The following is a 241,212-nucleotide window of genomic DNA, read 5'->3' as shown; positions in this document are numbered from 1 at the left end:
CAAGCCAGCGCAGCGGCCAGTCATAATCAGCAGCAGCATTAGAACGAAACAAATGTTACGTTTAATTTCAATATATGCTGTCGTCTGCATGTATGAAAAACAAATCTGGCAGGGATCCAGGAGTTTTCCCCTCTTGGGGCTTAAGGGGGTGAGGAGGAGGGGGGGTACTAGACTGATAAATAGGGGGACGGAGAAAATAATTTATAAATATATTTTTGAGTAGCCTGCCATAATAAAATGCTGGGTGGGCTTAACTGGGGCTACACAGTTTTCTGACGGGGCCATGGCCCTCGCAGAGCCCCGGTGTGGCGCCATCCTTTAAAAAAAAAAAAAATCAGGCTGCTAAACTATGCCTTTATCTAACCACAATGAAACCAAAAACGTGTTGTTGTTGTCCTTATTGATGAGGTTGTTGTTTTTGCTGCTGTTTTTAGTAATTGATACCTGACAATGCTAAACTAAAAATATTTTTTTTGGGACCATTCAAGTGAAACTGTATAATTGGCCACTACACTTGTTGATCTCACGTGGGACAATGGTTAGGATTCCCTTTTTTTGTACAACAGTGCCATCTGTTGAATTTGACGGGTCACTGCTCAAACTTTCCCCTTAATGCAAAAATGGTGGCAAAAAAAGCCTGAAAGCATCATTTGATTCCATTTGTCCTAAGTGTGTGACAGCCCTAAGAGGCTGTTGTTGTGCAGGCGACTTCTTTATTATTTAACGCGACCATTAAATGTCGTTTAGCGGCGTCCAAAGTGATGTAGCGGCGTCTCTTTGTGTTCATGATGTTGCCGTTGCCTCTAATTGACGCTCGCGCCCCCAGCCTCCCCCCCCTTAACGAAACATGTTTCACTGAACGCGGCTCCTCGTCTGCACCACTTCTGCCGCTTCTTCCCGCCCGCCCGCCTCTTTGAAGCCTGCGGGATGATGATGATGACACCCGGCGTAATCGCGGCACGATGCGACACGCTAGTGAGAAACCCTTTCGGAACGCACGTGGCAGGTTTGGCGGCTGCCTTCTCTGTCGCCGCCGCCGCCGCGCATCCCCCTGTGACAAGTGCAAAGGCTCAGGGGAGAGGGGGGAGTTTGAGGGGGTGAATGTCAGCGAGGTGTGGTTTTGATTGACAGACCCGTTGACAGAAGAGCACGGCTCGTGTGTTGATGGGATCTTGGCTCAGGTGCAGTTGAAGACCACGAGACTGAATGCGGAGCGTGCAGATGACGTTTCCCGGCTGTAATGGAAATTTAACATGCGATCTGACTAGGATGTCTTGGTGAAGCAGCATGTGGCCCGTTAGCTGAGTTTGACATGAGGCAGCGATTTGAAAATGACAATGGCAACTGGTCAAAAAACACATACCGATTTTTCACATCTTGACCACATTTTTAAAGGTGAGATACGGAAATGGATCACCTTTGTGTTTTCACGTCCATGATTCTGGAGGGCATTACTGAAGAATATTTGGTACGGCAATTAATCAGTGAAAATGATAAAAGCGGCTGCTTATTCATATTTAACTAATGCAATATGAATCAGAAGGCCATGTTTGGACTAGCGGGGGTACATAGAATTTATTGTAAAGAAAATTCTTGACTTGACCTGCTCTTTAGAGACCGTCTCAACAGCTCTATTGCGTCAAGAGGTGTTAATCAACAATCAATCCCCCCACAAGCGACGGAATTCTTAACCATCAATTGGATGCGTGACCCTGCCCCTCTCCCCCATAAATTGGCTCCATACCATTTTCCCAGTAATCTTTGAAAAGTCAGCCCCTGAAGCCAGTTTCCCTAGTAACATGAAATTTGGTAAGCATAAAAAGACCCACAAAAAAATCTCAGAAGTCATGCCTGAAAGAGACAAACAGGAAGTTTGCCATTTTGGTTTGAAGTGGCCATTACAGAGTTATTTTTGGTCCTTTCTCAGTGGTCCTTGAAAAAAAACGCTCCAGTTTGGGACATTTTGTCTGATTGCTACCAAATTTGAACTACGTAGAGGAGACAGACATATAGATGACGCTATGTAGGCAGACTATGACAGCAAAGTTTGATGACTTGCCACCAAATTTTTTATAAATCCTCTCCACAAGGTCACATCTTGTTAAACGTCTTGTGTGTGATGAAGAGATTCATAGGCAGCCACTATGGGCAGAATTGTAAAGAAGCAGTAACTTCAGATACTTGAATTCAACCCTCTGTCCCAACTTTGGCAAATCCATTTTTTTAGGATTCTTTCCAATGAATAGCCTTTTTGGTGGTCTCATCATGGCCGAAAACTCACAAGTTTTAACAAGCCCGTGTAATAATAATAATTCTTTTTATAAATATAATATTATTATTATTATCCGGATAAAAATGCATGTATTTTAGAGGTCAGAAACATGACTCCTAAAAAGTCACTCAGTAGTACCTATTGGAATTTGATGAACTCCTATTAGAGAATATACTACAACAGTATTATAGATTGAAAACTTTTGATATTGGGGGGGGTTACATTGTGTAAGTTTGATGATCATTTTGAGGATTTGCCATGATAACGTGGACACACAGACCTGTTGATCGCTTTGATTTTCTTATTCTTTAATTTTGTTAAAATTGTATACAAATTTGGCATGGTTATAATCCTGGATGTTTGAACAGGTAAAAAAAATGATGTAATTATACTTACAGGCATTTATTATTTATCATCTGTAAAGAATAATAAAAAAACATATTTTATGTGAAATTCAAGTAGAGTAGGGGTGTCAAACTCATTTTTGTCGCAGGCCGCATTGTAGTCATAATTTCCCTCGAAGGGCCATTATGACTGTCAACCCAAATAAATGAACGCCTCATATTATATACTGTATAAGCTACAGAACAAACTGACAAATATTTTCTTTTCAAATCAGACTAGTAGGAACTTTTCAAATATTTTTAAAAATGTTTTTTTTTTAAGTCAAGACAATTTGCAATTACAGTATGACATAAATTTAATGCACAATTTGTCTTCGTAAGTCACAGAAAATGATGCAGTGGGCCATATCTGGCCCCCGGGCCTTACGTTTGACACCTGTGAAGTAGTGCGTTATGTCTGTAGTATACTGCCCACAAGTGGCCAAGGCACATGCCAAAAGGAGCAGTACAATTGCCATTAAATTAGTTTTTTTTTTTTTTAAATGGCAACATTTTGTGATAGTTTCATTTTGTTTTTTCAAAGCACAATATATAGAGCTCTATCGTCCTTATAAAAAAAAAAAAAATACAGCTTTTGTGGATTTTTTTAGGGGGTGCTGGAACAGATTAATGGCATTTCAATTCATTTCACTTGGAAAAGGTGATTTGAGTACGGGTGTTTTGCGTTACAGCTGTGATCACGGAATGGATTAAACTTGTTGGAATGACATAAGGGGAATTTAATGATGGGAATGTTGACTTGTACACATGTATTTATTACATTGAGGAGATTTACTTTTCAATTATGGCTCATAACAAAACTATTTGGACAGCAGCCATTTTCATTCTTGCTGCAATGTTTTTAAAAACCTTCCCAACTATCTCTCATATACTTTTAATAATACACACAAAACAGTTTAAAAAAATGTATTTAATGCCGTGGTCATTATTGTGACCTCTTTGACCCACAGCAATGAGGTCGTCTGATTGTACTTGAGATATGTGAGACGTGCTGAAAAACGACTTCTGAGAAAGGGTTACTCAGAGGAGTAACTCACTCAGCGAGTTCTAGTCACATTCTTTCTTTTCTTGCTCAGCAACAATTTTGGAGCGCTGATTCACTTGCAAGTATCTAGAACATGCTGTGCCCATCTTTCAGCTGTGAGATTGTCGTATCGACCGCGCTGTCTGTGCTATGCTGGTAATGCCCTCCCCGTTACGCAACAGCCAACATACAGCGCTATTTTAAACTTCATTCAAAAGTAGATGACCCCCCCCTCCCCTCCAAGGCACCTCCCTGCACACACAGTGAAAAACATGTTTTTATCCAATGGACAACAGATCGTATTTCTAACATGTAGCTACTTTGTGCTAATTGTGGACTGTTTTTAGTAAAGTGTTTACCTGAAGCTACTTTAGCGACAGCGTGCTAAAGTAAAAACCAGGACCAGCGAAGGCCATTAGGAGCACTAACTAACATGCACCTGTTATGCTGGTATTGCTAATTGCTAATGCTAATATTTGTCCTAATCTGCCCAAGGCTTTTGGAATCAATAGTGCTATCCAATATAACTTTATATATATTCGCAATGAGACTGTTACTTTACCAGTTAGATTTCAATTTGTCCTCATAGAGCCATTAAGTAGGCCCTTATTGACAGCCATTTTTTTTTTCCTATCGTCTGATTGGTTGGCGAGCGCAACAGCTGTTCCATCTTATTTTGACTTCCAAAACACCTGTAGCGATCTGCGACTCATTAAGACGTGATAATCAGCATCACTGGGTGACTATGATGTATTTTGTCATGTTATTCAATAAATATTGATTGTGAAACGCTTCAGATACTGTTTGCTGTGGAGTTGCATGCTGTTATATTGCCTTTTTTGTAACGTATTGACGGTTTCTGTAATGATGATGTGATGGTGTTGCTATAAAGAGGTGAATTAAGTCAGATAAGTCCCCACTGAAGGCCCAGGTGCCAAATGTACAACTCTGTATACACACATAGTGATAATTGAGCCTCATTTAAACCAGATCACCCCTTTGTGATCCAAGTCAGAAAAGGCCTGATTACAAAATGACTCTGAAAGATTACCTGAACTGATTATTCTAGTGTGGACTGTCGGGAAGTTTTTTTTTTTTTACTGCCGGATCAGATCTGAAAACAGTTGGGGCCCAATGATTGTTAATGTTACACTTGTTCAAGATTTCTGATTTCAAAAATCCATGTGTGACAAACGTGAAAACAATCAACAGCCAATTTGGTGTTTTTTTTGGTGTAAGAGGCTGCGTCCGGGCAACAGCGGGGCGTTTTTGGCAACAGCAATGCAAATTCAAACATTTTGGAAAAGTGCAGGATTTTGAAAATGACATTGTTAATGTTTCGGTGTGAATGATAAGCTCTGCAAGTTTTGATTCATTTTTACAAGTTTATTTGATTTATTCATTTTATTTTTTAATTCACAAAGAGATAGCGAGATTGTTTACATGACAGACAGTGGGTTAAAATACTCATTTATTCATCCAATTTCAAGCATCAAAACATTTGAAAATGTATCTCAAAATGCACGTTTTTTTTAAAAGGGCACCTTTTTGTGTTTACACAAATGTCCCAACATGTATTGTACATGCTCAATATTTGCGTTGCTCAACATAATAACCTTAAAAATAATGCACCTAGCAAAGTGGACTGTACCAACTTATGATGAATATATTTATTTTAATATCAAAGAAAACTGTCCTTTTAAAAAATAATTATTCCAACTCAGATTTATTGTACAATGTTGATACGTTGTTTCACTTTCGCAGATGCAAAAGCCCCAACTGCTGTAATAGCTATTGACAACACCAACAACAAGTAAAATCTGCTGTTTTGGCTGTTGTTGATACGACAACATCATTTTAAAGTCTGAAAATGCTTATCCAGCAAATTAAGGCTGGGAAAGCAATACTTGCATGCATCCAGTCTGTTTTATTGTTTTAATGGATGATTAAAAAACAACAACAAAATATCATGGTGGACAATTATTATTATTTAAAAGATTGCTTTTGATCGCCATTCAAAACAATTTACGATGGAAATTTGCCATATATTGCTGGAATTTGGTTCAAATAATTATTTGTTTTAGTTGTTTTTAAAATATTAAAACTGTGAATGCTACATTAATTGTAATATTTGTTTTAGTTGTTTTTGAAATATCAAAACTGTGTGAGTGCTCAATATGAACACTTGGGCGACGTTTCTCACGCCAAAAGTGTCCATTTACTGCATCGCTAACACATTTGTAATCTATGTCAAATATGGTTTTATATGATATAAAAAGTTGCCAAGAGCTATTCAGCAGATGGTTTCGGATGAGAGCAAAGACATTGCCAACTATTGGCCTGGCATGAATGTGGACAGTATGGCAGCAAAGACATACTCTGAATTTTTACAGGTTCATGTGAGCGGGGACATTTTTGATGCTATTGTCATTATGCAAAGAAAATAAATCCCTTAGAAAAAATTAACAAGGTTGTTGCTATGTAAACGTATCATTACTCACAGTACACTGGTGCACAAATACTATTATCAATGCAGCTAAGGTATGTGGCTCATTTATCACTCAAAATATGATGTTCATGCCAAATAGCTGACAGTTTTGCCAATATTTATTGGCAGTGTTGTGCAAGTGAAGTCGTACACGTGAACGTGTAAAGCAGGAGAATCTTTTTTTTCCCCCATTTGGGCCCGTCTCAAGTGCTCTTGAAGATTGTGAGTGGGCCGACAAACCATAGGTTGCTCACCCTTACTGGGCCCAGTCAACCCCCAAGTGACATCACAACTTTCAGCTTTCATTGTGCAATTGTAAGAGCCACTATTCATCTAGTAAAACGGAGTGGTTGTTTGGTGTTGCTTAAAACCGTCCTAATTCCTACAGATGTATAGATTAAATGAAGTCAAATGGCTGAGATTAGAGCACAGACTTCCGCTAAGGCTGGCAATAATTACAGGGATCCAAAATGGGACAATTTATTGATACATCAGACTGTGTCGTGTCTTTATTTCTCAGGGTGAAATTACACTGGCATAAAAAAATTCTACCAATTTATCCATTATGACGCAATTGTTGCATCACTAAGTTGATGTCAAAGTGTCAAGTTTGCTTTCCGAAGGCCAAACCCCTTTATGAATACTCATTTTGTTACATTTCAATATTTATTCGCTCATAAAATTTGAACTATTGAAGCCGATATTTCTAATATTTACCAACCTTAATGTGTGTCAGTATTGCTACCCCTCGGAACTTTTCAGATTCATTACGTCTGAAGTAACAGAGTTCGTATAGCTATAGTAGATTGTAGTTGTCCTCCTCCGCCGTTAGATTAGAAGGAAGCGAGATTGAAATGTTTTCTCTTAAAAGATGCAACAACTGACGTTCTTACATTCTTAAACTCTGTAACTGACAGAAAGTGAAGTCGCACCAATGGTTACCGTACAATCTTAAAAAATGCTGGGTTAAAACCAACTTCATTTGGGTTCAAAATTGGACCGACCCAGGAGGTTGGGTTAGTTCCTGGGTCGGTCAAATTGTTAACCCAGCAGTTTTTAACCCAGTAGTTTTATTTCTAAAGATAAAAAGTTCCTCTCACTTTTTGAGTTTTCTAAAGAAAAACAAAGTTCCTCTCACATTTCACTCAAAGGGTCATGGGTGTGGGAATAAGGTGGATAGGAAGCGTTTTAATGAAGTCAGTCATAACCGCAAATTACGCCATAAGCTCTTTGGGAAATGATTACAGTACATGAATCAGCATCTTGTTTTAGGAACTTTTATTATTCATAGTTAATATTCGAGCGTTACTGAAAGACGCTTCTACACGCCTGCGTAGAACGTGCGGTTTGCTTTGGGTATATGAGTGAGGGTCGTGGCATCTGATTGGCCGCAGAGAATTTCAAGGCAGGTGGTTTAATGAATACTCATGAATATTCATGTATCACTAGCCACGTTTCCCACGCACGCTGTGTCATGTTTGGAGAATGTGGGCTGAATTGATGAAAGTCATGATAAATATAGTTGGAAATTTTTAAGAAAACTTTGGAACACAGAACAACACAATCGAACGACGTGAGCGGGTGTAGTTGTTTCCTTTTTTGGAGATCACATTTCTCTGGCTTGCTGTCACTTCGGAGCCCCTCCCTGCTTCGTTACGCGTGAACCCAGGTCCTGGTTGCGGTTCAAGCCGAAGAACTGGACAAACAGGTCGAGCTTACGCGTCTCTATTTAAAGCAGCTGAGCTGGAACGTTCCTATTTAAAGCAGGGACAGAAAGTTAGACGCCAAACAACCACCAGGGCGGGAAACCAAGCAACCTTCCCCGGCCAACAGCCTTGTCATCATCGGATTCAAAACCCGGAAATTAACCTGCCACACCAAACCTTTGACAGAAAGAAGTACAAGCGAAAACTCAGCGAAAATGATGACACAGTTCCCCGAGACACCCGCACAGAAAAACTCTCTTTTCAACGCCATGAACCGCTTCCTCGGAGCAGTCAACAACATGGACCGGACAGTCATGGTGCCCAGCCTGCTGCGGGACGTGCCGCTGTGCGACGACGCTGAGCTCTACGGCCACAAGTCGGATGTAGACGATGGCGATGTGGACATGTACAGCTACTACCAGGTTCTCAAGTCCATCCGGCAGGACATCGAGTGGGGCTTGAGGGTCTCCCCGGTCGTCAAGGAGACGCAGCCGCGGCTGTCCCGCATCAACTCCATCGCCTCCACGGGCTCGTCGTTATCCTTCGGCTCGTCACTGTCATCGGCTTCGTCAGAAGACGACGAATATGAAGAGGATGAGGAGGAGGAGGATGAGGACCTGCAGAAGCAGTTCCAGTTCCACCTCGCTGGGCTCCAAGGCGTCCTGGGCAAGCTCACCACCCAGGCCAACTCCCTCACCAAGCGCTACAAGCAGTCGATTGGACTCTAAAAGCAGACTGGGGCCATTTCAAGACCTTTGAGGGCCACTAAAGTTACGATGGAACAAATGTTTGTTCCAGTATATCATGAGCATTTGTGGGTTAAATGTTTTGTGGGGCTTTCCTCTGAGGGTTTTAAAGTTGCAACACCTGAAGGACCATCCGTATTATTAAATTTTAACTTTGAAACTGGCTGAAGTGAAGTAACCCACGAGAAGGGACGATGGAAAAGATGACGGCCTTCCTACTATTACAAGTGCATTGGGTGGTGGCCTACTGGATTTATAGGATGTGTTAATAGTATGACTCAATGCCTTAACAATTCTTTTTGCACTCCCAGGCATTGAGTTTTTACTTTTGATTTGCAGGTGAAACATATTTAAAACTTTTATTTAATGTGTAATTTATTACCTCAATGCATGTGCGCATGTGAATGTTTAAGATGATCGTGCGTGTACGACCATGCAACTTCTCTGCTGTGATGTCTTTAAAACTAAAGAATAAGGAAGGAGGCATGTGCTTTAAAAACTGCCTGTGATTTCCACATTTCAAACTTTGGTCAATGTACTGGAATTAATTGATCGTTCTGCTTTGAGAACAATGACAAATTCCGTGAGATCACTATGTTTCAACAATCGGACAAAATATGTGCCTAAAATTTTTTTATTCTTTGCACTGTTTTCTACTGATATTTCAAATGTAAAAATAAAGTTTTGTATTATATGAACTAATTCAGTTTATGTTGTATTTTGAATGTTCATCTCTTGCAAGGATCAGGCAGCACAAAAGATGCAGCAGATTCAAGAATAGCATTAGCAATGGGTTAGCTTAGCATAAAGTATACAAAAAACTGGACATACTTGCATTCAGCTGACAGCATCAAGTATTCAGAGAATTGGATGTTAGTACAAGTATTTGGCTAATTTAGCTTAGCACAGTATGTTTTCGTTTGGAGATGAGCATGTGTGACCCTCATTTTAGTTTTGTATGAAAGTAGGAAGAAAAAGGGATGTTGCTATTTGGCTAATTTAGCCTAGCACAAAGAGGACATTAACATAACATTGTCATGAATGATGTCACACGACCGCATTCATTCACAGTGTGTAATATTCTTTTATTTTTTGTTTTTGTTTTTTTATGCAGCCTCAGCAGGAGAAAATGAAAATATTTAATGCAGTCACCATTTGTGTTGTTGCTTGTCAAACTTAGGGCTCTTAAGATTTTGTCAATTTGCCATTTACAAAGGTGAACTTCTTTTTACGCTTGCATCTGCAACGCAACTTGGATAGCGTTTTCATCTTTAATTCTTTTTACACTTTGCAGTGATTCAATCCTTTTGAATTATTTTAGTAATTGCTAAAATGTTATTTAAAGCATTGTTCAGTGACTGAACCAGGAACTGGTTATTTATCGTAATAATTTATTTCCTGTGGGAAAAATCGTCCGAAATATTTCAGAAAGTAGTTGAGAAGTCTGTTGGGATGTCATATTCCAGTTAAGCACGCGACTGAACAAACAAAATAAAAACATGATTTCGTTTTTGGGAGCGCTGCGTCGGTTACATCCCAACTGCTTTGAATTATTTATCACTTGAAACGACAGCCATTCAGCGACGTCTTATCCGCATTGTTAGCCACTTTGTTGTTCCATTTCTGTCGTCTTTCTACAGTAGTGGCAGAGTATGTTTTTATCGCGCTCATTGTTCACGCGGCGACAGCTTGAAACTACTCTGGATCATTACCTCACTCATTTTCATGACATAATTATGCCTATGAAAAGCCTGCCCGACCGGACGAGTGCATTCCGAAACGACTGCACAATATGGAATGTTAACCGTCATTTCCCACCTCACACGGCAAAAAACTCCAAGCACCTGAACTGTCACGTTTTGATCGATTCATTTTGTTGGGATCCTTTCCAAAAGAGTATGGTTACATTTCCTCTGTTAACATTTGCTTGTGTAACCTTTCTGATAAAATATACCTGTCAGACCAGTTTAAATGCAACAATACCGTACTTAAGTATTTTTGTTAACTCATTCACTGCCATTAACAGCTATAGATGTCAAAGATCCATTTGAACTGGGCTGGCAGTGAATGGAAAATGCTATTTTACGATATTAAAGTGTCATACTTTTCACTTGCTACAACTCCTGGCAAAAATTCTGAAATCACTAGTCTCAGTGGATATCAATTCAGGTGTTTAAATTTGTCGGAAAACAAGCAGATCGCAGATGTGAAACAAACATAAGTCATTTCAAATGACAACTTTTTGGCTTTAAAGGTACAGTGTGTAAAATACACTTGTCATCTAGTGGTGAACTAATAGAATGCAACAACCCAAGTTGGATGCGTGTGCATTTTCTAAAGAGAGCCCATACTTGGTAAGCCTACCACCTATTTCTTTGGCAGAAGTCCAAGCAAAATCTCACCATAAACAACTTAGTATTCCCTCAAGTAAAAAATAATACGCTAATTAAAAAAATGTATCACGAGTTACTCGATCGAGAACTTGCTGCGTTGTTTTTTTTTGCAGACATTTTATTCATTATTTGGAGGACTGCATATTTATTTTACTGCAATTTTACTTGAGTACAATTTTGGCTACTCTACGCAGCTCTAATCGTTCCCCTGGTGTGTGTCCGCATTTTACCTCGTTCCTCATCAGTTTAATCAGGCCTGTTAGCCTTCTTGTCTCCTGTCCAATCGACTCCCTGCCATCCCTTGTGTTCTCTCAACCTGTGTCTTTGTTGTGTGCCATTAGTCTTGTTGTACCTAGTTAATTGGGTTCTTTCAATCTGTGTCAGATCCTTTTGTTCATCTTGTGAGTTCCGTTGTGCGGCTTGCCATTGTCTTACGCTAATCTCTAGAAGCTTCTTATCTGAGGCAGCTTTTTTAGATACTTTGTTTGAAGTGGTGGATTTTTTCTTAACAAGGCTTGTCATCCGCTTAACTTTGACTGTAAATTGGAGTGACCAATGTCTTATATTGTACATTTTGAGCCTAAATTCCCAAGAATGTAAACGTAGCTAAGCAAGTGCATCAACTATCAACTCTTCAGATGTGTTTGGACAAGAGTGATGATAACTCTAGAACAGGAAATTGAATTTACCGCACGCTACACCCTTAGAATTGTTGGGTCAAAAATGAACCAGTCCACTACTTGGATCAATTTGACTCAACTCTGGTTTGTTTAAAAAAAAAAAAACCCCAACAACTTAATTTTAGTTTCATCAGATGAGAAAAAAAAAACACAAAAACTTTATTTAAGTTTCATCAGATGTGGTAGACTTATGCAGCAGTGTGAATAGTGATAAAAAACATTTGAACTCATTAAGGCAACTGCCTCACAGCAAATCTCCCTTTCCACTTATTTTTTTCCATCCCATTGAGAGATGAACATTTTCATTTGCAAAAATTGAAAAACATTCATTAATGTCAGAGTTTAGGTCATTCAAGGTTGCAAATGTTCACCAAATGACCGCCAGACTTTTGCCTGTGCTTTTATTGTTAACATGTTCAAAATTTCCTTGTGAAAAGAAAAGTCCCCCAAACTGTTGGCGAATATTTGGCAAACTTTGGCTGTTACAACCAATCATGGCTCAGCTTCAGAAAACTGGTGAGCTATGATAAAACGGGTGAATTTTACTGCTTAACTTATACTCCACAAATGCAATATTAATCAGAATACCGTGTTTAGACTAGTGGCGACACATTCAACATATTATTGTAAAAAAAAATCTTGGGGTTGACTTTCCCTTTAAGGGTTGTGTACTATTGATTTGTTTAATACACTGGGACAGAGGTTTCTGTCTTTTAATGACTCTTAGGAATGTTAAATGATACTTTCAAAAAAGTGCGGTTCATACGATTTCAGGATGGGAAGAGTTATGATGAAAAAGTATTTTCATTATTTCCTTTGGAAATAAATTTTATTCAATTGCATTTGTTATTTTGGTCTATTTATTTCGACACGGTCCACACATCTATGGCGTTTCTGTTTCACCAGACTTGAAAGAAAGAAAGAAAAAAAGGTGCAGCTAAGCCTGCAACACACCCTTTGTCATTCGAGTGCAACACAAATAGCAAACATGCATGCCAACACACTTGAAAACATCAGTACGTGTTATTCCTCCCACCGGAATCGGACAAATAGCCCTTAGCCATTTTCAGCAGGCACACCCTGTGTGTGACATTTCTTTCTCTTCTTTGATTCTCAATGTTTTTCACTCACAGATGTCACCGTTTTGGACAAAGGTCACATGCATCGCTACATTTGACTGTAAATGAGCTAGCTGGCTTGTTTTTGAATCCTCGGCATCTGGAAATAGCGCCTTCGTGGCTGAATTGGGGGAATGTTAGTATTCGCAGCCGCCGCCGGCTTGCCAACTTCTAACTACCTGGCACTTGAAAAGCATCATGTCATTATTTTTGAAAGTCCAACTACTATTTATAGACTGGCTCAACTTGTTTCTGCACTCAATGCAATCAAGCGCAAACACGTGTTGCTTCAAAGAATTTTAAATTATAAAAGGTAAACAGAAATCTTTTTGCATTTCTTGTAGTTTTGTCCTTGGCGCGTGCCGTAGATCAGGAAATGAAGTGCGATGCACAGCCGCAAACCCAAACAAATCGAAGCTGATTGTTTTTTGTCAATAAACGCAAGCGAGGGAGAAATGAACAGTCCGGATATAAAATCCGCCATTAACGACTCCCGCTGTGTATTTTTTAACACTCATTCAGAGGATTATCGATGCGTAAGTAGCGCATGTCGCTTAAATTGATGACAATTAGCTCCTTAGCCAGATGACACCACATAGGCTTCGCTACGTCAACGCTAACAACAGCAGAATCATTGATATGAAGGTTGTTTGGATAAGTTGAGAAAGACAGTTCTGTGTGGTACGGCCACGCAAGTGACCATGGTGTTGCAAAAAAAAACATCTGTCCACTATCAATAGCGTCTTGGTTGACAAATTAACCTTAACTCACATTCATTGGCGTCGGATATTAACAGCTTACAGTATTTATTGCGTGTTACCTGCTCAGCATTCTCTTGGAAAGCACGTTTTCGCACTTCTGACGTGAGCTTCAGACATGCTTGCTAGGAGCAGCTTATTTGTTTTGGCAAGATTGTGGAAAGAGCTAATAACTCCTTATCTGCTCAAAAAGATAAGGTGAACTCGGTAGTAGGGAGGAGGGCGACGTGAGTGCACGTTGACCCTTTATTTCTAACAAGTTTTTTTTTTCAAAGTGCAGAGATTCACTAATGCACAGTGACACTAAGGATTTACCAGCCAAGCTCCTCCAAGAGTTTAAACGAATCGAGCCTCATGTTTATTCATGTCAGGTGAATGAACTGGAAAAGCTGGTTGCTACCTCAAATGCATTTTCAATAATGACAATGACTGTTGCAAACAGAGACAATTGTTTCCCTATTTATTTTTTGTTGCATTAATTCATCACATTAAGCGTGGGTATTGCTTTACTCAACAGTAATCCATCCATTTTAGGCATTTTTTTAAATAAATATACCAGTAAATAATATTTTGTCAGAGGTTGCATGGTGGGCTTTAATGTTTAGAACTCCTGCCTCACATTTCCTGGTTGCAGCTTTTGAGTCTCGTCTGCGGCCTTGCTGTGTGAAGTTTGCATGCTCTTGCCGCACTTGTGTGGTTTTTCTTTCACGAGAGTAAGGCTTCCTCTCACTTTACGTATTAGGTTTATTCAACAATCGCGATTGTCTGTTTATGTAAATGTGAAGAACTGTTTTTGTATATCACTGGTGCCAGGTCAAAGTAAATGGATTGTTTTTTTCACAAATCTATAGCCTCAATTTTGCGGTCAGTCGTCACATCTGAGTGTTAGTACAAATTTAATCAGTGTAATCTGTGGAACACATAGTGTGCTCTTTTACATCACGCACTTTAATTAATCTAAGCGACGATTTACATTTATTTAAGTTGCTGCTGCTGTTTTGGGTAGCAACAATTAAAATGAGCTCAGCAATGAACTGTTTTCTGTGTCTTAATGTTAGCGACTGTGAACTGAGGTAATTACAGTTACAACCCATTTGGGGGTGTCTATTTGACAGTCATTTATTTGTCCTTAAGTGGATAACGACAGCCAATTAGGATGTGGCATCTATTAGAGCGGACTATGGTCATTTTGGGCCAATGGCTGTCTTATTTCCTACTTTGCTAGCCATGGCGTTATTAGATTGATTGGAAGAGTTGCTGCTGTGTGGGAAAACCTAAAGCACACAACGTGGCACAGGTAACCATGTAGATATTCTCGCTTTTAAAATGCAAGACTACCACTGGCACCTTTCATTTCCGGCCAGGCAAACACGTTTTTCATTCTCGTCATTCCTGCTCTTGCATGTGAAACATGCTTGTCTATCTGTGTTTGGAGTTATCAGATCAGTTTCGGGCTGTAAAGGAAGCTACATAAGCATGAAAAGTTTACATTTGGTGTTTTTAGTGTTTGTTATAAACATTTTTTGTCTGCATGGAAGCAGTCAATTTATTGTGCATTCTCTAGTTGGCATGCACATCCACCTTCATTAATTGGTTAGCTCAATTGCAGATTGAAAGCATGTCGCTGTCCTCTTCAGTTTTACGACTTGTTGAAATAGGTCACGCAAGCATGTAAATATGGCTGAAACATGTTCTGCGAGAACGCCATGACATTTGTTGTGACTGCTCTAGCAAACAATAGCAGTTGATCACATCAGTTTCTGGCAGATAGTATCACAACCCTCCTGAGCTTGTTAGGGCATGTAAACATACAATTAGAAACATTTTTGTTAGTCCTTCTTGTAAATGTGTGTGAACCCAGTGATTCATTTTATTGTGCATTTTCTAGTTGTTATGCATGAGCATCCGTCCTCATTGGTCGGTTGACTTGCATGTTGGTAGGATGTCTCAGCGTTTTTGAGTTTTATGACTAAGATAAAAAGAACCGTTTTAATGTAGTTATCCTTGTCCTGCCAGGGTGCACAAAATGCTCTGCTCACGTTCATTTCTTGAATGCATTTGTCTACTTTCTTTGTACCCATGCAGAGGACCTTGTTTTTTGATGCACGGAATTACTGAGTTTCAGAACAGTCTTGAGTGAAGTAGCGCACTTGGAGCGTTATTTCCGAATTTATGAGGGAACAATGATATTGGGAGCGACAGGCTCTAATGTTCATGGCCTCGCACATTTAAACTTGCAAGCTGTGATGCGAAACCGCTTATTTTGAGCCTTGTATTGTCTAAAGGAGACGGAATACCCAGCAATTGTCACTTCCCTAGTTTGTTGTTCAGTCTGCTACCTGGTGGCAACTATGTGGAACAAGCATGAGGTGTGAAAACCTTCGCATCAAATCAAATTGCCGTTTGGCGCCATAAAAATCATAAATATTCCGCTAAAAGAGGACAAGTGAGACACAATGGGAGGGAAGTGGCACGATAAAAACATTTCTATCATCTTCGAGATATACCATATCGTCGTCTTATTGCCCAACTCGTCGTCTTTGTCGTAAACACGTTGATACAAATGGAAGGAAATTCACTTTTGTGTGCATTTTCTAGTTATGGAAAAACTTTCTTAATTGGTCAGATCATTTGCAGCCCAGTTACATGTCACAGTGCTGAGTTTGATCTTGAAATAGGTCACATAAGCATGTAAATGTGGTACAAATAAGCTTGGCTTGAACCCAATGACATTTGCATCTTGCATCTTCTACTTGGTATGAGCGAGCAACCTTATTGATTTTGTCTCTTTGAGCGTGCATACTTTAGTTGTTATGCACAACATTCTTAAATGAGGAGATTGTCTTCAACGGGAAGTGTCACACCTCAAGTTTCAAAACGATGACATCATAATAATAAGGTCACGGATTTGTATTTAGCTTTTACTGTAAACATTCAGTTTGCTTCAAATCATTTTTGCTGCACGTTCTTAAGTTATTACTATGGACAAACAACCTTCTTATTTGCAACCTCTGGGGTTACGATCACTTAGAGCGCAAGCTTGCACACTTTATTTATAGTAAGAGCCTCATAATAACTAATTGCTTCTCATTTCCAGGCGGTGATATTAACAGTGAAAAGAGCCACGGGAACGTTCTCATTGGTGGGATGGTGAATATTACTTTAAATTACCTCTCAATGATTCCTCTCGGTGACCTTTATTTAGTTTTCTAGTTACAGCAGAACTCTTCATAGCTAAGCATGGTTAAAAGCATGTTCATCAAAATAAAGAATTCCCTTTTTTATATCATGGATTTAATGGCCGTAATATGAGGTACACTTGCACAATCTAATGTAATAGAATACGGTTCTGTTTCACGTAACATCTTTACAAAATAATAACACTCGATTTGTGAGGGATTATTTAAACCCTATGTTTATCTTTGTGGAAGTATTTATTTCTCTCCGGGGAAGTTATTTTGTAGAAGATGCTTATTGGCTGTATATTCCTTTTTATTGAAGAATTTGTTTTGTGCTCAAAATAATTGGATAGTAAAAAAACAACAACACTATTTTTTAATTCATTTGAACTGGACAAATGCGGATTTTCACTATTTGTGGATATACAGAGAGCCGTCTGTATATGTATAAATGATAAACATCCAAAACCCATCAAAAACAAATAGTGTTTGTTAATTTTGTCATGCAAATCAGCCAAAACTCATCCAAAACAAATTTCCTGTTTTTTTTTATTTCCGAGGTTCAGAAGACGAATGAATAAATGAATGAATGCTTTTCATTGGACAGTGACATCATTTGCTTTTCATTGGATATTTCCTTCATCCTTTCATGTATTGCCTAATTTGTACTCATGTGAAGCGAATTTTATTTTCTTTGCGATTCCTACAATATCAACAGAACCTTACCTATGACGCTTGAAATATGTCATACAGGTCCTCATATTGTACTGGTGTACCTAATATTGCGCCCAGGGATTGTCTCATCTTAACAAACATTCTTTCCAACATGTTACCATGGTGCTGTCAAACACTTACTTTACTACTGCGATGCATTTATTGTCCCCCCTCTCTTTCTCCACAGCATGTTCATGCTCTTTGTGATCTGGCTGCTTCGCCGCTACCACTCCTTGGCGCAGGTGAAGTGGCCCGTCTTCTTATTTACGTTTGCGTTTGGCGTCGTTGCCACAGCAGATGTGCTCAATTAGTCCAGACAAATCCTTGGGCGTGATTGAGCCCAGTTAAATGAGATTAATCACTCGCGTGGGGTTAATTGACTGGTGGTTGTTCCGCGATAACGACCTGTAGCCGCCCACCCCTCCTCCCCATCCCCGTACCAACCGCTCTCTCCTCAATGCAATGTTTTACATTTGCCTTGCGTGCCTGTATATTGAATTTTATTGATTGTGCGTGCGCATACAATGTTGCTATTTCAGCCTCACCAATTTTTTTTTTTTTTGCATTATTTAACCTTTCCAATGCCAGGCAGTTAAAAAGGGGAACCTATCGAGTGCCAGGCTATTTACGAGGATGGGATTGATCTTTCAAGGCTCACAGAATATTGTGTTTTATGACTATTTAAACACAGAAACAACCCAAAAAGATTAGACGGTCTTCTTTCATTGAGTGTTAATTTTCTTAGCCATTTTAAATTTAGTCTTTTTTAGTCCAATCAATTAGTTTCAATCGCGCTTGTTGGTTTTTTATCACATTTAGTCATCCCGTTTTAATTAGTCAAGCTTTAGTCGAGCATTTTATTCTTTCTTTTAGTGCAAGAAACATTTAATTGTATTTGTCTAGTTTTAGTCAACAAAACTGTCAATATTTTAGTCGAGATTTAGTCAGGACAATCCTTTTTTGTCAACAGATAATATTGAACATCTTCATGTTTTATATGCTATATTTTGTGTAGGAAAATCGAAGTTGAAGTTGTTTTGAATTGTGTGTGGAGTATTATTTTGGTTTATTTTTTGAAATAATTTTTTAAAATTTATTTCAGTTTTTAGTTTGTGGTTACCCAGACGGTTAGCGTTATTCCCATTTTCATTGTATTACTGATAAATACTTGCAGAAAGTACTTGCAGATGCTTATTTTTTGTGTGTGCTGTCGATAACCTTGGATGATGTCACTTAAGTGCACTGCCACCTTTGTTGGAGCTGGGTACTGCACATCCACGATTGAAATGACAAAAAAACAGGAGGCCTCTTTGGAAGGGGAGGTGTTTATTTGTTTGAAAGATTATACATAAGACAAAGCTTATTTCTCTGGAAATATGATCAGTTTTATCTGCCGTAAGCATTAGGTTCCCACGTATTTGTGTGCAGCGTTTCAAGCAGGTTTGTCAGGTTGAGCCGCTCTCCAAAGTCATCCTGGTAATCGGAGGTAAAATGACAGCTTAACACGGCGCTCAGGATGGATCCTCTTACCTCCGGACTAGGTCGCCCCCGTCGCCGCCTCCTCCTCCTCTTCCTCCCCCACCTCCATCTCCTTCCAAAGGTTATCCGTCAGTCAATAGTCTTTAGTGCTCTCTGGCCCCGCTGCGCTTGTTTCCTCCCCCCATCTCCATCCGGCAGCCTTGGCGAAGGTCGCCGTTAGACGCGTATTGATGAAATATCGTGTTTATTTGCGTGCCTGACTCTCCGCTGGGCGCCCGGCCGCCAGCCGTGCGTGCGAAGCCTGCTTAAAGCCGTCCATTATTGAAATCACGCAAGCAAATGATTTCAGTGTGCGGCGGAGGGGAAATGAGGAGTCTCTCCTCCGACGTTGCTCGCAATGACCGAATATCCTGTTTTGCTTTTGTCTGCCATCATTTCCCGCATCGCCCTTTTGTCCTTTGCCAAATTCTCGGGGACAGAAGCCCCTTTCTACCTCTGCCAATTCGGCGCAGCTATTCCGAGTGCCAGATAACTCATGCGGGTCTCCGAGCATTGTGTTGTAATTAGCTCCATTCTGATTGGTCTTTGGAAAGCGGTGTTGACAGTGCTTCTCACGACCGACGTACACATGAGACTCATTTTTGTCGTTTGTTTTGTCACAGAAGATGATTCTCAGCCTGACTGTCGCCGCCTTTTTTGACAGCCTAGCATATGTCATGGTCAGTTTCTCTTTGCTTTTCATACTAAACACAGTATTCACACACACTCACAAAATTCTTGATTTCCCGCTCTATGCGCCGTTTAATGTTTTTTTTTTTTTTTTGACTTTTTATAGGGCGAATCCCACCCTGAGGGATCTCTCTGTGACTTCCAGGCCTGGTGGCTAACATACTTTGGTAAGATAAAGCTCCAGGAAACTGGTAGACTTCCATTTTGTTTTTTCCCCACAGGAAGTAACAGAAATGAAGAGAAGTTTCAGAGTCAGACTGTTGACATTATATAAAAATAAAAAAAACTGAACTAATTGTACAGGCACAAATAACATTCACACAAGTTGCAAAAAGAAATGAACTACTGCTCATAATACGATTGACTGCTGACTAGTCCAGTTCGTACTCGTGCTCTCGCCCAAAGTTTCAAAACGTACATTCACTTTATTACAGCTGAACCTCGATTTTACACGCTTTGATTCGACGTGACTTTCTGTCTCACACGGTTTAGTCATGGACCCTGGGTATTTTTTCCGCGTATTTTAAATGGCCGATATAAGACCGTACGAAGCGAAATGACTAGCGCATAAATCTAAGCGCTGGTGATTTAATTTCCGTGACTAATTTAAAGGCGGTTGATAAGAAGTCGGAACAGCACTCCATTGTGCGACCACGGCGATCGGTAAGGGCTGTTTGATCTTTGACTGCTTATGCTAATGCTAATAGGATAGGACGTCTCCAGATGATCACTCTCTCGATTGATGATAGAATATTTGTTAATAATACATCGTATTAATTTTCACCGAGAACAATAATCCAAATGCAAACACATGTATCTTAGTTTGTATTTCCCTACTGCAATTTGACTACTCTGATTCTATTACACTTCCAAGACTTTCTAAATAACACGCGATTCCTAAATTCTCGACCCCAAAGTCCGACCAATAGAACCCAAGTGAATGGCCCCGTTAAATGTTAACAGAACCCATTTGTGGTCAAGTGTCATATCTGATGTAACCATGATCTGCATTCAGTTTCTCGGTCTTCAATGGGGACTTATCTTACTTAATTTAGATCTTAATATCACCACTATCAAGTTTCACGACACCATCGACACTATATACAAATGCAATATCACAGCACGCAACGATGCCACGTTGAGATTGCCGTGGGTCTAAGATTCATATTTATCTCACGACAAAGACGAGGAAAAAAATCCTCACCCTGAGTCGACATAATGATTATTGTAACACATTTTTCTCTGACCAACCACAGTGGACAGAAAAATGCTGATGTCAGCGAGTACCCTGTGAGCGTAAATCTGGAATCTGATTTGGGAAAAACCAGGTCCTATTACTAAGCAGTTATATACTGTGTAGTTTTAAATAAGACCGGCTGCACCAGTGGTGCTGAAGGCCTGAGGCAGATGAGGTGCTGGTGGGAATCTGATTGAACCAAAAAATCTGACATATACAAACTTGTAGTGAAAGCATTGCAGTCAAAAGAAATGCTATGAAATGAAGAGTTTAGATTGTTAGAAATAGCCATCAATCCATTCAAAAGAAATGCTATGAAATGAAGAGTTTAGATGGTTCGAAATAGCCATCAGTCCATTCTGAAATTCATAATTTTTCATAGGACATGGTTGTAATGTAAGTCAATGCTTCGGATAGTGTTGAGGCCAGCAGAAGGTCTTACTTTACTGTCCTTGATGGCATGACATTGCTAAAACAACATAACAGGCATAATCAATTAAAATAATAATTTGACATCTTACAAGAATTCCTAGAAATTTGGTACAATCACGTGGAGATCCTCTTTCTGTTTGTGAGTCTATATTATATGGTCTATTCTACTGTAATACTCAATAGACAAAGGTAGTTGGACAGCTGGTAATTACTCTTACTTGACCTGAGAAAAAATAACATCAGGTTTTTGTTGTGCACTGACGACAGCCTTCCATCTTTGGGGAAAACTTGGCGCGTGTGTCTAGGAATTTCTGCAACGTCAATGCTTACGCCACAGTAATGTTGGAACAGAAAAGGGCCTTCCCCAAAATATTCCCACATAAAATTGGAAGCATAAAATGTCAACATAGTGTTTTCCTCACACTAATCACACTTAAGCAAAGTGGGAAAAAATCCTATTAACAAGGGGACTACCACATGTGTTGACATCACTCTGGCAAGTCCACAGGATTTTGGGTTTTATAATCTTATTGTCGATGCACTTTCAGAGTGCAAACCTCAACTTGGCTTAGTCTAAATAGTATCAAGCACAATCTTTGAAGCTGTTTATGTAATTTGGAAAAGAAAATTCTCATGGGAAATGTCAGTTTGTTAAAGGCTCACATTGTTCCATCAGATTTTTTTTTTTTTTTACAGTTTAGAATTTTTTTTTCAAGTGTCTTAGTAAATTCTTGCGTCATGCTTTTGTCAAACTACACCAAGAATCAAGAATTATAATACACTTTAACACGCCTTATTTTTTGTCTCATGACTTAATTAGCCCATTATGAAGGGTTGGCCCTTTCTTAGCTGTTTGGCCAGTCTTGTGGGAGCGTGTGGAGAAAAGCTTGCATCTGAGAGATCTTTTAAAGTACTTGTGGAGGCAGAAGTTTATATAAATACACTGTCTGTATGTGGAGCATGGACACATCACCATACATCAACAGATATCGGCCACCAACGCATCAACAATTTTATTCAGCAATCAAAAATGTGCTGCTAATTAACGCTGTAGTCCATGTAGTCTAGGGTTAGGTTTTTGTGTTAGCCTTGGTTGCTTTGATGTCCTTCTGTCGTATGGTGGTCCACAGGGATCTGTTTTGGGGCCCTTGCTGTTTTCATTGTATTTAGCGTCTCAGTTGTTTTATGGTGGCATCACAAATAGCCAAAGAAAATTAAAGCAATTTTTCTAATTTAAAGGTTTATTCGCATCATTTTTTCTGTTAAATTTTGAATAGACTTTATGAAAACACTTTGAATATGCCCAACAGACATGTATTGGCGCCAATGGAGATTCGCTTCAGTGGTTACACTTTCAGTCAGATCCTTTTGGGATTAGCAGGTCAAATTAATTTATGTGTGTCATATATATTTGTACACGTTGCTATTCTTGTGTGGTGACATCACAAAAAGCCAAAGTAAAATAACAATTTGTGGCATTATCTTCCAAAGATTTGCTGACGTCTCATGTGATGGCCAAATTCTTTCCACAACAATTTAGTTGAACTCTATAAATTGCTCACTTTTGGAAATTCCACTGTATTAAAAGAGATATCCGCTCCTGCTTATTCCCAGTCTGGCTCTTCCCCCGCACAAGTGGTGCATTATATCCTGACGTGCTCAAGCTAAAGGAGCACATATGTGCTCTACATTTGCATAGAAAGCCTATAAAGCAGCCATTAGGGTGGTGATGCGGCACTCGACTACTCAGCAGTTTTCACACACCCTCGCCAGGAATGCCACGCCCGTGGGGATGGTGTAACATTTGGGAGTGAACAGTGTGTTCTCCTTGATGTAGAGATAATTTTCCTCCAATCACAAAAGTAGACACCCAGGGCTGTGGCATACCATACCACCCACACATATTTGAAACTGGAACATGCCTATATCTTGTGAGTTTTTTAAACATAACTACGGGTGGCACAAAATATCGATATGGTGATGACGATGATGGGGTAAATCGCAGGGGTACTTTGAATTTCTGACCCCCAAACTGATATGGCCTTTTCAAAGATCCGATGTGTTCCCAATATAGTAGACTGGTCGACTTGTGCAGTGCTCTCAGCAATTACTCACTCAATGTGCACGTGAGGCTGTCTGTGAGGTTGCCTACACGTGCATCTGAAGTGAAAAGCATTTTTTCTTTCACTGTGACTACGTTTCCATGCAGTTAATAAAGCTTTTAGAATCCATATATTGGCAGTATGTAAATGTGTTTCTGGCCTTGTCTCCATGCCAATGTTTCTGAGACAGCATGTAGAAGAGGCCCCAAAGTCATTTAAATATGGTTATATCTATGATTTAGGTGCCTTAATCATTTATTACTTTGATGTTGATTTGTATATTTCTAATTCCACTGGTCCACTTCATGTGGTCCGTGCATGGGCAGTGATAACCGCAAGCAGAATGTTCGATTGAGTCAGAAGGACGTACCAAAATGTAGATTTTAAGTAAGTGGGAAGTGACATAACTTTCAGTGCCTTGTTACCTGTTGCTCCAGAATGCGTTATTTTATTTTACACAATGTTAATAAGTTAAAATGACTAAATCAGGTCATGTCTGTTTCGTATTCACGACAGAGGTCGTGCTTTGTTTTTTTCAAATGTTTCGTTTTAATATGTCAAAAGATAAGAGATTTGATTTGTGTGTATTGTTGTTTTGAATGAAAAATATATTTGGTTTTGAATCTTTTAGCTTTATCGGATGCAGCCTGACTGTTTTCAATACATGTACCTTTGAGTGATTAAAAAAAAAAAATTGTTTGTGGCCTTTTAAGATTTGTATTTGAGTACCCCTGGTATATCGTATCAACCATCAAGGTATTTTTTTATGCATCAACTTCAAATCTACTATCGCTAGTGCCCTTATGTCTGTATGATTTTTTATTTTTTTTTATTCAGATGCCAACCCTTCAAATTGTCATGGAAACAATTTGTCTGATTCTTTTGTCACTACAATCGCCGGCGCCATTTTGCTTTTCTAAAGAATTTTAGTGAAGTACCTCCATATTTTTTTTGTATTCAACAGAGAAAGTATCATAACAGAGTTTTGAATTGTATTGCGCTGGCATTCCAGTTGCGTTATTCAGGAATCTATTTCTGTTCCATTTCGATGTGTGAGCGTCTGTTTTTTCCACTAAAGCTGGCTATTTTGATGGCAATTATATGGCCACTTTAGCCCCGCCGATTAGCATTCGGATTCTTAGTTAGGGCTCGGTGCTAATACGCCTCTTCGACGCTGCTCTTTTTTATTGCTCTCACAAGCAAACACACATACTGAGGCGGCCGCGGCGTAATGGGCAAGTGAGTTAGTGCTGCAGGGTTGCCGCGTGTCAGCTCGCTTTATCACGAGCATCCTCACGCTGGGGACAAACGGCTGTACATAAACCTGAACAGGCACTTTGTTCTGTGTGGCGTCAAGCCTGGTGGGAGCTGCACGCCGTAGCGCTGCTTTTAAATTCACACCAATAAAATGTTATGAAATGTGTTGGGATACAGGGGGCAGGTGCGTGTTAAAATGGGTGGGGCAACCTTTTTTCTATCAGGGGTGATTTCAGTTTTCATAAAGTTGTCTGAGGGTTGAATTGAATTAAAAAAAAAAAGGCTGATTTAAATATTAAGAGTATTTGTGGGTTGAATGTTTGTCGACCTTTTTCATAACATTCTGCTGTGGTTCACTACCTCCACCAAGCATGAGAACACAAAAGCTTTGTTTCAGTTCCTCTTTTCCTTAAACAAATTTAAAAACTCACAAAATTTTGATTGCAGTTATATCTTGGTGAAAATTTTATTTTCATTATTTTTCATTATTAGACTATGTATTATTAGACTATGTTATTTTATTATTTATTTCTTTGATTGTTCATTTATTCATTCACTCAAAATCGTTATTTTACAATAAAATCTTAGGTGATGAAAATTTTAAAAATTTGAGAAAAAAATTCTTTTTTATGAAAAACCTTTTCATGTTACAAACACATGAAATAAAGTTGTAATTTTCAAGAATAGTACGCTAAATGTAAGTTTTGATAATAAAAATGAAGATAAGGACTAGCAACAAGCAACAAGATATTAGATATTAGACAAAAGAAGCTCTGTAATATTACAAGTTTTTTTTCTGTTCTGACAGTAGCGATTTGTCACTAACACATTTGTAAAGCCATGATTCAGTCAATATTTTACGAAAAGCGCTTCCTGGGCATTAATATAAAACAATGAATTGGAGTGAAGATAAGCTTGTACAGAAAACAAATGGATGTAAAATAGTATGTCGCAAACATATGCTAACATAATGAACGTAATCTTTGGCTACTGCTCAAACTTGATCACTGCGCACAATTTGTAACCTCGAAACCTTGCATGTCGGGAGGATCATAAACTGAGGACCTCCAGTATATGTCGGCCAGTTGTTTATGGCCCAGGGGCCGTAGGTTGCCCACCACCGAATTAAAGCACAGATCCGGTCGCGTCCCGGTTGCGTAAAATGCATTTCGCTTGTCCCGGAGACGATGATTTATTGTGAACGATGACAGAGACAGCCGCCCGGCCTACTTTCTTAGTCAACGCACGCCGCTCCCGCTTCGTTTTTGTGCACGTGGTTGTGTTGTGTGAAAGCGAGTAAGCTGAGCACGCAGCTCCGGGAATTCATCATTGTGACGAGCGGCCTTGCCTGTCCTGTCAAGAAAAACACGCGCACGCACACACATAAAACGCACAAGGACACAAACGCAAAAAAAAAAAAAAAAAAAAGCAAGGCTGAAAACTACAACAAAAGACGTGAGCGCTTTGTTTCACGTTCTTTCTTTGTGTCAGCCTCTTTACATCCACCATGTTGGATTCCCACCATAGTCTCTCTGCACCCCCCCCCCCCCCACGCCCACCACCTTCCCGCGCACCCACGCCGCTGTTATCTCGCTCTGCTTTTTCATAGTTCATCATTATCTCTCTCCGAGCTCCCTCCTCTCATACATCACCATAAGCCACAGGTTTCCCTCATATTACTGCAGAATGGGCTTCCATTCATCAAAAAATGTCACATATACATATGAGTGTGTGTGTGTGTGTGTGTGTGTGTGTGTGTGTGTGTGTGTGTGTGTGCGCGTGGTTGGGAGCTGTGTTGCATTTCTGACCTTGTTTTTCCCCCCTCCTTCTGCAGACTGGAGTGCCTTAGCCTGGGTTTGCCTCATCACGCTGAACCTTTACTTTAACTTGGTCAGAGAGAAGAGCACCAACACATATGAAACGTGAGTAAGGCGGCACGCCATGCCTCAGTTTTTTTCGCAGGGTAACGTCTTCATTGTTGTTTGTTAGATTGCGAGCGAGAACATGCCAAATTGAAGCGCCCGCAATTTCCATACATACATGACATATTGGGGAATTTTTCTCTTTGTGCTGGTTGAGTTGGAGGGAATGTCCCCCCCCCCCCCGCTTCAGAATGCTAATGGTAGAGTCCCGTCCGCCTAATCCGAAAGCCTTACATCACCTCTAAGCCGCTTTCACACTGGCTTTGCCGTAAATTGGCGTAACGGTGGAACCGGGATTTATTCGCTTGTCCCTTTCAGACTGAACTGACCTGTCTCTACATAGAATACAGAAAGTATCCAAGAATTATGTCCAAACGCGTTTGTTAATAAAATACTTAAGTGCCCAATGACTTTTTGAACTACGACTTCAACCCTCCTGTGTTGCTTGGAGAAAAAAAAAAACACATAGCCAATGTGTAAGGGCTGAGTAACCGGCATACGAGTATGTACGCTGAAATATGAACTATTGGTAAAATGTTTCCTTTTGAGTTCAATGAATTCGTCGTTGCAGCACGGCGGCCTGCCTCACTGTTGAGACGTTCTGGTTTTGATTCTCAACCATGACCTTCCTGTGTGAAGTTTGTAGGATCTCCCCAAACTTGCTTGGGTTTTCTGTGGTTACTCGGGCTTCCTCACACATTCCTCACACATGTATGTTAAGCTCATCCAACACTCCGTATTGTCCTGAGTGTGAGTGGATGTTCTTCCATATGTGCCCTGTGATTGACTGGTGACAATTCCAGGGATCAGGACAAGCCGTGGCATAAGCGGAGCTGGCGCTGAACGGCAGTTGCGGTGACGTCGCACATCTCATCCGTGCGCACACACACACACACACACACACACACACACACACACACACACACACACACACACACATTGTATTGTATATTGCAGTTCCCAGCTTGACCTTGGAGGACGCCTGCTCTCCTCCGGGTGCTATCGTATTTTCCAGGTTCAAGCCGGAATCGCAGCGTTGCTTTTTTTCCGCCTCACAGCTCCGTACAGAGACGCGAAGCGGGGCTGCCGATGTAAGAACGGCGCCGGCACTGATGTCTGTGTAATTGGGACAGCCTTGAACGGCGTAGCAGCTCATTAAAAACGCTGATGCGAAGGCGCTATTCAAATTCACCCGCTGGGGCGCCATATTGCTGGCGTTGATAAGTTCCGCATAAACAAGCGAGGCGGAATTGGACTCGCTTTTCGCCGTAAAAGAAGAGACTTATGTGTCTTATTTTGTGATGGCCGCTTCCCCTAGAGTGCGTGTGCTCGCGCGCATGTGTGTGTGTGTGTTCGGCCTGCCAGAGCATGTGTTTCCCTGCAGCGCCCTGACAGCCATCTCCCATCCGCCTCCCCCCCGCCCCCCATCCCTCCCTCCTTTTCCGTTCCAGCCAGCCGCCACTCTAATTGAAAAGGGAGTGAGTGTCAGCCGCTAAGTGCGAGCTTGTGTGGCTGCGTGTGTGTGCGCACACATCTTCACGCTTTGTGGCTCAGCGTCCCTGTCGCTCAAACTCCCCTGAGCGCTTTCCGCGGAGCAAGTGTGAATTTATTTGTGTGTGTGTGTGTGTGTATAGGACGTTTTAAAAAATGAATGCGCACCGTGGGTGGAAGAACAAGCAGCTTTAACAAATTAGCAGCCACTCTGTTCGCCCAGCCAAGTCGATTGTTCCTGCTCCCATTCTGTAGATGTGCTTAGGTGTGCACACTTGTCCGACTCTCCCGTGTTTGTGTGTGCGCACATGTGTGTGTGTGTTGGTTTGGGCCTGCCAGCCCTCCCCTTGGGAGTTCCTCTGCATTGATTAGCAATAAGCCGGAGGATATAATGGCGGTATAACTCAGAAAGAGACGGGTTTATGAGCGCAGGGATGATGCCTGCTTGGGGGTCCAGAATGGGCTCACTAGCGATCCTTATCAAGAGGCCCTTTTCGCGCTGCCTATAATTGCTGGCATTTTCGCCGTTCTTTCCGACGTTGCTGTTCTGTATAAACGAGAGCTGGCCTAATTGCAGCGATAGCCCGTTTTGCTCGGATCTCTTAAAAACAAGAAACGGCAGAAAATGAATCAAAGTCTGCAACGTACTAATTTTGTTGGAGATTTTTGTGAAAGTGGATATTTTTATTCTTTTTTTTTTTTTTTTTTAACCCCTGTTAGAACATTTCAGCCTTTCCCCATGTCACTTTTCTATGCAAATGTCGCCGACGCGCATTGACAACTTTCCACCCTCGGAGGCGCCGGTCCACAATGCCAGTCGGCATGTGATGTTTCACACTCGAATTTCACTTCTAATGCCCTGTTGTCTTGAGAGCGCTCTAGGAAAATATTTTATGTCACACTTAACGCTGCCACAATTGTGATGGTATCTGCTTGGCTGGCTTCAGCATAAAAGGCACAAGCAGATCGTGTTTCAAGGCACTACTTTTGCTGGGTCTCTTTGTAGAAGGGGGCTACCGTCCATAATAAATGTTTCCACCTTTTTTCCATGGCCGTTGATCTTTAGAAAAGGCACAGAGACAGAAGGAAGCGACCAGGTCCACCTGGCAATTTTCTGCGTTTGAAGATAGTAACAAAGCTATAACATCCGCGGAGCGCTACCTGTATCTAAATGTCTTTCGCAATGCCAGTATCGGAGTGTAAAGTTTAACACTCGATATTCATCTACACCCCCCCCCTGCTTTTTTTTTTTTTTTTTTTTTGCAAGCAGATGTCACTTTCTGTCACACCACCACTGATGTCAACTAATTACCTGATAGCACCTGATGTGAAAGTTCGCACAGTCGCTTGGTTTTGTATAAAAGGCACAAGCGGATAAATGCCAGCGCTTCTATTAAGGCTGTGATGCGCTAATTGTGATGGGTCTCGCTGTGAAAAAGGCTTCTGCTTGTAAATGCCAAAACCCTAACTCATTGGCATGGAATGGGGGGGGGGGGCAAAGTTGACCTGGCAATTCTCTCCATCTCAGGCAGTGTCATACCCGAAACGGAGGCAGTCTAACGTTTCTTTGATGTCATTCTTGCCTTTTTTGCTGTTATCTGTATGAAAGGAGCCAGGCAGATAGTGTAAATGCCACTGATTGTTTTGCTGGGTTCTTTAGCCCAGATTTTTTTTCCAGCTTTTGAAAGCATCGGTCACTTTATGTGACATCAGACAGTGGCACTTACGTCATGTAATTGCCACGTGCCGTGTCACCGTATGAAAGCTTGTATCCGTGTATCGTGTTAAACGTCACACCCTTTATGCAAAAGCAGTGTCCTGCCTCCAATGGTGGCAAATTCTTGGCTTGTGTAAGCAACTCAGGAAAGGGTTGCAAATTCCAGGCTTTAATAGTCTGAAACGGACTGGAGTCAGCGTGTTAGACTTCACACCCCTTACAAACAGGCAGCATCCCACATCTGTGGTACTACCTCAGAAGGTGACAAATTTGCAGGTCGCCTCCAACCTCCCATTAAGGTGAAAAATCATGGCTTTAATAGACCCTCTTGAAGATGGCTAGTGTCGGTGTTAAACTTCACACCCCTTATTCACCGGCGGTATTACAACTCTGATGTTAGCTTCCATACGAAGAAATTTACAGGCCAACCCACATTCCGTGTCAACGACACTGGAAACTGTTGGAAAATTGCCGACTTTAATAGGCAGTATTAAACGTCGGGGTGATACGACCTCCAAAACCTGGCAAATTTGCATGGCAACTCTGACCCCTCATTCCGTGTGTGTGTTACTTATCCAGAACACGACACAGGAAAATGCTGGAAAATTCACGGCTTTTCCAGGCGGTGTGAAATGGGCTATGGATGAAAGTGAGAGGCGGGCGGGGGGGAGGAGGGGGGAGGACGCGCCTTTGTTTTTGTGCGTGCTGTGAAGAAGAATGGGAGAGAAAAAAAAAAGAACGCCGCTCCGCTAATCGGCTCGTGTGTTAGCGGCAAGCGTCGAGGGGCTTTTCGTGAATTGACTGCACGTACGTAAGCTGTGTGTGTGTTTAGTCGGGCGGGGATGTGCCTTTGCACGCATGCACAATTTACCCTTCAGCCCCCATCCACAAACCCAATTCCCCCCCCCCCCCCCCCCCCCCCCCCCCACACACCTCTCTCTCTCTCTCTCTCTCTCTCTCTCTCTCTCTCTCTCTCTCTCTCTCTCTCCCCCTCCCTTCCCCCCCCCCCTCTCTCTCTCTCTCTCTCTCTCTCTCTCTCTCTCTCTATCTATCTCTCTCTCTCTCTCTCTCTCTCTCTCACATCCCTCTTTCCCTCTCTCCCACCACGCACACACTGATGGCTCATTGTGATGGTTTATGAATGAACAAATTGCCAGAGGAGAGGGGGAGCCGAGGCGGGATGAGCCAAGACTGATTGAAGTGCATGCAAGAGAGAGAGAGAGAGAGAGAGAGAGAGAGAGAGCGAGAGCGAGCGTGCGCGAGCGAGAGCGAGCGTGCGCATGTATGCTAATGCGCTTTTGAAGGGCGGATTCAGGCTGAGGGCAGAGAGATGTCAGCAGGACGAGGGGGAGGGTGCCGCGCGGGTGGGTGACGTGGGGGGGTGGGGGGGGCGAGCAGGGGCTGAAGCGGTGGGGTTTCTAGGCAAGCCATGCATGTGTGTGCATGTGCGCACGTACGGCCGTGCACGCGGGTGTGTGCGTAATACGGAACGCGTCGTGGCCCTGCTGTGCCTCATTAAGCCCATGTTGCGCCGCGCTCTGGACCTCGTCAGCTCTCTCTCGCTGTGCTGCGAGCGAGCAAGCGAGCGGCGTGTGTGTGCGCGCCGCAGCCCGTGTGTCTGCGAGCTCTCGACATTGATTTCCTGACAAGGCGCCCTCCCCTCCCGTCTTCCCCCGTTCGCCCCCTCCCTTCCACCGGCAGGCGTCTCACCAGGGACCGGCAGCGCTGATTTCACCATTTGTATCTCTCCTCCTGCTGGCGAGCGCCTTTTCGCCGTACTGCTTCGTCCCTTTACCGTTGGATTTCAAAGTCTTTTTGTCCGCCGCTGACATCATTTGTGCGCAAAACAGAAGGTTTTACTTGGAACAAATTGAAATTGTTCATTTATTTTCCCCAACTGCACTCAACCACTTGCGCATCCCTTTCCAGTGCATCGCGGAGTTCTTGTGGAACATAGCTTCAGGGTTACCTTGATTTACGAGTTTCATTCATTTCGTGACCAAGCTCATAACACCATTTGCTCACATATCAAATCAATTTTCTCCATTAAATGAAATGCCTTTAATTCCACTCGTTCCAGGCCCTAAAAAAAAACATATTTTGTTTAAGATGCTCTGACCCCAGCTCAGGTTGATCATTTATCATTCGATTCGTTCAGTGATTGCGTTTTTTTCCTTCCGAGTATTTCCATGATATATTTGTGTTTCACTCTTTGTCCCATTCAATGAACAGCCAAAAGTGCATCAGCGACTGTTGCTGTCCTTTATTTTCTTGCTTCACTCGCGCAGTGGCATAGATAAAGCACCCTCGTAATTAATATTTTGACTTGTGACTTAAATGCATAAAAAAAACATGAACCAAACAACGCCTTGATCTTGAAAAACATGGAATTTGAGGAACAAGTCAACCTTACTCATCTATTGCAGAAACCTCCCCGACTGTGTGACTCCAGGTTACATTTTTTTGCATGCAAAACAGGTCTCAAGTGAATTAGAAAATGTTTGCATTTTTTGTACAGTACATTAATGAAAGTATTTGAGCTCTCAACCTAGGCCCAAATCTCCTTTTTCTCGATTAGTTTTAAAGTTAATCAAAAGTTTAAAAAGCTAAAGCCAATACATTCTGGCTCCTCTGTCACTGCTCTGATGGCATTTTGCAGACTTTTTTGTCTGATCGAGGTTATTGACAATCCTAGTTTTTCTGTAAACTCTCAACAAAGGAAGCAAAAAAAAAAAAAAAAAAAAAGCACTTGTTAGAAAACCATCTTTGTTGTTTCCCCTCCCTTTTGTCTGATTTTCTGCTTTCTCTCACGCTTCCTTGCCGGATCCAAATCTGCGCATCCTTCTCCCACACTCACCGCCCTGTTCTATTTAAACCACCAGCCGGCACTTTTTTTTTTTTTATAACGCCATCACCTCCCACATATTCACACTGGTGTCCATCAGACGGCTGCAGAGGCGGGAAATGCAGTAAAACGGAAAAAAAGAAAGACCTTGTGTGTTTGTGCGCGTGTGCGTGTGCGTGTGTGTGTGTGTGTGTGTGTGCGTGTGCGTGTGTGTGTGTGTGCGTGTTGATTGGGTGTAGCGGGAGCGCACACACATACCGAATCGGATTGAGTGTGTGTCAGCCCTGTCGCATCTGCTCGATTGACCACGCTCGGAAGATGTCAGGGTAGGACTTCCACTCTATTGACTGGCTGATGCTGTTCGCTGAATAAAGTATTGATGGACAACCCCAAAAGACACAATCTTCACATCACACACACACGAACATATGGCGCTTAATTTTTTTTCCCCCTTTAATAGCAGTCAATGATTTTTTTCGACCCCCTAAGCAGTTTTAGCCCACTCAGCTTTCTTCAAATGTTTCCATGAAGGTAAGCTGATTAATGTGTAAAAAAATATTGAAATAGAGTCGAGCCTTTCCTTGCCTTGCCTTGTCTAGATTCTTCCGTCATCATTTAGCTAGCTGAGCTCTCAGATTTAATTATGGCAACACCTGCTAAGGGAGACCAGAATTCCTGTTTGTGGTTCTGGTGAAGACCTCCAATCTTCGAAATTAACCTTTGCACTGCAATGGGAGTAATTATTGTTAATATTACCGCGTTTGGGAGTTTTTTGGGCAAGCACGCACAAAGAATGTGCATTGGTTGTAGCTTTTGGACGTTTTGCGCTGCTTAGGTTTTTACAGGTCCATAGTCTGGCAGGCAAGCAGACACTGTGACTTTGCGCTAGCTCCTTTGGCTTGTTGAGTCAGAATTAGCTTCAGACGGATAAACGAACATTATTTGCAGAAAGACTTCGGCTTCTTACCAGCCAGACATGGGGCTGGCTCTATACAGCCAAAAAGCTTAGAGCTCGCCGCCGGCCGCATTAGCTAGCCACCGTCGGGAAGACAGCCTCAAGGACCTCCTGGCGGCATCATCAAATTTTTCTGTTATGTTAATGACAAAGCATTGAAAATATGATGTCATGAACAGAACTTTGGATCCTTAGTTTCCTGGGAATTGGCTACAAATATTTTGCATCATCTGTTTAAAAAAAAAAAAAAATACATACAATAAAAGCATTACTACGTTGCAGAGTCAATGTTAGCCAACAGCAATAAATATGGAATTTGATGATTTTAATTGTGACATAACGTCACTAATTTTTCTGAAAACTTGATAAGAATTTTTTATCTGTCTTGCTAATAAGCAATAAAACATAAATAGCAGAAATAATTGCAGAAATTGTTTACAAAAAGTGCGGCTCCTGCCTTCCTGTGTGGAGTTTGCATGTTCTCCCTGTGCCTGCGTGGGTTTCTTGTCTTTGTGTGCCCTGACCTTGCCTGGTGAGGTCAGTTCAAGGTTCAAGGTTCAGTTCAAGGTGTACCCCGCCTACCGCCCAGAGTCAGCTGGGATAGGCTCCCGCACATTCGTGACTCACATCAGGACGTAGTAGTTTGTAAAATGAACTAGCGTATGAATATTTTTTTAAAAATTGATTACCGCATCAAAACTACAACTCAGTTCTTTTCAAGCGACGATCTTATATAATCCTACAAACACCAATGAAAACTGAATTGATTGAAAAGATAATGGCCAGTGTGTAATTATTATTTTTATTTTTTTTGCAAAATGTTGCTGATAAACTTTCTTGACGTCAGAAATAACATTTGTCGGGTTGGTGTTCCACATTGAAAGTGTTGTTTTTGTTTTTATCAGGTTTTACCATCTGATCGCATGGGGGGTTCCTCTGGTCATGTCATCCTTGCCGCTGTTCAAAGGTTACTACGGCCCAGCGGGAGCCTGGTGGTGAGTCGCAACCGTCGTAGCGCCGACGCCTTTTGTTTTGTCAGCAAGCCGCTTTGGCCTCCTTCCAGCTCCCGGCGGGCTCCTTTTTCCCTCATAAGACCTAGCGTTGTAAAAACGGGCAATTATCAGCTCATCTTTAAACATTTGGAAACGCCAGCTCCTTCGGTGAGCAGGAGAAGCATCATTGTTTGTTTGGAGAGTCGTTAAGGGGCTGAGGGAAAAGACGACGGCGGGCCCGAGGAGAGCCGGACGTGGAATGAAAATTGGGACGGAGCCTTAATCTCCAGGCTCGGCGCTCTCTTTTTCCACTCTTGGCTTATTAATAGCTACAGCTGCGCGGCGTTTTCCCCCCTTCCCCCCCGTACGCAGTCGCAAGCCTCCCTTCCGCGCTCTCTCTCTCTCTCTCTCTGTAACCCCGCTCTCTCTTTCTCTTTTCCACCAGCTGGATCACAGACGATCACGTAGCCTGGAGATTTGGGATGTAAGTAGACCCTTTCAGCCCCGCCATCAAAGCCTGCTGTAGGGGTGGAGGGTCTCTGCGGGGAAATGTGAAGGGTTGCGTATTGAGGGGAGCCTGTGGGTTATTTTTCCCTCCCCTCAGCATGAGACTAAAAGTGTTTTTTTTTTTCTCTCTCTTTGCGTGCGCTTTTTATTTTTATTTCCATTCCTGTTGCACTCCCAACATTCCATTTTAGCACGGAAGCGGAAATTCACTGTCTAGCGTATCTTCTAGCTTCACCCGCCACAAGTGAACAAACGGTTACCTCTTTCCAATGTAAACATGAAATAACGTGTACTAATACCACAACAAGAGGATGCTAAAAAAAGCGGAGTGAACGAGGAATTCAACCAAAGATGTTAAAACTTCCAGCGTAATTTAAAATTGGCATCTTTACTTGACAGTGTTCGTTAGACTATAGTCTACCGAGTATTTAGTCTAAAAAAAAAAAAAATACGGAGGCGCCATTTTTGCTCTCCACTCGCAAGGATATGACGTACATCTGTCCAGATCGGAAATACTAAAGTTTCCGTACAGGTGGCATAAAACGGCAACTGGTTTCGTTGTTTTATTGCTCTGCGTAAAACACACTCTTCATCGCATCAGATTCTTATTGTACCTCCTTTATATGGACACCTCGTGCCCCCTATTGATCCCTTCTTGTTAGAACACCCATATTCTTCAAACAGCACACTTAGTATTCAATTTTGTATTTATTATAAGATTCAATCTTCTTGCCCCATGTTTTCATCTGACTGCTGCAGATTGCTATAGTGTACACCAGTTCAAATGTGTAAGGGCGTATAGCACTTGCAAAATCCATCTCGGCCAGTAATCTGTCAGCCGAACGACCGCTGACCTTAGGAGCGTTCGGAAATTCACTTTGACGCAAAGTGTGTGTGTTGGGAGAGAGAGAGAGAATGCTCATCTTCCATTTATTTTCGAGCGCAGTCAGCACTAGCGTAGCTACTTTGTCCTCAGTCGGCGCGTTTGAGTGCGCGCAGCAGCACTCCGTTTTTGTTGCGCTCTGAATTTCCGAATGGCAAATTTGAGCAACGCACTGATTTTCCGAACAACCGGACTTAACCGATGCGTGTGCCGAACGTATTTCTTGGTCACATGACGTTAGGCATGTACCAGAAAGAACGTGAAGGGCATTGGTGACGTGTTTTTTCTATCGACAACCGGATGGAAATGTCCGCCCTAAGGTTGATTAATTGTTCGGTTTAACTCTTATTCCAGAAATGTGAAGCAGAATTCCATTTTTTTTCCCTGTTGCTTACACATTGTGCATCCTTAAAAGAAATCCATAGGGTTGACTTTTGCTTGAAAACGATTTTCTCTCTAGCCAGATTTTCACCTATTACAGCTGGAAATGGAGCATATCCCCCTTGATAAACGGAGGTTCACAGTAACCTTTTATGTTACAGTTCTTATCTTTCCGGAATTTTCTTTAGGCTTCTGATTGACTGAATTGCTATGGGAACATATTGGGAAGCCTGCGGGTAATTTCACCCATATTGGAGATTGGCTAAAATCTCGTGTGTGTATATGTGTGTGTGTGTGTGTGTGTGTGTGTGTGTGTGTGTGTGTGTGTGTGTGTGTGTGTGTGTGTGTGTGTGTGTGTGTGTGTTGCACCCGTGTCAGATCGGGGAAGTCGCTGCGTGTATTTAACGCTCAGGACGGCTATCAAGGATTATTTCTGCTTGACGCTTTCCGCAGCCGGACGAAATCTGCAAGCGCGCCGCCAGTCAACCCCCAACACTTAAGTGCACAAATGTACGCACATACACACACACACACACACACACACACACACACACACACACACGACAGCGCTTCGCAACGAGGCAAGGTAATTGCGTTGCTGCTCGCGGCATCAGCAGGGAATCAATCTTTCTAAACAAATAAGCACACACAAGGCTGGTGCGTAGACACACACGCGCGCACATGCACACACACACACACACACACACACACACAACATGCTATCAGCTGTGCTAAACGAGCCTGTGTCTCTTTTATCAGCGCTCCTCTGCTCCCCGGCTCTTTCTAGTTTTCCTCGCTGTTGTGGCCCAGGGGGACGAGCCGCTCAGAGGATCAGGGAATCATCATTAGCTCTAATTACATCAAACCAGATGAGAGATTAGAGGCCAAGGCAGCGCCCGTCAAGGAGGAAGCACACGCGTTAAACCGCACGCCGTTGCTGGCAGCAGCCGGGCGAAAGGTTGCCACATTAAAGGTGAAAATTAGAAAGATGGAAGGCGTGAGAGGGAGAGAGCGGGCATAACTCAGCGGGAGAGGGAGGGAAAGAGGAGGGAGGGAGGTTGGCGGCGCCGTAGCGGGAATGGAGATGAGCCTAAGAGAAATGGATGGCCCCTCGTCTCTGGCCACGCCGCGCCGTGTATCTTCATCAGCGCTCATCCGAGCACGCCGACGCGACAGGCTACGCTCGGCGGAAGCGAGGCGCAGAGGACAGGGCCTCATGAGACGAAGGTGCTGAATTTCAAGGGGTTGACTCAGCGCGCCGCAGTTGTGCTGAGTCAGTGCTCCCGTGTCCTCGTTGGCAGCATGTCGTTGACCCCGTGCGACACAAACGAATGGTAATGACCCCGGAGGGATTTTAGCTGTGGTAGTTATTGGACCTATTGACATGAAACATTCCAGGGCCCGTTTTTCCTCATAGGTTTGGTAGGCAATTTGTGACCACCTAAATAACTGATTTGAAACACTGGTTGTCAGTCGTTCATTGTGAAAGGCTGGTTGGGTCTCGCTCGACAAGGACTAGGCAAACTACTGTACATGGCCCGTGCCGATCTTTAATATGCCTCACTGAGCATTCACGTTTTCATACGTCTTGCATTAATTTAACCTTTTTAGTACTATAATGGGGTTGATTAAGTTGTGTTGATCATTCAATTATCCCAAATAGTTTGTTCGTTTATCTCAGATTCTAAGTATGCCTAGCATTCAACCAGTAAATGAAACTGTTGGCGATTTGGAGTTTCAAGAACGCAGCTTTGTGAGGAAGTGTTGTGAGGTTCCTGGTTTACTCGACTATTGTATCTCTGGCTGAACATAAGGGCGTCATGTAAAGAGAGTGCATAGACAAGGAATGTTGATATAAGAGAGTGTGAAGTAGTGTCAGGTGGCAACTTGCGAGGAGGATGTTATAGATGTTAGGTCTGTGTGCTGGGTTGTAAATAAAGTGAATAAAAAAGAAATACAAGACAGCTTCTTGAGAATACCACACACCCTTAAAACCTCTGGGTTAAAAGTTGGATCGACCTGTTGTTTTGTACAAAAAACGGGTTTTGTGCAAAACAAATTGACCCAACTTCCTGGGTCAGTCCATTTTACAATCCAAATCAGGTTGTTTTTGACCCAGCAGTGTACACATGTAGATATATATAAATATAAACATATGTAGATATTTATAAAATGAGTCATCGCCTTACCATGGTGGAGGGGTTTGCATCTCCCAGTGATCCTAGTTTTCTAGGGCCTTATGCCCCTGGCAGGTCCATACCCATGGCAAACAGGTCCAAGGTGAGGGACTAGATGAAGCACGACTCAAAAGACCCCTAAGACGAATACTATTAATGGATTTGGTTTTCCCTTGCCTGGACGTGGGTCACTGGGGCCCCCCTCTGGAGCCAGGCCTGGAAGTGGGGCTCGAAGGCGAGTGTCTGGCGGCCGGGCCTTCACCCATGGGGCCTTGCCGGGCACAGCCCGAAAATGCAATGTGGGTCCTCCTTCCCATAGGCTCACCACTTATGGGAAAGGCCAACCCGCTGTTGGACACCGGCAGTAAGGGATGCTGTCAAGCTGAAGAAAGAGTCCTCTTGGGCCTTTTTGGCCTGTGGGACTCCGGAGGCAGCTGACAGGTACCGGTTGGCCAAATGAAACAGGCTTTGGGGGTTGCTGAAGCAAACACAGGCCATGGAAAACGACGTCTGGACTGCTTCGAAGAAATTCTGGTCCACCATCCGACCTCTCAGGAAGGGGAAGCAGTGCACCGTTAACACTGTACGTATAGTGGAGATGAGGTGCTGCTGACCTTGACTCGGGATGTCGTGAGTCAGGAAGAATACTTTGAGAACCTCTTCAATTCCACCGACACGCCTTCCATTGAGGAAGCAGAGCCTGGAGACTCTGAGGTGGATTCTCCTATCTCTGGGGTTGAAGTCACCAAGGTGGTTAAAAAGCTACTCGATGGCAAGGGTCCAGGGGTGGAGGAGATCCGCCCGGGGTTTCTAAAGGCTCTGAATGTTATGGGGCTGTCCTGGTTGACACACGTCTACAACATTGCATGGACATCGGGGACAGTACCTCTGGATTGGCAAACCGGGGTGGTGATTTAAGAAGGGGGACCGGACCGAATGGTATGTTCCCACTATTGAGAAATCACACTGGAGGGTGAAGGGTGCTGGAGAGGAGGGTCTGTTGGGAGGTCGAATCTCGGATTCAGGAGGAGCAATGTGGTTATCGTCCTACCTTGCTCCACTCTGACCGTGGAACAGTGGACCAGCTCTACACCCTCAGCAGGGTTCTCGAGGGTGCATAGGAGTTTGCCCAACCAGTCTACATGTGCTTTGTAGACTTTGAGAAACTAATTGACCGTGTCCCTCAGGGAGTTCTGTGGGGGGTGCTTCAGGAGTATGAGGGACCAAACCCTTTTATAAGGGCGGGTCGGTCCTTCTATCTCAGCATCGCATCTCTGCTTTTTGCTCATGATGTGGGGGCTTCTTCAATCCGTGATCTCCAGCTCTCATTGGAGCGGTTCGCAGTTAGCACCTCCAAATCTGAGACCATGGTCCTCAGTTGGAAAAGGTGGAATGCCCTCTCCAGCTGACATCCTGCCCCAAGTTGGAGCAGTTCAAGTATCTTGGGGTCTTGTTCACGAGTGAGGGCACGATAGAACGGGAGATCGACAGGCAGATCGGTGCAGCGTCTGCTGTGATGCGGACTCCATACTGGTCGATTTATGTTCCTACCCTCACCTATGGTCACGAGCTATGGGTCGAGACCAAAAGAACAAGATCCCGTATACAAGCGGCTGAGATGACTTTCCTCCGCAGGGTGTCTGGGCTCTCCCTTAGAGATAGCGTAAGAAGCTCAGTTATCCGTGAAGGACTCAGAGGCGAGCCACTGCTCCTCCGCATTGAGAGGAGCCAGATGAGGAAGCTTGGGCATCTCATTAAGATGCCTCCTGTACACCTCCCTGTGAGGTATTCCGGTTATTTCACACCAGAAGGTGGCCCTGGGGACGACCAAGGCCACACTGGAGAGATTATGTCTCCCGGCTGGCCTGGGAACACCTTGGGCTTCTCTGGGATGAGCTGGACAGGTCCCCGGTTCCCTATTGAAGCTGCTACTGCCGCCACGACCCAACTGCGGATAATCGGTGGACGGCTGGATGGATAGATGTAACAATCACAGTAGGTAAATTTGCATCATTTCAGTAGCAATAGTGGATAAAGAAAATAGAAAAGTAGCATGTAAGAGAAGAAATATATGCCAACCCATCACTGGACAGTAGTGTGATCTTGTTTTTTTCCCCCACACAAGGGAAGTGTACCATACTGCTGCTTGTGTTCTTCTGAAAAAAGAATCCTGAAAATGCAGCCATTAGCTTGAATATTTTGGAAGACTGTCGATTGGCTGTAGTGGCTCTTCGCTTCGTCTCCGGCTTTGTGCTCGATAGCGGCGAGTGTGACAGAGATCTAATTTGCATGGAGAAATATTTCCAAAATACACTTGTTTTTTGGTCAAATGCTGCCATTAGATTCTATTTGCTCCTTTTTTTTTTGTCTCTCTATTTGTCCCACCCTTTGTGCAAGTGGTTGAACAGGTAGATTGTGATCTCTTGTCGGTGCAGTGGGTCAAAGTTGAGTCGCCGCAGTTGAGCGCTAACCAGGAACGACGGGTCCCTGCTGCACTCTCATCTTCTGCTGAGCGCTTCCATTAAGGCTCCTTTCATCCGCGCCGCGTCCTTCACTTCAGAGGGAGGATGGGGGGGGGGAGAAACGGTAGGCTGAGGCGGAGGGATTCAATCTGCGCTCGTGCCTCTGAAGATCTTTCTCTAAGTTTCAAGCCCCCCCCACACTCTCTCCCCCCTCTTTCTCCCTCTCTTTCTCTCTCTCGCAGTCCTTTCCGCCAACTCTCCTCCGCCGTTATCCTTTTCTTTCTTTTTTTAGACATTCATCTCCCGTCAGCCCCTTTACGCCACGCTTGCTCTATTTTTAATCACCCTGCGCCGCTTTCTAATTTCTCTTCTTTCTGTTCTCGACCTACTATCCACCCGTCGCCCCAATCCCCTCCGCCATCTTCACCTTTATTCCTGTCCTCATCTTTGTCATCCCCTACCCACTCGGAATCTCCTTTTCTCCCTGCCTCTATTTGCCTCTCTGCTTCTTTTTCCTTCCCGTCTCGCTCCGGCTCCGGGTAGCGCACAGCTGTAGAGCGGGGCTCTAATGGCAGATCATTATCATGCTAATTAGAGCACTTTGTAGCTGCCGCCCGTCATTCTCTCCCCCTCGCCGCCAAGCCCGCCGCCTCCCCATCGCTCGCTATCGTTAAAAATGCCACCCCTCCCATTCCGCTCCCTTCCATCCGCCCACCCCGTCCCTCCATCATTAATGGGACGCGCGCTGCCGTAATTGGACGCTGTTTATTCCGGAGAGCGGGTTATTAAATCACACGAGGTGACGCTCGCGTAGGTCCCCTAACACCCCTCCACCCTTGAAATGCTTTCATCATTGTCCCATGCCATTATTGAACCCGCGTGCGCACGCATACACACGCATACACACACACACACACACACACACACACACACACACACACACACACACACACACGTGTTTTCAAAGAGGCTCTTCTTTGTTTATTGATGTTTCCTACCAGACTTGAGGGAACGCATATAAAACAGCACGGCTTCTCCGCGGCGCGTTTCCCGCTGCGAAAATAGCGCCGCCGACCATCCTGGATTCTCGCCGCCAATGAAAAGTTTTGTTTGAATTTCATTTGACCATTTTAATGCCAAGGGAGTGTTATTTACCTTTTGTGCATGTTGCTTTAAATGCCAGTTTTTGTTTTATTCAGGACAGCAAGGTGCGGCTGGTTAGCACGTCGCCTTACACTTCAGAGGGTGCGGGTTTGATTCCACCTCCGGCCCCCCCCCCTGCATGTTCCCCTCGTGTTTGCATGTTTCCTCAGGGTACATCGGTTACCTCCAACATTCCAAAAACATGCACGGAACTCCCCTATAATTGACCAGCTTACATTTCATGCTAAATTTACGTAAAAAAAAAAATCCGCCATTATTGTACAAAATCAGATCTTCATTACGCACGACCTTCGCCTTTCTCACCAGACCATAGATCAGCGAGCATCAAAGTATGAACACGTTTTTGGGGCTATGCTGTAAGCGGCTGTGAATGATGTCTCTCAATGTGAGCAAATCACGAGAGATGTTCTTTGAACTTTCGAGACCTTCTCAAATTGTGCATGTTCGTCACGAACAGCTCGTTGACCTTGTGGTTAAATCGTCTGTCTGACAATTCTCAGCTCCAGAGAGCATCCAGGTTGCGTAGTTACTGTGTGGAGTTTGTCTCCCCATGCTTTTGTGGGTTTTCTCTAGATACTCCATGGCCTGTAATTGAGTGGCGACCAGACTAGGATGTTGTTCACCTTTCGCCTGAAGTCAGGAGGGCAAGGCTCTATCTTACGGCGACTCTGAACAGTGGTAGACTATGAAAAATGGATCTATGATGGATCAGGTTTGAAGCATTAAGATGCGACAGAGCATCTGGCATAGCAAATGGAGTCTTGCCAAGGAGGGAAATGGATGTCAGTTTTGGGATTGGCTACAAATACCTGAAAGTCACACAAGGAGGATTTTTTCCTTGAAAAAAGTACGCCAATCAGTTAGGAATATTGAACCACACTTGTTCAGACCAGTATAAGAACTCCATTCTCGAGTATTCACCCATACCGACATCAAGTAACTAATACTACTAGTAATTTGATACAAACTTTGTATTAAAACAATGACAGCTAATTTGAAAAAAAATTTTTGTATATATCAGACAAAAATGTTACAAAAACAATATTCTCTGAGTTGATAAAACTTTATGAACTATTTATTTATTTATGAACAATTTGAGTTTGTTGTATTTCCAATGGCAAAACTTCTTTCCAAACTGTAAGTTGGCAGGTGTCCCTAAAAAAATTGCTTTTAGAGGTTCCACTGTACGTATTGAACTTGAACTTCTGCAAATGTATCCTAAACTTTTAAATTTGCTGCAAATTTCGTTATCGACTAAAAATGATTGCGGCGAAGCTTCGGTTAGCTCGGGTCGGATGGTCACGCTGGCTTGGGGGTAAGCCTGTATTTTTTGGCACCGCACCGGTGCAGAACAGACGAACGGCGTCTGCGAACCTGCCTATCAAAGCGAGACAAAGGCCCGGTTTTGTGATTACAGGGAGAGGTTGAAACACCTCCGAGCTTACATCACCTCCCGAGAGGTTGCATAACACAAAGCTGCCATTCCAACAAAGCCATCACCGCCCCGCCACCCTCCCCTTGCCTCGCTCCTCTCGCCTGCCTCCCTTTCTTTTATCCGCTCAGAATACCTGACATGTTTTTCACAACACAGTGCCTCCCCTTGATTGTCAGTGTTTCATCCCGTAGGAATGTTGTGTATTTCCGGTAATTTTGCAGCCTTTGTCTCTTTGGCGGTCTGCGTTTGGCCTCAGTAAAACGGCGTCACACGGCGCAGCTTCTGCGACCTTAATTAACCAGCCAGCCGGGCTCGCGTACGAGAATGAAGAATGAGTGCGGCGCGTGCGGGTGGTCAGTCAGAAGACAAGGTTAGCTGGGTTCCCATGGGTGCTTGAAAGTCTTCAAAATGCTTCAACAGTAATGATACGTTTTTAGGTTTGAGTGGGTGCTTGAAATTCTTCAAAATGCTTAAATTGTAATGATACCTTTTTAGGTTTTGAAAGTGCTTTACACATTGTAACCAATAGCAGAGTGAATCGTGAGATGCAGAAATAAAGTCAAACATGCTGCTTGCAAAAGCCATAATCGGTTTTAGGGTGAGAATCTCAAATGCACTAATTTATCTGGGTCTCCGATGCAACTTCCTGATAACATCCTTCGACACAAACCTCAGTAGCCACTTCCTTCCGACAACATCCTATTTGAGGTGCTGTTCTAAATGATGCACAGTATGATGAAGAAAAGTGTTTCGATGTTTCACTCTAATTGAACCAGGAAACATCTCATTTTATTTCTCCCCCCCATGCATGAACATTCTTGGTTCATTTTCTTCCTCTCTGATGTCACATTGCAGATGGTACGTGCCTTTGTTCACTCTCATCCTGCTGATGATTTGCTGCTACGCCAGGATAATCTGTGTGGCCAATAACCGGGTGAGTGTGCGTGGTCATTAGGCTCCATTCGTATGCTTTGTGACCTTTTGAAGATGCATCAAATCAACGGTGAAGATGAGACCGCGTGGCTGGAAGTATGCTTGACTGAACAGAGGCAAACGCGAGTGCTCAGCTGGGTCGACATCCGGATGTGCACCTATAAATAACTGACATTTTGGATAATTTGCCTTTGTTGCCTCCTCCAACAGGTTTGTCTGACCTGCCCGGAGGCTTTCAACACCCGACTCTGTCTAAGCTCTCAGCCTTCGCATAACTTGGCAATGAACCTTTCCCCCACAGTCTTATTTTTAAATTCCACTTTTTTTTTTTCACGACCTTGTTTTTTTTTTTTTCGCGCTTCCATGCAAGCTTTAATAGAAATGAGCCAACTTTTGCATTTCTTTTTAGTCTGATGCTACAGTCAGACCAAAGGCAAGCTGAGCCTTTTTGGCAATGTGTTTCCATATATAGTCAATGCAGTTTGTGCGGTCAGGTGCAGCTGCTTTCTGGTCGTTGCCGATGAAACCTTTGAAAGGAAATTTTTCCTCCTTTGCTAATTTTGCCGTGGTTTGCTGATGTGCTGGCGTCGCATTACCGGTAACCAATCGGTGTTGAGTATGGACTCACTACGTCACATGCACCACCCCCTTTGAAAAATATCACAGACACATAAAAGTAATTTGGGACAACATCATTGCGGTCCAACATAGCCAACTTCCATTACCGACCAGGGCCGAGCCAAAAAAGAGGAGTAAGGTGAAAGAATTTGGTGAGCTTATTGACAGGTATAACAACACATCCACCGCTCACCAGATTGACTAGTTCAGAGAAAATGAAGTCCTCCCTTCTTTTCTCCACTTGAAACAACTCCCGTGTAGTTCCCATGCGAACAAAAGCATGCGAGACGCAGAGTGATGCAATATTTCATGTCTGAACCTAGCAAAGGAGGTCAATTTACTCCAAGATACCTCTCAAACATGGTTTGTACAGATAAGCAACTTGGTAAAATGGTTCTCGTAATTACAAAACTCTTTTTCCAATAGGAAATTATCTAAATGCTAAATTTGTTCCAAACCATCATACAACCTTTAATTGCTACTATATGGGCTTCCTATTTTAAATTTCTTAACCGCCAGTGTAAAGTTTAGTAACAGAGCTGTCAAATATTACGGATTGTTCTCTCTTTGTTACGGAAATCACTGACTGCTTGAATGCTAACTTTATCACTGGCTTGTTCCGAATGAAATTTATTTGTTAGATTACAACATGTTGAAAACAAGCAAAAATAGTTAATATAAAATTGACACGACGCCAGTGGCAGTTGCGGCGTTATTGCCAGGGTTGACTCTCCGTGTTAGTTGCCAATATTAGTGCACGGTATTGGTTCACAACGGTGCTTCGTGAAGTACCTTCACAAGGTTGGTTTGCGACGTTGGTTCACGATTTTAGTTTACAATGTTAATTCACAAGAATGGTTCACAACGTCTTGTATAAATACTAAAGACATAAATGGCATGAGTTAATTCAAATGTTCATTCGGTCAGTCTCACGGATTTTGCTGAAATTTCATGTGGCAGTGGTTTGACTTTCAGATTTTGTATTTTAAGGCATCATTTTACAGAACAACACCTTAGGCCACGTGACTAGGCCATTTCAACTGTAAAAACACACACCAGACGAATATACAGCGACATGCTGAAAATCTTTCAGAGTTCTTCATATGTCCTTCATTTCTTGATGCACAGTAGACAGTGAGCAATCCAAATCCCTTTAGTTCAGCCTATTGTTAATGTAACGTTTTGCTTATTTATTCGATAAGTAGTATGAAGCAGGCTGTTTGATTGGATCGATCTCCCCTCTGGCTCACATAGAAACTCTGTTCTTTTCTATTGTGAGGGCGCAGTCGAAAAGCCCGGAGGCGACATTCCACAAGGTCCGCATAGCTGACATTCCTACTATATGACAGCACTATGCCACAAAGCCCAGTGGCACATTTGAATTTTGAATATGTTTTGGATTTCTTTTATTGAGAATTGAAAGCGAAGATCAAGCTACAACAAAAAGCTGCCTTTAATGTTGAGCGTTCAGTGAATACTGAATGAGCGCGTGAGTCAAATCTGTGTTATGCCGATTGAAACATTACAATCAAGTCCCATACTAACATTGTTTATTTTCATGACAATATTTATATTGTATACTGATCTTGCATATTACCTACGTAGACTAATGTTGTTTATGCGACAACATTAAACCATTAAACTTGTGCCTTCACATTGCATACCGTAAATGTGAAGAAACTTGTAATAATGCCAACCTCGTGAACTAACATCAAGACGTAAACACACCGTTGTGAAGCCTTATCTTGACATTGTGAGCGAACATCGTCTGACTAAGTAGACTAAGTCGACCGAGGTATCGCAATATCCAGATTTTGCTGGACGCTAGGGCCTCCTTTGTCGCCAGCCTGTTAAAAAGAACACCTCAATATAGCCACATGGCACATAAAAAACCTCCACCATTTCACACCATTCACCTGTCTTGCCCTCCCGTCTCTCTACCCCGTCATTTTCCCCCCCGCGCTTTTCCCGTCTCGCTCCACCCGTCTCGCCCTTCACTCTGCCGTTTTGCATCCTCTATCACATTTATGACGAGCTGCGCCTTTATCTCCCTCTCCGCTGCAGGCTGTCTCACTTGAAAGAATCTCAAAAAGCTTTGAAAGCGGCGAAGGTAGGTGGCGCCTCGCTCAACGGAGAGACAAGAAGCGAGCGGGGGAGGGAGGGAGAGAGAGGAGAGAGACGGTGCGGGCTGGACGGAGACGTTTTCACATTGCGAGGGAGCGAGATTGCGGGAGATAATTACGCCGTAGCTCATTAGTCTTCCAAGCCTGTGTCGACGCCGTGGCTTTAAAGAAATAAACACTGGAGGGCTATGTGCAGCTTGAGAACTAAATTGAATGTAATTTATGATTCCTCCATCTGTGTGTTCCTCGGCCATGTCCAAACTAAAAGCCTTTGAGATTTGTTTTTGGGGGTGTTAATTTATCTCGTTTGACCTCCACTTTGCGCAGCCTGAGAAACACATCCATTCATCCAACCATTTTCTATATGGCTTATCCCATTCAGGGGCCTGCCTGGTGGGTATATCCCATGTCAACAAGTCAAGCACATAACGATATTTGCTAATATTGGGAACCAACCTCCTGAACCATTGTGGTGAACTGATCTTAGAGTTATAAACCTCACCTAAGGGAGTTTTCAGCGCCCAATATGGTTATGTGCTAACCTCGTCTACCATGACGCACTAGCTAGCACTAGTGAGCAAACATCATAAAACCAACATTGTGAACTAACATTGGGAGCTACCATCCTTAACTATCGTCGTAAGGTAATCTTCACGAGCTAACCTCATGAACTTGGTGCGCTTGCATTTTGTCTTGTGTATGACTTAATGTTGTCAAAAAGTCTTGTGTTAGCATTGCGCCCTGTGAAATTGAAATATCGCTTTAATGTTGTGCACTCGTGTACAGTAAGAAACAAGAGATTAGCAGCTTCGGGTCAATCGCACGATGATCGGATTCACGATCATAATCACATCGTAGACGTGATGTACAGTATACAGCCAGCCCCATATCACTTATGGAAACATAAATACACCATTGTAGCATCTTATTTTTAAGTTTTTCACACACCTATGCTCGGTTTGTGGTACAGATATGTGCGACTAACACACAGTCGTAGAGTTTGTCCGGTTACATTTCAAATGAACTTTTTATCAAACCGTTTCGGTGGTTGAGCCTTAAGAGTGGCCCAAACCTCCTCATCCCTTCCTTTCTTATTTTTCTCTATTTTCACAATCAAAATAAAGCCAACATGGCAAAAAATAAGACGGAAGATGTTTACGTCACATTATGCTAAGAATAGCATGTCATGCATATGCTGCTGGTTAATGTTTTCATTTGTTCTTTTTTCAAATGTTTTTTCTTTAAAAAAAAAAAAAGTATTAAAAAAGTAACGCCTGAGTTTGCCTTGCAATTTTAAAGCTGCAAAAATCCATGGGGAGAAATCAGCAAGGGAGCCATTATCAGGCCCGACAGGGTGGTCCTATAGCGCGGTTGAAGTGTTTACGGATGTGATTTGTCCGTGCCTGTTCCTTCCCTCCATCACATCTCGACACTTAATCTGCTGATGTGCTCGCCTCGCCGTGGCGTGGCTTAAGAGAAATTGCGGCAAAGGTCAGGCAGGCGCGTTGGAGACTTGGCGGCGGCGTTTGTTGATTCTGATGGATAGCGGCACTCGGTGTGGACGGCGGAGGGGGCCGCCGCGCAAACACACCGTGGTCACACTCGCATTTGCAATGACGGTCAGGCCGCCCGGAAACCATGGCAACATGAAGTTAATAAATAGCTGAACGGAGGAGCCGTGCGCATCGTTCTTGATTTCTTTTGTGCATGTGTGTGTGCGTGCACGTATCACACTGCCCCCCACCATCAAAGATTTGCCTCGGATGTCTTTTAGTGTTCTCGCGATACCAACATTTTTACTATACCTGCATAAACTACCCCGATACGGGTACGGAAACAGTACCTCGACAAAAATCTAAGAATCTGCAATATTTGCAAAAATAAAACAGACCAAAGACATTTTATTGTTCTTTTTAATTAAAAATATTAGGATATGCTTCATCAGAAAATAATATTTCAAGCATTAACGTGTTAACATTAGCACACATACGCTACCGCTGAAACGTTTGGGGTCACTTAGAAATGTCCTTATTTTTAAGATAAAATCTCTTTTTTTTTTTCAATTAGGATAACATTAAACTAATCAGGAATACACTCTATACATTGTTAATGTGGTAAATGCAAACGTCTACATAGGTGTATAAAAGCCCATTTCCAGCAACCATCCCTCCAGTGTTCTAATGGTCCATTGTGTTTTCTAATTGTGTTCGAAGGCTAATGGATGATTGGAAAACCCTTGTGCAATTATGTTAGTTTTTATGGAAAACACTCAATTGTCTGGGTGACCCCAAACTTTTAAACGGTACTGTAAACATTGTTAAACACTCTTGAACACAAAAATAATGCCTGAACTATTAATGTCTAGTCAAATACCCTGTCAAATTCTACAAATTGGGAACACAATTATTCACACCAAATTGGACGCGTGCTTACCTCGAGCCATGGTTGTCTAAAACAGACTTACAGACAGGCTTTGCCATGTCGGTCGGTTTGCCATGGCTGTCGTCAAAAAGAGTTACAAAAAGTTCCGTATGACACTTTGCCTGTCAAGTTTTTCAACAAGGGGCAGATGGGCGGCAGCGCTTCTATTGGACTTGAACAGTGCACACATGCAGAAGGAGGTATGCCAGGAACTTGAAGGTGTTTCACACATTTTGGTAGAGCTTCCTTTTTTTGTAAATACCTGTACTAAAAATAAATGGTATCGAACGGTTTTTGACGCCAGAAGATACCACTGTTTTATACTATTACCGGTACCCTGTGCAACACTACCATATTTTCTGGACTATAAATTTTTTGCACTAGTCCAGTATATCTATTTTTTATTTATGATATTGTATGATTTCTCTTATATATGGAAATTAAACATTAACGCACCTGCGGCTTATAGTCCGATGCGTCTTATATATAAACAAAACTGGATTTTCCCGTAATTTTAGTTGTTGAGTTTATATTCGGATGTGGCTTATAGTCCAGAAATTACGTTACTTACATAAAACTCCTGACTCCCTCTGCCACCGTCATTACAAATGTGTTTGGGCGTGCATGTGTGTGTGTCTGTTGACATTTCCCTGCATTTCCCCCAGAGAGGAGACAAAAGGAAATGTATTCCCGTACTCTCTCCGGAGGAAGCCGTCTGCTGTGTTCGCTCCCAATTTTTTCCCCCCTCTGTCTCTTTAATACATCTTCAAAGATTCCCTTTTTCCCGGTGTCACGTCATGTGCACGGATGCTGATCATTTCCCACTTCATGTCTAGATGCTGTCAGAGTGAGAAGTGCTCCTTATTCATGAATGGGTTAATGAGTGAAGGCTTTTGCATTGTTGCCAATTTTAAGCCCAGTTCCATAGCTGCTCGATGGAAACACAAAGTCAACCTGGAAATATTCTGTGCTCATCAAAATGGAGGCCTCTTACACGCAGCTGTTCTTCACCTAACGCTGTCCTGTATAAATGGCGCAGATACGTAATTGCAGGGCAAGTCTTTTCGAAATGTTTAAAGCAAACCTCTCCTCCATTTTGTGTCCTTCCTGCTTAGTTGCAGTTTTCACACTGCCATCATCATCGTTCTAATATCGGACCATAGATGCCCCTTTCATACCGCCTGTGAAAACAATGATCTTCCGTTGCCTTTTTTGCTGAGTTCAGCATTATATAAACGGCACCAACACGGAATCTGGGGACTGTATTTGGAATGTCCAAATCAAAGCTCCTAATGTAAGACGTGCATATTGACGCAAAATGGCAGAGGGAAAGTGTTTGTCCAAATCCAACCGCTAATTTGCGATCTTAGTGTATAGATGCAATCCTCCCACTGCCAGTAAAAGCCACCATTTTCCACCTTTTTCCATTGTACAACTTTCCAATTTAGAATAAATTATTCTATTCATTATTCCATCAATTAATCGGCAAATTTGCTCCACCGTAGCCTCACATATTTTTTTTTTAACAAGAGAACGTCTTTTAAGATGTTTGAAAAATTGACAAATTTAAAATATAATTAAATTTCATCACTGATTTTTGGGGGTCTGGTGGTCACAATCAGAAGTGTCTCTCTTTCCCATCAATAACAGCTCCAGCGGAAGTGAGGACTTGCTTAACCACCCCAACACTGCCTTATTTTTTTGTGGGGGGGTGATAAATGGTTTGACAGTGATAAGCATGCATCTGCTAATAATTAGGTTTGTCAAGGTTGGCATAAATGAGCTCTATTCTCACACTCAAAAGTACACAATATTTTCCAATTAAGTTTTATACAAGCATGGTGTAGTGCTCTCTCACGTGGCGTCAAGTGCTTCTCAGGGCCGTTAAAGCTGCTCTTTGAAAGTTGTGTTCCTTTCACGCAGCCTGCAGAAGCAGGTATTTTTCCCTACGTTGCGTGTTGCTGCACTGACACGGAATGGAATTAAGACAACTCAGCAATTTCCCAGCCGTGACTGAAGCCCCTAACACATTTCTTTTCTCGCCGTCGCATTTGTGTTTAAACTGCACACACACACACACACACACACACACACACACACACACACACACACACACACACACACGGATGTCCAAAGACAGCCATAACCAATATCCATTTCACAGTACTTTTCGACGGAACAATTTTGTCGCTGTTCTATATAAATGGCACCAAGATGGACTTGGGATGTGAGATGTTTTTAGAATGGCCAAATGAAACTTTTCCTTCGTTTTGTGAGAAAAATCTTCCGGCTAGTATCCGAGCCGTAACGTAAGTCCTTATCACGCTGTCTGTAAAGTTGCCATTTTCCGAGTACCTCCCGTCCTTCATAAAAGTCACCAATACGTGATGGCTGGGAGGGAAAGGCGGGTGATCCATGAATCTTCTGCCTTCAGATGTAGAGCTGTAACGGAAGGACACGGTTTTTGGGGACATCGTCCAAATAAAACCTCTCCTCCATTTTGTGTCCTCTCTGCACAGATGCAGTCGTGGCTGGGAACGTTCAACCCGGAGCGAGAGAGACGAAAGGTAATGAATGACCCGTCTGACCGCCACTTCCCCCCCCTGACACACGCACTCGCGGACGCACACGCACACAGAACGAACGTGAGGATCAGAGCGTGTGTGGGATTAGTTCCTGCGGTCACGCTGAGCTGGTTTCAAAAAACAGCAGGGAGTGATTTGACCTCTTGACTTGCCTACTGCGCGAGTGCTTTTGCATGTATATGAATGCGCGGATGTGCACATAAACGGGCGTTTAAGTCGGAGGTTGTCGGTGCCTCGCTTTGACCTTACTGAAATAGCAAAGGGTGCGGGGGAGCATGGTACATGGTACATGCCACATGAAAAGGATTCATTCTTAAAATGTTACTATCCCTGTTAAAGCCTGCATTTGCTCGTAAATGTTCTTTGCCGTCATTATGTATAATCAACACCTGCATGGAATGAGTGGACGAAGTCAACCCAGCAATTTTTCAGCTTTTCAAGTAGCGGAAGAGCTCGAACGGAACCGCATCTCACACTATCGCTTTCCTGCATAAAATGCACCAACACGGAAAGGCGGGAAAGAAATTGACTGAAATATTTGCTTTTCCAACTGAGATGTCAAAGTTGTAACATACAGCAGACGTTTTCCCCAATGTTCTGCGTCGCTTTTGTGTACTGAGACTGAATGGGGGGGGGACAAACTCAAATATGCAGTTTTCCACAGAGATTCTATCAGAGCTATAACAGAAGCTCTTTTTTCACTTTTTTGGTATGGCTGTTTTTGTTTTGTTTTTTTGGTGGTGTGCCTGTTTTGTATAATCAAAACCGAAACGGAATAGGAGGCACGACATCAGCCTGGAAATGTTCCCGCTTGTCAGTGGCATCTCTTTGACCTTACTGAAACAGCAAGGGGGCTGGGGAGCATGGCGAGGTACATGTAAAGGATTTATTCTGGACACCTTTTTATGGTGCTTCTCAAAGACAGCATTTGTCAATTTTCCTTGCCGCTATAGACGACGGGCACTGACACCAAAAATGGAAAATTTCAGACCAGCGTTTTCAGCTTCTGAGAATATCCGAGTTGTAAGCAAACCGCATTTCACACTGCCTGTCCAAGTCGGCATTTTGCATAGACTGCATCAACGTGTAATGGGGGAGAAAAGTCGGCCCAGAATTATTTTTTGCCTTTTGAGATGTCAGAATTGTAACAGAACTCCTTCCTCATTTCATGTAAAAGCCAGTATTTTTCCACCTTTTGTCTGTATAAAGTACACCCATGAAATTGGAGGAGTAGAAGTCAATCTGCCTATCAAAATGTTTAAAAGAGGCAAAAAAATGTCCCACTTTTTCTCATAATAACCTGTGATGTGGAATGTTTAATACTTATAACACTTACCTTGTTATATTGAAAGCAATGGTCACTGTGCAACAAGCATTTTCTACGTCTGATATGGTTGCCATGCATTTGTATGATTACTGTATGTCTTGTTTTTGTAATGAAGTAGACACAGTTAAGTCAACATACCGTTTCCCTGTAGAGAAAATGAGTAAATTGTGGAGCTTATATTACAGCTCTTAATCATCCTTAATCATCATTATCCTTAGAATGAAATTTAAAGTTGCACTCCAGTTTAAAACATTAATATTGGTAAATAGCACACATCTCTGAGCCCGGTAATGCAATTAAAATAAATTCCATGGCTTTTCAGAAGGCCAAGGCCGTAAGTATGACTGTGACGATGTCTATGGGTCTGTCAAAAGAATTGCAGCCTCTCGCACTGTCCTATGTGACGCATAATTGGCGACTTTATTAAATTCATCAAGTCTGAAAAGGGATGAATCTTGAAATACGGGAAAATAGGATGATCACCATAGAAGCAGAAATTCATTTTCATTGTACTGGCTTTTCAGTACAATATTAATACATTTGCTAATTATTCTAAAATAACAGCGTTCACTGGAAATTGAGCTTAGTTTGTGTGAACCGACTGACCTCACAAACACAAGTAATTATCACTCTGCACCTACATCAAAGCAGATGCATGCCAATTTTCTTTCCTTAGTACTCTAAATTTGTGTGGTGCACTCAAGATGACCAACAGATCACACCACATATATTACTATGTCCCCACCCAGAGTCATGAGTCTCCTCCCCAAATCAGATGTCTGTACCAAGACTGTAGCACGGTGTTGCGGAGCACCTAAACGTCCGTAAAATACGGGCAGGAGTCAAAGTAAAAGAAGCTAGGCGAACTGTTAGCTTTTCTGCTAAATACATTGTAGTTTTACTCTCTTTTCCTTGTCATTTATATTTGTGGTGAAATATTTGTGAGACAGCTATAATTTGGCCTGTACATGATTTGGTAGGTTTACACAATGCGTGTTCACCATGCGTTAACGGAATGTATAATTGTGGTTAACTTGTTTTTACATGTGTCTAACATTTCCAAATGTAAAAGCTGATTTTAAAATGGCTCTGCAGTTCATAAAGGTTTTGCAATGGTGGCAGTTTGAACTGATTAGAGTAGAAGCTTGGTTTATGAACGAATTTGTTTCGACACTCCCAAACCACAGCTATTTTTGCCATTAAATTGAATGCAAATTAGGTTAAAGCCATCTTTTTGCAAGGGTTGCATCCAAAAATACATTTCGCTAAACGGCACCGCTTGTCATGCACCAGCAGTGACCGATCAGAATACTAAAATTCTGCTGTCGTGGGGATAGAACCTCATCCCCCATTGCACTACAAGGCAAAGCGTTTACAGTGCTTCAGATGAAACAATCCAGGCAAAAACAAAACGTGGTGGCACACATCCAGCGAGAGCTCAGCTGACGCAGACAGAACTGTAACACTTCAACCAGTGCTGCCTAACAGCACAATCACATAAAACTTTTCAATTCCTTGGGTAACATACTGAAGCTAGTTTAGAGCAAAAAACTAAGATAGTGTTGCTTTGAGATATGAGTGACCCGGGTTGCATTTTCTGAGACACGATCAGTCCTTTTTTTTTTTTTTTTTTGCCTTGACTCCGAAACAGATAGGGGCTTTGTACGGTGGCAGGTGACTCAATTCATTTCAAGCGGCAGTTTACCACTCTCAACTAATGTTTACTGTCAAACCAAACATAAAACAAAGATAATTAAACATTGTGCATTTAAAACAACCACGTAGACTCAGCTCCATGAATAGGTATCAGCAATTGATATCTGAACACAAATGGAGCAGCCATCAATGTAGACAACGACTGATATTACTGCTATACTGAGAAGCCGTGTGAGGAGCTGAGATGCCAGCAGAGTATAACGCTATGGCTGTCTTATACTGCCCCTGGTGGCCAAGTTGCGCACACCAGATTCAGGAGTAAATTGAGGGTGAAAGTTTGACAAACTGGGGTTAAACCTTTTTAATTGTCTTCATTCATTTAAATGTTGTATTTTCTTAATAATAGATAGAGAGCATTTTTTTTTTTTTTGTCTTTAGTTCAGAAACCAATCGGGGGTGTTCCTAAACCACTGTATATCTATTAATTCCTTTGGTGGGGGGGAATAGTGTTTGGAGAACCGAACAAATTATCCTGCGCTGAAATGTGTTGGACCGTAGAGGCTTCAGTGTTTGCTAATTATCATCGCATCTCCTCTAGCCTCTCAAAGTAATCAAGCCCTATTATTAATATGTGAACGCCAACACGGTCTCACATGGTTACCACACCGCAAATGCCTGTCGCGCTCGCTCGTTCAACCTCCTCCCTCATTTCTCTTGAATGGCTGCGCCCTCTCGGCCTGCCTCTGGGGTTAAGGTGTGTAGGGCAGGTTAGGGTTAAGGTTATGTAAATGCTGCCCCTAAGTGGCAGTTGTAATTACTGCATGCTGAACGGGTGTAACCCTTTTGTGTGTGTGTGTGTGTGTGGGGGGGGGGGGGGGGGTGCTTGTGTGTGTGTGTCAACGTGTGTCAACAACACACACGCCTGGGCAGAGTGCAAATAAGTCGATGGTGGTTTTTGTCTCTTAAGCCGCCCCCCAATTCACAATCCAACCCATCCCCATCCACTCCCCCCCCCCCCCCCCCCCCCTTGCCCCTCGCTCACTCCCTCCGCCTCTGTCACTCTTGTACGCGCAACCCGGCATGAATAAACCAGCGCGCCAGGTTCATGCGCATGAATATTGATGAGAATTTATGCACGCGCTGCGACGCTTTAAAACAACAACAACAGCCTTGCCGATTGCGCTTGCCAAGCCTCTCGTTTGTGTGCGCGGGGTTTGCATGCGTGCCTGTGTGTGTGGGTGTGCATGTGCGTGTGTGTGTGTGTGTGTGTACCAGCAAGTGTAAACGACAAAAAGTGATTCCGGCTCGGCGCACCTCTGTCTCTGGCTATTTCCGTTCACGTCAACACGTCTTCCTCCGTCTTTCTGTTTCTCTGAGTCAGCCTGACTGCCGCTCCCCCCCACCACCACCTCTGTGTGTGTGTGTGTGTGTGTGTGTGGTGTGTGTGTGTGTGTGTGTGTGTGTGTGTGTGTGTGTGTGTGTGTGTGTGTGGTATGTGTGTGGTATGTGTGTGCGTCTGGAGAGCGATGACGTACATAACAAGTGTCGGCAGTTATCTGCGCCGTCAGTCACGCGGCTGCGACACATCTGTGTGTGTCTTGACTGATTTGTTGGAGGTCATGCTTGAATGCGCAGGAACACACACACACACACACTCACCCGCGCACACACATGCCGCAAAGCGGGTCAGCGATGGGGTATCCAGCTTTGAGGATTTAAGTCACACACGCAACAGTGTGGTCCCGTTGGGTTGAAAAAAAAAGCTGGCTGAGCAAACGCTCGTCCTTGTTTGGTGTTTGTTGTGCTCGTTATCGTCCCTGCGAGTTTGCCTGGAGCAGCAACGCAATTGTAATCTCATCACCGCGCATGTACGCTATTCTCCTTGGCCCGTCAAATTCTTTTTGGAAACAAAAAAACGTTAGGGCAAACTAAGGCTATGTTCACTCTGCAGGTCCTAATGCTCAATTCAGATTTTTTGGGGTGAGATCTGATTTTTTGGTGTGTAAGAATTCACAACCCATGTTAAATGTGACCTCAGTCACTCAGGTATGTGAATTCATGCGTCTCCAAATTGACCCACATTCGCAGAAGAAAGAGACAACGTTACTCGCAAAGTAGTATTTGCGGAAGTAAATGTGATCCAGCGAGTAGGCGCCATGAATTATCTTTTTATCTCATACCCACAGGGGAGCAATTCGGGAAGAGATGCAAATTCAGTATTTTTGCGGAATGAGGCGAGGCGTTTCAATCCCTTTTCATGGAGACGTCACAGAAGATGACATCACACCATTACCGCGCGGAATAATCGCTGAATTACTACTATCACCACAAATGTCCACTTTACGCTTTATGTTTCTATAGAGATTGAATTAAAGTCAAATAAATATAAAGTCAATACTTTGACTCAAAACAACTTCACATCATCCTGTCTACGCAGATCTCATGATGACGTCCAGGTCAGATATATATTCATTCGCATTGCAAAAAAAGTCATACATATCTGATCTAGGACCATGAAAGTGGCTCATCGATGGTCTTAAAAAAAAATCTATGGGCAAAAAAAAATTCTGATTTGAGCTGTAGTGTGCACATAGCCCAAGTGGGGGAATGAGATAAAGTGCATATGTTAAATTTGGCTTGCAAGTCAAAGCAAAAAAATTGTCTGAACTATGCGTCTTATCTCAAAGCCTATTCCATTTGTCAGAACATGTCAACAATCTGGCTCAGCTGGTCCCTATGTTACGTCTAATGCTGCATTCTCTTCTAGCTTTTCAACATTATTACTGTCGTGAAGAGTTATATGGGTGAGCAAAGCTTTTGCAGAAATATTTGCAGCGAGCGAGGCAGCACATAGCTCGTGTTCAAATCTTCCTGCCGCTCGATGAATCACTGCTTTTGTAACGTGCAAATGGGCACCCTGTCTTTGGTAAAGTTCAGCACCATTTGACTGTGATTGCCTTCCCCGGAGCTCATTCGTGTTGCGCGGACAACTGTGTGAAACAGCATGTTGTTTTCCATTCCACTTGTTAGTGGCTTTTTTTCGAAAAAATAGTCACCAAAGTGGTCGGAAAATGAGCTTATTATCGTGACCAAATTGGCGAATTAACAACTGACTTTGTTTTGTAAACTAGTTCCCTCCTCTTCTGTTTGCAGCCCTATTGTTAGTGTAAGTCAACAAAAAAAAATCTCATTTATTCGATTCCATAGAATTGATTAATTACCCAGCCTCAGGTCGGGGTGTTTGATTTTTAGCATTACAAAGAGCTGAAGGCCAGTGTCAGTATCTCGGCTCGACCGTGCTTGTGAAGAGCTCCTTGGTGGGTTGCGTTCACATCAGGTCTGAACAGGTCCGTTTAAAAATCAGACCCCGCTTTGTCTCTCTGGGCCGCTTGCACATGATGAGTGCTCTTGACAACTCCCATCTTTTATGGGCATCAGCCCTGCAGCTAGTATATAATCAGCATTAGTGCTCGCTCAGCTGTGTCGTTTTATTGTTTCCGCGCTTGCGCTTGGCCAATTTCCATTTTCTCGCCGTTGTTGTTGTTGTTGTTGTTGTTGTTTTCCTGCCAGAGTCCCCAATGTCCCTGTTGTCGGACATGTTTGACATTGAAACTCGACCTTGGCCAGCACAGCTGCGAAAACAGTCTGAGAGAAGAAATGAGAGCGTCTCGAAAACTTTGTTTGTTGAGTTGTGTTCATTTTGAAATCAATTCGAACACACAAAGATGATTACAACTGAGTTTTAAAGTCATCATTAGTCATTTGTGCCTTTTCCTTGAAAATGACTTTCTATGGCTTTCTGATTGGCTAAAGTCATAAGAAAGGGTGATAGCGCCACCTATTGTTTCGCTACGCAGTTGACAAACTGCAAATATATTTGAACGGGATGGTTTTTAACGTTTCAAAAAGCATCCGAGAGTCGGTATTTCAGTGTGTACATTTTATTCGAAAATGTTTTTGAAACTATCGGACCTAGCCCGATGTCGCGTTCGTGACGCGGGCGAACCAGATGGGCCGCCCCTGTTTCCCTTCTGCAGTCTAGCATGTGTCATTAATGTCGGGACCGCTGCGCCCGCCTCGCATAATTGCTCTTTCGTTCCCCTCCGCTTCTTCAGACGTGCGGGGGTCCGCGCTACAGAGGGACTTTGATTAAAAACACGAGGCTCTTTAGCCGCACTCCCTTGCTTGCGTCTTTCTTACCCCTCCTCCATCTCCGTTTCGCTCTTTCCACATCCTGTCTGTAAGCGCACCGGAATTCCTCAAATGCTTGTAACTACATCTCACCTTAAATTTTATATCACCCTTCTGGCTGCGCTGTCTTTTTAAGAGCCATTTCTGGAACGCCAAATCCCCCCCCCACCCCTCCCCGTCCTGTGGAGGCTCACTGGTGCTGACATTCCCGCAATGTCCTCTATCACGTCGGATCCGTCAGCCTCGTGGTTTGCCCTTTCAGTCAGACGATGAGACATTCCTGCCAGAGCGTGCACGCATAGGCGCGCTCACGCACGCATGCCTGCCGATGATGTCAGATCTCAACGCTAATAGGCCTAAACTTGTCTTGGCCCCCAGTGGTGGTCTTGCAGTCATTGCTGAAAACACGCATACATTGCGCTGTGGAAACTTGGCTTTAAATACTTGCCGCCAAGCAGAGATAAAACGCCACTGTGGGGATCTTGTGATTTTCATTTGGATTGTTTGGAAAGCCTGCGTCGGCGCTCGCTCGCCCCCCCAGGGCCTTTCTGGTGACTAATTAATTTCCAGCATGCAGGGGTAGAGGCCAGAGCTCGTGGGTCTGCCTCCTGCCACTGGCTGCGTGTTTGCGAGGAGAAGGGGGAAGAAGAAAGAAGGGAAGGGAAGGGAAGGGAAGGGAGGGAGGCTTTGCTCCGGCTTGACTGCTGCGCCTCAGCCTGCGGGGAAGGGGGAGAGGGAGGGAGGGAGTGAGAGGGGTGGGGGGGGGGGGTGAGGTTTTGACGAGCAGAGCGCAGAAAATCGATCCGGGGGCCTCGCTTCTCAGCCTCTTTCCGGACGCACGAGTCCTCCTCTCCCGGGAATTAGATAACAGCTTGTAAAAGCCCTCCACCGCCAGGCGCTGCGCTCGCCTTCTCGATTCCGCCGCCGTCGCACCTCCCCCCACCCCTGCCCGCCTTTCCCAGCCCGCCTGCCCGCTTGTCCACCAGATATTGAATTCATCCCTTTCCAATTGGCTTTAATTGGACGCGCCGCTTCTCCCCATAACTGTGTGGATATTGCATATTATCAGCACGTTAATATTTTATTAGATTTTAATTGGCCTTTGTTGTTTGCCTCAGCGCACCACTGCGCCCGTCGCTGACGCCTGTATGCCTTTGTGTGTTTGTGTTTGGAAAATACCTAACAATGGCTTTCCTGCTCCGCCTCTGCTGGTCACTATCCCCTTTCACAGAAGTTCAGCAAAACTACCATATCATGGACGTAACAGAAGCGCAGAGAACATTTTTCATCGTGTGCCTTTCACACGGCACCCACCAAAGCGGGACATTCCCATGTTTGTGTGTGTGCGCTCATGCATTGATGCGGCGTCCCGCAATTAGATAATTAGATGTCAACCTCAGAAGTATTTCATTCTACAATAGACAAAAAGCTGGGAAATTGTCGGGTTGACTTCAATCAAAAGAACAGAAACACTGAAAAACCCAGCGATTGCTACACAAACGTGTGTGAGAACGAAATTTCCTTTCCTTTGATACAAAATAGCAACATTGGAAAAAAAATGTTTCTCCACAAAGGCGCACGGGAAGTAAAGTGTCTCCACTTCCCACTTTTGGCTTTCTTCTGTTCCCTTCCAATATCCGCTGTCCCATTTTTTTTAAATGACCATTGAAGCGAGTTGACTTCAAGGCAATTCAATATCGGTCGATGCCCTTCACGCAAACTAGCAGTTCTGGAAAATGAGTGAAAATAGCATCCCATCAGGAAGAATAAGCACACTGAATAAGATCACCCTTGAGAGCAGTTCAATGATCGACTCTGTGGTCAACGTCATCGGACTGGCGGTTACGTGCCTTGGACACAAAATGGGCGTCCACTGATCACTACTTGGTGGTGTGTTGGCTTCGATATTGGGAGAGAATGAAAATGGGGGTCAGACTTGGTAGGCCTAAACTAATGCAAAGCTATTGGCCTACTGAAACTTGAGCTATCGGTGGTGGTATGGCGCCTGTGGTGGTGGTAATCCACAACTCCTTGGCCGACGTAACAGTGGCAGCCATCGAGTTGAAAAAGCAGTCCTCATCGGCCCTTTTTGGCTCTGGTATCCCAGAAGCTGGCCAAACGGTACTCATCTTTGGCAGTTGCTAAGGAAAAAAAATTGGGTGTGGGAGGAGTTCGGTGAGGCCAGAAAGAACTATCAAATGGAAAGGAAATTCTCGTCCACCATCTGGTGTCTCAGGACAAGAAAGAGGCGTACCATCGACGTGGCTTTCTGACCCCGACGCAAGATGATGTGGGTGATTGGTGGAGTACTTGAAAGATCTCAATTCTACTGACACGTCTTCCGATAGGTAGGCTGTGTGAGCTCTGAAGTTGAGGTGGTTAAAAAGGTCCTTGGTGGCAGGGTGTTGGGGATAGATGAGATCTTCTGGGATTTCCTAAAGGCTCTGGGTGTTGCAGGGCTGTCTTTGTTGACATACCTTTGCAACTACACATAGACATCAGGCACAGTGCCTCTAGATTGATGGACTGGGGTGGTGGTCTGTTTCAGTTTAAGGGAATCACACTCACTACACTCTGAGGAATGAGTTCCTGTTCAGATGCGAGTGTTAAAGTATCTTCATGACAAAGGGAAAATATGAGCAGCAGCAGATTGACATGTGGATTGGTGCAGCATTTGGAGTTATGCTGACTGCATTGGTTTGTAGTTCAGCAGACAGGACCATCTACTCTCCTACCCACACCTGTGGGTGGAAGAGTGAAAGAAAAAAAAAAGCAGACACAAGCAGCCGTCTTCCGCAGGGTGTCTGTAGCTCCGTTATCCAACAGGGGTTCAGAGTGGAGCCGCTGTAGTTCTACATGGAGAGGAGTCCAATGGAGTGGGTCGGGCATCTGGTTAAAATGCGTCTCTGACACCTCCCTGGTGAGCTGTTCTTGCCACGTCCAACCAGGAACATGTGGCCCTGGGGAACGCCCAGGATACGCTGGAAAGACTCCTGACTGCCTTGGGAACAATGCTCGATCCCCCAAGAAGAGCTGGGCGAAGTGACCCATGGAGGGCGAAGTTTTGGCTACCGTGCTTAGTCTGCTACCCTACTTCCATATGACCTCAGATGCCACCTTTGATACGACACCCAAAGTCATCAAATTTGCAGGTTAACTTCAGGTCTCCATTCCACTTGGATACCTTTTACACAGAACAGCGAGCGTCAAAGAAAACATTGTCAACACCAAGGGGCAGGAGATCGTCTTCACATCTCAATCATGGCTTTCTGCAATTCCCTTTTACCCAGCCACCTCCCATCTTTGACACAGATAAATTGATGGGTCGACTTCAACTCCCCATTCCTTGTCAGTACCTTTCACACAGAGCAGAATAAAGATGGGCCAAAACGTCAAAAGCTACAGGAATCTCAATCCTGACTTTTCACTAGCGTCTTTCACACAGCTATGGTCCCTCTTTTGATATGACCTTTAAAGCCATCAAATGTGCTGGTTGACCCCAGTCCATTCTTCCGTGTTGGTACCATTGACACAGAAGAGCAAGCAGTCTGAGGGGAGCTAAACATGAATTTCTCTCCTGCAGGTTTCCCTGGCCGAGGAGATCAAGCCACTAAAGTGGTATCCGTCTGTTTACCTGCTGGTGTCTATCTTCCCACTCATCAACAGGTACGGCGCGCACACACACACAGACACACACCAACAAGCACACGCGTGTAGACCTTCACCCGCAAGTCTTGTTGTATTTGCATAGCGGCGTCACTCGTATCTTTTCGACGCCTCCTCTCTCACTCTTGCTTATCAGCAGCTCTTAGAAGCGCCGCTATCCGTGTAGCAGCCAAGCAAGATTGTGTGCGCCCGTGCATATTTGTGTGTGTGTGTGTGTGTGTGTTTGCGTGTGCGGCCACATGGAGCATTTTATTGGCTTTTTTAAAGTCGGGGCTTTGTCAGGGGAGGGTTGGCGTGAGGGGGCGGGCGGTCCAGTAAATGATAACCTCGGCCCTGTTATTACTTCTTGGCCCACCCCGCTCACGTCCGCCATGTCTTCCGCCTTCAAGCCCCCACTTCCCACCCACCCTCTTTCCACGTAGAGCCGCTGTCGTGATTGACAGGTCAGGGTTACTAAGTGATTAGCTGCGGCGGCTCTGCTTGTCGCCACGGCGATGTCGGCAGAGACGCAGGTCAATTACAGGGTCAACGTCTCTCAAAGGCTTTTCTCCGACGCCGCTCGCCCCCCCCCCCCCCAGCTCCACCCCGTCCTTCCCCTCCCCCTTCTTAACCCCTCTGTCCATTCCTCCGCCGTCACCCCCCCCCTACCGCTGTCAACTGAAGGAGATGATCCCGCCCCTTCCATGCCTCCGTAAATGTCACTTTCCCTTCCGCTCTCCCTCGTTTCCAAGCGCCTTTTGTCGGCGCTCCTTCCCCTAATTTGCGATTTTCCGTCTCCTCTTTTCCCTCTCCTCCATCACACAAAGCTGCTCACCACCCGCTCTCCCTCGCTCCCTCCCTCTCTCTCGTTCTCTCCGCCTGTCTTGAGCAAACACGCGCCGCTCTCTGCCTTTCTCCCGAGAGCGCACGGAGGATAAAACAGGAATGAATTGCTCTCTCGTTGTCGTCTTCCGCCTCCTCCCGCCGCTCGGCTGCGTCGGCTGTATATATCCCCAGCTCCTATTAATTTGTTAGCCTCCCCTACTGCCCCCCCCCCCCCAACTACCTTCCTCCCCCTCCCATTTACCCCCCCCCCTCCCCGGCTCATATCCTCCCTCCATCCTCCTCCCTGCCTTCAGCGAAGGGGCTGGAGTGTGTAAAGTGTTTGTCACGGTGCCGTGCCGATGCTGCCGCGTGGAAGCGAGCGCACGGGAGACAGCCTCAGTGTGTGTGTGTGCGTGCGTGTTTTTTGTTCAGCCCCGCTGGCGAGCGTAGGCGGCCGCTTGGTTTCGTGTCAAGGCAAATGTGCTGTCGCCGCTTGTTGCCATGTGTGCGCACTTGTTTGTCTGGCTTGACGTGAGTGCGTGTGCGCTCGCCAACGTGCACGGCTTTTCGATCCTGCGTGTGTGTGTGTGAGTGTGTGTGTGTGTGTGTGTGCGCGTGTGTGTGCGCGTCTGAGTGGGGGATTATTTCTATCTGAGCTCCAAAGCCTCCTAAACAGGGCTTAGAGAGACGGCCCAGGGCAGCAGCTAAAGCTGTCGGCTAGAGCGCTCCCTCTCTCCCCCTCTCTCTGCCATTTCTCCCGGCCTGATCCGTCCTGTTAATACGCAGGCACTCCCACACACAAACACACTCTTGTTTTGGCCCTCATCTGCTGCCACACACACACACATAAAATGTGCAGACAGTCACACGCCACACAAGCAATTTTAATCTGTTCCAAATGCACACTGGTAAATGTGTTAATTCGACACCAGCTGTTGCGAATTGAAATGGGAAAGCGCTCCTACTTTTCCTCGTCGCCCGTGCTCTCCCTTTCTCTCTCTTCCTCTCTGTGTTTGTGTGTGTGCTGCTCGGGCACGCCGACTCCAGTTTTCACAGTCTGCTTCTCACATCGCCTCCCCTGTGTGCTTTTTAGTGTGGGTGTGTGTTTGTTTACAAGGCTTGTCTAGATTCCTACTGTGCGCGCCTGTACGCCTGTTTGCATAAATAAGCCCTCTCCTCGGAAACCTCGCCGCCGATTCCGGTGGCACGTCGCCGCTTGACGAGTGAGTGCTCCTCCCGGACGAGCGGGCGCGTGTTATTTCACCGCATCTCACAAAAGCCCCTTTTTTCCAGAAAGCGTCGCACTTTGGTTTAGTTTGACAGGGTACACTTTTTCTATTTGGTTTCCATTGTCAAGCATTAGGAAAGGTGCAAAAAATAACAAGGGCCCCTTTCACACTCCATCAAAGCCGACTTTTTCTCGACTCGACGTCCTCGCTCGGGGTTAGTTAGGGTTTGAAGACGACTTGCGATATTGACCGCTTCTGGTGTAACAGGCGGAGCATCACCACCCCACATCGTGTGAAGTTTAGCTCCCAAGACTTACTGTGCGTGCTCATTTGTGTTGAAAGCAATTATTGTCATCCCAGACAATGGTATCATCAAACAACTAATTAGCTTAAAGGCCACTCTTTGTTGAACCAAAATGACTTCACAGTGCCTAAAGGCTCAGGTAACACCCATCGAGGCTCACCCATTTTCTGGGTTTGGTGACATGACATTCACAAGCTGAGACTTAGAGACTGTGATGTCATTTTCAGTCTGTTGATTAGAAAGCAGGGTGTCAGGGGAATACCCAAATTCAGTCTGATTATCGACGTGTGTGCACTGGGTTTTAGTGGCATGAAGACTTTTTTTTTTTCTCCAGTCACTGCCTCGAAGTGATCGACTGCGAGCTTGGTCTTCAGGATCTCCCTGTGACTATGTATCACAACTACGTACTTTAGTAATTGCTCGCACATTATGAATGGCCTTAAGTGAGCATTGCGCTTTTGCATGTCGATGAGCGCCACAGCTTTTTGTTCACCTCATTTAAGAGTGTGTGCACACTTGATTGATAATATTCAGTTACCAGAGTTTTTCCATAATTCTGCACTCATGCGTAAACGCCGCACTCGCCCTGACTCAAACAATCATGTTTTCCGTAAAGTATTTGTGTATAATTAACTGTTGTTTCACTTTTTTTTTTTTCTTGAATCCAATTTTGCAAATAAAAAAATACTGGAACCCTGTTGGATATTAGGATGAATAGAATGTCATAACAAAAGAACAGTGTAGTTAAATGTGGTCGTTGAGAGTATTTCGCTGAACCATTTTACAGCCAGAGGCGGAACATTTCAACCTCCGATTTCTATTTTCTTTATTTTTTTTATAATGGTCTTCTGCACTTTTTGTAGCCCATTGGCTTGGGCCACTGGTGGCCTCTTTGCAACAAATATCCACGTGTGATTTGACAATCTTCCGTTTTAACCTTAGAAAAACGTGTTTTCATTAGTGTCTAGGGTAAGCTGGAGGATATCCCAGCTGACTTTATGATGAGAGGATACAAAATGGACTGACTGCCTAACTGACAGTTGCAGGGCACATAGAGGGGAAACAACCATTCCCACTCATAATTTCACCAATGGACAATTTAGAGCCAATTAACCTAACGTGCCTGTTAGTGGAGAAAGCTGAGCAGGGATTCAAACCCTCTGAACTGTGAGGCAGACTTGCGAACCACTAGACCACATTGCCCTTAAAAATATGATGAACACATTCTAATCGTCTTTATATTTGAACTAACTTTTCAGCTATGCGAAAACAGCGTTTTCCGGATGGGCTGGTTTGGGATTGTTGAGCCTTGGCAGAGGTCAACTATGCGCCATTGTGTTCTTTATCTGTTTGGCGGTCCCTCTTCTTTGACGAGTTCAGCGTCGGGTTACGCTTCTTTAATGTCAGGCTATTCACTTACCTTATCAATGTTGTTGCATTTGAAACGCATGGCAGGTGAAGGTTTAAAACCAGACTATGGTGAGCTTGGGTGGACGTAAAAGCAGCTTAAAAGCATGCGCTGGAAAAGAAAACGCTTCTCCAATTTTCATCCCCCCCCTCCTTATTTTTACCCAAAAGGCGAGGCACGAGGCAGGCGCTCTAGTTGCCTGTGAGCGATTGAGGTTACGCTCCTTTCCGCGGGGCTGCTCCGAGCCGACGGATTGGTCCTGGCGGCGGGGGCTTGAACTGCCTATGTGTCTGCATAACCTTGAGTTCACCCTGTCGCCGCAGGGACGCATCCGGCGCCTTTCTCGTTGTCCCTCGATGTTGTTTTTTTTCTTTTGCTTTTTTTTTTTTTACTTTGTGTGTGTTTGTGCGCGTGTGTGTGTGTGTGTGTGTGTGTGTGTGTGTGTGTGTGTGTGTCAGCCCACATGTGCTAGCAGGAGAGTTTTGTATGGGCTCCCTACAAGGCCTGAACCCCCCTTTCATCCCCACACCACCCCACCGCTCTTTGGAGGAGATCTGATTTCCCTGCTCCAGGCGAGCAGAGAGAACAAGACAGCGCGTACGTGCGTCTGTGCTCTGCCGTGTGTGTGCGTGCGTGCGTGCGTGTGTGTGCGTGCTTTTCGCCTCGTGTGTGTGCGCACGCCGGGGCCAGGCAGACCTTCCCCATCTCCGCTCGGCGCTTTGAAAAACGAGGAAGGAAATCTCAGAGCAGCAGTTATTATTCATCCCTCAAAGAGAATGTGGCGGCGGCGGAGGAGGAGGGGAAGGATGGAGGGAGGTAGAAAGGAAGAGAGGAGGGAAGGTGGAGGAAGAGTGGCGGGGGGGGGGGTCGTGGTGGTCGGGAAATATTAACGCTTATCGCGCTGTATTTTGCATCCCAGGATGTGTTGGTTCTCTCTTTCCTCCCCGCTGCTCCCGCTTTCCGACGCTGTCTTCCTTCCGCCTCTCAGAATAACTTTTGTGGCTTGGCGTGCGTTTTATTTTACACGCTATAACGTCGTCGGTGAATCGAGCTGGCGTCTCAGAAACAGAAATGTTCTAACTTATCTTTGTTTCTATGTGTGTTTACTTCCGTTTGACTGTGTGTGATTGAACAATGACAAAAACATGGACTGTCAAGTACCAATTCCCTGCTGACAGAAGCTGGGTACACAAACAGATTTTTTTAGTTTTTTTTGTTTTTTGTTTTTTTTTAGACATCTTAATTTGTTAACAACTAAGAAACTGCATAATGAGGAAAACCAACTCTGTTTTTATTGGTCTAATAGTGTGCAGTGTCTAGAAACGTTCAACGCACACACAATTTCACTATTTGTCAATCAATAAGCAGGAGTTTCCTCCCACAAATTTGAATCTTTCTGAATTTTCTTTTCTTTTGACACCAGCATGGATTCAAAAGGCAGTATTAAATTTGTCATCGTATGTCATGCCACTTTTGGTTTTCCTTCATAATTCCAACGCTGTAATAACGAAACAGGAAATCAGCCATTTTACTTTAAAGCGGCCATTTTGGGGCTTGTACTTTAGAAAATTTATGAATTGAATTTGAATAAAATATTTCTTAAATTTGATGATGATATAATTCATCAGAAGCTAGTTAATGTAGCTATATTAGCAGGGAGTTAACATCAGGCCTAACCATATTTGAGGGCATGCGTGGCGAGTGATGAGTTTGTCATGATGTGAGTGATATGAGCTTGTGATTGGCTTGAACAGAGAAGACGGTAATTTTATCAAAATGTGTAGTAGAGAGGGAGTTGTAGAATTTGAACATTTTGAAAACCTTCACCAAGTTGTTCAAATGAACCATCGAATAGGGCCATACGTCAGACAGCAGGCGTGGCTTGTCTATAACTCTTCATTTCTAGTTTGATGCTGGTTGGTTAGCTGGTTAGAATTTAGTCACGACAAAAAGATTGTGTTTGATTGAAAGATTGAAATTGTCATGGGCCATTTTCGGACAATTTAAGAACAAACCAAAACATTTGTGGATTAACACAGTCAACATATTATGACAATAATTCCCTTTTGTTGGCAGCCTTATAGAGTGTGTGCGTTCGCCGGTAGCGGTCGGTGTGTAACCGGAGACGAGAGCCCTGTAGCCATTCGTCTCCCGTCGCACGGCGGCAACGCTCCGCTATTCATCCCCATTTAGCGAGACCGCGCTGGCCTGCAGGATTGAGCGAAGAGCACGCTGGGGACCAGGGGGGAAGCGAATGTGTGTGTGTGTGTGTGTGTGTGTGTGTGTGTGTGTGTGTGTGTGTGTGTGTGTGTGTGTGTGTGTGTGTGTGTGTGTTGCCCGTGCTCAATCTGGACGCACAAACACGCAAAAATGAATATATAAGGACGACTTGGTGACATAATTAGTACGTGGCAAATCCACTATATATAGTGAAAGCAATAAACACGCTATATGTATGCTGTATACTATGCATGCAGGCAAAAGCAGGAAAGAGATCCTCTGTCACATGCTCGTGGCCACTTTATTTTTGTGCGAGATGCAAGCGCACCCCGCACACACCCGCACACACGCATGGTCCGCTATATACCCCCCCAACCCCCTACTACCACCACCACCCCCTCCCCACCGCGCTTTCAGGCACGTCTTTAAATATTCATCACTCTGGCTGCTCTGAGAGTGCCGTAAACGCTGCCTCACACTCCGGGGAATCGCTAAAGCCCACTCTATCATCTGCTCTACCTCCCTCCCTCTCTCTCTCTTTCTCTCTCTCTCTCTCTCTTTTTTCGTTCTTTCGCTCGCACACATATTGTGGCACGACGCGCGCAAGGCTAAACTCATGTGCACAAACAGTCAAACGCCCAGCCCGTGCGATCGACTGGACACACGATGGTGTCGCTAAATCAATCCGGAGAACTTATTTGGCGGGACGATTTGTGTTGGAGGAGCCAGCGTGTCCTCCTCAGCTTGGTCTTAAAGCCACCATTTGAAGTCACATGTCTCTGACACCGTGGGTTAAGGAACCCCAAAGCAAATCACCGTCAATTTGATTCTAATGGGTTGGAACGAAATCCCTGGAAGGTACTTGGCGTACAGTAACGGCTTGTTCCGTCAGACTGCCACCACCTTTCTTTTTTACCTTAGCGTCACACGCATTTCATGGTTCTGTCGCCCAGGGTCCTCCCAAGTGAGCACATTGCATAATGACTGAAGAATCCTGAATTTGGATTTCAACCAAGGTCTACTGGGTTTGCAATTGGCCCTCGATGTACGTATGTTTTGAGGTTACCGAGGGCAAACGTCGATACTCGATTACAACCCGACTTAGTGTTTCATGTTTATGGTCTTGAAATGTTTTCCATGCAAATATTGAAGGTAATCATGACTTGACGACATCATGCCTATGGCGCATTCAAGCTTACATGCAAATGATGTCACTGCCGTGGAATCGAAATCCGTCAGGGACAAAGCCATAAATAATCCGCCAAAATGATGTTGAATTGTAGCACGATCATGATTGCCAAGTTTGAGTTTTCAAGGTCACTGGTCTACAGTACTATGTGCTACTAAAGTCTTGAAATTCTTTCTTGTATTTCAAGAATGAAATAGGCCTTGATATTCATCTTGGTAAGAAAAGTCTTGCATTTTTGCCACCATAGCCAGACAATGCGGGGGATTATCATTACATGTAGGACACAACTGGTACTGGCCAGAAATTATGTCGCTTCAAGTCTATTTGCAGCAGTCTGGCCAGTTTTCTTGTCTTTCTTTATCTGTTTGTTTCTATCATTTCTACAGCGGATGAATGAACAAGAATGAAAACATTATCCATGATTCAAAATCTGTTTTAAAAATGATCCTATTCCCAAACTGAAATTGCAGAATGTCATAGTAGTTTTGTTTTAATGTTCCACTTGTACACCTTGACCGTGCCTCTTTTCACACCAAATTAAAGGAAAACTGGCGAATCGTTTTATTCATTCCGCCATTTTGGTGCAGTTGAGTAAATAGCCTTCAATGCGGTCATGTTTCAAGAGCGCTACGGAAATCCAGACAGGGCTTGCACCCACCCCAACATCACCCAGGAGTCAAGCGTTATCATGTGTTGAAGCGGAAAAGTTCCTTTCATTTAAAGGGTTTGAATTGTCTCTTAAAAGGAGCCTTGTGGCCAGCACAAGAGCCTTGTTTTGGCATTTTGAACCCAATGATTCGTCTGGAGTGAAAGAGAAGGGAAAAAAAAGAGAAGCGAGTCAGCCGAGGAGAAGAGGAAGTGCAATCAGGGTCAGGATGACTGTTTTGGCCGCCTTCAGCTCTCCGGAAGGAGGCTCTCAGGCTAGCGGACTCTCATTGGCGGCTCAGCGGATGTGTGACGCCACAAAGATGTCGTCCTGTATCAGTTCGCTGTGGTACGATTTGTAACGCTAAATCCTCATTTTGACTGGTCTGTATCTAGCAAGCAGGATGGCAATAGCTGTGTCAGACTAAACCACGAGAACCGCTAATATTTTGGGAGTTCTCCCGTTACATCATAGGTGTCAAAGCCACGGCCCGGGGGACAGATACGGCCCGCCACATCATTTTACGTGGCCCGCGAAGACAAATTGTGCCTCGGCAATACTGAAATTATCTTCACTTTTAAATGATAGAGATACTGCTAGTTTTTTTTATAACATTCATCTTTTTGAAATATTTGAGCAGTTTTTACTAGTCTCAGAATTCAAAACGAGTTATTCATCGGTTTGTTGTGTTGCCATTGACATTCATAATGGCCGTCCAAAGGAAACTACGACGGGGCAAAATGAGTTTGACACCCCTGCTTTACATAATGATGTATTGCTGTTGACTGCAATTCTGGAAAAAAATGAAAGAAAAAAACGAACGGCTTTTAATCAGCTCTGAGTCGAAATCCACTGTGTTTTTATAATGGCATAGTTTTTGTTTTCTTCCTATTGCATTTTTGAGAAAAGTGACTGTTCTGTCAACCACTGCTAAAAAGTGCAAAGAATCAGTTCTATTGGTACTACAAAACCCAACAGACCCAGATTCAAATTCAGTTTGAGAAGCTACTCCATCAAGAATGAGGTCAGAAATGGGAAGCCTTTATTGTAATGCGTACATTTCTGGTCAGAAGTGGGATGCCTTTGAGGTGTGCGTTTCTGGAAATGCTGAATAATATAAAGCAAATTGCACTGCTTGGTGGAAATGATGCATTAGATGCACCCACAACACGATAACAGGAAAGCCGGTTTGACTGGCAGGGTGGAGAAGGATGGGATTTTGCAAGGAATCTGACATCACCAATGAAACGCTTCAATAAGTGCGACCGGCCTATTGTTGCGGTCTTGTCGGCTCGGCTTCCCGTGACCAGGTGCGCATTTAAAAGTAGTCTGACATGTAAAAGCCAAATGTGAGGCTGGCTATTATTATTTGCGTTATAATCTCCACCATGTTGTTTCCCCCAAAAAATTCTCATTTAATACCTAAGAGTGGTCCAGATCCGTTGCTTTACTCTAAAACCTGAAGGAAAAAAAAAATGAAGCACTCTTTCGTGTATGGTAAAAACGGGGCATTTGCAGCATCTGCAAAGCCAATGACTGGAAAGACAGTTGGTCTGGCACAACGGGATATTGGAAGAGATAAACGGCCCTGGAGGGATTTTGTACGAAATCTAATGGGCAGGCAAGACAAGATGTCTGACACCTTCCGGCCAAGTGTGAGGTTCGCTGTGGGCAATTGACTAAAATTGTGTTTTATGTTTGTTTTGTTAGTCATAAAGGGGTAGAATTTAGACAAAAGCTAACAGATTGTGGTTGAAATGTGTCGACTTCTTTGCCACAAATTGTGTCACAAATGGATTGTCTCAGTTGTGGTGCATTCAAGTAGATTGTCTTTTTGGTTGGATTATGTCATAGATGTTGGAATACTGTTGAATTGTGGACTGCTATTCTTTGAGAAAGCCGCCCTGTGGGCGGGATTCCGCGCGGAATCTGATGGGCAGGCGAGGGGCCGACATGATCGATGAAGCGCTTCTTCAATAAGCGAGCCAGAGTGGCCTTCGAGATGCCGTCGATTTGACTTCCCGCGAGCCAGCATGTGATTAAAAGGCGGCAATTGCTCTCAGACTGACCTCCAGCACGTGCGATGCCATCCTCATTGTTCGACACCTGCCAGCCGAGTGTGGCACACACTTGATATACACACACACACACACACACACACACTTCATTTGATCTCTGTACAGCTTTTGAAAATGCAATAGACACGGGTTCAAACTTTGAATTTGCCTTGAAAAATGGTGTCAGAAGTCCTTTGTCAAAAGCTGTACTTTTCCCATTATCTTCTGGAGAGTTCTCTTTCAACCCATGTTTAATAGTTTTAAAAATCAGTTTTTCATCAATCTTGCAAACTCTAACCGTGTGGTATCAGAAGTGGGGCAGCCACCGTTATTTCTGGAAATGCAAGATAAAATGGACATCTCGGTGGAAACGTGCAGTCTGGACATAAGCATAGCTGAATAATGGTAATGATTGGAAAACTCATTCGATCGGCATGGTGTCGTAGGATTTCACACAAAATTTCATGGGCAGGCGGGAGACTGACATGATCGATGAGGCGTTTCTTGGGCAGCCTTGGAGGCACCGGAGCTTCATTTGACTTCCTGTGAGCTAGCAATGAGACGCAAAGGCAACAATCACTCTCAAGCAAGGGACACGCCATTCTCCTTGTCCGGCACGCACCAGCCAAGTGCGAGGCATGCTTGACTTCACGCATAGCCACAAACACACATATATCTTCTTTTCATCTCCCTCTAGGCCTGTACAAAGTTTGAAAATCCGGGTACAGATTTGCTTTGTTCTGAAAATAGTTTAAGAGTGGGTTGCCTCAGTCATAAGCCGCATATTAATATTCTGTTCCAGACAATTCTCTGACGACGAAAGCTTCAAAATGGTAGAGATTCATTTTTGGACTACCCCTTGACCAGTTTTGAAAATCCACTAGATCTGGTTCAAAGTTAATGTGATGGTATTAATGCATGAAAATTCAGATCAGACGTTTATATTATTCAATCCACAAGAGAGCAAAATGAGTAAAGAAAAGACGTCTTTACAACGTTTTTTTCACTGTGCGCGAAAGGCAAATATACGGCAAGCGACTCGCCAACAAGTCAATGATGCCTTCAAAACTGATTTGTCACCAATGAAAGTGCCTTGAGAATGTCACGCTTGGTGGCTAACTGCTAATGCACGCTAATGCTAAAGGTTTAAATAATATTGGTGAAAAGCAAACAATTGGCATTTCTTGTTGTACCATTGATCCACCTCGGCTGCTGATTAGTTGCCAGTCATACCGTGAAAGGTAAGAACTTGGCACGGTGGGAAAAAAAAAATGCCCTAGGTGTATTTTCAAAGGTTATTACACTGATGTACAATTTGAAACAATATAGTAGAATTAATTAAACTAACATTTGGCATGCTGATTCTAATATTAATCAGTTATTTCCCAGCACCCCAAGCTTTTCTTCACACTTTACCAGAGTCAAATTCTACTGATTAGCTGTAGTAAGTCTTGCCATCTTATTATCATTATGATAACTTTTATGTGCCAAGGTGTGTGCAGCTCCCAATTGGCAAAAAAGAAAACTTGCATAGTAGAAATTAAGAAGATGAGTTCTGGCTTTTCTCTTAACCTTGTAAACATGGGCATACATACCACCGTTGTAAGTTGTATTTCATTTTATGCTTTTTTTTTTTTTTTAAGTATTTAAAGCTTCTAACTATTCCATCTTAGTGTTTTATTTACAATTAATTCACAGGGCTCAAAAACTTGACACGATAGAGTAAATCTGAGATCAGTTTTGGATTCGGCGGCCAATAAATACTGTGGTGACGCTGTTCATTTGACTTCCCGTACGCCGGCCTGCGATTAAAAAGCGTGGATGACTCTCAGGCGAGCGACCTCCGGCGCGTGCGACGCCGTCCTCGTTGTCCGTCACCTGCCAGCCAAGTGCGAGGCACGCTTGACTACACGCGCACACACACTTTGACACACATTTATGCACACATCAGCCTCGCCTGGCATCGCCTGCAGACACGCTTCCCACCACTGCCTCCCTCATTCATCTTTCATTAGCGCGGCGCTCGCGAGAGAAAGCGGCGCACACGCTCGCACTCTCACACATCCACGCGCCTCCCTCCCTCTATCGCGTTTCGCCCGTAATCTCCTAGTTTGTTTCGCTCGTGTCTCGCAATCTGTCTTTTTTGATATCACTCCTCCTTCGCTGCCTCCTTCTTCTTCCTGTCGCCTCGGCCTCGCTCGGTGCTTTCACCTCCCCCAGGGGCCTCTCAGCGCCATCTCTCTCTCTCTCTCGAGGGCCCTCGTTCCCCTTTCGCAGCCTTGCTCTTGCACATTCTCACCTCTCTTGTGTTCTTCCTCTTCCACCACCTACCCCCTCCCCCACCTTGTCCCCCCCTTCTTCCTGTGCAGCGCCGTTTTCTGACACTCGTCTCTACAAACCCCCCGCCGCCGCCACCCGCCCCCGTCTCGCTCGCTCTCTCCCTCAATCTCGCTCGCCCGCTCTTTCTTCCTTTCATTTCGCTCTCCCTCGATGGAGGGGAAAGGCTCTTTGCCTCTAATTGCGGCTGTTCCGTTGCCATGGTGCATGTTGCTCGGCGCTGTGCTCGTTTGTGTGTGTGTGCGCACGCGTTCCTGCGTGTGCGTGCGTCTATGTGTGCGTATGTGTTTGTGTGTGTGGCAGGCAGATGATTGCTTGCTGCCAGCTCTCGTTTCCCGGACGCCGATCGCGTTTCTTTGCGGCAGCAGGAGGGGGGGGGGGGGGAATGAGATGCCAGAAATAGCCGCCTCACGCGCACGCACACGCACACACGCTAGTTTTGCTCTCACCGCGGTGGCGTTCAGAAAAGCGCACACACAAATGCACATTCACCGCCTTTTCCTCTCCACCTGACATCCGCGACGCATGTGACCCTCTCACATGCACAGACCTATTTGTGTGTGTGTGTGTGTGTGTGTGTGTGTGTGTGTGTGTGTGTGTGTGTGTGTGTGTGTGTGTTTGTCCTGCAGAGGTTGTGTGGGGACTGCTGATTTATTTCACCTTTAATGGGAAGTGAAATGAATGTGAGCAGCAGCTGCGCCGCTCCTCTTGAGATACGGCGGTTAAGGCTAACCCAGAAAACACGCGGCGCCGCTGCTCCGCTCGCAGCCAGGCCGCCGCCACCGCTTTCATTAGCCGGCGCGTTAAGACCCTTAAGACTTGACACGGTCGCCCTCGGGTTGGCAGGTCGGATGCGGCTCGCTAGGCCGATTTTCAACCTGTTGCCAACACTGCGCTGGGTGGGAGGTATTCTTTCTTCTTGCCGTCACAACTTTTTCCAAAGCTATTTTGGAAGGTAAGTGGCGACAGATTAATAGAAAATAAACCTTCCAACCTTCTGCCGCAAAAGAGGATAAAAGGGGATTATAAGAAGATTTGCGAAGAAATCTACATAATCATCTCCTGCGCTTGTTCACCTGCAGTTCTGTCTGAGGCTTTTTTTGTGGTTCCAGTCAAAAACGAGAAACCTCAACAATACCATTCGCGTGGGAATAAAAGATGAGACTTGACTGGCCTGTAACAGGGGCTGTTTTGTTTACTAGCTCATTGCGCACCATTCGTTTTAAACTGAGGACCCCCTGTATCGAAATGTCAATGTTCAAATTAGGTACTCCCCGATGCTAGTTCTCGGATCTAATGCAGGCTCCAATGACATTAGGAAAATGGAGTTAGCCCACTATACTGGAGTCCACCCTTCCTGCCCCACGCTATACTACATTTTCTAAACTATTGCTCTTGATGGGTTTTTATGGTATACTTAATGATGGGATAGGGTTAGCAATGTATTTTTTTTAGCTGTTTATTGAATGACAGGAGATCAGCACTGTAAAACACAATGAGCTCACTCACAAAGGAGCTGCTGTCTGCCACAGCTCACACTCACACGTAGTCAGCTACATCACATGCCTTCCCACCAGGCCCCATTTTTTAAATCCATGTAAAAAGTTGGTTAAGTATCTGACATTTTTAGACCCTGCTGTATCCTAACACTTGAAACAAATTGAGAGAAAAGGATCTGCTAATAAATGTCTGGACTTGAAAAAACACGTCTTTGGGAGTGAATGAGTTTTAATATGGTCTCTCTATATTGTGGATTTCTACTTTTTGCTAGTGTGGATGGATCATATTCCAAGCAACGCATGGGACTTTACTCTATTTTGGTTACTGCTTGAGAACAAACAAATATGGAGGAAAAACTGTCACCGAAGAGTCGCCTCATTGGCTGATAATAGAATAAAATTGTTCTTTTTTCACGGGTGACCAAACTGCAGGCAACATGCAAGTAGCCCAGGGATGGCTTTCCGAGTGGTGAGGTCAACCGCTGTGGCCGCTTATTTTCGCTCCGCTCGCACCAAAATCACCGTGAGCGTCGTACACATTGATTCCCTGGCTAATAGACCAATAAAAAAAACATTAGGGACACGCTAACCCTGCGTGGAGGACTAATACGGGGTTAATCCAGGGTCAATCGCTGGCCAGCATCCTTCGAATTTCTTCCCGGCGAGGCAAAGCAACCTTGAGCGGATCGAATGGAAGAGCCAAATTGGTGATAGAAGCACGGTGACGGGGAAATGTGTACACGAGCAAATGTGGATAGGATGGCGAGGATTTGGACGAGATGAGCAGGAAACGGCGGCTCGGAGTCGAAACGGAGCGCTCCGCCACTTTTCCGCCTCTCTGCTTCTCGCCACCCTTGTAAAGTGCTGCGTGCTGTCGAAGCGGCAGCCAAGAATGTGTCAGCCCAGACGTCTCGCGCTGCCTAATGGGCTCTTAAACGCTGATATAAAGCTCGCCTCGCTCCTTTTCGCCCTCCCCCGTTTTCCTCCGGCTCACCACCCCTCCCCTCTCCCTTTTTTTTTTTTTTTTGCCGCCCGCGACGCTCGCTCTCATTACCTCTCGTTTTCACCCTTCCTTCTCGCTCTGTCACTCACTTGTCGTCTTCCTCGCGCTTCCTTCCGGTTGATCTGTCAACCTCACGCTCGCTGCCTTTTCCCGTCCTCCCCCTCCCCCACAGCAGCTTCTGTCTTTGTGGGCTCCATCCTTATCTTAACATTTCAGGATGGACGACTAGAAAAGACAAAAATAAACACACGCTAATGTTAGCCCACCCTGTTGCTGGGCCTTAGCGCTGGATTGTCTCTTGGTGTATTTTATTGGCATTGCTCATCCCTCATTGGCCAAGCACATTCTTCATTGTAACATTTGACGGCGAGACGTGGCAAAAATAACGCCCATGCTAATGTTAGTTTACGCTATTTCCACATGCTATTATTCAGTTCCTGGTCATTTGATGAATCAATGTCGCCATAGTAACTACTTGATTTTAAAACGAAACATTGTCCCGCTGTGTTCCGCCAGGCTCCACAACGCCCTTTACCCGTTGGATCCGTCATTCTCCCTCACCCTGTTGCACGTGCTATCAGCTCCACTGCATGGCTTGGCCAACGCCTTCGTCTTTGGTCTGGATCGGGACTGGTGGAGCCTACTGAGTCCCACTGGCATGCAGGTACGTGTCAGTTGCATCATCTTTTGTTGCTTGTTTTATTTTGCTTCAACAGTCACGATGATCGGATTATCAAAATTGTGATTTATTGTGTCATGTTCTGTTGTGTTACAGTTTTGATAATCAAGTTTCAAATCACAATTTGGAGGGTGTCCCGATGTCCATGTATGCACATTTAACGTGAAATTTTATGCCACAATTTTTCATTTTAATATAATGTCAATCTCAGCGTAGTAAGTCCTTGCTTTACAATGAAGTAACCCAAATTTGTATGTTGAGTACTGTTCACACTGCATGAAAAAAATCAAATATTGTATACTGGTAAAAAAAATCGGGATTGAGGTGCAGTGTAAACATTGTCGGAACGACCATTCTAAATGTGTTTTACTGTATATTTTAAAAAACATTTATTTGTCTTCTTTCTAGTATTAAATTACTCTCGTTTTGGTAATGTATGGACACATATGTCATTGGACCCAATTATTTTACTGTCACGCAGTAGCTCTTTTGTGAGATTTTCCATGTCTGTTGCAAAATATCTATCCACTCCTGGAGACATCCAGCTGTTATCCTGTCTTGTCATTGGTCGGGCAGATTTGTTGGTCGCAACGCTAGAAAAGACTCAAATTAACACAAATGCTAGGTCAGTGATGAGTCACTGTTACGCACCAGACATCAGTGCAAGCAGCCGTGGGTCCAGAGCGGGTGTGAATGTGACTGTAAATCGTTTCCTATCTCTGTGTGCTCTGTGATTGACTGGCGACAAGTCCAGTCCAGTTTTATCGACAAGAGATGGATGGAAGCACATTGGCTTCGCCTGTTGCGCTTAAACTGTGACATCTCCACTTTGCTCTCTTTTATGAAAGTTAAAGAATGTACATCTTCTCTTTACAAGAAATAAATAAAATAGTCTATTATTGGGGGGCAGCAGATTCCCCCCCGCCACAAAATCATATTATTTTCGCTAAAAAGTGTTCGGAAAATATCGTGTGATACAGCTTTTATCCACTCTCCTTTTGCTTAAAATATAGGCAACACTTCCAAAGCCGTATCACATTAGTAGTCGTCCACCGTGGCAAGTACAGAAAGCTACGCTATCACAAGTTTGTGCTAGTAAAAAAAATCAAAAATCCCTGGGCTCACTTTTTGCCACTTTTAGGTGACCGCGTTATGACGGAGGATGTTTGCACATTTGAATCGTCGTCAGCTGCACTTCAATAAACACGGCGATCAATACCGCTCCCCACTGATTTGTCTCAATCTAGCAACATTGACAGTATTTGCGGATATGAGCCAGCGCTAATATCGAACCACGAGAGGCGGGGGATGAAGTAGTCTCTTGTCTTCGTTTCCAACGCACAAACACACGCGTGCACTCGCACGCGCAACTCTTTGTCATCCAGTCAGTATCGCCAGCCAGGCTGATAAGCGGCCATGAGCACAAACTGGAAGAGAAGAATGTGTGGTATGACCTTCAACGCAAATGTCAATGTTTCGGCGTGGCGAGCGGGGGCGCGAGGGAAAGAAGACAACACAAGTGAAATGGAATCGCGGCGCCTTCGTAAATCACGGAGAAAATGATGTTTGTGTCAGGGAACGAGGGTACGGAAATCGGCGACGGCGCGCCCGCCCGCACGCACACACGCGCCAGTGCCAGTCAGACAGGCTCCGTGTGCGTTCGTGACTAACAGCCGGTTGTTATTCATCTTGGCATGCGACTCCCAGCAGCCCCCCCTCACATCAGGTGCGAGATTGGCGGTGGCGAGGGGGAGAGAAAGCGGGGGGGCGACAGGGAGGTGGTGACGGCGGGGGTGGGCGCTTGCGAGAGCGTCAAAACATTCCTTCCTCGGCGCAACGAATCTGCGCTTTCATCAGACACCTCATCGCCAGCTCCCCCTTCCCCCCAACCCACTATCAGCCCTCGTAGCAGCCGCTGGCTCTCTCGCTAGCTCTCTCTCTTTCTGCCTTCCTCGTTCTTGCTCTGCAGCCTATATTCGGCCTTCACACGCCTTTCCAGGCGGCTTTGCATTCTTTCAAATTGGCAAACGGCAACCATGACACCTTCGCTTGACGTTCATTTAGTAATTTTAGGAAGCTAATTTAGTAGCGAGCTAATTAATCAGACTACTGTGTTTTGACTTGTGTTGGCAAATGCAACTGATTCTTGCAGCAAAAAAAAAAAATATTGGGAATTTAGATCCCCTTGAACTAGAAAGACATTGACAGGTGTACTCCCCAAGTTCTGACAAACGGATCCATAAGGGTTGGATAATACGGCCCGCTTGACAATTGGCTACGTAAACTCTGTTTTGTATAACCGAGGTCTTGTGGTCACGTCTTCCAAAGGTGACTCATCATTGGTGAAAAAGTCAAAGTAATTTCTCCCTCAGGTTCTAATCAATGCAGATTTCATACGTTGCACGTGGTAAGGAATTGATATAATTCCAACTCGCAAAGTATGCAAATGAAGAATATTTCTCTGGGGCTGTTGTTCTAACAGCAGATTGTACAACCATCACCTCCGCTTTTAACGACATTTGGCTGCAGGCGCTTCCGCTTTGTTTTCGTCCATTCCAAGCAACGACTTGTTTTTTCATTTATGAGCAGCGTGAGACCGGATTGCAACAGTCTTTTGGGTCATTTTGCGGCTAACTAACGCCATTGGCAATCACTCGAGGGTTCGCCATCAGCCACAAGCCATCTTCTGAGCCCCATTGTTGCTGTCCAAACGAAGGGCACGTGTTTGCGGGTGTTTGGACCATGACTATTCTCGGAAGGGAATAAAATGCCTCCTTTGTTGTCTCTAATCACCAAGCAGCAATCTCAAAAAATGTTGCTGATGTGCGCAAGATCAGAGGGTTATTTGTAATTAGGCCCTTATCTGATGGTCTAAATGTCAGCCTACCAATGTGATGTGTTCAAAGCAAAAACCCGGACTGAACTCGAACCTTCTCAATGCTTTTTTTGTTCATGTATTGCTTTCTTTAGCGCACACTTAATACTCCAAAGTAGCAATTTCCCCTACATACGTACATTCATCTTCAGTTTAGATGAATGACATGAAAGACAGGTGAACTGCCCAAGTTCTGGCAAACTACAGAGATGTGACTTGCTGACAAAGTTCAGCTTTTCTCCGTCATAGTTTCGTTAATGCAGCGGTCATCTAAATGAGAACTGTTGCTCTGTTAAAACAAGTGCAGCTGAGGTGGTTCTGAGTTGTTAAGTGTGTTCAAATTCTTTGAGGCAACTGTGAAACATTAAATCAATAAACATCTTACAAAGCCATCTTATTGTCTAATTAGATATTGACTTTGTGGCAACTAGTATATAGCTCTATATATAATAACATAACATTGAAGTTTTTCGACCAAATGCCCCATATGTAGTGGACGGTCGCCTTCAACTCTAAACGGAAAAAATTAGGCGCGTTTTACAGCAACTTTTTTTTTTTTTATTATAATGGGTCCTGTTGTTTCATGTCTTTTTATAAAAACGGATGGGTTTTTTTTCACAACATTCTGGGGTGGTGGGGGCTACTGAGTGATTTAGGGATGGGGGGTTGCGGCATATGAAATATGTCAGTTTCCACCAGAATCGTAAAAGGCTCACAGGCAATTTCTTTGGTGGAATAAAAACAAGAAGTCGTTTCAAGAGGGCTTGGCACCGCTTTCTCTGGCTCTAAGAATAGGACAGCATTCCAGGAGTCCCCTGAATAAATTGAAAGAACAAAACAGAACAACGTCATGTGTCATACAGTAGTCAAGCAGTGAGCAACTAGAATAGCAACGAGCAAAGACCCGAATGTTAGCGGTGAAAAAAAAAATGTGCATCGATTGCTTCCATTTGTGGACGTACGGAGCAATTTACAGGAAGACTGCATTGCAATGTACCGTTTTGTCATAAGGGCTCAAAAAATCAATGAGGCGGTATAATTTGTAACTTTATCTGCATCAAAGGTGAATTTAAAATATTTAAAATATTAATTCTACTAACAAAATGAACCACGAAACAAACAACACACGCTTTAGCCTCTTTTACCACAATATAAAAAAATGCATTGAAAAAAAGAAAAGATCCGCTGTCAATGTTAATTTCACAGGGCCTGCCACTGAGTTCAGAACACATTTTCCATTTAGTCAGACAAATCAACGCTGATTGAAACGTAGCCTCCCATTAGCGGACTTTACAAATTGCGGCCATTAAGGAAAGTGCCTGACCCAAATTGTCTGTAAAGCCATAGTATGATATACTGTTCTTTCAACAGACAATCCATAGATGGATGGATGGATGGATGGATGGATGGATGGATGGATGGATGGATGGATGGATGGATGGATGGATGGATGGATGGATGGATGGATGGATGGATGGATGGACGGATGGACGGATGGACGGATGGGTGGACGGATGGGTGGGGTTGGACGGATGGACGGATGGGTGGGGATGGGTATGGATGGATGGATGGATGGATGGATGGATGGATGGATGGATGGATGGATGGATGGATGGATGGATGGATGGATGGATGGATGGATGGATGGATGGATGGATGGATGGATGGATGGATGGATGATTTGCTGACTAGAAAGAGCCAGGGAACTCTCCAGAATTCAGATTTTTTTTCTTCAGTGATGTGCTCCTTGATAGGTCCTGCTGTTTTGGTTAGCAGCAGCCTTGCAACAGGCTCACCAACGCTCAAACGTGTGTGTGTGAACAGTTGGGGTAATTATAGTTGGTACCCGTTTTCTGAAGGGAAAAAAAGAGGCATCTGTTTTTAGGGAGGCTTTAGTGGATGACGCACCCAGCGACTAAGTGGCGCATGGCGTCTACAGTATTTCTGGCTCTATGTGTCCAATGAAATCCCATTTACAAGGCTTTTTACTGCTGGTGGGAAATTTAAAAAGAAACTTTATTCCATTATGGCATTTTTAAAGAAACTAAGATCGACAAATGTACAATTTCTCTATCACTTTGTGCGTGTCTCTCTAATACCAAATATTGATTTTGTGGCTGGCTTTGGCTATAAGGATCTTTCCAAATTGTCAGATATCAAGAGGTCTTTTCACACTGCATTCCTGAAACGCGTGTTTTCAAGGATAATAAGATCCATCAGTGACAAATGCTTTTATAACAAAGGGGCGTGGACACTTTTTCTCAGATGTTAAGTCATTCTTTTGTCACTGGCATCATTACACCGCATCGGTCCCGTAAGTACAGGACAGAGATTCAAGGAAAATCTCAAAATGTTGCCTTTGGTCCTTCTTTACTAAAATCCCAAATAGCGAAATAAAGCTTTACTAAAGTTTAGCATATGCACAAACTGGCCGAAAAACTAGATTGCTCATTGCAAACAGATGTGACGGCTGATCTGTGCAAAATTGTCAGAGATAAAACGTGCTGGCAGAGTTTGTGACTTTAAATTCAATGTCTGGAAGACGTGCAGAAATTGGCATGTAGAGTGGTAGCGGCACGACATGACCACTCGTGAACATTTTTGAAATGCCACAAACAGAAAATAAACACGAGACATCGTCTATTGAGCAATGCAGTTTTTAGAGATTCAGAATGATCCAAGAGCTGACTTGGACAAAATCACAACGAAGACTCATGCCATAGGCCCGGGCTCAGTTTGTTGCTGTGCCTTTACTGTGGATTCTGCAGTATTAGACTCCACAGGCTCCCATTTGCTGCGGAAAATTGAGCTTTTCTCACTTCCTTTCTTCGTTGTGAATTTTTTTCGGTGTACCATTTTCCTGTGGAAAACCGGCCGCCTTAAGCCGGTAAAACGCGGCGTCAGACATGAAGATATCTATCCCTCCCGATCTCAGATGATTGTGAACTTTGTGTGTGTCACAGCTCGCTCTACAGTCACGGCTGTGTGACAGGACCCGGATCGGCGAGTATCACGCCGGGACCGTGCAATACACCCAAGCCGACTTGGCCGACCTGAGCGACGACGAGGACGACGAAGACGCCAACACGCTCTTCTACGCGCCTAACATGACCCTGAAAGACCGAGGGCCCTGAGGGAGACAAAGGCGGCAAGGATCGGCGGCAGGAGGAGGAGCAGGAGGTTTCCTGACAAAGAGAAATGTGGTGGATTAGAAAGCGAGAGGGAGGCAAAGGAGGTAGGCAGAGAATGGAAGGCAAGATTGGAGGCAAAGTCAGGCAGATAGAAGCCGGAGATGAGCTGTCAGGTTCCATTATTAATCCCCATCCTTTACTATTTAATATCCTAAAGACGCGCGCGCGCACACATACTGAGCAGGGCCGCCTGCAATACCACAACCCCGGGACAAAAAAAAAAAAAGCTCCTTGTGGTGTTAAAAAGGCTTCCTTCCGCTGCATCCCCGAGGTCTTAAAACATTCCTCATCACTGCCCCCAGGACTCCCTCAATCCGCACTTTTGGCACACCACCAAGATGGAGGGGAGAGGGAAAAAAAGAAGGAGGGAAAAAAAAAAACGCTGAAAGGCAATCATAACAAGGTGCAATTACCTTTTCACCTCTCTGCAGGAGAGGTGCTGGAAAAGCAGGCCTTTTTAAAACGTTGGCGCCTGCCGCTCGCTGGCACACGCGCGCATAATTCACGCATTCTGGAGCACGACGACTTCCTCGCTTATTTATACATGAGCCTGGTGCACAGTGGCAAATAAGCATCCACGTTTCCTGCCTTGGACAGTATTTGTTCCTTTTGCCTCAAAAAACACGCATGTGAAGGTTGTTGTTTTTTGGGTTTTTTTTTTTCAAAACTGTAAAGATGATCACTGACTAAATTTCATTGGTCATAAAAATGTTAGATTTTTCGATGTGCATTCATTTAAAAAAAAACACATTAATTTCAATTATATCCCAAAAAATACCTTCTAAGGTTGGCTAACGTTTCTGTGACGCTTATAATGTCGAAGAAGCCTCGCATTGACACGGGTCGTTGACATCAGCTTAATTCAAAGGTTAATAGCTAATTTAGCTTCCATTTAGTAGGCTCGGCGAAATGCAACCTTTTTGATGACGATTGGTCGAAAACCAAACAGTCATTATTCAAAGTGTCAGCATACACAAATCAACATCCTGTCATTACATCATATTGTAAACGTCTTTGTTTCTGTCTGAAAATCAGAGAAAATCCTTAGTGTATTTATCTGTCCTTTAAATATTCAGAAACCAAGTCACTGCTTTGTGTGTAACAGTTCTTGAGCTCTCAAAGTGGTCAGAAATGTTGATGTTACATGTATGTTACATTTATATTAGATCCAACACCATTTTAAAGACATTTCGCAGTTTTATGAATGGAAGCTGATTGTTTTGTCGATTTGTTGTTTTCATAAGCAGTATCAGAAAGTGTACTGTTTTTGAAACAGTCTTTAAATACACTTTTGGCCACTACCCTCGAAGCTAATTTCATTCAACAAAATGAAATCAAATAATCATATTGTGAGTAGAACCACAAAAAGAAAGTCTCAAGACACCATGCCTAAAAACACACAAGAAGTCTGTCATTCTGATTTCAAGCAGTCATTTTTGGTTTAATTTCCAATTTCTCAATGGTCCTTAAAAAACAGCTTGCCCTAGATGTTTTGTTCAATTGCTTCTAAATTTGAACCACAGATACAAGACATTACGTTTTCGTCATGTGGGTCCATCATCAAACTCTGAGCTAAGTTAAGAGGTCAAACAAACATCTCGTTTTTTCTGAAATAAAGTGCAAAATTTGAAAAATGTGTTTTGCCCTTTGGGCAATGATGATAGATTTCTTGAAGATGTTTTGTATTTTTTTTATATATGCGAAAATGCTACTTCTCTTTGTTATACTGTATTTATAAAAGCATTGTATGATCAAATTTACATTCTATTTTTGTATGTGCCTGTGAAGAAGGTGGTCACTGTGCTGCTCAGCCTTATGAAAAAAAAAAAACACCACCAAATTCTTGGGGATTTTTCCTTGTCCATACAAAAAGGTAAATTATGGCACGTGGCGAGCGGTGCCTAGCAACAGCCTCTGCTAGTCCACTATCTCACGGCCTGTGTCGGTGGTAGCGAGCTGTGATTGGCAGCCTAATCATTTAAATTCAGCTTCCATTTTGTTGTTGTTTTTTTTAAAGGCAGCTGCCGGCGTCAAGTGACCGCTGTCACTCGCCTTTTCCTGACGAGTTGAACTAATGACCCGACACTTGACCCCTTTTCACCCCCTCGAGCTGTTGAACTTTCCCGCCGGGTGTCAGTGACACTGCCGCGCGACTGAGTTTGCAATTTGACGCAGTTTGGCCACCATCTAACTCCAATACACACACTGACTTGCATCCTTTTTTTTTTTTTTTTTTCTTCTTTTGGCACTGTCGCTGGCTTGACTTGACTTGCCCTCGATCAAATAAAAGAGCAGTAGAGATGTTTCATAACAAAGCTGAACCTTAGAGTGTTTATTCCATTCACACAAAGCTGTCTCTCAACAACATTGGCTTTGCAAAGTGTGCTCAAGTGGATTTGTGAGCCTAAATGCGATAAATTAAACCCGTGATTCCCAATACAGGGTATTACTGGTCATATGCGGGCTCCTTGCGGTATACGAAAGATTTCCTAAATTAAGTGCATTAACACATGAACTTAAGTCAAACAAATTCTAATGAAGCTTTTAGCTATGCAAGCTTGTTAAAATACATTAGCGTTTAATCTTTCCTGGTTTGTTTAAAAATTGGGGGCGGTACACTTTAACATTGTTGTTGTTTGATAAAGTTTTATTGTTGACATTTTTGTTTTTTTCTATATTTAAGCTAGTGTTCCAACTGTGCATAATGGTAGTGTCTTACAGTAATATTAAATATATTTTGTAGGCTTGAGTAACTGCTTTCTTGCTATTGATGGCTAGATGGCTAAGCTAGGCCAAATGACCCCCATTGCGTGCATGTGTATGGTGGGCTGGCAGGCATGCAATGAAACTTTGCTGCTTGCCGATGACATGCGTGGAGCTTATATTATGGAGGGAAGATGTGAGTGCTGGTAATGACAATAAAAACATTTTAACTCAACATTTCATACACTAAGCCATGGGTAGGCAACTCCGGTCCTCAAGGGGCTGCATGTTTTCTATATCTCCCTGTTGCAACACACCTAATTCAAACGGTCAAATAATTGGCAAGGTCTGCAGAAGCTGGATAATATGTTCTCTTTAATATACGTCGGGTGTATCATCCTCTTAGGACAAATAAATGCCTGTCTGAAACATTAAATTGGTCGTCTAACTTTAATTATCTCAGTTCGTAGACACTATTTGTCACACGTAGAGTTAACAACTGAGTGTTCATTTGAACTCCATTGCTTACCAAAACAGCAGCACCTACTGAAATAGATACAGAAGCGTAATGGTCTTAAATCATGACGATTAATGACTGGTCGCACATTGTTGGGCCTGGTCTTGTCTGCACATTGGCTGAACTGGATTTTGTTGAAAGAAAACTGCACACCATGTTCTGCAGAAATCCCGATTTCTTCATTCGCACCACCCGCTTGAAAAAGAAAGAACGGCATATAGACGCTGCAACATTTCACGGCTTGCGCTACTGGGGCCGAGGAAATAAGCGAATCTCCCCGTCATGCGGGAAGAATTATTATTTGCCCCCCCCTCGAATCGTGCCATGCTTCGTAATTGGATACAATTTAACAGCCGCGGCCCACGGGCATGTCGGCAGGCGCGCGGCCTACTATTAGCTCGCCTCGCCTCGTCGCCCTATCATTTGTCACATCTGTGTTTGTGTGCTTCCGTGTGTGTGTGTGGGGGGGGCACGCGCCTGACACCAGAAACCCGAGCCATTGTTGGAGTCCGGCCATGACGCACAGAGAAGGGAGGCGGTGAGGACAGGGGTGGGGGGTAGGCAGAACAGCGGCAACAGCACACTCGAAAACAAAAAAAAAGGCGGAGCGTTGTCACCTCGGCACGGGCCCCACGGTTGCTCAGCGCTCCTCCGCCCGCCGGGAGCGCCGCCTGTTGTTTATTACAGTACAGCCATCAAACAGCCTCCTCCCTGGATGCTTTCGCTTAGTAGCCAGATCACAGCCCGCACGCAACCACTGCTTCAAAGCGCAGCGCCACACATCAAATAGTTCAATTAGCCGCTTTGACTGGGGGCTGTTTACCCTTTGCCTCGTCCAATCATCAGCGTGCTCGTTAGACGCAAGCAGCGAGAACAAGAAGCAGAAGAATGACAGCGTGCCGCCAAACGACAAAATTCATTTGACCAGAACTGAAACGCAAGCGTACAAGAAGGTCACAAGAAAAAGGGTATTTTTTTTTCTCTAACAAAAATCATAACACTGCAAGAATGTTATGAAAAAACATTACAATGATTGAGATGATGTCACAAGATAAAGCTGCTATGATAAACCCATACGGTTCAAACAATGTTACAAAAATCAAAAGACAAGAAAATGTATGATGTTTCGAGAAAAAAGATTGCAAGTCTCCGGCCTTTCTGTGTGGAGTTTGCATGTTCTCCCCGTGCCTGCGTGGGTTTCCTACCACATTCCAAAAACTTGCATGGTAGGCTGATTGACGTCTCCAAATTGTCCGTAGGTGTGATTGTGAGTGTGGATGGTTGTTTGTTTAGGTGTGCCCTGCGATTGGCTGGTGACCAGTTGAGTGTAACCCGTCTACCGCCCAATTACTGCTGAGGTGTGCTCCAGCATGCCCGTGACACTCGGCGAACGCTTAAGCAATCTGAAAGATGAATGAATAAAAAAACAACCTGATGTTTGGGGAGGGAGTTGAAATTTTTATAACCAAAAAAGTAAATATAGGTCAACTCAGTTTTGTCTTAGCTTTCTCCAGGCAGTGACCTAAAGTTTGCTGAAATGTTGCGTGAATCCTTTTCATTTTTAATATCGGGAAGAATACTTCATTTATTGTCTCCTTTTTTCAAAGTTATCCAATTTTTTAAAAAACATATGGAATTGAGCCAACGCTATTGTTATATATTTTTTTTTTCTTCAAGACACATGAAACATTTTGAAGGTCATGGACCCATTTGAAAACGGTGCTGTGGTCCCAAAACAAAATGGCGATCAAGTACAATCAACAGGTTTTTAGAACGTGACGTCATTAATAAAATCAAATCGGAATAAACACGTACGGCGTCCCAATGTTGTTCAAAGGCTCCGTGTACGCGCCTCACCGCGTTCACTCGCCCGGAGGCGTGACGTGACGTCAGCCCCTGCGTCCTGCTTCCTGTGCGATAACGGCGGCAAAACAGCCTCGCATCCGTCCTGGAAAGAGTTAAGTCCGTCGCGCGCGCGTGTATGCGCGCGCACGCACACACCGCCTGCCACCGCCCCAGATAACTGAGGGGCGCCTCTCCCCAGCCAGCCTGCCTCCGCTAATCGCAATGGCGGGGGGTGGAGGAGGAGAGGCGGGGTGGGGAGGGGGGGGGGGGGGTGTAGCGAAGCGAAGCGCCGGCGGCCTCCTCACATCGCTGGGCTTTTTATTGACGCCGCCTGCCTGCCTGCCTGCCTCTGTGTGTGTGTGTGTGTGTGTGTGTGTGTGTGTGTGTGTGTGTGTGTGTGTGTGTGTGTGTGTGTGTGTGTGTGTGTGTGTGTGTATGTGTGTGTGTGTGTGTGTGTGTGTGTGTGTGTGTGTGTGTGTGTGTGCGCGCGCGTCTGTTTGTGTGTGTGTGCGCGGCTCAGCGCCAAAGAGGCGCGCGTGCGAATGTGCGTATGTGAGCTGAGCGCTAAAGAGGCGTGCGCGATTGTGTGTGCGCCGCGACAGAGGCGAGCCAGAGTGTGTGCGTGTCTGTGTGTGCGCAGCGGAGCGCTAAAGAGAGGCGTGTGTGCGCTGTGCGTGTATGTGTGTTCCCCGCCAGCAGCGGAAAGCGGGGAGAGGCGGGGAGCTGCGAGGGTGGGTGGCGAGGTTATGAGCGGAACTCGACAGAGGCCGACAGACGCGCGGGAGGGAGGGAGGGAGGGAGGGGGCTGACGTGACGGAGGAAAGGGGAGGGGGGGAGGGCGAGAGTGTTTCTCGTGCTGCGCTGCTGAGCCACCGCCGCCGCTTCTCGGCTTCGAGACGTTTGAAGGATTTTTCGCTTTTGTTTGTTTGACTCGAAAAGGAATGCTTTGCAATCGCGGCAATAAATGGGAAGGTTGATGGGGAAATTGTAGTTATGAGAAAAATAGCATTGCCATCTTTGTTACGCTGGGAAAAAGTGAAGAAAATTCGGAGAAAATGTTGTCGTATTATGAGGCAGAAAGTCGTAACGTTGCAAGAACAAAGTTGTAAGGTTTCGAGGACTTTTAAAAGGACTTTCAGAAATGTATAAATTACATTGAAATGTTGCAAGAAAAAAATTGGTGATAAATCGTACTCTTATAAGTACAGTGGAGCCTCGGTTTTCGACCACAATCCGTTCCAGAAGGCTGTTCGAGAAGTGAATCGTTCAAATTCCGAATCATGGTTTCCCATTACAAATAATGGGGGGGGGGGGGAAAGCCAAGCCAAAACAAAACCCCTTATTTAAGCATTTTTTCATTTGCGCATTTTTGTCCTATCACGCAACTGCAACGCACCGCACCACCGAACGCACAACCGTAGCACGTCGCCGACCGCGCAACTACACCGCGTTGGTCGCATTATTGAGACAGAGCCGTCGCTGAAATTTAGAAAATATTCCTAATGTCCTGATGTACTTTCCAAAATGTAAGTGCGCAGAGAGCTTAATTTGGTCCGATCGTGCAACCGAGAAAATAAAATTTCAATTGTATTTTTGCTTAAAAATCGTAATATAATGCAACTAAAGTTGTCTTTTAAAAGAAAAGAAGAATACGAGAATATAAATGTGTTCTCACGCAATAAATAATTGCAGCTAAGAATGATCCTCACACGTGAACGTGTGCATCTAATTAATCGCGTGTTACCCCCCTTTGATTGATTGTATCGATGAACGTATAGCAGTCTATCGATTCGATCCTAATCTATAGGCCCATCCCTCTCGCTCACTCTCTCTCTTTCCTCTTCTTTGGCCGGGAGCCTGGCTCGCCCCGCCGAGCCTGCCTGTAATTATCCCCAGCGAGGCCGCGCTAACTCAGCGTGGTGCGCCTGTGGGGAACAACCGGTTAGCGCCACACCGGAGGAGGAGGAGGGGGGAGGGGCGCGTGTGCTTATGCGTGCACGTGCGGCGCTGCAAGAAAAAAAAAAAAAAAAAAGGAGGAAGCTGTCTTTGTTGTTGTTTTTCTTCAGCATGTCCTTTCACGAACCCACAAGCTGAGTCCTTGCAAGGCAAATTAAACGTAGTTAATGACTTCACAACAGAGGAAAACGGGAATCTTTTCACCGCTCTCGATGTTGGGGCCGATCTTTAAGCATTTAGAAATTCTTATTTTCCTTTATCGTCGTATCTTATGGACTTGAAGTGTTTTCCTCTTTCGGCAACATTAAGCTAAAGTGAGCGCCTTTGGAGATGAAGGCATTAATATTTATAAAATATCAAATTGTGGTGTGACCGTTCTAATATTTGCAGCGGTGGAAGTTGACCTAAGTAGAAATGTCTGCATAAATTTGGGTGACGATTAATCCCAATTTTCTGTCATCAAGTGACTGTCATCTTTTTCAATGTGGAGGAAAACTCTTATAGGCCCATAAAATCCCAAATATTGGGACAATCATTTTAGATTTTTGGGGGCTGATGTGGTTATGAGATGTCCGAATAAATGTTTGGTGATGATTGGTTGTGGTTTTTCAGGTGATGTTACGGTTTTCACAATAACTCATTCACTCCCATAGGCAAACGTATATTTTTTGATACAATCAAGCAGTCTATCACATTTTGGCAAGGTTTTCTGTTGCTGTCAAAGATCTGTTTTTATTTGGCTGGTAGTGAATGAGATAATGAGTGCCTATGGGGAGGAAAAGACTCAATGTCCATTAAATACAAAATATTGGGGTGATCGTTCGAATATTTTCAGAAGTGGGTGTGGCCATGGATGGAGATGATGACTGATCACGGTTTCTGGAAATTAGCAACAATAAGCTTTGTTACATGAAGGGTTTTAGACCTAACCCATAAAGAAGGGCAAAAAGGGGCTTAAACAAGTTGTCACGTTTTCAGTTGCAGAGAAATAGTTTGGCGTTATGAGTCATTATGAAAAATCTTACAACCGAAAATATGACTGAGAAAAAATGCTTTTAAGTTAATGGTTGTTATAATTTTTAAGCAACGTAGTCCTCAATTGTACTACATCAAATCAATAATTAATTATAATCTGATAAAAATAATAAGGTAGCTGGATTTGTAGGTCAACTCAACCAGTCGCCTTTGCTTGAGGATTGCGCAAGAAGAAGAAAAAATGGTCGCCACAGCCGGGAGACAGCTGTGATGAATTAAAACAAATGAGCCTCGTGATCGTGCAACGTCCACGAGGCTCTGCGCTCGGCCGTCAGTCCGGCCGGCCGGCCAGCCGACATCAGTGCGTGTGCGCGGCGAGGATTTCGTGCGTTGGCTTGCGCCCGTGTGACTTGCACTAAGCGATCCATAACAATCTGCAGGTGGATCGTGCTGATTAGTCCCGGCTGCTGCGGCCTGACCTGCGTGCAAAGAGCTTCCTGCAATCTGAGCCTGGGTGTGCGTGCGTGTGGGGGTGTGTTTTATGTTGGCAGGCAGCCCTTACTGAATGTGTGTCAGCCCACTCACACCGTGAATGTGCGTGTGCGCGCGTGTATGTGTGTGTGTGTGCGCGCGTGTGTTTTTGAGGACAGCATGCGTATATTTACCAAAGGGGTGTTTTTGTGCGAATGTGCAGCCAGTCCAGTGCTCCAGTCTGATTGCGGCAACAGATGGCGGGATCACTGCGACCTCCCAGGGCGTCGCGCCTTCGCTGGGGTGCTCCCGTCTCGATCCCTGCGTGTGTACACAACGAGTTGCTCTTTTTATTATTTTTTTATTTTTTACGAGGCGCGCACCTGAATCCGTGCACGGAGGACACATGTGGCGGGAGATGGAAGGACGGCGGACTTTCAAGTACATTCCTGCTCGCTGCGCTCCGACTCAAAAAGACACGTGCGGGCTTTTTGAAAACCGCCGACGTCGCTCAGGGTCGTAAAAAGCGCAGCTGTTGATGCCTCTCTGACCAGCTCTCGGCAAAGCTGGAGGGGGGGGGGCGGGTTCTGTTTCGCGGAAGAAGGCTACAGTCATTCTAGAATCCAGTTTTCCAGCGAGTGCTTGACCCAGGACCAGGAGGGTGAAACATGAAGGATCTCTTGAAAACATTGCAATCCGTTTGGATTATTGAATTCTTTTATTGGCCTTTTTTTTTTAGCCATTTTCTACGCCAAATTCACCTCAGAGACTTTCTTGGTTTAGAATCATGTAAACCATGCCAAGCTAACTGATGACAGAATCTGCACAACTGCCATTACCCCCCCCCCCCCCCCAAGAAGGGTGATAACAAGGCCACACAGGGTGCACCCATTCACCCTTCCCAGGAGACTCTCGTTCGGTGGGTTCATCTTTCGAAGGGTCATTTTTGGAAAGGTCACTCCAACTGGAGGTGGACTGTCCTCCCTACCAGCTTGCAACATTCAACACCACCTGCAAGTGAAGGACAGGCTGCAGACCTCAACCTGGAAAAGGCGCAGTGGCCAAGTAGTAGACCTCCCAAGCTTGCAACATTTGACACTACCTGGAAGAGAAGGATACGCTTGGCAACTTACCTGGAGTACAAAGAGAATGAAACTGACCACACCAAACAGTCAAGGTCATTGGTTTGGTGGCCAAGAACTTCAAACAGACTGAATTTTTGTCACGTCTCTGGGATTCGTCACACAAGGGCCACCTATCCAGGGGTCCTTGTAACTTGACCCCATTTGACTGAAGTTCAACTAGTCTCACAACCTCAATATGGAAATGGCTCGGTAAGCATGGCTCGGTAACTTAGAAGTCAACGAGACAGACCTGTTGGCATATGCCTGAAGCCAACAACACAGGAGTGACCTATCCGATGTGTCCTAACGGGGCTTCTAACTGAAGGTTAATTGGCCTCCCAATGTTTGATGCTGCATACTCAGAAAGAAAGTCAAGAATCAACAAAGCACATAAATCACGGGATTAGTAGTCAAGCTTTCCAAAGACCCACCTTTATTGGAATATGTCTTGAGACCCTCACATAGGGGTTGCCTATTAAAGGGGGTTCTTCCAACTAGAATCCTTGAGCCTACTTTTTGACACAATACATCGCAAAGTGAGAGATGGTAGTACCCTCAACAACCTCTAAATTGACTGGCATCATAAGGGGTGAGCGTCGTGGACTGCGAGGACCAGCTCATGCATCCAACCCTAAGGATCTAAGCTTGTTGGCATGGGTCCAACCATAATGGTAGCACACTCATCGAAAGTGACAGTAGACACCCGTGACATATTAACACTGAGGGGCTGGCATGTGTAAAAAAAAAAAAAGTCAGTGCGAGGGAAACAGGGATGAGGTCCAACATGGCTGAGTGCGAAGACACCTTGCCAAGGGGTGAAGATGGTGCCAAACTTGAGTGCTGCTTTGCCTTCAGTTTAAAAAAAGAAAAAAAAACATTTGCAAGACAATCCCAATATCTTGTCTCTCTTGCAGCCTTGAACTTTTAGGGTGTTTTTGAGGATGGAGCCATTTGCGAAAACTCACAGTCACCAGCCGTAAACTTGAACAAAAAGGAATGACCCCGCTAAACAACAACAAGGTCTGCACTAAGTCAGCATTTTACAACGCAAAATGGAGCCCCTTTTTAAAATGACCTCCAGGGTTTATTAATGTAAAAATCTCGACCTTGTGTTTTTCATTGGACTAGCAACAACGGCCTTGTTGACTGCGTGGCTGCACTGTAGATGACTTGTTTGTGCCGTGGCTGCTCACTAGCCATGACTGTAAATGTCACACTGCGTGACTATTCTTCCTGCCTGTGATGACAATTAATGAGCAAACGTGAGGGGGGGGGACAAAACGAAGAGGCCAAGTGTTTCAATGCAGAGTGACATTTTTCTGTTGAAAAGAGAAATGTCATTATCACACATGATTTGAAATTTCAGGCCGTGAGCTACTTTGTAGATACGCTTTCCCGTGCAGGGCAGTTGTGACAGTCCAATCAAATAAATAGATTAATAGCTTTGAAATCACATGTCAATGATAACATTTTGTTCAATTGTTGTTCGAGTTGCTTTTGAAATATAAAAAAAAGCATATTTATTACACATGACAAACATTTTGTTACAGATTTAAGCCAAGATCATTGACGTTGACAGACATGATTTGCGTTCACGGGCCACACAGAATGATCTGGCGGGCCAGACAGAATGATCTGGTGGGCCAGACAGAATGATCTGGCGGGCCAGACCTGGCCCCCAGGCCTTGACTTTGATATCTATCAAAAAATAAACTGAGTTTAGTAGATCGAGGCTGTCTGTCTGTGAAAACTGACTTGGACACAACCCTGTCGTTGCTCACGCGTTTCATAGAAGTTGCACCATTGTGTGCAAGCTAACCGCCCCCCCCCCCACCCCCTTTCTCGTCTCAAAGACCTTCCGCTTGTCCTCCCGCTATGCTCACATAAAAAGAAAGGGGGGGAAAAAACTCCCGACGGCAAAACAGTTTGCCGTCAGAGTTGAGCCTTGCTGGGGTTTTTTTTTTCTTCCCTTTTTTTGTTCTCGCACACGTGAGAGCCGCGCTTACTGCCTGCCGCAACTCCTACTTTCAACAGCTGTGGTCGAAAAGCAGCCAGAGCCTGGGTTTGCCAAGTCTTCCTCTTTTCCGACTCCTACTCTGCTCCCGACTGCCTGTCTTTGTGACTGTCTTCCTGCCCGCCTGCCTGTCTGTCCGTTCCACCAACACGCATGCACATCATGCGCACACACCTCAGGCTTCAGCCTCCTCCTCCTCCTTCACTTGACATGGGAGCCTTAACAGATGTGCCCCAGCCTTGAGCGGACACCCCCCCCCCCCCCCCCCCCCCCCCCCCGCTTCCATCTCCGCTGCCTCATGCCTCACAGATCACAGCCGGTTTAGGAAAAAAAAGTGACACTTTATTTGGAAATGTGAAAAAATAAATTGTATAAGATCATGCAAGTTTTGGCATAAATATGTGAAATTTACCCATTTTAGCCCCTGGACCCTCAGTTTGGGAATCCCTGATTCAATTACTTGTTACCTTTAAAGTTATCAAGACAACATTAGCACCTTGCTCAAGGGAACTTGGGGCATTTGAAATGGAATGCCTCCCTTGATTGTCATTGTTCAATTAAATGCAACAAAATACTTTCCTTGTGGTACAATAAACAATAAATAACCTTAGCAAACAATAAAACAAGTACAGTTGTGAGTGCCTATGCTAGTCCAGGTAATCAAACCTGTAGCCTTTGAGGTCATAGGTCATATACTTAACCACTAGGCCACCATGGCTCAATTAGTCTGATGAGCAACAAACACACACACAAAAAGCCCACGTTTGTAACTTATACTCATGCTTCTATACACATCAACCTTGAGTACCTTTGTTGGCACTCAAGGGGAATCGAACCTGAGGTCTCTCATGTTTCAGGTGGCCCTAATTACACCCCCTAGTCAACTGTGCAGTACCTTCATGACACTTTTCCATCTGCAAAAGTGGGTATGATCACTACCTGGTCCATTGGAATTCCATGTGTGGTTGCTCATTTGTCTGGCAATGATATTTAAGGATACAAGACAAGGAAGGACCAAAATAAAACATTATCCTGAGTGATTATTCTGGGGTGTGCGGTATGTCAAGGGTTATATTTCCTCCCTGTTCAGCTCAGAAAGCAGTCGCGGCAGCGATTGTAAATATTCAGTATTTACGATGGCAAATCCTTACAACATCGATGTCGGCCGAGCGACGGACTCTGTTATGTGAAACAATAGTCAATCAGGTTGCCCCGCTGCTTCACGTTGCCTCTCTTAGCTCGATCTCCGTTCAACAACAGGCATGACTTTAGGGAGGAGATTCACGATTGTCGTGTTGATGTATGTGGTGTACTGTATTTATGAGAGACATAATCCAGAATTACCTCTCATGCACATGACTGACTTTTTTTTTGCACTCATACACAATACTAAAACATGCTCATAAAGAATACTGAAATCCTTTCGTACACCATACTGAATAAATATCATTCTGATGTTTCCTGCTTATGTGGGGACTCTCACAACTTAAATATCAGTTACGTTAAACTGATTCCCCCTGGGAGGGAAACGCTAATATCAGGTTACCTCAATATCCCGCACGCTAATTACCATGCACATTATTAAGGACCTTCAAATATATTTCAAATAAAAAATATTTTTTATTTATTTCAAGTAAAAAAAGCTAATAGCTTGAATATTTTTCACATTTTTAAGATCTATTAGATTTTTAATTGTCTTAGCATTTTGGCATATTCTTGCTTTGTGTTATTTTCATTGAGGAGACGACTAGAACAGTGAATTTCCCCTCCGAGCTACAACCACTACTTAAAACTATCACACGTTTTCTTTTCATCCTCTTGCTTTCTTCCCCTCTTTGCATTCCCTGTGTTGCTTGCCTCTTTTTTGTTGTTGGTGGTGTGTTTGACAACAAGCTGCTCGAAGGGGGCCCCAAGGTAGATTCCCAAATCCCGATGTGTCACTGCAGTCTATGTGGGGGTTTTCAGTTGTGTCGTTGATATGGACCAATCTCAGCCATGTCTTTGTGGGACACCCCCCCCCCCACCCCCCCCCCCCCTCTACGAATGACCAGCCAGCAATATGCAGTAAGGGGCCCTTTGCGGGGGATTCCCGACACCCTGTCATTACAGCACTGCCATGTTATATCATTGGCCTTTTCAGAGATACATATATGGGGTGAAAATGGGGCGTGGGGGTTCTTCGGAAATTGCCTTGGGTTGCGTGCCCTGTTGCGACATTGCTGTAAAGCAGGGTACGCACATACCTCAAATCTGGCCAAATATGAGCATCCCTGCGATCGGCAAGGGCGTTGGATGGATTTCAGCTGAGTGATTATCCTGTGGTGTTGGGTGTGGGACTTAAACCTCTTCAACAGTGGTGCCTTCACTTATGAGTTGAATTCATTCCATGGTCAACACAAATCATTCATATTTCAAATCAATACCTATATTGGATTGAAAGAGAATGTGCTTAATCCGTCATTATTTTTTTTCAAACAGTTTGCAATCGTATTTTTTAATTGGGACAAATAGCACTTGTGTTGTATAAAACCCAATGAAAGAAAAAAGAAATAAACCGTTTTTATAAAGTGTAATTCTGAAACCACTTTGGTAAAGCACAACAACATTGGTGCTCTCCTGCCACTTTTCCGTTCGATTGTATTTGGCTTCTCGTCGTAATGGCACCAACTTTCATGTTGCGCCGCTAAATGCCTCGCCTATTGCTGTTTTCCAGTTTCCGCGGAGCTCGCGTGTGTGCGAGTGTTTGTGTGTGTCTGTGTGTGCGTCAGCGTCTCTCTGATGTGTGTGCGCATGTGTGTGCGCGCGTGTGTGTGTGTGCGCTTGGAGGCTTATGCTAATTGCGGTCTCCCGACTGGCCTTCTGGGTAGCGTCTGCGCGAGTGGGAGTGGAGCGAGTCGCTCGGTCTCGACAGCATTCAGCCAGCACATCGCGCGGCACTCCCCGTACCTACGTACGGCTCCGTGCGAGGCTCCGTCCGATCGGGCTGCCCGTGTTTCACTCCACCGACGCTTCTTTTTCCCTCTTCACTGTCTTTTGCCGGCTTCTTCTAATTAATTCTTCTTCGGTGCCGTACTGAAGAGGGGAACCGCGCCACGCGAGGCGGAACTATCTCCGGACCTAAGACCCCCCCCCCCCCCATCCCCGGCTTTCTCGAGCGCAGCCGGCCCATTAGGGCAGACGACAGGACGGACGGACTCCGCGCGGCCGGACGGCCACCCGCCATGGAGTGACGGAGACGAAAGCCGAGTAGGACGGCGTGCTCCGCTCAAAGCTAACATGGCGCTGCTGCTGCCGCCGTCGCCGCCGCGAGTTTCGGCCGATCTCAGTTAATTTCCCCGCGGACGTCGCCACCTGTATCTCGTCGGTGGGCCGACCGGTTCTTTCGCGGACCCTTCAAGAAAGCCTCACGGGATTTTAAACTGAACAGAATCGCCTTTGATTGTGAACTAGAAACTCAACTTTTCTCAAAAGGATGACTTTCCTCTAGTTTTTTTTTTTAATTCATTTCAAGCGGATAACCGGATCCACACTTTTTTTTTAACTTGGTAAAACGAGGACAAAAAACGGCACAAGTTTGCTGGGAGTGACGCCGAATTATCCAGGTGAGACGAACGCCATTATTTCTACTTTTATAAGCTTTTAATTGTTTTTGGACTATCCTGCCCGCGCGTGCGCGCTTGTGGAAAAAAAAAGAGTGCGAGAGAGAGCGAAGAAAAAAAGTAAGGGACCTCGTGATGGATCCGAAAATCACAAGAAGTCTGCCTTGGTGGTGATGGTGGTGGTTGCTTGGTGGTGTGCGCACACTGGGAGCGGAACGGGCCACTTCTAAGAATAGCGCATAGGGTGGTCTTTGTGTGTTTTCAGCGGGGCAATGGCATGTGCTTGATAAATAACACACACACACGAGCGCGCGCGAGTGGTTGGGTCCGGTCCGGCCGTGAGCTTGGCCCCCCCTCCCCACACTCCCCTTCCCACCCGCGGCTGTCTTGTCAAGCGGACCCCGGGGCGCGAGTGCCAGGCGGTCCGCCACGGTGAATAAATTCAGCGTTTTCACACTCTGTGTCGTGTGACCGAGTGTCTTCAATGCGTGGGTAGTGGTGGGGTGCGCGTGAACGTGCGCGCACACGGAACCCGTGCCGCTCAAAAACAAGGTTACGGAAGCCAGCCTCGCCCTGCCAAAAAGGTTCAGTTGGAGGGCATCCCCGCAGTGTTTGCGTGCGCGTGCGCGACTGTGGCTCCGTCACCGGACCGCGCGCGTGTTTGTTTTGTTTGGACAGGAGTGGACGTTGATCGGCGGCTTTCGTCAGCCTCGAAGCTGTTAAGGAAATGTGCGCGTGCGGCATTGTGTACACAACACACACAGACACTCATGCATGCGTGGATCAAGGTCTAGCAGGTGTGTTCTTTGTGACTTTGGGCCTCGTTCTCGTGCTCCGCTTCATCCCAAAGAACCCCCCCCCCTTTAAAAAAATAAACTCCCCACCTCTATTTTTGTCACTTAATCTCTGCTTGAGCTCTCAGCCACTTTCATCCCCTTCCATTGTTGTATTATTAATCGCAGGTTTTATTTTGGTTTTGCACGCGAAGCGGGCGCCAACGATCGCCGCCTCCGCGATTTGGGTGAGCTAGTTCTTCCGAGTAGAGCTCCACTCGACACATGCCCCCCCCACCCCTCAAAACCACCCCCACGTCATGTCGTCCCGCGCCGCCCAGCGCCTTCTGTCCTAGAGCCACCCGGGCACTAATTAGGGGGACGCTCTCTTAGGACGATCGATGCGCCTCGTATTGGCTGGCTCCAGCTCATTAACGAGCTTAGTGAGGGAGGCGGCCGTAAGAGCTCAAGCTTCAGCAAGCCCACCCCCCACCATCTCGCCCCCCCCCCCCTCACGTAAGCAGCCAATCCACGTCGGACCGGCAGGGCTGTAAATGCATGCGTCTGCTGCAGCAAGGCAGGTTTGGGAGCGCCGGGGGCCTCGTGTTGGGACCTCTGCTTTTTATGAGGGGGAGGATTAAGTGATCGAGGCACAGAGGGGGTAGGAGGTGGAGGAGGCATCAGGGGGCTTTGACACATGAATAAAAGGTTAAATGTGCTTAAAGCAAACCTTGACATCGAGGGGAAGATCGTAAAGTGCGGGGCGAGCCTACTTTTTCACGCAAAAATCCAACAAAGGATTAGTTGCGGAAAAAAAAGATGATAAAAATTGCTAAGCTGTCTCGATTTAGTCGAAAAGTGCTTCTTCTGATCGGGTAAACAAAATGTATCACGTGGTGGGGGTTTTAGGGCTAACCGAGTAAATGGCTTATCCGTATACCGCGATAACACTTCAGACCATTAGTTTTGTCGTTATTTTTAGTGTCTGCCAGTCCGGTTCGCAAGTGAACATTGTTGGGAGGAAGAAGATGATGCGAGCCAGCCAGAAAAGTGTTACGGTATGGCGCAGTTTATTGTACTGCAAAACACTGCGCAGGAAAACCGTATGTGACCACTGAACCTACCCAACCATTTGAGTCGAGGCACGTGGTACTCCATGGCGTTCCCTCAAATGTTCATAACTTGACAAGTGTAGTGGAGAAAAAGATGATATAAATCGTTTGGATAGAGTCACTTTCACATTTTCAAATTTTCACAACAGGATAAATTAGATTTATGACAAAGGTTCGTCGGTAGTTCGTCATCGCAATACAAACCTTATTTATGGAGCGGATAGAAAACCAAAGAAGAAACCGAAGGGCCCTCGTTGAAGCCTTATGACGCTGACTTGATGTACCGTCATGCCAAAATTCTGTACATCGTGGCCAAATAGTTTGCTGTAGCTTAAACTATAACCAAGATGCTAACTTTTATCCTCGTGGTTAATGTGGGCTAGCCTCATATATGTCGTTCATTATAAATTGCTGAACCCGAATTTCCACTGTCTTATTTTTCTTTGGCTAAGCAAAATCACGTCTAAATGAGGCATGCAAGGTTCATTTTGAGAACCTGCTAATGGCAACAAGATTGGTTCCCCCCCCATAAAGGGTTAACCGCGGGTGTAGTTTGGCAAGGTTAACGTGGGCTGCTACCCCGGTGAATTCTGGTGGCGGTAAATCGATATTGTGAAATAGCATCCGCGCTAATCTCTTAAGGGTTGGGGGGGAAGCACGGCATTGTTTAAGATTGCAGTCACTTCCCGCTCCGGCCACAAATAAACCGCGCACGTAGCGCAAAGATGGCTATGTGAGATTACACACCTGTCTGCTCTAGAATGCAGCCGCCAGAGTCGACGTGTTCATTTACGTGCGCGGCTGTGGCAGGGCGGCGTGATCCCTCAAACTTTTTGTACCAGTTGGCCTGCCCAGTCTGATGACTCAAACGCAGGCTGCCATCTTGCTCAGCGTTCTTGGGTTGGCCTCGCGGTGTTGCTAGCCAAAACACATACAAGTATAGGTCATCTGCAGCTACCAAAATAATCTGCTGTCAAATGTCATCCCGTCTGTTCCCTCCAATAACCTGAAAAACTCTGAAGCCCAGCCTGCTGGGCCGGGAATGTTTTTTTGGTCTTTGGACCGAGCGCAGACGCGCAAACCCAAATACTTGGCATTTTGCGCGCTGCTTATTTATAGTGCGACTGTCATTTTCCACTGCGCGGTCAGTGCGGGGGCTGATGTGTTTTCCAGGTGTTGGAACAAGGGGGTCTGAGGCGCAGTATTGAGGGCGGAGGGGATTGACTTGCCGTCACGTCACATGACCTCACGCTTCCTCGGAAGCCATTGCATCACGGTGCCTTTATTTGTCAAAGAAAGTGCGCACTTTCCAGGTGATTCACGCCCTCCCCCTTGCAGCTAAAGTAGCTTCATTATGCACTAATTCAATTAGCACAACTGACTTGTATTAATTATAAAAATGCAATCACGCGTCTGAGCCTTATCTTTCCACATTAATTCAAATGAGCATATTTTCACTCGGCTGAAGGGGGGCCACACACTGGGAATGTTTTTATTTTTATGTAAATCAGACAATAGTTTGTCTTTTTCAAAAGAGACGCGCCAAGTGAATGAGCGGAATCGTCGCGTCGCCGTTTAGCGACAACCGTGCTCACCCCCCATTTTAAAGCAATTAACCTTCTGTTTGTCCGCTTTTCTAATCTGGAATCAATAAGGGCCACGCACGGAATAGCTCCCCCTGATTGAGCACATCAATAAAAGCACGCGGGCGCTTTGGCAGCGCTCCGCAAGTAAGGCTAGGCGGGGGGCTGGAGGCGGAAGGGGGGGAGCGGTGGGGGCGAAATTAATAAAATCCGAAAAGGACGGTGTTGTGTTTCATGTCTCTAGTCGGAGACGCGGGCTCTTTTTTTCCGTTGTCACGCCTGGATGGAAGACAACAGGCTCGCCGCTGCCGAGGCGGCCTACGTGTGAACAAAAGCCGAGGAGAGATCGGTTTTCCAGGCGCCGCTGCGCAGCTCCCGGAGGAGACGTCACGGTTTGATTGAAGCTATGCTCCGTGCCGGCCTCCCGGGACCTCGCCATGAAACGGGAGAGCGGACGCCCCTCCGCCTCCTCCTCCTCCCCACTCCCTCCCTCCCTCTCTAGCCCGCTCTTTTCTCGCCTCGCTCCACAAAGCTTTTTGTTTCGACGCGGTCTGGAGCGCTCGGAGCGCTTCCCCGCAGAGATGTGACGGCCGCCGCACCTCCCCCTCCCTGCCCCCTCCCCTCCGGGGGGTCGAGCGAGACTAGCGCAGCCCCCGGAGATCCAGACGGGCCTCTCACGTGATGGCACGTGCTCCCGTGGTCTTGGCTCGCACGCGGTTCGCCTCGAGAGGTTTCCTCTCGGGCACACGGATGACTTTACAAGATCACATAGGGTAATTAAGCACGCTCGTCTTAAGTGTCCTTGCGCCGGATGGTCGCGCCATTGATTGGATGTGCCGCCGAGTCTTCTCGGTCTCGCTGCCGGCTGGCTCGTCTTGGTTGGGCCTAGTTTTAATTTTAGCAGCAGGAGCCTCGGGCAATTCATATTCCTGACGTAATCCTGCCTGTGCACAACGGAGCGTTGGCCACTCGCCCGCAGTCTGCGCACAGCAGGAATGTGTATCGCCTCGTTGAATATTTCCACCTGACTTGGCCGGCGTGCAAAGCTCCCACCGACTTAACAGTATGAGCCTTCTTTCCACCACGCAGTATGGTACGGTTCAGTTCAACACTTTCTTTTGTTTTCAAAATACTCAAACCACTTTGATCTGTACTGTACAAATTCCAAATCTCCGTTGCATGAGAGTATGGCCGCTAATCGAAAGAAAACCATTTCATCTACGTATAGTTAACATGTACACAATAGATCGACAAAAATGGGCTCATCGCTTGCTGCTGTGGAGACCCAGGTTCACGACAACCTCCGCAACTGCGGTGTCCTTGAGCAAGACACCGATACCGACAACTGCCCCTTTCTCCAGTGTGTCTTTGCCGTGTCCGCTAATGTGATGGGGCAAATGCAGAGGTCAAATTTTGTGTACGTGTACGCGATAAGGATGGTTCTCGTTCTTCTTCTCGTTCTCTTCTTCTTTTTATGTGTGAGCGCATACATGCCAGTCCCAGCTCTCCACCCTCTTCGACTGGGTGACGTCATAGGTGTGAACGCTTCGCTGAGATTCATCGAGCCCAATTTACCTTTATAGGCTCCCGATAATTAAGGCCCCTATTTAAACAAAAGCATTCATCCTAAAGGGGGCGGAGTGATCTCAAGACCGGGGCGGCGGGGGCGGCGGTGGGCCGGTCCTTTAAGCACCGTGCGCTTTAATTAAGACCATCCAGCATGAAAGCAGCGGCAGCGTATTCAAAGCAAAGTCAAGAAAGCTCCGGTAAAATGCTGCCCGACTCTTGCCGAGCGCATCCCCATTACAATCGGGCCCTTTGGTGACATAAAGAGCCATTTAGTTCCCATTTGGCCCGCGATGAATAGAGCCAGTTCAGCGGCCGCCGCCCAGGCCCCAGTGTCAGCATGGGAGGGAAGGGGAGCGAAGGGAGGGGGCAGCAGAATCACAATGTCGCCGTTGTTGACGGCGGAGAAGAGGCGAGGGAGGGGGTTGGCGGTGCTGAACCGTGCAGCGACTTGAATGCGTCTGTGCAGCGGGCCTGGAGGACGCGGGGGCCCCTTGTTTACAGCGTGCTCGCTAATAATGTGACAGCTGAGGAGGCGCCGCCGGCTCCCTTTCGGCTCTGCGCGGATCTGTCTCGCTTCCAGCCTTGTGTTTTTTTTTTTTTCCCTTTCCCCTGTGTGCAGCGGAAGCTCCAAAGTCAAGCAGCCCCAAAGTGGTACCATTTCTGGCAAATATTACTCAAAAGTCAAACAAAACGTGGCAGATTAGAGTTTGGCTTTTATTTGACATTTATTTGTCTTATTGATGCGACCACAGAAGGGCACCAGTGATGTCAAAGTGTGATGCTGCCAACCGTAGAACTCAAAAAATTGGAAAATGTCATATAGGAGGAACATGTTGACCTGTGCCTTCCTAGTAAAAAAAAAAAAATCATTACATCTGAATCTCATTAGTTTGTCTTTTTTTTGTTTTTTAAACCAATCAAATCCAAATCTAAAATGGCTTGTTTCCAAAAGTGTCATGGCTAATGAGTACCACAAAAAAATGACCGTAGGTGCCTGTTTAGTTTGCGTATTTAAATGCCAAAATGTTTAACCAAACCATATCACCAAAAATGGCATATGTATTCTCATAGCTCTGTGGGAACAATTGCTATCACCGGAGCTCATTTTGGTTCCTTCTCTGCTTCTTCTTCTTGTTCCTAATTATGCTGCTTCTCTTCCATCGTAGACCTCAGTGCTGCCTTGAATGTGTCGGTACAACGTGGTACTCGCAGTCACGCAACTCTTAGTTTGGATTTGCCCGAATACTGTAGAAACCTATCAAAAGAAACGATTGCTTCCAAATCTGCGCGACTGAATGACGAACCGCGACGCAGCGTGGAACACTTTATAAAAATAGCACCTTTTTTTTTTTTTTTTGCACGGTTGTTGCAGCAGGGTAGACACGGGGCAGAGACGGGAAGAGGGGGGAGGGGGGAGTTGGAGGCGGAGGGGGTGATCAATCGGACCATTTGGCACACGTCAGCCTGATGATCAATAACAATTAAAGGCGGCCACGCGTCCTTTTATGGCGCCAAGGTGTTAATGTTGTCGACAGGAGCGTGCACGCTAAGTGTGCCTTTCTCCTCCGTGTGCTCATTTGAGCGTTTTAGTGTAGTGTGTGTGCGCGAGCGGGCGGGCGTGCGCGTTTGTGTGTGTGCGCAGGCAGAAAATCCTGTCACACGCAGCGGCGGCGAGACGCGGCCTCTGATTTGTGTGTGTGCGTGCACACCGTTTAATCCCTGTTTATCCCCCCCGCGCACACCCCCTCCCCTCCGAGCCTCCCACCCCCGTCGCTGTGGAGATTATCCTGCGTCACACTGCGCCCCCCCCCCTTCCTCCCCCTGAGCTGATCGCGGCTCTGCGCTCCAGCGCGCTTGGCAGGGCTCCAGGGACAAAAAGGGGGGGGAAAAAAAGGAAAAAGAGCGGGAGGCCGCCGTCACCATCTCGGCACATCAGATGCACATTTTCCCTTCCACGCACCTGCAGACTAGCAGATACGTCAAATCTGTCGTTGGCTTTGGTGCATAATTCCTCCGAGTGACCATAAAAAGCACTTTACCGCTGCTGTCCTCCACCCCCCTGTAGCCCCGCGAACACAACACGGGGAATTTGGAGGCCTCCGCCCTGGAGGAAATGATGAGCGGCGCCGTTGTTTGTTCCGGTGATGGAGGTCACGGTGAGTTCAAGTCGCTGCTGTCACAGGCAGGAAATCAGCGGGATGAGGCAGGCGCAAGCGTTCGTCCGCTCTGCACGCCCCCCCCTCCCCACCCCTTTTATTTTGTATATATATTTTTCAAAATATATGACCTGTTCTTTTCGAAAAGCGGTCAATACTGAACTCCAAAGCGACTCGGCTAAAAAACACCCGGTGGTTTTTCTGTTTAATGGCGCGCGTCGGGGCTCCGCTGCTGCGGTCTGCTTTATAAACGCAGCACGACCGCTGCACCCCCCCCCTCCCCGCCCCCATCCCCCCCACTACCGCTACCCCCTCCTCTTCCTGCCTGCCTGCTGCCGGCCGGCCTGCGTGATGGATTGGGCGGCCGTCGGGAGTTGTTTGTTGCCAGGGACGTGCGTCGACACACTGCTTTACCCCCCCCCCAACCCCCCGCCCACCCACCCCACCACCACCACCAACTCCCTCCTCATCTCGCATCATTCCACGTGCACTATGTCAACATGGCGTCGGGGAAATATCAAATTATTGGTTTCGTCCGGCTAATATAGAATTTTAAAATGGTGTAATATGCATGAGAGATCACTAGTTGGCGATGTCATTTTTTGTAAACGATGTTTAATTGAACACATCACGCAGCACAAGGCACGCTCACTTATTGTCCCGCTTGCTGTTTTTAAATTTTTTTTCTTAAATGGTTTTCATTACGAACTTTCACTACAATTATGCCCTGCTTCTGTGTCAGTTTAGGAAAGTAGTTTTCCCCCCAAAACAACCCGCTATAATGCGACAGCTCATCATAAACACAAATGCTTCTACAACTTTCAATACGGTTTTGACGGTTACGTCATAAAATGTCCTGTTTTACAGACCACAATTGACATGAATAGATAACGTCATTTTCATATCCATACATTTTAGGACTCATTTTCAAATGCTCGTTTATAAACTCTAAAAGTTGTGGAAAGGAATGAAAAAACAACACTGTTTTGTCTTTTTTGCGTTGTATAAGGTTTTGTAATACGAATCAAATGGACAATTAAGAACATTGCAAATGTAGCATCTGTTTTGTGGAACTGATCATGTACATGCAATTTTCAATACAAGTGAAGCATAAAAAATGATATCGAGAGATGGAACCAAGCAAAACTGCTGTTAGCCGTGGTAGAGGTTTAACGCAAGTAAAACATCTGTTTGCCTTCATCCAGCTGATTATAGCCTATAACAACTTTTTCAATTTGTTCCAGTCATCATGATCAAAAAGAGAGAAAAATATGAAGTGTGATGAGATAGGTTTTTTTTTTTTTTTCCCCATTACTATTATTATTGTGCTCTCCTCCAGTCCAGCCTGTGCAAAGCAATTGACAACTGAAGAACTCAGCTGGCGACTGGCCGAAATTTGGCAAATTTAATATTTTTTCACATATATATATATATATACTATTGGCCAGTCCACAAGTGTGGGTGCTATTTTTACAAAGTGTTGACCACTCAAGTGTTGAAAACGGCTTTGCTCTGTTATCTCAATGCAAAGTAATGATTGAACAAAAATGGCGTTTTTGGAAAAAGTGATGATTTTGTAGGTGTATGAATTTCGCCCGATGCCAGCCATGTGTTTATACAACAATAAATAGAGTCCTTAACTCTTAAACGTATTTAAGACAAGATTCATCTTCCAAGTATCGTCGAAGCGTCAAACAGTGCGAGCGTTAGATGGACATTTAGCGTCGTATAAATGCCGACTAATTATTCTAATGTTAGCAAAGTATGATGCGCCCATTTTCCTGAGCTGTCGGCTCAGCCCATAATGACGACGGATAATGGAGCGGCGCTTCATCCCACTGTGCGCAATTTGTGCACGCAATGAGGCTGCAATGAGGGATTGGCGGAACTGCGTCGACCACAAGTACGTCGGGACGTGTGTGTGCACGCATTTGCGCGTGTGTGTGTTTTGTGAGATAATTGGGGGTGTAGTCACAGTCTGCAGTAAATTATTGTGGTTAATTACTTTTTTTAACAATGCCAATATGTGCCACATGTGAAACTTTGAACGTAAACAACGCACTATGCACAAGAGAAGGCTCAAGTCGGATCTAGGCGGTCTTTTTGGGGTCAAAATGAACACACCTGCATTTGCCAGGCAATTAATAAAGACACACTGCCGCGCCGCCGAGCTCGCTCCTCATTAGACGAAATGTGTCACGGCATTAGACATGTTGTTGTGTATGTGGCTGCTTAGTCAATCAGGAGGCACACAGGCGCCGGGCGAGAGCAGAACCTTTGAGCTGACATATGGAAACTCTTTTCTATAAGAAATAATGGTCGAGGCAATAATGTCTTCCATGGTCAACCCCTTGTTTGCTCAAAAGTCGCAATGTTGTAACACTTTCTACTGCCATACAAATGTAAAATCACGAGACGTATCAAATCAAATGTCTACTAAACGCCTAACATGAGCAATTATTTGTTACACAGGTGATTTATAAGCAACATTTCATTATTTTCAAACGCCACAAAAGTTTTAAGTAGAAATAAAAAACAATAACTTTGTACTCCCCATAATCTGGAGCATATAAGTCACTCGGCTCCATAAAGACAAAACAAAACTTGCGGGACACATTCCATTTTAATTGTTTTTCTTCATGAGGCCACATTGTGCTGAGCACCCAGGGCCGAGACGTTTGTAGCAAACGTTTGACCGTGTGTCTAAATTGCCCAAGAGCACAAACGTAAGGTCTCTCTCTTGATTCATTTATGCTAACCTGTTGTCGCTTTGGCCGTACTGTAGTAACACTTTGTTTGTGATGACTTGAAGTCCCGATTATACATCAGTGGGGACCGAAAGAAAAAAAATACAATTAGGGAGTTAATTGTTTGGAAGCTCCTTGAGTTTTATTCTTGCGACACTCGCGGTCGTCTTGTGTGACTGCATGGTCTCTGAGGCATATTTTTTCTGAAAGTGGCCATCATTTTCGAAATATTACAACCTTCGGGGCAAATTGTTGTGCTTCCAGTGTTTGTGTTTTACTCCAATTCCTGTTCTTATTTTTATTTCTACTTGGATGCCTGTGCGTGCGTATTTGCATAATAGCCAAAACCTGTTCATGCCCCCCCCCCCCCCCTCATTTCACCACTCTGTCGTCTTAAGTTGCGCGTTTGTCTGTCAAGGCAGCATGCCGTCAAATGTCTACATTCCTATAAGAGGCTTATTTTTTGTTATCTTGTTCAGTCTCATTGAGCGCAGATTGCTTTTTCAATGCCAGATGAGCTGCTGTGGCGGTGTGTGTGTGTGTGTGTGTGTGTGTGTGTGTGTGTGTGTGTGTGTGTGTGTGTGTGTGTGTGTGTGTGTGTGTGTGTGTGTGTGTGTGTGTGTGTGTGTGTGTGTGTGTGTGTGTGTGTGTGTGTGTGTGTGTGTGTGTGTGTGTGTGTGTGTGTGTGTGTGTGTGTGTGTGTGTGTGTGTGTGTGTGTGTGTGTGTGTGTGTGTGTGTGTGTGTGTGTGTGTGTGCGTGCGTGCGTGCGTGCGTGCGTGCGTGCGTGCGTGCGTGCGTGCGTGCGTGCGTGCGTGCGTGTGTGTGTGTGCGTGCGTGTGCGTGCGTGCACGTGAGACAGGAAGCGGGTGTGACGCATTTGCACGTGCATGCGCTCGCTGCGCCTCTGCACGCACGCTGTTTCAGTTCTGTCATATGCGGATGTTGTCGAGGCAGGCCTGCTCGCCTTGGTCGGGAGGTGGTGTGTGTGTGAGTGTCTGTGTGTGTGTGTGTGTGTGTGTGAGGAAGGGGGGGGGGCACTGGGACAGGGAGGAACCGTGATGAGGGGCCGGCAGCCGCCTGATTAATGGGCCTCGGGTCACGGCAATAAAAGTGGCGTGCCAGCGAGGCTGGGCGTCGTTCCTCTGGGATGATAGAGGAGAGCGCTTTCTCTGCTGCTCTCAGCACTGCTGAGCACGGCAAGGCTTCGCTCTTTACTATTTAAAGGCTCTTTCCTCCCCCCACGCCTCAGCCTCCCACCTCCTTCCTGCGCAGGCTCCCCTTATTAGGGCCGCCTCACAAAAAAATGTCCTCATAAGGAGACATCGCGTGCGTAAATGCGGACAAGCCCCTAGCCTCCTGATTGCAAGTTGCCATTTTCCCATATCTCCTCCTTGAATTAATGCGGCCTTATTATGTTGTATCAATTTTAGCATTCCTTCCCAGAGAAATGATCGTCCAACGCAACAAAAGTGTCATCCAAAGTCCAAAGCAACAAAAGTGTTGTTTTCCGTAAGACATTATCGTAACGTTGAACAAAATTGGAGTAATTGTGCGACCATGTGAAAGGATTGAAATTCTTCCCGCTTGTTGTTTTCTTTTCAAAGCATGCGAAGCATCCTGTGAAGCTAGCGTTCATATTTGCCGAGGCATCACAAGCAAACTGGGTCTAATGCTTTGCCTTCCTAAAAATCTGTTAAAAGCAACAGGGCAATCCAGCATTTCTGCTTCCATCAAAAGTGGGTCATAGCGTACTGAGTAGCCTGGGCTCAGACCCATGTACCACCTTAGGTGCGGTAAATTAAATTACTCCTTCTATTGTTATCACGGACTCCCTCCCCCGTAACAAACAGAACCAAAGAAAATGCATTATCCATTGAAGACATCACCAGCAAACAAAATAAAATTGTTGAAATTGGTCTTGCTTCAAGTCTTCAATCTGAATGATTGCATGCATTTTATGTGATAGTCCAATTACAATTTCCTTAACCATTCAAATGAATAATTGCGACGTTTCTTTTTAACAGCCCAATTAATAATGGGTTAAAAGGTCATTTCACACACAATCAAATTCCTTATTTTTTTTCCCAACCCGTACTCAGGCTGTTTGGATGTATCGCTGTTAAAAAAAAATAAAAAAAATCACAGCAAAGGTCTTGATTGCTGGACTTTAGCGCAGTTCTGTTTGCATGCTCTGCTTTTACACGTGCACATTGGCCGATCTGTGTTACAGTGTCGACGGGCGGTAAATGGTCCCCTGCCGAAGCCGTCTCTGATGTATAATCTGGCCTCGCTTGGCGGGGCTGAGACAGCCCAAAGCGTGGGTCAGAGGGGCCAGCAAAAAGCAGTGTGTGGGGAACGTGACCGAATGGCGGCAGCTCCGTAATGTGCGTCTCGCCTCAAGGGGTGGTCAGGATGGGGGAGGGGGGGAGTCAGTGGGAGGGTGGATGTGTTTGTGTGGTGCTGAGTGCTCCTGATGGATGGGAGAGGGGCTTAACCCGTGACTCTCAACCGGGCCGAGTTCGTTTCCCCAAAAGATAGGTTGTGATGAATGCTACGACCATTGTGACAACCAAAAGACAAAAGCCCCAACGTTTCTGACTTTATCGAGTGATTGTGATCGTTATTTGGCTCTCATGCCTCAGTGATTAAAGAATTCTGGTTCTTTGACGTCAGGAATTCCATAAGCGGATCTGTTTCGAGAACATAGGAAGTTGGAGTACAACAGGGTTTCTGTGAACCAGCCAAGACACTTAGTCCTAAACACTCGCTCGTCTTCACAGGGTTACTTCTGTTCGTGATGTCGATGCTGAGACGCAAACCAATCTGGAACTAAGACAAGGGAACCACATCACACAAAACATGGTAAGTCTCTGAGCTTATCCTTTCCGCTCATTTTCACAGCTTGCTTACTTAGGGGAAAACCAGACATTTTTGTCTTTCTGCAAGTAAGGGATCTTATTGCGTGCTCCCTGTTTTTATCGCAGGTGGATGCAAGGTTGACACCCCTGGCGGCGATGGGGCTGGAGCGAGGCGCCTTGATCCACGATGGTCTTCGCCTCCACGGCGGCGTTGTGTATCCAGGAATTAGAACGCTGCAGACAGAGAAGACTAGAGAGGCCACCGTTCTCCCATTGGGTTACAACCGGGACGTGCTACCCGAGCTTGTCTACAAACCGGATGGCCCTCTGGACAGTCGTAAAGCCACTAATGGTTACCTGGGCCTCTATAAGGGCATCCCGCCTAATCTCCACAAGCCGGTGCTAATTCCTGGAGCGGAAGCTTTAGGCTTGGAACGGCGGCTGGGACCTGGGGAAAAAGCACCTGAAATGAGCTTAGGGAGCACTGGCAGCAGCTACCTTCGTCTGCCGTGGCTCAACCCTTACCCAGAAGCGAGCATGTATCCCTTTATGGACTCGTCCAAGTATGCCGCTCTGAACATGTATAAAGCTTCATTGCTCAGCCAACCCAACCCCTACCTCCCCCAGCATCTGGCCTACCCTTCTCTTTGTGCACCCCAAGGTGGAAATGTCAACCATGTCGCAGTCACCTCTGCTGCTGAAAGGCTCTACTATATGCCCACGTATCCACCTCCTACTATGTCCTCTCCCCTGGTGGCTCCCCAAATGAGGATCCCGCCCGTCTCAGTAGCCCCCACCTCACTTGTGCACTGCCAAGACAAGGGGCTGGGTGTCGCCCCGCCATTTGTACAGCAGCTTCACCAACCTTCCCCGCATCCTCAGCATCATCCGTCTGCTATCGACAGGGAGCGATCACCCAACAGGAGCAGTCGACCGAGCCGACCCCCTTCCAGGACTGGCGGCGGTGTCAGCAATAACGCCGGTAGTACAAGCACGAGTGCCGCCAGTGTTGGCAATAATAGCCTGCCTACTGACTCCTCACCTCACGCGTCCTCTCGCCTTTCCCAAACTCTCATTGACAATTCACTGGATTTACAAAGGCCAGTTGCAAGGATGGGACAACCGCCCGTCTCCTCGGCTTCGATATCTTCGTCGTCTGCCACGCAGCCCGTTTCTCATCTGTTGTCTGTCGGCAGCATGGCGCCGGAACAGGCCTCCCCCGCCAGGCCGCGGCCAAGGGACGGGGCGCCAGGTGCTGAAAGGAGACCCAGCAGGTCACCCTCAAAGTCCAATTTTGATCGGACTGCTCACCAACCACACGCAACCAAAGAATCAGCAGAGAAGCCATTGGATTTGTCTGGTCGAATACTGGAGTTTGGACTTCCTAATGGTTTCCCCATTAAAATGGACACTATGGCTCCAGGTGCACGTTATGGACTTCCGCCTAGTGGAGAACTCCTAAAAGAGAACCTATCCCTCTCGCCCTCTTCTCACCCTCACCCCGTGGTAAACAGCACTTCTGTTAAGGTCTCGGAGAGACCAGAGATGATCAGCACTTTACACTCGTCCTGGGTTGTACCCAGCCGGTCTCCGTCTCAAACTCAGCACGCCCCGGGCTTATCCGCATCTCCCAGATCGAATGCAGATCTCGGATCGTCGCAAGCCAAAGTCTCCTCCCCCTCTGTCATCAAACACAAGAATCTGGAAAGAGTGCTCCCTCAGCCACGTAGCTCATCCTGTCCGAGGATAAGTGAGTCCAACTGTGTTTCGTCGGATTCCGCTCTCATCACATCCAGGGGTCTCTCTCCCAAATCAAATGGTGATTGGGCCAAACACAGCCCCCATCAATCCGAACACATATCAGTCATGGGCCACCACAGAGAAGGAGTGGAGAAGTCCTCCCAGAATACTAAGCGAGCAGAAAGTATTCCAGAGGCGTCATCCTACAAAAGACCCATTTTAGAGAACGGTCACCCAGCGGCCCCCCTTTACCTTCCTCAAAGTGACGCTTACCTAACCCACAGTTTGGCCTACGCCAATAGATACCTGCACTACCCCATCCATGACAGCATGGCACTTCACCCCCTGCCAATTGCAGGGAAAGGTCCAGTCTACCCCCACCCGGTATTGCTGGGCAGCAATAGCCTTTACCCATCCCACTTGGCAGCCAAACCCCCTTTACCTTACCACAACCTACCGCCGGCTACAGGAGGGGAATACCTCGCTTATAACTCGCAGGAGATGTCACACCCGCTAATGCAGCCTCTCTCCGATAAGCTGTCAGAAAGAGGCGATGGCGCACTGAAACCGCGGGGACATGAGAAATCCAGGGGTTCTTTTGAAGAGAGAGAGAAGAACACTAGCAAAGAGGTGAGAGAAGGGAGCCACATCAAGTCAGATAAAGAAGCAATAGCACAAGGACAAAGTGGCAGTCAAACTAAAACATCGTCTCCCTCTGTCGCGCACCGAGAAAAGATTGAATGCATTGACCTTGTCCACTCGGACACCGATGCAGAGTCGACTCCGGCGGTCCAGAAACAACCTTCTGGCGAATCCTCAGCTTTCGACCAAAATGAACGTTACCATAGCAACCAAAACACAACAAGAGTGGAGTATGAGCCAAAATTTCATCTTTCCCATCCTTACCCTATCCTCTCCGGACACAGCCCAACACAAAAGCTCCATCCCACAGACAGACAGCAGGAAACTACCTATGGAAAGCCAAAGGCTGTTCAGGACGCAGGCTGTCCTGCAGCGACCTCCAGCACACCCCCAAATAATCCCGGAAAGCTCTGCCGAGGAGAAGAGGAAGACTCCTCGGAAGAGCAGTGTCCCAGCCCGGACCCCGCAGACGACGACCAGAGCACCTTGCGTTGCGCCCGTACGTCCGGTGAACGCAGCTCTGGCAAGGACAAAGGAGCACGGGACAGCAGAGCTCCTCACTTCACTCCAACGTGCGCCGTCGTGCCCAAAGAGGCGAACCGGGATGCGTTGACGTGTAGAGACACGGAAAACGAAGACAGCGTTGTGGACCTCGGGGAGTCTCAAGGAGAGGGTGACGACGAGGACGACGAAGATTGCCAGAACTCCAAAGGCTCTCGCCGTTCCAGTCTGGCCAAGAGAATTGCCAACTCGTCGGGCTATGTCGGCGACCGCTTTAAATGCGTCACCACGGAGCTGTACGCTGACTCCAGCAAACTGAGCCGCGAGCAGAGAGCGCTGCAGGTAAGACCAATTAGCATTTGTGCGTGTGCTTGTATATGTGTACGTACAGTGCAAGTCATTATGTGCAGTACAAACGTCTAATGTCGAACGCAACCCTCGGATTTTGAATCAGGTTGAAATCATGCAATTAATCTGTTTTAGGGTCAAATGATAAGATTGATATTTTAACCTCTGTTATATTCAAATGTAAAAACAATAAAGTCTATTTATGGATGATGTAAGGAAATGCTGATCGTTCAAATGGATGTGGCTTACACTATTAATACTTTTAATTGCCACACAAGAGTAAAAATGAAATTAACCTCGGTTAATATTAAAAACATGCCAGGCTAGCGTTGATTATAAGTAATGAGGATGTGTGAACGCTGTGGACTCTTGCAGCTTTGAAGGTTGTTCACTTTAAAAAAAAAAAATCTCCACATTTTTGTGCAACTCTAGCAGCATATTTATCCACAATTGTACGTTGGACTTTAGAGGTTCTGCTGTACTTCAAAACACCATAATAAGACCGGCAAGCTCTTTATTCCCATGCCAAAATTCCCAGAACTCCCTCTGGAACATATCTTGCATGTGACTGGCATACTGCTTTTCCAGCACAGCACAAGACTAATCCCCCTCGCTGTCATGCTACTGTCCTGGCAACAGGCTTGACCTTCCCCCCTCCTTTTTAGTTTATCACCATCTTAGTCAGCGCGTGCAAGGCCAGTCGACGCCCTCCATCAGGGATGGCGGTTCAAAGGTTAACCAGGCCTGCCATGTCTGTATGTTGATTAGCGAGCAGGCATTTGCTAAAGGTTATTCTCTGTGCGTCCGGACGGGCTTGTCCTTGTGCGAGTGCCCCAGGGCGAGAACGCGTGTTTGGCGCCGCGTCGTTTTTCCCGAGCATGACTGCGGCCGGGCCTCGCAGCGCACAACTGCCGCCGGCTATGCTTAACCCCAAGGTGAGGGGCAGTGGAGGGCTTGTCGTGCGTGCTTAAGAATGAGCAGCTGCCCAAGCTGGGCTTTCCTGTTTGGCTGTGCCCCCCCCCCCCCCCCCCCCTCCCACACACACCTAGTTGCTACCCACCAACCCGCTGTGCTGCCCTACTTGCCTGGTTGCTGTCCAAGGTCATAATTCTCCTGTGCCCCTTTTGGCTAAAGACCGCCCCAACCACTCACTCACTCACTCACTCACTCACCCCTTCTTTCTTTCACTCAGCACACATCAAATTACGTCCACATAAATTACACCAAGGGCGGGAACCTTTTTCCCTATCCTGTACAAAGTCCCCGAAGGGGCATTTTTCACCATTGTGAAGGGCACAAAAGCTCACCAAATTGTTTTCATCCTGATGAAACTGTGTGGTCGCTAGGCATTTCGCTCATCAGTATAACCACAAAAAACATCCATACCCAAAAAGGCACCGGAAGCCATTTTGGTTTGAACGGCCATTTTAGGCTTGTTTGGCCATTTCCAAGGGTCCTTCAAAAATGAACCAGTCCTGGAGATTTTGTCTAATTGCTAGCAAATATGAAGCACACACACCAAATAGATGGGTAACGTTAATTAGCAAAATATTTGGCATTGTGTGTCCACCATGTGAGCCGCCTTAGAACACACAGCTCAAGTCAGAGGCACAAGGTCAGAGCAGGACCAAACCTGTCATGGTCATATGTGATGAAGGTCCCACCCTGGACTGATTAATTGGCACCCTGCTGGCCAAAATGTACATTGGCAATCACGCCGCTCCTGACGGTCTGATTTTTTTCTCTGTCTGGCACTCTCAAATTGTGTGCGCAATTATTGAAGCACCCGTTTATCTTGGCTTGAATTTGTTTTTTGGAATTGCATGACAAGCTGGATCAAATGCTCTTCCTGGCCCCCAACCCATAGGTTACGCACCCTTGATTAGGACACTTGACATTTGTCGCTCACAAACACACGTTGGAGCTACTGTTGTGTGTCCCCCCCCCTCTTCACTTGTCATGCGGTTCGCATCCATGCGCCAACATTCCGCATAATAAAAAGCCAACAAACCCTATGCTTTGTTATCCACTGACGCAGAGGCAGATTTGTTAATGTGTCCCAAATGTCTGTCTGTGTTGTTGAAGGCATCCTTGTGAACTGTGGTTTTGTTTGTGTCATGCTTGTCAATGCGCAGCTGCGGCACAAAACTATCAAATGCGCAATTTCTGGATGTGTGATAATTGAATTTGTTTAGCGGAAACAACAAGCAAATGCCTATTTACACTCATTTTTTTCCATTATGAACCAACATCTTGCTCAGAAATGATTTGATAGTTTTGTGCTGACCTGTTGAGTTGTTTTTTTTTGTCATTTTGTGGGACTGCCTTGTGAATGTGTCACAAAACAGTGGAGAAACCTTTACAATAAACTCGAGAATGAATTGATGGACAGTTATATTGAGCCCATACCCCCCCCATTCTAATTGCTTAGATGGAAGTCTTATCACGAGAGGGGAGTAATATAAGTCAACCTGCAGCTAACTGGGAGGTCAGTTCTTTACATTTCTTATCACATCTGCCTCTGATGGCCTCTGTCTCCTTGTTGTATACTCCATATCGCTGCACACTCCTTTTTTCGCACAGTCTCCTTTCCCTCATCCCCCTCCCCCCCACCTCCTGTTCCCATCTGCCTCGGGGCTTAGATGTATGTTTCCTAGCCATGTTTGTATTCCAGGAAGGGAAGATGTTCCAGGACTTTAAGGCCCAGCGCGCATGGACTCACAGCGGCTGCAATAGTCTAACCTGCGTCTTGATGCTTGTCCCCTACCCCACCCCACCACCCCTTTTTTTGTCTTGTCTGTCGGTTTAATTTCTTGGCGCTTGAATTTAAAATTTTTAAAAATTTTCTTTAAAAAAAAAAAGTTCAAAACCAAAGCACATTTCTATTTATTTATTTTTTAATTTGTGCAATTATTGCTTTTGAGGCTGTATCAAAGCTTAAGAGAGGAAAGTGTGTATGGCTCGCCCAGACAATGAGTGGTTTTCATGGGATTTCTCTGCACTTCTTGTTTGTCCGTGTGTGTGTATGTGCGTACACAGCGGGCGATGATGCGGTTCTCCGAGCTGGAGCTGAAGGAGAAGGAGGGCGGCGGCTGTGGTGGCGGCAGCGGCGGCAGTGTGTGCGTGTCTGCCCCGACAGTGGGACGAGAGCTGGCGGAAAGCCAGCGCAGAGAGCGAGCGCTGGAACTCAGCCAATACGCCACCCGGCATGGGGAGAGGGAGGGTGAGCACACACACACGCGCACACACACACGCATCGTGTATGCGTACACACGCGCATCAGCGTGCCATAAATGAGGACTCGGGAGTGACACACAAACAATAAGTGCTCTGGCGTGCACATGCGGCAAACGCTGTGGCGAGCGAGACCGGGTCACTCTAAAAAAAGACACGCTCTTCCTCTGTCGGCACAGACGCTCTTGCACAAGCGCGAGCAAGCCAGAGGGACGCAGGGGGGGGGGGGGGGGGGGGGGGTTATTTTCAAGAAGCCTTTTGTGCTTATCTGCACGCAGGGATATGATCGAAAGGGAGGGTGAGGAGGGAGCGATTGTGCGAGAGCGAAAGCAGTGTGAAGGGGGGCGAGCGGATGGGAGAGCGCAACAGAGAGAGGGACGGAAGGGGGGGGTTAGTTAGGTTGGCGTGGAGCCCAGCTGCGTGTTGGAGCGAGGCCGCGGCTGACGTGTGAGCCTAATTATGGCATGGAGAGGGAATCTAGGAGCGAGGGGGAGGGAGGGGGTTAGAGTCACGCTCTATGTGAGAAGGGCGTGGTGCGGTCATGCCGTGGGGGAGGACAGAGGACACGGCGGCGGAGAAGGAGGAAGGGGTGGGGGGAGCAAGCGGCGAAAGTACACAGGATGTTGTCTTGCCTACGCGGAAGTGTCGGCGTCGGCAGTGAACCATCAAGCCGCTGGCTCGGTTGCCGTCAGATTAAAAAGTCTTTACCCCATCAAAGTTTTACTGCCCGTCTTTAAAGCGGAATAAAAGCTGCCTGCTTCTTAACTAGCGTCTTCCCGCTGACGCCGCCTCCCACCACCACCCATTGTTTCTTGGCTTTCTTTCATCTTCCCACGATAACTCCCCCACTCCCCATTTTCCATCTATGCCCAGGTGTCCTGCTGGCGTACCCTAATAATCGTGTCCCAGTCCTTCAGAGGTGTGGCGCCCAGAGAGAGTCCGCCAGTCTGAGCGACAGCGCTCGCAGGCTGGGCTTGGAGTCCGAAGGGGGTCACCCCGCCTTGCCGGCCAGAGAGTCTACCGAGGAGTCACTCGGTCATGACTTTGGCGCCGGCGGAAAGCGCCTGCGCGTTCTCAAGGTGGAGCAGGACTCTGAGCAGGAGGAAGAAGAGAGGATGTTCCACCCTCAGAAAAGAGCCAGGATGTCTGCTGGTGAGAATTTTTAATTCTGCGGCTCCACACGCACGCGCCCGCCCGCCGCGCTCCCTTTCTTCAAATCTTCACCGCACGTCTGCTGGCATCGCCTCTTGTTGCTTTACGAACAGAAGTCCCCGAAATCAATTCAGCCATAAAATTAAACGACATTACTCGGAAACAACCCCCACCCCCTTCAGCGCCCGGCCTCCATTCCCGCCCCCACCCCGCCGTCCCGTCGCTCGCTCTGTGCGGCAGTCAGCCACGCCAAGTGTTTAATCCCATCTTTGAGGCCGAGCCTGAGCGCCGAGCGAGGAAGAAGGGACAGTCTTTCTCTCTCTTCTTTCGACACCATTCCTCTGCGCCGCATACCCGCTGCCGCCACCACCTCCCTTTTCAAAGCTGCTCTTTTCATCTCCCCTCATCTGTTTGGGTCTCCTCCTTTTCGTCTTTCCCCTCCGGCCCTGCGGTACCACACTCTTCCCCGGCAAAATCTGACGAGTCAAACGTGCGCCCCGTGTGAATTTTTCTCTTTTAGTTTTTCATTTTCCCCCTTAAACGCTTAGATGCATTTTTTTTCAAAGTACTCCGAGTTCGCGTATTGTCTCAATGACAGGTGTCCAAAATAATCGGTCATCAATTTCATTTTGATAATCGAAGAATCAATTTGAGCTATTGTTTAACTTGACATTGTCCAAGTCCTCTGATCTCTCAGCGGTAAACATTTGCAACAAACAACGAAAAAAAAAATATTTTCCAATTTTTGATTAATCGATAGAACAATCGATAGATTAATCGATAATAAATATAATTACAAGTGACAGCCCTGGTCTCAGTTCTTGACATGTTAATTTTCAGGCCTTTTTAAGAAAGGAAATTGTACGAAATATGTTACGATGATTGCTGTGGCCAAAAATAATTACCATTGTCAATGTTATCAGAATGCCGCGAAAAGAAATCCAAACAAAACATTTTTTGCAATACAAACATCGAAAGCATTGCAACACCGCCCCCACATGGGGGTCACGGTTATTGCGATCTTATGGTTTGTTAAGCCATACTTAATACAGTCGTGACAATGAACGCGATTTGTAAACCGAAACACTTTATTTCCAGTTGTGAATCGATTGAGCCCGACTTGCTTGTCTATTAATCAATTTCACGTAGGCCTGACAAGACATTTCGTTCGCAGACGAGCACGAGCAGATCAGTGCAGACGACGACGCAGAAGAAGACGATGACGACGAGGTGCGCAAGCTTAAAGTCTGCATCGAGCTGAAGGGGCTGCGGCTTAGCAAGCCCGCCCAGGGGGGCGCCTCTCCCGACCGCCCCCAGATCAAACAAGAGCAGCCTTGGCCCCGCTTGCTCGGCCCGGCGCAGACCCAGCGAGAGCGTGACGAGCGAGCGCTGGCGCAGAGAGCCGACATCAACAGGAAGTGGGCCTGCGAAAGACTGCTCAACGGTGAGTGCGCACCGCGCCACGTCGCGCGAGTTCAGCCAGGGTAACGGAAATCTATCTTTGGCTTTCGCTTTCTTGTTGAGCTGCCTGTCTAGAGGGGGATTTCCCAGGAGCCTTTTTGGAAGCAGGCGAAGGAAATGAGGTAGAGGATACTTCCTTCTGCCAAAGGGGGAAAGGCTGCGAATCAGAGACGGGAGCTGGGGGACACAAATCTAAAAATGCTGCCCCCCCCCCCCGTGCTTTGAGATTTTTTTTTTTGTGTTTCTTTCGCTGGCCTACAGCGTGCTCTGTGACGGCGATGAAAGCGTGCACGAGAGAAGTGGCTGGTGGAGATATGCGTGGGCAGGTGTAGTGTGACTAATGTGTGATAATTCTCCCCCACCCCCCACCCAAAGACCTTTCGCAGGGAAAAAGGCAAGCGAGCGAGCGTGCGTGTCGGGGGGGACTGGAGTGGGGGGCTAACTTATTAAAACCATGCGCTCCCTTCTTCGTGTGCCCAGACTGAAGCGGAGGGACGAGCATGGCGAAGAGGAAAATAAAAGAGCAGGCGGGAGATGAAAGAAAGTGAATAAATCAGAGAAGATTTGGGTTTTATGTTCCCTGCAGAAACCACAGGCCTTGATTGGCCGCTGATTTCTTTTCATTATTTTTTTTCCCCTGCTTTCACCTTTTCAGATAACGTCACCTTGGCAACAGCCCTGCAACGATTTTTTTTTTTTCCCTTCCACTCAGTTCGCTTGCGTCTGTCAGGGCTGCAGTTTGTCCTTTGTTCTCTTACGTGCCTTATGTAGGCCAAAAGTATTGGGACGCCACTCAAATCAATGAAATAATCAATAGTAGGCAAAGACTGAGTGAATCTTAATTCTTAACCATCGGACAATGTACACAATCGCATGCTTACAACTTTAACTTTAATAACCATCCAGAGCCATATGAACAAAAAAAAAAGTTAACTTTTAGCCTCTTTGACACAGAGATCCTGCGAAAATTGTCACGTCAGAGCCCAAACAGTCGCTCTGTGTGTTGTGGCTCTAAAGGTGTGCGCGTTCACACCGTGACACCGCAACCCACAATCAGATCATTAAATGCGTCAGCGACAATCGGGTGGCGTTAAACTTCACACCATTTTAATGGCAGCATTGCATTGTTACGCACAGGTGCCGTCCCGACTCTGTTACAACTCAGACGAAGCCCCCTCAGTAACGTGTGGGTGCCAGTACGCAAAACAGGTGGAAAGAAAGTGCTTTTACAGTCATGTGTCAAAGGGGCCATGGCTTTAAAGGGGGAACCCCCATTCAATATTGCTGTCATTTTCAAACGGCTCTTTTGAATCTGTTTTAAAAAAAACACGTTGATGGGCCCCGAGACTAAATGTTGACGCTTAGCGCTCTCAATCGCTTTCTCTCGACCAAATGTTGGTTTTGGGGTTAGGATAGCCGAGCCAGCCAAATTGGATCTTAACGCCTTTAAGCTGGCACCAAGTGACGTTACGGCAGTCCACGTGATGGTGGTTGCAGAAACGGCAGTAACAGCAGAAGCAGCAGCCTTGTTTGGTTTATTGTCAGGCAGCCTAATCAGTATGTGGCGGCGGGTTCATATTAGTGCAGGAGTGCAGCACAAGGCCATCGAATTTCACATTCCTCCTCACTCCCCCCGGCCCAGCCATATGATTTAATGGCGTGTTTATTCAGAAAATTGTAACGTAATACAAATCAACCCACAAGCGGCGTTCCCTTCGCCATGTGCGAAATGCTTCACAATAATCCTCCAGAGGAAACGGGTTTCCATTAAGCCCTTAAATACCATTTTGACCTTGTGGTTTTTTGAGGACCCTGCGTTTTTTCTCCTCGGAAAGCGGCGTATTTGCGCAACTTGAAGCCGCTCTGCGTTTAAGATGATCTTTGCTGCAGTGCGCGTGCCTCTATGGGGGACGCGTGGGGGTGGGTGGGGGCAGTATTTTCTTCCTGATCGAGCAGGCGTGCGGCGCTCGCAGACAGCTCTCTGCGCTCATTAATAAACCAGCAGAGGGTGAGAGATGGCCTTGCAATACCTTCCCGCCTTTCCACACACTAATGCCGTCTCCCTCCCCCTCTTCCTCTCCCACAGGAGTCGCTGCACCTCCCCTTCACCCCGGCGGCCAGCTGAAGGACAGAGTGCACCCGCCGGGCCCCTTCTCAGGTGACCGTGGCCTCAAGGAGCCTCGGCGCGGCCCTCCCTCTCCGGGCCCGGAGCCCCCGCTGGGAGGCGCCCCTCCCCTCAAGCTGCGTCGTCATAGCGACACGGACAAGCCCAAGGGCAAGCGGCCGTGTAAGACCAAACACACCAGCCTGCGAGAGCGTGAGAGGAGAAAAGAGGCCGCGCCTAACAGCCCTGACCAGCATTTCCCGGCTGATCTGGGAACAGCTGAGGACGACAAGGTGAGCGCTCTTGTTTGCAATGCCCGAGCCTGTCTGCGCCTCCGCTTGTGGGGACGGAGAGGAAGTGTGTTTAGAGGCCGGCCGGCCGGCATGCTTTGACGCCTCCTCCCCACCCTTGCCCTCGGTGCCTCCCTTCGGAGCGTCTGCGTATATGCCGACTCGTCTCGACGCTTAATTGTCAAGCGCGCCTCGTCCGCCCCGTTGTGGCGCGTGGATGTGTACAAAGGGTGCGTGTTGGTGAGCATTCCTGACATAACAACAAAACCCCGGAGCAATTATACAGCGGCGCTGAACACGAGGCCCGCTCGCGTTCCCTCCCTCCCTCGCTTGCGCGGCGAGGAATGTGGCAGCCACGGTCGAGCGCATGAACTTCAAAAGGCAGGGGGAGGAAGAAAAAAAACGAGCATGGGGAAAATTGCGGGGGAAAAAAAGGCGAGTTGTTTTCCGCCCGCGCCGCACTCTTCCCCTGCTCCTCCTCAGCCTGACAGCTGCTCCGATGTGGAATTCCACGGAGAGGGGACACGCACGCGCACACACACACACACACACACACACACACACACACACACACGGAGGAAGGCAACTGCTTCTCTCGCCTGGCGCTCGCGGCCTGTTGGTTTAGTGGTTCAAGGAAAAGTGGCGTGCCAGCCTGTAGCGTCAGTGCAGAGGCGCCGCGTGCACGTGTGACACATTGCGTGTCTTCCTGACATAAAAACAACACAGATGTTGCACATTAAGGCCTCGCGCGCACACGCGCAGACAACAGCACCATTGTGCGTGGTTCGTACGTCAGCAACGGCACAGTTTTGAGCAGAAAACGTTTCCTCCTCAATGAAATGTGTGTGTGTGTTTGTGTTAGTGTCCACCTGTATGTGTGTCCTTCAGTTCCTGTGTGCGCCCATGTGTCAGCGTCATTAACACTTTCTCTCTCTCTCTTTTTCTCTCTCTCTCTTTTGCTCTCGTCCTCGCTCTCCACAGCTGAGTGAGCAGCGAGAGGCTCCGAGGAAGCGAGCTGCCTCTCCTAATCATTATCCCTGCTCTCCAGTCAAGCCCTGCTCCCCCGCCGCGCTCTGTCCGCCCCCGCCGCAACCCCAGGCCAACGGCAGAGCGGGCGGCGTCCCGCCAGAGGTCATCGGGGTGCACCGGATGCCCGCCGCCGACACCCCGGTGGTGCGGCCCATCCCGCCCGAAGCCCGACGGCTGATTGTGAACAAGAATGCCGGCGAGACGCTTCTCCAGAGAGCGGCGCGTCTGGGCTACGAGGTAATGGGAGGGGGGGGTAGGCTGTCGCCTCTCGGCACATTTTACACTTCGCCTCGTTTCCCGTTTTCACTTCTTCGCCGCTTAAATTGAGCTCATTTTCTCGCCCCGCTTTGTTCCTGTCTGCCACGCGGCTCCACGCCTATTTTCAAAATTCTCCTTGCGTCTGTCCTCCTTTTGCTATCTTCATCCCTCTATTTATCTTCCATCTCTTTCACCGAAGCGCAGGCTTTCTTCTTGCCCCCCCGCCTCGCTTTCTCCCTCTCTCTCTTCCCCCTCTCTCTCTCAGGTTTCCGCTCGTGCCCTCCCCCTTCTTTCCTCTCGGCGCTCTTTCTCTTCCTCTCTTTGTGACTCAGATTGTCGTTGGCACCCTGCGAGCGCGCACACACGCTAAACCTCCCCCCCTTCCTCGCAGCCGCCCCGACCCCCCCCCCCCCCCCCCCTTCTCTCGCCTCGCTCCGCTCTCACATCTCATTAATTTTCCGTGAGGCGAAGTGTGACACACACACACACGGACGCAGGCGCACATACGCACACTCGCGCGTACGCTCACGCGTAGACAGCATCGGTGGAATCATTATACGGAGAAGAACGGAAATTCTCGTTGCCTCTCTCTTTTTCTCGTGCATGCGGACTTTTTTTCTTCCCCGTCGTGCCGCGTTCTGGCAGCCACAGGCCAGCGCAAGACAAGAATCTCCCATCGCTCCTAAAGCTTTTAGATAGACCGGTTTTCCCACCTAAGAGCTTGGCGCCAGGTGGCATTTAATGCGAAGGCACCCTCATCAGCTTTGGCAGCCTCGCCGTCTCCGCTGCGTTGCAGATTTCGCTTTGTTCGTGACGCAAATTCCGAGCTTGCCAGAACAACAGCGAGAACAGAAAAAGAAGTCAGCATTCAGCTGCTGAGTGCTCTCATGTTGACACGAAGCGGGCTTAGATTTAGCGGGTCAGTGCAATCATAAATCATGTCAGAATGCGAGTGCCGTCTGGTTGCTTGATTAATCAGATCTTGAAAGAGCCCATAAGCCGTAAAGTTTAGATTTGGTCTGAATGGTACCATTTTTCGGGTTCCAAATAGCTGATTTCTAACCCGTGTTGTCAGGTACCTTTGGTATGTTCGGTTCCTCAACTTGCCATAGCTGATTTATTTCCGTTCTTTTATCACGCCGTTTAGTTGAGTGTAATGTATCAAGACTGCCTCAGGTGGTTGTAGCGTAGTACTGCACTCTATTTTTACCTCAGTTGCTTCATGATACGATTAATCCATTCATCCAAACTGTAAACATTAATTGTCCGCTCATTTGAAGAAAAAGTTCCTTGCGCAAAAAAACAAAACGTTTGGGAATAGGATGAACTCTTTGTTTGATGTATGGCCTTTTTAATTGCGTGAATTGGCCACTTAAAAAGCCATGGTGGTTACGTAGGGTGTTTATATTGTTTGGAACAAATGATTTTATTCTTTTAATGAAACAAATCTTTCCAAATTCTGTCAAACTAACCCGGTGGCTTCCCGGGCGCTTGACGTAAAAAAAGCGTCCGAGCGTTGCCTTTTAATTAAAGCCGGATGGCGCTTTGTCTCTCTCCTTCTCCCCTCCTCCTCCTCCGTCCTTTGTGCGCCTCTCCTCTGGACAGATTTTCCAAATTGATTTATTGATCGGCGCAGTTTAATGCCTCCTCAGCTGCGCCGTGTGTCCGCTCGCTCGCTCGCTCGCTTGTCTGCCTCTGCGCTTTCCATGCGTACTCTCGCGTGTGTAATATCTTTAATCACCAGCAGAGGCGTATTCACCAAACTGTAAGTAGGTGTGTGCGTTGCTCATTAACCGGTTGCTTTATGGTCACACGCGCATTCAGACACACATTTATGATGATTAGGCGTGTGTGCGTCATGATGTGTGTGAGTCAGAGAGGGAGAGCGGGCGGCAAAGAGTGTGAATGAGAGGTAAGCGCTGGGAGTATAATCGCGTTCTAATGGCCCTCTAATGTGCCGTGGTGACTGCGGTTAGCGGCGGCGGTGGCGGCGGCTGTTCTTCCTTCCGTCCTGCCTTCCTCGCTCGCTCGCTCGCACACAAACACGGGGAGCGGCGGCGGTGAACGGCAGCGGGGCGCAGTCAGCCGTGCGGGAGAGAAGCTGGCTCGTCTCTGTGATTTATGTGTCTCTCTCAAACGTTTTATTCCCCGCCCGCTTCTTTCTCTTTTTTTTCCATCCTCCCCCCCCCCCCCCCTGCATGCCCCCCACTCCGCCTTTCCTCGCAACCACCCCACCCCCTTTAGCATTTTTTTTTCCCTCCCCTTCCTGCGTGCCGAGAGGGGGGAGGAGAAAACCTGAGACTACACAAACAAGGCACTGGCCGCTGCGCAAACAACACCCCCGCCTTCCCCTCCTTCCCTCCCTCCCTCCCTCCCTCCCTCCCTCCCTTTCTTTCGCTCGCTGCCTCTCAGGAAGCGCGTCTCTCACTGCCTGCGTGTGATAAGCCTGGGGCAGACCCCTGGGGCTCCCACACACACACACACACACACACGCGCAGACACACACACACGAATTTATGCATAGTGCCTCACACACACACGTGCACGCACGCGCACACTAGCATACAAGCCTGTAGATGCACAGCGCTTGTCCCGTACTGGTGTTTTAGTGCCGCAAGCTCCAGGCTTATCACACGCAGGCAGCGAGATATAAGGGGCCTGGGAGACAGTGACACAAACGCACGCGCACACGCACGCACACGCATTTGCTGATTAGTGTGACACACGGAGCGACGCCAGTTATGACCTAATAAGCACACGTACAGCCACGCCGGCGTGCGCTTCTGAACAGGCCGCACGGAATGACTGATGTTATAAAAATAAATGAGAAGGAAAAAAAAAAACCACGCTATCGCACACCCACACACACCTGCACATGCAAATTCCTAATCATCTTAGGCGCATACACACACACACACACACACACACACACACACACACACACACACTCATTTGAACACTACACACAGAAGCAGCAGGACGTGCAGACCTCCACGCGCACACACACACACACACACACACACACACACACACACACACACACACACACAGTTTAAGACGCGTGCACACGCTCCCGATGCCCGGGCGACACCGCGCATATATTCATGTTCGTTTAGTTTCGCGCTCCGTGCCGGCGCACATGAAAGCCCACTCGCTCGCTCGCTTCTTCCCTCCCTCACTCCCCTTTCTATTCGCTCGCTCTCCCCTCGTCTGCCTCGCTCGCTCGCTGGCGGAGCATTTGAAATGGTAATGAGCAGAGATCCTGCGGATGTCTTCATCCCTCTCTTCAACCAACCAACCAGTCAACCAACCAACCACCCAACCCACCAACCAACTTCACCCCCCCCCCCCCCAAAACCCCCGTCTCTGCCCGTGCCGGGTGCTCCAAAAGGCCCCCTCGCTTCAGCCCATTGAAAGCCTGGATAAAGGTGCAATCTGTCATTTATTCTCCTCACATAAATCATGTCTGATTTTCTCTCCTCAAGCCGGCGTACGAGGGAAGCTGGATTGCATTTTAAGTACCCCGGCGCATTTATAATCGGCAAAACTGGGGAATTGCGGTGATTTGGACTGTTTGCTTGAGAAGATAAATAGACCGGGGTTTCGCGCCAAGTTGTCAGCCTCTAACCCAACCTCAAATCGTCACGAACGTATTAAACGTTAGCGGTCGCCATCCAACGACACTCACAGCGGGACGTGCCATGTTGCGGAATACTAATTGAGGGTGCCTCCTCATGCCGCGGGACATCCATCGTATTCTAATGCCACTCGTCACATCCAAATGCCAAAGAAAAAAAGAATTCGTTTTATTGCCAGAACTGCTGCCGCCACTCAACTTACAGTATGTATTGCAGTTTTCTTTTCATCATAGAAGTCATAGAAGATGTCCTACTTCCAGGCAAATGCAACATGCAGCCTTAGCCGCTGATGTAAGAGGAGGTTATGCGGAGGTGGTAACAGATGACACTAACGCTCCCCTGAATTAATGAGCTTTACACAGTCGCTGCTCGTTAGGATTGTCGTGCTTAAGTCGTTAGCTTGCTAGCTTGCTTGTTCAAGTATAGTTGAGTTAACGAGACGCAAACGTCAGGCGCGTTTATTTTTTTTTTTATTGTTGGCCTTTTGTTTATTATAGTTTGTTATTTTTAAGATGGGGTGGGATTAAACACGAGAGAGGTGACTTTATGAGCAAAACATCTAAAGCCTGCTCCCTTAGACCTAGCATGAGCTACGTTAGCGTCGCCGAAAGAGCCCGCACACACAAACATCTGCTTGTATGCGCGGCGCGTAGCCGGGCCGCGCTGCAAGGGGTTAAATGTCTGAGTGATGCATTGATTGCAGGCGAGCGCAGGGAAGCATTCTAGAGAGGGAGATTAGAGGACGGAGGGAAAGCGGCGGCGGCGGAGGAAGAAGGGGGGGCTGCTGGGAAGGGGGATGTGTGTGAATGTGTGTGTGTGCGCGAGCCTCATTATGCTGCGGAGACGTGTGTGTGCGTGTATCTGGCGGGAAGCCGGGGCTCTCGTGCTAAGCTCCTCGCTCTCTCCCAGCGATATTAAACACGGCTCCAGAGGTTTAGCGCTACACCTCCTCCACAGCCACACGCACATGCACACGCGCTCATCAGCAGCACGTAAACACACACATGCACGCACACACACACACGAGCTGAATATCAACGCTGTCGTCGTCAGGCTCTCGCGCGCACGCACGTGCACACACGCACACACGGGTGAAATCCCCCGAGGGGAGTCTCGGCACGGCGCTCCTGAATCTCTTTCCAGCAGGCAAACGGAATTCTGGCAGCGGGTGAAAACCAGTTGGCGCGTCACTCCCGCCTCACTCGCGCGCCCCCCCCCCCCCCCCTCCCACCTTCCCCCTTTTACTCTCACACTCTTTCTTGCACACACTTGTTCACTTCTCTTCTGTTCCCGGTATCTCCCTCCCTTCCTCCTTCCACGGCCCGGATCGTCCTCTAAATCACTCTTATCGCCGCGCAGACACACACGCACACACATTTTGGACCGCCACCCACGACAAGCCCACCCTTTCATCTCTTGTTATTGTCAGCTGCGGCCCAGCGGACGGCCCCGGCAGATCTCATCCGCAGACTCATTAATCTGTCATCTGTCGGGGTGTTGCCTTCACCGCCGCGGCCCTCCTTCCGCCCGCTCCATTCCCCCCGCCAGTCAAGTCTGCCCCCCCCCCCCTTCCCCTCCTCCTTCCGTCCCTCCAGCCGCCCTTTCGCGCAAATGGGGAGCGAGCGAGATAAACACTTGGAGCAGCTGGAGGGCGAGAATTAGCATAGAAATGGAAGTTTGGAGTCATTCCCCAGGTTCATAGGAGGGAGGTCTCGGCGGTGGGCTGTTAGAGGGACAGCGCCTAAGCGTTGGCGTTTATGCGCATATACGGATGCACGTGGGTGACATAATTAAAACCCTAATTTAGAAAAATCTAGATAAATGCGGCAGTTTGCATTTGCTTTGCATATCTCCACTAACGTCCTTATCAGAACAGAACGCCCTCCCTCCCTCCTTCCCCACCCCTTCCCGCCATTTCCTCCGTTTAGTAGCAGCAGACACCGCGGCGGTCCAATAAAAACCAGCCCCGTCTATTTTTCTGCTGGATGCCGGCTGTCGCGGCCCCAAGACCAGCGAAAACATTTCCAGCTCTTGAGTGCTTCCATCAAATCTCTTTGTTCCGCTTCCATTACGCCACGCTCGCTGCCCGGGCCCGCCGCAACTGTCTCCGCACGCGCGCACGCCTTCGGAATCTGGCAGGCGACGCGTCGTTGAGTCATACTCGGTCTCCTGGCCTCGTTCGCCGCCAGCTGCAGCATTATGGAGCGTTTGTGTGCGAGTTTTATGTTAGTCCGGCGCAGGAACACGCTCATTTCCCCTTCCCCCTCCTCCCTCTTCCCCTAATTTGGCCGCCACAGGAAACTTTATATGCTAGAAGCCGTCTGTCTTTGTACGACTCTGTTGTTTTTCCCTCCCGTACTGAACCGTGGCGCTTGTGTTGGCTCCCTACAGGAGGTGGTGCTCTACTGCCTGGAGAACCGAGTGTGCGAGGTGAATCACCGAGACTACGCCGGCTACTGCGCCCTCCACGAGGCCTGCGCCCGCGGCTGGCTCAGCATCGTCCAGCACCTGCTGGACTACGGGGCCGACATCAACTGTAGCGCGCAGGACGGCACCAGGTACCTTAGCTGAAACCCGACCCGCTCGCGCCGGCTCAAACAAACGTGCGATGCCTCATTAGCATGCGGCGGTGGGCTGTGTCAGAGCTTTCTCGTGTCACGTAACGCGTCACTTGGATGATGGATTGGATCATTTGTTTTTGCCACGGGCGTCACTATGACACACAAGCTTTGATAATCCGCTGAAACGGTTCCAACCTTAGAACCTACCCGACTTTATACGCAGGAGAGGAATAAGCGGCAGCCATTGGGTGTGTACGTGGGAATGTGAGGCATTGTGAAGCGCTTCAAAGTGCAGTCCAGTTACCATTTTACTTAAAATGATTGCGTATGACGTATGTATTTGCAGGCCCATTCATGACGCGGTGGAGAACGATCACCTTGATGTGGTGCGCGTCCTGCTGTCCTACGGGGCCGACCCCACCTTGGCAACGTATTCTGGCCGGGGCCTCCTCAAAATGACCCACAGTGACATCATGGAGCGCTTTCTCACTGGTAAGCTATTTTTTTCCTGGCTGTTCTTTTGCAGACGTCACCGAGGCATGCGACTTATATTACGTTATATCCATTTCCACCAAGGGGCACAGTTGATTTCAGATTGGAAAGATGAACCCTCATCTAGTTTTAGTTTCCATTGCTGGGGGTGTAACATGCTGAAGGGTGTCAGAGTCATTTTGAATTTTTGATACCACAATTTTTAATACACTTCTGACGTTTCTACCTGTAGACAAAACACTGGCAAATGTTCGACCTTGTATTACAAAAAGGTAGGACAAGATATAATATGGGTAGGTTTTGGGTGGTGTATGCAAGTGATGAGGGTTCAAATGTTAAAGCAGCCGCTCAGCAGCAGCCAGTCCCCAAAGGCCCCCCGATCCTGTTTGCAGCTCTTTCAGCGCCTCGACCTCTGCGCAACCTGTTGCCCCGAGTGGCGCTTTGCAAATCCTCACCCGCTGCTCCCCCCCTCCCCATTTTCCACCCCACGCTCGCCTCCGGCCGTCAGCAGACATGTCAGCCGCTGTCAGCCCATCGCTCCCCTCCGGCGCGCACCCCCCCTCCCCCTCCCTCCCTCGACCACCTGTTAGACAAGGGAGTTTGAGCCCGCAGGAGTGCGTGCTGTTGCCTCCCAGCTCCTCTATCTGGTTACTTAGCAACGCCAACTGTGTTTGCTCAGCGTACGTGAGGAAATGGGCTTCGCTCCGGCCCGGAGACTTTGCTTTTGTAGTGCGTGTTAGGGCCCGTGTGCGGCTCTCCCAGGTAACGTGAGATGGGGAGAATGGGACTCGGCTGTTGCCGACGCATAATGTCAGGTTGGACTCATTAAAATTGATTTAATCGGGGTGAAAACAGAAGAGAAAATGTGAAACTGTGGCGCTTGGGTACTTTAAGATGTACCTTTTTTCGATCAGCTTTCAAGAGCCATACTTGATCAAATATGATGCTACAATAGAACATATGTTTGTCATTATATGTTATGAGCACGTTAAATATTTTCGGGGCTTTTTAGAAAGGGATCAAACGCTCTCACGGGGCCGTACGTGGCCCAAAGGCCACGGGTTCGTCACCCCTCTTTAAATGGAGACGGCTGCAAAAAGGTGGTGTTGAACTTCGATAAGAGCGTGGACACGTCGATCGATGCCTGACGGTAGAGCGAGGGAGTGAGAGCGAGCGAGCGATCGAGCGAAAGGGAGTGAACGAGCGAGCGAGCGAGCGCAATGGCCGCCCTCCCTCCACCTGGTCCCACTCATCTGGAGGCCGTTAATCCCTCCAAACACACGCCAGACGCCCCACGCCTCAGCGCTGGCACAAAGCCCGGCTCTGATTCGCCGAATGTGTGTGCGCGCGTGTGTTTGTGTGTATGTGCTGAACACACACTTTGCTCTCGCCGCATGTGCTTATGCAGCTCTCTGGCCATGTGTCCGCCGCGAGTGCGCGCGCACACACCAGCAAAACTGTGTGTGGTTCTTGTTCCTGGCAGCCGTCTGCAGCCCCGCTCTGAACTGAGCCAGCTTTAACCCAGCAGAGACAGTCGCTCCCTCCCCCGTGGTGAAGCTGCTGGCCCCTGACCATTAGCCCCCCTCCCCTCCCCACCCGCCCCTGCTCCACCACTCCACACTCCCCTAACACGTCCTCTCCTCCCTCCTCCTCCTCTTTTACTGCCGTTTATCCATTCGCCGCTCTTGTCTCCAAGGGCAATTGTTTGCCTCGTTGCCTGTCCCCCTGGGCTCCGGCTGGTGAGTCACATGCTCCTTTCCTCTCTCCATAGATTATTTTGCTGACCTTCAGGGCCGCGCAGATGACGACCCCGGAGTTTATTGGGAATTCTACGGCAGCTCTGTGTGTGGTGAGTACTGATCACAATGATCCTTTTCTATCTGACTTTTTTTTTTTTTTTTAAACGTTTTTCCAATGTCGCTGTTCTGTACTGACACGGAAATGGGGGTTACCGAGTCGATCCGGCAATTTTCTGCTTTCGGAACTAATAGGAGTGCAGGAACAGAAGCCCCTCTCACACTGCCTGTAAAAGCTGGTGTTTATCTGTTGAGGTTCTACATTATATACAGACAGCACACAGACATTGTGGGGGACCAGTTCGACCCCTAGATTCTTTGCTTTCAGAGGCGGTATCACAGTTCTGACAGAAACCATAATTATGCTGCCTCCATTAAGGAAAAAAAAATCCTCCTTTATCGGGTTAAAAAAAGCGTTATTGTGCCCTTTCTGAATTGCTTTAAGTTGCCACAAGATGGCACCAAAATCCTGTACGTAAGCCGTGACCATATTCCTTCCGCTTGGCTGGGTTTTTGTGTAAAATGTTAAGGCGCGTCACCGGTGATGCTGCCTTATGCTGAATCTTTGTATGGAAAAGTGTCATTCTAAAACGCCAGCTCACGTTGATTTTGCATTTTTCAGAGTCTGCCGAGGAGGGCGGAGCTTACGACGTCTTGGCCGACCCACCTGGCCCCGACGAGGACGACGAAGACGACAAGAGGGAGGTGTTTGAGTTTGAGTTCTCCGACCGGCCCTTGCTGCCGTGCTACAACATCCAGGTGTCCGTCTCTCATGGGTGAGCGTCCCGCCATTCCCAAGTGTGAATAATGAAATAATGACGTTTTGCCGTAACGCAGAAACACAATTTGGCACGCACGTTAGAATGCAGTTTTACCTCATTATGAGCAGATGTCTTTTTGTTTGACATCTCTGCTTTTTTTGGACATCTGGAACAAGTTTCCAACCAGGAATTTATAACAGTTGGCACATATTCCTTGCGCTGTGACACAAATATCCGTTTAAATCCGACTTTCTGCCGTTTACCTGTCAATCATTATACACAGCACTTGGATTGGTCGTGATGTCACTCAGATTGTGTTTATCATTACACGCTCAACCACTGATTAGTTGTTTATGTGCATCTTCTGGAAGCTTGAAAAGTTTTTAATTACATTTTATTTTCATTTAAAATGAATGTTTTTTCTTTGTTTTGTTTTGAACATGAAGACGTACATAAGTCAGTAGATACAAGTTGTCATTCCTCATTCGTGATCAATGTTCTCTTACTTTGCTCCCTCTCAGGCCTAGAAACTGGCTACTCCTGTCTGATGTGCTCCGCCGTTTACGCATGTCGGCCCGTGGCTTCCGGCAGGCCTTCCCCCACATGGAGGTGGTGACGGTGTCCGAGGCCGAGTTCTACCGGCAGGCCTCGCTGTCTCAGCTCTTCTCCTGTCCTGAAGAGCTGGAGGGCTTCCAGCCAGACAGCAAGGAACTACTGGACCTGGTGGAGGACAGTGCCGAACTAGCAGCCCTGTTGGGCTCTACGCTGGAGTGCTTGGATGACCGCTGGGAGCAGGCAAGGGACAAACTGAAGGACAGGATCAAGGCGGCTGGCCAAGTGGGCCTCATCCTTAACCCGGCTCACAAGCACTGACCTTCTTCACCATCTTGGGCTGCGGTTGGCTTTGCGGTCCATCGGGAGTCGGTGTTCTGGCCGGAGTTCTCCGCCCCGGCACTGTACATAGAGACTTTTGGACCTGCTGGCTGACCCGGCCTGTGTTAGCTTAGCCATACGCTTGACTCTCAACAACTGATGGTCGTATTTTTTATAAATTAATATATGTACAAATAAATATAAATGAATATATGTATGTACATATACATTTAGGTGTGTGTGTGTGTGTGTACATAGTTTTTTTTTTTTTTCTCCTTTCCGATAACCGGACAGCGAGTGAGCGCAGCACATTGTGCATGTGTGCTATATTGAATGTGCTATTTGAGTTCACAGGGAGCACATGATGTACAATTCTTTTTGTTGTATCTTTTTTTTCCATTTTGTAATGTTCAAATTGTGCTTCCTGTCCAGTCTGTAATTTAACACGCAGAGCTACAGCGTTGATTGTATAAAAGTTTTATTGTAATACTGATGTTCACCCTTTGGCAAAGAGCTTGTGTATATATCTAACAGTGAGGCTACTGCAGTAAATCAAACTTTTTTTGGGTGTCCATTTTGTTTTGTTTTAACTTTGTAATTAAAATATCTCCTAATTTGTATTTATATTTTACAAAAAGAAGTTGCTTTAAAAAAAATAAATATACAAACTGCAAGATGAATGTGCGTGCTGCTCCTTTAATTGTGAGGTTACAATTAGCGTTGGAGGGACTAAATGGAACTAAATGAATTGGGTGTCAATGTCAAATTAAACCGTTTAGCTAAATTGTCCGCGACGACGCAATCCTACATTGCCATCTTTCGGAATACATTTGTATTGTCGCGAGCTTCACTTTTAATATCGGCACTCAAGCTCTGGACCAACCAGGCAACAGCAAGCGATTTAATGCAGACCTGCGGCGCCCTCAAGTGTTGGAATTCATAACTGCATGATGCAAATAAACTCAAGGGATTTGTTATTTGCAGGGTTGTTACCGTTTCAAAAGTGCCTCTATGAAAATTAATTACATCTTGGATTATCATCAATTATTAATCGTCTTCAATTAGTCATATTCTACATATATTGTTGATCTAATTTACTGTATTAATTTCGATTTACAAATGAACAAAGTGCACAACTAAAACGAGTACATCTCCAATCAATACATGATAAATAAAAATAATAAATATTGATAATAAATATGAATACTTATAAAGTAAACATTTAACACGGAGTCCTACTTGTACATACACTATTTTAATTTTGTCCCCAAACCAAAGAGGCTGTTATTGCGCATGCGTTATCCACGTCGATACCACGTGACGTTGCGATCATGTGATCTGTGCTAGAACCAAGGAGAAGCAAAGATGTCGCCGACTGGCTGGACGAGGATGGAGGCTTTTTCCTTTGCCTTGTGGGTTATCCTATTCCTTTGCATGACTGGTAAGACCTATGAAATAATTGAGGTTTTCGTTTATGTATTTTAAACGGATCTCCTCTTGCTTTATTGTCACATCACGTACTCGGTGCGTCAAAGTGTTAGCATATCACAGTCGGCTAACCGACCTCGTAACGATAGCATTGTCGATCATTCATTTAACGCTATTTATAATGTATGTTGATGTGATACGTCTATGTGGTGTTTTTCTATTTTTCTTTGTTGTAAAAGATTTACCTGGCAGGTTTTATTCGTTTATCCGCTATTAAGCGTTACTTATTGGGGACGCTCAATTTTAATTAAGTGCGTTTCATCGTTGTTTTGATGAGCAATAATAAACCAATAATGTGTGATCTTTTTATTCTATTTTTTGTTTGCTTTACAGTAGTTATGTGGATTGTGAGTCATGTGACAGGTCACGGAACAGGGAACTTCCTCGCCATTTCTTCCTCACGAGTTTCTTTGGCTTGTGTTTCATAAAAAGGAAAAACAATGCACAAATTTGACTGAAATTTAAAAGTTTAATACAAAGTACCAAAATACCTTTTTGGTGTTGGCGGCGTTGCCTTGGTTTGGGATACTGGGTGTTTCGACATGACTGTTACAGACACTGGAGTCTTGTTAATGCGCCTAATATTTGCCCATGAAAGCAGATGATGCAGAGGAACTCAGTTTAGGGTGGTTACCATGTAAATTACCCCCATTCTTTGTTTCACATTGATACTTGATCTTACATGCTTATGTGCTTTTTTTTTTTTCTTTCTTCTCTGTTGTGCAGATGTCCGTGGGGACAGTTTGACGGTTCTGCAGGCTCCCGAGTTTGTGTCGTTTCAGAAAGGAGAGTGGCCTGTCTCTGGCGAGAAGATTCCCGACCTAGTGGCCCTAACAATGGGCTTCTCTGTTCAAGAGGTGCTTCAACCAGTTGAAGTTCTGCTGTTATTGCAAACAAAACTTTATTAACTCTAGAGAACAAGAAATAGACAAACCTTTGAAACCCAAACCATATAGCTGTGAGTCAGCTATGTTAAACCAGTACATCACCACGCTGCTTCAATTATAAGCATGTAAAACAAAACAAAATCAACCGCCAATGGAAATTTTAATCAATAAGTGATCCAACTCAGAGTCTCATCAAACCAAGGGAAAGGACAATAAAATTAGCATGCCAAACATTGATAACACTGCTAAACATGGTCGAACAGGAACATCTGCTGGTGGTGACTGCTGGTCATCATCTCCAATTATCATGACACTGAAGGATTTAGAAAGTTCTTGTTTGCGCTTCATTTTTATTGCTGTTGTTCAATGATGGTTTTTGATAATAATGTCTCTTGAATCCACTCAGGATCTGTCTTGGCCGGGCCTGCAGGCTGGTCTCCTGTTCCAGCGTCCCCGCGCTAATGTTCTAGTGGTGGTCCAAGGAGCTGATGACCTCACCTTTCCTCAGAGTGTGGCCTCCTATCCCTTGGAGAATGTGAGTCACCCTGGACCTGGATTAAAACCAAAATGAATCCCTGGTAGGGTATAGTGAAGTTTTTCCTATTTCTTCCCAGCCTGTGCCTTTCACTCTGGATAGTGTCGCAGAGACAGTGCACTCCCTGTTCGCTGAGGACACGCCTGTTGTTCTGCAGCTCGCACCAAGTGAAGAGGTGCGAACACAGTCATTACATCATTGAATCTCAAAACTCTGACTTCAGTCTAAGATGTGTTATCTCAACAATTTTGGGGAGCTTTCAGGAAAAGATGAAGGGGGTGAACAATACTTTTGTCTGCGTTCCTGGCGAGCCACATAGGACCACATAGGACTTAGGCCTGCTACACTACTGTATTTTAATGATGGTCATGTTGATGGTACTCGGAGAACCATTTTTTTTTTGGATGCATCAGTGCTTCTTAAACTTAGTACAAGTATTTGTAATGTGCCTCTTTTGTGTCCTCCATTAGAGGCTGTACATGCTGGGCAAAGCTAACGCCGTGTTCGAAGATCTACCAGTTACCTTGCAGCAGATTCGAGGTCGTCTGTCCCAAGACGGCTCCGTGCTGGCCACCCTGCCCCTTAACTCACTCAGCAGGAACGCAGAGGTCACTTTCCATTAGTACGACTCTCCTATGACCACACACGCTTTACTTCCTGTCTAACCTTGCTCCTGCCATGTCTACAGGCTGATTTGCTGTTCCTCTCTGAGGTCCAAGTCCTGCATGACATCACTGCTCTGGTGAGTTATTAGTTTTTCTGGGGCTCATCGATTTAAATAAATGAATAAAAATATTGCGATGATCATGCAAAAATTCGTTGAGCCCTATTTTTTATTTTTTACCTCTGGTTCCACAATGTTACGCATACAGCTGCAGAGGCACAGGCATCTGGCCAAGGACCACTCTCCAGACCTTTACTCCCTGGAGCTGTCGGGCCTTGAAGAACTAAGCCGTGTCTATGGACAAGACTCTCCTCAGTACCACGATGCCATCGCCATTCTCTCCTCTGTCCTGCAGAAGGTAAAGAGCGAGAGGGGGAGACTTCCCAATCCATCGTTAACGGCTCCATAACTATGTTTTTTTTTAATTTTCATTCTGTAGTTTGCAGAGGACATGTACGGCCTTTATGGCAACAGTGCCGTGGTGGAGGTCGTGACCGTGAAGAACTTTGAGGCTCCTCTCACTCGGAAATCCCGCTCAATTTTGGAATCAAAACAGATCGTAAGTCCGTATTGTGTACAGAACACTTTCTGACTTGACTGAGAGTGCAAGGCATTAGGCAATGTCTTTGTTGAGAGAGGGACCTTATTAGTACAAATGCATGTTCAGATTTACATTTTGTAATGGCCTCGAAAGCTGCCCACATCTTTAGTGTTAGTGGGTCAAATTTGAAAATAAAAACACTAGTAATCATCCAATATTGTTTTTCATCTCATAGCTAACTTTATTGAAGGAGGGACCTTTATTTGTACAAATGCATGTTCAGATTTACACTAACAGTATTAGTCTCATTAAAAAAAACTCCACAATTAAAGAATCAATTAAAAAAAAGCACTTAATGAAGCACGAAATGAAATCAGGAAGGCAGCGATACTTTGTACTTGTGTGGTTTTTCTTTCTTCTTCTTCTTTTTATTTTTTATTTTTTTTTTTTTTATATAAAAACATTTTTCCCCACAAATACTGTAAGTAATGGTCTTTTAGTGGAAAAAATACATCCATGCTCTATTACAATTACAATAATTATATACCACAGTTTTGCAAATAGTGGCTATGAGTGTTTATTGGCCTTTATTTTTACTTTAATTGCATATGTCAGACTCTGCTGTTAAACACAAATGTGCAGAATCTATTCATTTAAAAAGTATCGGTATTTTCTTTTCAGAGCAATCCAGGCAGCCCTTACAATTTAGCTTACAAGTACAACTTCAACTACGCCGTGGTCTTCAACATCGTACTGTGGCTGATGATTGTGCTGGTGCTGGCGGTGATTGCCGTGGGTTACAACCTGTGGAACATGGACCCGGGATACGACAGCATCATCTACAGGATGACCAACCAGAAGATCAGGATGGATTAAAAACCACGTCCCTCAAGGACTCACTCACTCAATCCATCCATCCATTCCCTTGTATTTCACGAGTGATCGTTTTGTGCTTTGTGTTTGTGTGACATTGAAGTAAACGGTGAGTGAGCAATTGGTTTACGACGCTGCTGTGGTAGTTGAAAATGGATATCAACATTATAACACATCATTCCTTAAGGTGTCTGTTTTTGTATGGTCATGTTCTGAAGAGCATGAATTTGTTGTGAAAATGTTTTAAGTTAAATATATGTGTATATATTGAAAATGCAACTGTATGACAGCCTGCTGTACTCGATGTGAAAAGATTATTATGTAGAGGTGTATTTTGCTTGAAATAATAACTTCACCTTTCGTTGACAGCATTGATTAACGATTAGCAAGTGAATTGTAAAATTGCAAAGATGATGAATAAATTATTATGGCTCACACAATTGTCCATATGTTTGATATTGGCAAAATGTTTTACCATGTTGGCCATTCTCAGTTTACAACAGAGGTCTGAAGTAATATGTAAGTAACAGTGTAAGAAAAAGCACTTCCAGGTTGTGAGTATATAACAAATTAAAACGGGTAATTACAGTAACCGATCTAAAAGGCATAGATGACTGGTTAAAACTTTAACAAAACTAAACAAATTAGCAACATAATACAATTCGCTTTTATCAAGTTTCAGACAGGTTATTATTGTCATGAAAAAATAATACCCATTTAAGGGCTCTTTCCGTGTTTACTAGGTCACATGAGTATGTTGCGAAGACTCTGAGCCAATTGAAACGTACCTTGCATCCCAAGTCCTGCCTTTATCGTCTTTCGGCGTACTTAATTGGTCACGAGCTTCTGAAACACATCCGGGTCCGATATTTTTTCCGCCTCTTGTCGCGGGGAGCGGAAAAACAAGCAAACGAACTACATATACGCTACAACTATGGTTTGACTGATTATAAAAGGTATATTTGAATTGGTTTTATATTTTTATTTGAACATAAGTGTTTTTTGTTTAGCCTGCCATTTAACGACATGTTATATGAAATATAATACTACCATACGACTAATAATAGTGTTTTGCATGACAGCGAGCATCTACGCGGTCAGGAAGATCCGGGCGGCCATTGCTAAGAGAGAGCAACTGGAAGAGCCCATTGTGACGCCATGTAGTGCTATCGGTAAGACGAACACAGTAATGACGTCATTTAAATCCTCCACTCCCATCTTATTCCAGAAGACTCTCGTGGGTAAACATTGATTGATGGGCTAACAAATGTTGTTTTGGTAAAGTGGTCTGTTTTCTACTGTTATTCTCAGCTGAAAAGAGAGCGGCAGCTCTGAGAGAGTCACCAGAAGCCGTAATTACGTCAAATCACATCAGTGAGGAAGTGGTCTCCGGAACGCCTTTGACTGTGCAGAAGTATGGCTCTTGATGTTAAAACACGAATCACACAGGTCATTCATAAACAGCCTTAAACTGAATTAGTTCCCTTTTGCATCATAGCAACGGATGTAAACAGCATTGTAATGCTAATATGTCTTAAATATTGTTAATTGAATATTCAGTAATGGCCACAGTGTGCTCTTGTTACATTTCTTTTACCCTGCTGTAAAATATTGATAATGTCTGTTGCAACGTGTGAAGACTCAACTCACAAACCTCTCCAAGGAGGCTGAGCAGGTCTGATGTGTTTTGCAATGATCATATCAATAAACACCTGAAACTCTTCTACTGTTTTATGGCACTCATTGCATGATATAAGTATTGACAGTACAACTGAGATGTTGGTTTTGGTGTCTATAAACGCCTGAAAAGCACATGTAATGTGGAGGAGTGAAGATATGAACCAGTCGTTTTCCATCCCAAATTTCCTCTCTTTATTACAGTCTGATAAAATCGCTTCACGAGTACATTATGGCATGTTAGGATTAACAAAATGTATTTTTCTTATTCTTCAACCTGTCATTTTCAATAGTCTCACGTCAGTATTTATACTGGCTTCTGAAATACTCACACTGAGTCAAATTATTTATACTGTGATTTCATATCAGCCAATAATGAGCAATGTAAGTCAAAAAGCTGTTATTTGTTATTCGTATTATAGCGTATTCTTAAAAGTCTGACACTGGGAAGTCAGCAGCGCCACCAAGTGGTGCCCAACCACGTTTCCGCTAGCAACCAGCATTTAACGAGCGTCGTCCTATGTGTGCACCCGTCGACGTCCCCAACGAGCTCGTTAGCAGTTCGCAAAGATACAAATATCCAAGTAAAGAGGACATGAACATTCCTACATTAAACACACCAGAGAATTGAACGCCATCAGAGAGTTGGAACAAATTGTGCGTGGACAGTTTGGTACGTGTACAGTATCTTCATTTAGAATTATATATTTTCTGCACTTATTTTACTACATTGAGTACATTTCATTGTTGAAACGAATTGTGACGCGATTAATCTATTCCAGTGCTCCAAAACACATTTTACCTTCGTGTTAGTACACGTTATAATTTGAAATACGTTAAGTGATTTTTTTTTACAATGAAATAAAGTTTACGTTTTCAAGAAAATAAAAAGTTTTTTATTTATACTTGTGACGTAGTTTCCGGTATAACCCGGATGTAGCCATGTAAAACAGTGGAACCTCTATGTTTCGAGTATCTCCTCCAGTTCGTTACTAGTAATGATTATTTCTCACATTTGCGTGGTGCCTGTGGCGTGAAGTGCTCGCTCTCGGATTGTTATCTGCACGTCTCCAATATCTCCACGTAAAGCAAAAAGCGACTCTCCAGAACATGGTAAGATTTCGCTTTCTTCGGTCTTAAGCATCTTTGTTTGCATGAGCTATCATCACTGCTAGCCTTGGGGGCTTAAGAGCGGTTTTCATTCTTATTTGAAATATACCTGCGCAGTAGACGAAAACTCACATTTGCGCAGACTTGAATATCGACATCAAAGTAATATTAGTTTAAGTTGCGTGTTAAACTAAAGACACATCAAAGCAGCAGACAGTTGTGGTGTAAATCGAAGACATTGCATGAGCTGGTCAAGATGCATTCATCTCCCCACGAGGTTAGTCCTCAACATGTAGCCTGTAGTTAGTCTTGTTTTGAATAAAACATAATAACAATATATTGACACACTCTTGTCTCTTTATGCCTGCAAATTATTCCGGCTTGCACGGTAATACAAGATAGTTACTCCATTAAATTTGTCACAAGACGAACAAAATTGCCATTGGGGTGTGAATTTGTCTCCTCAAACTTGTCTGACGTGTTCTCTTTCGTAGTGTTGCTGCTGTGCCTTACTCAGTTGGCAGTCATGATGGACTCCCAGAAAGCCTTAAGGACACATCCATTTCCAGTTGATAGGAATAAGCTGGTAAGTGGGACTCGACTGGCCTACTCTCCAAAGGCAGGACTGTCCAATTCTGCAATTAAATGAGCAACATTTCATTTATGAACTACATTTACCTTTAGGGGTGGGTGAGAGGAGTATATTGTCATCTATATTATCGTCAATGGTGTTTTGACATTATTGAGTGTTATTCTTTCTCAAAAGAAAACATAAATGGCAGTTGCAAATTGGGGGAAGTGATGCAATACCTCATATGGTACGTTGTGTGATCAGATTGGCTTGGGAGGCCTGTGATTGATAAACATCATGGTACGGCAACTCAAATTGGACAAACTACCGTAAACCCCAATTAGTCAAGATGCATTTGTGTTTTCTGTATACGTATCATTCCCATCATAATACAGAAAATAACAGTACTATTAAATCGACTGCAATATTGATGTATTAATGTAATTTATGCCTCAATAAGAGTCAGAATGTGTTCTTGTTTTTTTTTTTCCCTTAGGGTTTGTCCATTCTATTCATATGAAGGAAGGTGTGAACGTAATTGTACATTTGTAATACAGAGATTAATATCTAACTGTTTTGTAAGAATCAGATTCATTTTTAATCTAAAAATACTCAAGAAATATTAATCGAGAAAAAGCAAAAATATAATTGGGGCTTTGTGGTTTTAGCTAGGTTGCCATTTAAGGAAATATTTTAAGTGCCGGATTGACTATGAAGTGTTTCTACAATTATAAGTCTTGAAACTCCTTGACATACAGTATATCAAATAGCCTGGGGTTTCAAAACATGTTTTTCTTATGACAGTATGGTAATAAAAATCCTGTGAATTTCAGATGGCTAAGCCACACACAGGAGAGCAAATGTTGTCATGACTCATCTTGATACTTCTAGAGAGCTCATCATTATTTGTTGTAAACAGGTGTCCTGGGCTGCAAATCCTGGTTGCAAATTCCCAAAATCGCGTTTAAAGCGCAAAAGAGGATCCAAGGCATTTGATCAAAATCATGCCGCTTTGGTCAAATGGGGGTTGGCCGGGTAAGTAAACACCCAGTAGACATTTTGTCCTCCCGACCCATTGGGAGACAATTGTTAGGAAAGAAGATTTTCAGTAAATCAGCAATATATCATATTGTTAATGTTAGGTGGAATTCTTGTCCTAGCCAAATGACAGCTTTTCAGGGGAAAAGAAAAAAACAGCTGGATTGAGTTCCCATGACGTTGCTTTGTTCAATTTGGTATATTTTATGTTCTATTTCATTTACCCCATCAACTCAAAAAAATTGCAAATTTATTACTTTGGCTCATTTGATTAAAATGGTTCAAACGTGAAGTTTGCAGTCATGCTGAACCACCACCTTGCAAAACACCTTACAATACATCATAAAAGAAAACCCCTGTTGTACATCAGCTTCATAAAGTTCTTTAAGTTCTTAGGTCACGAGTGATGCGATAAATAAAACAATGAATCACCCAACCCTATGTCATGCAGAAATTAATATAGAATGGCAACTTGCCTCTATAGCTCATGAGGGTCCTTCTGCAACAAGGCTTCACGGTGACCGATTTTAACAAAATAACTATCTAACCTTACTGATTTTCATTCATTATTGTCTAAAAAGCATCCAGTTGCTAAATGTCAGCGACAGTTACACCACACAACTTCTGCAGTACAAGGAAATGCGGGTTTTGCAAAACCTCTCATACATAACGTCTGTGGAAGAGCTGCAATGTGTTTTCAAACTATTTCAAAATATAGATATTCATCCATTATTCTTACTTACCAAAGAATTGGGGACTAATCAGATTAGTATCGAATTGTGAAATAAATTCGAATTTGACCATATTTGGACATAGGGGGGCTTTCCTTCCCAGCCACTGCTGGTTTCTCATTAGTCAAGCAGATTTGGCTAGAAATGAACCAGAAAAGTGCCTGATAATTAACACAGGAAAACACAAATCCTTTTCAATTTTGTTGACGGAATTTAGCACATTTTGATGTTCAAGTCACCATGGAACCGTTTTATAAACTCTAGATAAAAAAAATAATATAGTGTGATGATCCTACCATCCTTTGCAAACAAGGAAAACTGAAATACTGTATAGACAAAACACTCCAAAATACTAATATTACTAATACCAATATTTGCACTTTTATTATATAGTATGCAATGGAATAGTGACATAAGGAATCATGCCAAGGCTTTGTCTCACATTCTGTTTTTTTTTTTTATATTCTGCTGGAGAAAACTACAAGCAAACGTGATCCTGTGTTGAACTCAAGTAGCTCGATATGTAATGATACTCTATAGCAAAAAGTAATACGCTTTCAGAGCTGATAATTCTAAATTTCACTATACACGGATAGACAACAACATAGCTTAATCAGTCTTATGGACTAGCTTCTAACCAAGCTAATCCGAAGCCACCAATCGTTTTCATCTGTGTCAGCTTTATCTGTGTCACACCAGCCCTCCCTTCGCATCCTCTTATGACAATTGTGCAATTGTAATTGTATTTTAACGACAACTTCAACTGCCAGGTAAAAGACTTCGGCGATTAATGTCTCTCTTTTTTTTGTACCACAGAAAGAGGCCTTGTCTGGTCCTCACCGATGTGTTTAAGACAGAGGCTGGGAGGGCTTATTTGGACAAGCAATCAGGTCACAGTTGCAACAAAAAAGCAGAAACAGCGTGCGAGAGACACCCATGCAAAAAAGAAGCCGTCAGATGTCGAGCTCAGAAGCCACCCAGGAATGTCACAAAGAAGACCGCAATGCCAAAGTGTGTCCGAAAGCATGCCTCGTCATCCCTACAAAGGTAGTGTGTCATTTTAATAGTCATTTTGATCCAGAAATCGGGAGAATTAACTGGACACGGCCATAAATACTGGCGTTTTAAGTCTATAAAGTAAACACACTGGTTTATAAATTTTTGGTCGGAAGGGCCATTTATCAACCTGTCATGCGCATAGCTTTTGGTTCGTCGCACATTCACTGCTTTCTTGGCTCCCAGTTAGTCTCTTTGCTAACCTTTCTGTGGTGCCATCACACGCACACAGAAAGGAAAACTTTTGTGACGTTTGGTGTCTCTGCAGGTCAAACGTCAGGAAGAGGTTACGTCACACTGCCAATGGAGAAGAAAACAAAGATGTTGAGAAGATGGTCCATGTCAGTGCAAATGGCGAAGACTACAGTGTTGTCGGTAGGTCGCACTTGTGTGATTTCTGTGGTAATCTTATGTGTTGGTTAAGGGAAATATTTGTGTGACATGAAATATTCATGTCACACTGACAAACATCCTCAAAACAACAGCAGTCTCGAAAACATTTAACTCACATATGTATACTATAGTTTGTTGTCTTCATTGCCTCATTAGTTTAAAAAGAACATTTGGATGAAGTGTTAGCTAAGGGCAGCTTTAACGGAGCTTCAAGCTGTTATTTTTCCTGGCCCAAAAAAACCATCTGCAATGCCGCTGCACAGTTTTCCTGTTCTACTTTCTTGACAACACACTGTTCCTAGCAGCAATCAGGTTGTCAGTACTTGTGGTGGTTTGTCTACAGACTGCGGCTTGTCAGTGAGCTGGAAGCCGCTGGAGGATGCCGGAGACGCTGATGAGTTTTCCCCAACTCCCATCAAGGACATTGGAACTCGAGAGAAACATTGTCTGGTGAATGGCCGCCAAGCATTCCAACACTATGATAGTGTGCATTTGACTAGGTTTCCATTCATTTCTTCCTATCATCAAAACTAGAAAATACTAAAGGCACCAACATTGTCGAGATGAATGTATTTTCTCTGACAATGAATGACTTGTGCCCTTGCGTGGTACCCTGCGTCAAACAAAGAGTGTGAAAAGGCCTTTTTTGAGCCACTATTTGAGGAGATATTGTGCTTGCCAGAGTATTAAAGGTGCCCCTCTTGGTTGCAATCAAAGTTACCGTGGTCTGCCCCTTTCGCTTGTAGAAATAATGAATCCAAAAGTTTCTAAAGATGACATTCAATAATAAATGAATCAATGCCAATCTATAGTAATGATTTGACAATCAAAAATTGTCTGTGTTTTCTGTCAACAGAAGAGGAAAAGAAGTGGAAGCAAATGGATCAAATGCAATGGAACAAGCAGCCAAAAACGGCAACGAGAAAGCGTGCTTCGCCTTACTGGGGAAGGTGCACGAGACGGAGGACTGGCCCCGGTTAGTTTGACTGAACCTGGAGAAGACTGTGATGTGGAGTCAGCGGACGCCATTGGAAGTCCCGGTTGTAGTCGGCTGGCCACACAAGAGGATTCTGCCCCAGACATCACTGGAGAGCTCAGTAAGTACACACTGCGAGAGGAATGCTTCGTCCCGAAGCAGACAATCCGTAGCCTGTGAAAGCTTTTGATGTAATTCCCCAAAAACTAATGAATAAAACCACAGAATTAGTTCAAAGGCATTTAACTTACAAATTCTCATAATTTACAAATTAGGTATGGCAACGAAAATGTTTCCCCAGTCATGCTCTATTCATCTCGACAGGAAATTATTCAATGTCAATAGGGAATCGCTGAATTTCAACGACCAATTCAGGGTGCAAACCCACTCGCAGTCAGCTGTCGAATGCTCACACCCGAAACCCTAATGAGGATAAGTTGGACAAAGATTGGATGGAGAGTGGATGTTAGTTTTCTTTTTTTTTTTCTCAAATAAAGCAAAAAGAAATGTTGTCTATATGTTTATTTTTGGGGAAGTTGGGATTTTTTTTTTTAATAATGCAGGAATTAAATTAAATCATGATTAAAAATAAAGTATACTATACATTTCTTTATTTTTTATTTTCATGAAAACCAAAAATATATTAAAACAAACATGGTTTTCTTTGCAAAGAGAATTTTTTTTTAAATAAAATTAAACTAGTGCATTATTTTTATTAAATAGCAACAATATATGCATAAACTTTAACAGAAATATTTTCTCTCCACCGCTAGTGCAAAACTTCTTAAACAATTTTCTAAGTGCATGCAATGTATATAAGAGTAGGCAAACAATGTTTTCCTCAACTTGAGGCCCCTCTTTTTTATTTTTTTTATTTTTTTTTATATCTATGTATGTTTGCTTTCAGTTGTGCTGTCTAGCGACGATGAAGAGAGCGGCGACGTGATTCGACGTCGAGTCAAGAATGTTCGTACGCTGCTCTTGGCAGGAGATGCCAAAGTTGAGGACCATGGGCAACATTTGTTGCAGGATATTGAGTCCAAAGAACCCGACGGCCCTGACTTGCAGAATGTGGAGGTGGGCTTGATATTTCCCTCTGTATTTCATTCAAATTTCTGAAGGTCACCTTGTGTAAGTACAAATTATAAAATATAGTTGCTTGAAATATTTCTGGTCTGGAATGGTTCTGCACAACTGCTCACTAGATCTACAAATTACAATTCCCTTAGAAATCAAGTAGAAGAGTCCGAATGCCACACAACATCAATAAATTGGGAACAATCACAGTGGTTAACATAAATTTATATTAATTTCTTATTTAAGGTTTTGTTATTGTAAAAATGACTCAGGTAAATTTGTTTACATTAAAGAAATGCAAACAAAAAAGGCCAGAAATATGGTTTCAAGCTCAACAGGCTGATGTTTTTTTCTGCTCATGTCCATGTGTCCAGCAGGGGGAGCTTTAGTAACTGCAGATAAAAAATACATAAAACTTCATTACTCAATTTTTTACCCAACAGTCAATTGCCTGGTGGCTCATACGCTGGATTTGTACTGAGGAAGAAAAAAATTGATTTTGGCCTTGTGTTTAAAATCACCGTTATGTAATCCAAGGCCAGGAGAGAGAAATTCTGCACGGCCTGTGTCTATAACCCATTGTGCATGTATACATTTTCTCTACAGGTATTCCATGTGGTTGTAGGCAGGTCCGGGTTAGTGTCTCTCAACCCCGAAATTGACCACAGTGTCTTTGGTGTGGCCTTTTCCTCCATGTTCTGTGGAGGTTATCAAGGGGAAGCAAATGGAAAGATGGTAAATGATGACCCATCTCACACACACAAACACACGCACATTATCATCACCCATGATGTAAATATACTTTTTTCCCCCCACCTCGACAGGTAGTGAACCAAAAAATCATCATACCATTGAAAGGTAATGTTGCCCGTCACACCGCCTTCTCACCAATAAGGGATGGGCACCTGATCTCCTATTTAGTTATTTAGTCTATTACTAGACCTACAATTATATAAAAAAGTGTCATAGAATTTTTTTCTGCACATTATTAAAATGAATAGCATCTTTTTATATTGAACTTTAACAAATTAAAACATGCTACGCATTGTCCTTTTAATGAATTATCAATATTTGTGGAAAGAATATTAAACTATATAATAACTAAATAATAAATAGTGTAATACAAATAAATATAATATATCTCAATATAAAATACCCACAAAAATAACCCTAACACTAAATAAAAAATATATATATATTGGCCACTCTCTTTACAGTAGCACAAAAAAACTGTAGTAAAGTCCACTCTCCATTATAAACTCCATCTATTTCATGTATTCCTCAGATGCTCTTGGAGGGGAATGTTTGATTTAACTCTATGATGCAGCTGTTTTAAGGCAATTGTGCTTGCATGTCGTCCTCAGATTCAAGCCAGCAGGTTGATGTGAAATTGACTTTAGAGCCTACGGAGCTGAGAAGGTACAGTGTATGGGACCAGGAGGAGCTGAAAGCCAATGGACTCCACTGGGCATCCAGTGTTGAGCCTTGTACCATCCTTTTCTTTTGTGTGACACAAAGTGCCGCAGTAACTGTGCAGAAGAATCTTCACTTCTTGTATACCCAACATGATGCACCACCCAGCACTGGTAATTGGACGTTACACCAATGTGAATGGAGTTCAGCTGATATTTTACATTTTGTGCATTAGGGCTTATTGACTGTAATGTCATAATTCGCATTATCTATCAATGATGCTATTAATAAGATCCGAGAAATGACATTACAGCAAACACACCCTCGTTCGCTCCGGGGTCATTCTGTGCTTCCATGAGCCTTGGAAGCTTTACTATTTTTAGCCTTGTCGTGTGAGCAGAGAGTCTTTGGGCTGGAAAGCCGAAGTTCCGCTTTTGCCCCCTTGAGAACACAACTCTCATTCTGATGGATTTTGTTCCCGTAGGAAACCCGAGCCCCTTCCTCGTGCTGACTCTCAAGGAACCTCTGCTGGGCATGGATGGAACTCTATTGCACTCTCTCTTGGAAGTATACTGTCTCACCTGTTTATCTAATGATGAAGACTGTGCCGATACGCTCGATCTGAAGAACTTCATCAGTCCAAGTCTTTCATTAAATGAAAGTGTGGAGCTGATAAAATCGAGTGGCCGAGACCCCATGTTGTTGCGGATGCTCGGCCTGGACACGCCTGCCTCGACAACCGACCTGGACGAAAGCAGTTCATACTCTGAATCAGACGTGGATGCACCAACGGACACAACATCAGAGGCGGAGAATTCACCATTGGTGGACATGTCTGAGCCACAGACCTTCTTTGAGTTTGAGCATGAGACAGCCCCAGCCCAGGAGACGGATACAGAGGTGGAGCTCGGAGTGCAACACACCCCAGACGACGATCAAAACGATGAAGGGGTATGACACCCCGTCCGTTTTCTCGTTTTATTTTTCTCCATTATATGCACCTTATCACCCCAAATAGGCCCAACCGTAACCAGAAATTATTTTACTGATACATTTCATCCAATTTCAATCAAGAGCCTCGCTAATATTTCACCCACGGATATAAAGAAGCCAACTTGGACACCTTTGCAAAGTAAAACAGCAGTACCTGTCAAGTCACAAAAATGTTTAATTAAAATGGCGTAGTGTGAACGGGTATCCCTAGGAGTATGAAAGAAGTTTGCAAACAAAGATAGCATACTGCTGTTGTGTTGCAGGACGAAATGACAGACACACCTCTGTACACACTATGTCGACATAGAACTACAGGAGCGTACACAGTGACCATGTGTCAACCGGACTCTACTTGGGTTAAATACAAACATCAGGGCCTATCCCACCGGTAAGTCCTAGGATGGTATGAATGAAACTGCAATAGTATGTAAAGAAATCTGTTCTGTTGTATCCAATGTAATTCCTGTTTTATTGAGAGTCAGAAGTATCTAACATGTACTTAAAGACCCTGTCAAGTCATTTTCATGATTCATGATGTATATTAAGTGCTAAAAACACACAACGACAGAATGATTTTGCACTGAATTGTTGAGATACGCAAAATGTTTTGGGGTGTTCCAGTACAACTTTTTTCCACTTCCTACATTGATATTGCAGCCCAGACTACTGTCCAGTACCAATATCAATTTGATATTATTAGCAGGAATGATACTTTTCCCTGTAATAGTATGGAGGGTTTTTTCCCTCATACCCACACCTTTTTTTTTTATTAATAACATTACTATTTTATTCTCGTTGGTATGGCATTACACTTACTTGACCCCTTAAATTATATTTGTCCTTTAACTTGTGTTTAGATTGATCCAGTTTCCTCCTCCGCCACTCAAAGGTGGAATCACAGTGACAATGGAAGACCTGCAGTGTCTCGACAGTGGCCAGTACCTCAATGACGTCATCATCGACTTTTACCTCAAGTGAGTGTGACGGCGACTATACATCACCATCTTCAATTGGTGCTCTTTGCTCACTTGGAGTTAAATTGATTTATGTGCTCTCAACTCAGATACCTCCTCCAGAACTCGTTGCGTGACGTTGTCGAGCGCTCGCACATCTTCAGCAGCTTCTTCTACAAGCAGCTCACTCGCAGGGACAATGCCAGCGAAGGCAATGTTACAGAATCGTGAGTTTTTTTAATCTCAAGATGGAAAATGATCTGAAAGAACTACTATTCATCCTATTTCTTTTCTTACGTTTAGCTGTCAGAGGTGGAAACGGCACCAGAGAGTGAAGACGTGGACGCGCCACGTGGACATTTTTGAAAAGGACTTCTTATTTGTACCTGTCAATCAGGAGTAAGTTAACATACATGCACAAATGTGAGAGCGAAAAGTTATAAAGCTAAATTCATAAAACTTACGAGAATAAAATTGTTACAAAAGAAAAAGCTTAAATAAATTGTGAATAAAGTGACATTTTAGTATTTGGTTTATAGATAGAATAATATTTATATTATTAATAGTTATATGACAAAAAATATTTCAAAAAAATCCCTAATGTAATGATGAAGTTATGTTATGAGAAAATTTTTCATATGCTATAAAGATAATGTGACTCAAGCTTGAATATTGAAGAAACTTGGGAAGGTCACAAAAAGGTTGGTTTTTTTTATTATGATTTAGAAACATTTTGAAAATGAAACCTTTCATGCTACAACAATAAATTGTAATATTCAGGGAATATTTAATGTTACTAGGAGAAAAAAATGTAATGTTGTGAAAACTGGTAACACAGCATGTTGGATGGATAAAGGTGATGTTTTGCAATGCTAATAAACATGATAATAGTCATGATTCTTTTTTTTTTTTTTTTTTTTTTTTTTTTTAAGAGCTCACTGGTATCTGGTGGTCATCTGCTTTCCTGGACTGGAGGAGTCTAGGTTGGAGCCTTGGGCAGAAAATATCCACAACGGGACAGACGCGTCAACCGAGCAAGAGGAAGCTGAAGGCCCAGGAAGCTCAAGTGAGGCGCTGTCCACACAACGGAAGATAAACCGCAGTGACAGTATGGATGCAGATTCTGGTCTGATACATTTTGACCGTATCACTTGATGCAGTCATCTGTTTCACCTGAATGAGTGCAAATCAATTTTATTTCTTGTGTTTCAGGAAAAGAGCCAACTAAATCCTTTTCTCGTCGATTGGTGAGTCAAAATATTTTATTTATAGCATGCTTCCTCAAAGAGTCTTAAGCCTATACTGATTTTTATTTTTGCTTCCCTCATAGAATTGCACAGAGAAAACCTGCCATACAAAGTTTGTGTCAAAAAGGTGAGACTGGACACAAAATGGCCACCTGCTTCCATTTGAATCATTATTTCTCTAATGTTAATGAAGTGATTCATTTTTTTTCCCTTTTAGGCCCTGCATTCTCATAATGGACTCCCTTAAATTGTCTCTTCACGAGCGCATCTTTAAACTGTTGCGAGAGTAAGCTATTTTTGCAGTTGTCGTGCGTGCATTTGTGCTTAGAAGTTATTCACGGCGTGACTACTTTGTCACATCAGGTACCTGCAGTCAGAATGGGAAGCACGACGCGGATCGACGCGTGACTTTGGTCCCGACCAGATGAAAAGTTCCCACTGTCACGTTCCTCTGCAGGACAATAGCAGCGATTGTGGTCTCTACTTGCTGCAGTATGTGGAGAGTTTCCTCAAGGTAGTTAACACCTTTATTTTTCATACCATATCAAAGTGTGATAATGATTTTAGATGCACACAACTCACTTTTAATCCTAAAGAGAAAATGGATGACTAGATGATGTACTATTTTGTTTGGGTTTCCAGGACCCTGTGGTGCACTTTGATCTGCCATTACAACTGCAACGCTGGTTTCCACGGCGACAGGTGCGCAGGAAGCGAGACGAAATACGCGAACTGGTGCTGCTGCTGTACCGTCAGCAGATGAGCAAAACGTGAGCAAGGACACGGGCAACCCAGGAATCAACGTCGCTCATACTGAGCAATCCGTTTTTAGCTGACTCGGTCAGCTAAAATGGCAATGAAGCTGATGGGCAGCTACTTTTGATTGAAAGTAATGGAAGGAACAATGGATGTACAATGTCTTTTTTTTTGTTGACGCTGGAGCTTTTTTTATAGATTGTTGTACTATTATTTGCAAGTTGTTTTTGATACATATGATAGTCTTTATTTAATTTGTACACAACCTCAAAGTATGTCCAGAACAGTTTTGAATATAGTTTGTGTGACATAAATTATATTCCTTGGAATTGATGTAAGATTTTTATTGAGTCTGACTGCAGTGTTTAAAGTCACAAAAATTAAATAGTGCTGTTGGGTACATAACGCACGAAATACTTGCACAATTGAATATTCAACATCTGCAATTTCTTATGTTTGACACAAGATGGCTTTAAGAGCTACCAAAGATGACAATATACAATGTTTAGGCTTTATTCGTGTTTAGTATACAAGTACGTACGTTGTGTACGTGTATGTGTGTGTGTGTGTGTGTGTGTGTGTGTGTGTGTGTGTGTGTGTGTGTGCACAACTATTAGGAATTTGTATTTTTGAGGACAAATTTCATGATTGAACAATTACAGTGAACACAGTCAATCCAAAATGTTAATAAACTTCAATCTGATTATTTCATAAAGTAAAACAGGTTTTGGCTTCCTAAGGAGAAAATCTGCGTGCACAATTATCAAGCAACTATTAGTGTACAGAAGTATTATGCAACTAAATGAAAAACAACAATGTTCCCACACCACTTGTTTATTTTCATCTGTTTAAGTGAGAATAATAATCACAACTCAAAATTTACAAATTCACATTTTACAAAAAAAAGGGAAAAAAAATAAAATCAGTGACCAACCAATCTTTTCAATAACAGCCATAAGGCTTCCAATTCATATGGAGTCTGCCAGAGCTTCAGTTAGAGTGGATGGTCAGCAATACAGATTAGTTACTATGGAGACAAATAGTGTTGATTCTTATTAGCTTGTTTACATTACAATGCCAGCCACTCTAATCTTATCAGAGGTTTACACTGTTAGCTTTAGGTGTTTATTTTCTGTCCCATCCTCAACGTGTCTCGATGTAATTCCCATTGTGGCGTCGTGCCACCTCGCCTTCGAGGCCCTCGAGGCTAAAGTTGCTCGGTTCACAGTCCCGTCTTTGCTCTTAATCAGAGATTACAATTCGAAACATCTGAATCATACTTATGCAGGAATCTGCCCGTAGTCTTCAGGCCTACAAGAACAAAAGCACGCGTGATGGATCCCTCTGCTAGAATCGGAGTCCTGGAACAGTCACACTAGCAAACGTGACTGATCATATTATGGCACTCGATGATACTTCTGAGTCTTTGGAAGGATTTCTGATCAAAAAAAGAAAGGGGAAAAAACATTTTTGTTGACTGCAGAGAAGTCTGGGTAAGTTGTCTTAAGTGACAGGAATAATCAAGGCCTCTATTTATTGGATGCATGGGAAGTAAATAAAGAGGTGCCACAGATCAGGGATGTAGTATCGTGAATACTATCGGTGTTGGTCTGTGGAGAACAACAGTGAATGAGTACTGCAACTTGCACAGTAATGGTGGCCTCATCCATCTAAGTAGACTTCATCCCCTGGACCCAGCTGCTGACCAGTAATACCATGGCTCTATTGACTCCTCCCCCCCCATTATGATCATCACCAGGTTGTTCCATTCAATTTCTATAGTCCTCATCTTCATTAAAGTCGCAGGTGCTGCCTGGAGTCAATCCCAGCTGACTGGGCAAAAGTCAGCGTACACTAGTCACAGAATCCAAAGACAACATACAAACTGCACAGGTTGGATCAGCCGAGAGTCAAACACTATCACAACCGCAACTGTTTTGCAGATTTGTGAAATTTTTGATCAACACAGTTATTCCTGACTGGCAGTCACTATCCCTGTGCTGTGTCAGTGGGAAGTGACCTCACACTACGGCTGTTTTAACACAGTCACTTGAAAAGAAAATGGTTCAACCCTAGTAGTAGACTAGTATGCCAGTGATTTATGGAGTATTTTAAGAAGCAGTCCTCTGCTGAGAAGAACCTTCCCTTCATGGAGATTTTTTTGTAGCCTTAAACTTGTTGCCCTGTTTTCTCTGTCCACGTTTCACCCAGCAGCACTAAGCACCTTCTCCTTTCCCCCGGTCGCTCCAGTAACTCCGCTAAAAGGCTTAGATTAAAGAGGATTAGCGCGTTCAAAGATCTTCTCTACCGAAGCCATCTGCCCAGGAAACGCCTTGTGAACACCATGCCACCCTGTCACCGTTATCTTTGCAGGAAAACAGCAAGTTGTCGCTTGCTTCAAGTGTTGTGACCTTTTTCTGCACTGGGAGACTTCTAAACTATGCCAACTTGTAGGACATCATCACAAAACCCAAAGGGAAGTGCTGCTTTGAGGATCTAAAGAAGGATTTAAAATGTCCATTATGCAGAGATGTCTTTTATTTAGTTTAGTGCTCATGTTTTTGGACCTGAGGGCAGGTACGTATGATGACTTGATTGTCGGATTTCCTTTAAAAGTCAAGCCTGAGATATTCATTGTATCTCCAATAGTCACCACTCTGGAAGGATCCTCCATGGGTCCACTTGAGGTGGCACTTGGCGACAAAGCAGCGTCCTTCCAGCGTGTCGTTCGTGTATCCGACATTGTCGTATCCCGAGGAAGTCGTGTGGCTCTGTCCAGACGCAAACGCAACATCCTTTTTCCGAGCGGAGTCAAGCTGTGCGCCCAGGAGAGCGCCAAGCAGGTTGTTGCGAACCACCTCAGTTTCTTCAATCTCAGAGGTAAGCACATCATTTCTTCTCGACCTTCAAGACCTTTGCTATTTTGAATGTATTTCTTCCCCCAAAACAAGGAAACAACAAAAACTTGCCTGTTGCTTTAATATGCTTGAAGATTATAAAATGAAATTCTTCTGGGTTTTGCAGAAAATTTTTGCAAGATTTGCAGAAGTTTTGTGTGATTGATTGATTGATTGATTGATTGATTGAACTTTATTTAAACCACAGCGGGAAAATTTTCTTATCACAGCAGCGTACAAGAATACAAGAAACAAGTGCCAAATGTAAAAATGGACAAATAACAGACAAACAAAGACAAAGACAAGTGCCACTAGTAGCGGTAGAGACGAAACGGAAGAAAACCAACACATGATCAGGTGCTGCATGTGTTGTAGAGTCTGAGAGCAGTGCGGATCATGTGTTGATAAGCAGTATGCTAATTTGAACTGAATTCTCAACTTGATGGGTCAAATTTCAAATACTAGTAGTCTCAGATATGATCTTACAGTTTCCACTCTTGCATGCATACAATGCCCCCCTTTATGATTCCATTATTGGATTCAGAGTCTAAGGTGGCGGAAACAGAAGCGTGACTTTCCAGGAGCTTCGACTGTACAGTATGCTCTACTTGTCCACTTTCCTGAATTGACTTGGAGGTTCTTGTGTTCTCTATGTGTCTCTAGTATGCCAGGAGATTGTGTGGGAGGCTTTCAAAATCTTTTGGGAACGCCTCCCCGAGCAAGAGGAGTACCAGAGCTGGATGAACCAATGTCAGGAAGGGGTAGTGACGGCGCGAGATATTGGTACCTACTTCAGCCAATCGGAGGAGCATCAGGGGGTAGTCAAAAAGGTATGTGGACAAGCCGATGTTAACATAACACGATCATGGGAACGTACCAAAACAAAGAGTTAAGGAAAGAACTAACCAAGAATAAACTAATCAACGAAAGCAGACCAAATGTACAAGGAGGAAATTGTAAAAAATGCTGACAATTGCTTCAACATTAATGACGACCCAATGGCTCGTGACCACCACCTGACCATGTCGAGCTACCTGAAGTTTACTAATGGTGGCCCTCCTGGGTCACCATTAAGAAAACAAGTTCAACTAACTTCCTGGACCCCCATTTGTGATGTCATCGCTAGTAGATTGATCCACGTAGTCTGCTGAAGTGCGCAGAAGCTAGTGTGGGCAAAACATTCAAATTCGCCGTACGTCTCCTTGGAGGTCCCCTTGACCTCTGTCAATTCTTTCGGTGCCTCAGGTTGACACAGGTGCAACAATAACATACTAAGCTGGAAGCTAATATCCGTGCTAACCTTTCCTTCTTCTTCTCACACATGCAGAAAATGTCCCTGCCTGGCTTGAAAAGGTAAGTCCTCTCAATCATTTGTCAGCATCAAAACAATATACTTGAACAATTGACTTTATTTTTTGATTTATTTTTGCCTCCCTTTTGTAGTGAACCCACTAAGTCTGGACACCAGACATGCGGGTAAGGTCACATGACTTACCATTATTACTGTAGTTGTTTAAATTGTGGCTGTCATGCTTCATTCATCTATCCATCCATTTTCTGTACCGCTTTGTCCCCATGGGGGTCGCGGGCGTGCTGGAGCCTATCCCAGCCGTCATTGGGGGACACCCTGAACTGGTTATAATATTTTTTGAAATATGAATTAACCTAAAAATGATGTACTAGTGAAAATGTTAACGCCATGTCGCTTAAGTTTATTTCCATCCATCCATCCATCCATCCATCCATCCATCCATCCATCCATCCATCCATCCATCCATCCATCCATCCATCCATCCATCCATCCATCCATCCATCCATCCATCCATCCATCCATCCATCCATCCATCCATCCATCCATCCATCCATCCATCCAGTCACTTCACTTTAGCTTACTTGGGGAATTCAAAAACAGTAGATGCTTTTACACAGTTGAGCCCTTACAATTGGACAAAGATGTAGTTGAAACCACTTTCGAAAAGAGTAGCACTCCACACAAAAACTTTAACTTTCGTGGCGGCTGTGGCTCAGCCAGTAGAGAGGGTCGTCTAACAACCAGAGGGTTGGGGCTTCGATCCCAGCTCTGTCACAGTCACATGTTGTTGTGTCCATGGGCAAGATAGTTCACACACCTTGCCTCCAGGTTACCATTGTAAATGAGAAAATGTTCTCAATTGGCCTACCTGGTAGAAAACAAAACTTAAGCCAAGGTTCATGCTTGAATGTCCCTTTCTTCATCAAAAATGTTCCTTTTTTCCTTCATCTATTTCTTTAGCACACCGGCTCCTGATGTGACATTCACCACCAAGGCTCCTGCCAAAGAAGGTGAGCATCAACCAGGAAAGATACATACTATATTGTTATGAAATGAATTACCATATTAATGATTCATTATTAATATTATATCTTAATTCAGAAGACTTAGGGGTGACAGAAAACATGGAGGAAGCAGCAGCTGCCAATGTGCCAGAAATTGAGGTGAGTCTATGTGCTAAACGTTAATATTGATATTTGACTTTATTTCATAGGTGTTTGACACTGGTAGCATAGTAGCGTGTAGGTTCGATACCTAGTCAGTGCAACCTTTCCCAGCCACTGTGTCTCTGCTCAGATATAAATGGGTGGGTTGCATCAGGAAGGGCATTTGGCATTGCTAGACTAAACAAAATCGGCGTTTCACAGCTGGACAATGACATTCCCGTGGAGCCAGTACCTGCGGCCGTGTTGGAGCAGGTGGTGGAGCTGAGCATCCTTCTCACAGGAGTCATGTACAACGATGACTTGGGCGACCAGAACTCGCTACACTATCAGACCCTCAGCAGACAGCTTGCTCAGAAGGTCTAACACACACACACACACACACACACACACACACACACACACACACACACTCGCACACACACGCGGACTATACAGGATATATTAGAGGTGTCAAAATTAATCGATTAATCGAGACTAAATGATCAAATTAATCGCCTTGTATTTTAACAATCACTTTATCGTTGAGACATTTATTAACTTAAGATTGTCCAAATCTTGTCATTCCTGCCTCTCCAAAGTAATGATTCTCTGATTTCTCTAGTCTTTCATAAAAACAGACTGGTTTATCTTTTGTGTTTAATCAAAATAAGACATTTGTAAACATCTGCTTTTACTTTGAATAACAATGACATCAATCATTCTGTGATATTGCTTAACTGTTGTTTAGTTTTTCATTGCTCACTAAATAATATCACAAACAAAAATAATTGCATAACGAACAATAATTAGTCACTTTAACACAAGTAAATTATTATTCAATCAATCGATTTGATTGATTATTCAACTAAATAATTGATGATAAAAATATTTGATAGTGACAGTGTGTGAGTGGCCAACTGTTTCTTTTTTTCTTTATAATAGTCTGGTCCAAGGTTGGGTCCGAAGCATCTAAGGCTCTGGGATGCGTGAAGCCACACAAAGATGGATAAATTGATTTGAAACAGCACACACATTGATGCAGTTAACACATGCACACATGCACACTCGCGCACACAAACAAACACTTCTCTTGTTGCACAATTGTGAAAGCACAGTTGTTTTGCAAAGGAAATTTTATTATTTTTTGTTCATTGTTGACTTCATAAATGTTGCTGACTATCTATAAAAAAAAAAGAAACCCAGAAAACTGCCTTTTCCCAAATTCTTTTGGATGGATATCGCCCAGCTGTATTGCAAACAATTAAATGCCCCTGTATTAGTGGCAGAAGGTACGACAGACTAAATCAGCTTTGAGTTCAATTTAACAAGCCCAGATTTAATACTAAGTAAAATAAATAGTAAATAAAAGTAAAAATGTGCGGGGTAAGTTGAGATGAACTCATTATTTCAGTATTATTACTTTTTGTGATTTTCTTTTCAGCTCAATAATAATTTGGAAACCACAGTGTAATGTATGTAAATAATACAAACTAATATCAGTGTAGTTTTGCCCCATTAAAATTTTGCAAAACAATAAACTAAAAAAAATCATGTATTACTAGATTTATAATCACAATATACCAGTTTAATTCATATGTACAATTAATTACACAGCATTTGTTTGAAAAAACATATATCAAATGATGATGACCATATATGTATGTTCATAATGTCGAATATTAATATTTATGCACAATCATTTCAATTTTTTTGGCCTTATGCAGTAGTCTACCAAATGAAGTGTCCACTATAGTAATAAAATGTGTTTGTGCAGATTGAGGACGCTCTGTCGGGACTTCCTGGTTACAAGAGTGTGTCTGTATTGGACTTCAGGTGAATTGTCTCTCACGTGGCTTCATCCCACCTCATCTCATTTGCGTCTGCTCCACTTTATGTTTGCTAACATACACACTGTACATAAGTGACATTCCTTTTAAAAGGGCTTTTTCCTTGTTTTCATGAAGGCCTCACAAGGATTTGCAAGGGTGAGTTACTCTGCTTTTCACCTTGAACTGCCCTCCAAAAAACACACAGCTCCTTAAGCCTGTAGATCCTCAAAAGTGTGTACGCATGTGTGTGTGTGTGTGTGTGTGTGTGTCAGTGTGTGTATAGCTGGGAGAGTGTAGTGTAGTGCACGTGTTTCCTGCGTCTCGTTCACTGCTTGTGCTAATGCTCTTAGTGAGGGTGCTGTCACCTGTTAAGGTGGATCAGCAGGGAGGCTCGAGGGGACGTTGAGAACGATTATTATAGGTTTAGCACCTGAAGATGATGATGCTCAGATTTTGCAGCGGTGATGTCACCAAGATCATGTGACTTTTAGAGAGGCAAAAACAATAAATGAGTGTCTCAGATGAGTGCAAAGTAGGTCAAGTGGACAACTCCCAGTAGTCATCCAAGGCTGATAGATGACTTTTTCCTTTCCAAAGCCTCTTTGGACGTGTCCTGCGCCATTAGCTCAATATTGATCGTTGTGCTGACTTGGCCTACAGCGCCTCCCTGGCGGGAGTCAATTGGCCGAGTCATTCGTCACGGCTGAGCGATGAACAACTCTTTTAACAGCCTTTGGCGTGTTCAGTCACATGATGAGACACCTCTCTGCCGTACATTATTTGTTTCAGCAAAAATCAAATTGATTTTTCAGCATATTTCTGGGACAGATGGTGTGCCGCCTTCCGCCAGGCGAGTGGCATGTGTGTTTTTGTGGTATTTTGAAGAGGCTGTGTGGCGTAAAGTGTTTGAGAATAGCTGTTTTTATTTTGGGAATGGGGATGCGCCAACTATATTTGAATCTTGATGGTGGGGCATGGATGGGAGACTTATGGAATGGTCACCTGGGGCCCCAACTCTGGAGTCAGGCCTGGAGGTGGGGCTCGATGGCAACCCCTTATGATAAGGAAAAATAAATGAAATGTGGGTTGTTTTTACACTATTTTATTCATGTTTTTCATTACCTATAACCTAGTGAGTCATCTGTGAAATTCTCCTCAGAAGAAAAGAACTGTGTTTCTTATTGACCCAGGCTGGACGGCATCGTGGTGGACTACGCCGTCACCCTGGTGGTGGACGACGCGGGCATCAGCAACAATCAACTGGACTACCTTACCTTGCAGTCCAACCAGGTGGAGAACTCGTACCGCGAGGTCAAGGAGCACCCAACGCTGGTCTACGCCATCAGCGAGCTCAAGACCTTTGTGACCGAGGACCTCCTGAAGGGCGCTCTAGAGAGCGGTGAGGGGCGCCTGCACTATAACAGCACAGGCAGCTACAGTATTTGAGAAGGCGCTCGCGCTGCCGTCCAACGCAAACTTTTGCGTGTCACCCGAGACACTCGGCAGACGGTGCAGCGACATGACGACATGATGCTTTTGCCACTTGAGAAAACATTCTGAAGCCTTCATCTGTTTCTTATTTGTCTGCTCTCATTGTCAGAGAGGACAGAAGCCCCAAAAAAAAAAAAGAAAAGAAAAGTGGGCCATATTTAATGAACAAATAACAGTGGCAAATTTTTGGGATAGCATATGCCGACTGCGCCGCGGTTTGGGTCCTTGTCACCAACTGCACCGCAAATCCAGGAGGACAAGAAATGGGAGACGCTGGGGATTTTTATTCAGTTCACTCCAGACCTTTGTGTCAGCCTTGAGAAGATGTAGAGAGGCCGCACACATCGACTTACTAAGAAGGTTATAGTCTTCGCTGCAGCACCTGAAATTTAACGGACGATTAATTTGTGATTTATTAGCGATCAATCACAGTTATAGTCGGCTGCTTTCTAAAATTCAGCAGGTATAAACTCCATCTTTTACTGGACTCGTGTGCACCATCCCAGTCAAAATTTCCCTGATTGATGACTAATTTCTGATGCATTAAGGTATCAGTAGCTTTTTTATGGGTGAAAAGTGTTGATGCATAGAAGCTGATGTTCTTTTTAGATATTCACGTGTTTCGTCAGTTAGGTAAACACTGACAGGGTGAAACATGTTGCCTGACTTCGGAAGTCATTCAAGTGTCATCTTGTACTCATAATGATGTCTCTCTTGCTTCCATAGTGCCCGATACCATCCACACCACAAGAGAAACCTCGGTGAGTGGCCGCAAGCACACACGCGTCAATCCGTTTATTTCCCATTATGCTTATTCTGTTCGGGGTCGAGGGTGTGTCACGTAATTCAGGTGTTAGCCGTCAGAAAATGCTACAAAGTGAAATGTGCCAAGTAATGGTGCTATTAGGAAGATGAAGAAAGGCAAACAGTTTACCTGCTGGGCACAACAGGGATCATGATGGGAGAGCCAGCCCTAACCCAGTCTTCCCATTTAACGGCACAACACAAATACAACTGTGTGTGTGTGTGTGTGTGTGTGTGCGTGTGTGTGTGTGTGTGTGTGTGTGTGTGTGTGTGTGTGTGTGTGTGTGTGTGACTTTTGTTTCAAAGGTCCCATGCCATCAAATTTCTTTCTCACTCTTAAAAGGTTAAAGGTTAAAATGATTCTGTGACCACCTTAAGTAATTTTAAATGCACAGGCCTCCAAATGCCTGATTTAAAGCAAGAATTAATTGCGTGGTCATGAAACAATTACTACTAAATTAAAAAAATACATGTGAATAGAAAAAAATGCTCTACATGTGTATTGTGAATCCAGCCGAACACCGTGAGCATGTGTGACATGAACCTGTAGTTAATGTCACACATGCGCTCGGGCCGTAGCTTCGGCCATATCACCAGCTCACCAGGTAACAGGGATGAGCGCACTAAGGTGAGGGATGAATCGGATTACTTTGTTTATTGTTGTAATAATCTGCTGCTATTCTCGGGTCAAGTGATACCATCTAACGTCTGACTTCACTTATGCGGTGGAGCCTTTCAGGGCTGCTCTAAATAACGTCTGGTGGTTGACTTCATTTAAACCCATAATTCCATGAAGTGAAAAAAAATGTTGAGATGTAAATAAAAGCTGAAAGCAAATCCTTGATTCGGATGATTGCAGTGCTTTTTCAGACATTCTTTGGAAAATATCATTTTATTACAATATTGATGACGGGATCGTGTTCCATAAACTTTGGCCTGGGCACAAAAACAGATTAACTTGGTGGGACGCTAAAAGGACCCGTGATGGAAACACAGATGCACTACAAACGAATTATTGTCAACAAAAAACTGACATGCAACATAGGAAGGGGCATCCATAACGGGCCTAACGGCAAAGATTGTAAAGTGAAGGTTCCCAGGGGCCCCAAGGCTACAGTCTGCCCCCCAACCACCCCGTCAAAAACTGCCCCGAACCCTGGACTAATCTAAAGTTTGAAAGAAAACTAAAATTCTCAAAGCCTTGGGGTATGCATAACTCCCCCAACCCGCACACTTTGCCTCACAAAAATACAACTTATTATTCTTAAAAATGTTTTCATTCCATCTGGCTAAAAAACGTTTTTCAGAAGAGTACATCTCTGTCCCAGAAGTACTTTTTTTTTTTCTTGGAGAAATACAACCCCTTTTTCTTTGGTATGGCCCACCATCATTAATTTGAATTTATAGCAAAAGCAGAGCTTCTCCAAAATATTTGACTCTCGTGTGTGATGCCAGAATTGTGTCAGCATTAACTTTTGCTTTATACAACCAATTAAAACATCGTGCACATATTACGAGCATATGAATATGTTTGCATATAAATTATTAGAATGGAAGCCACAGTGGTGAATTCCAGTTAAGTCTTTAGCAAACATGCTGAACCCATTTTGTCATGACACGTTGTGTTAAGACACTGGGTTGGATTACGCAAGCACACACATACACCCAGCAACTTGCATGCTACAATAATTGCTTTTAATTGGACTTATCTTTGGAATTTCCAGGAGTTTCCTGAAAACTGTACACTGACGCATGTATGGGGCTTGTTGATGCAAAACAGATGTCACGTGGCTACTGCATCCTTGAACAGATGTTGATTTTAAACAACATCATGTTTGTGATACAGAATGAAGCAACCAATGTTCTCATCATGGATGACGTCAAGAGAGACCAATTTCTGACTGAAAGCGCAGAAGGAGACACGGTGGAGACATCTGAAAGCGACATTGTTGTCCTAGAGGAGAGCTCTGAGATATCACCACCCGTTGTGGTTACGACTGCTTCCTCTGAGACTGGCAGTGAGTCTTTATTGTCAAACCACATTCTCGCAATGTGAAAATCATGTTTTGAAAATTTCCTGTGAACTAATTTGGGCACAGTTAGCGTGCAAAATTTTCCAAGTCCATACGACAGTACATGGATGAGCTAAACCGAGCATATTCACTTTTGAATCTTACAGTACCATTGTGGAACTCCCAACAACCCTTACTCAGCCAAGTTCTTCAGTCAGCACGACTTGTCCACATTCCATATTGTACCATGCTGCAGAGAGATTGAAAAAAAAAAATAATGGAATATATTACAAGCTTGAAAAAAACAAGTTAAAAAAATCTTTAGGGAGTTTCTTCAGAAAGTGATAAAAGCCAAATAATGAGACACACGAGAAAGCCTACAAGTTCAAAGGAAAACAAAGCAACACTTAGACAATATCAACCATCCTTAAAAACGAGTTGGTTGCTACGGGTAATTGTCATACACCAAGCCCACTCTGCATAAGAGGTTTTCACATGAGGAAATGAAGCCTTCAAGACAACAATAACACAATGAATCCTTTGATGCTTACATTGTAGCGAGTCAAATTATAGAGTAGATTGGATATACTTTAATAACATACCTCTCCCATGACACCAAGATGGGACCAGCATGTTTGTATTTATTTATTTGCTGATCTGTCTAAATCAAAGCAGGCAATTAATCTTGCAAAGTGACCACGTGTGACAGTGGAACGCTTGTTGTGGGCCAAGCAAACACACTAACCTCAATTTATCTATATTATTTTTAATGTTTTTGGGAAAAAAAGCACATCTTGTTTCAATAAATTGCTATGTGTTGTAGATATATGTATTGTTCGAATTAGCATTAACATTAATTTTGTGCACTAACCTCCAACTCATTTTAGCCGACCCTCGTCAGGGCTTCCAAATAAACAGACAAGTGGCAAGTGTAATATTATTGACAATGATGTATAATGATAATCCTTGGAGATAAGAATGTTGCCAACGTCGGGACCACTGTTGTCATTTTGGTTTCTTTTTTCAAAAAACATAGCGTAAACGTCACAAGGTTGGCAACACTGCGGACACAAGTTGTAGCTCTTGCTTGCTGCCTAGCTAGCATTAGTGTCCACCTCTGTGCACACAAGATAAAAGCCCAACTTAAAAAACAAGTCACTGCTTAGTTTACATTTTACTTGGACTTTATAATCATTGTGAGGCCCGACTCAAAGACTATGGGCTGACCATATGTGGTCGCACAAAGTTTCACTGAATGTATTTGTTTCAGGCATCAGGGAAGAAGAACTGCTTCTGGAGAACACCGTGCAGACCACTGCTGCAGATAATCCCGCAGACAAAGACCAGGAGGGGCCGCCCCCCTCCGAGGATCAAGATAGTGTCACGTTGCCTGAACCACCAGTGGTGGTGGAGGCCTCAGGCACAGGTGACCTGGACAACCTCCTGGGGCCAGATGCAACTGTAGCGACGGAAGACATTGAAGACATGGTTGTTCTGGATGAGAAGCATCTGGACAATGGTGTTGACACAGAAGACCTTCTTGTGACTGAAACAGCAGAAGACAACTTTGTTCCCGATGTCGTGAGTGAGGAACTTGAGGAAGTAGATTATAAACATCCTGAGGGACCTTTAGTTGAAGAAGCTGGCATCGATGAAGCAATGGAGAGTGGAGGGCAAACTCCTGAGGAAGCACCAGCTTCACCTCCGGTATCCCTTGAGGAACCACTAGAAGCTTCTGAGATCGCCAGTGACGATATCGCAGAAGACGACATCTTGTTGGTCAACAGGAATGCACCTGAATCATCTTTGAGCCCCTCCCAACCGACTCCAATGTCCCCCGAGGACGAGATACCTTTCATGAGTGGAGCTGATGTCAACACAGCTGTCGAGGGTCAAGATGACATCGTCATGCCTTCAGCCGTGGAGGTAAGCTTGAATGTGGTGCTGGAGGTAAGAAGGTTAACACTGGTTGACAACCGATTTGATTGACTGACAAGACACTACCATTGTTCCTTAGATCCAGAACAGTGCTGACAATGATTCTCCAATCGAAGACCTCACTTATGACATTCTCAATTATGGCTCAATCAATCAGACAGAAGAAGGGAGCACGGAATTCCCCTTCAGCATATCACAGGGCACCGATCCAGCCAGCATCGCCATGCCGGCCAATCCTGGTCGAGCGCTCATGGTGTTCTTCAGCCTGAGGGTGACCAACATGATTTTCTCTGAGGATCTCTTCAACAAGAGTTCCCCAGAGTACAAAGCATTGGAGCAGCGGTTCCTAGAGCTGGTACATAAAAAAAAAAAAACCCTCATTTGCGGTATTCTGTTTTCACTAACAAGTGTTCATTTTTGTCCTGCAGCTTGTGCCCTACCTCCAGTCCAACCTGAGTAACTTTGAGAACTTGGAGATCCTAAACTTCCGCAATGGAAGCATTGTGGTCAACAGCCGGATGAAATTTGGCAAGCCCGTGGCTCAGGGCGTCACCACTACCGTCTATCTAATCCTGGAGGACTTCTGCAACACAGCCTACCAGACTATGAACCTGGCCATCGATAAGTACTCCCTGGACGTTGAATCAGGTTAGTGCTTTACTGCGGGATTACTAGATTGTCATCTATCTGAGAAAGCGTGTAAGATTTAAAGTGTAATGGCTGGTTGGTATAATATCACATTTTGTCAGTGACAATGTAGAAATATTAACTATGGGTATTTCCTCAGTGGAGAGAGGGTTTCTGAGTGAGGTCCGAATGAGTGAGGTAGGTGTTTTGTTGTGGTAGTAATAAACTACGGTGTGGCCATCCTCCATGGGGAGCGCAGGATTGAAACTAATAGCGCTTATACTAGTATAACAATTATGTGAATTATTAACATCCATTCATTTTTTATACCGCTGAGTGTCATTTTGCTCCCATGTAAGCTGGAACCCCATCTGGAATTCCATCTGAATTAGCATACACCTGCTATATTTGCCAGCCTGTCACTAAGTTACTGACCAAACAAATATTCTCATTCCCATTCACACCGAAGGACAGTTTTAGAGGAATCGATGAATGAACATACATGTTTTTGGAATGTGGGAGAAAGTAGGTGCAAATTCCACACGGTAAGGCTGGATCCTGGGTTCAAACCTTGAAACAAACCTCTATAATACAGATGTGCTAACCACAAATCCACCATACCGCCAACCTCACTTAAAAAAATTGGCAAAGGCTGCAGCAGTGACATCAAACATGACATCAACCAGAGTGGGTTGAGTAGCTCACCACTGGACATCAAAGGCCACCGTCACACCCATGAAGTCACCATGTCTTTACGTAATATGAGACCATGAGTCCATTTCTATGATCCGATTCCTGAAAATGGTGAATCATGTTTTGTTTGCTATGCGGACTGTCAAAGTCTTTCTAAATCACATGCTTTGCAGACTGCTGAGGTCACAAAAAAAATGACTAAGATGTATTTTTGCTGGTCATGGGTTCTTCCCCTGTTGCAATAAGGTTTGAACACATGTTGGCTTTCTTTTACAGCTTCCTTGCTGATAGAATCAACATGGCTAGTCTGCTTATTATTTCAACAGAAAACCATCTTGTTCTTGCAGGAACAAAGGACAACTGTTAAAAATCATCTTTATCATTTTGTTGCAATGCAATTTGTCAACTGAGCATCAGCAAGTGTTTTCATATTATTTCCACTGCTCTATGCCAAGGACTACGCATAATAGGGACTGTACAGGTCAAATATTTTGGGAGCTTTTACAATTCAAAGGTAGAATTAGGTCCACCATAGCAAACTGAACCAAATTGCGACCAGTTCACCAACATGAGTGGCAAAAGGTCACGTCTTCTCATTTATGTGCTGAGACCACATGTGTACAAAATGTGTTTTTGATCCACTTTGACACGTACTGCACAATAACATTCCTGCGGTCGTGCGACTTGCAGGCGACCAGGCTGACCCGTGCAAGTTCCAGGCATGTAACGAGTACGCCAAGTGCAAGGTGAACAAGTGGTCGGGCGAGGCCGAGTGCGTGTGCAACGCTGGCTACTTCAGCGTGGACGGTCTGCCTTGTCAGAGCATTTGCGAGCTACGCAGCGACTTTTGCCTCAACGATGGCAAGTGTGACATCATCCCTGGCCAGGGAGCCATCTGCAGGTGGGTGGAGATCAGGGGGAAATGATCCGTGTATGTGTGTGTGGCTCAGGCGTGCAGGCGTGCACGTTCGCAGGATTTTGAGGCTTAAATCACAGCAAGCACGTCTCGCCTTTTGCATTGACACATGGAGGAGAAAAACAGAACGGCTCCTGCTGCTATAATATCTGCTTGAGAATCCAATGTCCCTCCTTCCTTTCCAACACATACTGAGAAAGGATCAAACTTATATACAACTTAATTTATTTGAGTTCTCAGAATACTGCTACTTTTTCCATACACAATGACGACATATACAAATGTGGACCCTTCATAGAACAGATCATTCACATAAGAAAAATAAATGCCTACTTCAAATAGATGGCTTTGGAAGTATTTAAGTTCCTACATGGACATTAAAGAGTTACATATCAAAACCTGGTCTTAAAAAAAAGCAAGAAAATGAGGACAATATTACTAAAGTCAAGAAAAGTTATTTATCAATACAAGAGAATAGACTAGAACATTTTACTTGGCAATATGTCTAAAAACAAGTAAACACACAATACAAACATATCATAAACCTATAATATAATAGAAAGGCGAGTTACAATACCCTATTAAAAATGTTAAGAAATACAAAAATGTATAGATAAAGAACAAGCATATTTTGCCTTGATCTGAGATATCAAGACTTTACCTTTTACAGTGTTACCTGCTGGGCTCTAATGAAGTCTGTTGCTACCCAAAACAGCAGCACCTTTAGAGGCATGTAATCAGTCTCTGAGATGAACAACAGTGTGGGGTCGTGCCATATTAATATCTAACTTGCGCAGTATGAAAGATAATTTTATGAAATCACATACACAACGTACATGGATCTACTGCCTAATAGTGAAATGTGTGGTATCCATTTTGACTCTCTTTAATATTTGGTAAACACTGTTTGTAGGGATTATAATTACATTTTAAAGGACTGTAGTGCCTCAGGTATCTTTTTGCCCTAATTTTTTTGTTTTGTTTTGTCTGTACATGTGGTTAACCTGATAAAGGGGGCATTTTTTTGGAACATGTGGTTGTTGTGCTCATTGTGGTCCAAATAATTATGAACAGACCCGCTGGAGGGTCTAAGCCAAACAAAATTTTTTGTCTCACACCAAAATAACACATCATAAAGTACTTCATTATCTTAGGTACTGTATAGTAAACAAATGATGGTAGATCTCACTTTTTTGTTTTTTTTTAGAACCTAACATATTAAATCAGTTTTATATATTATATTATTATTATATTATATTATATTATATTATATTATATATTTTATATATTATATCAGTTTTATTCCCTACATAGTGCTGCTCCTTATCAGACAGCCCAAAACAGATGGACTCAAATGCATGACACTTGGTTCACAAAAAAGATGCTAAATACAGGGTGAGAACTCCATCATGCAAATGGAGAATACAGAAACTAGAAGCTACCCAAATACAACAGATTTGTGCATATCTATTATCAAAATTTTGTTCAAACTCCATCACTTCAGATTTTATAAAAACAAAATGAATGGACCATGCATGTCCTTCTCAGGTGTCGTGTTGGAGAAAACTGGTGGTACAGAGGAGAGCACTGTGAGGAGTACGTATCGGAGCCTCTGGTGGTTGGCATTGCGGTGGCCTCAGTGGCTGGATTCCTTTTGGTGGCTTCCGGAGTGATCTTCTTCCTCGCCAGAACTTTACGGGATCAGTATGATAAGGATGAGTCAGAGGACCCAATACGGTAAGGGAACCTTTTCACCTTTTCATTACCATTTGTGACAAACTTTCTTGTATCCATCCCATTATCCAATACCCCAATGGCCTGGAACTTAACTGTTCCAATTGTGCTTTGGGCCAAGAATTGACCACCATAAATGGTTAAGACTTTGCCAGGGCCAAAGAAGTATATCACTACAACCATACTGTAATCCAACAATCTACTATTAGTGGTTGAATGTGCTTGAGTATAAGCTTGCCTATTGTGGATATGCAATGAATGCTTAAAAAAATGAAGACTTACATTAACATAATGGGCTTCAGAGAGAATCAATCTGGTTATTTTGTTTAAGTGATCAGATTTACTGGAGATTCTCTTGGCTGAACTGGCAGCTCGCCTGCCAATTTTAGCCACAACACAATCCTTTACTTATCTCTTTATTCATCTGCCTTTTTTTGGCAACCACACAAAACAAGACACATTCTTTGTCCTCTATCTACAAGTGATGTGTGAGGTAGTGCCGCCTGCGGAGAAAAACGGTTAATCTCATCTGATTAACTGCTCCAATAGGATGTTGATTTGTATTAAGTATTAGGTGTTAAGACAATTGTCCTTGTTATAGTCTGGAGTGCGGTTTAGGCTTAGAGGAATTATTCAGCATTATTCAGGGGAATTAAAAGTACGTGTATTGCAAGTCATTCTTTTGCTTCTTTTGCTATTTTTTTCTTTTTGTAGAATGATTTTACATCTACATTTCTCAGTAGAGTAGAGTGTCCGCCCTGAGACTGGAAGGTTGTGGGTTCAAACCCTGGCCAGGTCATACCAAAGACTATAAACACGGGACCCATTGCCTCCCTGCTTGGCACTCAGCATCAAGGGTTGGAATTGGGGGGTTAGATCGCCAAATGATTCCCGAGTGCGGCACCACTGCTGCTTACTGCTCCCCTCTCCCCCAGGGGATTGATCAAAATCGCACGGGAATGGGTTAAATGCAGAGGACAAATTTCACCACACCCAGATGTGTTTGTGACGATCATTGGGACTTTAACTTTAACTAAACTTTAACTGGGGTGTTCGCATATCTTAAAAAAAAAACCAAAAATCAAATAATTTAGTCACAGGATCATATCAAGGTTTCTTGCCACTGATTCAATTGATTCCAAACCAACTGGTTGATTTAGGTCCTAACACAAGTTGATTACCGTGTTCACACCTGACCAAAAAGAACAAATGTGATAATTTGCTAGCTGGATTCGGATTTTCTGTTTTCACAAATTTTTTAAATTTTTAACCAATTGGTCCACACCAAGTTCGATTACCGTGTGCACGCCTGACCGTTGCAACTACGCTAAGACCAAAAAAGAGAAACATTCTGACCATCCTATGGCCAAAGAACTGTCTGATTTTAATCCTGATAAATTCAAGCAAGTGTATAATTACAAGTAAAATGATGATACAGTTAAGAAGGTGTACCATTACAACTGTGCTAGGAAGTATAATGTTATAAAGGAGCTGCTCCCATATAAGCCACCTAAGGAACAAGGAAATATACCAATGCAATTGAAATTGGTTGCTTATATGAAAGAAGCCCCTGCATTCTGATTCTCTGCAGACATGCAGAGAGCATTCCATCACTTGAGAGGGCGACCAAGTACAACCCCATGTACGAGAGTGAAGCCACCACCGGCTACAGCCACTACTACCGCCGCTACCCCGAAGCTCCCGTCTACAGCAGCGCCAGCGCCGAAGCTTCCACCGACTTCAGCAGCGAGGAAATCCGGCACATCTATGAGAACAGCGAACTGACCAAGGAGGTGAGTCACCGTGCAGTATCAGACCTCTGACTCCACTGTACACTTTTATCTCCATGAAATGTCATGTTCCTTTCCTACAGGAAATTCAAGACAGGATACGCATCATCGAGCTCTACGCCAAGGACCGTCAGTTTGCAGATTTCGTGCGGCAGCATCAAGCGTAAACAAACATCATATACTTTAGCATGTACTTGTTCACCCTCCAGCCCCATAAAAGCCTGGCAATGTGTTTCTATTGTTAGCCATTCTCAAGTGTGTGTTTTTCTGCAGTGTTCTGGATACCCGACGAGAAAGTTCTTCTGCACAGACATGAAACAAAAAGGTATTTCTAGTTAATGTGTCTCCCCAGAGTACTGTTCAAAATAAAAATCTGTCTTTTTACAACCCTAAATAAAAAACATGATGAAAACAGAAGATAATAGAAAATAAATCGATGGTGGTCCAATGAAAAGCTTGTATTGTCACCACATAATACCCTCTATATACTTTACGAAGTCAGAGTGTGGTGTAGACTGAAGAGGGTGTAAAGTGCCAGGTCACCAGTTGGCGGTGAGACAGTCAACTAGTGTTTTTATTGTGGTTCTTACAAGGATTTTGTACCTCTAGCGGTGCCAAGGTTAGTCGCCTTCTGGCTGCAACAAAGACAATTAATGCGCCTTGGACCCTCTACAAAAGTATTAATTGCATCCCCCAGGCAGATTACATTTTCGTAAATACAACTAGATTTGACCTTCCCCAAGGCCAAAAGATAAAGAAACTAATTCTGTTCAACTCATTTGATTTAAAAAATGTTTATATTTTTTTGGGAGATACTCTTCTTCCCCAGTACATTGTGTGCTTTTGAAAATGAGGGTCAACTGTCACACAGAAACTGCACCATTTGGCCTCACTACAAACAGACTAATAAAAATTACTATAATAGCTGCTGTTCGTTGCAGAATGAGTCAATTATAAAGAAAGCCCTTCTTCAAATAGACACATTGCTAAAAATGGGAAATAATTATTTTTGCTCCAGTAAATGGCAATATGCAACTTATTTGTCAAACCAAGCAACAAATCGACCGACCATCAAGCAACCAAATCAAGTCAAGATAACGGTACTAATTTGACCAGTTTTTTTGCTTTTCACAGAATAACATCTCTGTATTCCGAAGACCTGTTCTAAGCATTCAAATACGGTCTGTCACCCAGGACACCTTCACCTCTTTCCATGTCTGCAATCGTCACTTCATAAGACGTGGGAAGCAGTTGCAGACTGTCCTTTCTTCCTCTTCCTTCCTCGGTGCCTTCTGCTGGAAATGTCCCTCCATGGAAAATGTGCTTAATCTTGAAATGTTGTTAAATGGATGAAACTGAAGAACTTCAAACAATGCTCATGTACACACAGTAACATAGTGCAAGTCATTTTCTTCTTTTGTGCGTTTGGGACGCTCAAATTGAGCTGAGAGATGCTGAGTTAGTTGAGATTTAGTGGATGGTGCTATGCTCGTTGATGTTTTGTTGATGTTTTAAATGTAGTCTACCATCTAGCATCAAAGTGACACGTTGCGATAAACTCTTGTCTAATGGAGTAGTTTGCGTCAAGGTGGCCAAATATTATCTCTCGTGGAAGGGTTTTGCCGACGTTTCAAGGCCCCATCGAACCAGATGCCCAGACATGTTTGGAGGCGGCGAGGCAGACGGTGAATGTTTTAGCAGCGGCATCCAGAAATAAGTGAAAACACATTTTGCCGGGGGGGGGAATGTTTAGAACAAATGGTAGGCTTTTGTATGTCACTGCTAAAGAATGGGGAAAAGGGACAAAACACTTGAAGGTTAGCAGCAATTCCTTTTTAATGCGACTACCAGTTTGGCCCTGTCATTGTGTTTTCTTTGGTTTTTCTCTCACATTCCACCCTTGGATGCGTTACACTCCATCAGTGTTCTCCTGCTGAGCAGTAAATCGTAGCTGTCCCACTTCATTACGATGTTTAGCTTGCTTTAGAAAACTACACGCACACACGCACGCACGCACACACGCACGCACACACACACACACACACACACACACACACACACACACACACACACACACACACACACACACATCAACTTGATGAACACCATGCTTTTAGGTACCACTCACTTACTTGGTACAATGGAACCTCTAAAGTTCAATCAGGTTGTACAATTGGGACAGTGACCCAGTTTGAACGTCAGTACAGCAAAGGGCAACAGTGCGTCACTAAGATTAACTTTGAAAATCCATCCATCTATTTTCAACACCATTAAGTTGACCTATCAGACTACACTTCATGCACACCGTCACTGAGCGGGAATCGATGCAACGCTGCTCGCGCAAAAGTCAGGCGAGTGTACCCCTACTCCATCAGCTGCTTCGCCAAACAATAATATTTTGAAAATAGGATGGTCATAAAATTGGATGAACTAATTGTTCCAATAAATATATATATTCTTTTTTTAATTAATGATTAATTAATTCGTTAAAGGCGGTGCACTGGTTGGCACGTCCGCCTCACAGTTAGGAGGGCGCGTGTTCGATTCCACCTCCGGCCTTCCCTTTGTGGAGTTTACATGTTCTCCCCATGCCTGCGTGGGTTTTCTCCGGGCACTCCGGTTTCCTGCCTAAAACATGCTTGATAGGCTGATTGAACACTCCGAAGATTCGATTGCGGATGGTTGTTCGTCTCTGTGTGCCCTGCGATTGGCTGGCAACCAGTTCAGTGAGTCCCCCGCCTACTGCTCGATGACCGCTGGGATAGGCTCCAGCACGCCCGCGACCTCCGTGGGGACAAGCTGTATAGAAAATGGATGGATAATTCGCTACATCTTCCAATAATTTAGAAAAGACATTTTGTGTTTAGCTTTATTTTTTTTATAAATAAATAAATAAATAAATAAATAAATGAATTAAAAAAACAATTTAAAAAATGTAAATAAATAAATAAATGAAGTCATTTTACTAAGTTACAATTGCTTATTTTGTTCTTGTCCTTTGTTTTATTATGAGCAGCAGTTGACTTGTTTTTTTTTACACTTTATTGCTTTGATTGATTAATTGGTCAGAAGGAATTCTGATCGTGATATGGAGTTTTTTTTGCTCCATTTCCAAATAAAATTTAAGCATTATCTTTTACCCATGAACCATCAAGATAATTTTGTCAACCCCCATTCCTAGTTTTGATATTTTGCCTCCATTTACTTGCATTCATTTTCAATTTACCTGTACATTAAATACAATTTGAAGGATTGTTTTAGAATGTTAAAAAATTGCAATGCGTGACGATTTTCATTTTCTGTATTCACTATGGGTTCCAAAACAGCATTTTTGTCCATTGTGTTCAACTTTAGAGGTTCCTTTCCTAAGGCCACCATAGACAGACTTTCATTGCTGCACAGTTGAGTACACGGTCTCATGTTATAACCATTGAAAGTATTAATTAGGATGCACATCCCAAATGTTTCATGATCTGCCCATGTACTTTTTATACTCTTTATCCAACCATGTATTTCCATACTGTGCAGCTGTTTCAATGCCATGTACAAACCAAAGCCATGCGTGTAAAATAAAATGCTTTGTAACACATCAGACTTTCTATGTCACACTTGGCTTGATGCGCTCTCACGGGTTGAGAGGAATTAGCAGCTAATCCTAGAAAATGGATTACCCTCAAGGCTGTGGATTAACGGCCCCGCCTGTGGTCGTGACGGTGTCTAAAACCCTGCGCCTCCTGTTAATCGACGTACATCACACACCATGCACGCGTGTAAACACTGAACGTGTCACACAGTGTGGTGCAAGTGTGCGGGTGTGTTGATGTTGCAAGGGACAAACAAATGGATGCAGATGTGCCTATTGTTTAGTTTGCTTGCAATGGCGTCAGTCACACAGCAGGAACAAAAACAAATGAGAAGCAAGGAAATTGACCTAAACCCTGTAAACAGTCTATTTTTCTTTTTAGTTGAACCTCCAAAATCGATTCAAAGAAGATTCAGAAGGATGGCACAAAATGTTGATGCTGGATGACCCACAGGAGGCAAAAAAATAAAATATAAGACGCAGAATAATAAGCAAAACAACTGAATAGTGTGAAAAATAGCATATTGGTGTAATAACATTGCTGTCAACACTAGAGGTCTCTAAAGTTTTTCTCGTGGCCATTTTTTAAAATTTTATAGATATAGATTTTTAACAGTCTGCTTGATAATGTTATCAGATAAAGTTAAAATTTTAATAGATAGCACTTTTTTTAATTTAAATAAAAAATAAAACAAAAGTTCAATGTTACCAGGTACCATGATCCTAATGGGTCATTATAATTGAATAAAAAAATGCCTAATATTTGTTTAAATGATGAAAAATGCAAATATTACAAGATATCACACGAATTTAATAACTAAAAATTACATAGACCATTACAAAACTTTCCATTTTTAAGGTAAAAACACAAAGCTGAGACTGCTTAACTTTGTTTCACTGCTTAGTATATGTTGACATGCAGAATATTAAATTAGTTTTAGGCTCAAACACAAGTAGTCCCCATAATATCTTCCATTTTTCCATTTGTGGCCCTGAATGGAAAACGTTTTGACATTCCTACTCTATGCATACATGGTATCATAGACGTCATCATAACATTACATGTTACATAACATGCGTTTGCTTGAAAGACTCACAGTGGAAGTTAGAACACAATAAATTCGATAACATGGAACGTCAAACTGTCACCATCGTAAAATCAGATAACGTTTAATGTAAAGTATTCTCATATTTCTAAAGGGAAGTTACTGCTATAATCCATCCATCTATTTTCTGAACCTCTTCACAAGAGTCGCGGACACACTGCAGCCGATCCCAACTGACTTCGGGCAGTATGTTGGGGCACCCTCAACTGGTCGTCAGCCAATCACAGGGCACAAATATTCACATTCAAACCCACACCTAAGGGCAATTCGGAGTGGCCAATCAGCCTACCATGCATGTCTTTGGATTGTGGAACCTGGAGTACCTGCAGAAAACCCACACTGGCACGAGGAGAACATTCAAAGTCCACACGAAGCCGAAATCGAACCCACTGCCTCTGCAGTGTGAGGCAGACCCGTCGACCAATGAATCAATGAATAAATGCGACTAGCAAGTAACCAATACAGGCAGTACATCGCCTCCTGCACAAAGTCAACTGGAATAGGCTCCAGTTCACCTGAGACATTAATGATAGGATGGATAGATAGTATTATTTCTCTCTGAATGTTCTGAAGTTCTGTGAACACGAAGGAGAAGTGGAGTGACTCAACAACACCTGTGCTAGTTGCAGATCGGCAGTGTGCTCAATTTTGACTCAATTGTGTCTTGTTTCAAAATACTAACAATCAATTCCACACCATTAGCCAAGTTGTAATCCGTACCTTTATCCGGATCTGCACTGATTAGGGGCGGGTCAAAGGTTTACCGAGTGGAAAGGCATAATCCTGATAAGCTATCTGGTTGGTCCTTGTTCCTGTGCTCAAAAATCATCAGGTCATGAAGAGACTTAAGATGCTAAGAACTGATTTCAACAATCTGTTTGGGCGCAGTCTTGATGAAATGCAGAAAGAGAGGAAGGCTTCCATAATCAAGCGAGGCCTTGGAAGCTTCCAAATAAAAAGATCTGCACCAGTTCTCCCATTAGACCCTAAGGGACTCCTCCATATTGTATAGATGAGTCCTTTTGTGTGAAACAAAGTTGACTTCAAATCTGCATGATCAGCGTTTATGAGGGTTATTTTTTTGTTTTTTGTTAACTGGATGACCTAACTCTCCAAAATCCTTCTCGCACTCGGGTGGTGGCTGAGGAAAATGAAACCGCAGGAGAGGCCCATGCATCAACTTAACTGAAGGCCACATCAATCTCCCACCATGCATTTTTAATTCGGCATCGACAAGCATTTAAAGGGCACTTGTGTTTGAAATGGGAGAACTGGTATCCATGGCAACCGGCACAAAATAAAATATGTGCCATCATAACGAATTGGTCGGGAATGGTTTGGCTTTGCGGTCGTGCTTCACTTGACATTAATGATAGCCTGAAGGGGAGACAGTGGATGTCTCAATGAGCCTGCAGGCAGACGCTCTGTGCCTCGGGTCCCCTTGCATGTTCTTGTTAAGTGTCTTGTAAAATCTGCATGATTCATGAGCGTGTACTGTAGCTCTAAGAAAAATACACACAAATGCATGAAGAGGCTGATAACCCCAGTTTCTATTCAAGTGGTGGGAAGCATGGACGTAGAATTTTTTTTTACTGCACTTATCTCTACAATGCTCGGTGTTGCCACAGTTACCTTCTAAAAGTAACTCGGTTACTTTACTGATTACTTAATCTGACAAGGACCTACATTTACTTAATTTGTTACATATATATACTTTTGAGTTGTAATATATATATATATATATATATATATATATATATATATATATATATATATATATATATATATATATATATATATATATATATATATATATATATATATTACAACTCAAATTTACCAAGCAGATGCTAATGTGCATATGAAGCATATGTAGCTGAAAGCATGATGGCTAATAGACTAGAATGAAAATGACCAGAGAAGTGCCACCTTTAGTAAACCCTTTTACGACTACTACTTTTGACTTAACAAAATTTACAGTTAGAGGTAAAAATTCTACAGTTTGACCCTTATTTCAATTGCTATTATTTCCTATGGGGAAATATGTTTTGAAAACTACAAAGGTCACTTACGTTGTATCTCATTTTAAACCTTAACATCATTAAAAGCTATTCTTTGAAAACTCTTCAGTTCATTTTGATCCTCTTTTTGCTTTCAAAATGCTTAACTTGAGTTTTGGTTTCTGGAGTCAGCAAGTCAAGCAGATGTTTATGGTTAAAAAGCAACAATAACACCACCACCAGTGTTCTTGCATGTCATCTGACCACCGAGAGAATGTTTTTTTTTTTTTATTAATTTTTTTTTTTTTTTAATAAATATGGTAACCACTCAGATGTTTAGTGGAGAAAAAAAAACACGGAAATTCTTTTGTCAAGTAGCTCCCAAGAAGTTCTTCTTTAAACACAACTGGATACTTTTGCAGGTGCATCCCCCTTGGACTCGGTTTGAATTTAGCCATTCCAAATGATGTATTTCTTTTATCTCTTCGTGGTGCTAAGTTGAGGGGTTTTCTGTGTCGTGACGAGTTTGATTTATACGACGCAGATGTGCTGGGCCGTTGGGATGACTCAACAAAGCGAAGCCTGTCAAACAAATAAGTGCGAGGAGGGAGCATGCCAGCATAGCTCCAACAGATGACAAAGTGCCTTTTGGTTTAGGAACCTCGTAAAAAGCAGATCACGATGAACACGGATGAGTCCCCACACAACACCTGTGCCAATGATCATTAGTGCTGTCAATGGAGATTCATTGAATTATGATTGTCCTTCTGTGACCTTGCTATTTGGACATAACTTGTGGGATTTTTATTTCTAATCTTTCAAACTGGAATCCAAAGAATCTTTAACGGTCACATATAAGGAAGAAGTTAAAAAAAAAAGTCATTTCTCCTTAAGGGATCTTCATAATTTCCTCGGCAATTGTTTCATTACTTGACCTTTCTGCAGGCTAAGTTTGAGCTAGTTAACTTTATATTCTGTATGTTAAGTATGTTTACTTTAGTTAATGATGTTTTGTCAGAAAAAGTTATGTTACATTACTTTTCTTTGAAATATTTGTTTACTTCACCTCACATGACTTTGTAGTGTCTTAGTTTATATTATTCTGTCTTTATCTTAGTATACATAACTTTATGTAAGTTAACTGCGTTGCGGACTTGCTAGTTTACTGCCTTCACTAAGCTTCCTGTTTCTTGCTCCTATTTTGAAACCTATTCGCGCCACTTCTGGTGCACTACTTAGCAGACTGACACTAACTTTATGATTGAACAGAGGCTTTATTGCCATCCAACAGGACAGTACAGATAGGGTGTAATATAGCTACAATGGAGTTGTTTCTAGTCATGCATTAAAAAAAACCTCACACTACTTTGGATATTTGGTAAAGATTGTGACCCTTAGTAACAAAGTCAGTCAGTGCTATATAATATGGGCCTCCCCATAATTGACTGTACATATATACATCACAGTTATATTATGTTAAAAAGTACGTATTTTGAATGTAAGGTTGGGCCAATTATATGGCTAAACTGCAACAAAATGGGAATGTTTGATGATATTACCTTCCTGTTTGTGGCACATTGATATATGAGCGGGGGAAAACTTTTCAAGATGGGTGTTGACCATGGCAGCCATTTTGTAGTCCACCAATTTGGACTCAATTTTTGTTTTTTTAATGGAATGGGAGCGTCATGTGACACGTTAAAATGATTGCTTATTGAGAACCCCCCCCCCCCAAAAAAAAAAAAAACATAGGTCTGCTTGATTTTAACTCAACGTTATTCTGTTTGCCGATTTCTAATCAGTCTGGCGACCAGACCAGGGTGTTCACGTCTCTTGCCCAAATTCAGCTGGGATAGACTCCAGCTCTCCAGCGACCCTAATGAAGACAAGTGCTGTAAAAAATGTATGGCTGCAGTGTTCCAGGATAATACTGAAGGAACAAAACAACAACCTTCAATCCTGGGTTATTGAGATGACGACGATTTGCCGAGTAAGCGGAATCGTCTACATTTTTCGGAGATTTTCCACTCATTTTCGAAGTAGTCTGCAGCAACAGGCCAAAGAGAAAATTTGGATCATACACCTATCCACGGAGCAATGCGCCAAAAATTAGCTGCTTCCAAGTGGAATTCCCACAGAGGCCAATGGAAAAATCTGTCACGGAGCTTGGATTCTTCCAAAAGTCGGCGCAAAATGAAAGTTGAGTTGAGCGCAATCACGGGAATAACGTTGCGAGTAAACGGCTAAAACTCGAAGGGGGCTAGAAAGTGCTGACGCTTGACGAGATGCCGCAGCTAAAGCAACAATGACTTTATTTGAGGCTTCCAATCATATCGGGTGCTGGCGCATGGTGTTTTTGGATTGCTTGCAATGGTGCTTTCCAGGAATCAAGTGAACAACCACATTTCACAACGTAACTTCATCAACATCTGCAGACGCACAACTATGCAAAGGTGACGCCCTGCAGGAGGTTGTTTTGATTCCTTTTCCTTTTTTTCCCCTCTTTTTTTTTTATCATCAGGTTGGTTGACATAAGTGAGCATTAAAAAATTACCCTGAGGTTTCTTTGGGCACTTTTTGTTTTGCATATTCCAAAACAAGGTGGGGCCACAAAAATCAATATTAAAAGAAGTGTGTTTTGATAGACTTATTTGAACTAAAAGATATGGTTACCTAAAAATATTGCCTGAGAGGTTAATAAAGGTTTGATGATAAATGACTGAAAGTCACCACAATTTGCTTTCTTTGCCATTTTTTGGCTCCCTCAAGCGACTTCAACATATTTCTCTCCAAATTTGTGGTTTCATGAAATGTGCAATGTGCTTTTTGAAACAAGGTGCCGACACAGAACACATGATACCTTCGAGGAGGCCGTAGTGGTTTGGTTTTTATCAAGGAGGCTGACATCGAAGTACAGAGCTTCTTTTTGTAATCAAGGTTCAATGCGGAGCAGATTCTTTGGCAGCAGCTCAGAACAAATGGTGATTTTTCAGCAAGCATCAGCAATATCTTTGGCCCCGTGTCTGATTGTTGTCATGTTCCACAATTTCCCGGTTTGGAACGACACGAGGGTCAGTGTGAACAGTCAAGAAAACAAACACTGATAAACTAACATTGTTGTACTCCCTTCTGCGGGGCATTCCTTCTCATGAAGCTCATGGAGTGATGTCATGGCCAAAATGGTTTCTTCTCCAATGTGAGCAGTTGCATAATAGTCTGCATGGCTTTGGCAGGTGGGTAATAAGAACAGTGTTCAGGGTCTCAGAGGATCTCAGACTAACCTGACTGGAAGTCAGCCTGTTTTCTCTGCGCAATTATTATTCCCAAAAGCACTTTGCTGTGATATCCAGCGGTTAAAATGTCTTCAGCGATCTTGAGGGTGGTTTTAAGTGAGACTGAAAAACCAATCCAAATACTGTACCATTCAAAATATGTGGTTCAACTTAAGAGCCTTTACATTTTAAAAATGATCAATTCAAACATTTGAGGCATTACCACTTACCTAAAACATAATTTGAACCGTAAGGTTTTGAGAGATTTCTGAGGCATATTCTTCATAAATATTTGTTTCAAAACGCCAACATGAGAGGTACATTTTTGCAATAGTTTTGTGCAACATTAAAGACTTGAACCTTTAAATTGAGAGGTTTTGCATGACTTAAGAGGCATGGATGCTGAGGCTTTGTTTGACTTCAGATGCACTTCTCCCAAATTTTCTTTTCACAAACTTCCATCCAACTTTAATATTTTCACTCTGGCATATTTTTCCCAAAAAAATGAAGGTTAAGACTCTGAGGTTTTGTGCCAATATTGAGACGAAAAAGAAAGAAAAGCTCAAACGTTTTTGTGCAAAGACAAGTGTATTTTTACCTCTAAAATTATGATTTAAACAGAGATAATTTGTGACATTGAGCTTGATTTGTAGAACAACCCAGATGACCAAAGTGCTTAACACAAGGAACAACAATGTATAGGCTTCAGACTAATATTTCAAAAGCTTAAATTTTCATGCATTTTTGGAGTTCAAGATTTTTTTTTCTAATTATACGTACAATTTGTTTTTCCTGGTTTGGTTTTGAAGTTCAAGATAGTGTGCAATGTCAGAGGGCGATCCTCCCAATTAATTCAAATTTGGAGGGTTTGCATAACTTTTATGTTCTATTCCACAATTTTCACGCTTGATGCAAGTCTACTGCAAAGCAGTCTAATTATGTGCACGGATGGAGTTTTCTGTCTCATAGTATTTTTGTAGAAAGGTAAAAACGGGCAGGTAAAAATGGGTGTTTGCGCCGTTATAGGAGTGAACACAGTGAACACATGATGCACCAGTTTTTATGCTGACATTTACGTAGACAGTTTGCACATGCAAAAATAAGTGTGAATATTTATCCAGAGGCTGCCAGGCGCAATTGGGGTACCTTGTGTGCGAGGGGCTTATGTAACACGTGAGGATCAGATAGGCCAGTCAGACACACACTGTGCTTCCTCCTTACTGGACAAAGTGTTCTCCCGGGCCCTCACAGAAGCAATAAAAGAGCATCTGAGAAGCATTGGCAAGTGGACCCAGCCACCGTGACATCACCTACTCGTTTATGCGGTTTGGCATTGCGGCCAAATACTCAACCGAGGGGGATTTTACAAGTGGAGGTGGCCATATTTCAACCAGCAAGACAATGCAATAAGACTAAATCTGATCCAAACAAAGTCAACAAAGCCACAGGTCAAGGCAGATGGGAAATGTATCATTTTTAGAGAAAGCACATGTATCCAAATGCTAATTGGCAGAATGACACTTGGTATAAAACAAGGACTTTCTGTATTTACTATAATAACAAAGTCCCATCCCAGACATCAAGAGTCTGGTTTTTAAACATTCTTCCATGGGTAATAGCAAAACATACTGTTTAAATTCTTGCTAACATTCAAATAATTACAGCAGTCGGCAGCCAATCTCAATTGAAATCAATCTCACAGTGATGTTATGAAATGTGCCAAGTAATACAGGGATGGTGTCCACAAAGCCCATATCATTCATTTAAGAGGATGAGACGGAAATGACACTGTACCACATGGCTGGGGGAGGGAGTGGTGCAGACTTCAAACATTGCTGTGAAGTTTGATAACAATGTAAACACCTCAGGCCCAATTCAAATTGTGGATTTTAGATAGAGAGTTGAGGGTTCGTTTCAGATCAGCATTTAGATAGAGTTTCAATAGTTTAGAAATAGAAAAAAATATATATCGGCAATAATATGGAGTTTGGACATTGTTTATATTTTGGAGAGTTTAGAGAGAGAAAGTCTCTGTACCACATTTGATAAAATGTTACTCGTGTTTTGTGGCATACTGTGCATCTTTTTTCTTTTCTTTTTTAAATTGAGTGAAATTGTGTTTTTAAAAGCTGCAGAGGTTGAGTCCAAAAAAGGAAGTGCCTAAAACCCCAAACTTGATGAAAAACTTTTACTTCTGAAAAAAAAAAAAAATCCTCCATTGTGAGCAACAGTTAAACCAAGCATATTCGTGGCCTCTTCCAAGTCCCACAAACAATTTTAGAGTTGTTTGCCTGATTCAGCCAATGTCATTCTCCTAAAGTGACAGAAGAAAATGAACTTGCTATACCATATAACTCGACCATTTGGGGAACATTTTTGCACAGTAATTTATAGACATGTATTTGTGATAATGTGTCAAGAAATTATTTCATCCAAACATTTTCATGATTGATAGTCCAAAAGCCATACCAGACCCAACTAAATAAATAAATAAATACATAAATAAATAAATACATAAACGAACGAATAAATAAAAAATAAATAAATAAATAAATAAATAAATAAATAAATAAATAATAATGAATAAATAAAAAAAAAAAAAAAAATAAAAAAATAAATTTATACGCATTATTTGGTGAAGATAGAGCTGTCTGTGATTATAAACCTGGGTAGTACAAAAATGTGTTGTGCATGTAATGCTTTGAAAGATGAACCCCTCTTTGACACTACTAGCTCAAGTCTTGCTTCACAGGCGAACCAGTTTTCTACCCATGGCCTGGCTTCATTCATCTCATACAAGCATATAAAAATAAACTGTCTTTGATTTTCTGGTGAATAATCTATGAAAAAAAAAAGTGTTCCATTTCCCACTTTGATATAAAGCAGATTCTCTCCAGGATTACAAAAGCCAAAAGGATGGGAAGAATTCCATTTGACCACTTTTCTAAAGAAAACTGACTGCTGGATGGAACTCCTTTGTTGGTTTGATTTGGATAATAGTCGTGTTTGAGACCCAGACTTACTAATTCAAATTTCCTATTGTTTTCAGCCGTATATTTGATTTGGAGGGACGTCGCACAGGCTCGCCGGTTGAGATGTGACCTCACGGAGCCTGAAATGAGAGCGAGTCCATTTTTCATTCATTTGTTTGGATCTCATTTCAAACTACGTGATGTTTCATTTGGAGCCAAGGGGTGACGTTCAGCAGTCACGCCAAGCATCCACCGAACGTGCTGTACTGGGAGGCAGCGTGCAGGAGGTGACTATTTCAGTAGACGATGTGCGTCTGTGGGAATCTGGGAAGACATCTGTCTGAAGGGAACTCAATGAGCTTGCTAAGGTGTAAAATTTTAGAGCTGGATGAGTTCCACTGCTCAGTAACCAGTGTCATAAAACTGATATTAATAATGTTTGAGAGAAGCGGTATAGCCAAGAGTTTTGGGGTGTTAGTGGTCTGGCTCACAACTGAGAGGTTCTGAGTTCAAATCTCGCTCGGGCACACCTGTGTGGAGTTTGAATGTTCTGCCCCTACGTGAGTGAGTTTTTTTGTTGTTGTTGTACACCAAAACATGCATGGTGAGTTAATTGAAGACTTAAATTGTTCCAAGTGTCAACACCAAATTAGGGTGAAATGGGCTCCAAGCCACTATGATCAGCAAACATACTTTAAAAATGCAACTATTATGCTTTTTGTAAATTTTGTTTCTGTAATATTTTGCCAATATTGTAACTCTATAAGTGTGTATCTAGGCCTTGTAGCTCAATGGTTAGACCACTGGTCTAGTAGACCAGGGGTTGTGAGTTCAATTCTCACCGAGGCCTGATAAAAACATTTGTTATGTGAGTTGGATTAATAATGGCTGAGAGTGAAACTACATAGATGTTCACCGTGGTTCTGGTGACCAGCAGATGTGTTATTCTTTTTGTTTTCGGCAGCAAGGTGGTTCACTGGTTAGCACGTCCGCCTCACAGTTCAGAGGGTGCCGGTTTGATTCCACCTCCGACCCTCCCTGTGTGGAGTTTGCATGTTCTCCCCGAGCCCGCGTGGGTTTCCTCCGGGCACTCCGGTTTCCTCCCACACCCCAAAAACATGTTTGATAGGCTGATTGAGCACTCCACTTTTTTGCACCTAGGTGTGAGTGCGAGTGCGGATGATTGTTCGTCTCTGTGTGCCCTGCGATTGGCTGGCAACCGGTTCAGAGTGTCCCCCGCCTACTGCCCGACGACCGCTGAGATAGGCTCAAGCACGCCCGCGACCCCCGTGGGGTCAAAGCGGTACAGAAAATGGATGGATAGATGGGCTCCAAGCCACTATGATCAGCAAACATACTTTAGAAATGGAATGATTGCTTCGTAAATTTTGTTTCTGTACCATTTTGGGGATATTTTAACTGTGTATTTGTGTAGCCAGGCCTTGTAGCTCAATGGTTAGAGCACTGGTCTAGTAAACCAGGGGTTGTGAGTTCAATTCTCACTGAGGCCTGATTAAAACATTTGTTATGTGAGTTGGATTAATAATATCTGAGGGTGAAACTACATAGATGTTCACCATGGTTCTGGTGAGCAGCAGTTGTGTTATTAATTAATTTTGTTTTCGGCAGCAAGGTGGTACACTTGTTAGCACGTCCGCCTCACAGTTCAGAGGGTACCGGTTTGATTCCACCTCCGACCCTCCCTGTGTGGAGTTTGCATGTTCTCCCCGAGCCCACGTGGGTTTCCTCCGGGCACTCCGGTTTCCTCCCACATCCCAAAAAAATGCTTGATAGGCTGATTGAGCACTCCAATTTTTTGCACCTAGGTGTGAGTGCGAGTGTGGATGGTTGTTTGTCTCTGTGTGCCCTGCGATTGGCTGGCAACCGGTTCAGAGTGTCCCCCGCCTACTGCCCGACGACCGCTGGGATAGGCTCCAGCACGCCCGCGACCCCCGTGGGGACAAAGCGGTACAGAAAATGGATGGATAGATGGGCTCCAAGCCACTATGATCAGCAAACATACTTTAGAAATGCAACGATTGCTACTTAAATTTTGTTTCTGTAATATTTTGTTGATATTATAACTGCATATAATATCTCATATAATACCTAGGCCTTGTAGCTCAATGGTTAGAGCACTGGTCTTGTAAACCCGGGGTTGTGAGTTCAATTCTCGCCGAGGCCTAATATCATTGTTAGTTATGTGAGTTGGATTAATAATAGCTGAGGGTGGAACTACATAGATGTTCACCATGGTTCTGGTGAGCAGCAGTTGTGTTATTAATTCTTTTTGTTTTCGGCAGCAAGGTGGTGCACTGATTAGCTTCTCCGCCTCACAGTTCAGAGGGTGCCGTTTTGATTCCACATCCGACCCTCCCTGTGTGGAGTTTGCATGTTCTCCCCGAGCCCGCGTGGGTTTCCTCCGGGCACTCCGGTTTCCTCCCACATACTAAAAACATGCTTGATAGGCTGATTGAGCACTCCAATTTTTTGCACCTAGGTGTGAGTGCGAGGACGGATGTTTGTTCGTCTCTGTGTGCCCTGCGATCGGCTGGCAACCGGTCCGGGGTGTCCCCCGCCTACTGCCCAATGACTGCTGGGATAGGCTCCAGCATGCCCGCAACCCCCGTGGGGACAAATCGGTACAAAAAATGGATGGATGGATGGGCTCCAAGCCGCTATGATCAGGAAACATACTTAAAAAAAACGATTATGCCTTTCGTAAATTTTGTTTCTGTAATATTTTCCTGAGATTATAACTTCACATGTTTGTGGCCAGGCCTTGTAGCTCAATGGTTAGAGCACTGGTCTAGTAAACCAGGGGTTGTGAGTTCGATTCTCACTGAGGCCTGATTAAAACATTTGTTATGTGAGTTGGATTAATAATATCTGAGGGTGAAACTACATAGATGTTCACCATGGTTCTGGTGAGCAGCAGTTGTGTTATTAATTAATTTTGTTTTCGGCAGCAAGGTGGTACACTTGTTAGCACGTCCGCCTCACAGTTCAGAGGGTACCGGTTTGATTCCACCTCCGACCCTCCCTGTGTGGAGTTTGCATGTTCTCCCCGAGCCCACGTGGGTTTCCTCCGGGCACTCCGGTTTCCTCCCACATCCCAAAAAAATGCTTGATAGGCTGATTGAGGACTCCAATTTTTTGCACCTAGGTGTGAGTGCGAGTGTGGATGGTTGTTCGTCTCTGTGTGCCCTGCGATCGGCTGGCAACCGGTTCGGGGTGTCCCCCGCCTACTGCCCGATGACTGCTGGGATAGGCTCCAGCATGCCCGCGACCCCTGTGGGGACAAAGCGGTACAGAAAATGGATGGATGGGCTCCAAGCCACTATGATCAGCAAACCTACTTTAAAAATGTAACGATTATGCCTTTCGTAAATTTTGTTTCTGTAATATTTTGCTGATATTATAACTGCAAATTTTTGTAGCTAGGCCTTGTAGCTCAATGGTTAGAGCACTGGTCTCGTAAACCAGGGGTTGTGAGTTCAATTCTCACCGAGGCCTGATTAAAGCTTCAGTTATGTGAGTTGGTGTTAGGGTTTATAAACTATCTTGACCGTATGATTATGTTGGGATGTAGACTAGAATGATGAACTTTGTTTGAACCTTTTTCCTTTCCTTGACCGTGAAAACTTTAACCATTCAGTTGTTGAGACTTTCCAAATGGTGTGGAAACATCCTTGTTTAGATGCTCCACTAGGTTTTATTTCCACGACCTCGTAAAACAATAAACTGGGACCCTCTGCACTGATTGACCAGTTGCTTAGGTGACCACCAAACAGGCCAGATGTCACCCCCACCTTGGCCACTCTCACCCCAACCCTTCTTCTCTCAATAAATACTCTCTTGCATGAATCCAACGGCGGACTTTGTTCGAACATTGCTGTATCTACAGTAACGAACAAACTCTCCACTTGCAAGTGTTCAAAGGGCATACTGTCTTCCGTGTGGTTCTTGCAAAATAAGTTAGAGTCAGAACATCTCTAACAGTTGGATTAATAAAAGCTGAGGGTGAAACTACATAGATGTTCACCATGGTTCTGGTGAGCAGCAGTTGTGTTATTAATTCTTTTTGTTTTCGGCAGCAAGGTGGTGCACTTGTTAGCACGTCCGCCTCACAGTTCAGAGGATACCAGTTTGATTCCACCTCCGACCCTCCCTGTGTGGAGTTTGCATGTTCTACCCGAGCCCGCGTGGTTTTCCTCCGGGCACTCCGGTTTCCTCCCACATCCCAAAAACATGCTTGGTAGGCCGATTGAAGACTCTAAATTGTCCCTAGGTATGAGTGCGAGTGCGGATGATTGTTCGTCTCTGTGTGCCCTGCGATTGGCTGGCAACCGGTTCAGGGTGTCCCCCGCCTAATGCCCGAGGACCGCTGGGATAGGCTCTAGCACGCCCGCGACCCCCGTGGGGACAAAGCGGTACAGAAAATGGATGGATAGATGGGCTCCAAGCCACTATGATCAGCAAACATACTTTAGAAATGCAACGATTGCTACTTAAATTTTGTTTCTGTAATATTTTGCTGATATTATAACTGCATAGTTTTGTAGCTAGGCCTTGTAGCTCAATGGTTAGAGCACTGGTCTTGTAAACCAGGGGTTGTGAGTTCAATTCTCGCCGAGGCCTGATATCGTTGTTAGTTATGTGAGTTGGATTAATAATAGCTGAGGGTGGAACTACATAGATGTTCACCATGGTTCTGGTGAGCAGCAGTTGTGTTATTAATTCTTTTTGTTTTCGGCAGCAAGGTGGTGCACTGATTAGCACCTCCGCCTCACAGTTCAGAGGGTGCCGTTTTGATTCCACATCCGACCCTCCCTGTGTGGAGTTTGCATGTTCTCCCCGAGCCCACGTGGGTTTCCTCCAGGCACTCCGGTTTCCTCCCACATCCCAAAAAAATGCTTGATAGGCTGATTGAGCAATTTTTTGCACCTAGGTGTGAGTGCGAGTGTGGATGGTTGTTTGTCTCTGTGTGCCCTGCGATTGGCTGGCAACCGGTTCAGAGTGTCCCCCGCCTACTGCCCGACGACCGCTGGGATAGGCTCCAGCACGCCCGCGACCCCCGTGGGGACAAAGCGGTACAGAAAATGGATGGATAGATGGGCTCCAAGCCACTATGATCAGCAAACATAGTTTAGAAATGCAACGATTCCTACTTAAATTTTGTTTCTGTAATATTTTGTTGATATTATAACTGCATAGTTTTGTAGCTAGGCCTTGTAGCTCAATGGTTAGAGCACTGGTCTTGTAAACCAGGGGTTGTGAGTTCAATTCTCGCCGAGGCCTGATATCATTGTTAGTTATGTGAGTTGGATTAATAACAGCTGAGGGTGGAACTACATAGATGTTCACCATGGTTCTGGTGAGCAGCAGTTGTGTTATTAATTCTTTTTGTTTTCGGCATCAAGGTGGTGCACTGATTAGCACCTCCGCCTCACAGTTCAGAGGGTGCCGTTTTGATTTCACATCCGACCCTCCCTGTGTGGAGTTTGCATGTTCTCCCCGAGCCCGCGTGGGTTTCCTCCGGGCACTCCGGTTTCCTCCCACATACTAAAAACATGCTTGATAGGCTGATTGAGCACTCCAATTTTTTGCACCTAGGTGTGAGTGCGAGGACGGATGTTTGTTCGTCTCTGTGTGCCCTGCGATCGGCTGGCAACCGGTCCGGGGTGTCCCCCGCCTACTGCCCGATGACTGCTGGGATAGGCTCCAGCATGCCCGCGACCCCCGTGGGGACAAAGCGGTACAGAAAATGGATGGATGGATGGGCTCCAAGCCGCTATGATCAGGAAACATACTTTAAAAAAACGATTATACCTTTCGTAAATTTTGTTTCTGTAATATTTTCCTGAGATTATAACTTCACATGTTTGTGGCCAGGCCTTGTAGCTCAATGGTTAGAGCACTGGTCTAGTAAACCAGGGGTTGTGAGTTCAATTCTCACTGAGGCCTGATTAAAACATTTGTTATGTGAGTTGGATTAATAATATCTGAGGGTGAAACTACATAGATGTTCACCATGGTTCTGGTGAGCAGCAGTTGTGTTATTAATTAATTTTGTTTTCGGCAGCAAGGTGGTACACTTGTTAGCACGTCCGCCTCACAGTTCAGAGGGTACCGGTTTGATTCCACCTCCGACCCTCCCTGTGTGGAGTTTGCATGTTCTCCCCGAGCCCACGTGGGTTTCCTCCGGGCACTCCGGTTTCCTCCCACATACTAAAAACATGCTTGATAGGCTGATTGAGCACTCCAATTTTTTGCACCTAGGTGTGAGTGCGAGGACGGATGTTTGTTCGTCTCTGTGTGCCCTGCGATCGGCTGGCAACCGGTCCGGGGTGTCCCCCGCCTACTGCCCGATGACTGCTGGGATAGGCTCCAGCATGCCCGCGACCCCCGTGGGGACAAATCGGTACAAAAAATGGATGGATGGATGGATGGATGGGCTCCAAGCCGCTATGATCAGGAAACATACTTAAAAAAAACGATTATGCCTTTCGTAAATTTTGTTTCTGTAATATTTTCCTGAGATTATAACTTCACATGTTTGTGGTCAGGCCTTGTAGCTCAATGGTTAGAGCACTGGTCTAGTAAACCAGGGGTTGTGAGTTCAATTCTCACTGAGGCCTGATTAAAACATTTGTTATGTGAGTTGGATTAATAATATCTGAGGGTGAAACTACATAGATGTTCACCATGGTTCTGGTGAGCAGCAGTTGTGTTATTAATTAATTTTGTTTTCGGCAGCAAGGTGGTACACTTGTTAGCACGTCCGCCTCACAGTTCAGAGGGTACCGGTTTGATTCCACCTCCGACCCTCCCTGTGTGGAGTTTGCATGTTCTCCCCGAGCCCACGTGGGTTTCCTCCGGGCACTCCGGTTTCCTCCCACATCCCAAAAAAATGCTTGATAGGCTGATTGAGCACTCCAATTTTTTGCACCTAGGTGTGAGTGCGAGTGTGGATGGTTGTTTGTCTCTGTGTGCCCTGCGATTGGCTGGCAACCGGTTCAGAGTGTCCCCCGCCTACTGCCCGACGACCGCTGGGATAGGCTCCAGCACGCCCGCGACCCCCGTGGGGACAAAGCGGTACAGAAAATGGATGGATAGATGGGCTCCAAGCCACTATGATCAGCAAACATACTTTAGAAATGCAACGATTGCTACTTAAATTTTGTTTCTGTAATATTTTGTTGATATTATAACTGCATAGTTTTGTAGCTAGGCCTTGTAGCTCAATGGTTAGAGCACTGGTCTTGTAAACCCGGGGTTGTGAGTTCAATTCTCGCCGAGGCCTAATATCATTGTTAGTTATGTGAGTTGGATTAATAATAGCTGAGGGTGGAACTACATAGATGTTCACCATGGTTCTGGTGAGCAGCAGTTGTGTTATTAATTCTTTTTGTTTTCGGCAGCAAGGTGGTGCACTGATTAGCTTCTCCGCCTCACAGTTCAGAGGGTGCCGTTTTGATTCCACATCCGACCCTCCCTGTGTGGAGTTTGCATGTTCTCCCCGAGCCCGCGTGGGTTTCCTCCGGGCACTCCGGTTTCCTCCCACATACTAAAAACATGCTTGATAGGCTGATTGAGCACTCCAATTTTTTGCACCTAGGTGTGAGTGCGAGGACGGATGTTTGTTCGTCTCTGTGTGCCCTGCGATCGGCTGGCAACCGGTCCGGGGTGTCCCCCGCCTACTGCCCAATGACTGCTGGGATAGGCTCCAGCATGCCCGCAACCCCCGTGGGGACAAATCGGTACAAAAAATGGATGGATGGATGGGCTCCAAGCCGCTATGATCAGGAAACATACTTAAAAAAAACGATTATGCCTTTCGTAAATTTTGTTTCTGTGATATTTTCCTGAGATTATAACTTCACATGTTTGTGGCCAGGCCTTGTAGCTCAATGGTTAGAGCACTGGTCTAGTAAACCAGGGGTTGTGAGTTCGATTCTCACTGAGGCCTGATTAAAACATTTGTTATGTGAGTTGGATTAATAATATCTGAGGGTGAAACTACATAGATGTTCACCATGGTTCTGGTGAGCAGCAGTTGTGTTATTAATTAATTTTGTTTTCGGCAGCAAGGTGGTACACTTGTTAGCACGTCCGCCTCACAGTTCAGAGGGTACCGGTTTGATTCCACCTCCGACCCTCCCTGTGTGGAGTTTGCATGTTCTCCCCGAGCCCACGTGGGTTTCCTCCGGGCACTCCGGTTTCCTCCCACATCCCAAAAAAATGCTTGATAGGCTGATTGAGGACTCCAATTTTTTGCACCTAGGTGTGAGTGCGAGTGTGGATGGTTGTTTGTCTCTGTGTGCCCTGCGATTGGCTGGCAACCGGTTCAGAGTGTCCCCCGCCTACTGCCCGACGACCGCTGGGATAGGCTCCAGCACGCCCGCGACCCCCGTGGGGACAAAGCGGTACAGAAAATGGATGGATAGATGGGCTCCAAGCCACTATGATCAGCAAACATACTTTAGAAATGCAACGATTGCTACTTAAATTTTGTTTCTGTAATATTTTGTTGATATTATAACTGCATAGTTTTGTAGCTAGGCCTTGTAGCTCAATGGTTAGAGCACTGGTCTTGTAAACCAGGGGTTGTGAGTTCAATTCTCGCCGAGGCCTAATATCATTGTTAGTTATGTGAGTTGGATTAATAATAGCTGAGGGTGGAACTACATAGATGTTCACCATGGTTCTGGTGAGCAGCAGTTGTGTTATTAATTCTTTTTGTTTTCGGCAGCAAGGTGGTGCACTGATTAGCTTCTCCGCCTCACAGTTCAGAGGGTGCCGTTTTGATTCCACATCCGACCCTCCCTGTGTGGAGTTTGCATGTTCTCCCCGAGCCCGCGTGGGTTTCCTCCGGGCACTCCGGTTTCCTCCCACATACTAAAAACATGCTTGATAGGCTGATTGAGCACTCCAATTTTTTGCACCTAGGTGTGAGTGCGAGGACGGATGTTTGTTCGTCTCTGTGTGCCCTGCGATCGGCTGGCAACCGGTCCGGGGTGTCCCCCGCCTACTGCCCAATGACTGCTGGGATAGGCTCCAGCATGCCCGCAACCCCCGTGGGGACAAATCGGTACAAAAAATGGATGGATGGATGGGCTCCAAGCCGCTATGATCAGGAAACATACTTAAAAAAAACGATTATGCCTTTCGTAAATTTTGTTTCTGTAATATTTTCCTGAGATTATAACTTCACATGTTTGTGGCCAGGCCTTGTAGCTCAATGGTTAGAGCACTGGTCTAGTAAACCAGGGGTTGTGAGTTCGATTCTCACTGAGGCCTGATTAAAACATTTGTTATGTGAGTTGGATTAATAATATCTGAGGGTGAAACTACATAGATGTTCACCATGGTTCTGGTGAGCAGCAGTTGTGTTATTAATTAATTTTGTTTTCGGCAGCAAGGTGGTACACTTGTTAGCACGTCCGCCTCACAGTTCAGAGGGTACCGGTTTGATTCCACCTCCGACCCTCCCTGTGTGGAGTTTGCATGTTCTCCCCGAGCCCACGTGGGTTTCCTCCGGGCACTCCGGTTTCCTCCCACATCCCAAAAAAATGCTTGATAGGCTGATTGAGGACTCCAATTTTTTGCACCTAGGTGTGAGTGCGAGTGTGGATGGTTGTTTGTCTCTGTGTGCCCTGCGATTGGCTGGCAACCGGTTCAGAGTGTCCCCCGCCTACTGCCCGACGACCGCTGGGATAGGCTCCAGCACGCCCGCGACCCCCGTGGGGACAAAGCGGTACAGAAAATGGATGGATAGATGGGCTCCAAGCCACTATGATCAGCAAACATACTTTAGAAATGCAACGATTGCTACTTAAATTTTGTTTCTGTAATATTTTGTTGATATTATAACTGCATTGTTTTGTAGCTAGGCCTTGTAGCTCAATGGTTAGAGCACTGGTCTTGTAAACCAGGGGTTGTGAGTTCAATTCTCGCCGAGGCCTGATATCATTGTTAGTTATGTGAGTTGGATTAATAATAGCTGAGGGTGGAACTACATAGATGTTCACCATAGTTCTGGTGAGCAGCAATTGTGTTATTAATTCTTTTTGTTTTCGGCAGCAAGGTGGTGCACTGATTAGCACCTCCGCCTCACAGTTCAGAGGGTGCCGTTTTGATTCCACATCCGACCCTCCCTGTGTGGAGTTTGCATGTTCTCCCAGAGCCCGCATGGGTTTCCTCCGGGCACTCCGGTTTCCTCCCACATACTAAAAACATGCTTGATAGGCTGATTGAGCACTCCACATTTTTGCACCTAGGTGTGAGTGCGAGTACGGATGGTTGTTCGTCTCTGTGTGCCCTGCGATCGGCTGGCAACCGGTTCGGGGTGTCCCCCGCCTACTGCCCGATGACTGCTGGGATAGGCTCCAGCATGCCCGCGACCCCTGTGGGGACAAAGCGGTACAGAAAATGGATGGATGGGCTCCAAGCCACTATGATCAGCAAACCTACTTTAAAAATGTAACGATTATGCCTTTCGTAAATTTTGTTTCTGTAATATTTTGCTGATATTATAACTGCAAATTTATGTAGCTTGGCCTTGTAGCTCAATGGTTAGAGCACTGGTCTCGTAAACCAGGGGTTGTGAGTTCAATTCTCACCGAGGCCTGATTAAAGCTTCAGTTATGTGAGTTGGTGTTAGGGTTTATAAACTATCTTGATCGTATGATTATGTTGGGATGTAGACTAGAATGATGAACTTTGTTTGAACCTTTTTCCTTTCCTTGACCGTGAAAACTTTAACCATTCAGTTGTTGAGACTTTCCAAATGGTGTGGAAACATCCTTGTTTAGATGCTCCACTAGGTTTTATTTCCACGACCTCGTAAAACAATAAACTGGGACCCTCTGCACTGATTGACCAGTTGCTTAGGTGACCACCAAACAGGCCAGATGTCACCCCCACCTTGGCCACTCTCACCCCAACCCTTCTTCTCTCAATAAATACTCTCTTGCATGAATCCAACGGCGGACTTTGTTCGAACATTGCTGTATCTACAGTAACGAACAAACTCTCCACTTGCAAGTGTTCAAAGGGCATACTGTCTTCCGTGTGGTTCTTGCAAAATAAGTTAGAGTCAGAACATCTCTAACAGTTGGATTAATAAAAGCTGAGGGTGAAACTACATAGATGTTCACCATGGTTCTGGTGAGCAGCAGTTGTGTTATTAATTCTTTTTGTTTTCGGCAGCAAGGTGGTGCACTTGTTAGCACGTCCGCCTCACAGTTCAGAGGATACCAGTTTGATTCCACCTCCGACCCTCCCTGTGTGGAGTTTGCATGTTCTACCCGAGCCCGCGTGGTTTTCCTCCGGGCACTCCGGTTTCCTCCCACATCCCAAAAACATGCTTGGTAGGCCGATTGAAGACTCTAAATTGTCCCTAGGTATGAGTGCGAGTGCGGATGATTGTTCGTCTCTGTGTGCCCTGCAATTGGCTGGCAACCGGTTCAGGGTGTCCCCCGCCTAATGCCCGAGGACCGCTGGGATAGGCTCTAGCACGCCCGCGACCCCCGTGGGGACAAAGCGGTACAGAAAATGGATGGATAGATGGGCTCCAAGCCACTATGATCAGCAAACATACTTTAGAAATGCAACGATTGCTACTTAAATTTTGTTTCTGTAATATTTTGCTGATATTATAACTGCATAGTTTTGTAGCTAGGCCTTGTAGCTCAATGGTTAGAGCACTGGTCTTGTAAACCAGGGGTTGTGAGTTCAATTCTCGCCGAGGCCTGATATCGTTGTTAGTTATGTGAGTTGGATTAATAATAGCTGAGGGTGGAACTACATAGATGTTCACCATGGTTCTGGTGAGCAGCAGTTGTGTTATTAATTCTTTTTGTTTTCGGCAGCAAGGTGGTGCACTGATTAGCACCTCCGCCTCACAGTTCAGAGGGTGCCGTTTTGATTCCACATCCGACCCTCCCTGTGTGGAGTTTGCATGTTCTCCCCGAGCCCACGTGGGTTTCCTCCAGGCACTCCGGTTTCCTCCCACATCCCAAAAAAATGCTTGATAGGCTGATTGAGCAATTTTTTGCACCTAGGTGTGAGTGCGAGTGTGGATGGTTGTTTGTCTCTGTGTGCCCTGCGATTGGCTGGCAACCGGTTCAGAGTGTCCCCCGCCTACTGCCCGACGACCGCTGGGATAGGCTCCAGCACGCCCGCGACCCCCGTGGGGACAAAGCGGTACAGAAAATGGATGGATAGATGGGCTCCAAGCCACTATGATCAGCAAACATACTTTAGAAATGCAACGATTCCTACTTAAATTTTGTTTCTGTAATATTTTGTTGATATTATAACTGCATAGTTTTGTAGCTAGGCCTTGTAGCTCAATGGTTAGAGCACTGGTCTTGTAAACCAGGGGTTGTGAGTTCAATTCTCGCCGAGGCCTGATATCATTGTTAGTTATGTGAGTTGGATTAATAACAGCTGAGGGTGGAACTATATAGATGTTCACCATGGTTCTGGTGAGCAGCAGTTGTGTTATTAATTCTTTTTGTTTTCGGCATCAAGGTGGTGCACTGATTAGCACCTCCGCCTCACAGTTCAGAGGGTGCCGTTTTGATTCCACATCCGACCCTCCCTGTGTGGAGTTTGCATGTTCTCCCCGAGCCCGCGTGGGTTTCCTCCGGAAACTCCGGTTTCCTCCCACATACTAAAAACATGCTTGATAGGCTGATTGAGCACTCCAATTTTTTGCACCTAGGTGTGAGTGCGAGGACGGATGTTTGTTCGTCTCTGTGTGCCCTGCGATCGGCTGGCAACCGGTCCGGGGTGTCCCCCGCCTACTGCCCGATGACTGCTGGGATAGGCTCCAGCATGCCCGCGACCCCCGTGGGGACAAAGCGGTACAGAAAATGGATGGATGGATGGGCTCCAAGCCGCTATGATCAGGAAACATACTTTAAAAAAACGATTATACCTTTCGTAAATTTTGTTTCTGTAAATTTCCATGAGATTATAACTTCACATGTTTGTGGCCAGGCCTTGTAGCTCAATGGTTAGAGCACTGGTCTAGTAAACCAGGGGTTGTGAGTTCAATTCTCACTGAGGCCTGATTAAAACATTTGTTATGTGAGTTGGATTAATAATATCTGAGGATGAAACTACATAGATGTTCACCATGGTTCTGGTGAGCAGCAGTTGTGTTATTAATTAATTTTGTTTTCGGCAGCAAGGTGGTACACTTGTTAGCACGTCCGCCTCACAGTTCAGAGGGTACCGGTTTGATTCCACCTCCGACCCTCCCTGTGTGGAGTTTGCATGTTCTCCCCGAGCCCACGTGGGTTTCCTCCGGGCACTCCGGTTTCCTCCCACATACTAAAAACATGCTTGATAGGCTGATTGAGCACTCCAATTTTTTGCACCTAGGTGTGAGTGCGAGGACGGATGGTTGTTCGTCTCTGTGTGCCCTGCGATCGGCTGGCAACCGGTCCGGGGTGTCCCCCGCCTACTGCCCGATGACTGCTGGGATAGGCTCCAGCATGCCCGCGACCCCCGTGGGGACAAATCGGTACAAAAAATGGATGGATGGATGGGCTCCAAGCCGCTATGATCAGGAAACATACTTTAAAAAAACGATTATGCCTTTCGTAAATTTTGTTTCTGTAATATTTTCCTGAGATTATAACTTCACATGTTTAAGGCCAGGCCTTGTAGCTCAATGGTTAGAGCACTGGTCTAGTAAACCAGGGGTTGTGAGTTCAATTCTCACTGAGGCCTGATTAAAACATTTGTTATGTGAGTTGGATTAATAATATCTGAGGAAGAAACTACATAGATGTTCACCATGGTTCTGGTGAGCAGCAGTTGTGTTATTAATTAATTTTGTTTTCGGCAGCAAGGTGGTACACTTGTTAGCACGTCCGCCTCACAGTTCAGAGGGTACCGGTTTGATTCCACCTCCGACCCTCCCTGTGTGGAGTTTGCATGTTCTCCCCGAGCCCACGTGGGTTTCCTCCAGGCACTCCGGTTTCCTCCCACATCCCAAAAACATGTTTGATAGGCTGATTGAGCACTCCACGTTTTTGCACCTAGGTGTGAGTGCGAGTACGGATGGTTGTTCGTCTCTGTGTGCCCTGCGATCGGCTGGCAACCGGTCCGGGGTGTCCCCCGCCTACTGCCCGATGACTGCTGGGATAGGCTCCAGCATGCCCGCGACCCCCGTGGGGACAAATCGGTACAAAAAATGGATGGATGGATGGGCTCCAAGCCGCTATGATCAGGAAACATACTTTAAAAAAACGATTATGCCTTTCGTAAATTTTGTTTCTGTAATATTTTTCTGAGATTATAACTTCACATGTTTGAGGCCAGGCCTTGTAGCTCAATGGTTAGAGCACTGGTCTAGTAAACCAGGGGTTGTGAGTTCAATTCTCACTGAGGCCTGATTAAAACATTTGTTATGTGAGTTGGATTAATAATATCTGAGGGTGAAACTACATAGATGTTCACCATGGTTCTGGTGAGCAGCAGTTGTGTTATTAATTAATTTTGTTTTCGGCAGCAAGGTGGTACACTTGTTAGCACGTCCGCCTCACAGTTCAGAGGGTACCGGTTTGATTCCACCTCCGACCCTCCCTGTGTGGAGTTTGCATGTTCTCCCCGAGCCCACGTGGGTTTCCTCCAGGCACTCCGGTTTCCTCCCACATCCCAAAAACATGTTTGATAGGCTGATTGAGCACTCCACGTTTTTGCACCTAGGTGTGAGTGCGAGTACGGATGGTTGTTCGTCTCTGTGTGCCCTGCGATCGGCTGGCAACCGGTTCGGGGTGTCCCCCGCCTACTGCCCAATGACTGCTGGGATAGGCTCCAGCATGCCCGCGACCCCCGTGGGGACAAATTGGTACAAAAAATGGATGGATGGATGGATGGGCTCCAAGCCGCTATGATCAGGAAACATACTTTAAAAAAACGGCTTCGTAAATTTTGTTTCTGTAATATTTTCCTGAGATTATAACTTCTCATGTTTGTGGCCAGGCCTTGTAGCTCAATGGTTAGAGCACTGGTCTAGTAAACCAGGGGTTGTGAGTTCAATTCTCACTGAGGCCTGATAAAATCACTTGTTGTGTGAATTGGATTAATAATATCTGAGGGTGAAACTACATAGATGTTCACCATGCTTCTGGTGAGCAGCAGTTGTGTTATTAATTCTTTTTGTTTTTGGCAGCAAGGTGGTGCACTTGTTAGCACGTCCGCCTCACAGTTCAGAGGGTACCGGTTTGATTCCACCTCCGACCCTCCCTGTGTGGAGTTTGCATGTTCTCCCCGAGCCCACGTGGGTTTCGTCCGGGCACTCCGGTTTCCTCCTAGATCCCAAAAACATGTTTGATAGGCTGATTGAGCACTCCACATTTTTGCACCTAGGTGTGAATGCGAATACGGATGGTTGTTCGTCTCTGTGTGCCCTGCGTTCAGCTGGCAACCGGTTCGGGGTGTCCCCCGCCTATTGCCCGATGACTGCTGGGATAGGCTTCAGCATGCCCGCGACCCCCGTGGGGACAAAGCGGTACAGAAAATGGATGGATAGATGGGCTCCAAGCCACTATGATCAACAAACATACTTTAAAAATGCAACGATTGCGTAAATTTTGTTTCTGTAATATTTTGCTAATATTTTAACTGTATATTATTGTAGCCAGGCCTTGTAGCTCAATGGTCAGAGCACTGGTCTTGTAAACCAGGGGTTGTGAGTTCAATTCTCACCAGGGCCTGATAAAATTGTTAGTTATGTGAGTTGGATTAATTATAGCTGAGGGTGGAACTACATAGATGTTCACCATGGTTCTGGTGAGCAGCAGTTGTGTTATTAATTTTTTTTTTTCGGCAGCAAAGTGGTGCACTGGTTAGCACGTCCGCCTCACAGTTCAGAGGATGCATGTTCGATTCCACCTTCTGTCCTGCCTGTGTGGAGTTTGCACGTTCTCTCCGTGCCTGCGTGGGTTTTCTCCGGAAACTCCCATTTCCCAAAAACATGCATGGTAGGCTGATTGAGCACTTTAAATTGCCCGTAAGTGTGTGTGCGAATGGTTGTTCGTCTCTGTGTGCCCTGCGATTTGCTGACAACCGGTTCACGATGTCCCCCGCCTACTGCCCGACAACCGCTGGGATAGGCTCTAACACGCCCGCGACCCCCGTGGGGACAAAGCGGTTCAGAAAATGGATGGATGGATGGATGGATGGATAGTATGATTTCACATTTTCTTTCTCATAGTTCTTAGTTTCTTTATTCTGTGAAAAAAGTTTGATTTTCACTGTTAATATTCCAGCTTTTTTCTTAAACGTCTGTTTTTTCAATTTGTCACATAATTTGTCTTAATATTAAATCTCTACTGTTAAATAATTTCAAGTTTCTTATCATTTTAAAATAACAGAAATTCCCACCTCAATTGCATTTTATGGAACTATTTTTAAGTCTTTAAACACAATTTTAAAACAATAAAATCACATTCAAGACATAATAGACTCAGAGGGAGCAAGGGTAATGGATAACGTAAATAATGGAAAAAAAAAGAGTAACAGCTGTAATAACATACAAATAAAATATTTGGAAGATGGTGACAATGAGTGTTGGAATGATGTATTTAAATCTACCAAACTGATTAAGACGAGTGCAATGGAACTAACTCGGAGGTTCTGCTATCCGGATAATTTTTTCTTTATTCACTAAGTGGAATAAATACATTTCTGGAAAGTGATCGATCCAGTGGCACATATAGGATTGGATGCACTTGGGATAAGATAAGTGGTCTCAGGCTGTCCTGATTTTTACGTGTATGATGAAGCATCCATTGTTGCGTGGGGAATATCATAGACTACTGAGTGGGACCTTCAGTTTCCTTGCTGATATAGTCTGGCTGGTGGCCAGCAGTAAGCTACTTCTGAGAGTCGTATGAGAACCAGATGGTCTTTTGCTTAAACAAAGTCGATGTAATCAGGAGGCCGCGGTTAACACACTAACCTGTCAAATGACAATAAACAATTCAGGCTTGTGTGAACATGATGCATCAGAGCTCGCACGTAGTAAAGACTGTCTATTTGTATCTACTGGAAATACATACAGAAGTACTGGTTTGTGTGTGTGTCTGTGTGTGTGTGTGTGTGTGTGTGAAGGTGGATTATGTTGTGGAAAATTAGAAAGGCCTTTGACGAAGAAAAGTCAATTTGTGGCATTTGAAAGGTGCATTCCATTTTTTTTTTTCCAGTGTGTCCAGTGCTAACCGGGCGGTCATCTGCTTACAATTAGAACTGCACGTCTTCAGTACTTTGGCTCACCTAATCACGTCCAGACGGGCGCCTTTCAATCATGTCAAGGACAAGAAGTGCACACGCGCGCACACACACACACACACACACACACACACACACACACACACACACACACACACACACACACACACACACACACACACACACACACACACAGACACAGACACACACGAAAATGCAGAAATGCACAGTGTGATGGTCACACTGCTCTGACAAGCTTCACAACTTTTTGTAATGCCAAATAACTTGATCTTTGACTCAGCAAAAGCAGAGCTGCAAAAGTGATTTGCGTTTGTAAATCCGCCTTACAAATTCCAGTTTTAAAGGTTTTTTTGAATGTTCAAAAATGTAAAAAAATAAAAAACCCTGCCTGAATGGGAAGATGCACTTGATATTGACTCCGTCGACAAAGGGGTAACATGATGCCCTTATAAAGTTCAAGCATTCTGCAGCATGTGTTTGTGATAACACCACAAAAGTTGCATGTGAAAATTTATAGCAAAAAATAACATAAAACAAACGGCCTGGACGGGACAAATGAGCATGGATGCACACAACTCTGTGGAGCGACATGTCGGAGACTTCCAGAACATTTATTACAGAAGGTGTTTCAACAACAGAGCCATCTTCAAGTGGGCATAGCTATTGAGTTGCATAAATCCTCGGAACATAAACATTGTCTGCATAGAATTTAAGATCACTTTTAATTCCACTTATATGTCAAGCGTATTACATGTGGAATATAAAAACACAACCACGTCAGGCTCTACTGGAAAAGTAGTTAAGATGCCTTCTTCACTTAAAACTAGATCATCTTTATTACTGTGCTAATAAGACGCACGCACGCACGCACGCACGCACGCACGCACGCACGCACACACACACACACACACACCACAACACAACACAAGGCAAGATCATCTATAGAACTTGTCTAAAGGCTTTACACGATTAGCATTCAGCAGCCAATCACTAATCAATAAATTAAAAGAAAAGCAAGAATGATAACTGATTACTGATCTGATCAGAAAATGAACCAATCCATCCACTCTGTTTAATCAACTTGTTTATTTGGAGCCGCTCTATTTGCGAAAACCCTAAATATTGATGCCTAAACACACAAAGAACCCAACACACCTCTGAAACAAATCTGAAAGGAACATTATTTACAAATAAAACAATAAATATATAAAAATGGAAACAAACCAACTGTATATGAAGCGAAACCTCATACTTGTGCACACACATACTAAAGCACTCACTTAATTTCATCTGGGAGAAGTGTTTATGTGCTCATTAGGAGCTGCTGCTTTGGTTAGCAACAAAATAAAAGCTACTGTTATTTATTTGAGGTGTGAATCACACAGCAGAGGTTGAACAACTTAGCTTGTAAATAATGAGATTCACTTCGTTTTCTGATCCTTATTATTTTTAACCCCAAATCCAAATACATTGTAGACATAGCAACGGGTTTTATTTTGACATATTTCTACTTGATTATTTATTTTTTATTTTTCGTGACGCAAAGCTTGCAATATTTGACTTACAGTATGTGTTGAGATACACGTGAGTGAGCGTCCTTTGTCCCCTTTTTTTCGTTGGACTTTGACTGCTGAGTGCAAACTTTTTTTCATTTTGGATGAAAGCAGGAATGAAATGCCTCTTTTAAGCTGGAGCGAACAATAGCAGAAGAGGTGGCTGGAGTTCAGGCCGACCTTCTGGAAGAGCCTTCGGCAGGTATTACCTGAGGTCTTTTCACTGGAAACTATTTTAATGGAAAACACAGTGAGGAGGAATCATGAAAAAAAAGAAAGAAAAAGCTTCTCCAGGACTAATTAGATGCTGGCTGGCCCGTCTTTGTCAGGAAGTTGTTTTTTTCCTTTTTTTTTTAGGGAATGATGGTTTCTAACACCTGCACCACATTTCTGCACGTCGAGCAAGTAGGGATTAAGTTTCAAGTAATGCAGCAGTCATGTCTCCTATTGTTGGAATTGTGCACTGATTTGCATAAAATTAAACATAATCAAGGCCCAACATAATCATTAAAGTCCTGCTTGGTTACTGCCATGGAGAGAACTTTACACATGATGCATAAACGGGAAAGGAGTTGTATTGCTTCGAGAAGAAAGTCATTATGTTAGAACGATCGTTATTCCAAGAAATGAGTCATGAAATTGCCGGAATAAATGGGGATATTAACAAACAAATTTTAATTTCTACTCAAATAAAAAATATGGTAAAATATGGAAAATACGGCAAAGGAGTCCCTGGAGATATTACAACTTTATTTTTATTTGATTATAAAACCTTTTAATTTTAATTTCATGAATATATTGTCATGAATTTAGATATTTTGCTCAGTTTTACTGTTCTATTATTGTATTAATTTCTTTGTCTTGTAATAGTACAGCATTATCATGAAATTTCCAAAATTCCATTTCCACCCATATAATATAATGATGTTATTCTGACATAGTTTTACGATTTTTATAAATTACCTATCCTAAAATATGCCAATATAATCAAAATAATATAATTGCCAAAACTATAACTATTATTTTCACACAATTTTGAGCAATTTGACAACTCTAAAGGTTTTTGCCCCCCAAAATCCCCCCGCCGTTTTAGTTGTCCTTTGTTATTTTTTTGGGATATGTTTCATAACTTTCGATAAAGTGTGTCATTGACATCCTGGAAGTGTGTAATTAGGCGGCAGTTGATTATTTTTCATCTTACCTAGTGAGCTGGCTGTCCTAAATGTGTCAACATCACTCCTGTCCTCCAACGTTCTGTCTCCGTCAGTCTTCACGTTTATTTATGTTAATCAACCGGAGAAATCGGACGTCGACCAGACCAAAAACGTTTCTTTTTTTTTAGTTCAATCACATGACGAAACCAAGAAAACAAACTCATTTCAATCAGGCGACATGTCTTTTTTTCAAAATTTGTCTCTACTGACTTCATTTTTGGGCTGGACCTGATAGCATTTTAAGATTTAGTGTTCATATAACACCACAGTGGATTTGACATTCAGCAATGCGGATAAAGTGCGGACTTTCAGCTTTAATTTAACAGATTTCATTTCAATATGGCATTTACCATTTAGGAATGGAATGAAAGATCTTTTTAAATAGCTTATTCAAAAGGATTTGAATGAAGGGGACTGTATTTCCACCATACTGCATTGTTGAAATGGTGCTGCCAATTTGCAGCCGCCACAGCACATTTGTCTGTACATGGTGCCTAATTGTGGAAGTATGATTTGTCATTTGCAGTATGATCCTTGTGAGGATAAATTAAAGTCAAGAATATTTAACATTTGGTGGCATAATTCTTACTTGCACTGGTTGTGTTGAGATTTTTTTTTCCCTTGTAATGGGCTATGTTTTCATGTGTGTGTGTGTGTGTGTGGGGGGGGGCTGAGGAAATCTTATTGGGTCTGCAAAACAACAACAAAGATTTTGACAAACTTCCAAAACTTCTTCAGAAAAACATTCATTGTAGGTTCCCTATGGCGGGATGTGGAAGAAGATCCTGAAGAAAAAAATCAGAAAATATCCAAAAGTCAATGAGGGGTCCAGGCATGTTTCAGAGGGGGGCATTACCCCTGCGGTCTCCCTCTAGCTCCGGCAGTGCTTACTTACAATGATTGCATCAATTGAATCACAGACCGACTAACTTCACCAGTCTGTTGCATTCTATTTTTATTACAATACTGTATTTAATTTGCAATATTGAATTGTTATCTTATTCAAGGTGAGTGGTAGCATGGTTCCATAGCCCTCAACTGACTAGCTACCACTGTAAGCTCTTAAATACATTTGCAAATATGAGCTTAGCATCAGCTCTTTGACAAACTATTTTAGCAGATGTGTTTTCTCGGACGTGTGACAATAACTTGGAGCATGACTGAAGATGAGGTGAGATGCGGAGCGTGTGGCAGTATGGTCACTGTGTACAAACACATGTAAACAGTTTATGCGCTGAAAGGCTGCTGTTTTCTCTCCACGCTGTCTCCTTTCTCACCCGCACTCTACGACCTAACTTTCCGCTAGTAAAGCTTTTCTTCACCTAAAAGCTTTTTTAATCTGAAAGAAAACACAAGATAAGTCAATTTCAGGGTGTCGCCAGCTGAAAACGACATCTGCGATGTGACTTGAGTCAGTACAATGAAGATGTTCATCTGCATTTTGAATTCGGAACATAAATGTGGTGGCGGAATCCTGGAAATCCAGGAACAATGCACTTGATACTGTAACACGAAATGGCTTGACTTTTTAATAACACACCTCATTGGGTTTGACTTTTTATTAAATCATAAATTCCCTTCCTCGCGGTCACAGCACACAAACACCTTTCTGCAATTGCTTGAGTGTGCAGAGTTTATTCATTTATATTTCTTCCCCTCACAATATTTACCACCACAGCAGCACAGAGATCGAGTGGTGAGAACAGTTCACAGGTTATCGGTTCAAATCCAGGTTCCTGCCTTTCTTTGTGGAATTAGCATGTTTAGTTTAGTTGAGTTTATTGTTTAGCACATATTATTACAGCAATAACAGTGCAAGGAGAGAGATGAAGCCTAGGGCTTGTAGAGAGCTCCACTCCTGTTTTATATACAGCAATAGTGCTAAGTAGGCAAATGTCTCACAAGTGTTTGAAAAAAATAAATAAACTAAAGCATAACAAGCTAAATATTAATTCCTCATATTCATATATGTATATACATAAACAGATACACTATAAAAATAAGAAACAAGCGTAACAAAATAAACACTTAGCGATGTTTAAGCAATCGAAGAGACACCAGGTAGGAATAACTAAAAGGGAACAAAAGAACTGCGAAACAAAAAATAACAAAACGAAGAAGAATCAGAGTATGAATTGTAGTTTAGGTTGATGTTCTTAGTATGGATCAGCTGAGTGCCGTGGATTAATTATGGACTGACAGGATCATGAGTGGAGAAGGTGGTGTTTCAGGTGCTTTTTAAAAGCAGCCTGTGAAGATATGGATCGAATATGGACTGGTAGCTCATTCCAGAGTGAGGGCCCTCTAAAGTGGACGTTGTATTGATGGCGTGATGTTCGACAGGAAGGTGGGTAGAGATTGTCCCTCTGTCTTGTTGGATATGAATGAACGTCTGATACAAATGTGAAGAAATTATGAAAAGTTTGTGTATGTTTGTGCGCTAAATTGTAGCACCCAAATTGCAGACTTTGCAGCACTTTCCCACTAAGTGCAGAAATATCACTGCGGTAATTGTGTTATCAAGATTTACACTTTATTGTACCTCTGCAATTATACTTGTGATTAATTTAGCTACTTTTGGTATTATTTTTAAGGGTAAACATTTCATCAACTAATAGAGGACAGAGCTTGTCTTCTATTAGTTTATTAGAGAAAGACAACCATTCACACTCCCATTCCACACTGAATCCACACTGCCAATGTGTCTATGACGGTACATACTTTCTGCAAATGAGTAACTTAACATTGTGTGTTCCAATACCTGCTGCAAAACAACATAACTAAGCATCAAATATAAATTTGTGAATGCACACGCATCGTCCTAACAAGTAAACCACATAGCAGTAAATGCGTGCTCACGTGTAAAAAGTACATTTTTTTGGAGCAGCTACATCACTGCCATGCAGACTCCAGTTTTATGCCAGGGGATTTGCCTTGTATCCATTTGCTGTCAATTGTGATCCTCCTCTTTGTAATGTGGCTATTCATCTTTCACAGGGAAGATATATGTATATAAGCCCACACTAGCGAAAAGCACACACAAATGAAAACCACATTGACACTCACACTGTGTAATCCCTGCATGTCTTTTCCAAGGTAATAAACATTTGGATTTGTTTGCAAGGAAATGATGGTTTTGACATCAAGGTTTGGAAAAGGATTCCGTGCATGAACATGTTCACCTGAAGTCTTAAGTTGTGCTTGCTGATGTTTGAGTCGTTGAGCAGCAACCGCAACAAGTGTTCAAGTCATCAGTGTTGACGTCACTGGCGAGGAGAGAGAGTCCAGGTACCGCCTTAATGTTCCATCATCTGTCGAGGTCCCTCAGCAAAAACTTGGATACAACCAGGAAACATGTCATCATATCGTAATGCAAATATAAAGGAACCCAATCATTACTGCAGATGAACCTCAAGGGCTGCTGTAGATACACACAAAGCAGGAGTGCTACCATGACTTCTGAGTTTCTTTTCTTCTGTGACCAAGTTTATGACTTAATTTGCTCATTTAAAATTTCATGTCAGAAACCAAAAAAAGGCTTTTGAAATATGAGTGGGCATAATAATGACTTCAAAGATCATATGAAATGTATTTTCAATACACAGGCAAAACTTGACTGCAACTAGTGGAGATGGGATTGAGTAACCTCAACTCATTTGCTGTCTGATGCTTTGTACACTTCACTGCCACGAGGCGAGATTTTCAGAGGATAGCTGGGGTCGGTGGTTTTGTGACTAACCACAAGGGATTATTGTAATCCATATAATAGGTGAGAAAGAAGTAATAATTTTGCCTCCAGGACTTTGAAAGCAAACGATTAAACGTTGCACTGAACAATATGGCACTGAAAAACAAATGATGGGAACATTTGGCAGGAATCTTAGAACCACATGCACGCACACAACCCACTGTTTGGTTTAAGAATCAATGCAGTCATATTTTCCACTTGCTACTGAATGCTGAAATTTGTCATTTGACATACCACAACTCTGCTGAAAAAAATTGGAGCAAATCCATAAAATCAAACAGTCAGCGCAGAGGTTATCAAATTGAAATTTGACTTGGAATGACTGCGGCGCTTTCAGTGTATCGACCGGGAACACAGCACCTCAAGAAGTAATGACGTTCAAGGCATCCGTGAGTGGAAAAATAATCTCAATCATCTATTTTTTTTCCCGTTCACTGCATCACAAGCAGTTCAAGCTAAGGAAAAAGTGCAGGCTTAAAAGCTGAGCTGTGAAAAGACCTTCTTGCTCTTGGCCCGCAAGCAGACCTTTCCAAAGTCACGAGCTTCACGTCCGAACATGGCAGTGTCATACTGGGAGGGATTTTTGGTGATTGGTTTTCCACTCACTGATGAGTTTTTATTTCTTCAGGGAGTTGGGTGACTGGAAGAGAGGAGCCTAAAATCCTGGAGGTTTTCTTCACCGTGTCTGTTCCATCTTACGGAAACTGGCGTGAAATGGCGCACTTTTACGAGACCTTGTCAAGTTTTTTTTTCCGGGGTGTCTCCGTGACACAGATTTGTGCTTACGTGGCGGGCGCGTGTTGGTGGATGACACTGATGATGTGCTGAAAAGCAATCAAAGGATGGAAAAGAATAATGACAAAAGCAGAGCGAGGACCGATTGTCCTCCATTCTCTGCGTCATATACAAGGGCTGTGAAACACACTCAGAAGATGTCCAGACACTTCAGTGGGTACACTGGCCGGCATTGCACTAAGCTGAAACAATCAGGACAGACAGAAAGTGGCAGAGTTGAAGATGCAGAGATTCTTCTGCAAAATGATGAGGAAGGACATGATCTGGAATGAGCAAAGGCCGGAAGGGTTGGAGAAAGGTAGAGAGACCAGATTGAGATGGTTTGGGCTTGCAAAGGAGGCACAGAGAATATATTTCAAGAAGGATGTTTTGAGTCGTCAGGTAGGAGACAAAAAGGAGACGTGATGAGGGAAGACTTGCGGACAGTTGGAGTTAGAGCAGAAGATCCCGAAGACAGGGAGAGATGGATTAGGATGATTCACTGTGGCAAGCCATGAATAGGTTTAAGACGAAAGGAGAAAAAAGATGTTTGTTTAGAGGCATAATGGAAAAAAATACCCTCTGAGACCTCGCTGACTACAGCCATGACAAACAGGGAATAGAGGAGGGAGTGTAAAACAAGCGGAGGTGATGTCAAAGCAATTGCTGCAACTTTTAAAAATTATTAGATGACCACGTGAATCCAAAGCAAATGTTATTCCTCAAGTATGACAAGCCTGACAATAACAACACAGAACCAGATGCCAAATTCAGTCTCTCGCGCGGTATGTGTACTCAGTAAAGTAGGCTTTTAACTCAGGCCGTGACAAGAAATAATTAGGAAGCATCTAAACTTTTACATGAACTCTGGATTTGTTTTTATTCCCAATCCGTCCAACTGAGAATTAGAAGGAGTTGCGTAAACATAACAGTGAAAGACAGTGATGAGTGAACCGCAACACATGGTAATCAAAACTATCTGAGTTGGAGGCATACTTATGACTGGATCCAGCGCTTGAGAGGGAGCATCGTATAGGTCGATTGTTCTGCATGTTGATACAAACCAGACAGAATTCCACACAGCGAGCTCGGAGGGCCTCTTTCTGGAATCAGGTAATAGCCGAGAGTATAGAAAAAGAACCGTGTGGAAAGAAGAGAAGACAGTGTCAAGACAAGTTTACAAGTAAAGGCAAGATGCAAAGGGATGTTGAGCGTGGCTATTCTCGAAGTATGTTTGCTTATGACGATTTGGGCTTTTAACAGAAAATGTTCTTGTTAACCAGAGTGCAAAATGTTGAGTAGCTAAACAACATTGCTGTTTTGACATGCATCTCCAACGGCTGCCAAAACTATCCTTCAAACACATACTTCCACTTTGGACTACATAACTTCCTTCTTGAAGTAAAGCAAAGTCTCAAAGCAAACTGATTGTCCTTATGTTGTTTGAATAAACCAAATACTGACAATCTCGGACAGTGGATCTAATGTGGATTGACTCTAATGGCTTTTCCTAGAATCATAAAATGTGGTGGCTACGTTTACAATGAAAATATCAATTTGTTTCTATTTCCATCTGAAATGTTAACACAATACTTTGATGACATGGATTAGTTTACTGGAAACATGACATTTTACTGGCTTAGCTATTGTTATGAACTGAAATGAACAGAGCGGATGATTTAGGTCTGGTAAGTATCCCATGGGTATCCTTTTAGATTTTTTTTTGTTCGGAATTCCGGTTCATATTTTAAACTTTGTTCTAAAGTTGTTGATCTTGTTCCATGATGTCCGTTGTTGAGCAAGGAAAACAAAGATGTGGAGTAACAATTAGTTCTTTATTGGCAAGACCCTGGGTTGGTTAATCGCGGCCAGTACACGAGGCACGGCAGCAAAAGAAACAACCCCCATCTCCAGGTAAGAAGGTTTTATACTCTTCGAAAAAGGAAGGAAAGCATCACCTGACCATTTTTTGATTGGAAGGTTAAAGCCCCTATGTGTGCGTGTGTGTGTTGTGTCTGCCGCCTGTGTCCATGTGGCCACAAAGTTCTGGGTGCTGTATCCGTGTTCTGATTGAACAGTTATGTTTATATAAAATGATATGATTTGCACACATATGAACATGAAATAGTATATGAGTTTGTCTAACTTAACAAAATATGTACACGTTGCTGTTTCATCCACTTCAATATCCATGGATCACCCAGTTAGATTTTTACCGTTCATTTGCTAGTTAAGAGAACAGTTAGAAGAATAAGCTCAGTGGCCTAGTGGTAGAGTGTCCATCCTGACACTGGAAGGTTGTGGGTTCAAACCCCGGCCGGGTCATACTAAAGACTATAAAAATGGGACCCATTGCCTCCCTGCTCGGCACTCAGAATTAAGGGCTGGAATTGGGGGGGTTAGATCACCAAATGGTTCCCAAGCGCAACACCGCTGCTGCTCACTGCTCCCCTTTCCCCCAGAGGATGGATCAAAATCACATGGGGATGGGTTAAATGCAGAGGACAAATTTCACCACACCCAGATGTGTGTGTGACGATCATTGGGATTTTAAAAAGTGTTGGAAAATTAAACAGTGGGACATGTATTCAAAAGCGTGGAAAAGGTCAAATTAAATCATTGTTATTTTATACTGGTATTTTAGGCTCATTTTGAAATTTAATTCGAAAGCAAAATATTCTTTACCTTTACTTTTTCTGAGAAGTGTTAGACTAGGCCTCATTGGCACATATAATTAGAGTGATGACATGAGGTAGGCTGTTATATTGCTGTGTCCTTGTTTTGATTCTACTTGGGTTTCTCTATCTATAGACAACCTTGGCACACATACTTGTTGAATCCAATTAAGTCTTTGGAGTTACACATTGTCATGTGGGCTAGTCAAAGTCACCCTCACCCCCCATCCATTCCCCATCCATCTATGTGGCTGCGGCTAGTATAGAGTAAATCGAGTATAAATAGTCAAAAAGAACCATTTTAGATAGATTAGATCAGGGCTACCCAAGTCCGCTTTGGCTCTGTTGGTGGAGCGAGCATGTTGCCCAGTGACTGAAGACTCAGTTGTTCGAACCTTAGCTCTTTTGTTTGGCTTTTGCAGGTGTTTTGCTCTTGCTGATGTCACCTTCATGAAAGACAACAAAACATGCTGATCTGAGCAGGCTTTTCAGGAGTCTAAAGTTTTTGAGTTGAAGAGAAGTATGTCACCTTTCTGTTATCATATGTACGATTTTAAGCATTATCATTCAGTCTACGAAGGTCAGAAATGCCTTCTCTACTTGATTTGTTTTGAAAATCTTCCAAATGTTGAGGGGATGTAACAGACACCTGCCAACATTATAAAAACATCTGCTTAAACATTATAAAACGTTCACATAGCTGAAAAAAAGATTTATGTTTGTGGTGCTGTCCATAAACAGTCATTTTGCTTTGTATTGCTCTCAAGAAATTGGCAGTGGGTCATATTTATAAAATAAATGATGTCAAATAAAATAAATTTGTGCTTATCCACTGTAGTTTAGGAGCAGTCATAGATCTCATTCAAAAAAAAAAAAAAGTCAGGAATGTTATGTAACGTGATTTCATGTACTGCCTGATTCAGTCAGCAGGCGGGCCAGGTCAGGTTGATTACTCGCCGCACTCGTCCATCATCGAAGCAGACTGTTATTATTATTGCCATTATTACATTTAATAGGCTCTCTTGTTGTGATGAAAGGCGTGCTTCCATTGCAAAGTCCTGCTTCCTCGGGGGACACACCCCCGCTGGCACGCGCCCTTGGTTTCCTGTCTCGTGCAATGACATGTGGGATAATCAAGTAACGGAGGGCGGGGACGCTGCACTACGCGTACATGCACGTGCAAACCGACATGTGTGCGCCATGCACACACGCTTACTACACACTTGATGTCCTTGAGGCCCAACAGAAAATCTTGGCCGGCCACCATCAAAAAGGGGAAGGAACGCCTAGAAACACGTTTCAGTAAAAAAAAAGTAAACGGACTGGTTGTAAACAATGATGTATTGTGCGGTTTGCACTTGAAGGAAAGCTCAAGATGTAATGCTGTCACAAGGCACGTTTGTTCTACATTTGACCTACGTGGGTCTCCATGGCATGACCAAAGACTATATTTATAGACTGCATGATGAGAGACAATGTTTCCATGGAATATAATGGTAGCCCTTAACGATTTTGGACTCCCAAAAGCTGACTCTGTGAGTGTGCGGGTGCGTGTGTTTATCCGGCACCGTGGGCAGCCAAACCAAGAGACCTAAGCACGATGCAGGGATCAGACTCCTTTTAAGGGGATCAAAAAGATTCTTCCAAATTGGTTTGGCAGTCGCGCCGGTGCACATACGTGCACGTTGATATCTTGATTGTTTGGTTAACCAGTTCCGTGTGACGTCTCTGGTTGGGGTTTCTGGTTTATGAATGTTTCCAGATTACTTCTACTATTACTACTACTACTGCTACTACTACCACTCCTACTACTACTACTACTACTACAACTACTACTACAGTCGGCATGCAGCAGAAGAATGCATGGTGAATACCACTGTACTTCAATACATACGATGAAGAAGCAGAAAGGACGAGAAGAATAGACGTAAACATTTACAAGTGATGCCAGGTACACTTGGTATATCCTTTTGATTTCATTTGAATTTTTCATACTCAGGTACCGTCGCCATCGTAGGAACAGATCTCTGGTGTATATCTTGGGCTACCTGTCATTTTTTTGTTTCTGAACCTCGTTGAGCCAAATCCAATTTTACATTCTCATGGCACACCATTAAAGAGAAAATGCCACATGTTAATTATGTACCTCGGGCCATCGAAGACAAAAGTATTTGATCCTTCTGCCTGTCACTATACCTCGCTGGCACCGGTTAGGTATGGTATACTTTTATTGTGCTAATTTGCAACACCTTTCCCTCGAAGGGCTTTTCGAAAGCTAAAAAGAAAAAAGAGGGGAAATTGGCACAATAGAAACAGTAAAGACAACATTATGCAACAGCAATCTATAAACTCAAACACAAGAGCAGCTGTACTGGTGAAACCACCAGTATTTGGTAGAGCTTTCTATATAGTACCCAAGTCTATCATTCATTTCTGACATTCAGATAAAAAAAATCTGAATTTCACAGCTTTCACAGAGTCTATTCAAATGATGTTTTGTAAAATAATATGCATTTATTGCTGCCCTAGTGAATCTGCTGCAGCTCTGTAGCCTCTTTGTGGAGTAGACTCTTCTGATGTGTAGAAAAGTGTCCATTAAAGCATTTCAACATAAACTTTACATTGTGGAAACAAATAACATTGCTAAAACGTAAAATCTTGCATTGAAAGGAGAATTACGAGTCAGGGTTTCGGGGTGAAGGTCTGTGACCTTGACCTGACGAGCATTTACAACCTCTCAGATGTCTGTGTTTCTTCTTCAGAAAGCGGGATTGGAACCTTTAACCCAGTGATCTTAAAGTCAGACTGAGTTACTGCCAGCACATTGTCACTTCACTCTTTGTCTTTGAATTTGCTCACTTTTAGAATGTTGGTTGAGAATGCATTCTATGACCATAGGGAGCAAATGCCATTTATTTATTTATTTATTTATTTATTTATTTATTTATTTATATGCATGCATGTATGTATGTATGTATGTATGTATGTATGTATGTATGTATGTATGTATGTATGTATGTATGTATGTATGTATTTATTCATTTTTTTATGTATTTTTTAGATTTATTTATCACTCTATCATTTATTTATTTATTGGTTTGTTTGTTTAGTTATTTATTTATTTAGGTAGCAAGTTACTGACCAGTCAAAATTGCTGAAAATGTCTGGCTCTCGTTGACGATGCTATGTTAAAGGTTGAACAAATATTTTTAGGCTCTCCTGAAAAGTGATGATTATGGAGATACGAGGATTCCACGAGATGCTAGAGACTTGTATTTTCAACTGTGGAGTGGTTCTTCATGCCCAAGATGCTGATTTGCACTTAAAATGCAGCTGCTGTTGTCACTTGTAACAAGACACTATGTTTTCAAAAGAGTATTGAGAAGATTTTGATAAAAGTGTCTTTTTTTGTTACTTTTTTAATTGGATTTGTTTTCGAGGCTCTGTTGTCATCATGAATGCAAAAGTCAAATGCAGCACCCTTAAGCCCCTGTTTGGGAAAGACTGCTTTACATGTTACCATAGCGAGCTAAACTTCAAATGTCGCATTTTGTGTGTACATCCACAAGACAAACCTTATTGGGCATTATCACTAAAGCATGCGTATCAAAGCCAAACTATATGTTTGTAATTTGGGTGTTCTGAATGTGACTTTTAGTGTGTATAAAAACACTTCCAGAGAGAAACACAAGGCAAGGAGAATGAAAACAATGACTTGTGTCAGAGAACCTCTGGTGCAGATGGAAAGCAGAATTGGTGTGGACAAACCAGACGAAGCAGGGAGGGGGGGAAAAACAGCAGAGAGAAAAGGGCGGGAAGTTTGGTGACAACTCCTTTTGGAGAGAAAGCCAGTGTGTCTGTCTCCCTCTGACCCCTCCCCTCCACCAGGGAGGTATAGAAAGTGCAGCAGCATCTGAACCTGCACAAGTGTGCTGCACAAGTCCTGCTCAGCTCAGAGAAGTTGTCCAGCCTCTTACAGAGACCATCCAAGCAAGAAACTCATTACCTGTCGCTGCTACTTCACGTGACCTGAGAGCCTCATCTAACCCTTGAGACACCAGCGCTGGTCCATTCATCCTAAGATTCGCCACCACCGAGCGTCGCAGTCATGACGAGGGTGCAGCAACGCTCGCCCGGCTTTCTGGTCCTCTTCCTGGTGGTCCTCATCGCTGGGATAGTTTTGTCTGGTCCCTCAACGCCACGCAGGAGCAGAGGTAGGACATGCCGACCTGATCATATCTGAATATGATAAACCGGAGACCTGTGTCCTGCCTCATTCCCAAAGTCATATGAGTTAGATTTCGGTTTACCTATGACAGACACCTGAACCAGATAAGCAGTAGAAAATGAATGAATGGATCTCTGACTAAAAGGCTTGGTCATCCTCTTTTGGTGCGTGTCCTCTCACAGTGCAATTCTGATGGCTTTAAGTTAAGGATTCATGCTATTAAATGTGATTTAGCACTTTCATTATGAGACAAAACTTCTGAAGATTCTGTTGTCCAAAAGAATATTGTTTACCATTTTATTGGTATAAACATGTAAACATATCTCAAACAGTCGCATTCCCTGTTGCACCTGAATTATGTAGGAATCAATTTCATCAAGACTGTAAGTGCATCGGATTTGGTCCTGCCAATTGCCAATGAACATCATGCCTACAGAAATCGATCTCTCACCTGTCAGACTCACCTCAAAAACATTTCTCTTTTAAATGAGTCACGTTTCAAGGAGAGAACAGCTGCTCTATCACGGGTATTAGTACTTCCTCAGGTTAGAGAGTTCATCTTGCAAAACAAGCACACGAGATGAAGTTCCTGCAAGTACCGCAGCAGGAGGTGTTGATTTTCTGGTGCGGCTATTAAAACACGAGTTAGACTTTAATCAAAGTACCCGCAAACACCGCAGTAAAGCACTCACATATTGTGTCTAAGCAGAACGACCACACAACGATTTCAGCAGCTCCAGCAGCACAGAGGGGAGATGATGTTTAATAGAAGACAAATATTATATCCATTTTGCCTCCCTTTTGGGAGTATGCAAAAAGAAAACAAATCTAAGCTACAGCTCCTTCCACGAGTTTATTTCTCTTTTTCTTCCAAGCAGGAAAGAAGCCATAACACAGGCTCAGCAGATTAGACAATTGAGTCACTGATTGGCAATTTTGGTAAACAGAACATTTTCCTGTCTCACATTGCACAAACAAACTCCAGCCCTCTTTTACTCCACCGCATACAGTCGTGCTGTATTTGTATGTTCAAGCCCCTTTGAAGACTTTGGTGGTTATAAAAATGATGTGAGGTGAGCAGCCAGCGGCCCAGCCTCACTTGGTTCACGCTTGCTGGCAGAAGTTGGCTTGTAGACAAGTCATGGTGTGCAGCTTTACGCTTGTTTTTTGATTTCTTCTCTGTGGGAAAAGGTCTTTTAAGTGTTTCTTGGCTCAAACATCTGATTTGAGAGTCAAACACATTATGCAGTGAAGTGTTTGGTTTCAAAAGCAACAACTTCAAGATATTCAGGGCTTATTTTAAGATCAGTCAAAAAATATGTAGCGTCATTGGTTCAATCTTTCTGAGTGGTCCTTTGAGATAGATATTAAGCACTGATGTCAGATTTGTCAGGTCGTGCCTTCAACAAACGCTGGGCCACTGACCAGATGGGGGCGACTCATGTTACAAAAACTGTTGCCAACTTTTGAAACAACGCATGCCTTCAACATCTGTTGAAAGGCTATTTTTAGCCAAGTCTTCACTTTTAATTGTGCAAACATGATTGAAACGTGACCGAATGAACAACAAAAGAAACGCAACGACGCACAAATACATGTTTCTATCTAATTGTAGGTTTTGAATAAATGCATTTTTTGAAACGTGTTTTTACCTGACCATCACAATCTTTAATCTCACATCCTTCTCCAGTCCCAGCAAGTTTTTGCCCGGGAATTAACTTCCACAAGCTTGATACTCATAATGGGTACAATGATTGAAATTGCGCATTTTGAGTTAAATATTAAAGTGCCTGGAGAATTTGTTTTTATTTTGTGGAAAAATCACATCTGTGGAAAAATAATGTAAATTGAGAGCTCCACTTGCCTTTTTTTTTTTTTTTTTTTTAATGCTGGAAGACCTTTAAAACACACAACATACACAACAAGAAACCCTATGCCCAGAAACTCAAGCACACTCACTGTAATCACTCGTTACTGCATCAAGCCCTGCCTATTAAAAAAACATATTTAACGCTACAATACGTACAGTACACCTGAACCTCGATTTTACGCAGAATTTGGGGTCCAGAATTTGGGAATCGCGTTAATTCTGAGTTTGTTGCTCTGAGTTATTTGAAAAAATAAATAAATAATGAATGCTACATCCCAATGTTTTTGGCATCAACAATGGTTTTGTGTTGTTTTCAAATGTTTTAAGGCTAGTGACTTACAAAATGTATTTGAAATTGGGATCCAAGACCAAACCGCGTGAGACAGGAAGTCGCGTAGAATCAAAACATGTTTTATCAAGCTTTAGGTGTAGTTCCTATATACAATATATTATCCTTTGACTCTTACTTCCAAATTCCAAAGAGCCTAAAAACTAAAACCACATGCCAAAAACAAAACAAACAAAAATGGTATCCTAGAAAATAATGTATGACATCATCCTGTTCGGTATTACAACAAAACATTATTTACGGCTGACCCAAATTTAGATGATAAATGTCTTGGAGAGAGCATTGAGCCAGCCAGAACAAAACCACAGATCAAGCAGGGATAAATGATGGCGATGGAAATACGAAGACAGTAGAGGGGAAGGTTTACCGGATGAACTTGGAATCCCGAGGTGTCAAAATGATGGAAAGATGGCCACTTCCACATACAGAATAAGAGAAGAAGGATGCAATGGAGCAACACCGCAATGGGGAAGGGATAGCAGCTGTGGCTTTGTTAAAAATATACCCAAAGCCATTTGTAGTGTGAAAGCAGCACGGACGCCGCCAAGGAAAATATGCAGAGTGCAATCCCTGGCATGACTATCTCCCGCTGGAGCAGGGATTGTTCCACAGAAGACTCCCACTGATTTATAGCCGATATTCCCTCAACCCCGTTTTAACTAATGTAGGCCACTGGTGCTGTCATTGCTTTGTCGCTATCTAAATTATTTTCAACTGTCTGTGCCACGGCTGGCACAAGACACGCCAAGTTTTTTATACTCCATTGCCCTAAATGGAGTAGGCCATGAAACATCTGTTTCGGCTCTTCTATCTACCTCCCATCTTTTGAGAACTCTCGCTTGACATCACCTCTTGTGTGTGTGGCAAAGGGGGGGGGGATTCACTCACTCAGTTTAATTGATTTAAACGATCACGCATGTGAGGGGATATAGTTTGTTGGGCAGTATACCACACGGGTATAAAGTTTATACACCCTCATTTAGTTGGGAGGATGAGAGCAGATCTGTTGTGTGACCCACAAAAAACAACCATTCAGATGAAACAAAGACACATTTTATTTGAGAACAAAACAATCTTTGCTACAGCTTTCAAAATTAGTGGGGAAGACTTTATACTGTGAGAATTTTAAGCAATACAAATTCACAGGTCAATCGCAGTGCAATGCAGTGCTCTAAAATAGTTGGTCAACATCGTATCCGACCAAGAGTTCGATCGAGTCAACATGTCAACAAAACAACAACAGTTAAGCAAGCAAAACCAAACCAAACCAAGTACGAAATAGTAGAGACATTCAAGTAGAAACTTTTGTCAATACTAAAGTATTTAATCTTTCTACCTCTCCGACCCCTAATGTCCATCAAAACTCTAACAAAAAACACCCCACAATATACTTTTGGTATCAGAAGCACTTCAGAAAATGAATGGATGGACAGTATCACGGAATTTTGTGGTCAAAGCTGAGATGACTGTGTGTTTTCGTCACCATTGTTTTGCGACTCCCTTTCCCGGAGGATTATACATCACCGAGTGATAACGTTCTCTTCTGAGCCAGGCTCCAGTTTGAGGGTGTTGCTACTTTCCAACACAACAGCATGACCTCCTCTGCTTACTCACCAAAACATAAGATGGAGAGGACAATTATTAGATGTTTATCAGATTTTGGTCATTTATTTATTGGTGACTTCATTGCTCTTTGAATGTTTGCACATGCAGTTAGTGGGAATTAACTGGATTAACATTTGCTGCCAGACTCATAATATTTTAATAAAAGCATTGTAAAACACAAACCGTGTTTGTTTTTGTTAGAATGAGCGCATTAAATGATCATCTGGGATAGTCTGCAGATAATGATTGCGTCAATTGACGAGGCCAAAAAGAAATGTAGGTCAGCAGCAGACACTTTTGCTGTTAATAAGCACGCAAGATAGACGTCGTTGGTCCTTAATGAAGATAGCAGAGCCCTGCTGAAAAAAAAGTGAAATTACAAGGAACAAGTCTGAATGTTAAAGGAAAAAATTGTTCTTAAAGCCTCAATTTTTAACAATTCAATGTCAAAATTCCAATAAAAGCTTTCTGTCTCTCTCTCTCTCTCTCTCTCTCTCTCTCTCTCTCTCTCTCTCTCTCTCTCTCTCTCTCTCTCTCTCTCTCTCTCTCTCTCTCTCTCTCTCTCTCTCCCTGTGTGTATATATATATATATATGTGTATATACATGTATACATATACATATATATGTACATATACATATATGCACACACACACACACACACACACACACACACACACACACACACACACACACACACACACACACACAATAATATATATATAATAATAAATAATATAATAATATACATATAAATTATTATAATTAATATAAATATTAAAATTAACAAATAAACAGAGCTTCCCCGGAGTAAATCGACAATGTAACAGCAGCAAATGTTCAAAGACTAAGACACTAAAACAAATATAATTTTGATAAATTGGTCTCTTATTTCGCCAGTCTACTGTGTAGAATAAAGCTAACAGCATTTGTTGAAATTTTGGCATGTTGTACTGTTTAGTCTGAAAGAATGGCAAGTAATATTGTGTGGAAAACAGTAAAATTATATCTCAAATCAATTTGGGCTACGGCTATTTGGGTGTTCAGAGAACCTCAAGAGTGCATGTAAATCGCAACAATGTGAGTGCTGCCGCTGAGTGATGGATTCGTGATCAGGCCTGTGGTTTAGTCATCATTTAGATCTAATTACCATACTTGGGAATTATTGATAAGACTAAACAGTTTTCAAGTGTGGAAAGGATGCGGGTCTGAGCCAGTCTTTGGTTTTATTGATTTTAGCAACACACTGCCAGATGTTTCCTGATGTTTCCTACTCACTGGGCCAATCTCACTTGTGCTTTTGTGGGGAGAAGCAAAAATAAATGCTTTTGATTGAGGTTTTCATCGGGAACACATAGCTGGAAAAGCTAAGAGGGTATTTTTCAAGTCCAGGGCTTCCCCCTTTGCAAGTGTCTCCGTTGGGGTCTGGCAGCTGCTAGTGTCATTCGGCATGCAAAGTTCCACTATTTCGTTTAGTGCTGAGATTGAAGCCAAAGCCATGTACTTTGGGAAAATTAGTGTTGATAGTCTTAACTACAAAGGATTGGGACTAAAGCTCACAGCTCATCTGTCACTCCCAAACTTTTTTTTAAAACCATAAATATCCACTAATTGCTTTATTGTCGATGTTGATCCAAAGAAGATGAGGTAAAAGCCAACCAACAATTCCACAAAAACACAATTCATTTGAACAACTTGCCAGTCATTCTTTTGTCACGTCTGATAATTTCCAACACAAGTATGCCCAGTATTCTGATTTATTGTTCTACATGTTTATGTGGAAATTGAAAGTCACCATCAATCACCGTTATGGAACAGATTCACTCATCCAAGCAACATGACTTCCAATCATTAATGTCTACAATAAATTAGCTTATTTCTGACCCCAAATTGAACTGTTTGAACGAAGCGTTTTTCATTTGATCGAGAAAAATATGATCAAATGATTTGAGTGTACTAGATTCTCAATGTTAGTTTTAACCTTTTTTTTACCCATATAATTAAGGTTTTTACGCTGGTTCAAGGTGGTCTGGAGAAATGTGGGAGGCACAGAGCAGAAAATGAAAAATATTTGCTGCCAGCAGGAAGAGGTGCCTAAGAGATTATTTTTTTAAATTTTTAAAAACATTTTTTTTTTTTTTTAGAATGAGACTTTCATCATAGTCAAGCACTGACCTTGTGGAAATGAGTTATCCAGAATGTTATCAAATTATGATGACAATAACTAGTACTATTTTTTTATCCCATTTAGTATCAAACACCTAATAAATCTGGTACAAATTTGAGAGCAATCAGACAAATCTCTTGGATGAGTTAATTTTTTAAGGACCCCCTGGCAATGGAGAAAATGACAGAATGGTTGCTTAAGATGCTCTCCAGGTTTTTGAGGCAATACTAATACAACTTTTTTGCGGCTCCACTCATATTTGACACGCCTACTAAATTTCATGTTGCAAAAGCGAAAATGTGTTCTAGGGTTGAATTTTCAATCAATAAAATACATAATAAGAATAAGAATAAGAATAAGAATAAATACCAGGGTGAACATGGTTTCATAGTCTAGGAAATTTCTCCAAATATAGACAAGGACATAATGACAACGAAAGCATTTTCTCCAGTAATCACATCCTACCTTGTCCCGCCAGTCCGACGTCAGAACATGAAGGTCCGCATCAACGCCACAGGTGACACCATTGTGATGAAGTTTGTACGTCCCAACACCGACACCAAGTTGGAGGGTTACATCCTGGGTTACGGCAGCAGCATGTTCTCCAAACAGTTCATTCCGCTACCAGAGAACGGGAAGCCTTACGAGACTGAGTTTGGTGAGGGTGGCCAATGACTAACACAAACATACTATTTCATAAGAAGACACACGTCTTTTGAAACTTAAAGACTAAGATGTGAATGTTGTGTCTTCAGACGCCGAGCCTAAGTATCTTATCGCCGTACAGCCCATCCCAACCAACGATGTCAAAAAGCACTGCACAGGTATGCAATTTTGAACATGAAAGCTGTTAAAAATGGCATGCAGTTACTGTATGTTAGTGACCATTCTTCTGCAGGGAAAGTGGAAATGGAGAAGCCACTCCACCTGGTAATTGGGTCAGTGACGCCCACCTCAGTTTTACTCTCCTGGGGGACCCTACTGAAGACCCCCTACGAAGGGAATATCATGAACGACTGTCTCGAGGATGGGTATGCTTACATATTTGTAGACATAAAATTGGAAAACTGCTGACAAAATGTTATCAAACAGCTGAAGCAAGGGCATATCCTCTTTGGTACAGACACTACACAGTGCGTTACCGAGAGAAGAACAGGAAGTGGAACTACCAGACCTGCCCGACGAGTGACACGGTCATTGACAAGCTCAAGCCCAATGCCGTTTACGAGTTTGGTGTCCAGCCCAGCTCTAAGGACAGGATTGGATCGTGGAGCAAGCCTGTTATCCACAACATCAGCTCTGGGGTCGTTCAAGGTGAACTTGTTAACAACAGAACACTTTTATCACCTTCAGTTTGTCTTTGAGACTCAAGTTATTTATCTACTGTATAAAATTTTGTTTCTAGAGAAAGTCATCAGGAAAATCTTCAAACGTCCCATCAGCCCTGTGGTAAGTACTTTTTTTAACCTTATCATTATTTTAATACGATCAAAGTACGTAGCACACATTCTAACAATGTCAACATAACTCCATCATTTATTACATGAGGATTTATTGTATGGATCAATCAACATGTGCTTTGTTCATTGGATATGATGAAAGAGTTGTTAAAGCTAATGAGAACAAACAGCTCGGCTCAGACTAAGCATATTCAAGAACAGGGCGTGCGCCCGGAAGAATTAATACACTCTGGAGAGCATGTACATTTTTTTTGTACGTGTATGCTATTCTCAGGGTTGTTTGCCTCATTAATTTCCCTTCCAGCTGCCGAATGGAAACGGCATGAGTACAGCCAGCGCGTGACAAGCCAAGTCCATCTGTAGTGTGCTAGCGTCTTTATTTATTCCAATTTAGAGCCAATCACGTCAACAGGAGATACTAAAAACAACCGAATGCTCCAGTAGTTGTCAATTTATTTGTTATTAATTATTGTGACTATATTGTTGACCTAATCTCACTTTTTGTTTTGGGCCCACTAGAAACCCCTAGCCCAAGGTCCTCACTTCCCCTTTGCTCCTCGTCATGGTAAGTTGATCAGAGAAGAAATTTCTTGCTAAATGGGTTGTATTTATGACTGGAAAAGAAGATGCATTATGCTTTTGTGTTATGTATGGGAAAAAGTCTCTGCTTTGTTGTGAACCTTGAGTTGAAGCACTGGAAATATCTTTGTTTTATATGCTTTGATTTATTGCAGATTACAAGTACCAGAAATCTGTTTAGTTTTTGCAAGACTGAGCCAAATTTCAGTAAAATAGTAAATACAAGTGATGTGAATCACTCAAGCCAATGAACTGCTGTGATACTATGCCATGATAGAAAAACTACTTGCAAATCACTCTAATTACGATGTGATATACGATTAACTCCAATTACAATACAATATAATTCATTCCAATCACAGATTAACATCATTTGTTACTTAGCAAACAGTATGAGTTGATGTATTCACAGAGTAAGTAATTAAATGCTCTCCACCATGAGTTGCTCTGTTCACACTCCCAAAACATATGATTTGGTGAAAGCCTTAATGATACTTGGCTCCAGGCAACATTAATACGATTTGAAAGGAAACAGAATGAAACAAATCTGGGTAAAATACTTGACACACACAAGTAATACTGTAAGATAGTTGTGTTAGTCATGCAGGATAGAAAATACACATGTTAGACATCATAATTGCAGCTCACATTTCTGTATATCCACTTTTTCCAATTTGGACTGTCCGATCTTGGAAGTATAATTACGCATTTTATGTATATATTTTTTTTCTTCTAATCTTGACTAAATATTGCACAAAAAATTAGTAAACACAACCTCCGCTCAACCCAGACCACCTCACACTAAATTTATTTCCAGAACTGAATCATGTTTTACAGTGCCTGAAAAACTTTCATATTGTCTAAGCAAGATCTAAGGAACACTGGCATGTAGCTTTTGGCTTGAGACTTTATCAATAACAAAAAAGAAAGCATTACTGTGAACAGGTCAACCCTGATAATCCCTGGGGAGAACTGTCCAACCATGTACTTGCATTGCCCAAATGCTTTGCCTTTCCATTTGTTTGCTTTTTTTCAGGACTGGGACAACCTTTGCACTGACTTTGAATCTAACCATTTTTCTTTTACTCTTTGTTAGTTCTTCATAATAGGACACAGGGCAGACTACCTCTCTCCCGCCACATAACCCCAAAGACAACTCTTGGTAATTTCTTTTCCGAGTATGAACTCAGGAATTCTGTAATGGTCAGGAAAACATGCTACTGAGCAACTTTGCCTTTCTATCAACTAAGGATTGATGCAACATTTATTCAACTTTCAACATTTCGTTCACATGATCTAATGTGTACTATATTTGTCAGCTCCCACCACAACTACTAGACAGGAACCTCTGTCTACCACTGGATCCACAGCACCTGTGACTACCAAACAGCCAATTGGTAAATAGAGATTCATTTTTGTTAAGAACTTAAAAAGTGGACCTATTCTAATTGAGAGGAAGACAGTGTTGACCATGAATCGTTCGTTGCATACTTGGCCCACACTAAATGTGTGATGTCAGCTATTCAACAGGGTTAAAGAAGGTAGGATTTGCACCACGTAGCTCGTGCAGCTATTTTTATTAATGGAATTTAGGGCCTTGCTTTCTTCCGAATGTGTTTTTTCTCAGTTACCGGTTTGTTTGGCTGACGAAATTAAAATCAGACTTATGACGAACAAATTAATTTGGTGCTATTGTAAATAAAATCCAGATATTATTCTAGTCTTGGAATTCATTCTATCGGCTTTGCCTGTGTTGTTTTTGGAGTTCCTCTGATTCCTTTTCACTAGCAGTCGAACCATTCTCTTTGCTTATAACACCAGCAATCAATCAATTCCTAATAAAACCCTCTATCCTAGTATCCTGTAGTGAGACAGCCTTTGAATTCATACCATACAAATCCTGGCTAAGGAAACTGGATATTTTTTAAACTGAATGAGTCACTGAAACTTGAGCCAGGTAAAAGATAATGTGTAATGTAAAACTAAGCCAAGCAACACAATCCAAGTTTCCAGGTCTTTGCCTGCACTTCTTCTGTTTTCCTGCAGCCAGTCAGTCATGACTTTTGTTTGTCATTTTTATCAGACAGTTTCTTACAGGTAATATTTTCTCTTTCCTATACGCCACCCAGGAGGAGGCCAACCGAAATCTGTCATTCCTCTTTTCCACGAGGTCCCCTTAGTTCCTAATTTCCAACTTCCACTTCAGATTTCACCTCCAGCAGTTTCTGCACCAGTCCCTAAGCAAAATAGCGGACAATCCTCAAATCATGCCCCACATCTATTAAATCTTCATCAACTCCCAACACAATCCAAGCCCAGACCCCAACAACCCCAAACAGGTTCTCAACCAAAACCCCAGTCGGATCAGTTAAGATTCAAGCCCGTAGTTCAACACGAACCATATCCAGATCTCGAGCTGCATGCCATAACACGTAACCCAAGTCCAACACATTATCAAACATCACAACCCGAACCCCAAGTAAAACCTCAGCCAGAAACCACATCAAGACCGAAGATGCAGACAAAATTGAAAACTCAGACAGATCCACAACCCCTATCACAGCCTCAAAGACATTATCAAACATCACAACCTATAGCCCAAGCAAAACCTCAGTCAGAAACCAGATCAATACCCAGGTTGCAGACAAAATTGAAAACCCAGACAGATCCACAACCCCTATCACAGCCTCAAAGACATGATCAAACATCACAACTTATACCCCAAGCAAAACCTCAGTCAGAAACCAGATCAACACACAAGATGCAGACAAAATCGAAAACTCAGACAGATCCACAACCCCTATCACAGCCTCAAAGACATGATCAAACATCACAACCTATACCCCAAGCAAAACCTCAGTCAGAAACCAGATCAATACCCAAGATGCAGACAAAATTGAAAACACAGACAGATCCACAACCCCTATCACAGCCTCAAAGACATGATCAAACATTACAACCTATACCCCAAGCAAAACCTCAGTCAGAAACTAGATCAACACCCAAGATGCAGACAAAATTGAAAACCAAGCCAGATCCACAACCCCTATCACAGCCTCAAAGACATGATCAAACATCACAACCTATACCCCAAGCAAAACCTCAGTCAGAAACCAGATCAACACCCAAGATGCAGACAAAATTGAAAACCAAGCCAGATCCACAACCCCTATCACAGCCTCAAAGACATGATCAAACATCACAACCTATACCCCAAGCAAAACCTCAGTCAGAAACCAGATCAACACCCAAGATGCAGACAAAATTGAAACCTCAGACAGATCCACAACCCCTATCACAGCGTCAAACCACAAGTCAGCCTAAACCACCAAATCATCCAATCACACATCTCATACAACCAACACGGTTCATAAGCAGGCCTGGATTTGAGGCCCATCCAAAAATGCCTCAACCAACAAAGCAACATCAACCTCAAAGACAACAAGTTCAAACAATTCCTTACATCGTGCCGAAACAATCAGCCCAATCTTCAACTGAGCCACAAATCAAAACAATTAAAACCCAATCTGAATCAAAAATCCATTTTGAGACAACATCCCAACCTTTCACTCTACAGAACACCCCTCGAGAGCCTTGGCCAAGCACTAAGAGACAGTTTAAAGTTCAATCAACAACCAAACCAAGGACTAGTTCTTCAACCTCCACGACGCACCCTCTACTGAAGAGAACATCCCAGCCAGAAGCACGCTCACAAACAAAAACACAGCCAAGTCAGCCAGCCAAGTCTAAAAAACAACTGACCAAACACAGTGACCAACCACACCCTTTAAATAGAACCCAGTCACAGCCTCAGTCTCCTCTTCGGTCAGACCCTCGACCCCAAAGGAAACCTGCTTCCCAAGTCCCACCAACTACACAAAATCAGCCCCACTATGAATCCCAAACCAAGGTAAATCCTGCACCAGAGTCCAAAGCAGAAGCACAGCCTGGAATAGAGATTCAGCCTCGAACCACGAGTCACTCTGACCCTATTGAGGTCCCACCCTTGCAGGCAGTTCCCACTGGTAAACACCTACTTTCCACACACATATGTTAAGACAGCCAATGTTCAATGTCAAAATTACAACAAATGCCCTTTAGAATATACATGAGTTTTTTCCCATGCAGCTCCTAGTCCACCGGAGAAGGGAAAGCCTCTGCCAATCCCAGCCCCGGCTGCAGAGAAGTCTCATAGTTACAATCTTGGTAAACACCACAACAAGTTGGTTGCATTACCATCACCGCTTTTCGTCCAAACTGTATGACACCCAGTTGCAACTCAAACCACTGGATGATATCACTGCTTCCCCATCTCCATCTCCATCCTCACACCCACGTCATTGTCCCTGTCACCATGTGTGCTATCAATCGCGGCCCAGCAGACCCTCCTAACCGCCACCCACTCACAAACAACGCCATGTGCCATTCATGTCTCTGTCATTTCATTCCTTGGTCCCTCGTCAACATTCCTTTCACCATTTGTTCCATTTAGCTTGGCAAGCTCGCAAGTGAACAATCACTAACCTCCCCAAATGCCTCTTTTCTTCTATCTAGGTACCATCAACCGGAGAGTCGAGGCCCCTCGCTCCCCCACTAACTCCTCAGCTATTCCGGCTGGAAGAAACACAACATTTTCACGCGTCCGGCTTCCTCCTCACTTCCCTCGCAATGGTGTCAGACCATTCCCCACCTCCTCCCACAGCTCCAGGACCTCTGGGGGTAATGGAGAACTTCCTCTACTTCTAATCCTACTTCCTACTTCTTTATATTTACAGATGACAGCAGATGGCTCCTGGTTTAGAAATGCATACATTGAAAAACTTCCATTTTGCGCTCTTATGTCTTCCTCGGCAGTCCCAAAACTCTCTCTGCTCAACCACGTGTGCTCTCATGTGGTGTACTTCACACCTCTGCTGCATTTGTGGCTTGAGCCTTGGTGTCGTTAATGTGATTTACATCCCTCTATGCTGGGCCATGTGGGATGTCTGGCTAGAGCGCTGGCAAGAACACGCAACATTTACACCTAGCACGCCAAACTAAGCACAGTGTAGGCGGTTTCGCCAGTCCCTTTTTCCTCTGTTTGTATCATCCTTTCCTAAACATACCCACAGCCACCTCAAAAGACTTACAAAATGGAGAACGAGGAAGGCCAAATTATAAGATTAATGTCAATAAAGTCATGCCAGCTCCAATTTTAAACACAGCTCATCTGTAAAAACTAGGTCAAAGAAACATCTTCAGCTTTGTTTTTCCTGACTGGACACTGCCAAACCCAGTGACACCAAACATTTGATAACCATCCTTCTTCTCCCTCCAACAGCGCATCATAGGAGCAATGTTCTCCCTAAACCTGGAGCATGGCCCAAAGAGAAACCTGGTAAACATTGACAAGAAAAAAACATCTTTCAGCGTTCCATCCGCACTAACCCATTGCTGCAGTGTGTCCCATTATGTGCACATCATAATAATCGATCATAATTGTCATCATCATCATTATCATCATCCGCTTTTCATCACAGTCCACTAATGCTTCAACCTGCTTGTCAGAACTTCTGTGGCTATTTTATTCGTATAAAATGCCTTGTCAGTTCAGTTCTGTTTCAGCTAAAGATGGGCGTAAATCAAAAATTATTTGAAGTAACTTTTAGCGATCATCTGGAATATGATCCATCTGAAGTTCAAATCAGCAACACAGTGGAATTGTTCTCAACACATCCTTGAGAGCTCCTTGGTGTGAATCTCGGCTGTAAAGTCCGGTTCCCTCCAATATTTGAAAAAACATGCATGATTTGCTTTATGGTTTGAATAGACTCAAAATTGTCAATTAGGGTGAGGTTTTTTTTTTTTTTTTAACAAAATGACTTCAACCAGTCCAAGGTATATTCTGCCTACAGCCCAAAGTCAGCTGGAATTGGCTTCAGCTCACCTGCAACCATAATGAGGACATAAAAAATGATAGTAAATGAAACCATTATCAGGACAGTTATGAGGTGCCTAAACAGGTTCTCGTAAACTTTGAAACTAGAGAAACTTCATGAACTAATGTTCCCGATGATCGACAAAAGGCATTTCTTCAAATGCCCATTCTTAGTTGAGCATAATAATAGCTCATCAAAGATGAGCACATTTCAGCACCTCCCCGCCAAACTTTTCATATTGTTTCACTTTTGCCAGATCTGTCTCTGCTAATTAAAGTCAGTCAGTCGTAGGAGGAGAATGCAAACCACGTCTGGACCGCACATATTAACGATGACGCTGTGCTCACTTCTCATTTCCTTCAGTCACAGCTGTCATGTGTTGTCTCTGTAAATGTGGATGATTTCAGATATTTTTGAAGGCTTCCCAGGAAGGGTATTGTAACCATTACTTTAAATTAACCAGTGTAAAAGACTCAACAACCTACTGTGAATCAATTATTTTAAGTGGAGTAGCTCCAGGATAATAATTGAACAGTTTTCCCACCATAACAAAGTCATAGAAATAATCCTTTCCAAAGTCCAACTGTTAGGTTTATTTGCTGTCCAGGCAGGTAACATTCAAAGCAATTGTAAGTAGTAATTGCGAGGTACAAAACATCTGGTGCTCCTGAATATTCTTCTTCTCTTCTTACAATACTTGAGAATTTTTTAGAATCAGTGCCCCCCCCAATTGTGTAATAGCCGCTGTCCAAAAACAGCAATGATGCAACACATGTTCGGTTAAAAACACATGCTATACATCACTAAACGTTTATCCTTCATCCACGTGAGCATGACATCATCTTTTTGTGCTAGGCTGTCTCACATAATCACAAAAATAGATTACCTTATGGATGTTGAGTATTTCGCTTGATACTTATCAGTCCATGTTTGTCATTAGATGTCTACCATATGGTGGACGGTTCATCTTGAGGCTAATTCAGAGAGAATCATCAGTGGTTTGTTCTGCCGATTACTTCAGGGAGTTGAAGCGGCTTAGGTCATCGATTGCAGGGAAGGAAACAATCCCAAAAATAAATGTCTTGTAGCTGCTTTGGATCATTGAGTATTAAGTATTAAATAATCAATGATTTATCTCTGTGATAAGGGAATGAAAAATGACCAAAGGCGTGCAATGTGAAATATATTGTAGCTGAGCAACGCCAGTTAAGGAAATGTCTTCCAGGCTAGAGCTGGACACCCATAGGACGCAGTGATTCCTCCTAAATGATTTAGTGCCATGTGCTTTAATAAATCAGAAATATAAATCGGAAAAGAAATGAGTCACTCATTAAAAACAAAGTAATACTTGACTTGCCTTTTTACAGATCATTAAAAGAATTTGCAGGGCTGATTGACGATTTTATTTGTTGTAGATGTGGCAGCATTTGCCAATCTGCCTGGCTTGTCATACATAAATCTGCTACAATCAGGGATGTGCATTTGATGACATAACATTCATGTAATCGATTAATTGTTGCAAAATGAACAATTAATGAAAGTTAAATTCAGCCTCTAAATGTTCGAAACTCCTTATTTGATGTTATTGCTGTACCAAAATGATATATCCAAAATGATATATCTGATGTCATGTTTCAACAATATAGAGGCAATTAATTAACACTCAATTAATCGATTATGATGCCCATCCCTAGCTTTTAATGTCGCTTTTGTGTCTGCATTTATTTTTGTTGACAGCTCTCGACCACCACTACCCTTCTATCCATAAATGTGATCTTGTTAATCCACCACTATTTTATTTCCAGTTTTGACTCTCTGACTACTTCAATGCAGCCCACCAGTTGCTCTATGCGAGTTTGTCATTGTAATTCTGTAACAATATGTAATGTTTCCCATTAATCTTTGCAGTTCTGCGCCAAGCCATTCCTGTTAACAAGAGACCCAACCTGGTGCGGATGCCTAATGACCGTGGTGAGGGCAACAATTACAAACACGACTGAAACCCCGCCTGTATACGCTATCCCACATAAGCTGCTTTTCAAGTTACTTTCTTGACTTGATAGCCTGGTGACTTTATTTTACAGTTCTGAAAACATTCATCATTCCCCAAGACAGCATTTTGTTGTTTATGTGAGACTCAGTGAAGATGTTTTTATCATTTTACTTCAGAATTGTACGGTTTCAGGAGAAAATTGACTTCAATGTGATGGCAATCAAAATTTCCTGTCGTTGAGTCATCAAACTCACGTTAAGTCATCAAATTTCACTCCACATTTCCTCTAAATAGTCCCACTGCAATATTTGATTCTTGTTTTCTTCTAACGGCAATTTATTTCAGCTGTCAATCTTGAACAAGTTAAAAGTGACCACAACACTCAAGATGAGCTTTCAATGAAAAACACAAAACATCCAATAAAGTTAAACTAGTGCGCACTATCTGCGTAAACCTAATGCAATATTTTTATTGTTGTTGTCTTACATTGACGTCAGACACAACGGTGCGCGTGACAATCGAAGCAAATTTTCATCTTCAAAAAAAAAAAGCTCAACATTTTATTTCCGATGACACAGAACTGCTCTGCAAGAACGACAACCAAAGCAGATGGAACACAACTGTTCGTGAGTCACATGATGAACTAACCTCCCATTCCTCCTCCTCCTCCTGTCTTGCCTCAGATAAACCCATGGACCTCAAACAAGGCGACAAGGAGTCCATCTTGAAACCTTTCCCTCTGGTCACATCCAAGCCTAAGCACGAGCGTCGGCTGCAGACAACCACAACTACCCCGTCATTAAACAGTAGGAAACTATATTGTTTTGTTTTGTAATGATGTATGTATACACAACATATTATGTACAATTGCAGTCAAAACTTGTTGTTGGCAATCCATAAAGTTTCAGAAACAAAATCTCAATGTGCCCAAAGCATTGCCCATTCACTTACTCATAACGTACCATAAGGTGCCCTCTGGAGAGTAACAAAAAGAGTTCTTTTGAGTACAGTATTTGAATATTTGTTTTAATATGCAGTTAACCACAGCTGTAACTTATTGGGAAAGCTTGAAAATGAATCTAGTACTTTCTTGAACTTGACTGTAAACTCTGGAATTCGTTAGTTTATACAGGTTTATTCATTTATCATAGAACATTCCATATGGAGCGATTCATCCATGGATGAGGAGGTTGCAATCTGAGAAGGAAACAAGAGAACATGTGTGATTTTGAGTTGTGGTGAACGCTCGAGCAGGTGTTGGGCAGACGGAATGTTGACCTGGGACAGAACTATGAAAAATGCTAACAGAGGGTCCTGCCAGGGACTGTCGGCACATAACACAAACTTGTCTGTTCCTTTCTGCAGACAGCCGCTTTGACGTGAATGAAAATTCCTCCATCTTCAGGCCCCTGCCTGCATCCGATGTGGACATTATGGGCAAGAAGCGCTATGTGGGTAAGACTGCAAAATCTCTTCTAATCTTACACCGTTTGGTCCACGATACATACCAAGCACTGACCAATACAAATCAACCAACCAACCAACCAACCAACCAACCAACCAACCAACCAACCAACCAACCAACCAACCAACCAACCAACCAACCAACTCAGTCCCTGAGGCAGAAATTGATACTTATAATAGAGTGTAAAAATAAGATTTATACTTAGTGTAAAAAGAGACCACAGCTGTGGAAAATGGCCAAGTTTATGATCCAAACCGGAAATTCAGACTTTGGGAAAGCAATTTATAACCATAATTGTGTCATTAATGATATGCTCCGACTGTACACTTCCACAGCTCCTCACGTCGTCTACAAGACTGATAAGAAGCCAGACGAGCCGTGTTCGATCACATCCTCCCTGGCTTACTTCCCAGACGAGGAGGACGGCAGCGATCAGAACGTGACGGCTGCCCCCCGAATCCCACCCACCAACCTCACCGTGGTCACAGTCGAAGGGTGTCCGTCTTTTGTCATACTCGACTGGCAGAAAACGGATAATGAAACCAGAGGTACTGCAAGACAATGTTGCACATTTTGACATATTTTGTTTTTCTTTTGAGATTGTTTTTTCATGTAAACCATTTATATATTAGGGGCTTTTTTTGTCATTGAAATGACTATTATTCTCTCTGTCAGAATATGAGGTCGTATCAACAGCTAAAGGACCCAATGGAGAAGAAGTGTCCATCTTGACGACAACAAACCAGACACACACGGCAGTAGAGAATCTAAAACCAGAAAGCAGGTATACAACCAGCAAAAGCTCATTTAGATTTTAAAGACTTAGAATTCATCAAATGTGCTAATTGGCACTAGATTTGCCATGTGTCACCCATAAAAGTGGTGGTGATTGCTTATAACTGCCACAAGAGGGCAGCAAATGTTTACTTTTGTCTAAATGAAGCTCCTCAACACACTTCAAATTGTTTCTTTGGCACTAAGATGCCACCAGAGCACAAAAACGTGAGTTTTGGTTAATAACACAAACTTCAAATTCTAAGAGTCGTTGCCGCCACAGTTTAATTTAAAGTTTGCTGACACAGTAGCATCATGTGATCTAGGTCATTAGTGTTATGCTAGCACACCACTGTCAAGTGTATTTGAATTGCACAGCTTTCTTCACTTAAAAAGGTCTTCACTCGAAGACGAGGTTTCACTCAGTTTTAATTCACCAAGTGAAAACTCTTCAATGCATGAGATTACAAAACAAACATAAATAATGATTTTTTTTGTACGACTCTGCACTCAATGCATTAAATTTAATTTAATTCTTACCAATCTAATCATGCATTCTAAAACATTTGTTTTGCTCATTAAATCATGCATTTTAACACAAATTACTATTTCAAATATCAATTTTATCATGTCAGATTTTTAATCCAAACTAAATTATTCTAATTAATTATTAATTAATAATTATTTTATCTCTTTTACTTTGTCATACCAAACAAAACTGCGGACGTGCAGTAGTGTTTGTAATTAGTAGTAAGTAAACAGCTCTCACCAGCAGTGACGTGCGGTGAGGTTCATGACTGGGGAGGTACTGACTTTTCATGATGGCAGGGGAGGCACGGCCTCCCTTGCCTCTGACCGCACGTCACTGATTATCTGAGAGTAGTGTTTAGTTGGGATGACCGCACATGCCATTTTAAAAGAGGCTTACAAGTTTAATTGCTATGTTTTGCTAGTTATCAATCCCGTTGTTTTTCTTGACCCTCCCATTCATCCGTCACTGTGATGGATTACAGCTGACGTTTTCCAGCAGTTTTATCTGAAGTGAAGTATGTGTCAAAGCTGCCAATGCAGAAAAACTGACCCAACATCTTTTCCGCCGCACACATTGAATATACTCAGGCACAAAACAGGACTCTTTTCGGGATAGTTTATAAGGAGTCAAGAACCAATAAATAACATAAATCAATCCATTTGTAGCGTTATTTTATTTTTCCTGCATGCAAAAATAACTAAAGAGAAAGAAAACCACTAAGGGTGGAGTGCATGGTGGATTTTTCTCTTTGCATCTGGAATTTTAAGAGTTCACCAGAAGTATCCCCTGGGCTGCTTTTTGCCAGGATATCTTAAGCTTCAACAGCACGTGGAATAACCATCAGCTGTTTGACTACAGTGAATGAGTCACTGCATCTCACGTTGGCTCTGAATCGGCAACAATTTCTGGATGGAGGGTGGAAAAGGGGAATTTCAATGGGAAAAATGTGCGCAAAGTACGATTCATCCCCCAGATTGATTGTTTTCTGTGTTGTTTCAGTTACGAATTCAAAGTGACACCCAAGAACGAGCTGGGAACGGGACCCTCCAGCGAACCTGTGTCGTTCAACACAGAGTCAGGCAAGTTTCACTCAATTCCCCCACGTTTTTCACACCACTGTAGCCATATATATATATTTTACATTTTAGTGGCATCCATTTTGATTCAAATATGGGTTCCTGCCTTAAAGAGGCAGGCAATATTGTGTCAAATTACATGTTAGACGTGACAATGACAATAATTTCTCTTCTCCTTGCAGCTGACCCACGAGTGAGTGAAAACGTATCAGGTAAATATTATCCTCTCCTAAAATCATTACATTCTGGCATATTTTTCTTCTTTTAAATACATGTTACATTTGCTTTTCTACAGGAAAAGATGCCATCTGGACGCAATTCCCATTTAAGACGGACGCCTACTCGGAATGCAATGGGAAGCAATATGTAAAGAGGACATGGTACCGAAAGTTTGTGGGCATCCAGCTGTGCAACTCCCTGCGATATAAGATCTACCTTAGTGACTCTCTCAACGGTACATAAGAACGAAAGTTGTACTGCAAGTTGTAAATGATTTACAAATGCACTATTAAAGATGATCAATTAGCAGTATGGCAAATATGTTAATTTTATTTGTCCTGCCTATTTTGCCCAAGTTCTTGTGAGCCATCCCGGTCCCCCAACCCATTGTTTCATGGAATCCTAATCTTTTTCTTTCTCTTTAGGGAAGTTCTACAATATCGGGGATCAATCAGGTTACGGTGAGGACCACTGCCAGTTTGTGGACTCCTTCCTAGACGGGCGGACTGGGACACAGCTGTTTGCTCACCTGTTGCCATCCAGGCCAGGTAGGCTATTTATGACTAGCATACAGATTTAGTTTCACCAAAAACAAAAAGGTGGTGTCCACATTTATTTACACAGTAACATTTTGGGTCCAAATAACATTGCTTGTGCGGTGGTGGGTGACGGATTGGGATCGAATCATGCAACAGACATCTGTCAGGAATCAACTCAGTCGATGTAACCAAACTTCGTGTGTACTCTCTGCAAGGCCCCAGGATTAAATGAAAAAAAAAAAATGGCCGATAATCATCAGTGCCTAGCCACCCACGAGTTAACCAGTTACTCTGAATCGCAGAATCATCTTTACAGGAATTCTAGACACAGCACATAATTTACGATTTTCAAGGGTAACGCCAAACTTCCAGCCATAATATTACCGTGCAGTTTCAGTCAACCAGGTGATAATAATCCGCCTATGTTAAATACAATAAAAAGATGAGCTCCAGAGACAGCACCCATCATTGCCATCCTCCAAATTCTATCGAGGTCCCACAGGACAATGGACACAACAGAAACACATTGTATTATTGCGACATGTTGATTTTTTTTAATGCCAATTATCCAGCAAGTAAACAGTAAACTTTTCCAGTGGATCCTGTTTGATTTTTATTCTCCAACACAGGTTACTTCCGGGCGCTGAGACAAGAGCCGGTTAGCTTCGGTGAAATTGGCGGCAAGTCACATGTGACTTACGTGGGCTGGTACGAATGCGGCACGCCCATTCCCGGCAAGTGGTAACACCTGCAGGCAGTCCAGAAGAAAGTCTGGAAAACAAGTACCAAAGGTGTCTAACGTGAAGGAACTTTCCTGTCACCATAAACCAGGGGTGGAGAACCTTTTCCCACCCATTTAGATACTAAGGCCCATAGTAAATTCATTTAAAAAAAACATGACTGAGCAAATGTCTATTATTATATATTATTAGCATTTGTTGGTTGGATGTTTCGCTGAGGATTTGTTTTTAGAATTATATGGCAGGCTGGATGAAATGTTCTTGCAGCCCCTGCCATAGACACTGTAGATTGGTGGTATGGGGGGGGGGGGGGGGGGGGCTGTAAGGTTTCTACAAGGTATGAAAGGGTTCAGGAAACAAATTGTTGATGTTGTAAAAGTGTCAAAATGGATGCATGAGTGGTCAAAATGTTAATTATACAGTCATTGTTCTGAACATTTTTGGGAAGCTGGCTCCCAAAATGTATGATACTATTTATCAAGGGGTGGTTACAAGATTATAGCGCATGCTTGTACATTCCAGAGGACATATACTTGCATGGCTACACCCAACACACCCACACACCATTTCTATGCAGAAACGAAGTGCCACTCATATAATGATTGTACATTTGTATTATGCAAAATACAAGCACATATGACACATGCGAGACCGACAGTTCGCTGTTCCTGAGGAATTGCTAGCAGTTGCAGATTGCACAGTATTATACTTTTGTTTATATATGTGTATGTATATGGAGTGATTTTTTTGGGGGGGGTTTTGTCTACCAGGGGTAGTTTAAGATTGTTGGAAGAAAGAAAAAGTGCAACATGTTTGGGAATCAGCTTCTATGATGTAGTTTTGAATACTAACCTTTTTCTAATGAGGCTGTTTGATAGATATATATTTGTTGAAACATTTTGCAAACTGTACATAACTTTCAAATTACTTCTTACAAATACTTTTGTGTTGCAACATATAAACTGTTATTGAGCAATAAATCTGGTTTTTATATTAACTGACACTCGTTTTTGACTTATTTCAAAGGATTTGGCATGAGCTGGTCATATCTTTAGTCTTCTGTTTATGCTTTAAGACAGGGGTGCTCACACTTTTTCAGCATGCGAGCAACTTATAAAACAACCAAGTCAAAATGATCTACCTACGCACCACAAAAATGCAAAACACATAACTATTTTCAAATTTATTAAAGATTCTTTGTATGTACAATGTATGTTGATGTATGTACCTTGCATAAGTGAATCGGCCAATATTGCACAACACACAATAAATATTGAAATTCTTTGTAATTATAGGATAGGCTGACAAAAAAAATGTTTAACGTCACGCTGCGATCGACCAGTACTACCTCCGCGATCGACCAGTAGATCACGATCGACGTAATGAGCACGCCTGCTTTAAGACTTTTATGCTAAAATAGGTAAAGGCCAAGAACTTTATGCTAAACAATGAAAGGGATAATGCTATGTACTTTATCCATCTCCGGATGTGACCATTTTGCCACTTGCTGTTGACTGAAAAATTAGATCATGGTTCAGGTAATGGCCAATAATGGCTCACCTGTTTTCAGGGTTTGGTCAGGCTGAATTTGTTTATTTTCTTTACAATTATTGTGGAATATATTTTGCTGCTGACAAAATGTTGCCCATTCTACCCACATGTCGGCCCATTAATCAGTAATACATTAGAAATGTAAATATTTGTTTTATTATTTACAGCGCATTGTCCAAAATTTTAAAATTAGAGGCCATTGTAGAAAAAAGTTAGTCAGGAGCCATTGATTACAGCATTTACGCCAAGCAAGCTATTGTCTAAAGCTAGTCTTTAGACTAAGTTAGGCATAGTGTATTCTAACTGACATGCACT

The 241,212-nt window shown here is 43.9% G+C and overlaps 7 protein-coding genes, 1 long non-coding RNA gene, 22 other non-coding genes and 1 pseudogene across 42 annotated transcripts; 30 read left to right on the top strand and 1 right to left on the bottom strand.

Annotated features, from left to right (window-relative positions):
- The first annotated feature begins 7,625 nt into the window (after positions 1 to 7,625).
- mid1ip1a (MID1 interacting protein 1a) lies at positions 7,626 to 9,342 on the top strand. Its single transcript, XM_085920522.1, has one exon. It carries the CDS (start codon positions 8,110 to 8,112, stop codon positions 8,620 to 8,622), a length of 513 nt encoding a protein of 170 aa, XP_085776648.1. The 5' UTR covers positions 7,626 to 8,109; the 3' UTR covers positions 8,623 to 9,342.
- A 3,695-nt stretch (positions 9,343 to 13,037) lies between these two features.
- Positions 13,038 to 87,724, top strand: LOC147050722 (cyclic AMP receptor 4). 4 transcript variants are annotated; one of them, XM_085920520.1, is made up of 13 exons: positions 13,038 to 13,144; positions 16,687 to 16,739; positions 17,670 to 17,724; positions 19,624 to 19,680; positions 19,797 to 19,857; positions 26,553 to 26,640; positions 34,554 to 34,643; positions 35,086 to 35,124; positions 44,505 to 44,583; positions 52,264 to 52,311; positions 63,087 to 63,169; positions 78,382 to 78,529; positions 84,383 to 87,724. In XM_085920520.1, exons 3-13 carry the CDS (start codon positions 17,671 to 17,673, stop codon positions 84,551 to 84,553), a joined length of 918 nt encoding a protein of 305 aa, XP_085776646.1. In that variant the 5' UTR covers positions 13,038 to 13,144; positions 16,687 to 16,739; position 17,670; the 3' UTR covers positions 84,554 to 87,724. The 4 variants fall into 4 exon arrangements, with proteins under 4 accessions (XP_085776646.1, XP_085776643.1, XP_085776645.1 ...); XM_085920517.1 differs by lacking the exon at positions 13,038 to 13,144 and adding an exon at positions 13,208 to 13,367; XM_085920518.1 differs by lacking the exon at positions 13,038 to 13,144 and adding an exon at positions 13,717 to 13,960.
- On the bottom strand, positions 38,777 to 39,451 carry LOC147050723 (uncharacterized; annotated as a pseudogene).
- An 11,354-nt stretch (positions 87,725 to 99,078) lies between the features above and the next one.
- bcor (BCL6 corepressor) lies at positions 99,079 to 136,175 on the top strand. 3 transcript variants are annotated; one of them, XM_085920211.1, is made up of 15 exons: positions 99,080 to 99,817; positions 106,917 to 107,007; positions 112,536 to 112,617; positions 112,740 to 115,838; positions 118,276 to 118,332; positions 118,884 to 119,067; positions 119,952 to 120,230; positions 121,405 to 121,674; positions 123,778 to 124,088; positions 125,067 to 125,351; positions 131,402 to 131,568; positions 131,918 to 132,063; positions 133,835 to 133,912; positions 134,482 to 134,635; positions 135,142 to 136,175. In XM_085920211.1, exons 3-15 carry the CDS (start codon positions 112,615 to 112,617, stop codon positions 135,491 to 135,493), a joined length of 5,385 nt encoding a protein of 1,794 aa, XP_085776337.1. In that variant the 5' UTR covers positions 99,080 to 99,817; positions 106,917 to 107,007; positions 112,536 to 112,614; the 3' UTR covers positions 135,494 to 136,175. The 3 variants fall into 3 exon arrangements, with proteins under 3 accessions (XP_085776338.1, XP_085776337.1, XP_085776336.1); XM_085920212.1 differs by lacking the exon at positions 106,917 to 107,007 and having other exon boundaries at positions 99,079 to 99,817; positions 134,482 to 134,618; positions 135,142 to 135,267; XM_085920210.1 differs by lacking the exon at positions 106,917 to 107,007.
- Positions 136,176 to 136,772: 597 nt separating this feature from the next.
- atp6ap2 (ATPase H+ transporting accessory protein 2) lies at positions 136,773 to 140,915 on the top strand. The gene is made up of 9 exons (XM_085921223.1): positions 136,773 to 136,934; positions 137,708 to 137,838; positions 138,275 to 138,403; positions 138,483 to 138,578; positions 138,874 to 139,011; positions 139,092 to 139,145; positions 139,276 to 139,425; positions 139,507 to 139,626; positions 140,290 to 140,915. Exons 1-9 carry the CDS (start codon positions 136,859 to 136,861, stop codon positions 140,482 to 140,484), a joined length of 1,089 nt encoding a protein of 362 aa, XP_085777349.1. The 5' UTR covers positions 136,773 to 136,858; the 3' UTR covers positions 140,485 to 140,915.
- Positions 140,916 to 141,302: 387 nt separating this feature from the next.
- Positions 141,303 to 142,204, top strand: LOC147050719 (uncharacterized). Its single transcript, XR_015067284.1, has 3 exons — positions 141,303 to 141,437; positions 141,564 to 141,653; positions 141,793 to 142,204. It is a non-coding gene; the product is annotated as an uncharacterized LOC147050719 (long non-coding RNA).
- Positions 142,205 to 142,666: 462 nt separating this feature from the next.
- LOC147050718 (uncharacterized) lies at positions 142,667 to 154,897 on the top strand. 6 transcript variants are annotated; one of them, XM_085920874.1, is made up of 23 exons: positions 142,667 to 142,831; positions 143,198 to 143,271; positions 143,763 to 143,854; positions 144,759 to 144,874; positions 146,425 to 146,655; positions 146,933 to 147,039; positions 147,401 to 147,507; positions 147,914 to 148,154; positions 148,941 to 149,110; positions 149,717 to 149,845; positions 149,935 to 149,968; positions 150,475 to 150,696; positions 151,008 to 151,474; positions 151,780 to 151,904; positions 152,374 to 152,490; positions 152,580 to 152,696; positions 152,773 to 152,868; positions 153,402 to 153,595; positions 153,682 to 153,716; positions 153,800 to 153,843; positions 153,934 to 154,002; positions 154,080 to 154,230; positions 154,359 to 154,897. In XM_085920874.1, the coding sequence occupies exons 3-23, from the start codon at positions 143,795 to 143,797 to the stop codon at positions 154,488 to 154,490; spliced, it is 2,964 nt and encodes a 987-aa protein (XP_085777000.1). In that variant the 5' UTR covers positions 142,667 to 142,831; positions 143,198 to 143,271; positions 143,763 to 143,794; the 3' UTR covers positions 154,491 to 154,897. The 6 variants fall into 6 exon arrangements, with proteins under 6 accessions (XP_085777000.1, XP_085777001.1, XP_085777005.1 ...); XM_085920875.1 differs by having other exon boundaries at positions 142,680 to 142,815; XM_085920879.1 differs by lacking the exon at positions 142,667 to 142,831 and having other exon boundaries at positions 143,023 to 143,271; positions 150,475 to 150,529; positions 150,629 to 150,696.
- A 2,064-nt stretch (positions 154,898 to 156,961) lies between these two features.
- impg2a (interphotoreceptor matrix proteoglycan 2a) lies at positions 156,962 to 174,933 on the top strand. Its single transcript, XM_085920857.1, has 22 exons — positions 156,962 to 157,049; positions 157,122 to 157,352; positions 158,033 to 158,199; positions 158,697 to 158,722; positions 158,813 to 158,845; positions 159,642 to 159,691; positions 159,783 to 159,844; positions 160,049 to 160,204; positions 161,601 to 161,659; positions 161,791 to 161,811; positions 162,846 to 163,054; positions 163,873 to 163,907; positions 165,797 to 165,968; positions 167,233 to 167,888; positions 167,980 to 168,255; positions 168,329 to 168,548; positions 169,911 to 170,121; positions 171,685 to 171,873; positions 173,462 to 173,663; positions 173,744 to 173,823; positions 173,934 to 173,985; positions 174,795 to 174,933. Exons 1-21 carry the CDS (start codon positions 156,986 to 156,988, stop codon positions 173,974 to 173,976), a joined length of 3,162 nt encoding a protein of 1,053 aa, XP_085776983.1. The 5' UTR covers positions 156,962 to 156,985; the 3' UTR covers positions 173,977 to 173,985; positions 174,795 to 174,933.
- A 12,437-nt stretch (positions 174,934 to 187,370) lies between these two features.
- Positions 187,371 to 187,443, top strand: trnat-agu (transfer RNA threonine (anticodon AGU)). Its single transcript has one exon. It is a non-coding gene; the product is annotated as a tRNA-Thr (tRNA).
- Positions 187,444 to 188,031: 588 nt separating this feature from the next.
- Positions 188,032 to 188,104, top strand: trnat-agu (transfer RNA threonine (anticodon AGU)). The gene has a single exon. It is a non-coding gene; the product is annotated as a tRNA-Thr (tRNA).
- A 601-nt stretch (positions 188,105 to 188,705) lies between these two features.
- Positions 188,706 to 188,778, top strand: trnat-ugu (transfer RNA threonine (anticodon UGU)). The gene has a single exon. It is a non-coding gene; the product is annotated as a tRNA-Thr (tRNA).
- A 593-nt stretch (positions 188,779 to 189,371) lies between these two features.
- trnat-agu (transfer RNA threonine (anticodon AGU)) lies at positions 189,372 to 189,444 on the top strand. Its single transcript has one exon. It is a non-coding gene; the product is annotated as a tRNA-Thr (tRNA).
- Positions 189,445 to 190,036: 592 nt separating this feature from the next.
- Positions 190,037 to 190,109, top strand: trnat-cgu (transfer RNA threonine (anticodon CGU)). The gene has a single exon. It is a non-coding gene; the product is annotated as a tRNA-Thr (tRNA).
- A 1,052-nt stretch (positions 190,110 to 191,161) lies between these two features.
- trnat-ugu (transfer RNA threonine (anticodon UGU)) lies at positions 191,162 to 191,234 on the top strand. The gene has a single exon. It is a non-coding gene; the product is annotated as a tRNA-Thr (tRNA).
- A 587-nt stretch (positions 191,235 to 191,821) lies between these two features.
- trnat-ugu (transfer RNA threonine (anticodon UGU)) lies at positions 191,822 to 191,894 on the top strand. Its single transcript has one exon. It is a non-coding gene; the product is annotated as a tRNA-Thr (tRNA).
- Positions 191,895 to 192,487: 593 nt separating this feature from the next.
- On the top strand, positions 192,488 to 192,560 carry trnat-agu (transfer RNA threonine (anticodon AGU)). The gene has a single exon. It is a non-coding gene; the product is annotated as a tRNA-Thr (tRNA).
- A 601-nt stretch (positions 192,561 to 193,161) lies between these two features.
- On the top strand, positions 193,162 to 193,234 carry trnat-agu (transfer RNA threonine (anticodon AGU)). The gene has a single exon. It is a non-coding gene; the product is annotated as a tRNA-Thr (tRNA).
- Positions 193,235 to 193,826: 592 nt separating this feature from the next.
- On the top strand, positions 193,827 to 193,899 carry trnat-ugu (transfer RNA threonine (anticodon UGU)). The gene has a single exon. It is a non-coding gene; the product is annotated as a tRNA-Thr (tRNA).
- Positions 193,900 to 194,492: 593 nt separating this feature from the next.
- Positions 194,493 to 194,565, top strand: trnat-agu (transfer RNA threonine (anticodon AGU)). Its single transcript has one exon. It is a non-coding gene; the product is annotated as a tRNA-Thr (tRNA).
- Positions 194,566 to 195,157: 592 nt separating this feature from the next.
- On the top strand, positions 195,158 to 195,230 carry trnat-ugu (transfer RNA threonine (anticodon UGU)). Its single transcript has one exon. It is a non-coding gene; the product is annotated as a tRNA-Thr (tRNA).
- Positions 195,231 to 195,823: 593 nt separating this feature from the next.
- On the top strand, positions 195,824 to 195,896 carry trnat-agu (transfer RNA threonine (anticodon AGU)). Its single transcript has one exon. It is a non-coding gene; the product is annotated as a tRNA-Thr (tRNA).
- A 592-nt stretch (positions 195,897 to 196,488) lies between these two features.
- Positions 196,489 to 196,561, top strand: trnat-ugu (transfer RNA threonine (anticodon UGU)). Its single transcript has one exon. It is a non-coding gene; the product is annotated as a tRNA-Thr (tRNA).
- A 592-nt stretch (positions 196,562 to 197,153) lies between these two features.
- Positions 197,154 to 197,226, top strand: trnat-cgu (transfer RNA threonine (anticodon CGU)). Its single transcript has one exon. It is a non-coding gene; the product is annotated as a tRNA-Thr (tRNA).
- Positions 197,227 to 198,278: 1,052 nt separating this feature from the next.
- Positions 198,279 to 198,351, top strand: trnat-ugu (transfer RNA threonine (anticodon UGU)). Its single transcript has one exon. It is a non-coding gene; the product is annotated as a tRNA-Thr (tRNA).
- A 587-nt stretch (positions 198,352 to 198,938) lies between these two features.
- Positions 198,939 to 199,011, top strand: trnat-ugu (transfer RNA threonine (anticodon UGU)). The gene has a single exon. It is a non-coding gene; the product is annotated as a tRNA-Thr (tRNA).
- Positions 199,012 to 199,603: 592 nt separating this feature from the next.
- On the top strand, positions 199,604 to 199,676 carry trnat-agu (transfer RNA threonine (anticodon AGU)). The gene has a single exon. It is a non-coding gene; the product is annotated as a tRNA-Thr (tRNA).
- A 593-nt stretch (positions 199,677 to 200,269) lies between these two features.
- trnat-agu (transfer RNA threonine (anticodon AGU)) lies at positions 200,270 to 200,342 on the top strand. The gene has a single exon. It is a non-coding gene; the product is annotated as a tRNA-Thr (tRNA).
- A 593-nt stretch (positions 200,343 to 200,935) lies between these two features.
- Positions 200,936 to 201,008, top strand: trnat-agu (transfer RNA threonine (anticodon AGU)). The gene has a single exon. It is a non-coding gene; the product is annotated as a tRNA-Thr (tRNA).
- Positions 201,009 to 201,598: 590 nt separating this feature from the next.
- Positions 201,599 to 201,671, top strand: trnat-agu (transfer RNA threonine (anticodon AGU)). The gene has a single exon. It is a non-coding gene; the product is annotated as a tRNA-Thr (tRNA).
- Positions 201,672 to 202,260: 589 nt separating this feature from the next.
- Positions 202,261 to 202,333, top strand: trnat-ugu (transfer RNA threonine (anticodon UGU)). Its single transcript has one exon. It is a non-coding gene; the product is annotated as a tRNA-Thr (tRNA).
- Positions 202,334 to 217,776: 15,443 nt separating this feature from the next.
- abi3bpa (ABI family, member 3 (NESH) binding protein a) lies at positions 217,777 to 240,338 on the top strand. 3 transcript variants are annotated; one of them, XM_085920909.1, is made up of 23 exons: positions 217,777 to 218,048; positions 224,530 to 224,709; positions 224,807 to 224,875; positions 224,950 to 225,082; positions 225,175 to 225,365; positions 225,457 to 225,500; positions 226,031 to 226,076; positions 227,187 to 227,252; positions 227,410 to 227,487; positions 228,220 to 230,115; positions 230,219 to 230,296; positions 230,645 to 230,809; positions 231,411 to 231,467; positions 233,917 to 233,979; positions 234,685 to 234,807; positions 235,367 to 235,456; positions 235,802 to 236,014; positions 236,142 to 236,250; positions 237,772 to 237,851; positions 238,031 to 238,060; positions 238,144 to 238,302; positions 238,493 to 238,615; positions 239,236 to 240,338. In XM_085920909.1, exons 1-23 carry the CDS (start codon positions 217,943 to 217,945, stop codon positions 239,349 to 239,351), a joined length of 4,215 nt encoding a protein of 1,404 aa, XP_085777035.1. In that variant the 5' UTR covers positions 217,777 to 217,942; the 3' UTR covers positions 239,352 to 240,338. The 3 variants fall into 3 exon arrangements, with proteins under 3 accessions (XP_085777035.1, XP_085777036.1, XP_085777037.1); XM_085920910.1 differs by lacking the exon at positions 231,411 to 231,467; XM_085920911.1 differs by lacking the exons at positions 228,220 to 230,115; positions 230,219 to 230,296.
- Positions 240,339 to 241,212: the final 874 nt, after the last annotated feature.

Source organism: Syngnathus leptorhynchus, chromosome 9 (assembly GCF_054491065.1).
Source record: "Syngnathus leptorhynchus isolate UIUO chromosome 9, UIUO_Slep, whole genome shotgun sequence".
NCBI classification, from domain to species: Eukaryota; Metazoa; Chordata; class Actinopteri; order Syngnathiformes; family Syngnathidae; genus Syngnathus; species Syngnathus leptorhynchus.
Note: the sequence above shows the minus strand (reverse complement) of the source record. Positions and strands in the feature narration are given on the sequence as shown.

Bases quoted from the DNA above. Each gene is read 5' to 3' on its own strand.
- abi3bpa (XM_085920909.1), top strand. From the start codon at position 217,943: ATGACGAGGGTGCAGCAACGCTCGCCCGGCTTTCTGGTCCTCTTCCTG. The intron at 230,116-230,218 runs GTAAACACCTAC...TTTCCCATGCAG, and splicing joins CTTGCAGGCAGTTCCCACTG to CTCCTAGTCCACCGGAGAAG. The intron at 237,852-238,030 runs GCAAGTTTCACT...TTCTCCTTGCAG, and splicing joins GTCGTTCAACACAGAGTCAG to CTGACCCACGAGTGAGTGAA.
- LOC147050722 (XM_085920517.1), top strand. From the start codon at position 13,218: ATGCACAGCCGCAAACCCAAACAAATCGAAGCTGATTGTTTTTTGTCA. The intron at 13,368-16,686 runs GTAAGTAGCGCA...TCTCATTTCCAG, and splicing joins ATTCAGAGGATTATCGATGC to GCGGTGATATTAACAGTGAA. The intron at 19,681-19,796 runs GTCAGTTTCTCT...GACTTTTTATAG, and splicing joins ACAGCCTAGCATATGTCATG to GGCGAATCCCACCCTGAGGG.
- LOC147050718 (XM_085920874.1), top strand. From the start codon at position 143,795: ATGATGGACTCCCAGAAAGCCTTAAGGACACATCCATTTCCAGTTGAT. The intron at 147,040-147,400 runs GTAGGTCGCACT...GTTTGTCTACAG, and splicing joins CGAAGACTACAGTGTTGTCG to ACTGCGGCTTGTCAGTGAGC. The intron at 154,231-154,358 runs GTAGTTAACACC...TTGGGTTTCCAG, and splicing joins ATGTGGAGAGTTTCCTCAAG to GACCCTGTGGTGCACTTTGA.
- atp6ap2 (XM_085921223.1), top strand. From the start codon at position 136,859: ATGTCGCCGACTGGCTGGACGAGGATGGAGGCTTTTTCCTTTGCCTTG. The intron at 138,404-138,482 runs GTGAGTCACCCT...ATTTCTTCCCAG, and splicing joins CCTCCTATCCCTTGGAGAAT to CCTGTGCCTTTCACTCTGGA. The intron at 139,627-140,289 runs GTAAGTCCGTAT...TTTTCTTTTCAG, and splicing joins TTTTGGAATCAAAACAGATC to AGCAATCCAGGCAGCCCTTA.
- bcor (XM_085920210.1), top strand. The intron at 120,231-121,404 runs GTGAGAATTTTT...TTTCGTTCGCAG, and splicing joins AAGAGCCAGGATGTCTGCTG to ACGAGCACGAGCAGATCAGT. The intron at 131,569-131,917 runs GTACCTTAGCTG...ATGTATTTGCAG, and splicing joins AGCGCGCAGGACGGCACCAG to GCCCATTCATGACGCGGTGG.
- mid1ip1a (XM_085920522.1), top strand. From the start codon at position 8,110: ATGATGACACAGTTCCCCGAGACACCCGCACAGAAAAACTCTCTTTTC.
- impg2a (XM_085920857.1), top strand. From the start codon at position 156,986: ATGTCCATTATGCAGAGATGTCTTTTATTTAGTTTAGTGCTCATGTTT. The intron at 157,050-157,121 runs GTACGTATGATG...TATCTCCAATAG, and splicing joins GTTTTTGGACCTGAGGGCAG to TCACCACTCTGGAAGGATCC. The intron at 158,200-158,696 runs GTATGTGGACAA...TCACACATGCAG, and splicing joins ATCAGGGGGTAGTCAAAAAG to AAAATGTCCCTGCCTGGCTT.